Here is a 278,568-nt window from a genome sequence, read left to right as displayed (position 1 = left end):
AAGTGATTAGGATTTTGAAACGTGTCACTTTTAGCTCCTTCCCACTCTCACCTGCTGCACAGAGAACATTGCTGTGCCTGTCTTTGCCCACTTTCCCTTCATGTGTTTAGCATTCCTCTGTATCAGGAACCTCTTTGACAATATCTCTGCATTCTGCAGCCAGTCCTACTTGGTCTGCCCTAGTCTGCTTGCTAGCGCGGTAGATCTCTCTCCCTTGCTTTTTCCCTGATGTGACTCAAGCAGCAAAGCTGTCTTAATGCTCGGACAGCCAGCGTTACAGGATTGGCTGTAACCTTCTCCCTCAAAGGCTCCACCCAGCTGACGGTGTGTCTTGGATGCTCACGAATCTCTGGATTTCCTTGCGTTTGCCACCCCTAGCTCCTCTGAACGCCAGCACCTTCCCAGCAGAGTAAGGTGATGATGGCATGTCTGATGGCACTGCTTGGCAAACCTTTGCTCCCATCCAGCGTTCCCTGGTTGCTTAGCTGTTTGAGTTTTTCCCCGTTGAAGCAGGCACGCGCTAGTTTACCAAGGTAATACGAAACCTTGGGGCTGTCAGCGTTTTAACAGGCCGTCATTTTGCATGAAGCTCTGGGCTGTTCCTCTCTCCCCTGTGCTGGAGGTCCATCTCCAGTGAGAGGGAAAGTGGGAGGATCTTTCAGAGGATATGTATGGATGTGAAGGTGCCCATGTGAAACTCTTGGGATAGCCTGAGGTTTTTTGGCAAAAAAAAGTTGTTTAATATGAGTAAGAGTGGGCCGTGGGCTCTGTCCCAAGGCACTGCTTATTTCCTCTAGCCCTTTTCTAGGTACACTTGTAGCATCGCAGGCGTTGGACCCAGTGTGCCTGATGCTAAAGCTGAGGATAATTCTCTGCGCAGGCCAGTTGAATGCAAGCATCCTAGAAAGAGTTACTGATTCTCTGCTTTGATTTTGCAGGTAGAGTGGCCCCTCGAGCCCCAGCAGGTCCTGGTCGGTGACAAGCAGCTGTCATGATCTCTACAGCACCTCTCTATAGCGGGGTGCACAACTGGACCAGCGCAGAGCGGATTCGCATGTGTGGCCTCAACGAGGAGAGGTGAGGTGCGTGGGCGGCTTGGTATGGCAAAGGCGACACGATAGGAGAATGTGAGTTAGGGTTCTGGAGAGGCTAGGGAAAGGGCCAGCTCTGCATTTTACTGGGGAGTCACGCTGAGGTACGGCAGAACTGCAGAGGGGAAATGGATACGTGGGTAAATGGTGACATTTTTATGATGGTTCCGGCGTCCCATGCTCCAGTGAGGAGAGCCTGCAGGCAGGCTGCACTGGAGGTCTCCGCTTTCTGCAGAGAAGCCAGCAGCTGCATGTAGCCACATCACATCTGTGGTGTTGATGGGTCACGAGGCCGTCTGTGTCATTTGCACGTGCTATTGGCTTCATCAGACTTGTGCTCTTAACTGCCAGGGCAAGAACTGGGGAAGGAAAGGGCTTGACCCACTATGAGCCAAGCTGTTAAGAAAAGCTTTCAGTGACCCAGGAGGGTTAGTAGAGACCAAATGATTAGATGGGAGAGTCGTGACATGCCACCAACTAGGAGATTAGGGAGGATTAGTGGCTGGGAGGCAGAATTGATCAAGACTAGTTCCAGGCCTGTCCCATGGCATGGCTTTTTATTCTTGCAGCTTTGGGGTATTGTTCTCCAGACTGATCAGTTTGTGTCTTTGAGCTTATGTGCGTTTAGAACATTTGTCAGAGCCAAAAAGGCTTTCTGGGCTCAAAGGCAGTGTGTGGCTGTCTTCCCTTGCTGCAGATACTAGGGCTTCTGGCAGTAAATCCTCCGAGAGCGAGGCAGAACAACAGCGGGATAGGGAAGAGTTCAGACTCCCCTTTGGGGCGGAAGTGGGGACGGAGATCATCTTTACTGCTCAGCAGCCACTTGGCCCGCTGTGTGGCTCTCAGATAAGGGCTGGGGGATGGCGTTGCCCTGTGCCTCTCCTGAACTTCTCCGAGCTACTCCTAGTTGTTATAAACTTTGGGGCATGGGCCATCTGAGCTCAGACAAACCAAGGCGATTTAATAAAATGCTGCACCTCCCAAATGCAAGCTTTGAGCAAGGCAGGCAAGCCAGGCTGACTGTAACTGAATGTTTTTCCTCGGCCTTTGGCCCAATTTAAGGTCAGGACACAAGGGAACGGGGAGAGAAGGGGCCAACTTAGGGGTCGGTTCCTTAGCTGGCTGTAGTTAGATATCGTGGGCATTCCCTGCAGCTTTCCGGGCTGCGGCATGGGTTGGGCTGCCGCACCGGAGCTCCCTCTCTCCCCGGGGACGGCCGGTCTCGGGCATCGCGCAGGGGCAGCAGGGCAGCGTGCGAGCGCCGCGTTCCTCAGGGCCGGCCTCGGCACCGCTAACCCGCCCCGGCAGCGGGCCCCGACCCCGCGCTGCCCTTGCCGGCAGCCGCGCGCGGGGCGCCTCCCCGGCGAGGCGGGCGCGGGAGCCGAGCGGCCGGGGCCCGGCGCGGCGCGGCCCGCCCCGCTGGCCAGCTCCCCGCGGCCGCGGGCCGGCGCCGGCGCTCGCGCGCCCCCTGGCGCCCCGCCGCGGCGTCGCCTCGCCGCCCGCCGGGGTGGAGCCGCCTGCGGGCTCGGCTCGGCGCCGCCCCGCGCCGCCGCCGCCGCCGCCGGGGCCGGGACCGGGGCCGGGGCCCGACTGGCTCGGCGCGGGGCGTCTCTGGGGGCGGGCGCGGCGCGGCGCAGCACGGGCAAGGCCGCCGGACGCCCGCTAGCCCTGCCGGGGGCCTGCTGCGGCCCGGCCTGGCCCGGGTCAGGGCCTGCCGCCCGGCGGGGCCTCGCGCAGCCCCGCAGCCCTGCCCGCGTCGGCTGCCTCGGCCGGCTGCGGGCGCCGCGGCACCTGAGCACCGGCTTGGCGGGTCCTGAGCGCCCGGAGCCCCTCTCAGGCGTCTCGTTAGCGTCTCCTGTGCCTGGCTGGCCCTCGCTCTGCCGTCTTTCAGCTGTCGTTTGGATTGCGCTGCAGCCTCCTGCAGCAATCTGATCCCCCCCTTATTAATAACAATCCTCTTAAGCCTTTTGCGGCCTGACTAACTTGGGAAGCCGAGGTTAAAGAAATCCACGGCAAACCGTGTCTGTGGAGGACGATAGCAAGGAGGTTGTGTGGTAGGAAGGGAATTGGAGGTCTTTCAAGGGATCAGGCTTTTACTGTGGTTTGAGGGGGTCAGCGCTGACTGTACAATTTAGTAGTTTGGTGAGATAGGGAGCAGATGTGGCCAGGGACTGCCACAGGGTTGTAATCCCAAGGGCATTTGGTAAGGCATAGGAGTCACCGTGGCCTCCCGGTTGCTGGAGTGCTCAGATCCCATTTAGGCACTGGTATCCCATGATGGGCCGCTTGAGATGGCCCAGAGAGCAGAGTCCTGGAGCTGAGCACAGGTGATAGGGAACCCCACGATGAGGAGGGCTCCCTCGGAGAGCTTGCATCTGTTACGTGGTTTTGAGAGCGTGCCGGGGGGAACAGGGGGACACACAAAACCAGAAGAAAACAGGTCAGCAGCAGAAACTAAAACTGAGCTGTTTTATCCCAGCGCCAGCAGCTTCTTAAAGGTTGAGAAGTGACCCTTAAAGACTGGAGAAGTGTCATCAGGCAAACACTGCTAGGGCAGGTGTGTCCAGGCGGTAGGACCCTGAACACGTGAGCGCTGTCTCTTGTCCAGTCATCTTGCCGATCATGAGTGCAGTTGTCTCTTCAGCATTTCCCATTTCCCTGGAGTTCACAATCCTTTTTCTGAATTTGTACTTTCTGCTTAGGAACTGTTTCCAAAGAGAAAAAGTTAAATGTGCAGGCCAGCAGGACACTGCATACCAGGGATGATGTGCTGAGCACCCTGGACCAGAATGCTTTTGACGCTGGAGAGGGATCTCCACCGGGGGCTGGAGAGCTGAATGGGCACCAGTGCTTGTAGTGGCATGACTTGGAGGCTACCTACGCGTCCTGATGCCTGGGGAAGGGTCTATTTGGAGGACCGTGACTCACAGTAGGGACTGGGGAGGAGGAGATAAGGAGAGGAGACCCCTGGCAGGTGAAAGGCATGGAGCAGTCCTGAAGTTGTAGCTTCTAGACTGGCGTGTGGGAGTGATGAACCGGGAGTGTTGGTCATAGGGATGAAACGAACATCAGCAGCATGTCGTAATGGCTTTGGCTAGGAAACAGAGGAACAGGGATGAGGATGTATGTGTGGAAGGAGAGGTGAGCAGCACGGGGCTGGGTGAGGAGAATGGGACTGGAAATCTGTGCAGAAGCTGCATGGCAAGTGGAGGGCACGGGAGCAGGTGTGTGGAGGCCAGGCTGTAATACAGAACAGCGTGGAAGGGCTGGGCTTGACTGGGCCACTGTGGGGCTTGGGGAGTCAAAATGGTGGTGAGTGAGGAAGCTGCTCAGTGCTGCTAGGCCATGGAGAGAAAGTATTGTCAGGCAGGTACAGCTGTGTGTGGAGGACCCATTAGGTAAGCAAGCAGTGCTGTTGGCTGGGCCAGGCACAGCTCCTGACAGGTGAGGGAGACAGGTTGCGTTTGTGGGGTAGTTGTGCTGCTGAGGACCTGGCTGCCTGGAGTAGGCAAGCTTCAGCAAACGTTAAGTTGCTCTGCTGTGCTAAATGGGGACAGGGTGCTGGGAGGGTACTTCAGGTCTTTATAAAGCCATATCTTGTTCCTCATCTAGGAGAGCCCCACTTTCTGATGAGGAGTCTAAAACGAGCAGCTCCCAGCACTTGGGATCTCAAGAGTTTTGCGTCAGCAGCAGCCTTTCCAAGGTGAGCTCCTTGTGTGCATGTCTGGGTCCAAGAAGTCTGGAGCAGGCCAGGCAAGAGCATCTGTCCCTAACTGGGTCCTCTGGGCTCTGTCTTCCAGAGGGATGTGCCTGGCTGCAGTATGGCAGAAGCAACACTCTGGTTTGGCAAAAGCTGTTTGCTACTTCCCCATACGTGGCTTTCTCAATGTCCTGTGGGGGCCTAGGGAGGGGAGAGTGTTGCCTGCTTCACTAGGAGCTGCTTGCACAACCCTAAGGAACACCTTCTCCCTTCCTGTTGCAGGTGGAGCTCACAGCAGTCAGCGGTGGTGGCAGCACTGCCCAGGGGCTGGATGCAGATGGCAAGGTGGAGGAAAAGCTTGGTGTCAAATTGGAAGAGCAGCTGCCTGATCCCAACCCAAGCCCAGAGTGTGTGGGAAAGACTGTGAAAGAAGATGATGTGCTGGGCCCTCTGGCAAGCCAGGGGGATGGCAGAGGGCAGGAGCCAGCAATCCCCAGGGCTGCTGAGCAGGAGAGCAGTGGTGCTGATGCTGCCTGGTCACCTGCAGATCCTCACAGCAACAAACAAGCTAATGCTCCTCCAGCCTGCTCCACGGCTCCAGAGAGCGAGCCTGCTACGAAGGAGAAAAGTACCCCAAGCACTGGAACGCAAGGGCTGGGAGTGCTGGCCGAGGGGACGTTATCTGTGGTTGCCTCCACCTGCAACACCTCTGCCTCCACCCCAGCTACTTTCGCTTTGAATAGAGTGTGCTTTCCCACATCTCAGGCCCCTGCTATGCAAAAAATGCCCCTGTCCTTTCAGCCTGGGGCAGTTTTGAGCCCAAGCCAGCCACTAGTGTACATCCCTCCACCCAGCTGTGGGCAGCCACTCAGTGTGGCTACACTTCCAAGTACCTTAGGGGTCTCCTCCACCCTCACCCTCCCTGTCCTGCCTTCCTATTTACATGAGCGTTGCCTGCCAGGAATTATTGCTTCCCCAGAGCTGCGCTCCTACCCCTACACCTTCTCTGTGACCAGACCTTTGACTTCAGATGCCAAAGTGGTGTCTGTGGAGGTGAATCAGCTCAGTTGCTCTTCACCTTCAAGCGGAAGTGGTGCCCAAACTGCTGCCGATGGTGCTCCCCCATCCACAGCTGGCCCTTCCCCCTCATCCAGCCAGCCTCCACTGGCAGCATCGTGTGGAAGCACTCTCCCTTCATCGGGTGCTGGTGCGCACACCAGAGCCCCGGGTGCTCCCGAGCAGCATGGGCAGGGAGCTGCTACTTCCCTTTCTCCTCTGAAGTCCCCTCCACAGCTGGAGCGTGAGATGGTCTCCTCTCCAGAGTGCAGTGAGATGCCTCTTGATCTCTCCTCCAAGTCCAATCGCCAGAAACTGCCTCCACCCAGTCAACGCAAGACACCTCCTATGCCCATCCTCACCCCTGTGCATACCAGTGGCAAAGCACTGCTCACCACAGTCCTTTCCAAGTCCCAGCGTGCGGCCCAGAGCACGGGCAGCAGTGTCACCTCGTGCCTGGGCACCACCCCTCCTTTCGTCATCTTCCCTGAGTTCCTGCGTAACGGGGAGCAGGGCTCCTGGGTGAAGAACACCACAGTCATCAGCACCATTCCAGGCACCTACGTCGGGGTGGCCAACCCAGTCCCCGCCTCGCTGCTGCTCAGCAAGGACCCCAGCGTGAGCTTCAGCAGGGACCCTCGCCACCTTCCCAAGCAGGAGCCTATTTCCATTGTTGATCAGGGAGAACCTCGAAATGCTGGGATTCCCTGTGGGAAGAAAGCCAGCCAGGTCAGCGCAGAGGGACAGCAGGATTCTGCTAAGAGACTTCTTCATGGCAGAGTTGCTTCAGGAGCTCCTTTGTGTCAATCCAAGGACATCTCTACCTGGAATCCTGGCCAGGGAAGTGTTTACCCCCGATGCCCAGTAAACGGAAAACCTTCCAATCCTCAGCTTCTGCCCCTCGGCTGGTCTCCTTATCATCAAACTCCTCTGCTTTCGATTGGCATCTCCACAGTGGGACAGCTGCCCCCAAACCAGAGCAGCACCTGCAAGCCATCTGGTGCAGGGGAGCTCCCGACATTCCCTAGCGTGCAGCCTGCAGAGCCTGGCACAGCAACCCAAAGCACACCAGAGGGACTGCCCAGGCTCCCATCTCTGGAACGGGAAGCTGCCTCCAAGGCCAAGAACTGCCGAACCTTGCCCAAACTCTACGAGGAGCCTGCCAATCCAGGCCCACTGAGTGCAGGTCCATCTCTTCTGACCAATGCTTTGGATGGGAAAGGTGGAAAGGGGAAGCCAGAAAACCCTCAGAAGAGTCAAGAGTGTGAAGAACCAGAGGCTGACTCCAGTAAAGAGAGCAACGAACAGACTGAGACTCCCCAGGGGAGCTGTAGCCTCAAACAGTTGGATGCAAAGCCTAAAAACCAAGTGTTAGCAGCCTATTTGTCGCATGATCTGCCCACAGTAGGGCAGCAGAGCCTGCGAACAGTTTCAGAGGTGCCCACTGCGCCCACAGAGAGTCAACGCAAGGAGGGGGGCTGCGAAGGCTCCCAGGAGCAGCCAGCTGCAGAACCGCCTCAGTGCATGCGTCAGGTGGACCTATGCAGGATCAAGAAGGAGCGAGTCGAGTGTGACATGTCATTTGCTTCTGCAGCTTGCCTGCGAGCTGGGGCTGCTGCCCAGGCCTTTACCGAGGTCAAGCTCAAGGCAGCGGGCCAAATCAAACAAGAGGGCAGTGCACGCTGCAAGTCCAAGCGGCAGCATGATGGGGATATCAAGCAGGCTCACAAGAGACTGAAATGCAAAGCCCAGGACAGCGAGGAGCCCCCAAGCAAATCGGAGAGCCGGAACATGCATGGCCGGAAGGTGGGTAAGAGGCTGCAAGGAAGGGTCTCCAATGCCAAGGAGGGGGTTCGCTGCCAGGTATAGCCGTAGCTGGGACTATTGGGTTATCAAAAAAGTTAGCAGATAGGAGTGAGGAAGGAGCTCTCACTGGGGAGGGCAGCTCACTCCACAGAGCTGGGGCTATACTGGCTTTCTATCCGTGCTCTTTGGCGTTAGCTGACGGTGGATTAATATCGGAAATACCTTGGTCTGCAGGTTTTCTAGGGCAAAAGTAGATGTGGATGTCTACAAATTCCTGGGCTCTGAGTTGCATGTGGGTGTCAAAAATGCTGAAGGGCAGCAGCAGTGTTGGTGTGGGGCAGCCTTTTGGCATCCCTTCTCCTTAGCTCCTCCAGCACAATTAGATGGCAGTTCAGGCTTCAACCTGTATCCTCCATTCGCAGTGGCGAAAACACCATGATGATCTGCATGAAGTTAGCCAGCGAGAAAGCCGAGCTGGCCTGGGATCAGTGAAAGATCACAACAGCCTCAGACTGAAGCGTAAGCGCAGGAGGCCAATGAAGACAGAGTTCCCATCGCCAGCACACCGCGGGGACAGCCACGAGGAAGGTACTGATACAAATTTAAGGTCGCGATACGTTCTCGCACTGTCCGGCTGCAGCATTTCGTGTAGCGCCGGTGCTCTTCTGCCATGAAGCCAAACTGCAGTTCTCCTGAAGCTGCGTGGCTCGAGAGTTGGTTGCTTCCCACAGCAGATTGGGATTCTAGATAGAGCGGAAATGTGATGCCAGACTGCCCTTTCTAGGCCAACGGTCTTGACCGTACAAATTTCCCTCTACTTCTCAGTGGCATTGTTTCTCAAGGCTCTGTTATTTCTGTAGGTTACCTTGAGAAGAAGCCCAAGAACAATTTCCGGGATTTCATTCCAGTGGTGCTGAGCAGCCGGACGCGTAGTCAGTCAGGTGAGTCACTGCCGTAGGTCCCAGACCCAGAGACATCGCTGCTGAATGAGAACAGAGTACTTCACCGCCCTCTCAGATCAAAGGAGTGCTGGGTGGATTGGGAGCATTTCCCTGTTTACGTGGCCTTGTTCCTGTCTTCTGTCCTGCCCCACAGGACTTTTTCTTGCAGATACCCTTGGCTCTTTTTGTCAGTTAGAAATTCCACTTTCTTTCAGGAAGCGTTGCTGGCTCTTCTGCTAGTGTGACAGGAGAGTGTGATGTGACCGGTCAGGAGATTTTACCGTTGGAGGAGGATCAGGAAGAAGAAGAAGAAGAAGAGGAGGAGGAGGAAGAGGACGAAGAGACATCCTTGAAATGTCGCAAGCTGCGAAAATCCCACAGGACATCACGCTATCATAGTCGCAGGGCCAGGGACAGGTCTCTGTCAGAGAGGAGCAGCTGTCACTTGAGGAGGGCCCGAGAACTGCCCTGGAGAGTGGAAGCACCCAGGCAGCTGTGGGAGCCCAACGAGGAGGAGGAAGATGACAGCCACATCAAAAGAAAGAAAAGGAGACGGCAGAAAAGTCGGAAATACCAGACAGGGGAATATTTGACTGAGCGAGAGGAGGAGCAAGTGGGCTACCCCCACAGGAGGCGAAAATCCAAAGCAGGTACAGGCTGGGAAGGGGGTTTCCGGTACCAGGTGCCTGGGCCCCAGGCAATCATATATACATAATGATGCGGTTACCTCATTACCACTAGGGCTGAGGGCTTGCGTGGACCACTTCAGCAGGTTAGCTCTTTTAAATAATATTTGCAGCACATTTTAGGGTAGGGAACATCATCTTATGTGACTAATTAGGGACTGATATTACTCTTGGATTAAGGTAGAGAACGTGAGAAAATGAGAATTGCAGGAGGAAGCACAGCAAAATTTTTCTGGACAAGCACGGACCCCTGGGAGGTGTATAGCATTCCTGGCTAAAATAGAGAGAGATGGAGCCACTGCAGTTCAGCTGGCCTTCTTTATGCTTTGTTTTGCTTGATTAAGTTAACTTGCAAGCTTGCACCACAGAGCGTGAGGGAGAAGATTAACAAAATGAGTGTATTGCAAGTGGCAGAGAAATCTTTTGCTGTGGTTCATGTTTGCAGCTTTGCTAGGAGGAGAAAGCTGTGCCACCTGTCTGTGTTGTGCTTCCTGCTCTACCTCTGCTCTTGCGCTTTTTCTTCAATAACTGCCCTGACTATGTGATCAAAACTAAATCTGTGATCTGTGTTTCCCTGGGGTTTAGTGGTCTCTGCACTCCCTTTTCCTGCCTGTTTTGAGGTGTCTAACTGTCAGCCAGCTACCTCTGTCCTGATACCCATCCAGGGGCATTTTAAGGTTGTTGGAAGCAAGGGTAGTATTCATCCAGCAGAACATACGCATCCAAATGTGCGTGTTGACATCTGGCTGGTAGTGCAGACTATGTATAGCTCTGTTCTGAGCTGTCCTGCAGGTAGCTTCTGTCAGTGTTGCAGAAGAGCATGTCCCTGCCACAGTGCCACTGGGGGAGAAGCACTTCTCCAGCAGCTGCCATCTCTTCCTGCACTTTGGCCTTTCTCTGGGAAGTGATGCAATAATGACTGTGGACCTGTTGCCTTCTGCCACACCACATCATAGTTAGTGCTCAGATTGACAAGCCTCGGGAGAAGCTGAGACGCTGTACAGTTGGTTGTAAGAACGGCCCGGCAAAGGGCAATCTCAGTGCGGTTCGGTTAGAAAGTGACGGTGCTGCGCTTCCGAAGATCTCTTTGCCTGCGTGGTCTGAATCAAGCAGCTGACCAGTTGTGATTTTCAATGAGTGTGCTTTCTGTAAAGGTAAAACTGTTGACTAGGATGCTTAGTTAGCACATTGCCTGCTGAACTCTGTTGTTTCAGGTTAGTCACAGGGTTTCTTTTGTGTCGTAGCCCTCATTACTGCTAAAAACTTGCTGTGGGCTATCCAGAGGGGGTGGAACACCCAATTGGGTGTTTAATTCACATGTCTATAGTCCCATGTCTATAGTCTCAGATATGTGTGCTTTTAAGCCACTTTCCTCCTACTGTGTGCTCTGCAAAGCTAGGTGTCTGCTCTATCGTAGTTTTGCGCTGCAGTAGTGTCTGGGTGCCTCTACGTGAAATCAGTAGCAAAGTTTCTAATGGCCTTCTCGGCATCTTTGCATTACTGTCTGTGGTCTCTCTTAGACCGTCTCCCACCAAAGCCTCTTCAAAGCAGAGCCTGAAAAGAAGGTATGAGTTCAGCAACATCCGGAAAGGTTTTTTTCCAGGAGCTTTACCACACATCTTAAAGGTGTCTGTCCTCCCTCAAGAACTATTGCACAGCCGATTCCCTCAGAGACCGTTTGGTTACGTGGTCCTCAGATGCGTGAGCCTTCTGTATTTTGGATTCTGAAATTCAGCTCGTGGCCTAGAGGCATTCCTGGCTTTGGAGATTAGGACCTAGGTTTTCCACTGGCATTGTAAGGTGGCTGGAGGGCTCAAGAGGGACATGAGGCCGGCCTGTGTGTTTGGAGAAAGCAGACAGCTGCATTTGGTACTAGCTAAAGATTCTGCATCATCTTTAGATACGAGCTGCAGTGATTCACAGACAAATGCCTGGTTCGTTGTGGCCAGATCCCCTCTGGGGGTGGGATGAGATGTTAAAAAAAGCATACTTGGGTTGCTGATACCACCTCATCATTCAAGTGTAGCCAGAAAACAACCAGGACCCTTGGCTTCAATGCACTTGGATAAAGGAGGCTATGTCCCTTTGATGGTGAAGGTAATATTCTGATTCACTGGAAGTGTCTCCTCTCTCTCACCAGTATTCCCTTGATTTTGAGCAGACCACTTTGATCAGTTGGGCTGGCTGTTCATCTGTGAACGCGTTCTTTGGCGTTTTACTGCTGAATAGTGATGGTCATGTCAGTTAAAGGCGAGGCACGCATTTTTCGGTTTTTCACTGCTTTCTCTTCGTGTACCAGCCAGGGACATGGTTCTTCCTCATCCCATTCCCCACTCTTCTTAGGCTCACACCATTTCATATCTTTTTCCTCCTCCCAGGCAGCTGTTCCATTGGCGATAGCATGTTCTCTCACACAGACATTTTTCCTGCCAAATGAGGTGTATTAAATACTACATTGATGGGCTGATTTCAAAGTCTTGATCTAAAACAGACTTCATGGGCATTGGCAGAAGGAGTCAGATATTAGGGAACACGCAAGAGGGAAGAGTATCTCAACTCTTTGTACACTGCCCTGGACTTAGTTGTTCAAGTGTCACAATTTTGTAAAAGGGACACAAACAGTGTTATAGACAACCCAGCAGAAATCTCTGTCCAGTGACTGCTTCCAAAAGAGGAAGTAGGCTAGTGACTGCCACATGCTTCCTTTCTTGAAAATTGAATATCACTGCTAAAACTTTGCTTAGGTACAGTCCAATCCCTGTGCGTGAATTTAAAAAGAAATAGTGGGATGCAGTGGGAAGTTAGGACTACCAACCCAGATAATGACTCATGAGTGAGCTCTGCTTTATTCAGAGCAAGGCAGACCCATTCTCTTAAGAAACTTCACCTGTTTCTTGCTTAAGTACATCCAATATGCCGTATGGTGTCAGGCCAGGGCCTGTCTAGCCTGCTGTTTTCTCCTAACCGTGGCAAGAAGAGAGGCTATGCAGGGCAAGCATAGCCACTACCTGGGCTCCAGCTCCCTGGGGTTCCCCAGAATTCAGAGCTGATGAATTAGGGACCTCAGAGAGGATGTCCCTGCGCAGTCCTTTTATGATTCTTTTATGGGTTTGTTGTCCATAAATTTGTTTAAACTCTCTGGTCCTGATATCTTCTGCCTCCACCACCTCCAGTGGCAGTAAATCCCTGAAGTTTGCTCCGTGCTGTACAAAGTCTTTTCTTTTATAATTTCATAGAGTGCCCCTACATCTCGTATTGCAGGATTGAGTGAGTAAGATTTCTGCATTCAGCTGATCTACCCCTTTGTGATTTTTGCAAGCCTTGATCACATCCTCGAGCCTTCTCTCCAGACTGAGGAGTCCCAGCGTATCTCAGAAGGCAGGTTCTCCATGCCCCTCAGTCATTTTAGTTGCCTTTCTTCACCACCACTCCATCCTCCCTGAGATGTGGAGACCCAAACAGTACACGCTACTTAAGATGTGCATGCTTCAAGATTCTGTGTGTGGTTCTACATTGATATCTTGGCCAAACCCATTTTTCTGTGCAAGATCCATGGCCCCTGGTTCCTAGCAATAACAAGCCTGGATGGAAGTTATTTGCAGTGCTTGATGTGGAGAATCTAGAATCTCAGCACAATGTGAAAGTTGAAGATGCTGCTCCTGGAGATCTACAAAACCTGCCTATGTACTAGAGAGAGAGAGAGAAGGGTCAACCTTTCATGTGGCGTCCCTAATGGACCCAAGCATTTTGTTCCTGGGGATTACTCTCTTGATCCCTTGAACTAACCTACTGGGGCATCACCTAGCCCTTCGCCTAGAAATGAAGCAGAAGACTGTTCCCAAATGAAATGTTCAAAGCTGTGGAGAGAGCCAGCTTGAGAGACACTGATCCCCAAAAGCTGTCTGCACGATGCCCTTCCTTTGTAACATATCTTATTCCAACACCGACAATCTACAGCAAAGAGGGAAATGCACAGCATCACACAAGTCAGTGCAGTTCTAGGTTCATGAGGCTTTACTTTCATTCCGTGCTTTGTTTTCCTTTTACTGTCATGCCCTTGCTATGGTATGTTGCTATTTAAATGAACCAGAGTGCATGTGCTTGCACGATGTTTAGGGTTCTGTAATGAGCAACCCTGCAGTTCCACATAATGCGAGGAAGAAAAGCTTGGATTTCCCTTGAGGCGTTGTGCTACTTCCTGCCTGCATGCACATTAAATTAAAACTTTAATATACTACTTAAGGTAAGGGGAAGACATGAGAGGGCAAGGCAGGGTTTGATTTTGTAGGCAGCAAAATAGCAACTGTTCCACAGTGTAAAGGGGATACCTCCCGGATTTTCTTTCTCTCTGACAGCTGTCCCTTGTGAGTCCTACTTAGCTTTGCAGATATTAGGGGAATTCGCCACATGGCAGCATGCAATGACCAAACTACTGGGAAGTGTGCTGACAAGCTGGGCTGTTTCCTGCTGGGTTGCCTGCCCAGGGAGGCCCTGACCCATCTGACTGTCATGCCTAAAGAAAAATCTTAATCAGTTGCATGCCAGTCCCAGATCTCGTTAGGATTGGCCTTTTCAGACCAGGATGGCTGTTGTGCATCTTGTGTTTGTTCTGATGGGCAGAATTTGTGTCCTTGCTCTGCTTGTTCTTACTGCAGTGACTCTACTGTGGGTCTGGATTTCCGGATGTGTAGCCATCAAAGATTTGCAAGAATTAGTTTGTTTTGAGTGGTGGGCAGAGATCAGGGTTGCTGCCCTTTGGTTCTGCACCGATAGAAGCTCCTCATTCCTATTTCTCCTTTAGATTTTAGGTATCGGAAGCAGAAGGAGTCTGGGCAAGGCAAAGGAACAGAGCTACGACTGAGAAGTAGGCTTTCCCCATCTTCCCGAAAGTCTCAAGGTCGCCCAGACTTTCGAAATGGCTTTTTTCTGGAGCACTCGGGCAGCTCTCCCATCCAAGAAGAGCTGGAGAAACCATCAGGAAAACGCAAATGTAAAACCAAGCACCTGGCAGGGATCTGTGATGAGGGGAAGGTATGGCTTGGACTGATGAGGGGAAACACTGTATATGGGGAGAGACGAGAGGGGGGTTCCTGTTAGGAAGCCATTGCTGCCTGTGCCAAGGAGCTGTATTCCGTTGTCTTCCAGGTGAAAGGACGCTGGAATCAGCCCAAAATGCACTCTCTGAAGAAGCCTCAGGACTTGTGGCCACTTTGTAAGTCCCGTCGGGTCAGCCCAGGGAGCTCCCCCGAGTTACCTGTAGCCCAGCACATTCCTCCTGAAGCTCGGCGGCTGATTGTGAACAAAAATGCAGGGGAGACCCTTCTGCAACGAGCAGCCCGCCTGGGCTACAAGGTGAATTTTGATAGATTTCGCTTCTCTGCGGCTTGCGCTGCCTCGTTTTGGTTTGTGTGTAACCCGGCCTGCGCCGATCTTGTTCCTGCAGGACGTAGTGCTCTATTGCCTGCAGAAAAAGAGTAGTGACGTGAACCACCGTGACAACGCTGGCTACACAGCTCTGCACGAAGCCTGTGCGCGAGGCTGGATTGATATCCTGCACATTCTGCTGGAACACGGCGCCAACGTGAACTGTAGCGCGCAGGATGGCACAAGGCAAGCGAGCAAGAGGGAGGACATCAGGGAAGCCCTGAACAGCATTGGGCAGTGAGCAAGGGGCAATTTTCCAGGAAAAAACTGCCAGTCATCACTAGATTTGTCTTAACGAGAAACGGATCGTTTGCTTTGTGAACTCTTCTTATCTCCTCTTTATCTGTTAATGCTTCTGTCCTCGCAGGCCTGTCCACGATGCTGTAGCAAATGACAACCTGGAAACCATGTGGCTTCTACTCTCCTATGGTGCTGATCCCACTCTGGCCACGTACTCTGGACAGACAGCTGTGAAGCTTGCCACCAGTGAAGTGATGAAGCGCTTCCTTTGCGGTAGGTGCCAGCCTGGGTGTGGCAGTGCTTCCATCCTTCCTACCCGGCAGCACACGGAACCAAATCTGGGTGCCCAAGGCTTGGGAAGTGCTTGAGCAGCAGGGGTGGAATAATTTTAGCTCTATCATGTCGCGTGTATGTTTCTACAACACAACCTTTAATTATAGAGTCGTATACCATTTTTCAAATAAGGTACAAGTAACTTTGGAGCCTTTAAATGTACAAGGCAAGAATGCTGGCAACGTTGTCCTCACATAACTAAAAAGGCAGGGCTATGGATGAAGGATGAAGACACTGTGCTCAACACCTGCAGTTCCTGGTTCTACAGCATAGCCTAAATGAACATATTTTTGCTGCCAAGTAATGATGCCACCTACTTTAAAACTGTTCTGCCCAAATACTGCTTGCCTGCCATTGTTACAAAGGACCACTTTGCATTACTGTAGCTGAGAGTGCCCGCTTTCTGTGCCGTTCGTGTCAAATGTTGTGGCTCCAATAGAACAGCAAGGAAGACAGAAACAGCTAGCGTTAGATGATGGTTCCCACACAGATGCAAGGGAGAAATTGTCCAGTTTTGAAAAAGTCTGGTTTGCCAGCTATCTGTCTGTCTGTGCTCCTCTGGGCTTAACTACACACGCGTTTGCTAGAGGTGTAATCTTGAACTCAAGACAGTTCTAAGGACCCTCCTTTCCAACCCACTTAGTATTGTCAGTTGTTTTCCCCTTTAGCTTCCCTTTCATGTTCTCTGCTCCAGGGCCGTGTTGTCCCCTCCTGAGTGAGGGCATTCTTTTTGCAAGTTGTGCTTCAGCTTTTGCCATTAATGTCTAGCTGCAAAACAGGGTAAAACGCTTCACCTCCACTGCTTTTCCCAGGAGCAATGGATATGTGTTCCAGGATCATGCTTTGACTAGTAATTATGCATTTCCTCTCTCTCTTTGTTTTTTCCCCTCTTAGATTACCTTTCAGATCTCCAGGGCCGTACTGATGGGGATCCTCGAACAGCATGGGACTTCTACAGCAGCTCTGTACTAGGTGAGTTCAGTACATCCCATTTGCTTTACTCCTGCAGAGCAGAAAGAAGCATGTCCACTAGATGTGTCGCTTGCTCCGGTTGTCTTGTCAGCTTCCCTCCCAGCTCCTGTGGCGCAGAGAGATCCCACCATCATGTTACGTACTAGGAGTTCCCACTGCTCCTGAAAGGGAGTCTTTCTTTGGGAAGCGGGATGTGTGGATCTCCCTAAGTAGGGTGAAAACTGTGCAAAACTAGATTCCAAGAGCTGCTGGTGATTTCTGAGAGTCTTTGTGTCCTGATCCTGTAGCAGGTTATTCTCATCTGAGTTCTTGTTACTCCCTTGCTAGCCAGTCATCAAGATAAAACCAAGGAAAGCAGAGGAAATCTTTATTTGTTTGAGGTGTTCTCCTTAGTAGGAGTCCTGAACTTCCAGATTCCCAGAGCTGCCCATCCAGTTGGACAGCTGTGCCTTGGGGTTATGGACCCCTCTCCTTTGATTCAGAGAGGGGCATTTGTCTGGAAGAGTTCCTTCTCTTGTGATGCCAGGCATTTTCCAGTGAAAGCATGACTTATACCTTATCCAGTCAAAGACTTTCTGAAGAAGATGGCTACCAGCTTGGGAGTTTTCTTGAAGCAGTGCAGGGAAAAGGTCCATAAATTGTTCACTATATTATTCCACTTCCGCCAGGGTCCATGAATGAAGATGTTCTGGATCCAGCCATGGGTCTGTGGCAGACTGCAGAGTCCCTCCCAACCACTTCTAAGGCAGTAGATCATCACTGTCAAGCCCTTGTAAAGATTTGGTTTTTTTCTGCACTTGGCGAGCTCAAAGGCTGTTGATTTGAGCTGTTTCCTACTGTCGTTTTAGATCTCCTTTTAGAAATGAAAAAAAGTTGGATGCATTTGGAAGGCTGGGGGTCTTGATAAGAGGACATATCCTTGAAGGACCCTGATGTCTCTTAATTTCAGAACAGATGAAATTCTGTACTTCTAAGAGCACTCTTTGTCTATAGGCCTTTGCATCTTGGGCATGCCAAGGAAGCTGTTCAAACCATAGCCTCCTTCCTCTAGATTTCTAACTCCTGAAGCTATCACAACCCTTTACGAAGAATCCTCGTTACCAAGAGAAAAATAGCTTTTCTTTGACTATAATCTCTTAGAGTAAAGATATTGCCCCTTTTGATTTATCACTGACTCCCTCTTGGATTTCTCTGTTAAGCAAGGAAGGAAAATTTTGTGTGGCTTTGTGGGTAAGATGGTTTGGCTCTTATTGGTTGCTACAGCATGGCTGAGTTCTTGGTAACGCAGAGAGCTTATTGTCTTGAGTTTGAGTATCTGCTTATCTCCTTCATCAGCACCCTTTCCTCTTCAAGATCCTGGCATGGGATTGTAAGCTGCCAGTTCTCATACCCCCATAGGAGACCACCTGCCACATGCAAGTCATTCAGAAACATGACATCTTGTTTTCTGCTTTTTGTATACCCCGAGTCCTGAAATGAAAAGACTGGATCTTGGAAAACTAAGCAACCTGATTGCTTTTGGTTCAAATCAGCTGCTTGTTTCAGTTCTCTCTTTTTTTAGTTTGGTTCCCTTAGACTGTCTTGAAAATCCTGTCTTTCACTGAATCTTTCCGCGCTTCTGTCCTCCACCCCTGTAGGCAAAAAGACAATTAATTTCCATTGGTTTTCAGTAGGCAAACCCTCACCAACTCTTTTGGTGTTTTTGGAGGGTGAGAGGTATTAAGATGCCATCGGTGATAGCAGTTCACTGTTCACAAGGACCTTGCTTAGGTACTCGCCTAATGTGGGGAAAGGCTCCACAGGAAAACATGGAAGTGCTGGTGACAGCACTTAATTTCCGTCTGCCTGGACCTCAGTTAGGCTTTTTGGAGGATTTTGCTTGAGGATGGAAGAAGACTCTCTTCTCTGTTAAATTAAGCATGTCCTACCTCTTCCGCTGGGGCTTAACACTAAATCATGGCCTCTGTGAATGTGCCTCTACTGGGTCTCCGTCATTTGCCTAGTGCCGTCTGTCAGGCTTTGTCTTCCTTCTGCCCTGTGCTGCCTGAAGTTGGTTAAAAAGACAAACCTAGCGTGAATCTATCTGTGCACAGCCTCAGGGAGCGTCTTTTCATCCTTGCTCCAGTAGAAAGATTCTTTCATTGTTGGTTCGGCTAATGTTTGCCTCTCAGGTGCCTCAGGCTTTAACAGGAACCTCCACGCTACCTGGGAAAACTCTGGTCCCTCCCAGACCCAAGGTTGATGATCCCTGGAGGAATGCCAGCTACACAAAATGTTCTGGAGCTCCTTGGGTTTGATGTAGCTTGTGGGATATTTCTGTCTCTAACTTGGGATCACTGCCATCATCTCTCTAAGCTGATCTAACTGCACACTACTGTCAAAGCTCCTTTCACCCCTCTGTGTGGAGCATTCCCAGTGTTGCCCTTGACAGTGCCTTTGTGAGGCTGTATGACAGGTTGCAGCAGGGAACTAATCTAGCTGGAAAGTAATCCTTTATCTCACCAGGTCCGTGTTCAACAGGCAGAGAAAGGGACCTCATCCACATCTAGATCAGCTTACAGCAATAGTGAGGTGGCACTGTTAGACCTCTGTCACCTGTGTTTCGACAGACAATACTGCGGGGCACCACGTGAACAAGCAAGGAAGAGCAAGATGCCCAAGCTAGTGACAAGGGTCTGTTTTCTTTGTAGTGGTGTTTCTTGCATGTTTTGAAAGGGGCCCTTTTGGCTCAGTTACCTTATGCAGTCACCTTTGGTCACTGGAAGCAGACTTTCCCCAGGGCAGGGAAGTACCTGGCTCTGCTGCAGAGTAACTGAGCTGCTCCTAGCTGTCAAAGGCAACAAACGAGCTCGGTGGAAATGCTTCTCTTCCTTCAGTGATTCGGTTCTTCAAAGATTCCCTTTCCATCAGAGCAACCAGCTGAAGCACAAAACATTGCATGTCACTCTGGGTGGAAGGAGCAATCCCAGGCCCAATGCGTTTCTAGCCTGTGAAGCAGGAATGTTGTCCATGGTTTCCCTTAGGTGTGCAAATCTCTGGGGGCCACAGGACAATGAGAGAAACTAGGGTGTGGGAGCTCTGCGATCCGGGTATGGTAAACTCACCAGTGTCATGCCCTTCACGCTATCATTGCTCCAGATACAATGTCCCACTCCAAGGTTTTATTCTACACCTGGAACTAGCATTGTTGTGCCTAATGTCGCCATATTGCTCTGCGATGGTACAGGATGGTCCTGTTCTCATCTGAAGCCTTCAGTAAGGCTAGTGGACAGGACCAAGTGAGAAGAGTTCTCAGGACAGAACCATACATTTTGCCATGTTAAATGCATTTAATTCTTTTTTTTTTTTCCTGGGTTACCCAAGAAATGTGATTCTTCAGTCATGGCACTCTTAAGCTTTGCCTAGCAGTGATATCAGGCCAACATTCATTCCATTTTTTTTTTTTTTTTGTCCTATTCTACAATAAGTTTTGAAGGTACAAACCCCCTGTTTTTCTACTCCTTAGGGACTTTCCTCCTTTGGAGGACTTAGAAATTACTTTGTTGTTTCCTGAGACCCTGTTTGAACCCATGTTTTCTGTCGTCTGCTGTTGTTTCTCAATTAAAATAACATTCTTGCTGGGTGCTGTGTTTATTCATAGAGCAGTGTTCCTGTTCATGCAGCATACCATAAAACACTTTCTGTGTAGCCTTTCCTTTTATGCATGGTGTTGAACTTCTGCATGATTGGTTTATTTGCTTACCAGCATATTTGCTCTGATTTCTTTCTATAGAATCTAAACCTATTTTCTGAAAGTTTTTAGAGCTGTGTTGTCTCAGCAGGACAAAAACACTCTGAAAACCCAAGGCTATTCATACCTTTTGATAATAAAATCCTGAGAGCAAGCTATTTTTCAACAGATGCTTTCCAAACTGGTGAACAGGAAACTTAACTATGCTCAAATTGTTTATGGATCAAATGCGCTATCCTCCATCTTCTATGAAAGCAAATCCTGCTAGACCTTGGATACCTCTTAGAAAGGCCTATGCCAGAAGCATGTGGGTCTACTTCTCTGAAGTCATACTTATTGTTGTTCTCTTGTATAAGCTTCTAGATCAGCTGTACAATTTGGTTTGCACCATCTTGCAGTCCTTATGTACACACAGCTCCTGGCACACACCTCTACGTAACCTGCTGACAGTTGTCAAGAGAGGGATCTGGGTGGAGAAGTGCTCAAAGAGCAGAGAACAGTGACCTCCTTTATAGGAGCCATGGTCTTTAGAGATGCTTTGTCTGCTTGGCTCCTGCATCCACCTCCTTCCCCACTGGTGCAGATGCTTCTAGGCTGAGGATGGCTCTGCTGGCAAAGGAGTGAGCAAGTGACTGAGGACATTCCAGAAAAAGCCTGGAATATCAGTGTGTGTTTGACTCCAGAAAACAGTCTCATCTTGCAAGCAGGTAGTACATGGCCTCACATGGGATCAGTGCAAACCTGAAGATTACTATAACATAACTTGCTCTTTCAACCTAACAGAGTCACAGAGTGGAGGTGCCAGGCAGCTGAGCAGCCAGCTGAGCAGCCAGCACTCACTCATTCTCCAAAATGAAGGGCTGGAAGGAAAGTGTGAAGAGCCCCTGGGATTTAGGTCTCAAATTTGCTGTGAGGTTGTGGGCAGACGCATATGGAAGTGCGGTAGTAACTGGTCATTCCCCAGGGACCACTGAGTGCTGGCTGGAGTGAAATTGTGATTAATGCCAACGTCTGTTTTGTTTGTTTCAGAGGGGAAGGATGGCATTGGATGTGATCTCCTGCTCAACCCTCCAGGAAGTTCAGACCAGGAGGAGGATGAGCAAGAATCAGACAACTTCATGTTTGAGTTCTCAGACAAGCCACTGCTTCCCAGCTATAACCTCCAAGTGTCAGTCTCTCGGGGGTGAGTATCATTTCCTGGAGCAGAGATAATTTGGGGGACACTAATGCTACAGTGGAGGGGAAGCCCATGGCCTCCTTTTACAGTCAGCAAAGAATTCACAGTGGGATTTATCCAGCAGAGGTAGGAGTGAATGTCAGACTGAGATGAAGCACTGGATGTGGCTGATCAGCGCTCCAGTGACTGTGGAGGGAGCCAGCAGCAGGGAACTCGCTTAGATGGATACTCCCACAGTGTAGATGTGCTTAGGGAAGTCCCAGCCTGGGTGTCATTGACTGCTGGCTAGCGTACAGCACAAAGCTTGTGAAATCCTTCAGTTCCTGGTTTGGTTTCCTTAATTCAGCACTTAAAGGAAGTTTGGTCACATCCCCAGAGGAGAGCAAAAGGGAAGACAGCCTGACTGTAGGTGAGGGGTGCGTATAGATGAGAGAAACAAGCAAGGAAAGACCCTTGTGGTTTAAGAAAGGACAGAGGTTTGTTCCAAAACAAAACCAAAAAGCAATGCGGGTAAAGCCAAAACTCTTTGCAAGACACTTGTGTTTTGTCAGCTGCTTGGTGCATACCCTTCTGCACCACTGGTGGTCAGCCCTGGCATCCCATTTACAGATGGCAGCATGTCAGTTATCTGAGCTCCTCGAGACTAAGAGCAGCTTGTGTATCTAAGATGGTTGTTTTCCTTAAAATTAGGATTAGAGATACCGAGTTACAGATGGCCCCTTGCAGAAACACTGTCACTTTTTGGAAACGTGCTGTTCTCTAGGGAACTACTAGTGATTTTCCTGAAGATCTCTGGCTGTGGGACAGTATGGCCAGTGCTGCTGCACCACTTGAAATGGACTCATTGGTCTGCAGTGAGCAGAAGGGTTTAGTCAGGGATTTCCCCATGTAATCCTATTGCCTAGCCAAATGTGTTCTGTTGCTGTATGGTGGCCCTGTGCCGTGCCTGTCGGGAAACCTCTCCTCTCTTCTCCCTCTGTTGTTGCTCTTGGCCCTGATTTTGTCCAGCAATGGTCAGCAACAACTTGCATTGATGGGTCTGAATAGATCATTTTCCCTCTGTCATGGGAAAGTCTAAATCAGGTCACAGCACTGGAATCGTAGCTTAGACAGACATTTTGCTGTGATCAGACACAGGTATGTGAGCAATCTTGCCCTCTCTACCTTCTGTGACTGCTCATTGTTGGACTATTGAATTCGCTTAAACTGCAGGGAGAAGAGAGGTGACTTGGCAGGGGAAGCAAGAAAAATGCCACTTTTTCTTCCTGTTTAGCAAATTTCCCCTTCTGCCAATTTCTGCCCATCCATCAGGACATGCACAGGAGAAATGATTGGAAGGGAAATGGAGCCCCTAGTGTTGTGGCTCACTGCTGGTGGCGGGGGGGGGAAGGAATGCTGCCAGGACACTCTTTTAACACGTAACTTTTATACTGAGGTCCCCGTCTTGTTTTGAGTGTTTTTAGGAGATGAGAGCATTTGAAACCAGGTATGTCTAGGAGCCTAGACCCAGCGTTATTCTGCATGCACTGTCTGTCCAGACTCTGCCGAGTGCAGCGTGCAGGGAATAGTCCCTGGACTTCATCGTTGGTACTGTGGCAAGGGCAAGGCCAGCATGTGATCACCCAAGAGATGATCAGGTGGGAAACATGCCCCTGGACCCCTCCTCCGCTAACACGTGACTCTCTTGCCTCCCCCGCAGGCCCTGCAACTGGTTCCTCTTCTCTGACGTTCTCAAGCGGCTGAAGCTGTCCTCCCGCATATTCCAGGCCCGCTTCCCGCACTTCGAGATCGCCACGCTGCCCAAGGCTGAGTTCCAGCGCCAAGTCTCCCTCAGCCAGGTGCTGGCCCAGGCCGAGGTGCCAGAGAGCCCCGAGCTTGCACAGGGCACTGCAGAGACAGTGGAGCTGGTGCACTATGAGCCTGAGCTGCTGCAGCTGCTGGGCTCAGCAGTGGAGTATGAGGCCTGGAGCAGCTGACGGGGACGGACCGTTCCCTGCATCATGAGGCAATAATAAGGACCAACGGGAAGCAGCCCTCTCAGCGCCAGCAGCAGGGACCCAAGTCTTTGGCCAGCTAGTCCGCCTTTCCTCATGGTGCCCAAGCTGCAGCTGGGGAGAGATGACACTTGCCTCCAAGGACTTCCCGTGGTCCCTTTTGTGATGAGCAGTGGTGGTTGCAGCTCTCTGCCAGCCCTGTCCAGCTACTACAGGAGCTGAAGCCCTCTCCCAGGGGCTGTGTTAGCTGGGGCTCACGGGGCAGCGACCAGCTCCGGCTCTGCTGAAGTGAGAGGCAGCGGGTGCCTCTGCCTGTCCCTGCCTGACCCCATGGAACTGCACCTCTCTCTCTCTGCCCTCCCCCTCCCAATGTCTTCCATAGTATTTATTTAATTAGTATTTAATTTGTAATGTTTCCTTTGGTTTTGCTGAGTCTGTATCACTGTGATTATGTGAGCTCCGGGCTAGGGGACAGGGGCTTCCTCTGGCTCCTCTCCAGCACTCCCTGAGGCCAGTGCTCCCCCCGGAGCAGTCAGCCCTTGAGCTGCAGAGCCAGGAGGTCCCAGCCCCCACGGGGCCTGGGGACAGTCCTGTCTCCTAGCTTCGGAGCTGGCTTCTGCTGAAGGCACTCCCTCATCTGCAAGCAAGGCCAGCTGCGAGCCAGCTGCTCTGCTCCAGCCTCTCACTGGGCTCCTTCCTGCGTTTCGTTCATGCTGCTGCTCCCAGTCGCCGTCAGCTGCAGCCTGCAACCCTGAGCAGCTCCCACGCTTGCGGCAGCTTGTCCTCTGCAGGGTTTCTTGCTGCCGCAGGTCCATCCTTGCCTCGCGCGGGGTCCACCGGGCCCTTCCCCACTCCACTCACCCTTTCCATTTCGACAGGAGCAGTTCTACTGGAGAGAGGGAGCACGATGCACCGGCGCCCAAAGCCTGGGCGTGGAGCGGGGCTGCTCCACGTAGATGGTACAGTTTTATTGTACAGGTGCTAACAGGACTCTTGAGGATGGGACAATCTGGGTTTTTTTGTTTGTTTTTATTTTTTTTTCCTAGCTCTCCCCTGCTCCACACTGGGAGCGTTGGGTGGGTTTGTTTGTTTGTTTGTTTGTTTTTCCTTTGTGTTGTGTTTCTTCCCAGCCAGGGCAGGTGTATCCCTTCCCCTTGGACTCCCAGCTGCCAGCCTCCCCTCCCTGGGGCCGGACAGCTCCTTTTTTAAGCCGAGGGTTTTTGCCTTTGGGTGTGTATTCTGGCTGCTCTTTCTGATTTCTGTTTTATTATAAGCAACCGGCTGTGGTGTCAAAAACACTTATGTACAGAAAAAACCTGCATCAGGCCTCCAGTCTCCTGGCTCTTCTTTTGGGCCCATATCTAACACCTGCCCCAGGCCACAGAGGTTGCAGAGCAGGGCTCTTCGCTCGTCCCCTGCGTGCAGGCCGTGGCTGGGCTACCAGCTCCTGTCCCAGCTCGCTGCCAGCTCTGCCTGCTCCAGGGCTGCTGGAGCTGCAGCGGGAAGGAGCCGGCCCGGGAGCAAGAGCGGAGGAGCAGCCCTGGATGGGACTCAGCCCCTCCTACAGTCGCTGTGCCTCTGGTTGCTCCCCGCGGCCTCCCTTGGTGGAGGAGCCTATCTTCCCCCTGCTCCCTGCTCTGGGCAGCGGTGGCTCCTGCCAGCAGTCCCTTGGCACGGCCTGGGCTCTGCCTCCTGCGGCCGGTGAGCCGGGACATGCGCAGGCGAGGGTCGGGAGGTGGGGTGGCACAAGGATGCTGAACCAAAGCAGGGCAGCAGGTCTGTAACCCTCCTGCCTCCGGGCGCAATGGGCAAGGAAAGCAGGGAGCCCAGAGCGGGAAGGCGATGGGCTCTGGCTCAGCCTTGCTATTGGTGCTGCCCTTGCCCCCACGCCGACACGGAGGGAAAGCGAGGTGAGGCTCCCTCCTGTGTGCTCCATCCCAGTGCTGCAGCGGCGAGCCAGCTCCGCTATGGGATCCTGGGGATCAGGAGACGGGGAGGTGGCTGAGCAAGGGCTGGGCCAGCTTCCCTTGCGTGCTGTCCCCTGGCCCATGGAGCAGCAAGGACGCAACGGTCCCTTGGAGCTGCCTGCAGCAGGGTCAGGGCTGGGCGCAGCTTGGGGTGCTGGCTGTGATATCTTGGCAGATGTGGGCAGTATTTCGCTTGTGCTTTGAGGCGCAAGCTGGGTGCTGATGCTGGCCAAACCCTCGCTCTGTGCAGGATGCGGGTGCGTGATGCCTCAGCTCCGTGATGAAGGAGCAAAGCCGTTGCGCTCAGCCTGCTTTAGGAGCCGGGGAAGGCGAGGACGTCACTGGGACCCGAAACTGGCTGGTGATGGGGGTGGGGGAGGAGCCCAGGCAAGGAAGGGTGCAGTGGGATGCCCCGGGTGGCTCTCATGGGCTCTCTGCTCAAGCGTAAATGCAGCTGCCTCTGGCTTTGGCCATGGGCCACCCTGGCCATCCCCAACAGTGCGCATGCAGACACTCACTCACACACACGCACGCACTGGTTTCCCAATCCTGCAGTTTAAAACCCACCTCAGTTCACCAGCTGCTGCTCACTGTTGTGTCTCCCTGCGGCTGGGCCATATGAGAGCGCAGCGCCGTGGGGTCCGGCTTTGGGCCATGCCCCATGCCTGCATGGCCAGCCCGCGGCAGCTTGGTGCTGCACCCGCCCCGGCCCCTGTCTCCGCCAGGCCTGACCGGAGCACTTCCTCTGGCAGCTCCCTTTAGTAATCAGCTGCATTTCCTGACTCCCTTTGTGCTCACTGCTGCCGGTTTCTGCCTCCTGCCTTCAATTTGTGTTAACTCACACCCAGCCAACATCCTATTGGGGAGGGGGGGACATGCACCCCCCCAAGCACACGTAGTGGGGGTGGCAGCCACTGCAGAAGAGTCGTGGTTGGGGGGACAGAGCCAGGCCCCAGCAGGGTGCAGTGAGGGGGTCTGGGGATGCCAGCACCCATGGGTGAAGCACACTGCTGGCTGAGGGTGGCGGCGGGGAGGCATACCTGTCTTGCTCAGCCCAACCCATAAGGAAATCCCAAAAGAAAGCGGAAAACCCTGCTTTCCCCAGTGCACACATGGAGAGTCATTTCTGGAATAATACAAGCAGCTGGAGAGTTACGGCCAAAGCTGACTGTGCCAAACTGCTGCCTCTGAGGGTGATGGATGGCCTGTGTTGTGTGTGATTGCCTGCCCCCTAACCCCCCCCCGGGCCCTGGCAGCAGCCACAGCTCTCGCACAGGGCAGCCTGGCTGCCCGGCGTCACCTGCATGGGGGCAAACACCTTTGGGGTTTTTGCCTGTAGAAGAATGATGCCTGCTGCATTTTAAACCTGTTTCCCACCAGTTCGCAGCTTCCAGTTGTCCTCTCCTTTGGGGGTTGCACATCCCAGTGAGGGCTGGCAGCACCCATGCCCTAGCACTGGCACCCAGTATGTGCACACAGGCAGCTCTGGCGGGGGGGGGGGGCACGAAGTGACACACACACACACGCGCCTGCCTCAGGGTGCCCTTACCCCACTGGAGCAAAATAGCGCTTGCCCTGCAGCTTTCGCCCCATGCTGGTGCAGGCACATACACATGCATGCACACACACGTGCGCACACATATACACACACCCCCCCCGCACCCCCCCCCCCGCACCCCCACCCCACCCAGACACACACACACAAAGCTGTGCCCCATTCCTCCGGTCCTCCAGGTTGCAGTGGCTCATGCTGAGCACTGGCACTGGCAGCTTGGCGCAGAGGTGGTGCGCGCCCTGCCAGGCTACCTCAGCATGCAGGTGGTGAGCCACAGCACTGGGCCTGGGCATAGCAAGCTGCAGCTGCAGCAGAAGGTGCAGCAGTTTGGCTGGATGCCTTTTTTTTTTTTTTTTTTTGGTTTCCCTCCAAGTGCCAAGGGCAGCACAGCATCAGCTGCCTGCCCCGGGAGGTATTGTGCCATTTGTGGCAATGGCTACACAGCTGGCAAGCGGCAGTTCCTCCTCCAGCCCTTTTAGCTGCATGCTTCATAGTGGTTAACAGAAGAATTAAAGGTATTTCACACTCCCACCAACCCCCCCCCCACCAAAAAAAAAAGCCAGCTTCAAAAAGCCAGCTTGAGGCAAACTGCCAGCACACACTAGCTCCAGTGTCTCCCTTACAAGCAACTGGGAACAGAAAGGGTGACTGGAAGCAGCAAGAGCTGGAGGCTTTGCTGGGGCATTGAGAAATGGCAACTAGCCCATAGCCGGGGCAGCAGGGAGATGAGGCCTCAAAACCCAGGAAAGCTTGGCTCTGGCTCAGCGCCTGCACAGTTCCAGGGTCAGGAGCTGACAAGTGTGACCAAGCACCAGAGCTGCCCCCCTCCCCACCCCCCCCGGCAGAGCTCCTGCAGGGATGCAATGGAAAGGTCTGAACTGCAAAAGTGCCAGCAGGGGCCCACAACAGTCTGCAGAAGAAAGTTACTTAAGGCAACATAAGGAAGAACACCAACACACTCCAGAGTCACTTCCCTGCCCAGGCATTTTTGCAGCCCGAGAGAGGAGGTGCGACCATGGGCTGTGGGCCCCCGTACACCAACGTGTACACCGACACTCTCCAACGCTGCTTGCTGCCTTATCTGGCACAGAGACCACAGCAAACATGGGGTACACAAGGGACACTGAATTGTAGGAAGGAAAAACTTGATCTTAAGAGAAGTGAGGCACTGCAGAAGGAAGGCCATCAAGTCTTAGAAAGGGGACATCGTTAGAAAGGCCACAGATGCTCTTGGGGGGGGGGGGGGGCGTGCGGTGAATAGAAAACAAACCTGGAGGGCATGCCACAAGCAAGGTCGAAGAGGGTATTTACACAAGGCAGAGCCATGGCCAAAAAACTGAAAGTCTAAAGGCAGTGATACCAAGGTAAAGGAGGAGAAAAGGCCCAAGACAGGCAAAACTGAGTAGAAAACAGCCCAAGGTATATTTCATCGAGAGCGGCAACTCTGACAAACATGGAATTGATATCCAAGTCAGCAGCAGAAATTTAGCAAGGAGCAAGACCATAGCTGAGCAGCTCAGTTAGTTAGTTATGTATCTGCTCCTGCCTGTACCATAGCAGTGCTGTTGCTAGGGCAGCACCAGTGTGGCCAAGCAGGGTCTTAAAAAAAAAAAATCCAGCAAGCTGATGGCCCACGTGAATGCTCCTGTTTTCCCTCTACCCAGCAGAGGTTCTTCCCTTGACCAGTGTCATACGATGGGGCTTAAGTAGTAAACAACAAAATGATTATATGTGTGTGTGTACACACACACACACACACACACACACACACACACACACACACACACACACACACACATACATACATACATACATATATATACACACACATACACATACATATACACACACACACATGAATTTTTCCAAGTCCTTGACCTCCATCAGAGCAGGGTGGGTGGGAAGGGAGCCAAGGGATCTCCAGCCTCACTGCCCACTTGCAGCTGGGCTGCCGCCAGCAGCACCAGGGCTTTGCCCAGCCAAGTTTGGGATGCCCTAAGGATGAAGATCCCCTCCCAAGAGGCTTCCGGAGAAAGCGATCAGTCTTGGAAACAGAAGCAGCAGTATATAACAAAGACTGGCATCTGTGAGAACGTCGTAATGAACAGTGAGGAAGCCTGGTGGAGTAGGGTCAACCCTGGCCCCAGACAGACATGGCCGCTCTGGAATAAGCCCACCAGCGGCCCCTGAACTGGTTGGGGCTGGAGCACAGGAGGTACGAGGAGAGGCCGAGGGCACTGGGTCTGATTAGCCCCAAGAAGAGAAGGTGCTGGGGGAATCTTGCTGCTGCCTGCAATTGCCTAACAGGAGGGTGGAAAGAGGATGGAGACCCTTCCCAGAGGTACCCAAGGACAGGACAGGAAGCAGTTCCAATTAGCGATTAGGAAAAGTGTTTTCCTTATGGAGTGGCTCAAGCACTGGAATAGGTGTCCAAAGAAGTTGTGGGATCTCCATCTTTGGAGCTATTCAAATGATGGGACATGGCCCTGAGCTTGCTCTAACTGGCTCTGCTATGAGCAGGGGCTGGCATAGAGACCTGCAGCAGTCCCTTCCCACACCAATTATTCTATGATCTGGAATGAAGAAATACCTATCCTTCAGCCCCGAGCAGCTGCCTTACTGCCCACAAGCAAACAAGCACCTACCCCCTCTGGGCTGAGGCATCCTGACTGATTAGCACCTATCCTTGTCTTGCAAACCCACCATCACTACTTGCGCAAGGAGTACCCAAGGTAAATCCCTTCATGTCTACATTCAAGGGGTGATATCATCCTGGGACAGGAGGAGGCCTGGAAACAAGATCAATAATTCAGCAAATAACTGCAATTTTGCCAGAAAGCATACGTTCATCTCTGAAATCGTTCAGAGATAGCTCTCGCAACACTGCAATTACAGAATCATAGAATAGTTGGGGTTGGAAGGGACCTCTGGAGATCATCTGGCCTAACCCTCCTGCTCAGCCAGGGTTGCCTACAGCAGGTTGCCCAGGACCACATCCAGACAGCTTTTGAATATCTCCGAAGACAGAGACTCCACAACCTCTCTGGGCAGCCTGTTCCAGGGCTCTGTCACCCTCACAGTAAAGAAGGTTTTTTTGTATTCAGATGGAATTTCCTGTGCTTCAGTTTGTGCCCATTGCCTCGCCTCTTGTCACTGGGCACCACAGAGAAGAGTCTGGCCTCATCCTCTTGACACCCTCCCTTCAGATATTTATCTGCATTGATAAGGTCCCCCTATCAGTTTCTCAGGCTGAGGAACAGCTCCAGCCTAAGCAGCACCATGTCTTCCCTTTCTCCTGTCTGTGCTGGCAGACGCCTCCATCCCAGGAACAGGCCTCAGGATGATAGTGTAGATTCATGCTGTGCCTTCCATAATCAACTGCTGTGCCCAGTGGCCATATGTAAAACATGTCAATTCTTCAGAATTCAGGTCTCATTTGTCTTTGAGCCTTGTATCCTCAGTGTTTCCTTCCACGTGCTAAATGCTGGAGGTGCAAGGTGATGAGCTGCTCCAACAAATGCCCCGACTGCCCTAGGCAGACCAGCCGCTCTGCTACCCTGTTAGCATCCAAGGCTGTCCCACTACCGCCTGCCCAGGAACAGGCATGATACACAGGTTCAGACTTGCACACCTCAGTTTATACCAAGGACCCTCTCAAACATCGCAAATGAGGCACAATAATTTGGACTGTAGCTGTCAACAAGTTTCAAAGTCCTTCCAAAACTGTCCTCTCACCTGACTACCCACCAATCCCCTGCCCAGCAGCACCACAGCCTCTGCCTGTTCCACCTTTCGGGTTCCTCACAGCTACAGGCAGGTCCCAAAGGAAGTGATCACATGCTCATCAGTTAAGGAAGGTGACATACAGCCTTAAAAAGCAAACTGAAAGCCACAAAGCAGAGGGTAACTGCCCTCAGCTCCACAGTGCCTCCAGCCCAGAGTAAGGCTGGTCCCACTCCACAACTACCCTTGGCTAGCCAAGACCAGATGATTTACTTTGCTCACTACCATTAAGGCAAGCCCCATGCCCAGGCATTGTTCGCTTGCCAGCAGGTTCACTCCTGAACATGCCTGGTGCTTGCTTCTGTTGCACATCAGTCCTGGCACTGTAGACAAGGCAGTGCAGGTAAGTTATCTTTGCAGAATATGCAGCCTCCCAGTTGTTTAAGGAGGAATACTTATAGAGCAGGTAAAAAACTCTCTGGTACACAGAACAAACAGGTGGAGCACTCCTGGCAGAGGAAGCAGCAGCAGCCGCCTACAGCCCCTCAACAGCATACCCTTCCACTCATACGCCAAAGGCATCGACCCATTTCTGGGTACATGGTAAAATGCTACCTTTTCCTGACTCCCACTCCACAGTGCAGCGCTGCAGCCTGTCTTTGCCTGCCTTTTACTTGGCACGCAGAGCCGAGAGCTGTGGTGTTACAGAGAGCACCCAAATTCCCACATGGTACCAGGAGAGCTGATAAGATGCTGCTGACAACATAACACAGCTCTGGTGCACACACCCTTGGCCCAGCATCACCACAGCAACTAGTTCTCCCCACCCATTGCAGCCCGTGCTCTCCAGAGCTGCAACACTGCATCTCCTCCAGCGCTCTCATAATTTGCTCCATTATGTCCTACCTTAGCACTCTAAACACCTCTCCTCATCCTTCCCATCCCTTCTACATCCCATCTTATACCAGTCACCAGGCTGGAGCAGGCACCTGGCTTCAAATGCAAGCTTCCATGGGAGCCACTCTATCACATACTATTTCATCCAGTCGGGATACGCTTTTCCTACATTAGTAGCACTTGCTGTCAAGAGCACAGCTCTTCACACAACTAGTCAGCAGGACTGTAGCTTACCAGCCTGCAAGTGCGGCAAGAAAATAGGCTGCAGGCTTCTCCATTGCTGCTACAATGGAAAAACTGACAGCACTGCCATCATGCTGCACAGCATGCAGCATGCTACCCTTTCAAAACGAACACTGCAAGGTGCAGAAAAAAAGGCATTTAACTTAGAAGAAACTGATTTTATTGGTGCAAACATTAGAATTCTAGGTGACTGGAAATATTCACAAGTACTCAGAGCAAGTTCTTCGAGCTGATGGCACGCACACAGCCAGCAGCCCTCGCTGCCCCATTCGCTCCTAGTGTGGTGATCCCATTCTAGAATTTAGTCTTCATGGATGTTGAACAGCTTAGCTACTTCATTGAGATCAGCGTGCTCCTCCCCATCTTTGATGATCTGAAGGAAGGAAGGATGCATTAAACCCTGCACATACTACAAATGGCCTAGGCTGTGAGACTTTTTACATGCCCTCCCAACCAATGTGTTGAATTTCTTGTACTCTCTCTGAAGCCCAACTTGTGACAACTCACAGTCACACCTTAGACACACACAACTTAGACAGTCCATAACATGACAATAGTACTTACTACACCTGAATTTATAAAGCAGTCTTAAATGCACCAGTAACTGGCTATGAGAAAGGCTGGAGTTAAAACCAACTTTGCTGTCCCTGTAGGATTTGTTTCTGGTTATCCGGGTTTCCCTTTACAGCTGGAAAGGGAACACTCTTTACCTTCAAAGAGTGATTCATCTCAACTCTGAGGCAAAGATGACAGTCAGTCTCTTTGCATTGGCTTGGAGGAGCCTGTACAAATGGCTTGCACAACTATGTTTTAGACAACAAGAGACTCAGTGGCCAAGGATCCCACACAGGACCTGGCTTAGAATTTAGAGGAAAGGCTGCTAAGAGGAGGAAGGAAACAATTTGTTGTTCATGAGGACAGGGCATGGGGACAAGTAACAGGCCTAAACTGCAGCATGAAAGCTTCAGATTGGATTCCAACAGAAACTTCCAGCATTAATAGTTCATCTTGGGATAGATCCCCTACGCAGAATGTGAAATCACTTTCCTATTTTAAACTACTGTACTTATTACAGGCCAGAAACTTCAGCTGTGCAAAGGCAAGGCATAAGCCTGATGCAAGTTGTTCTGTGACAACTGTGAACAAACAGCCAGAAAAGCACAAGGACATCTCCCATCTCCCATAATTCACCTGAGACAGAGCTGCCATTGGCTGTTGCATAGCTCTGCTCCACAGTATCTGCATTCATCTATCCACATTTTAAATTGGTAGATTCATTTTTCCATAAGTAAACATGCTCATGAACCTCTTATCTAAGCAAGCTGAATGCCACAACCCCACCTTTTAGCATACTAGTCCTGTACTGACCTTTCGAGCAATGGGCATCCTGTTGAAGACGTTCCATAACACAATTCCTACCACAACTTTATCCCTGAGGTAGAAAATGACACCTTTGCCGTAATCTTCTCCTTGCTTCGGAACTTGAGGCATTGGTGAAGAGCTTGAAGAAATGGCTACTTCTGAGGCTTCTGCTTCCGTTTCACTTTCTGATCGAATACCCGTCCCTAAGGCAAAGATATGAGAGAGACTCGATTTCAAACACCCAGTACAGAAGAAAACAGCAGCAAAACTATCTGCCTGTGATGGTGGAATATAGCTAGAAAGTGGACCTCTGTAAGAGACTGAGGTGTGATTTTGAATTGACAGCAGGGTCACACAGAATCACAGAATGGTTGAGGTTGGAAGGGACCTCTGGAGATCATCTAGTCCAAACCCCCCTGCTCATGCAGGGTCACCTAGAGCACATTGCCCAGGATTGTGTCCAGACAGCCTCTGAATATCTCCAGGCAAGGAGACTCTGCTACCTCTCTGGGCAACCTGTCCCAGTGCTCTGTCACCTTCACAGTCAAGAAGTTTTTCCTCATGTTCAGACAGAACTTCCTACGCTTCAGTTTGTACCTGTTGCTGGGCACCACTGAGAAGAGTCTGGCCCCATCTTCTTGACACCCTCCCTTATACACGTTGATAAGATCCCCCCTCCAGGCTGAACAGGCGCACCTCTCTCAGCCTTTCCTCATAGGAGAGATGCTCCAGTCCCTTCACCACCTTAGTAGCCCCTTGCTGGACTCACTCCAGGAGCTCCACATCTCTCTTCTACGGCAGAGCCCAGAAGTGGGCACAGTACCCCAGGTGTGGCCTCACCAGGGCTGAGGAGAGGGGCAGGATCACCTCCCTCCACCTGCTGGCAACACTCTGTGTCTCATGCAGCCCCACGATACCCTTGGCCTTCTTGGCCACAAGGGCACACTGCTGGCTCATGGGCAACTAGTTGTCCACCAGCACTCCCAGGTCCTTCTCGGCAGAGCTGCTTTCCAGCAGGTCAGCCCCCAGCCTGTATTGGTGCATGGGGTTATTTCTTCCTAGATGCAAGTCTCTGCACTTCCCTTTGTTGAACACCTCACCTTAACATCATGAAGAAGTGTCCCAAATGTCTTGAGGTGAAGTGTATTGAATTTAATAGACATCCAGCATAAATAAGTTTCTATCACATGATAATGAAGGAATCCTAACACCAAGCACACTTCTGATGATGCTCAACTTCCATTTAAGACCAATGCAAAACACAGAACAGTATATATATGTGTGTGTGCGTCTGTGTGTGTGTGTACGTGTGTATATATTACACACACAAAATAAATATGCTTAGGCCTGTACGAAAGAGTTGCAGCAAAAATCGATCATTTAAGGGGTACTATTGCCATGGAGGAAATTACATGATGTCTGATTGGAGGAATGTCACGTTTTAATCAAATTTCAAGATCAAAAGTAGCCACTGGAGCTTGGTCTAGAAGAGTGAGAAGTGCACAGACTCAAGTCCCCTAGTGCTCTGCTATGAGACCTGAGTGACTCTTGAGTCACTACTTCATAAAATGCAGAATCCTTCATGCATGCAGACAGCTCCCAAGCAGAACTGTATCCCTACCTGATTGCTCTGTTGCAGATTTTGGTGTGTCTTTTGCTGTTGCTTTAGCAAAGACTCCTACCGTAGGCAAACTACTGTCAACAAGGCCAATGGCTTCATACCCCACGTCAGGACCCAGATCGCTCCTAGGAATGAATTGGACAAAAAAAAACCCTAAAGACTCATTTGCAGAGTTAGTGTGACAAATGCAGTGCAATTTCTGCCCAAAATCTTTAGTGACAGTGATATACAAAGATAGGTCATGGCACACAGACTAAGTGACAGCATTTCTTCTGCATAAATTAGTGTGGAACTTTAAATCAAACCATAAGAACGTGGAGAACAGCTTTAGTTGCCTCCAGAGTAGGAATTTTTATATATGTATGTACATATATATACACACATATACACACACATATACATATGTGTGTATATATACGCATATACACGTGTGTATATATACACATAGACACACATATGTATATATACACATATACATATAGACACACATAAACGCACACATATTTTTATTAATAGTATATACTAAGATAATATTATATAATGAACCATGTACTATTAGTAATAACATTTTATCATTATGCATTATTGTTACATGATTGTATATTATTATTATATCATAAAATTAACATTATCAAACACCAAATAGCGTCAGTTCAGTTACACTTGAGAGTGCCTCAGAGATACCAGGCCATGGACAAATCTTCTGGCTATACAGAGTTGTGCAACTTCTGCGTCTTGAATAGATCTAAACGTCAGGGAAGCAAAGACTGCCTCCATCACGCCGTGAACTTCTTCACTATCCTTAGGAGACTACCAGATGTTGGTATCTCTTCAAAAATACCTTGTAGTTTCTTTTGCACCTGTACAAGGCAGGCCTACTCTTGCACTTACTTTGGCAACACAAACCTGGAAAGTAACCTATAGTTACAAATCCGCTCCCTGCAACGATATATACACTCCAGGCTTTTTGAAACAGCAGTTTAATTCAGTGCAAACAATATAAAGCAAGAGTTGCAAGTTGTTTCCAAGTAGGAAATCATTAAAGAACTCCAAATTACATTGCTAACAAATTACCCCAGAAGAACAGTGACAAGATCAGAAAGTTATGTAAATAAAAAAAGTCTGTACTTCTTAAAATTAATCTCATGTCACTTTAATCCCCTGGCTGCACATGGATGATTGTTTAATAACACTATCATATGCCTTTTCTTGTCTTGATTTACATCTCAGGCAGCGCCCTCAGGCACTGAGGCAGATATTCAGTGTTTCTTCATCATCCCCACTCAAAACACGGTTCTCACCTTATTTATCATAGCCATCCAAATCCTGCTTTACACAGGAAATAGAGATCCTCTTGCAATATTTCCGTGCTGACCTAAACATAGCACTGCAAAGATTCACATAGCCGATAAGCTTACTTTCTCAACAGTCTGCCACTGGAACAAGGAATCAAGACACAGCAAGGCTGAGGCCATCAGTTTCAGAAGAAACCAGCCAATGAACAAAAACTTAAAATACTTAAGGCCTACTCCCTTGGAGAGCGCTGGGCAGCTTCCAGTAACTGCATTGTATCTTGACACTTCAGCAAGTTACATGCTTGATCTCAAGACTCAAATGTGAGCACTGGGACACAATTAGGAGGTACTTGTAAAAAGCTTTTGTGCTGCCTGCTTAATACCACACGACTTGGAGACAAAGCTAGGGCAGAAGCAAGTGTTCCTCCAGGTCCAAATAAAAACATTTGACCAAACTTCTGACATTGCTTGGTGGACTTTGCAGCCCTGATAATTATTTATCATACATTTCAGAGATGGCATTTAAGAATAATTACAGAAAAGGGCATGTTCCTTTAACGCCTCCTTGTACCGGGCACTGTTGGATAGGAACTGGGGTGTTTACAAGTAGAGTCAATGCAGGCATGGTTTAGGGTCCAACAAATACAATCAAAGGTGTTCCCAGCCACGCTGAGGAAATAGAGGCATCGTACAAAACAGTCTGGCTATCTCTACGTGTACACCGGTACCTTCCTGGCTAGAATCCTCAAACACACACTGGGCAGACTGCGATGAACACCAGTAATATGCCAACTAACCAGATTAGACACCCAGCAGTGAATAAGCCAGAGCTCAGGAGTGATTCTGAACATCCTGAGAAAAATGTAAGAAGAGTTGCTGCTACAGCTTTTTAGGACAGGAGAAGGAAGTCTCACGCGGTGAGGGCTGGCAAACCTCCAGAGTTAACACCTGTCAACAGAACACAGACTTAACTCATGGTCCTCCAACTGTCTGCACCTGTGTCACGGTCAGAGTAGCTTGAAGAAAAAAAAACACAATTAAGATGGATACTTCTGTGTTCTTGTTTTGTGCAGAGGTTTAAGGGTGAAGTGATAAATTTTTCTGGGCCCACAGTCCATGCAACACAGACTGAGCGTTCAGATAAAGGATGGCAAGTCATAAATAACTATTTTTGAGGAGATTTTTTCAGGAAAAGTAAAAACATCTTTCCCCATATTTAAATTCCTGATAACTTGAAATTTCTGATCCATCTTGAGCTAACAGATTTTTTTTTTTTTTTTAAAAGGACTCTCAAAAGATACAGTAAAGCTGCCCATTTTCTCCATCCCTCTCTCTGGAAAAAAACAAGGATTTTTATAAATGTTCCCAGTTGCAGCTCTTCCTTGATACTAAAGCATCAGCTCAGCTAAACAGCAAAGGTGTAACACAACTGAAAACAAGGCATTGTGTTGCAGATCTTCAAATTATCATAACAAAAAAGCATCTGCCAAATACAACCTGTAAGTTAGCCTGCTTTGAGGAAGGGGCTGCTCTTTGCTGCCACTTGCTTTGCTGAACGTGACACTCTTGAGGAGAAACTGGGATTTGCAGGAAAGAAAAACATTTCCGAGGTGTCAGGACCGAGCAGTGAATAGTAAAGCACATATGCCCTCCTGTTCCCTGAGCTTCTGGGAACGGGAAGCCATAAAGGTATTTGCTGAAGTAGTTTCAGTACACTCAGGAAACAGAAACCTTTACAAGATGTATCTTGTCATAGCTCCTGCAACCTGGCCAAACAAGAAATACCAAAAGAGGAAATCAACATTACCAGAACATGGACTGATGCCAGTAGGGCTTTGCAGCTCCTGTCATGTTTTCTCCAGCTAGTCTTCCACTTACAACGGCATGATCGTGGTGCTCCACGCGTCTCCTACCTAGCTTGATGTCATAGAAGCAGGCAGCATCCCCTGCCTTAAAGAGAGATGCAATCAGTGAGCACTGAACATAAACATAGAAGGTTTGAATTAACACATAAAACATGAAAGGCACTAGGAAGAGAACAGAGTGGATAAATGAACAGTTTTTCTGACAACCCCCACTTTTTCCTTCTGCCCAGGCTGCGCAAGTCCCATACTCTCAGCATTTTTCACCAGCCTTTTGAAAACTAAAGACAGTATCAGGTACGTTTGTTCCAGAATAATCACTCTTGACTCCCACCAAAGGGACTCTTATGCAACAAAGCAATCTGTGCTATCTTTAGACTACCTCAACTCCTCTTACACGGCATAAATACTCAAAAACGTGTACAGTTGTTACCACAGCAACAAACTGTGCTGTGGTGCATGAATGGGCTCCAAGGCTGCTGGCAGAATTTGCACTACAACTGCTCTCATTACTTGCTATTTTTTGCCCCCATTCACCTAATTGACATATGCTAGACCCTACAATTCTGTGTATTCTGATGTACATCAGCATAACAAGCAGCCAGAGTACTCCTGTCCCTGAGCCTCTGTCTCAGAGATACTCACCACCCAGATATTGGAGCGTGCCTGCAGCTCTGCATTCACCCGGAACCCTCCGAAGTCAGAGTCTACCTCCAGCCCAGCAGACTTTGCTAATTCCACATTAGGCTCGAGCCCTACTGCAGCCACAATGTGATCAGTCTCCACCTGTTCAGGAATTTATAATTATTATTTTAACTCTCTGTGTCCCTGCAAACTCCACCCACTCCCTGCTTTTAAATTTACCTTTTGGCCATTCTTAAGTTTGATCATCAGCCGATTGCCACAGACAGAGACAGACTTCACCACAGCATTAGGCATGACTTTAACACCCTCTGGAAACAAAAACAGGAGACAACTGCTTGCTCAGGGGCAGACAGATTTCAGCTGTAGCAGGTGTCTGTGGTACAAATACAGATGCAGGCAGAGCAGTGGTCAGGTTAGGAACTATGGGAGAGACCACCTGCATGGGACAACATAGTGTTGAGCGAAGCACGAAGAAAAAGAAACCCAAATAAGAAGTTAGAGACAGCTATTTAAATGACACCCAAAAGTACACCTCTCGTATGATAACACGCTCAAATCCACAAGAACGTCCAAAGACAAGTTCCTCAAGCACTAGGAATACCCAGTTATCTGTCACAGCCAGACACAGCGGTCCTATAAGGGAGCCTTCCAGAACCGAAAGAAAACAACTCACTCCCACCAAGTTACTGGGCACCAGCTATATTCCCCTTCCCCCTATCCCCACTGCACTTACCAACGCACAGGAACGTATTCTGCACTCAATAGAGCAAAGAGAAAAAAGGTATCTCAGACTTTACCAACTTTACGCGCTAAACAATACAGGAACTGGTTTTTACAAAAGTACATGGGGCTATGCAAACCTCTCAAACTGACTCTAGGCTGACTAGATTAGATGAAAAATTATTTGAGGCTGGAGTAACTCAGAAGAGGAGGCCAGGCAGAAATTTTAGACAACTTTTGGTTGCAGATTACAGGGGCTGTTAAAGTAGCTTGAGAGCTGTATGGCAGTAGGGATTGTTCTGTGTGTGGTCAGCCAGAGGGACAATCTCACCAGCATCCCTGTGCACATTTGGCTTGGCTTTCCCAGGGAAATTGCTAAGAAGCCAGGGATTCATGGCAGCTTTGTGCAACCCAAACTGCCCGAGGACAAGCCTGAACTCAGACTAGTTCTGTTTTGCACTTAGGCCACCTTGCAAAGGACCCAGTTTTGGCTGAGACTGTGCTGACAAAACAAGCAGAGCTGTATTTCAAAAGAAACGGCTACAAGACAGCTGCTGGCCTAAACACCACAGCTTCACCTCTTCTGACTTTCTCTGTGGTCCAGTTGCTCAGATATTCAGGCAAGACTTTGCCCATATTGCCATTCTCTGGAAACAGCTGAATCACCTCCAGGCCTCTGGCTTGTGCTGAAAGGGAAGCAAAGAACAGGCTTCTTATGCCATTGATAAAGAGCAGCAGCACAGACTTCAGAACACAGGCAGATGCTTTAGTTTACTTTAGACAAGGAGCTTTAAAAAGTTTCCAAAGCTGGGAGTTCTAGAAGTTCCCAGATTTTACACAGGAGTCACAAAGTGATCGCCCGCTGTATCACATATGCCTGCAAACGCTAGGGTAACACACAGCAGACTTGCATATAAAATGATTAGCATTTTGGAGAGAACTTCCCTTCTTGGAAACCTGCAGAAATCACCAGAAAGAACTATTCAAAAACCAGTACGCACTTGAGAATAAATTTCCAGTTGTTCACAACTCTTTGAAATAATAATTTCAGAGTGGCTTTAATTTTGACAGAGCAAATATAACTTTCTCTACAGGGCCGAATGACTTTGCAACGTCCACTGGCCTGCAGAGCTTCCAGAGAGCCCAAGTGAAAAAAACCTCTGCGGTCAGGTGCTGCTTGACAGCTAATGAGAGAGAAAATGGAAAACCAGCCTAACAAAAGGCATGTGCATTAAGGTTACTTCAGACAAACCACAAATCTGTGCAAAAACTCAGCAGCTGGGGAATTGAAAAGGAAGTTTATAATGTCAAGCTGCTTGCACTCAATGTCTACCACTTCTGTCAAGGTGCCAGGCTGAAGGCAAGCTGCCTGCAGGACCATGCTTACCTCTTCTTCCCAGAGCACAGGCCAGTTCACTGCCCAGAAAACCACCACCAATAATTGTGATGGACTTGACTTCTCTTGAAATCTTCTCCAGATTTTTGAAGTCCTCAATCTGAAAGAAGATTTATTTCCTTTTCAGATGTACTTGGACAGCAATGGCAGCAGAAAATGTATTTCTCCAGTGTCTTCCTTGGAAATAGGAGCAACATTCTCCCCAATTCAAAAAGGGAAACATGTTCTCCTTCCTCCTGTTCTTCCTCTGACTTTCCAGTGTCTGTGCAAGCTTCTTTACTTTCATAGTTCAATTACTATCTGAAGATGCAGAATTGCTTTGTCTTTTTGAACTAGGAAGATTCAGGAAATCTCAGACTCCTGCATTTTCCCCTAACTGCAAATTATAATGAAGTCACTAGACACAAATGTACTTAACTGTACTTCAAGGAGACCACATCTCATGTTACCTGTCTTTCCCCTCCCACAGCTGAGCCAATCATCTCTACCAGATCCTAGGGAAAGCTCAACACAGCAGAAAGTTCCCATTATTCCTGATTCATTCCCTGAACTCAACTAAGATTGCATGTCTGTTCTAAAGCCCAGCATTTCAAGAAAAATTGAGATTATCAACAAAAAGCATCTCTACAGTGAAAACCAAAAGTCCATTGACTAACTTCCATGCCTTTCATTTACTTTCATCCAAGGCAAAGAATGAAGGTGAAGAAATGACCATGAAGAAGGCATGGATATTAGTTCATCAGAAAACTATCTAAGCTAATCCAAGAGCTAACAGTCACACTCAACTTCACACTCAGCTACAATTTCAGAGAACGAGATCAATCTCTGTCCCACGTCAGGCTAAAGTCCAACCTCTTGCCCGCGCACTGCACAACGGTGGCATACACTTATTCACGAGAGGTGCCAGGCTAGGGCACTAAGTTAGCCTCCAGTGTCTGCTCACGGTCCTGAAGGCACGCTCCGCTTACAGTCCAAATTGACTTGAAGTCTTGGAAGAAGCTGGCAGAGCTTATGTTTTTCTTGCTTTTAAAAGGCTCAGAAGATGCAGCAATGCCATACAGAAGGGAAACTAATAATCACACACTAATATAGCCTTCAGCCCAGAGGCAAGGGGGAAAGTAGTATTGCTCACTCTACCCTGTTCACCTGCCTGGTAAAAAGGAAGATAGCACTCCTGCTTATTGGCTGAGGGAAGCTGCTGCCAAGGCAATGCAGTCAAAAATGAGTCTGCACTCAAAGCAGAAGAGCTAATGAGTTGAAAATTGTAATAGTGGTACTGATTTCTTCAAGTTCACCCCAGGACTAGCAGCACCGGAAATTACCTTGCGGAACAGTGTCAGCCTTTGTTGTACATCTTTTCCTGCTCTTTCAATTGCGGGTAGATTCCTTGGGGAACCACCTGAGGATAAGAAGAGAGAGGCTAATGATACCCCTGGCAACGTCATTGGCTATCCAGACAATGCAGGAGCTATCATGCATCTGGACTGTGCTTGTCCAACTGTTAAAAATATGCTCTATCACCTGTTGCTCTTTGGGTTTTTTGCATGAAAGACTTTCTGTGAGATCACTGGATAACCCAGCAAGTCACTGTGGGGCACAAAATCTAATGTTGTACCTTGCTTCACTGATTGGAGACACTAAGTTCCAATTTAACCACAGTGAACTGTGGCACTGCAAAGGCTACATGCTGCAGCAGTGTTCTGCCCAGGCAAGACCCGGTTGTTCTCCTTGCCACCACTAGAAGCAGAATCTAGGGAGGCTGGGCTGTACAGGAACTCCTTTATCCAGCTGTTGGGGAAGTCCCCTTTTCCTCCTTCCCTGTGGGTTTTCACAGAGCAGAACTCTGAAGGTCCCAGAGAGGCTGGCTCATGTGAGGTAGGTGAAATATCCAACTGGCACATTTGTCTGTGTGACTCTCCTTCGTGTGACTGCTCTGCAAAAAGTTTGACATGTACTGCAGAAGCTTCCTCATCAGGTGAATGCCAGTAAAATCAAAGGCCTGCCACAAGATAAAGAACAAACAGCAGAAAACTTACCAGTGGCAATTAGACATTTGTCATAGGATATCTGGGTACCATCACTGAGTTTCACTACGTTGCCTCTAACATCCATATGTACAACCTGCAAAACAAAACAAGCAGGAGAGCTCACGCTTCATACACTGTAGTCCAGTTAAATGGCACAAATTATTGAGCAAAGAAGTGAACTTGGAAGTAACTTTTTCCCACCTTTAATTAAGTTATTGTGGGTTTTCTTTTTTCGGGGTGGGGAGGGATGTGGATGGGAAGCAGGGAGAAGGAAAAGACTGGAAGCAGGAATTCAGACAACTTCTCTTGGCAGTAATCATAGATCATGTTGATCTTTCCAGAATCTGACTTTAAGGAATGAGCTCAGATACTTAATGTAGTCCAGCAATAAGAGGACTCACTGAAATATAATTTTAGCAATATTCAGAAAACTGTGGAAGCAAACATATTAGAAGCCTCACCATAAACTCCATTTCACCTTCTTCCTGCTTCTGCACAATGCTCTTGCTCATGTTAGAATCCACCACACAGATCACATATGACCCTCCTTACCTCACCCTCCAAACGAAGTGCAACCTAGCTCTCATCTTACCCCACCCTTTCTCTTAGGCTCTGCATAGGGGTATGTCCCAAATCCAAACTCTAATCTTATCCTTCCCGCTTCTCCATCTTCCCTCAGATCACCGCTACTCCTGACAGCTTCTCCTACTTTCAAACTTTAGCCATGGCTGCTTCTTGAGTAGCTAGTGCTTCAAACGCTTTGACCAAATGTTTTCATATTCTCCTCCTCAGCCAACCTTGCCATACCTTCTACAGTTGTTTAGTTTCAGCGTAGACCACAGGTTCTACTTGAAGAATTATATGATGCTATAACAACAACTAGTACTGTACCCACCTTCTTGCCACACAGAACTGCTACTCCACCATTTTCTACAAAAGGAAGATCGCGAGCAGGCACATAGAATGACGGAGGCTGGAAATATATACTGGAGGGGAAAAAAAACCTCTATTATCGAATGAGTTCCACTTTCTCTGTGATATTAGTCATTCAGCAGTTACTACTTTTTTTTTTTCCTTCTCCTTTTTAAACACACCGTTGGGGTCTTCACACTGTTTAAGTTCAAGGGTTAAGATCAGTAATGCTTTATCAGAAAAGTCACAAGAATCCAAATAAAGACCCTGGAACTCTGTCCTAAACTGTGAGGCTGCATCCTCACCTTTACACTCGCTTATTTCACAGGATTTCAGATAGTGACGGGGTACGTTTAAGGGAATTACAGAAAGATTTAAGTTGTATTTAGTACTAAGCCAACTCATGCGTGAAATAACACTTGTCTCGACAGTGACCAGCACTGCCACATCTTTCAGCCTGCTGCTTATTGCTCAAATGACATGTTTGTAACATCTCGACACGGTGAGCCAATATCACCGGGAAGCCACACTCCATGCTGGAGTCCAAGAGACATCACAATGTAGTCTGTTGTTCCAGTGCAAAACATAACACCCAGAAGTTCTGCACGCAGCATGCAATGCTCTGCTCCTCCTTTGATCAGCCTAGCTACAAGGCACAGACACAGGCATACCCCAAGGCTCTCTTCATAGCAGTGACAGGAACACAGAAATCTGCTCAGTAATCCACCCACACAGCACCTTGGGGTCCTTTGGATCCTTACCAGGTCACTCTCTCACAAGAACAGTTTGGTCATCCAAAGTTTTTTTTTTTTTTTTTAAGCTAAACACTCCCCTTTCTCCTTGAGACCCATAAGTGATACATACCTCCTCTCTTTGCCATTCCACTGTTTGAATCGCAGGGTCTCTGTCACATTTGGATCATCTGAAAACCACAATTCTTTGGAAAGGGGTGGACGCATATAGGGCAGGGCAGGATCTTCAGACACAATCAGCACCTTTAATTGATCATGAAACACATCAGCTGCACCATTGCCAGGCAAATGTCAAAACACACTGCAAAGGCTCTGAAGTAAGCATGGTATTCAGCCATCCACACAACTCTACAACAGGGCATCTCTTACCCGGGCACCAGGGTCACGAGCCCGAATGGATCGGGCAGCAGCAAAAGCAGCAGTTCCTCCACCAATTAGCAGGAAAGGAACGTGAGATGGGACCTCAGGGCGAGCTCCTGGAGCTGCAGGTGACAGATTGGACAGTTTACTGCAAATACAGCAGGGAAAACTGCCCAACCGCAAAGAACAGAGTATGTCATCAGCTGCCTTTCACATACAGACTTTGGCAGACTGGCCTTCAAATACCTTCTCCTCCCCTTTCCTTCCACCTCAAAATGCTTCCTGAGAACCATGCTGCTTCCTCACTCAGAGCTAGCTCCCTGCGTAATTCAGTCAAACCGTCAGATTTGCGCAAATGATTTTTTTGAAGTTTGGTCTGCACAGCCAAGCCTAACAGCAATTGAGAGTTTTGGAATACCCAGTAGCACAGCTTCCCTCACGTGGCTTTTGCTCATCTATTACAGCTCCTCTTCTCTGTGGTTTATGAAAGGAGGAATCAAAATATTCTGCATAAAAAGGCTTGAAATACAACTGTCAGGACAGCCTGTTAATAGATTTCAAGACTTATTACTTCTCTCTGAATGGGTGCTACTTGTCTAGCAGACTTTCAAAAAGCTTTATTTTATAAATCAGTCTACTTATGCTGCTTATATTTACGCAGTTGGATGAATTGGTTGTAAAGTAAAAGATCCACAGAGTTCACATCTGGCATTCAACATGCAAATTCAGAAGCTTCAGATAAGATCAGGACATTCTCTAGACAGTCTATCCAGGAAGGCAAACACACGCCTGGCCTCTGCTCTGGCCAAACAATGCATTAGAGATTCAACATTCAGGTTTTACAGCAAGTGACAGTTTGTCGGGTTAGCAAGACTGACATACCCAAAAGATTATTCAAAACACCAGAAGAAAAGGCCTCATAGAGTTCTACATGACCTGGGTGTCGTTCCAACTGAAGAAAAATGACAGGATTATTTGGAAAATATAAGCTGCCAAGTGTTTGACCTAGCTGAATTTCTTCTTTACCTTTGAGGACATAAATCAACTGTAAGCAAGACCAAAACTCTGCACTGGCCATTCAGTGAACAGTCTATATGAAAGTAAAGGAGTTCGTAAAACCACCCCAACAGTCCCAAGGCATATTTTTCTTTAATTATACTCCAAGAGACCAACTTTTGAGTTCCTACCAGCATGCATTTCCTCCCACGTGCAGGTCCTGTTTCTAAGCAACATGCAGCTAAATTGAATCTAGGAATAAAACAGTCAGTTAAATATTACCATCCAGATCATTTCACCTCACCTGCTGTGCCTTGAGAGGCAGTGTCTGCATCTGAAAAAGAAAAGACATTGACTTAATTCAGCAAGGCACCAGCTAATAAGGATACCTTTAGGAAACTACAGTTCAGGGTTGACTCAAGGAAACCATAGGATTAGTGGGCTCTCCACTATAAAGGGGCAAAGCCTCCAGAAACATAGACTTACCCAGACCTCTGCTTCAAGGTTGAACCTTCAGCTCTCTCTCCTCCACCCTCAATCTCAATATAAACGTTTTATCCCCTCCCCTAAACTAAAGCAAACAGTTTTCTGTCCTGTCTCCAGAATATTCTTTCTGTAGGTTTCATAAGACAGTGAAATAATACACCCTGTCTTCCATGACCCAAAGCTACTCTCTTATTATGAAATATGATCCTTTGGCCCAATTGTTCAGACACTACAGCTTGGAATCTCATGCATTAAAAGAGACAATCAATGGGCAGCCTGTGGGCCACATATAGTCTGTAAGGCATCATCAAGACCTTCACTGATTGTCCTGGCCCAAGCATGATCTCCCTTGCTTGCCCACCCCCTGTGCATGGAACAGGCAAGTGGCACAGCACAGAAGATTTTGTGTTGGCAGATCACGCTACCCACTTCTAATCACAGTGTCTTTGCCAGACTAGGTAAGAGCTAGTGCTCAGAGTGGGGCTAACTCTTTTCTCTTCTCCTTTTAGCACAGAAGGCTGACACAGCAGAAAGGAGCCTCGAGAGACCACCTACATTATCGTTATGATTATCTGTAAAACAAGGTCTTGTTTTAGGTCAAAGAAAGCTAGTACCATCTTCTATGCTGGGAGGACATGGGAATTCATACACAACAGAATGCACTGAGAAGCAAAAATGCTCTGAAGGCACAGCTTATACTGATCTGTACTTTCACACGTGCTTTGTTCAGTTTCTTTCAGAGGCTGTAAGTAGGCAGCTTATGAAAAAAAGACCCAAACCTAAAACTAGAGGCTAGTACCCACCAGAAGGAGATGATTCATTTTCTTGGGATCGTGTGGTTATTGTGGTGACACGGCTAGTGAATCGCTCTTTGTTTTCTTTCAATGTCTTGTATGCCTGGAAGCAGACAAGGAGATATTTACTTCGTATGCCCTACAGCATCGAGGCAGCATTCTGCTTCTACCCCCCCGATAGGCTTTTGTCTATCCTGCTTGCTCAGAAAAGCCATTTGCTTCCAATTAAAGCAAGCAGATCAAAATTTACCTCACTGAAAAAAAGTGCTCATAACGGTAGGTATAGATAGCTACAAGAGGAACACACTCAGAAATGGATCTGCTCTATTTATGCTGTGATGAATCTCAGTTGTCTAGTTGCTTTCCATAAGCAAACAATGAAGCTTTATGCAGATGTTTGGTCTTTGGGCTGGAGACCTGTTTCAAGAGGAACCACATGCAACAAAGGAAACGTAATCAAACTTCAAGGCTCTCTGCAAGGTTAGGCCATTGCAAATGGCACGACACAAGGCTGCAGAAAAGGAAAGCGAATTCAAGGCAAAAAGTGACTCCCAGCTTCAGAAGCTTAGAGCTGCTGAACAGAACAAGTAAACAACCTCATTAGCTTGCTTTAGGCTAGATGTTACAGGCATGACGTTAGCAGTGGTAACATCACTAACATTAGCAGCGCTTTTAGGAAACGGAAGCAGGGCTATTCTAAGTAACAGCCTTCAGCTGGAAGAGATTCCAGTGTTTAAATGTTTTTTGTTGGATTTTTTTTTTTTTTGCTTTTTTAAAAATCAGCCTAGAATACTAGCTTACACTATATATGCAGAGGGACTATATGTAGAGGGACGTATAAGAAGGGGACATCTTTTAGCTCAACGTGTAACATGTTAACTTCCAAGAAAAATTTGTAATGTAGAGAACCAAAAGATAATGAAGCAGCTGAAAGCAGGTCACAGTAAGATATTTTTCCCCTCAGTCAAAAACTAAAAGGGAAGCAAGCAAATTTTTAAGGCAACGCTTAGCTGATAATCCAAATCTTATACGCTCTACATTTCTGATCAATGCAATGAAAGTTAAAAGGGAAAAAACTATCAAGACAGTCTGAAATACAACTGTCTATCCATTACTGTATTTTGAATCGTGAGAGTATTAAAACTGGAACGTTTCCAGCATGAAATAACAGCCTCCTAAATTTAAAGGCAAGACAGGTAATACTGCAGCTGACACCAAACCATTTACCGTTAGCTAACTAAGTGTTATGACATCCAAACTCTGTTCGAACAGAAGTTAAGTCTTCTGAGAATTTGATATCTCTTTTACTCCCTAGACATTTCAAATTTTACTCATCTCCAAGATTAGGTATTTTGTAACATCTCAAATAGGACAAAGTCTCAAATTAGAACCAAGGAACTTAATGAAGGGCATGAACAAGAGCAGAGGCAGACAAAAGCATATCCAGAGAATTGAAGCAACATTAAAAGTTTCAGAAATTGAGAACGCACCAGTGTTGGGAAGAATTAAGATAAAATATTTTAAAACCTTTACGCTTAAACACATAAAGCTGAAGGTTAACAAAACTACCACTGCTTTTACAAGAAGCAGAACCACGAATTTTTTTGAAGTAAGTCTGAAGGGCAGCATATAGCAACTTAAATCCAATCACTTAGAAAAAATGCATACTGTATACATGCAAAACATCAAATCTCTTCAGAATAAACTTTTCCAAAGGGACAATGCCAAGTTCTTTCTAATAAGAAATATATCTATGTACTCTGCTAGATAACAGAGTACTGTTTTGATGCTCTTCTCTGAAGAGATCACAAATGTAGGTAAGTATGTTTTCTCTTCTCCAGTATATTTAAATTTAGTTGATCATTTCCTTTCTTGTATGCCAAGATTACTGATGTCAGAATAGATAAGTTAAGTAGCTTGTGCTTCTTTGCTGGTTAGAAAACAAAGATGGCCAATCCTGCACAAGTTTTAGGGTTTGTTTCAGTTTCAGATATAGTGAACGTATAAAAGTTGATTCTAAAGGATTTTTCCTGTTGAGAACTAGACTGTTTGGGAAGATCAAATCTGCAAACTTAAATTATTTGACAATGTCCCGTTAAATTAAGTGTCTGAGGCCACAGAGCACAGACAGTTTAGTTAGAGTAGATGGTTAATTTGGTATTGCTTACGGGAAGGTACCCTCCACCCACTCACATAATAAAATAAACACATTTATTTAAGCGTCTTACATAAGCTCCTGCCCCAGTGACTGTTCCTCCTACAATTAAGTAGAACAGTAGGTTGCTGCCAGCTTTCCCAGGAACACCTGAAGACGTTAGTGATCTAGAAGGGTATCTTAGATGATGACACTGCAAAACTGTAGGTGAAGACAGGTAATGAGAAAGAAGAGAAGGAAAGAGTACTGAATATTATCGAGGACACATAATTAAACAGATCTTGGGAAGAGCAGAGTGCGTTTTCAGTTACCTTGTTTGTCAAACAAACAAACAGACCCCCACCTACAGGCAGAGGCAAATATACTTTTGTTTTAGGACTCAGACTACGAAGACCTCCTACTTTTTAAGCCATCTTTTGCATTCAAAATAAAAGGTCTGGCTCAGATGTAGCATTTGTTTTCCAGCGTGAAGTGGATGGGAGGTGGAAACATGAACTCTCTCAAAAGATCCAGCTTCCTAAGTAATGTTTTCATTATAACTAATAATAAAGATTTTGCTTTATACTGAGCCTTTAAGCAGCCAAGGAGCGAAGTTAAAAACAAAACAAAAAAAACTTTCAGCCGCAGTTCACACATGTCCATGGTTTCTGGCTCCTTCTTTAGATGTTTTAACATGGCCTTTTTGCCAGCTGCACAATCCTACATCTTTCAACAGGCAACCACACCATTAAAGTGTGTTTTTACTTCCCAAGGAAGCTCTTCACACTTGGAAATCTCCTCCTGAATGACAGAATAATGCTGCTTCCTCTTTCAAGTCTGTAAATAGTTTTAAAATATCTTCTTGACTAGTTTGCCTTGATCTATAGCTGCTGCAACTCAGTAGGAGTTGGCAGACGGAAAAAAGTATGGAAGGACAACAGGGCACGGTAAAGAATGTGTGAAGGGACTAGTAAGAGACTTTTCCTCCACGCACTGTTTTTGAAATGTTATTTATCTCCCAGGAGCCTTCTGCATGTGAAGAGTTTCATCAGGATAAAATCAGGACTTGGGAGTTTTTGATGAACACGATCCTCTGAAGAGAAAGAATTTCAAAACAGAAAGATTCATATCACCGAAGCTTAGGACCTATCCACCTCCAGGAACTATTTTCTACTCCTGAATTCACTGTCTGGGAACTGCAATTTACTCTCTAAGTCCAGCCAGAAAGCTTTATTCTCTTAAAACTTTGAGAGGGACATAAGCATGCACTCATCAATATTGGGTTTACACAAGGTAAATACTGATGTTCTGAGTTGAGATTTGGCGAACGATGGTTTGCTTTGGTATTAAAAGCACAAACCAGCAAACCTGCCCTGAACTACATGCTACGATCAAATACAAGACAAGGGACAGAGCTGTGGTTAGTCATAGTATGTAAAAAAGAGCACCTTTACAGTAAAAAGCTAAAAGGTAACTGAAATTACAGTAGAAAGTGATCTTCATAAGAAGTTAATTTCCAGCCAGGTTCAGTTAGCTCCCCTTGAAGTTTTCCAAAGGAAGAAATAGCTGCAGAGGTAAAAAGCTAAGTAAAATTAGCTGAAAGACAGCAGTCGCTTAACAGGAGACACATATTGCAGCTTCTTTCCATGAACTACCTTTCTACTTACATATGCACCCGCTCCTAATGTTGATAAGCCCACAATAAGGACAAAAACAGAACTATCGCCTTTGCCCCTGGGCACACCAGAGCTAGCCATTTGTCTGCTCATCTGTAGTTTTACGGGGACATTCCAGCGCTGCAACAAGTTGCCTAAGGAATACAATTTATTAGACAAAACAAAAAGAACTGTCAATGCAAAGTTACGTTTTAAAATCTAGAGATCAAGTCATTTCTAAGGCTAAAGGTAAATCAGCTACTTGTTTGAAAAGCCCAATACCACATCTGAGTAACTGTAGTGAATTATTCTCTGCCAAAACAAATGGCTCCAAGTCACAGAGTGCACCGTACTGTTGTGGATACCAAAAATATATGCAAGGTCAAAAAGAAATTAAACAAATTAATAGCAGGAACTGAGATGCTACGAAGACTCTACCGCCAGCTGAGAAAGTTGTCACCCTCCTACTGATGCAGATCGCCGGAACAGTACACCCGAGATGTATGTGTACTGTGTGTTTGCTGTGCTTATACCCCTCTCTAGGCCTCTTCTGTCAGAAGCAGATACTGGTCTAGATGCACTTTGCTCCAAAGTATATTAGCAGAGGTTACATAGCCATGTTAGGACAAACAGTAGGTATGGTTATACCAACAAAAAGCCCTTTTGCCAACATAGCTTGTTCCACTGAGGTACCGAGTTAAACCACCCACAGAAAGAGGCTTCTGTCAATAGAAGAGGCATCCCAAATAAAAAGGAGTAGCAAGGGTTGCCAGTTCAGATGAGGACCAGCAAACTTTTCAAGTAAAGGAATTATCACACAGAGCACATCTACTTGAACAGCTGTGTAACGTTTTATTTTACTATGGTTTAATCACATACTCCAGCCTATCCTAACTAGGTGTCTAAGTACAATATCGCAATGACAGCTCTGAACATTGTGTTTCTAACACAGCTGGCCAAAGTGGTTGAACTGTTCTGCAGAACACGTTCCCATCTCAGACATGGAACAAATTCTGCCTCCTCAATAGTCAAGTGACACGCGAATTGTTATACCCCTGCAATCTCTTTGCCTGCCTAAATACATACATTTCTGAGTTCAAGCCACAAAATACAAGCACCCAAATGGAAGCAAACACACTAAATAATTCCATCTAAAGTTATGGTTTCCTGAAACAGTCTTTGGGAGCTAGGCATCTGCACCTCTGCCAGCCTCTTAGCACGCTCCAGCATGCTGCCAGCACAATAGGTCCAGCTAAAGAAGTCTCAGCACCACATTATTTTTCATCCGCATAGCTTCCTTGATGTGGTTCACAGCGCAACTGAACAGTCAGTTCTGCTGGCGTAAATAAGGGGATGAGACTCCTCTATGCTGATTTTGCTGCCAAAAATTTTGCTCCTGTGAAATTACCCCATAATTCAGCAGTGCCAAACCTCGCTGGAACTTTGGTCTGAGTATCCTACATGCAGCTAACAAGAGCCGAGATCCCCTAACAAGTGGCAATTTTGGAAAATCAAGACTTCAAACCATAATTTGTTTAACTGCCCAACTGTACAAGGAGCTATTGCTTGCTGCTGCTTTCAGACAAAGAAGTAGGGAAAACCAAAGGAGGCCTGCAGCAGGGGACAGGTCCGCACGCAGCACGTTAAGCCGCCGAAGTGCCTGGCCCGGCCGGCTCAAAATTCCGGACAAATTCATGGTGGCTGCTGAAGAAAAACCGCCTCTTCCCGTGGAGGCCCCTGAGCTGCGGAGCGCAGAGCCCGGGGAGAAACCGGAGCCAGCTGGCCCCGTCTGACCCCACGGGGGGCCCTGGCACGATTAAGCGGGCCGGGAACGGACGCCTCACGCTCAGGGACTGGCACGGGCCGCTGCTGCGCGGCGGGGCCGTAACGAGCCGCCGGGACGACGAGACAGAGCCAGCCCGGCCCCACCGACCCCCGGCCCCGGCCCTCCCTCCGCCGCGCCCGGCCCAGCACGGCCGGGGAAGGGCCCGCACCCGGTGGGCCGCCCAGTCCCGGTGGGGGCGGGGGGGAAGGATCAGCCCGGCCGAGCCCCGCCGCTCTGTAGCGGGCCCGGGCCCGCGGCACCGACCGGGCCCCCGGAGGGCGGGGGAGGCCAGCCCCGACCCACCTGCGGCGGCGCGGCCCCGCGGCGCGGGACTGAGGGGGCGCAGCGCGCGCGCCAGGCTCCCGCCGGCGGCGGCCACGCGACATCGGAACATGTCGCCAGTCACCTCGCGCCGCTTGCCCCGGGCCGGCCCGGCTCGACCCCGCCGCCCGCACGGCGCACGCGCCAGCGCCCGCCGCCTTGCTCCCATTGGCCTCCTCTGGCGCACCCCTTCCCGCCCCGCCTTCCGAGGCGGCCGCTCTGCGCCGCTCGCCTCTATGGTCTGGCCGCCATGCTGCGGCCGCCGCGCCGTCTCGCGCCGGGGATGCGTCTTGCCGCCGCCGCCGCCGCCGCCGGGTCCGGCGGGTCGGGCCGCCGCGTGCTGCTCTCCACGCCCATCTTCTACGCCAATGGGCCGCCGCATATCGGCCACCTCTACTCCGCCCTGCTGGCGGACGCGCTGCACCGCCATCGCCGCCTCCGCGGCGCCGCTCTGGGCCGCCTCTCCACGGGTGAGCGAGGCCTGCCAGGCGCTGAGCCCGGCGCCGGGGCCGCGCCCGCCGAGGCTTCCCCGGGGCTCGGCCGTGGCTCTCGCCAGTGCCCGTCCCCGGGGCCCCCCCAGGCTTCGGGGGCTGCCCTGTGTCCCGGGGCTCATCCCCTGTGGCTGCCCCGGCTCCCCGGGTGCTCTGCCCATGTCTCGGGTCTCCTGCCCGGCTGCCCGCCGTCCCCCGTGTCCCTGGGGCTTTTCCACGCGCCTGCAGGGCTGTGCAGCTCCCCCGGGTCCCAGGCTGTGTCCCCAGCAGGGCAGGGGAAGGCCAGGCCCTGCCTCTCCTCCCCTCTGACTGCTGTGGCACTTCGGCGTTTCAGGGACTGATGAGCACGGGCTGAAGATCCAGCAGGCCGCGGCTGCAGCAGCGATGTCACCCCTGCAGCTTTGTGCCCAGGTGTCGGGGCTGTTCCGCCAGGCCTTGACCCAGGCAGCCATCTCCTTCACAGACTTCATCCGCACCAGTGAGCCCCGCCACCAGCGAGCCGTGCAGCATTTCTGGGCTGCCCTCCGGGACTGCGGGGCACTCTACAAAGGGTCATATCAGGGCTGGTACTGCACCTCGGAGGAGTGCTTCCTGCCCGAGAGCCAGCTTGTTGACCACAGGGACGCCCAGGGACGCATGTGCAAGGTGTCTTTGGAGACTGGCCATCAGGTAATAGTACCTGCACTTTCCATGTTAAGTTTAGGCAATCCCAAGTACACTGGGTACCTGTCTGTTACTTTGTCCTAGCGGGTTTTGAGGGTGTTGAATGTTTCCTATAGGCTTTGTAATTCACATCAGCTGAGGCTTGCCCGTACTTCAAAACATGGCTCTTCTCTGTAGCTGTTTACCTCTTATATAAGGGAGAGCTGCCAAAGGAATCCCAAAGACACCAAATAACAGAAACTGCAGCCATATCACATAGAGAGGGCTCTCTGCCACTGGATTTCACAGGCCATTGGCCTAGAAACAGTGTTTTAAAGCAGTGATGAGAAAAGTTAGCTGCAGAGCAGGAAAAAGGTGGTCCTTGGGTTAAGATAATTGTTTATAACTCAGCTATTTTTTAGGTGTGCAGAGTTTCAGATCTAGTTTGTGAGGCAATTTGGCTCGGCCACCAGACACTTTACCTCAGCCGTATCCTGTTGCATGGTTGTTGGCCTTAAGTAAAACACTATAATGTCATCAGTCTATAGCCTGGTCTGGTGATTGTGCAGCAATGCAGCCAGGTATGTGGTACCTGACCTGCAGTCTCTGCCACTGCAGATCTTTTTATAGTGAGTTAGGAGTTAAGTGATTTAATCCAGCAGTTGCAGATAGTCACGCTTCAGAGCTAAGCAGAGATTATTCTCCTCCTGTGATACTTGTACTAAACTGGAGCACAGGAGTGTTGGCTCACATATGGAGGAGCAAATATTGTCTCTTGATAGAGCACCTAATGTAGCTGGGGAAAAAGATGAGTTCTTAGGCAATTTTTTTTTGGTCTAAATTAGAGGCAGTAGACCTCAAAGTCAAACATACACTGCGAACAATCACCTGCCTTAGCTGCGTGTCAGGCTGTCGAAGAGGAATGGCAGTGTTTATGATATTGAGAAGATTTTACAGGGTGGGGTGGGGGGGGGAGGAAGAGATGGTAGGTGTTTATCTCCAACCAGAAAGAAGGATACAGGTAATTTGTTGCCTGAGGAATGTGTGGACAAAATTGGGAGAATACAACATATCATAAAACTGATACCTCTGAGTCTCAGACTTTTGCTATCAGATAGAGCCTGGGGATGAAAATGTGTAGCTCACCTTTGAATGATGTTCTTCAGATCTTCCTTGAACCCACTGAGATACCAGAGACTGTTTTGCAGGAAATTACCCTCTCTCTTCACCCTGTTTGTGTGTGTGTCATTTATCATGCAGACAAGCTGGAGAGGGGCCAGCAGGGGGCTCCCAAGGTGGTCAGGGAGTAGGGAGCCCAGTCCTACAAGAGGTAGAGGGAGCTGGGCTGGTTGAATTTGGCAGAGGAGGTGAAGGGATGATTTAATAGCAGCCTACAACTACTTGCAAGGCAGTTACAAAGACCACAAAGCCCAATGCTTCTCAGAGGTGCTAGGCGAAGGGGTCAAGCCACAAGCTGTGCAGTGGGCATCAGATTGGGCATTAGGAAAAGCTCCTGCTCCAGAATACTGGCGTGGCCCTGGGACTGCTCCCCAGAGAGGTGGGGGGGCTCCATCTTTGGGGATTCCTTGCCTCTAATGGGATAAGCCCCAGCCACTCTGGCCTGGTGCTGGCAACAGCCCTGCTGCGAGTATGCAATATGGAGGGCCCTTCCCACCCCCACTGCTCTGGTTCTATGGACTGCCTGTGAAAGGTTCATTCTGGTGTATGGTGGTACTTTAATTTATCTATACAGTGAAAAGATGCCCTCTTTTGGGAAGTCCTAATGCTGGACCAGGAACTGTGCTCTCCTGTATTTACTAGGAGAGGAACTGCATTTATGCGTGTTGTTCATTGCTCAGGTCCAGCCTAGAGACAGTTGGTGCATGTGGGGCTGCAGTGATTCTCTTTCTGATGAGGAGCTGGGGACTGACTGGCCAGGGAACAGCTCTGCTGAAAAGGCCCTGGAGGTTTTGGTAAACAGTAAGCTGAACATGAACCAGCAATGTGTCCTGGAAACAAAGGCAGCCAACAGGATTATCCTGGGCTATAGGAATCCCCCTCTACTCAGCCCTTGTTAGACCACATTTAGATGTTGCATCGAGTTTGGGGTCCCCCAGGACAGGGAAAACAAACTGGAACAAGTTTGGGGAGGCCAAAAAGATGGTCAGGAGGCTGGAACACTTGCCCTGTGAGGAGAGGCTGAGGGAGCTGGGCTTGTTCAGCCTGGAGAAGATAGGGCTTTGGGAGGGCCTGATGAGAGAAGCTCCCCAATATCTGTGAGGAGGTCATAAAGAAAATGGAACAAAGTTCTTCCAGTGGTGCGTGGCGGGAGGACAAGAGAGAATGGGCTTAAGTTGAAAAAAGAGAGATTCAGACTGGATTTAAGGAGAAGCTGTTTCCACATGAGGACAGCCAGGCAGTCAAACAGGCTGCCCAGGGAGGCTGTGTGGTCTCTATCCTTGGAGCTTTTCAAGATCTGATGGATAAAGCCCGGAATAACCTGATCTGACCCTATAGCTGACCTTGCTTTGAGCAAGAGGTTGGACTAGAGACTTCCAAAAGTGCCTTCCAACCTGAATTAGTCTATACTCCTGAGATCAGGGCTGTTTGAAGGTCCAGAGGGATGACACACAGATTTCCCTGCAGGGAGAATATTCCACTAACTGTTCACAGACAAACCTCAAACAGACACTGGATTTACAGGTTGTTATAATTACCCTGCCCTTTCCCAGTCTCTCTGTATACTGCAGTCTCTAACTTACCTGTTCTCAGGAGATAGCCTATTTATAAACTCTTCTCCTCTTCCCACCGAAATGCTTTCTACTGCTCTTCAGCCGCATCTTTTCTGCAGTTGGCTAACTGCTCTTAACACTTGGCAGGTGATGTGAGGAAGGGTTCTTCAGAGCAAAGCACCAGACTTGGTCAGCCTTTTGGAAGAAAGGACTGCAGTTCCCAGTTTGCCAAGTTGGCTCTTGTGTCCTGAGTTATGACCAAAAGGATCACTGGCTTGTTTAAAAAAGGAATATTCAACAGAGGGCATGGCATCACCTCTGTATGCAGTGTTACTTCTGGACAGAGTGCTGAGCTATGTTATCCAGAAATCAGAAAGATTATGAAAAATTATAAAGAACTTAGGAAAAAAACATTTTGATGCCTTTTGTGTAGGGAAGGGTATTTCTTTTGGGATGACCTTTTAATTTGGCAAGCAAAGGCAGTAAAAGCTATTAGCTGAAATAAGGCAAATTCAACTATGCTATGAAGTGTGGTCTCATAGCACAGAGACTAATTATTCCTTAGGTCATCTTGCTTTGAGATGTGGTAGGTTCTTTATTGCTTTTAATGAGTGATGCACTTTCTGGCTCAGTCAGAAGTTGTTGGGTTCGGTGCTAGAAACTGAAACTCTGCCCTGCATTATGCCCAAACCTCTGCTTTCTTATTTTGGAGCCTTACTTAACTTTGAAAGACAAGAATTCCTGTTCTAGTCATAGATCTGGAGTGCCTTTACACAGGTCAGTCATACCTTATCTACCTGCAAAGTTTTCATTGTTTCGCTAGATGTGTCACTTAATGAACTTAAAAGTGTCAAGAAGTACTATCAGTACTTTTACGTGACTGTAAATCTGTTTTTAGCAGTATGGCCTATCAAGGTTAGCAGCTAAGATGCACTGAAGCTTAAACTGGGGGAAAAGAGAGAGGCAGCAGCTAGGAGAGAAGCTAAGGCACCCACTAGGTTCTTTAGTAAGCCAGTAATTAACAATGGCTGTTGTCATTTTGTCTTTTTAATATTTTGTACCATTGTTACAAGGCCATGTCTTTAAGGAAGTGTATTCTTGTCTCTGTAATTCTTGCCTGATGGCAGATGAGTCTGGCATATAGAAAGGTATTCCTGCCCTGGGGGCCCAAGGATCCAGAACGCTGAGCCATTGTGAGTCCGTAAATCTTTACATGTTGCCCCTGGGAACCCAGGGGGGAGAGGAGGTTCCCGATAGTCGTAGAAAGACACCAGGGACTCCACGTGTGTTGGGGAGCACACCCGAATGCAAATGCAGCATGTGACAAGCTCCATTGGAGAAGTGCTTTGTGCAAACTATAAAATTGTTCATCTGGGCTGTAATTTTTTTCTCTCCTGTGTTCTCAGGTACACTGGACCAAAGAGGAGAATTACATGTTCAGGCTCTCTGAATTCCAGGAGCCACTGCAGAAGTGGCTCCGGGACAACCCACATGTCATTTCCCCTGTTCCTTTCTATCAGCAAGTGCTCCACTGGCTGGAAGAGGACTTGCCAGACTTGTCCGTCTCTCGTGAGAGAAGCCGGTTACAGTGGGGTATCCCTGTCCCCAGTGACTCAACGCAAACTATTTATGTATGGGTGGATGCCTTGGTGAACTATCTGAGTGTTGTAGGTTACCCTGAGACACACAGTGAGTGGTGGCCTGCTGCACACCATGTTGTGGGCAAGGATATCCTCAAGTTTCATGCTGTCTACTGGCCAGCCCTGTTGATGGCAGCTGGGCTGGCCCCCCCTGAGCGGATCTACGTGCATTCCCACTGGACTGTCCAAGGGAAGAAGATGTCCAAAAGCCTGGGCAACGTGATTGACCCTGTTTCTTGTTTTGGACAGTATACAGTAGATGGTTTTCGGTACTTCCTGCTAAGGCAAGGCGTGCCTGAGCGGGATTGTGACTATTATGATGAGAAGGTTGTTAAGCTAGTGAATTCAGAACTGGCAGATGCGCTTGGGGGACTTCTGAATCGTTCAACAGCCCTCAGCATTAACCCTAGCAACACTTACCCTTATTTCTCAGAGTCTTGTTTTCCGAAGATTTCAGATTATGATAGGACACAAGCCTTGGGTAAGGCTTCAGCTGAAGACTATGAGCTGGTGGCATCTGTGGCTTCCTTACCTCTGCGGGTGACCAGTTATTTTGAAGGTTTCCAGATCTACAAGGCTTTAGAATGTATTGCCCTATGCGTAAGGGAGACCAACGGCTTCTTCCAGAGACACAGACCCTGGAAACTGGAACAGAAAGACCCTGCGGAGAAGCTCTGGCTTGACACCATCATCCATGTTACGCTGGAATGCCTGCGGGTCTATGGGATTCTCCTGCAGCCTGTGATCCCAAACATTGCAGACAAGTTGCTTTCCAGGCTGGCTGTTGAGCCAGAGGAGAGAAGTCTCTCAAGTTTGACGTTTCTGCCACGCTACAATGGGAAGCCTTGTCCCTTTGAAGGGAGACAGCTTGGACCTGACACTGGCATCTTATTTCACAGACTGGAGAAGTCGAGACAGTCTCAGATGAAAAACAAGAGGCTCTAGTCTCTGACAAATAGCTTCCGTAAATAAAAGTCTCTGTGAAGTCCCTGAAAATATTGTCTTTGTGAAGTATGGGGTTTTTTTAATAAGCTCTTCCCATCTCTTGGTGATGGTGTAAAGTGGATGCACTTTAAAAGCATTGAGCAGGGGTTTGCTGTCCTGCCTGGGAAATTGGTGTAGGTCTCTGCCTGACTTCAGAAGCAGACACCATTGGGTAGGTCAATTGCGTGAGCTGGGCCGAGTGCTAGGAAGGCTTCTCTGGCCCCTTGGAGGGACAGCTTAGGTGGTAACAGAGAAAACTGAAGATGCAGCCAGGGCATAAATATTGCTATTCTTTTTTTCCTGCTGTTTTTTAAAGGACATTAAAAGGACTTGAGGCAAATATTTATCCCCTTAAAATAGGGAACTCTTTCTATGTGTCCTGGAGGCACCAGGAGGGAGCCCTCTTGCCTACCTAACCATATCTTCCCTCCTGGCCCCTTTACTTTGTCTTTTCTGAGCTGAGGACCATGTCAGGTACTCTGCTAAGCGCATTTGAGCATGAATGTGGAAGCCAGTTCCCTCAGCCATCTCTTCCAGAGACAGCAGCTCCCCAACTGGCTTGTTCCAGGAATCTTTCCACATTGAGTGACATGGAAAAAAACAGGAGATCTGGGACAGCAGCAGCAGCAATCTGAATCAGCATGGGGCAGAAAAGCTAGAGTGAAGGGCCTGGAACTGATGTAAGGTCAGAGCAAGGGGAGAAGAATTGCTGAGGATCAGAACTATGCGAGCTTTCCTGCTAGGCAGCAGCAGTGCTGTGTGGCAGAGTGCTCGGCCAGTGGCTGGGTGTGGGCATCTTGGCCAGCAGTATAGTGCTGGGAGTCGTGCCTCACAGGGCAGTCAGGCTACGTGAGGGCAGACAAGTGGGGTGTGGATGGCGTGGATGTCAGAATTCCCACTGGAGAGGGGCGTCCAGGTTTGTGGAGGGGTAAAGATTGTACCTGGGTTATTCCTGACAGCTAGAAACAAGCCTTCCATTCAAAAAGACCATAACGCTCTGGGCAAATGGGATTGCTTGATCCAGAAAAAAAAATTATTTGATGCAGCTCCCATGCAGAGAATGATGGTGGCACTTGCAGAACTTTGGTGAGGGTTTCCCAAGAGGAGTTGCTGAGGCATTGGGGTTGATTCCCTATAAGAGGATCAAATGGCCCCTCAAAGGCTTTTTCCTTGGGCCCTCTCGGTGCTGACTGTCTGTACGCCTGCAGGGAGAGAAGTGAGCAGCAGCTCTGCAGCTGATGTCCTCGTGTCACCTTGACTGCTCTAGAGGTTTTTGGCTGAAACAGGGCAAGGGGGGTAGTCACTGATGCTCTCCTGATGACGTCTCTGGGACATAGTCCAGGTGGATCTGTTGGCTCTATTGGCTGATCTTCCTTTATGGACCAAACCCTCAGATCAGCTGCTGTAGGCATGAGCCCTCACAAGGGTGGTTGATCTCTTCTTCTGTGTGGCCCTGCTCTTTACAGGGGAGAGAACCCAATCTGTGAGGCGGTGTGGTACAGAGGTTAGAAAGGGTAGTCTTAACTCAGCTAAATCTGTGAACAAGAGCAAGCTTGGAAGGAGGGGAGAATCTACGCGTTTCAGGCCCGCTCTTCTTTATAAGTCTTTTCTGCTTCCTGTGGGGTTTTGTGCACCCTCTTGGTTTCATTTCAGTGATGCTGGAACAAGGCTGCTGATTTCCTCTGATGTCCTGATGACCTGGGGACCTCTGGCAAATCCTTCCCAGCCTTTGGCTCCTTGATTTCCCATCAAGTGTCTGCACTGCAGGGGCCTTGTTGTATCAGGGGCCAATTTAAGGGCGCTATGATCTCTTTTGGAGCTGCCAGGGCTGTGTAATCAAGGCAGCAGGAGCAGCCCCATCTTGGAGCACTGTAGGCCTCTGCAGACACAGCAAAGGGTTACTTCTCCCTTTTACTGCCTTTGCAAAATTTTACCCTTCCCTTTCCGCGCCGTAGTGCACCACCCACTCTATTTCATATTAGCTTTGAGAAGAAAGCCAGGCTCTGGAGTTCCTTCACCTCCCCTTCTGGTAGTGGTACCCCTCTTTCTGCTGTGCCCCACTCAGTTTGCTTGATACCCCTCACTGTTGTCCCTAACCATCCCTTCCTCCTGTGTACTTTTCACCTCCTGTGTACTTTTCAGGCTGTAAAGCTCAGTGCACCCACTTCCTGTGCATGGATCCCAGCACAGGTGGAGGTTTGCAGAAGACCTGTTGTCCTGCTCCATCCACAATCATAGGGATAAGCAAGACCTCAGCCCATTCCTTGGCATTTCCAAAGCTGACAGCAGCTAGGAGCTCTATCGTACCCCTGGGAGAGCCAGGGAGAAGGGCTGGGAGCTCAGCTTCTCTGTAGGAGGAGCTGCAGCATAGCAGCCATGGGACTCCCTCTCTGCACATCTCCTCACCAGCCCCAAGGTACATGGCTCTACCTGGGCCAGAGCATCCATGCAAGCTGCTTCAGGCTGCCTGAGGCCCCCTTCTGCACGCTGATCAGGACACATGTCATCCTCCAAGCATCCCGCAACCCAAAGGCAGCAGCATCACTGCTAGGGGCAGCCAAGCCATGTATAAGGAGGGTCTTTCTGGCATCATAAGCCATTGCCTGGGCAGTGATGAGCCCCCAAGCATGTGGGTTATTCTGCCTCCCAGTTCCCAGCACTACCCTTAAACTGGTCTCCCTCAGCCCTCTCTCACCTCTGTCACTGCTTGCCTGCCCTGCCGGTCCCTGGCCTGCCCAGGGGAGGTGGTCCACAGGTGTGTCGTGCTGCTCTCACCTCTCCGGTGTGCTGCAGGGCTCCCAAGGCAGAGGCTGTGAAGGCATGAGGAGCCAGGCAGTCTGTCCTGCCTAGGGTCCCTGTGTGAGGGATTTGCCTTGTCCTGTGGAAGCACAGCGCTCCCCTTTCCAAGAAAGGTTAGCCGTGGTCTTCCTGCGACTGAAGGCAAGCTGCTGTGCCCTGCTCTCGCTCCTCAGTGCTGCTGCCCTATGGGAAGCTAGGATTTGGGACCAAGCAAACGGTCACCAGGCTGGGTGTCTGCCACCCCACCTGAAAGTGACGCCTGCCGTGACTCTGTGCCCACGTTGGTGTGACACTGGCTGTGTCTCCGTGCCCTGACAGGTGTGACATTGGCCATGTCTCTGTGCCCTACGTTGGTATGACACCAGCTGTGTCTCTGTGCCCATGTTGGTAGGACATGGCTGTGTCTCTGTTCCGCTACTATTGTGACACCAACTATGTCTCTATGTCCTGACAGGTATCACACTGACCGTTGCTCTCTGCCCATGCTGGTGTTACACCAGCTGTGCCTCTATGCCCATGTTGGTGTGAGAGTAGCTGTGCCCTGACTTGAAGTGACACTGGCTTTGCATGCCCATGCTGATGAGACACTTGCTGTGTCTCTGTGCCAATAGTGGCATGACACCAGCTGTTTTTCACTTGTCGGGGTGCAGAGGCACCACCTGTGTCACACCAACGTGTGCACAGAGACACAGTCGGTGCAACACCTATCAGGACATGGAGACACAGCTGGTGTCACAACAAAGTGGGAACAGAGACATGGCTGGTATCACAACAACAGAGGCATGGGGTCACAGCTGCTGTCACACCAACTCCGTCACAGAGACTTGGCCAATATGGGCACAGATACAGAGCCGGTGTCACACCAACAGGGACACAGAGACATGGCTGGTGTCACACCAATGTAGGCACAGAGACACAGCCTGTGTCACACTAACTTGGGCACAGGGACACAACTGATGTCACACCAACATTGGCACAGAGAGACAGCCGGTGCCACGCCTGTCAAGGAACAGAGACAAGGCTGTTGTCACACCAGTATGGGCACAGAGACATAGCTGCTGTCACAGCAACACATGCACAAAGATATGGCCAATATTACAAACATATTGGCCCAGAGACACAGCCAATGTCACACCAACATCAGCACCATGACACAGCCATTGTCACAACAAAATGGGCACAGAGACTTGGCTGGGGTCATACCAGCATGAGCACAGAGATACAGCTGGTGTCACACCAACACAGGCACAGAGACTCAGTCGGTGTCACATCTTTCACGACCTGGAGACACATTGGTGTGACACTGACTGCTTCTCTGTGCCCATATTGTTGTGACACCAGCTGTATCTTCATGCCCTGACAGGTGGGACAATGGCCATGTCTCTGTGGTGATATTCATGTGACACCAACATTGTCTCTGTGTCTGTGTTGGTGTGACACTGGCTATGTCTCTATGCCCTGACAGGTGCAACACTGGCCATCTCTCTGTGCCTATATTGGTGTGGCAATGACCGCATCTCTTTGCCCTTGTTGGAGTGACACTGGCTGAGCCTCTGTGGCCGTATTGGTGTGTCTCCATGCCCTGTCAGGTTTGATACCAGCTGTGTCTCTGTGCTCAATTTGGTGTGACACTGGCTGTGTGTCCCTGCCCTGACAAGTAGGACAATGGTTGTGTCTCTGTAGCAATATTTGACACCAACAGTGTCTCTATGCCTATGTTAGTATGACACCGGCTGTGTCTCTGTGCCCTGACAGGTGTTACACCAACCATGTCTCTGTGCCCATGCTGGTGTGACATAACGTGTATCTGTGCCCATGGTGGTGTGACACTGGCTGTGTCTTTGTGCCTGCATTGGTGTGACAGCAGTTTGTTTCTGTGCTCACGTTGGTGTGATGCCAGCCATGCCTCTGTGCCCACGATGGGGTGACACTCACTGTGTCTCAGTGTCCTGACAGGTGTGACACTGACCATGCCTCTGTGCCCATGCTGGTGTGACACAGCCAGGTCTCCACAGCGCAAGGGTTGGTGGAAACAGCCGGTGGTGCAGGTGCGCTGGGCGGGCTGGTGTGGGTGCTGGTGCAGGTGCCTGTTTGTGGGCTGGTGCCAGGGCGGGTGCCCGATGGCAGGGCGGGCTGGTGCTGGTGCGGGTGCCCGATGGCGGGGTGGTGCCGGGGCGGGTGCCCGATGGTGGGGTGGTGCCGGGGCGGGTGCCCGATGGTGGGGTGGGCTGGTGCTGGGGCGGGTGCGCGGGCGGGCTGGTGCGGGTGCCCGATGGCGGGGTGGGCTGGTGTGGGTGCTGGTGCGGGTGCCCGTTTGCGGGCTGGGGCCGGGGCGGGTGCCCGATGGCGAGGTGGGCTGGTGCTGGTGCGGGTGCCCGATGGCGGGGTGGGCTGGTGCGGGTGCTGGTGCGGGTGCCCGTTTGCGGGCTGGGGCCGGGGCGGGTGCCCGATGGCGGGGTGGGCTGGTGCCGGGGTGGGTGCGCGGGCGGGCTGGTGCGGGTGCCCGATGGCGGGGTGGGCTGGTGCGGGTGCTGGTGTGGGTGCCCGTTTGCGGGCTGGTGCGGGTGCGGGTGCCCGATGGCGGGGTGGGCTGGTGCGGGTGCCCGTTTGCAGGGCGGGCTGGTGCGGGTGCCCGTTTGCGGGCTGGGGTTGGAGCCGGGGCGGGTGCGCGGGCGGGCTGGGGTTGGAGCCGGGGCCGGGGCCGGGGCCGGTGCGGGTGCCGGTTGGCGGGGCGGGCCCGCCGCTCTCCGTGTGCACCGACCACCTGATCCCGCTCCGCCCGCCGCAGCCGCAGCCGCAGCCGCAGCCTTTGTGCGCGGCGCGGCGCGGCGCGGCGCGGCGCGGCGCTGCCCCATGAGGCGGTGAGGCGGCGGCGCGGGATGGCGGCGGGCGGCGGCGGGCGGCCGCCGGGCCCCGAGTCCTCACTGGAGCCCTACGTGCAGACACGTATCTTCAAGATCATCGTGATCGGGGACTCCAACGTGGGCAAGACCTGCCTGACCTTCCGCTTCTGCGGGGGCACCTTCCCCGAGAAGACCGAGGCCACCATCGGCGTGGACTTCCGAGAGAAAACGGTGGAGATCGAGGGGGAGCGCATCAAGGTGGGCGGCGGGCGCGCGGCCGGCTCGGCGGCGGCGGCGGCGGCGGGGGCGGGCCGGGGGCGGCCGCTCCGCGCGGGCCGTGGCGAGGCGGCCGGGGCCGCGGGGGTGCGGGCGGCGCGCAGCGGGCGCCGCAGCGCCGAGGGGCGACCCCGGCCGCGGCGAGGCCGCACGTTGGCCCCTGGGACGGCAGCCAGCCGCCTCTCCCTTCCAGATGCAGCCCTCAGCCCCGGGCCGCGGGAGGATGTTTCGTTCTCGCCCTGCAGACACCCTCCGAACGTGTCGCGGCTCCACCGGCGCTGTTCAAACGCTGTTTGCTGGAGTCTGCAGGGAGTCTGGAACAATAGCGCGGAGTGAAACATTGCTAGTGTCCTGTTGTTCCGATATCCAACACAGATGGATCTCCAAAGTGTCAGGAGTGCCTCCAGCTCCAGGAGGCGGACCACAGGACAGCGCGAGGGGCAACGCTCCAGGGGCGCCAGAGGAAGGAGCTGTATGCAGAAATGTGTATGCTTTCGGGGAGCAGACTGCTGGAGGCTGGTGGTGGCTGTGCTGGGGGGCCGGGAATTTACACTGGCTGACTTCAGTGGGCTTGACACCTGTGATGTTACTGTTCCAGGCTGGTGTTAGCAAGCACTACAAGGATGTGATTTTCGCTGACCTAGAATAGAACTGATTTGCTGTGTGTAGACCAGTGTAACAACTGTAAGAAATTAATTAGCTCAGACCTGAAGAGCTCTGATCGATGTGTCAGAGTAGATCTGCAGCTCAACAGCAGCTGCTAAGAAACAACTTGAGAAGCACAGTTTGCAGCTGATCTTGGCCTGCCCGATTACGTGGATCAGTACCACCAGCAGTCTGGGTGTAAGACAGACTGCTTGAAGAAACAAATATTGCTACTTTGCTAACAGATGGATGATCAAAAGTTGAGGGACTAATCACAGTGAGAACTAGAACTGGAATTTTAATTGTGCCTTTAAACTGTCCATGAAATACTTTTTTTTTTTTTTTAAGAAGAGTTATTAATTTCCCCCATGCTTTCCCCAGCTCCATCCAACACCACATATATGTGTTGTTGTAAGCTGTAGCACAGGCTGGCATGAAGCCCTTCTTACTGCCGCTAGCTTGAGAACAGTGCCAAGCTTGCTACCTTTTGATATTATTTGCGCTACAGCAGGCAGGATTGGAGGGTAGGACAGCAACCTGGCCTTCCCCTGGGAGCATGTGTAACCGGGAAGTCCAAGAGGAGAGGTGAGAGGTGGGAGACATCCATCTCTCTCTCCTGCTCTACCCAAATCAAACGGCCTGGGATGGATTGGCATGGAATTGGTGAATGAGCAGCAGCTCTTTTTTGCCAGCATTTTTCCCCTCTGAAGGACTCTGGGGCAGGTGCTGCCTTGGTAAGGTGTAGGGGTGGTGTTGGGTTTACCACAGGCTTTTGTTAGAAATGACCAGTTCCAGGCTTCACGGCATTACCTGTGAGGACCAGCAGGGAGACCAGTCTCTTTGCTCTGCCTCCTCTATACCTACCACTGTGTAATTGTTGAGGTTCTCTTTTATGGCATAGGATTAGGCAGACCAATGTCCTAATCTGGTGCAAGAATGTTTCTGAAATGAGAAGTATTTTGTGCAGTTCGTTTCTGTGGTGGGAATGCTGGTCAAGTGCATGAGGAAGAGGATGAGAGGCAGGGAGTGGTCTGGCAGCGGAGTGCTCTAGGAGGGATGCCTGACAAGGCGTTTGAAAGTCACCAAGACCCAGCCATCAGGCAGCGACGTTTCTCGCTCAGAGCACAAGGACCAAAAGCGTGCGGCTAATTCTCTTGACTGTGCTGGACTCAGCTGCAGTGGCTGGAAATGGGATGCGCGGTGGAGTCTCGCACTTGTCCGTGAATGCTGAAGGTGAATGAAAGTGCTGACATGATCTCTCTTATTAAACGAGCTGGGATTGCTGGTTGAATTACACAAGCTTTGGGGCATAGGCACTGCCATATACAGTCTTGGGCGCTGTGGACACATGCCCAGACGCTTATGTAACTCATCTAGCAATCCTTGTCTAGTAAGATGTAGGTGTCTCCTGCATCTTCCCGCTGTAGTTCATCAAAACCAACCAGCTCCTGAGGCAGCATGCCCTGGTTTTAGGGGTAGGCACTTGGTGCTCCCGTAAGCTTCCCTCGTCTGCCTCAAGAACCCTATGCTTTGCTTTCTAGGTGCAAGTGTGGGACACGGCTGGCCAGGAGAGGTTTCGGAAGAGCATGGTAGAACATTACTACCGCAACGTTCATGCCGTCGTCTTCGTCTACGACGTCACTAAGATGACGTCCTTCACCAACCTCAAGATGTGGATTGAGGAGTGCAACGGGCACGCGGTGCCTCCCCTCGTGCCCAAGGTGCTTGTTGGGAACAAGTGTGACTTAAAGGAACTGATCCAAGTGCCATCCAGCATGGCCCTGAAATTCGCTGACGCTCACAACATGCTGCTGTTTGAGACCTCAGCCAAGGACCCTAAGGAGAGCCAGAACGTGGAATCCATTTTCATGTGCCTGGCCTGCCGGCTGAAGGCCCAGAAGTCGCTGCTCTACCGAGACATGGAAAGGCAGCAGGGCAAGGTGCAGAAACTGGAGCTCACGCAGGACGCCAACGGTAAAAACTCCTGCCCGTGCTGAGCGAGCCGGCCCAGAGGGCCGGGAGCGGGGCCGCCGCCGCCGCCCTGTGTCACTGTTACCCAATAAAGTCTGTGTGGCTGCAATTGGTGGTGCTTCGCGCGGCGCATGCGCGGCGGGCAGGGGGCGGGGCTGTGCACGGCTGCGCGACGCGCATGCGCGGAGGCCGGGGCGCAGGCGCAGCGTACGGCGCTGTCACCATGAAGTAGGTTTGCGGGGAGCGCGTGGGGAGTGCCGGGGGGGGGCGGGAGGCGGGGAAAGAAGACCCCCTTCCCTCGGTGCTAATGGTGCCCGTCGCCCCCAGCCCACTGACGAAGGTGAAGCTGATCAACGAGCTGAACGCGCGGGAGGCGGAGCTGGGCGTGCAGGAGGCGGTGTCGTGGCACGCCGAGTACAAGGACAGCGCCTGGGTCTTCGTCGGTACGTGCGGCCACGGCACGGCACGGCACGGCACGGCTAGGGGGGGCGCGGGGCGCCGCCGCCCGGCTCGGGGGGCGCGGGGCCTGCCGCGCGCGCGCGCGCCCCCTTCAGGCGGGAGGGGTTCCGACAGCGCCCGGGGCGCGGCCCCTCCCGGCGGCTGCCGTGCTCCGTGCCGCCGCCGCCGCACGCCTCTCCTCCACAGGCGGGCTGCCCTACGAGCTGACCGAAGGGGACGTCATCTGCGTGTTCTCACAGTAAGTGGCGCTGCCTTTGCTACCCTTCAGGGCCTGCTTGTGGTGGAGGTACGCTGGGACCCTGCGGAATGGGAGGTGCTCTGCCTCTGCTGCCTGCCCTCCTGCAGGCCCCGAGGCCCTCTGTGCGTTCTCCGCAGTGGTTTTGGCCGCTAATCATGCGTTTCAGGTATGGAGAGGTTGTGAACATTAATCTGGTGCGGGACAAGAAGACTGGAAAGTCTAAAGGCTTCTGCTTTCTTTGTTATGAAGACCAGAGAAGCACTATTCTGGCTGTTGACAACTTTAATGGAATCAAGGTCAGTGAAGCAGAGCGAGACACAGTCCTTCTAGCTAAAGAGGCTTGTGGTATGACATGTCATGTCGTGTCAAACAGCAGCCCCAGCAGTGTGGGTCACTGGTATCCCGTGTTGCTTGGGAAGCTTGCCTGTGGCTGTGCTAACGATGTGACTCCTTCTTGTAGATAAAAGGAAGGACAATTCGAGTGGACCATGTGGCTAGCTATCGCCCCCCCAAAGACACTGATGATTTAGATGATGTCACCAAAGCCCTCCGTGAAAAGGGCTGTGGAGTTAAAACGCCACCTCATACTTCATCTGATTCGTTGTCAGAAGATGATAACGTGCCAGTAAAAAAGCAGAAAGGTTAAGTGTATTTCTGTCAGAGTCCTTACCCCAGTTGGGAATGTCTGCATGAATCCCTCTGTCTTGCTAGTGCCTTCAGCTCAGGGAAACAGCATCAGTGGGAGAAGGAGGGGCAGATGTGTGCTTGAAAAGGGCCTCAGTCCTAAAGTCCAGGTTGTAATTTGTGATCTCCTGAGTGGTATCTGATTGTCTGTATTTAGTCTTTTACTCCCATCCTCTCAGAGCTGTATCTTGCAGGTAATAATAGTACTTTTTTCCTGGAAGAAAGAAACTGGCTGCCAGGCTGTAGCATTACTCCAGGGAGCGGCAATGCTGTTTGGGGTAGGGAAAGGAAAGGCACTACTTAGTCTTAGAATAGCTGCTTCCTGATTTTAAGATTGAGGTGCTGCAGGAGCATTGCATGACCCTTGTGTGGCCTGCAAAACATAATTAAATTGTGTAGAGAATAAAAAGAGCAGACTTAGTTGGCTTTGGTTTCTGGACATAAAAATCTCAATCCAAGGTAGACTTAAAAATATAGCATAAGTTAAACCAATTCAATGCTTAAATATTCCCTATTGTCAGGGGACACAACAAGGTCTGCTGCTGTATATCTTTCAGAAAACATCTGTTTTTGTTAAGGAAATAGTTTTGTTCAGCTTGGGTTTACTAAATGAATGTGCCAAGTAAAGGGTTAGCCTATATGATCAGATTGATGCTTTTTTTAGAAAGCATTATGGTTTTTATCCAACCTCGTAGCAGAGGTCTTGAAAAGTAATGCACATCAAGGCCTGCAGAGTGCTAGAAGCAGTGGCTTGTAGCAGAACCTCTTTAGATTTGTTTGTTAGCTCCTTCCGAGTGGTACCTAACTGAAATGGGGTCACAGCTCCCAGGATGAGCTGGTTTGGCATGGTGGTGTTGGGGTGGGTGGGGAGGTGGTAGTCATTCTGGAATTGGCTAGTGCTTATGACATGTAACCAGCCATGTGGAGGACTCTTCCCTCCAGCACCTGGGCAGTATCTGTGACAGGCTCCCTGTTAGCTATTTGCAGCAGGTTCAGTAGTGTTGCATTGATGTGGATGTGGGGTGGGTGCCTTGGCATGGGATGGTCAGGCTAGAGTCCTAGTTTGCAAGAAGTGGGCTGGAGAAAAGAAAATATGGAAGAAAACTAAGGTGGGGACTAGATGTTGCTCCAGAGAGCTGAGGAGATGTGCAAAAATGAGAAAGGCAAAGGAGAGTGAAGAAGGAAAAGAAGCATTGAGTCCAGAGAAGGACATTTCCACAGAGTTGTTAAGGACGTTCTTAGTGTTGCATGTCTGTTATTGAGAAAAGAGAATTGAAGGAAAGTGGTTGATGGGCTGAGCCATGTTAAAATGTGCCAGGACAGCTTAGCTGGGAAAAATGCAATGTGGCAATTGTGAAAGAAGAAAGTGGGATGGTTCCATCTGGAGGAGAAAAGTGCTAGGGCTGAAAGTGGAATAGGATCTCTCTGGGCCGTTAGGAGGCTGTGAAACTTGGGAGGGGAGGGGAAAATCATTGACCTTATCTAAAGATGGGAGGGTGTTCAAAAAACGCTGTCGTGTTAAGTGGCATAGCTTGAGGAGCTGAGCTAATGCTTGCAGGGCTATTGCTCCCTAAAGATGAACCTGTATTTCAGATAAAGAGAAAAGCGGGCAAGAACGGCAAAAGCAGAGCCTGCATGCTGTGAAGAGGGCTGCGTCCGCAGAGGAGTCACATCCAAGAATCAAGATTAAAAAGGAGAAAGAGGATCCTGCCTATGACCGGTATGCCAGCGTGAGTCAGCAGTCTTGGAACGGGTCTGAGAGGAAATATGGGAGCAGGACGCAGCGGGATGAGGAAGAGCAGAGGCACCAGAGAGCTTCGGAGAGAAGAGGGGAAAAAAGCTGCCAGGAACAGAGGGGACAAAACAGGAAAGAGAGAGGGGAGACTGGCAGAAAGGGTGAAGGTCACAGCAGCAGACGAGAAGAGTGTCTCGAGGGAACCAGATCCAGGGACCGTCGGGAGAGCAGTGCCCGAGAGCCCCATTCCAGGCACAGAGAGCCAAGTACCACGAGGGATTCCAGCCGCCGCTAAGCTGTTGGGTGAGCAGTACCTGGGGCTATGGCTCCTCCGACCAAGAGGCATGTGTTCCCTGAACCTAGCCCAAAGTCTACGCAAAGCCTCCTGATGCATCTGTGAGGACGCCACCAGCAGACTGCTAGTCTCCACTAGTTCTTAGCTTTGTTTCTCTTCCAGCTCTCGGACAAGGATCTCCTTGTTTCTGCTGCAGACTGAGATGTGAATTTTGTTGTCATCTTGTTCAGCCCTTCTGTGCTGTGGCATCTTGCAGCATTAATGGTGGATGGCCTGGCAGGCATGTAGATGTGTCGAGCCACTTCACTGCACCATGAAAACAGATCACAGGGCTGCTATTGTTTGTTCCCTAAGCTGCCCAGTGTCAGCAGTCTGGGCGAGACTGTTTTCCATTCCCCTTGGCCCCCCTCCCCCCCCCCCAGTTACACTCACTTTCTCATTTCTCGCTGCAGTGAGAAACTGGTGGGAATCTTGTAGGCCTTACACATGCTGGGTTTGTCTCCTGAGCCCATCCTGTGTATCTGCCAGCTTCTGTGATGAATCCCAAGGGATGCACTGTTGAATCAGGGCTATTTATTGTTTTTTAAATGTCCCTTAATAAAGTTGATCTATTAACTGAAAAATAGAACTGTGAGAACTGTCCTGGTAACTGATAAAGGTATACTTTTACTTCTTATACTGTGTTCAGGCTGACTGGACCTGAAGACCAAAGGTAATTGATATCAAATTTGGGGATATATGGCAACATAGGAATGGATGTTTTTTAGCCATACCTGGTTGCTACAGGCACCTTGCTATATGAAAATATGTCTCAAAATTCCCATAGAGAGGAAATATGGTTTCAAATGGTCATCTAGCTGTAATGCCTCAAGGGCAAGATAAGTGCTTCACCCACCAAGCTTGCTAGAGCCCTTGACTGGAAGATGCTGGACAAGACTGAAGCATGAAGGCTGAAAATGGAGAACTTCAATGGGGGTTGGGGGGGGGAAGGGGATTGGGGGGGTGGAATCAAGGGGCAGACTGCTATCCAAACCTCTGGAATTGGCAATGGGGGGGGGAGGAGATAACCTGTTGTGTCACTTTACCTTGAGTGCCTGGGATGCTTACCTAGGCGTACAATTATCTAGTTTAATTGTAAGAATGCCATTCTTGACTTGCTGCATTTAAGCTTGCTTTGAAGATCTTGAAAGTGAAGCAGTATTGAATCCGCTGCTGGGTGAAGTGCAGCGGCTGCTGCCCCGAGCTACAGCTTCCCCCTGGCTGAGCAGTGGGAAGGCGGTTACAGGTCGGGTTTCCAGATAGAGCTGGGAAAGAAGTGCCACCCGCCTCGTGGAAAAGCCGGTGCCCGCTGAGCGCGCAGAGGCGGTGCCGGGTTGCCCGCCGGCCGCGCTGCTCCAACGCAGCGGGCGGAGACGAAGCGCGGGCGGCCGAGCCGCGCGTCACGGGGGGGCGGTGGCTGCGCGAGCGGTTCCGGTTCCGGTTCCGGCGGGGCGGGGGCGGGGCGCGCCGCGCCGAGGCAGCTGTCCCGGCTTGGTGCGCCGCGCTGCCGGCGCCCGCTCCGTCATGCCATGTCCGCGCTGAGCTGGAAACCCTTCGTGTACGGCGGGCTTGCCTCCATCGTGGCCGAGTTCGGTGAGGCGGCGGCGCGGGCGGCGGCGGCGGCGCGGGGCCCGCCCGGTGCTGACGGCCTCTCTCCCCGCAGGCACCTTCCCCGTGGACCTCACCAAGACGCGCCTGCAGGTGCAGGGCCAGAGCGCCGATGCGCGGTTCCGCGAGGTGCGGTACCGCGGCATGTTCCACGCGCTGTTCCGCATCTGCCGCGAGGAGGGTGGCCGCGCCCTCTACTCGGGGTAAGCGCTGGGCCCGGCCCCCGCCCGCCCGCCCTTCCCGGCGGGTGTAGCAGGCTGGAGGGGCCGGGGCGCCTGCGGGGGCTGGGGGCTTCCCTGGGGCAGGGTGCAAGGATCTGCATGGTGAGGCTGAGGGCTGCCTGGGGGCCGGCTGTGTGCGCCGGGGCCGGCTGAAAGGTTGCTGGGGAAGCGGAGCTTGCGGTCCTGGACGCCTGAGAGAGCGAGAGCCGTGCTTCTTGGGGGTGCTTGAGCTGTTACGGTGGCACAAGTGGCGCGAGCTCTGCCTCTTGCGGTTTGGTGGCTGATGGGGAGCGACTTGTGCTGGACCTGCAAGGGAGGCCACCAGGGTGGCAGGGTTCAACTGGATTTCATTTGTTCACCCACTCAGGATTGCCCCTGCGTTGCTGAGACAGGCATCTTACGGCACCATAAAGATTGGCATTTACCAGAGTTTGAAGCGGCTGTTTGTAGATCGCTTGGAAGGTCAGTGTTAGTAAATGTGTCAGCATGGACACATCGCACAGGAGGGGCACCGTGAAACCTTGTGCTCTCCATTCTGTATGTTTTTGCTCATTCCCTTCTTTGCCCTTCCCAGGCACAGATTCCCCAAGAAATGGAGCGTTTTTTCCGCTTCCCACTATGCCTTTTTGTTTGTGTAATAATAGCGGGGATAGGTTTCGACAGAGGATCTTGCTGTGCTTGGCACTATCCACAGGTGCAGAAACAACCCCTAGGCAAGCCCTCCCCTTCTAAACCAATCTTTCCTTTCACCAGCCTTTATTTGTATTTTGCAATATCGGAGCCAAAAAAGCTATTGTCAGCTCAGGCTCATCTCTTCTTGCCGATTAGCCTCGGGAAAAACAACGTGTCCCAGTTGTATTCCCTGGACTTCCCTGTGTTACTTGGATTGAAAGCTTCAGTGGCAGAGCTTTGCCAGATCTCTGCTGGAGCCTTTGAGTCCTTGATACCCTCGCAGCACCTCTGGTTTGCATAGAAATTATAGTGTACAACTCTTTCGGTTTTGCTCCAGCCCCATAGGATAGGATACTGTGAACACTCTTGACCTGTATGCCTCTGGTAATGAGAGCCTCTGTCACTCCTATCTAGATAGCAGGACGCTAGGAGTCTGATATGTCTTCACTGAAGGAACCACCGAGCACTGGATGCACAGATAAGGTTTAATCCCTTGCTCTGACACGAGTGAATGTTGTAGTGATGTTACGGCCTGGGAAAGGGATATGAGGGAGGCTCGGGCCGTTCAGCAGGCCAGTGAGAGGACCAGTACAGCACAGTAAGGCTTTTTCCTGGGGTTGCTCTACTTTTTGAGTAACATCTCTCTCTGCGCTTGGTTCTGTGGTTCGTACACTGGGCTGCACATCTCTTCCCGGCTTGCTGCTGCTGCATTTCCAGTTGTGAGTACTGTTGTCTGAATGTTTGTCTCCCTACAGGCCTGGGGCAGCCAGTGGCCTGGTCTCCTCTGGGAAGTGCTGTGGTCAGTACCAGCCAAGGGCCATGCCTTTTTCCAACATAACCATCCCTCTAATACCGGGCCTGGAAGTCTTGGAGACTCCTCCCTCCTTCCCACCTGGAACTAATTGCATCTAACTTTCTAATTTTTGCCTGGGTCTCCTGCTCTCTGTTTTCTCAAGGTGGCTGCATATTCTGAGTGCAGCCAGCTGGGGCTCCAGAACAAAACTTTGTGGTGTTAGGTTACCTCAAGAAGCATTTAGTTGTCCCTCTCTGTTCTCCCTCTATCTTGGCCTGTCTCCACCACAATCAGGGAACACTGAAATCCCAGGTAACTGTTGAAAATTTTCCTCTATAGCAATCTTTTCCTTGCCCAATCAGCTAGACTCATCGGTCAGATCTGCTTCTCTCTGAAAGTATGTTGCTGAGTGTTTCAGCTGCTGCTGCCAGAAGCCTCTGGCAGCTGAGGCAGGTATGGGGTTAGATCTGCCAACAGCTGAAGGTAGTTGGTCAGTCTCTGCTCATGCAACTTCACCATGTGATTTGGGAGCTGAACTTTTCTATTCTTCCTGGAGCTTCTTGCTTGTTCAGTATGGTCTCTGCATCTTCTCTTAAGATCTTTAGGATCTGACCTTCTCTTCTTGATTGCAGATGAAACGTTGCTCATCAATGTGATCTGTGGAGTGGTTTCAGGGGTGATCTCCTCTGCACTTGCCAATCCAACAGATGTGCTGAAGGTAAGACATTTATGTGGCCAGAGACAGCTCTCTGCCAGCTATGTTTTGCCATGTTGAAGCTGCTGCTTTCCAATGAAGGTGTGTCTCTTCCAGCTGCAGTGAAATGCTCTCCGAGCCGCTGCTGTATTAGTTCTGTTAATTTGGGCTTCTTATGAATGACAGCAGAAGTCCAGAGCAGGAAGCATTTTAAAAAAATGCAGCTCTTAAAGATCAGGAAACCGTTTATGGTGAGGAGGTATGGAGGTTGTGTTATCTTAAAAATGAGTAAAGTGAACGATGTGGTAGCTAGGCATTCAGCAGACCTCAGCTCCTTTCCCTGCAGCCACTGTGCTTAGTTTGGCTGATAAAGGTCAGTCCTACCTGTTACATGGAGTGACCAGAGTTCAGTGGGAACTGCTGGATCCCCTGCGTTCCCTACCGCTGGGCCACTGGGGTCAAGAAAACTCTGCTTTGAGCAGAGGGAGTTTGGAGAACTTTCCTACGCTTTTCCCTGTGTACATCTGCCTTCTGGGACTGCCTTCAGAGTGGAAAGGTCTTGCCTGTTGCTTCTCTGCATTATCTGAGTTTTGCACTGCACTTCCACCCTGCCACAGCCCCTGCTCCTTGCCTGCTGTAATCACCTGACACTCGGTTTCCAGTGAAAGGGCACGTGGGTAGCCTGTTTGCTCTGAGATGCTCCCTTCTACCAGGAGGTCCACTGAGCTGGTAACTTTGTCCTCTTGGTGAGGCCCCGATGGCATCCCGCTGACTCTCACTTCTGTTGCAGATTCGAATGCAGGCTCAAGGCAGTTTATTCCAGGGTGGCATGATTGGCAGCTTCATCGATATCTACCAGCAGGAGGGTACCCGAGGCCTCTGGAGGGTGAGTTGCTGGAAACCTTCTCTCTAGTAGCAGAATGAACAGCTTCCTCAACTTGTTTGCTGCTCCTCATCTCGTGTCTCTGGGCCCTGGTGCTGGATTTGCAGAGTACGGTGGCCCAATGGTAGTAACAAATTTCTGGTTCTGGTCGCTGGCCGAACAGAAACATGTGTGTGAAACGTGTGCTTAGGTCTGTGCTGCAGCAACACCAGTGCTTGGCCAGGCAAGCCTGTTTCCCAGGACGGAAGCTGGTGTGCCTAAAGTTTCAAATAGATAAGTATCCCTTGAACAGATCAGCATTAGGGCTTGGACAAGCATTCCTGGGCTGGATCCTCCTTGTGCTCTGCTCTGGGAAGGATGCTCAGCCTGGCATATCTTGGGAGTCAGTCAGTTCTTTGGCTTTGTGTTAAGGAACCTCACTTGGTCCTTGCAATATGAAAGTCTTTATGCACTGAGGTACCCAGCTACCTGTCTAAGAGTGAGTTCAAGTACAGGAATTCCAAAATCAGAGTGCTTTTCTACAAGCAACAGTCCTATTTCTCTCTCATGGTCAGGGAAGTCCTTTACAGGAAAACAGGTGTTGCAATAAACTGGATGGGAAGAGGAGGGAAGGAGGAGAAGGGGTCAATCCACTGCTGGTTTTGACTTAGTGGTTACTCTGAGATTATTCCTACTCTCTAGACAAAGTCATGCAAGAGGGAAGGCGAGAACAGGAAAAAAAAATGCAACCATCTGTGTTGCTGATGTGTACTGCAGGCAGGATGCAGTGCACAGACATGTCAGTCTCAAGGTGGTTTCCAGTGATCAAGCTAATCTGGCTGCTCTCTGGTCTCGCACAACCATTAGGTAGAGCATCTCTGAAGTCCAGTTTTCCCTCATGTTGAGGCAAAGCTGTTTGTGCTATCCTGACATCTTGCCAGTTTGGGCAGTTATCTTGTGGGGATGACCTGATGTTTGAACTGGCTGTGCCAGGATTGCGTTAAGAGAGGAACCCAAAAGGAGACTGTCGGATGCTGCAGTAGCTCAGCAGGATGGGAACAGGAAGAAAGTAGTTTTAGTTCTTACAGTTGCTTTGGTTTTGTGTGATGAGACAGTCCTGGTGGGCTGTCTCATGATCTGGCTGAAATGAAGAGTTGCTCCTAATTCCAGTGACTGGAGAACTCTCCCATTACAATGTGGGTTTCCCTGAATTACTCAGATGGTGCTACAGTTGCTGTGCCATGGGTCCAACTTGGCATTGCTACTGTGTTCTTCTTGTCCTGCTGCCCAATTAAATTTGCACCCTTTTTATCTCATTCCTGATGGTGGAGTTTGCTGGGACATTTCTTGGACACAGCATAGCTGGCTCTTCTTACTTGAGCTCATGCTTGTTCTTCTCAGCTGTATTGCCAAATCCCAGGTCAATGTCCTGCCAGCAGCAACGCTAGCGGTACATGAAGAACTCCCAAATCACAAGCCTTAGCAAAGCAGAATCTGGCTGCTCTTGTGGAGCAAGGGTGACCTGGAGCCCCAGGTGGCTCCCTAGGTAGCTGCTGCCTTTGCTCTTGGGTTAATCTTCTCTGGTGCTGAAATCAGTGGGTACTGTTCAGAAGGGGAAGACTAGTGGATTGAAGCCTGATTTCTGTATGCTGTTGGCTGGGGGGAGAGTAGCACCATATGGTTAATCTAGGTGGATTAACACTGCCAGGGTGGAGGAGTCCTCTTTAGCTTTGCAGTAAAGTGGGGAGATGGTGAGCTGCTGTAACTGAGAAGCTTGCAGGAGCAATACAGGGCCAGGAGGATGCAAAGGAGATTGTCAGCAAAAGGCCCTTGAGAGGGACCTGGGGAGAGATGCTATGCTAGCTGCAGGTCCCCAGGCAGTGGTTTGCACTCGTGAGTGATGTTTGTGCTCTACAGGGTGTTGTTCCGACAGCCCAGAGAGCTGCTATTGTGGTTGGAGTGGAACTGCCAGTCTACGACATCACCAAGAAACACTTAATTCTGTCGGGCCTGATGGGTGATACAATCTTTGCCCACTTCATGTGAGTATTTGCCACAGCCGCTGCACTCTTCAAGCTTAGCAGGGGTTGGGAAGCAAGTGTTTGGCAGGGGAGGAAGGTGGGATTTGTGATGAAACCTTGGGCTGGTTTCTGATTAAAGAGCAAGCACTGTGGCACTACAGAGAATAGGCCTGGTACTTCCAAGGAATGTGCTGTGTCAACCGGAGCAGCTCAAAATGTCCAGCAAGCATCCCCAGGGAGACCTCCCTGGAGAAGGCACCTGGCAGAAAACTGGTGAAGTAAAACTGTGATTTCAGCTCGCTGATGTTACAGAAATGCTGGTCCCAGCCACTGTTGCTCCACATCTGTGCCCTGGTATGACCAAGTCAGGGAGATGTGAGCAGCAGGACTGCCAGCTGGGTGACTAACTGTAGCATCAGTTGAAAGAGCTGCTCCTAGGTCATCTCTACAGAGGCTTTCAGTTTGCAGCCACTGCTGTAAGAGTTCTGTGAGAGGACTTTTCAGAACTGACCTGGACAAGGCCCTGAGCAATCTGACCTAGCTTTGAAATCAGCCTTGCTCTGAGCAGGGGTTGGGTTAGAGACCTTCCAAAGACCTTTTTCATGTACACTTTCCTATAATTCTTCTGGCAGACACTTTAGCTGGAGGTGCTGCAGTACATCAGCTGGGTTTGCCTGTTATGGGCTGAAGGTGACAAACACTAGATCATATACACAGGGAGGAGAGTAGCAGCTTCATGCTCCCTCTTGCTGCCTTTGGTCTCTTCTCCTGCCCTGAAGCAATGTTTGCTCTGGTGAGAAGGATGTGTACATCCAAAAGGCCGCCTTCAGGTCTGTGTCACCTTGTCTGCACTGAGAACCCCCTGCCAGTCTGCAGGCTGCTCCTCTGGAGACCCAGCAGTGAGCTCTGGCAAAGATCTTGATCAGGCAAAGCTGAGCGTTTCCCTTCTCTGAGAGCTTCCTGGAGTCTCACAGTGGTGCATGTCCTTCCTCTGCCCGTTTCTGGATAGAAACAGACAGCGCAGTTCTAAGTTTCTTACTAAATGCTTTTCATAAAATTCAGTGAGGGATGCTCTCTATGCTTGTGTTGAGGCCTGTCTCCCATCCTGAGCCCAAATGGCCATGTTCAGAGCTGCTCCTCTCTGATGTTTTGGTGTATATAGTTCCAGCTTTGCGTGTGGGCTGGCCGGGGCCATTGCCTCCAACCCTGTGGACGTGGTACGGACACGGATGATGAACCAGCGGGCAATAGTAGGCAGTGTGGAGCTCTATAAAGGCACTCTGGATGGTCTTGTGAAGGTAAGGAAGTGACAGAGGTGGGCAAATCCCTGTCTTTAGGAGGCTGGCCAGCTGCCAGCAACATGTACCACTGATCTTAGCAATTAGGTTCAACGACCACAGCGCATGCATGTTTCAGACAAACCAGAGAAGGGCCTCGAACCACTTTCCTAAGTCCGAGTTCACCATCAGCTTGAGCATCCTTTCAACCTCATCTTATGGGAGAAAACTTTTAGTGATGTGGTTTGGTTAGGTTCTTAGTCTGCAAATGACACTTTGCCCAACCTGATGCGTTGGAGAGGTACCCTAACATTATTTCCAGTGGCCTATCTGCTTGCTTCAGCAGCTTTAAGGTCCGTTATGTTACACATGGCACTGAGGAGATGGGCAGAACAGGGACCTGAAGTGATCTCGCTGCATAGCACGCCAGGGGATGTGGAACTGTTTTGTGTTAAGGATGTTGTACTCTGTGAATGGTGTTTACCATGCGTGTCACATTGATTTCATCCCCAAAGCATAGGCTTGACCCCTTACTACTGTTGGTGTTCCTGCAGCAGAGCTCTTCCCTTGACTTCCTACTGTCTGCAATATCTGACTATGCCTGGAGGGGTGTCTCATAATTGATCTGTCTCTTCTCTCCTCCCAGACATGGAAGAGCGAGGGCTTCTTTGCACTCTATAAAGGTTTCTGGCCCAACTGGCTTCGACTTGGTCCCTGGAACATCATTGTATCCTTCAGAGTGTTGCTGGGAGGTCAGGAGTGTGGGGAGGCATGGGAAGACCAAGCCGTAAGGCAAGTTCAGAGCAGACTCCCTGACGGGGCACCTTTGCTCATCACCCTATAGGCTGTGTCCTTCCTGCAGCAGTCCAAAGTGAACACCCTGTGCTGCCTGCACAGACACAGGCTGTGATGTGGCTGTAGCTGGTTCAAGTGCCTGAAAAATGCCACTGGTTGTGACTGCTGTTTCTAACAGCCAGCTCTGTGGGTGGCCAGCGCAGGGACTTCCAGTGCAGGAGCACTGGAATCTCTTGTAAAGTGTGTGCTCTCAAACGCTTGGCTTGAGACTCTCCCTTTGGCCTGAGCTCCTGGAGGTGCAGCAGTTTCTGGACTGGCTTCTGTTTTGGGAGGAAGCCTGGGGAACGTTCTTCTGCTCTGAGATGGGTGCTGGCCTGCTCTGCAGGATTAGTGTTGCTGTGTTGCTGCACTGGCTCCTTCTTGCCCTCTGAAAATATGTATATAATTTATTTAAAATAAGTCACGTCTTAAAAAGTACGTGCCTAGGCTGAAGCTACCTCTCTTCCTCAATGGTCTAGGCAGGCCTGGGCCTGCTTGTTTGTGGGTCAGTCTCTTCCCTCTCCTGGTAGCTCTCCTCCCACAGCTCCCTCTTCCATCTGTTCAGGTCACTTTATGTGGCCTAGAAGAGGGGGCTTCCCTGTCTTGGCCTTCAGCCAGACTGCACTGATGCTTTCCCTGTCTTGCCTCTGGTCACTGGTGTGGCCTGGCCATGTGGGAAGGCCCAGTACAGATGCCCAATGTATTTGAGACAGATTCTTGACATTTCTGTCAGTTTTTTATCACCTATGAGCAGTTGAAGCGACTTCCGTTCTGAGACCTGGCTTCATTCCATGAGGACCGTCCTCAAGACTTGCAGCAGAGAGTGTTGCTGCTGCCTTCCTATTCATTTCACCATCCCTGTGTTCTGATGTTTTGGTACAAGTGGGTCCGGACCCTCATCTCCCCCAAATTGCATGGTCCCTGGAGCATGTTCTGGCTGAAGTGAAACTGGGAGGTTGAAGGCAGACGCTGCATGTTTTTTTTTTTTTTTTTTTTTTGACACAGAGACAAGTATTAACTGTACAAGTGTCTGGGCCTGAAGCGGTATCTTCTGTGAAGATCTGTGCATTCTAGTGGCCTTTGGATGCAGCTGTGGTTTGTTGTTTGGCTCATGTGCATTTCTCTGCCGTGCCTGTGGGTTGAGGCTGGAAGGAGTGCAGTCATGTTTTCCTGCAGACATGTAACCTCATTAAATTATTTATTGACTGGATGGCATGAGTTTGTGTTTGTGCAGATTTACTGCAGGTGTATTTCCCAGAGCACATGGTGTGTCTGCCCTTGAAGGGAATGGAAGCAATTTTTTCAGCACAATACATACCTTTTTTTTCCAAGCATACTTTTTTCTAGCAATTTTTGTAAAATAGGTCAAAGATTCATTATAACAGAAATATTTCTAAAACACAGGTTCATTGTTAGTGTTAAAAAATTATGGTGCTGTACTGTCAGCTCAGTTTTGCAAAACCTCAGTTTGCCTTACATGATTTACTTATGTTATTTTTAAAGCAATGTGGAGCAATTTAAAAGTGAAATTAGACGTCCCATCACTTTCAAATAGTGGCTCTAGCATGGCCAGTGGTAAGCAGAACAGCAAGCAAGATATTTATGGTCATTTTCTGTTCTTTTAAATACATATGGGTGTGAAAGCAAACAGTCTTTATGTTCCTATTCCCTTCCCCCTTTATGAGACAGGTTTAGTTTCGATGAAGGTCCCATGTGACATACAGCAGTGCTTTCTATCTGGGAGTGCTGTAAGCTGTGATTCTATCCATGCAAATTGAACAAGGGACAGTCAACCACATTCAGCCCTGACAAATAAGAGAATTGTTTTTTTTGGTTTTGCAAAGGCATCTTTGTATTGTATTAACTGAATGTAAGGTACAAATTCAGAAGGAAGATGACTCCAATAAACTATGTAGGGACAGAAGGAATAGAAAGAAGGAAAAAATTGCTTGTAGATCTTGCAGTAAACAGAGGTATTAAGAAAGGACCAGAGTTCACCAGGCTGGGAGGATTATTTTCAGAGTTAAACCCTACTTAAAAGCTACCAGAAACTGGAAGCAGTGGATTAAAGAAAGCGGACAAGGTTCATGTGCTCCCCTAGCTTTACTCTTGAAGAGGATTTCTAAATATCAAAAATGAAATAAATGATTTGTATTCATCCATACAAAAGTGATATCAGAAACTTATTTTAACTGTTAAATTCTTTGGGCTTTCTTCAGTGCTTCTGTAACTTAAGCTTTGAAACAGTATCCTCTGCAGCTCCATGGGATGTTGCTGCTGTTGTAATTTTTTGGCATGATCCTCCAACAGCTCTTCGGTATTTGCAGTTGTTATCCTGTCCACGTTCTTTAGACCAGTGTAATGAGCTCCTCAGAAATGCGTAAAGAATATCCCCATGGCCATGTCGCTGTTTGCATTTCTTAGCCAGAAAGTGCTGAAGAGAGACTCTTCTCCTCAGTTCTCCTCCTGTTGGATCAGCCCCCCACAGACGGCTTTGGAGATGCTCCTTCCGCTTGTCTGAGTGGTCCCCAGCTCCTGGAGACATTGCTTATCTGAGCTGTTGATTGAATTGGCTGTCATAAATGTTGCCTCGTGTCACTCTGCCTTGCTTTGTCAATAGTAACTGTGAGTAAATGTACCACTGCTGATGGTGGCAATCTCTCCGGATGTGACAGTGAGGCAGAGGCTGCCTGTGAGCGCTGCCTTGCATTGTGGACCTTAGGCACAGCACCAGGTGTTTTCTGAAGATGGTCATAAACCCCTTCATGCAGAAAGCATCTTGCCTTTGCAGCTCTGGCAGGGGAGAAAAACTGAGTCACTTTGGGTTTCTCAGGTGGTGAAAAATTAGTATTTTGATAGATGTTAAAAAATATATATATATAAATCTCAGTTGTAACTGCTTGTGCAAGGGGATGACACTGTTATAGATCTTGCATTTTCTAAGGAGGTTCATCACCTCAAGAAATCCTTCCTAGAAGCATTCCCTAAACATGTTTGTCTTATTTGTTCAGGCTTATGTCTTGCTTTTTTTTTTTAAGCTTTTCTTAACCATGCTAAGTAATGTGTGAGAGTCTAACTGAGCAGTCCATGTACCCAAGTCTGTTAAATGTGTGTTGATGCATATCCTATTACTGCCCTAGGAAGTGGAGGTGTATGAGCTCTCCAGGGCCAGAGCTGCCCCACAGTCAGTGGGGTGGGATGTGTTAATGCCTTGCAGGCATTACCCTTGTGCTGCCTTCAGTGGCTGTGCCATCTTGTAGTGTGCCACGTGCTTGTGCACTGTGGCATTTTTTCCACCAAGGTGTGCCAATATGGCTTTCATACTGCTGCGTATGAGATTTGAATTAAAAGGTAAATGGAGTGTTGTTTTTAAACCAAGGGCTGAGCAAGCTGCCTGGGGAGGGGGGGCAAAGTTTTGTATTGAGATGCAACTGTCTTGTAGAAAACCCTCCTGTGTTACTATTTAATTTCAGAAAAATGAATTAAACAGCTTCATTCTACTTGAGAGGTTTATAGGATAAACCAAAATTAGAGGGTTAGTGTCTCAGGGTAAATATGTCTCATCCAAAATGGACACTAGAAAAGACCTGTCTGCTCACCACATGCACACACAAGGGCTTAACAGTTTAACTCTGGTGTGGAGGTGGTATGAAAGGCATCCTGGAAAAAAGTTGAACACCTGCATGAATGTTGAAAGTAGAAATATGCATGGTCCCTGGTACATTAAATATAATATTAGGTGCTTTTTCACATAGAATGGAGACGCCTGCCAGGAGAGTGTCTCTGGCACTGGCAGATAATCAAGTATATAAAATATAAAAAAAGAAGCGCTAGAAAAAGTGAAGACCATAGTAGAAAAGCTGAACGTTGTCAGTTTTCACTTGGAAGAGCTCAGAGTGATTCCTCTGTTGCAGACTTTGGATAGGGCAGCGGGGAAGTCCGTCTCCAGCTAAAACGTTGGGAGAAGAGGTTAGGGGACAGGCTATTAATTGAACACAAGCAAAGGGCTGGGCTGGGGTGACCCCAAATTGTCACGGAACCTCAGGCTGAAATGGCCAGAGCTCTTGTTTGTAGCCTCTCATTTAAAGTTCCCCTCACATTAGGGAACGGAAAGCATCACAAACGCGGGCAGGGTTTAAAAAAAGGTTTTGGGAGGTTTCAGCAAACTACAGCTGCTGTCTGTGCCACACTGGTAGAAACTATAATGAAGACTCAAGACCCAAATGACTATGATATGTGCTGGAAGAGCCAACAGCTGAGGGAGGAGGAGGAATTTAGGCTTCAAATCTTCTGGGAGGTTTCTGAAAGAGTCGGCAAGCATGTGGACCAGGAAGGTGGAGTTGATCTGTTTTGTCTGGATTTCCAAAAGGCTTTTGATCAAGTCCTTTATTAAAGCCGTGAAAGAAGCTAGGCTGATGCTGGATAAAAGGAAAATGCCTGTCTGGCTCTAATAAATGTCATGATACAAAGTATTCAGGGTTGTAATGGGGAATGATGGCAGCAGTGAGCTACCAGAGGGGTATCATGAAGTAAACATACCAAGTGATGTGAAGAGAAGGAAGCACTGCCAGTAATGGCTACTGAACCTGCTGTGGTCTCCTAGCAGTAGAGATTTTGTGCTGTGTGCTGCGAAAACGCCCGTTCAGTTCTGGCCGAGGGGGGTGGAGAAGGCCCTGTGGAGTAGGCCTGCCCCTGTCTCCACAAGCTACTGTGGCTACTATGACGCTGCATATTGGACAGGGCAAGGATGCACTTATGGAGAGGCAGTACCTCTAGTTTGCATTTTTGCTTTCTTCCCTAGCTCTCCTGCCGTTTCTCCTCTCTCCATCTAGTCTCCCACCCACCTCCATCCCATGGGAGCTGGGCCCTCTTGCCTGTCAGGATTGAGGTTGCTCAAATGCCTCCTTGTGGGAGACTCCTTGTGGTCCATGGCTGAGCCTGGTGGGGGGAGCAGGCCAGCTCCAAGTACCGGTGCCATCCTGTTCCTAGTTTGTGCAGACCTAGTGCGTTCCTAAGGGCCTTCCCTGGTGTGCGGCTCTGCTTACAGTGGCCGCGCTTTGTATTTCTGCTGCATCTTCACTCCCCGCTGCAGGGTCTGCACTCTTCCCTTTGGCCATGTCCTGTCCTTGACCAGCCCTGGAGCTGTGTTGTTCCCCTTGTCTGCGTCCTGCCCTTGGCCCTGCTCTCAGCCTCTCCCTGGCAGCCTGCTCTTTCCAGGTTACTATTTGACAGACCAAGGCCTGAATCTTCCCTGTTTCCTGGCAGCTTGAATCTTTCCAGCTCGTGAGGCAGAAGCGGTGGTTTGCGGCACTCTGTTTCAAAGGATTAGTGTGGTTTCCTTGGTCCCTATAGGAAAAGACTGCCCTGGGTCTGGCAGCAACCCTGCAGAGGCCCTATGAGCCACCTATGCATCCTAGTGGGGCTGTACATTTGGTGCTCTCTTTGCTTGTTCCCCTCTTTTATCATCACCTGTGTCAAAAGCAGGGTGTTAACCCTGCCCAAGTGCTCAGTGCGTGGCTGGGGATGACCAGCTCCCCGTGTGCCATCGCAGCAGCCTCACCGGACAAGGAGTGATCGGAGCATGTTCCTAGTGCCCGCGTGTGCTGCAGCCTTTGAGCTGGTCTCAATGGCCACACTGAGGGAGATGCTGGAGAGGCTGATGGTGGTGGTCCCAAGGTGGGAGATGCTGAAGCTGCGTGTACAGGGGCTGCCGGGATGCTGTCAGGGTAGGGAGCTGTGGGAGCACGAACAGGATGTTTGGGAGGAGAGCAGCCTTGGCACAGCCTTGCGCAGGCTTCCTGTCCAGGTGCTTACTGCTCCCCTCCCTGCTCCAGGGTTGTCTGGAAACGTAGCTTGAGGGGAGGGACCTCCGTGGGCACAGCAGGCACTGGGAGCGCACCAGTCCTTTCTGGCAGGCAGCTGCAGAGTAGAGCTCTGCTCCCTGACTTCCTGGCCTGAAGGAGACACTGCTGCACCCAGGGATTTCGCTGCGCTGCCTGGAGAGTGAAGGACCACGCTTGCTGCCCCCCATCACCTGGGAACTGAGCTGTGTGAGCTGGAAGGCCCTGAGCAAGGGATGCCTTAGAACCACATAAGAGCCACACCGTCCTCGGGCTGTGCCGTGTAGGGGACAGCCATGGCCACCTCAGCCTTCGGACTCATCCTTGCTGTGCTGGCCTCGCTCATCATCACTGCCAACGCACTGGTGGCCGTTGCCCTCCTTCGTCTCATCCAGAAGAGCAGCTGCAATGGGCTCTACTTTGTCCTTAACCTGGCTGTCGCAGACTCCATGGTAGGCTTCACAGTTGTGGGTCTGGTCATGGATGAGTTTTCCCCGCCCTTTTATCCCACCCAGACCTTCTGTGTTCTGAGAATGGCTTTCGTGACTTCCTCCTCTGCTGCCTCCATCCTGTCCCTGACGCTGGTGGCCTTTGACAGGCACTTGGCCATCAGGCAGCCTTTCCATTACTTCCGGCTGATGACGGGCCTGCGGGTTGGAGTGCGCTTGGTGGGACTCTGGCTGCTTGCTGCCATCATTGGCTTCCTCCCAGTCCTCGCCCCAAGCCTTCAGCAGACCTCCACCTCCACCATTGACAAGTGCTCCTTCTTCGGAGTCTTCCAGCCAAGATACATGCTCACTGTCTTTTGCATCGGCTTCTTCCCAGAACTCTTTCTTTTCATATACCTCTACTGCGACATGCTGAAAATTGCAGCCATGCATGTGCAGCACATTCGGGAGGTGGAGCACGCAGGGCTGGCAGGGAGCTGCCCCCCATCCCGCGCCACTAATGACATGAAAGCCATGCGCACTGTGGCTGTGCTCACTGGGTGCTTCACGCTGTCCTGGTTGCCGTTCTTTATCGCCAGCATCGTGCAGACCATGTGCCTGGAGTGCTTCCCCTACAAAGTCATTGAGAACTACCTCTGGCTGCTGGGACTGGGTAATTCCCTCCTGAATCCCCTGCTCTACTCCTACTGGCAGAAGGACGTGCGGCTGCAGCTCTCCCAGCTGGCTGCCAGTGTGAAGAGGAGAGTCCTCCTTCGCCTGGGGAATGGCTCCGGTTTCCCCAGCAGAAGCACTAAGTCCCTCCCCACCGTGTCCTGCTTGCGGCTCCAGGACTGACGTGGTAAGGAGCAGCTTTCTAGCTCATCTCCTCCATCACAATCACAAACTTGGGCCTGCCAGATGGGAGGGGCTCCCAGACAGGGTGGGCCAGGTTTTGGATGCTAATTCCCAGACATTGGCGTGGCCAAATTCAAGCTTGCCTGTAGCCCCATGGAGCTACAGCATGGTCCATTTGGCACCAGCTCGAAGGCACCCCAAACTGCAGGTGCCTGGGGCACACATTGGCTTCGGCGTCTGCTGGTACCAAATCCTTGGTGCTTGGCTCCAAGGGCTATGATCACTTGTCCATCCCTGTCTGGCTTCTCCCGTCCAGGGATGGAATCCTCCTCTGCCCTCCCATCTGCCTGTGGTGCCAGCACTCTGGACCACAAGCCCCAGGTGCCTGGACAGGGCTCCTCTCTCAGCATCAGCTCCTTTGTCTTCAGCCCCTTGGCCAGGTGCAGCACCCAGGTGGGCAGAGTCTGGAGGCTGGGAGATGTGTGCACATCCTAAATCTGTCCTGCACCACGAGCACTCCCAATCATTGCACTACCTAAAGCAAACTGACAATCCTGCAGCCTGCTGCACACCTGGGAGAGCTGTGGGCCAGCACAGGCTGCACTGTTGCTGGCTGGTTTGGGTTGTAAAGCAAGTTAACGATTGACTGGCTGAGTACTGAGCTGAACCGGAGGAGAAAAAGGAATGGTTGCCTCAGAGCTGGGGAAAGCTGTGCAGAAGAGCTGCTGTGTCCCACTGGGGCTATAGGGCTGGATTTCGGGCCTGAGAGAGACCCTACACACTGACTCATCTGATGGCAGCATGCAGCACACAGCACTTAAGCACATCCCATCACACTGCAGTAATGTTCAGACCACTGACCCTGCCAAAGGCTATGGTGACTTTTAATTGCTTTTTGTAAAATCACGTCCATTTAATTCACGTGGCAAGAAAACTTCCCTTGAAATAGGCTTCTTAGATAAGAACTCATCCTAATCTGAAAATGAGGGTGCTATGCACAAAATAGCAGTTCTCCACCTCCATCATTTGCCCCACTGGTAGATATGAAGGCTCAGGGCTATATCCAGCCGGCAGCCAGAACCTGCCTCGGTCCTGAGGCCTTCCTCATCCCAGAGGAAGAAACAAAAAAAAACACCCTACAAAAACAAGGCACTTCATGGCACTCACCTCTTTGCCTGGGAAGGACCTGAAACTGAATACTACGTGGCAGATCCGTTCCTGGCTGTACCTCGTGATGATGAGCTTGAGATAGGGCCTACACAAAGCAGACCTGGCCCCGTGGGTGAACTGATACCTCGTAGGTGGATCTAGTCTGAGTCAGTTCTGGGGATTAGTGCATCATCTGTCTGTATGACGTGTTTGCTGCCTGTTCTTGGTGAAGCCCAGGGCTCCACCAGCTGTGGCTTTGCAAAGTTGACCCATCTTCCTTGACTGTCTAATAATGCCAAAGTTGTCCTCTGCCTCCCTGCAAAATGCATCACGCAAACGGTGTTGCATGCAGGTATCCAAGTGGGAAGAGGGATGCTTTGCAAGCATTGCTGCTTCCTGTGCTTGCTGATTGCTGCCTCTGCTGCTGTGTTGCAGCACATAACCCCAAAGCAGGCTCAGCCAGCGGCAGTGCTTGTGCCTAGGCACAGGGCCACATGAGAGTGAAGGTCTGAAGTGTGAGGACAGGATCAGTACCCTGGGTTGTGTAGACAGGTAGCCAGCATGGTTTCCCCATCTGCAGTGGGGATCACAGCTCAGGCAGCCTCCCTGATCTCCCAGCATCTCCCTGCCAGAAATGCTGCAGAGACCCGAGGCAGTGACCTGGATGGGGAAGAAAACACTCCTGCCCAGCTCGCGTGCTGCCAGAGGACACACTCCTGCTGAAAACGGAACATCTCCTTGCGGTGGAGGATCCATCCCTCGCTGAGCATCCCGCACACTGGTGCTGACTAGGAGATGCTCTGTCTCCTCTCTCCATGCCATAGGCTGGGAGCTGGTGCATGCAGATTGCAGATGGGGGTAGTCAGAGCTTGGTACTTCTAGATCCTGCTGGGATAGCAAGGACCAGCAGCCATTCCTGCCCCCTGTGCAAGACTACGTCTGCTTTCATCTCTTGTCCTGGAGAGCGTCTGTCCCCCCACTGTGCCACTGTCGCACCAGCCATGCAGTGACTCCACTGGTACCTAGCACTGTGCATCACCCCAGCACCCAGAGGCTACAGGAGCATGCCTGGAAGGCAGTGGCAAGTCCAAGGCCATGGAGGAGGGAGCAGACAGGATTATTCCTGCCCTGAAGCCATGACAGGACAGGAGAAGATGGTCGAGTGCTTCTGCTACTTGGTGTCATATCAGCTGAATAAATCACATTTCTGCCAGCTCTGGTTGGTGTTCCTGGTAATGCAGGGCGGGTTGGCACTGCAGCAGGGGTCCTGCCCAAGGCTGGTGGACATGGACATCAGCATGCATGTGCACTGACGTGCTCTCCTACCATGCTGTGCCAGCCCATTAGCAGCCAGGGTCTCCTGATACACATTGGCACCAGTCCCTCTTGCATTCATCCTTCTGGTGATGGTTTGGGTCCTTCTGGGGGCTTTCAACTCTGCTCTCCAGCTCCTGGGAGAAGGCTCTTTCTCCATCCATCTGATAGCACAGGCACAGCAGGAATGCAGTTCTCCGCTCAGGGTAAGGAAGAGCTCAGGTACCTATAGCTCTTACAAGAGATGGCAGAGGAACCACGGCAGAGATGAGGCCCAGCAGCGACCCTGGATGGGCTTAAGATGCCCACGGGACCACGAAGGGGGCCAGGGCAGGCGGGCTGGGTCGGGAAGGGGGATCGAGGCGCAGCGAGGGCCGGGGCCTTCCCTGAGCACCGGCAGCTAGGTATGAGGGCAGGCTGGGCCCGGGTCCCAGGGCGAGGGAGTGCGGGGGAGCGACCCCTGCAGGGGTGACCCCGGCTCCTCTGCCCACCCCGCGAGGCACAGAGGGGGGCTCCGGGCGGCGGGCGCGGATGGGACACACCGAGGGGACACCGCGGCCGCCACACACAGCCCGAGCGCCTGAGGACCTCCATACCCCACCCCCGGCGCGGGGGGGGGGGGGGGGGGGGAACTAGCGTCCCGGCGTCCTGTGCGCGCAGGGCCCCGCCCCCTAGCGACACGGAAGCCAATGGGCGGTGCCGGGGGGGCGCGGGGGCGGGCGCGGTGGGGCCGCTGGGCGCCGGCGCGCGGATGTTCGCCGAGGGAGGCCGCGGTGGCGGCTCAGGCGGTGAGTTGGGGGCGGGGGGGCTGTTGTGCAGCTCGCTGCGTCCTGTAGCGGCGGCTCCGCGCGGCGCGGCGCCCAGGCCGGATCCGTTCGAGAGCCCCGGGGGCGGCGGCCGGCGGAGGGAAGGGGGCGACTCTGAGCCCGCAGAGGACGGGGGAGGGGGCCTGGCCGGTGCCCGCCGACGCCCCGAGGCTGCCTGGCGGCCGGGCTGCGGCGAGCGGGGGCGCCGGCGGTGTCCCGGGCTCGGCCTCGGTTTTATCCCGCAGCGTTTCGTGGGTACTGAGCGCCTCCCTGCGCGGCGCCTCCCAGCCGCGGGCCTCTCACAGCGCCGGGAACGGGCCGGCGGCGGCGGGTGGGGGCCGGGACTGGGGCCGGGACCGGGACCCTGCCGCCGCCTTAGCCCGAGTTGCCGCCGCTGGTTTGTAGCCGCGCCGGCGTGTCCGGTGCCGCTCTTCCCCGTGCGTGTCTACTACGCTGCTCGTTGTCCTGTGAGGAAATACTTGCGGGGTTGACTTTTGTTGCCGTAAAATCTGTTTTGGCAGGTTCCCCCGTTTACTAAACGGAGAGGAGGTAGCAGAGGGCGGCTGTCTTCCTCTTCCCAAAGTTTTTTTCGTTTGTTTGTTTTTATTCCACTGTTGCTGCGTTTCAAGCAGCACTGTGTCACCCTGTCGCGGCTTGAGAGCTGGCGGACTGCAGCGCGAGGCTGCTTGCAAGCAGCTTGCTTTTGTGGCCCGCTTTACTGTGCGTGTGGAAAGCCACAGCCCGGAAACCCTTGGTGGAAGAGAGTTGCATGCTGGCATTTCTTTACAGTGTGCGCTTGTCCCAGGCAACAGCATGGCTTTGCATAGAGCACACAGCAATCACCTGGGAATTTTTAGAGTGTCAGGGAAGTCTTATTGGTGGTGATATCTCTAGCAGTCAGTTCCTTGATTTTGCAAGGAGAGGGAAAGCTGTTTTGAAAGGTTTAGTTCATATTTTATAATATAAGAATTAATAGATTATTCTTATAAAAAAAAGCTTTTCAATTAAAAATATGTTGAATCCCCCCCCCCCCCCCCCCCCCGATCTTTAACGTAGATAAAGCTAAATGGTAAAGTTCTGTTAGCGGGAGCTTATAGTTGGAAAACAAAGTATTGTCAAGGCCCTGGCACAGGACACAATAAGGATAGATACTTTCCTTGATTTATGCCTGGAACGTTCAGATCTTTCCTGTCTCTATTCAGGCCCTTTCTAAACCTGTGCTATGAAAGCTACAGCCATACATAGTATCAGCACAGAGCCAAATCAATGTCTGCCTAAATTGATAGGCAGGTCTGTGCAATATTAATGATATTTAGTACCAGCGGGAGACTGCCATATGCCTCAAAATGTGAATAGTGCAACTCGGCATCTACTTCCAGAAGTAAAGACCACCTATAGAAACCTACTGCTGTTCCTGATGCTGCTGTTTGAGGAAGACTTACTGATAGTTATTTCCTACTTATCTTTAAGCATCGCCTTTTCCTCAATCCGTTTTTCTAATGAGGAATTAAGGCATCTTCTAGTCCAGTTGATTGGTTTTAGTCACTGTATTGTGGCAGCTCCTGATACTTTGCTTCTAAAAATATCTTCTTCTGAAAATCCCTGGAGAGACTGGTTATGCCTGGAGGTGAAGGGTGTGCTAAAGCCCATGCCATATGTGGTGTTCTCAAATTGCTGATGACAGTCTGACATTCAGCAAAAGCCCTGTTTTGTTCTCCCTTAGCTTCTGCATGGCACTTCACTGCAATTTACTGGCTCTGCTTATTTCTGCTTTTCCCAGCTGGCTCTCCAGAAAGCTTCAGTATAACTCTGAAGCCCGTTCCTGTGCTGGTCCCTTGCTTCCCCACTCGACCGCCTCAAAATAGCCAAGTGTGCTTTGTTAAGGTCAGAGCAGAGGAAAAGTGCTTGTGCTGTGGACTGTCCGCATGGCTGTATTGGTTGATTCTTCCAGCTTTCAATATCCTTCTTTGTGCTCAGGAGAGGAATTTTTTTTGCAACTTCAGCTTTCTTCTCTGCATGTTCACTCTATCCTGTGGGATATGGATTGAAAGCTAAAGCTGAATGGCAGTTCAGAGAAGTGGTATAACAGAGGCAATCCATGCTGAAAGTGGTTGCTGTCTATGGCATTTATCAACTATAGGGTGGAAAGTGGACATAATGAGGGATTTAATAACACCCAATTCTAGTATTTGAGCTACTGAAAAATGTACTCCAACTTGCATTGGAAATCTTTTCTGTGGCTTGATTTATTCTTGGAGCAAACTCCAAACTGAAGGACAATGGTGGGCAAAGAGCCCACTTTTTAGTACTACTGTTTTTTTTAGATACTACCTCAGTTGACCACCAAGAGAAAAGAGTAGTATTAAAAAGCAGGCAATTACTCCTTCTCCATCTTGGAGAAGTGAGAACAAAGTTTTCCCGAGATGTCATGCTTCTCAGTATTGGATATGCTGTACATGCCCAAGGAGGAGGGACCTGTGGATGGTAGCTGCTGCCTTCTTGGGAGGCCCCAGACAATTACAGGTGGTGATCAGGCTGCCTACCCTGAGTCACTTGGACCCAGCCAGCTTCCAGCTGATGGCTGGTGAGTGCCTTTGTGCTGGCTCTCCCTAGGCTCTTGGGAATAGAAGACACCTGTATATAGGGAATTACTGCCAATCATAGCTGCTCACATGGAGGCCCAGAGGTGTGTCATGAGATAGATGTCTCCACAGAAACTGTTTATATAGACCGAGCACACTCTCAGTAACTGGCTGCTGTGTATGGCAGCAGCTCCTACCTTCCTCTGCTCACAGGGCCTGAAACAATGCAGGGGAAAGTAGCTCTTAGAATACTCAAAGTCCTTATTTGGAGGACTTACCAGGGTCTATCATGGGTGGGTTAACTGCATCCTCTCTAGTGTTGATCCTAAACAACACTACACAGAAAATAAATTCATTTTTGTTTCTAGTTTGTGAAAGAGCTAGTTTAGTTTTAGCCTGTGCCTGCAAAGAAAGAAAAAAAAGTTGCAGTTAATGATCTCATCAGCTTGCAGTTTCTGTAACTTCTGAATATTTGTGACTTAAGGAAATCTAGTCTGAGTCTGTTCAAAGATAATAGCATGCTTCTCTTCCAAAGCACTTGCAACATGTGCTTTGCATGTAGTGATTAAGTTGTAGATGCGAAGGGTTAGCTTTAAAAGCAAGAAAATCCTATTTTTTTTTTTTTTTACCTTTTAAAGATGTCTAGGAACAATAAAAGAGTACATGCAATGAGAAGAGTCGCTCTAAAACAATTCTTGTGTTGGGGAAATGACAGATTTAGGAGAAAAAAGCAATAAATGGGAATGAGTTTTTTTTCAGCCAGGGTGCTAATATTCCTTCTCTCTTCACCCAGTTTGGTATGTTTTCAGGCTTGTACTGAAACAATAGCATTTTAGCTCCTTAAATCTTTCCTTCCTGTGAATTCCTGCATTGAGAGGTATATTTGCTATCTCTGCACTATCTCAGAAAGTGCATCATTTGTCTCTGACGTATTGGTTGGGGCAAAGGCTATAGGAAAGTTAATCTCTTGTTCTGGAAACCTATGAGAACTATAATAATTTTAGCTTTTCTTCATATTGTTGTCCCCTCGTTGTACTGATGTAGCTATTCTGGGATTGTTTGGTAAGGCATGACTGTTATATGGTTTGAGTTTGAATTTAAAAAAAAAAAGAAAAAAGTCAACCCCTCCAATGGGAGCAAAATGAAGATTTTTAACTCTGATCTGATCTTGATGCGGCTCCACAAAAAAATTACAATAGCACAGCCTAAGCCATGGCTTGATAACACAGTGAATCTGGGTCTGGGTTCCTAGCACTAGTGCCTTAATCATGCACTGTGTGGTCACAGCTGAGCATTAATCTGATACCAGCACAAAAATGCTGCTACATTCATGTCTAGGGGTCAACTGTTGCATCAGTTAGAGAGTATGTCGGATTACGCTTAATGGAGAGTCCATAAATAATAAATATTTTGGAAGTGGAATATTCATGAAGTGGCTGGAGCAAGTTTGTGGTCCGTTGTCCCAGGATTGCAGTGTCTCCAGTTGTCTTTATGGTGCTTTTGCTGGGTTGTGCCCGCATCTCTCTCAGCTATTGCGTGGACCTTGCTAATCAGCTCAGTATCACTTCAAATGCATTTCTGAACATGTCCTCAGCCTTTAGATAGTTGCTGATATCGCTGGACTTCACCTGACTTCAAAGAAACCCCTGAACTGTGATTTATGCTACAGCCACCCTTGGGCAATTCATGTGAGTTCTTCATCTGCCCTTCACAGAGGGGCACTCTACTCTCTAAGCTAGGTTTATATCATTTTATAAGGAGATTAATATGTTATATTGCCTGTGATAGATAGGTACTGCACCTCAAGACCATATTCCTAAAAGGTTTCAGCGGCTAGAGACATTTCCACCCCACTGCCATTGGCAAAACTTCTCCTTGCTGTCCCGGGCACCTCCTTTCCTCTTGCTCTGGTTATTTGTTAGGGCTATGGCTTCTGATTCTAGCTGCTGCTTCTGCTTTTTACCGGGAAGGAGGGTGCTTCGTTCTTGTATTTTCTCTCTTCTCTCTCATCTTCTGGTTGGTCCATGCTGAGTGCTTGTGTGGTATGTTGTTGTCTTCTACAGCCAGACCACAATACCTGCCCTGACATGGACAGGCATTAGTGGTACCTGGCTGGCTTGCTGTTTGCTTCACGTTCTTCCCTCTGCCCTCGTGTATGAAGTGAGTTTAATATTGCCTCTTAGATCAGCTTGATAACAGAGGTAAATCTTACAATCGCTGCTTTCCTGTTCTTGCTATTTCTTTGCCATGCACGGCCTCTCTATTTTTAACCTACTGCATTCATAATTAGTTTTCCTGAGCCCTCGTGACCTCAGTGATATTTTGACTTTGGGGTATTTAAGAAACAGTGTTGTAGGCATCTTGCATAGTTGGACATGACTAATGTTGTTGCCAGCTGAGTAGTACTCGTGTGTTTGCCTTCTTCCTGTGTTCTCACCTTTGAGTAGCTAAGAGAACAGCTCCTTTTAGGCTCTCTGTATCTGCTCTCCTGTCTATTTACACCTGTATGCAACAACCATATTTATTAACAAGTTCTTGGAAGTGGAATCCTCTAGAATAGAAATCATGACGCTGCCTCCAGCTTTCAGTATGCCTAGAGAATGATTTGGTATAAATGATGTTTTACCGCGTCTCAGCCCCTCAGTACATTGAGACAGCACGGTTGTCATCTTTGATACTCCAATAGTTTTTCTGATCTGCTCCCCCCCTCCCCTAATTTTTCTAAAAAATTAGAAAAAAATTTTTTTTTCTAATTACCTTTAGTTTGGAGAAGCAGACGGTTTTAGAGAGCCATGAAGGTTTGGGACCACATTCTACTGGCACCTAAATGCAATTCGTTGACCATCACTGCATTTTGGTCACCACTGCTCTGTGGATGTCAATTATCTAAAAGGTGATTTAGCCCAGCATTATCCTGAAATGGGTTTGATACCTTGAGGTAGGATATACATTGGAATTGCAAAGCAGTTTTACTTCAGCAATCCTATTTGGTTCAAATCTGCATAATAAGCTTTTCTTCCTGCGTATAATGGTTGGAAGTTTAAGAATCTGTTTGCCTTTTTGCTCTGTTTCAGGATACCCCCTAGAGATCCCCCAGTCCTGCCCTGTTTAGTGAATTGTCCATTAAAGCCTCCCCCTGCCTACGTCTGAATGGGGGCTAACTCCAAACTGTGGTGGCTGCCTCCCTCTGCCCCCTAACTAAGGTGGAACAGACAATTTTTGCCTCCTAATTTGTAAGACATACAATTGGGCTTCAGTAATATCCATTTTATTTTATTCCTCCTCAGAAATGCTCAACTGTGGTCTTAAGAAAAGCTCCAAGCAGTGTTTCCTCAGACATGTCCTTTTACAACCCAAACTGTGCACTGTGCATATTTCTTTAAAGCTATCTCATTTATATGCCTCTCTGTGTCAAAAAAATGATTTCTTTCTTCATTTTCACTGTATCAGTCATACATCAACAGGCCATGTTCCTCTGTAGTGTTTTCTTCCATTGTTTCATAACTGAGTTTTCCCATGCATCTTCTGATTTCCGGGACCTGACAAATAAGATCATTCAGAGAGACCTTGTAACCACTTTAATGGCTCATTGGCTGTAGTAGGGTGATGCTGGTAAATGGAAGTTAGGCACCCAAGCTTTTGCAGAAGCCTAAAGCTGTAGCCTAGTAGTCTACTAGTTAGGGTGCTCACAGGAGTGAGGATGGGAACAGAGAGTGAAATCCACGTTTTTCTGTTGTCCATGCTGGGGAACCATGCCTGGTTCCTCTCTGATTCAGCTAAACCTCTGTCCTTGGTTACATAGTGATGTGCCTTGACAGGACGAGTGAGATTTGACTCACCTGATCCTTGCCTGCTAGGAAGTAAATGATGAGGACTTGAACACCCTCTTGGGGATGTTGAAGAAACCACTGAGGAGGTCTCCTCCTCAGTGGAAGCACTTGAAGCACTGTAGTCCGTAAAAGATGGCCAAATAGTCTTGGAAGCAGGACTGGTGTTTGGTTCAAGATTTGGCATTTAAACTTTGTTTTTTTGAGTGTGCAAATATCGATTTAGATACCTAATATCAAAACACACCTTATGTTCAAAGGAGATCTAGTCAGTCCAATCATTAATGTTTAGGGCACAATTCAGCTCATTATTCAGTAGCTCTTTATTCTAGGGTGAGCCTAAATTGATTTGTAAGTTCTGCTGGGTTGATCAGAGCTCTGCCCATCAGTAATGGAGTGGTGGATGTCTCATGTGTCGATAATTATTTACATATGGGCTCCTAAATGTAGACATCTTGTCCTGAACTGAATGCCACCCTAGTGGCTGTGCTGTCATCTGGACTCTGTCTTAGTGTGCTTGTGGTGTGCAACTTCAGGCCTATCCAACGCCGTGGAGGCTGGATGCTGTTCCATCTTGATTTGAGAATTTGGGAATCTTGGTTTTGGGAATGCTTAGATGTTCAGAGCTGGGTGCAGGCCCACGTATGTAAGTTTGACTGTGCAGAAAACTGAAATTTAGAGATATAATGGGTTTATGGGTAATTGGTTTATGGGTTAATGGATTTGGATTATTTCTTGGTAACTTGTGCTGACACTTTACTTGTTCCTGGTTCGGGCATCTGAGGTAGCTTTCAGATTTTTACTTGAGTAACTCCAGGAGGATTCCCGAGACGAAAAACCTTTGATCTGGCCTTGTAAGCTTCAGGAAAAGGTAATTACAACTTCGGTCAGTCAGACTGGAGGATGTCAGGAATTAAATTCCTAAGAAGCTATTTCAGGAAGAAAGGCAGTCTGAACACGACAGTTACCGAGTTATATAAATCTGTCAGGGCCACATTTATGCTGTTGGCACTACTATTGAATTTCTTCCTTCTACTCCTTCACTTTCTCAGTTTTCTGAAACTTGCCTTTTTTGTTACATGCAGTGCTTGTATCCTTTAGAGCAGCTTGGTTTCCCTCTGCAACCTTTTTTTAACTGACAGCCTAGGTAGCTGCAAGAAATTTTTGCACTAAGTAAGTTGCTTTTCTTCTCTGAAATAACTGCTCACCTCTTCAGACTTTGTGAACCTAGATGTCCGAACTTTAGCCATGTGTTTCATTTAAGTGCTTGGATATTGGTGGCAGAGCTGTGAGGTAATGTAGCAGCCCCCACACCAGTGAACATTTGCTTTCCTGCTTGCAACTTTTTGCTCTGCTTTGTCATATTTCTCCTCACTGGTAATCTTTAACTGTTGCTTTTTCTTAGGCATGTGGTAAACACACTGTTGGACATTTCTTGTGAAGCTCAGACCCAGTACTGAAGTACCTTATCCTCTGTAAAGATGTGAATGTTCTGCAGGGCGAGGGGAACACAACTCAAAGCCTTCAGGAGGTGCAAAAACCATCTCTGAGCAGGAAAAGAATTTCTGAGGAATGTTTGGAGTATTTTGATATTTCAAAATGTTTTGTAGCTAGTGAAAATTCAAAAAGTTACTTTTGTTTTCGAAACCTTAGTCTGATATTTATGGGCCTTTGTAGAGAGATCTTAATATGCAGAGATCTTAAATACGTAGAGATGTTAAAGGTGAGGACTAGAAGTACCAGGTCTTCTAGGGAGGATCCTGACGAGGGAAATGTCAAGGAAAATGTGACGTTACATTAGTATTTGCCAAAATTCTGTGGGTAACTCAACTCTTAAGGTGGATAATGGCTATTGATAAGATGGACAGCTCTGTCTAAAGTGTACATGTAGCCTACTATCAGAGTCTATTTACAGCAAATTTTTGGTATGAAACCAAGTCTGCTGTGGTTTCTTAGTATTGAGCTGTGCTAACTACATATAAAAAAAAATATATCATTTTTGCTCACTACCCTCTTCTCACTGCTGAGGGAGAAAGGGAAGAGGCAGCAGTCCCCCTAAAGTGGGAGATTTTAGCATGGAGTAGAAGTTACTGTAGGAGAATAGAGGTGGGAACTGCCCGAGATAAAAACAAGCAAATAGGATCTCAGAGGTACCTACGGTCTTAACTGTCCTGTTTTTATATCTTTGATCCATATTAAATTAAGTAAATCTATCTAGATTTGGCCTTAAGTAAACCTAACTTATTTGTAAATCTGATCTATTGATGCAGAAGCAAAGTGACTCAAGGCATTCTGTTCTTTTGAGTACTGTGGCCCTTAAAATAAGGACTATTGACATGCTGGCAGGATGTCAAAGATGACCAGAAATGGCAGAGCTCAGAGGGTTGTTAATCAATGGTGCAAAGTCTAATTGGAGGCCACTAACTAGCAGTGTCCCCCAGGGGTCAATACTGGGTCCATTCTTCTTCAGCTTCTTCATTAATGACCTGGATGATAGGACAGAGTGCACCCTCAGCAAGTTTGCTGATGATACTAAACTGGGGCGAGTGGCTGAAACACCAAAAGACTGTGCTGCCATTCTGAGGGACCTGGACAGGCTGGAGAGCTGGGCAGAGAGGAACCTCCTGAAGTTCAACAAAGGCAAGTGCAGAGACTTGCATCTAGGAAGAAATAACCCCATGCACCAGTACAGGCTGGGGGTTGACCTGCTGGAAAGTAGCTCTGCTGAGAAGGACCTGGGAGTGCTGGTGGACAACAAGTTAACCATGAGCCAGCAGTGTGCCCTTGTGGCCAAGAAGGCCCATGGTATGCTGGGGTGCATGAGGCAGAGTGTTGCCAGCAGGTGGAGGGAGGTGATCCTGCCCCTCTCCTCAGTCCTGGGGAGGCCACATCTAGGGTACTGTGTCCAGTTCTGGGCTCCCCAGTACAAGAGAGACATGGCACTCCTGGAGTGAGACCAGTGGAGGGCTACAAAGATGATGAGGGGACTGGAGCATCTCTCCTATGAGGAAAGGCTGAGAGAGGTGGGCATGTTCAGTCTGGAGAAGAGAAGACTTCGGGGGGGGAGGGGGGAGGGATCTGATCAGTGTGGATAAGTGTCTGAAGGGAGGATGTCAAGAGGATGGGGCCAGACTCTTCTCAGTGGTGCCCAGAGACAGGACGAGAGGCAATGGGCACAAACTGAAGCGTAGGAAGTTCTGTCTGAAGATGAGGAAGAACTTCTTTGCTGCGAGGGTGACAGAGCCCTGGAACAGGTTGCCCAGAGAGGTAGTGGAGTCTCCTTTCCTGAAGATATTGAAAGGTTGTTTGGACACAATCCTGGGCAATGTGCTCTGGGTGACCCTGCATGAGCAGGGAGGTTTGAACTTGATGATGTCTAAAGGTCCCTTCCAGCTGCAACCACTCTGTGATTCTGTAATGTTTGAGAGTAATGTTTTAGACTGACATTGGTGCGATATTAAGATCAACTATAGCCGGGGAGAATTAGCAGGAGTTAAAATTCTTCCAGAGATCTGAAGGGATGCTTGTACCTGGGAGTGAACTTTAAAAAAAAAAATTTTTTTTTTGGTATTTTTTATTTTCATTACTGTGGTTCTGAAGCATCACAAACTAATTTAAAGAAAGTCTCTGATCATATTTCTCTCTTTCAGGCTTAAACCAGCTGTCCTTTGATCCTGCCAACAACAAACCTCTGCAGTTCAGCAGTGCAGCTGGCCCTCGGGTGTCAGAAAGCCCAGCTGAGAATGGAGGTGACCTGAGCAAGAAGAGAAAGAGAACAAACATTCCTCCAGGTGAGCCACGTAGAAACTTGGTGGTTGGCAGTAGAGAAGGCTGCTACTCTAAGCATAGACTGAAACCAGCTACTGTGCTAAGGCATTAAAGCAGAAGGTGCTCTGTAGCTCAATAAATAAAGTTTTGGTCAGGTCCATCCCCGAGAACAGATTTTTTTCTTCTGCAGGCACTAACTCCCATTTACAGTATTCTTAGTTCCAAGCTTGCATGGCCTTGAATGAATGACCATTGCTGTTCCTTCTAAAAAAGAAAAGTAACTCCCTTTTTTTTTTTTTTAAAAGCATAGTGGAATCTCTACAGTTATCCCAGTAGATTTGTCCTTTTCTCTAATTGTACGATACCTCAACATTAAAAGCATATCCATGATGAAAGATAGTAGCTATAAGGTAGAGCAGCCTGAGTGACTGGAGACATTAGCGTTTAGCGTTTAAGATAATGTAATAAAAGTAGATGGTTAAATAGACCATAATAACTTGTGATGTTATAACAGGACTTAAGAGTCTTACAGAAGTTGATATCTAAGAAAGTTTCCATGTATTTCTCACAGAGTGATTGGAAAAAAGCATACTGAATACTGTATTTGCAGATTTATATTATACTTGGAAACTACAGTTTTGTCAATGTAATTGGGGAAACATGGTATCTGCTCTTGCCCTGAAGACGATATATTAGACATTTCGTGTAAATAACAGTCTTTAGGACTAAACAACGTAACTTTTCTGTAGAGAGATACCATGTGCAAAAGAGGAAGAAGTGTAGTGTAGAATTGGGCCAGATATGGAGATACAGTTCTGTAGCAGACAAAAGACTGTCTCACTGAAGGAAGACAAGCTTGTGATTTCAGGAAGACAGATTGAAGTATAACTGAATAGAAAGAAAGTCCAGCTCTCTTCCTCAACTGAGAATACTTTAAGGAAACTTGAAGGAAACTCTATAACTTTTCAGATAAAAGTCCAGCACAGTTCAGGGATGGTTTTGAACTGTTAAGATGCCTGTAGTAAGAGCACAGGAGGTGCTCCTTTGAGAGTATGGAGTGCAGCCTCTTGACTGAGGGCTTGTTCTGTTCTTCTAATGTGTCTGTCTTTCTCCTTCTTCCTCCCCGTCTTCCCCTTCTTGTTTGTGTTTAAATGAACACTCTCCTTTACAATCTCTTGAGGAAATGCTCTCTTTTTGCAGTTGCTGTCCATTTCTCTCTCTAGAATACCTGTGGTAAGCTTTTTCTAGTCTCTAAACTTCTGCTATAGTCATCTTTCTGCAACCTCATTTCTGCCTTCTCTCTGTAACAGGAAAAGGAATCTGAAGGGACCCTCCCTTTTCCCCTCTGGGAAGGATGGGGTGACTTCCACTTCTGTACTGTCAAATGTATCTCAGCCTGAGAGACCCTTCGGTCAGCTTGGAAGTACAGATAATGTAGGTGTAGCCACTAGGATTGTCACTTGCCCTAAGGAAGGCATCCAGGCCTGTTTGAGCTGGGTTAAATCAGGAATTCATTTTATTCCTTTCATTATATACTGTGTTTCCTTTATATGCCTGGAGGTCCATAAATGTCTAAAGTGCCTCTTGCCTGAGCAGACAACCTGTGTTTCTCCTGTGTTGAATTGTCTCAGCGCAGATCTGCTTTTTAAGCATCAAAATGTGATGACTGCTGTCCGGAACTCTGAGTATCCAAGTTCTTCAGGTTGAGCCATGCAGCATACTGTAACAGTGCAGACTTTCAGGACCCTGAAAGTGTGCTGGCAGTTTTTCTGCAGTCAGAGGGAACCTTGCAGGCTGTTAGGGATTTTGTTAACACAACTGTCAGCTGTCCAGGCTGTGGTCCTGAAATCTTCATGTTATTTGGGCATCTTTTACTGGGTGCAGAGATGTGAGAGCAGGAGCTTGCACAGCTTGAATACCGTACATGTTATGGAAATAGTTCGACCCTAGGCTTCCGAGGAGCAGAGTCTCACGTACATCTAGCAGTGAATTTAATTATTTGTTTAAATGACAGTACAGCAAAGTAACAGCTCGAGCTGGGTGTCCCTGAGGAGGGGCCTCAAACAAAGAAATTTTGGGGTAATTATACTCCTTACAGGCAAATTTCCTTGCCTGCCCATGACAGTTTCTTCCAGTCTTCTTTACTGAGTCGGTGGTCTCTTTCCTCTTGATTGGTTCACATCTACATCCCGAGACAGTTGCTATGTTCCTGCTTCATAGCGCCTTCTCTTATCTGAAAGTTAACCGTTACCTCTGTCCATTGTGTGCTGTATCTTATCCAAAGGTTAACCATTACCTCTGTCCATTGTGTGCTGTATCTTTGAGGGCTGGTTCTAGCTGGTTTTGCAGTTGCATCCTCAGCAATGTCTCTTGAGCTCATTTACAATTCAGTCCTGCGGCCTGCAGGCTTCATCTACTTCAGGCGCTAGTGCTAAGCTGGGCTAGAGCTAAATTAGCTCCCTTTTCTAACGGTACAGGTATCTTATTTGTTGGGTAATACATATGATAATGGACTGGGACAAGTTTGCTAAGGGAGAGGTATGCTTGAGATAGTAGTGAGCATAACAGTGATTAACTTACCTATGTTGTACCTTTTGTCCTTTTGCAATGGGATGATCTTTGATGTTACTGCATTGCTGCCTTCTCCTAGGCATTTTCTCTTTCATGTTGGTATGTGTGTTATCTTTTTATATCTTTGGTTTCATTTTTTTCGCTTTAAGGAGTTAGTGGTTGCTATTTTAATCTCATTCATATTTTTCTGTGTTCTCTCTCATCTCGTGTGACTCAGTAGCCTGTGTGCGCTCTCATTGACAGATAAGGGTTGATATCTAAAGTTCAGTGTTGGCCCAGTTCTTCCAAAATAAATTTAGCTAAACTAGTTAGTTCAGCATTAATTTTTCAGGCAAAGTGGGCCACAGATCACAACAGCTGGTTACTTGAAACGTGACTGAGGGGGATGCTGTATGCAGGTAGATAACGTTGAGGATTAGAGAATTTATACAATTCCAAAAGCTACTAAATTTGTAAGGGCTCTCATGTAGAGACAAAATGGATGCTCTTGAGTGTGTTTCTCTGACTTACTCAACAGCACTCTACGTCATCCTAATGAAGCCCATGTTACAGTGTGATCTGTTTAGTGCACAGTGGTTTTACTTCCTCTAATCAGTAAACAGATACCGTGATTAAGTACGGATTTCCTTCACTCAAAGGCTATAATGTGCTATAGATCATGCTTATTGTGTTGCCATCTATCTAATTGTATTGTAACACAACCCCTGTGAACCTAGGGTAGTGATAATATTACAAAAACACATGTCGTGCTTGAAGTTAGATTTCATGACCAAAAGCTAAGAGAACTGCCTCTTCCTTCCTTTTTTAGTGTTGTGAGTTGTTCTTCTCTTCTTGCTTCCTTAACTCATATTTGACTTGATTGAGTTGCGTATTCAGAGCGGGCTGACTATAGTGCATCACATCAGAGCTATTTCAAAGAATATTCTATTTTTTCCTTATCTGGCACATCTCATCAGCTAGGGGAAAACAGATGTGTGCATTTGGTATTTTAAAAGTAGGTTAAGTCTAAATGTAATGTGGACATTTGGCTAGTTGCATAAAGCTTGGCTAGTGTAAAAAGTGAAGCAAGTGATTTTTGTACTGCAAAGGGTGGTGATGGAAGGAGGGAGAAATGGAGCTAGGGCTTTGACCTTGGCATTGCTTACTTTAAGCTGAGCCTGGGATTTAGAAGAGGAAGGCTTTTGTTTTTGTGGTGTGTTTGTTTTGTTTTGTTTTAGAGGTGGCCCAACTAAGATGTGAATGGGGTAGTTAGCAGGAGGTGGGTCAGTGCAGGTAGAGACTTGCCACCAGGGTAGAGGGAGCATTTGAGCAAGGTGAACTTATCTCATTCCTCCTCTGAGCCCAAGAGTAGAAAGGGGGCTTGAGTGGGGCAGTAAATGGAAATACTGAATCAGGAAAGCACAGGGTTATATGAATGTTCAATAAACTTCCTTCTGCAGACGTTCTCTAGAGAGCTTCAGGATTCTTGTGCACTGGATTGTCTCAGGTTGTATAGGGTGGGGGACTCAGCTCTACTGAGTTTCAAGTTATAGCTGGGAAGAGTTAGAGTTATTGGTAGAGTTATTGGTGGCTGTTGGTTTTCTTTTCCTCTTGTTGAAGACGGAATTTGTTTAAACAGGTGTTCTGATGACACTTACATGGAATGAAGCGATAGCATGTGAGAGGGCTGTCTGACTGCAGGTGGCCAAGGTTTAAGCTTTTTTTCCCTTGTGCCGAATTAAACCTTGTGGTGTGCGCTTTCTACTCTTTTTCTAAACTAGATTTTTGTGTTTGGGCACCCACATCTAATTCCAAAGGCTTGCAAACAGAAAGAATAAGAATGCCTCGATGGTGGTACACAGAAGTACCAGCTAAAAGTATGGTGGACCCAGCTAAATCACTGGAGATTTGAGTGCCTATATTAAGCCACATATTGGTATAATGTTCATTGTTCTACCTGAATTGCCAGGTAACTGTTTGTCGTTGCATAACATGGATACTGTGTTGTCAGAAACATGAAGTTATGCTTTGCTTCATTTCCCCTTTTAGCATGGAAGAAATGTCTCCAAATGATAATGGAAGCGTTCTCTGCCAGAGCATGTTGGTCATCTCTGTTGAATTCAGTGCAATTATGACAGTTTCTATCTGCTGAATTTTTGTCCAAGTTGGTAAATCTCTTGGAGGGAACTAAAGAAACACCCCTTCCCTTCACACAGCGTTCCGTCAAGGCCTCTTAGAGCTGTTCGTTGTAATGGAGGAACCATCATTTAGATATGCTTGGAAGGCAATGTCTTCATAGACCTTGCATGAAATAGACCTTCCATGAACTATCCTCTGCTCAATAGGGACAGCACGGCTTTTTTTACTTGGCCCTTTCCTATGTGTCAGGATCAAATCTTGTTTTGGTTGCTGATACTGCAGAGCCTTGCAACGTATGCCCTGCAAAAGAATATGCTCTGAGCTCTTACTCACTTTTTTCCTCTCTGCAGATGGTGGCAGAAATCTAAGCCTGGACTCCGTTCCAATGGGCTTGCCGATATCAGACCCAACTGCCTGGGCCACTGCGATGAACAACCTTGGGATGGCTCCTATGGGTATGACGGGACAGCCACTTCTACCTGGTATGTGAATTTGTCCAGACTGTGTGCACCTTTTCCTTCCAAACAGGTCTTCCCTGAAGACACATTTCAGCTGTATAAGATTAAATTTTTACATTTTTTTTGTTAATGCCTTAGGCATTTGTCGATTGCGTTTGAAAATGCATTGATGTCTACAAGTGATTTATTTAGAGGTCAGTGGCTTAAAACTGATTTTGGAAGAAAGAAGAATACATATTTATTGATCTAAAACCATGTTTTTTGTGGAGTACCCACTAGATACTCTGCTGTGGGTCAGCAGGAGCAGGGCCTCACACTGAGAGACATCTGCAGAGCTCAAAATAAACGCGTTACTTGATATCATTGGTTTTTTAAGCTGAACTGTCTTGGAACTGCTTAGACTGAAGGATGTGGAGGATAAATAAAAAGCAATAAGGCAACAAAACGGGTATGGTAGAAGTTAATGGAGGATTCTACTTCAGAAATAACCGTCTTGCAGTCCAGAGTACACGTGCATAGATGCATCAGCCTATCCAGGGTGTTTTAAAGAGCTCCTATGGTAACAGAGCTGTGTTGTGCCTGGTTTCTCAATGCAGTGGCCTTGTGCGTCAAAATCTTGAAACACAATTTCTGTTTCAATTCTTTACTCTGTTAAGCGCTCAAAAGATGCTGTCCCCTGCCTGAATGATCAGCCTACTCACCTGGGGAGGGAATGTCTGTGTTGGCAGCACTGTACAATCCTGTTCTCCTGTTCTTGTGTCACAGAGCAGATGGTTTTGCTGTATAGCTGATACGATATTTAACTAACAGCATCACTTCAATTGACATGTTTTCTCTGTAGTCTGTGCTTTTTTGTCCCTGAGGCCTTGTTTCACGTTTGCCTTTGCTGTAAGAGAAGTTGTTTTGCCTCTTTCCCCTGCTCGCGTGCTTCTGTCGAGTAAAAGCAATAGAAATGATCAGCTCTGTCCTAGGACAGTATGCAGGTTTGAAGCCAGTCTCTCATTCCCAGCTATAAAAATAGAGAAGACTTTCGGCATTCTGACTAATGTTGGTTTTGATCCTTTTGAGATCAGATGTTCTGCAAACGACACAAACACTGAGAATGTTTTGGGAGCAAAATGGCTTTTCCTGATCCGACTGCAAAACAGCAGAATGCTTTTGGTGAATATGGATCAGTTGTCAAGCAATTCAATAAAGAACACCTAAAAGTGCTTAAGAGTTTACTAGCCTGTTTCTGTTCCTACTGATGAAGTGAAATATGTAGTTGTGGAATGCTTTGTCAGGACTTTAACATCTAAGAGGAGTGTGCTGCGTCTCTTACTCTACCCAGGTACTGCCAGCTTTATATAAAAAAGGCTATCACAGCTTTCACCAAACAGTACTTGCTGGCCTGATGTTTCTGAACTCTTTGGAGTTCCCGAGAACTTTTTTCTTCCTTTTTTTGTTTTATTGTTACAAACGGCGTTTGGCTCTTCCAAATTTGCTTCTTAATCCTCTCCAATGCTGACCTCTAGCCATTGGCTCAGCTTCTTAACAGAAAAAGCAGATCTCTAGGCAAGCTGGCAAGTTGCCTAGTGCTTGCATAGTGCTGGTTGAGCAATAAACAGTGGGGCTCGCTTGTCCAGCAAACACAAATCCAAAGACCATGGGTTCTGTTTCTCCTTGTATACACATTTTGTACCTTTGATTATAATCTTGCTACTTCTTTTGTTTCTGATTATTGTATCCATTCACACTTTTCAGAAGGTTGTAGGTCTACCTTAATCAGATGAACTGTCCTGGCTTTCTCCTCCCTCAGATTTCTAATGCTCCTCTGTTATTTGGCAGAACTTGCACTTCTCATTGCTGCACTGAGAATTTTCTGTGGGTAGTATCCGTGTTCAGTACTGTTAACTAACCTTGAACCAATAACAAATTACAAGGGCGAGATGACAATTTGCACTCGTTGGCACGAAGAATTATAAAATGCCAAGAGACTGAATTTAGAGGTTTGCAGAAGCTGGGGAAGTGGAAGGGCAGGTACGCTTGCCTGCCCTGGACATGTGACAGTCCAGCCTGACCCACGGCACCCCGGCTGTAGGGCTGGGAAGAGCAGTGACCACCCTGCCAAAGATGGTAGGCTAGGTATACCAGCGTAAGCTATCCATGAATAAGTAGTAGATATAAACTAACGTGTTTGGTAAGGTGTTAATTTCACACTTGGCTGCATGAAGATTTCTTGTGGCTTCCTCTGAAATGTCTGTTCCTAACTATGCCTAGAGCCAGCATGGTAATCTAAAAGGATCTTGAGTCTCATCTGGTGTAAGAATTGATCTATTCTAAGGGTTTGATAATAAACATGTGAACTTTGATCAGCTGGTGTGGGTCAGCTAGTGTGTTTTGTTTCTACCGCAGAGGATGCACCTGTGGAATGAGAAGAGGCAGTGGAGCGGCTGACTTTGGACAGTTAAAGGCCTAGGATCTGCTAGGAGAAAAATTGTCTAGAGTAGACATTAAGCAAACTTTGTTTCTGCAGTAGCTGAAGCCTTAGCATTCCCATCCCAGCTGCCTCTGAAACCGCTTCATGGCAGAGGACTTCTCAAATCTGTGTTTTTCTGGTACCTATTCATATGTGGCATAAAATGAACAGAAAGACTTGCACTGAGTGCAAGCAAATCTAAATTAGTCAAACAAAAAAAATATGCAGAGACTCTACAGAAATGTAACCATAGGTAAAATATTTCAAAATACAAAGGAAAATAAAATTTGGCTACCAAACTCAGGTATTCAATCTGAACACTGAAAGCTGTCTTCCGTCCAGGCTGTTGTTCAGCCAAAGCCGTAGCTTTTTGTTGGGAGTGTTTACAAAGCAAAGAATACAAAATTGTTTTCCTGCCTTAGGGATATGAATAGCATATGAAATGATGCCCGCTTAGGATTGAAGGAAAATGCTGTCTCTGCACCTTTCACTCAGTTCCACCTATTTGTATTTTTTCCCCTGTGTCTTGCAAAGTTATTTCAGATGTAGAAAGATGAAATTAAGTAGCCAGATTCTAAGGCTCTGTAGTGCTCTGGGTTGCACGTTCTGTGGTAATGTGCTGTGATGTTTTAGGACTTCCTAGATCTTCACGGTTTCTTCTGCTGCAAAGCAGGAAGTGATGGTAGAGAAGATGACGACTTGTGTCTGCAGGAGGAAATTCTTCCTCAGATCTCAACCTGATAGTACCAGCTGGCCCTGATGGTACCAGTTGTCCTTATAACTTATCCACCAACATTCTCAAACTCATGTTTAAGTTTTCATGATGCATTAGACATGCTGTTTCCCTTTCAGTTGCCTGCAGGTATTGCTTTCCATGGGTTCATTACTTATAAACAAATAAAATACTCCTCATTTGACAACTTTGCTTAGTTTCATTTGATCTTGAAGATAAGAGTAAGAGTAAAACCAGAATAAAAAGCTACTTATTCAGATATAGTCTGAATGTGGCTTAACTAAAAGCCTAAACAAGTTAAACACGGTAGGATGTACATTGCCACTCCAGGTGATATTTAACAATAAGGTTTTTTCGTAAATGCATCTGTGCATCTCGCCTAGGATTCCTCTGGCAAGTTCTTAGCTGTGTGAGCTGGGAAGCTAGAATTCATACTTGTCTCATTTGCAAGGTAATGCCTTTAATCCTGTGTCACAAGCTATGCTGTGCTACTTATTTTAATCCTGCACTGAACTTGGTTTTACGCTGTTGCCATATGCCACAGATTTCCTTTGAATGGACGTTAGAGTATTTATTGGGAAAGAATTTCTCACTAGATGTGAGATAGTATCTATGAAGTGGGGAAGGAAGTAGTTTGAACAGAAGTCATCAATTTTGTTGAGACGATCAACAGTGAAATAGTTTAAAAAGAAGAAATAAACTTGTTTCAGGGGTACAGATTTGAAGTTCTGGTGAGTTGAATCATGATGTTCCCTTACTGTAGCTGTTTGTTCAGCTAATTTTCCCTGGCACGTGGGACGAGTACTGTCTCAGTGAACAACTGTTTGTATGAGTCCAAGATGATAACTGACTCGCTTATTCTCTTTGCTTTTCTCACTTAGATTTTGATCCTGCTCTTGGCATGATGACTGGAATCCCTCCAATCAATCCCATGATGCCAGGCCTGGGGATAGTCCCACCTCCCATCCCTCCAGACATGCCTGCTGTGAAGGAGATCATTCACTGCAAAAGCTGCACTCTCTTTCCACCTAATCCACGTAAGAGCCTGCTTATGCTTTGTTCTATTTCTTCTTTGTGTTCAAAGATGATAAAGAATCTTTTCCTCCCTCCCTTCCTCCCTCTGTATGTGTGAGTATATAAATATTAAATAAATAAATATAAAAATGTGTATGTGAGAGAAGAGCCATTACATTTCTTGGGCCTAGCAACTCGGAGGTGAGTTGCCATGGACTAGATGCTAGAGTAATAGGGGAAAAACTGTTCTTGTCGCTGAGTTTCTCGTTTCCATAAATAACCTTTTCGATTGTTAGAGAAGAACTAGGAAAGAAAATATTCCTGTCCCTAGATATTTGGACTCCAGTCTTCATGGGGCAGTTCTTGCCTGTGTTATTTGAGGCTTCAAAGATAGCAAGTTGTTGAAAGTAAGGGTTACAGGATCAGCCAGTGTGATCAATGCTGAGAGATGAAAGCGCTCTGGGCGTTACTGAAAGTGATGGAAGGAGAGCAGAGGCAACTGGAAATAAGACAGAAAACTTTAAGGTAACATATTCAGGACTCGTCATCTGGCTATAGCAAGAAAGAAGAATTACCTTTAAACTAGCTGATTGACCCTTTTACTTGGCCTTTGTTACAAAGTCCGAAGGAAAGGCATAGTAGCTGTCAGTTGACTGGGCTTGTGCAGAGAAAGATGAAGGAGATGAAATGAACAACAAAATGCAGATGTGATAGAGGTAAGTAGGAAGTCATCGCTGATGTGTCCTTTGGACTTGGCCGTTACTGTTAGACAGAGGCATGCATAGATTATATGCTTAGTATCCAGTCTGTCCCAATGCTTTGTTTTTTGGACTTGTATTAAGAAATATCAGCCCGAAAAATCACTTGTATTAACTTCCATTAAAAAGATTCTAAATCGGTGTGTGTGTGCTCTCACTCTCTGTCAGATCTTGCTTTATCCCTGCTCTTTCTGCCCCCGACATGTATTTCTATGCTAATCAATCCTTTTCCTGTTTCTTGAAGGCTCTGTGTGCTTTTAAAGTCTTTTAGAGCAGTTATTCAGCCAATTGGGCTTGAAGGGAGAGGCTTTTTTCTTTCTACTTTGAGATACAGGTTCCAGTTCTTTCTCCCCCCGCCCCAAGCTTCCATCGCATTCAAGTCTCTAGAACTTTTTCACATCAGTTCCTTTAATTTCTTAAAGTTGTTCCTCGGAAATGAAAACTTTTTAGTTACAAAATCCATAGGAAAAAACCTTACTTTTTTGAGCTTTTCATTGTATTTAAACTGGTTTGGTTCATAGTTGCTCCATCAAGATTGTTTTACCACTGTCTGTTCTGTAATGTCGTTAATATCCATAAATTTCCCCTTTCCCCCCATTTAAAGTAGCACTACTTGACTCAAAACGACCCAATGAAAACTTATCAACTTATCATTTGCAATACCATTACTGATAATTTGTTCATCAGCCTTTTTCTGAGAAATTTGAAGTCTCTCATGTTAATACAGTTCTTCTTAGTGTGATATCCTTTTAGAATATTAAAAGATTTCTAATCTTGTCCAAATCCTTCCCTGAAGCAGTGTATAATCCAAATCAATTCTGGTTTTATCTGTGATATTCTTTCATTGCTGTGTTTCACGATTGAACTACAAACCTGTCTTACTAATTCTTGTCCTTCCTGCACATACACTTAACTCGCTCTGTTTGGGGCTTCCTTATTCTTCCAACAACTATTGTGTTATTATTTAAAACTGAGTTCCATGTCTCACTTCAGCAGTTTTAACTGCTCTTATCTAAATTCCTAGTTGAAGCAAGTACAGTTGTTTCCTCACTGTTCTCCTCTAACACAGGCTGGAATTTTCTGAATTTCTCATCTCTTAAGTCTGTTGGGGTAGACACAGTGCTGAACTTACAGGTCAATCTCTCTAGGTCAAACCTGCCTTTTTGCCATTCCTGCGAAAACCATTTTAAATTTGGCCAGTTACTTTCCAGAAATTATCACTTCTTGTCTGTAGGTTGCTTGTTCTACAGTGCATTACTTTGCTTTCTGACTCATTGCCCTATTCCAATTGGAACCACTGGTGGTAAACTCTCCAACTGGACCCCGCTTAGGAGCCTCTCGTCACTATTGCTCCTCTGAAGGGAAAGAAAAGAAAATTAATGTTAAATAACGCGTAGGAAAGCAAGTGGGACTGGAAGGCTTCAGCCTGTATCTCATCCCAGTCTGTTAATACCTTTGGCACACAGTGGCAACTGCAGAAATGAGTGGGGCAGTCCCATATGCCTCTAGGGGAGTGTTGCAATGGCATCATTTTTATTCTTCTGTCAAGTTCTGGTGCGCGTGTGGCAGTGTGGAGACCTGCTTATGACATCTGTCTCCCCGTTTTGAGGTTCTAGAGAACAGTTGACTTAACCTCAGTGGCTCTGTCTCAGGGAATTAACAGAAATTTTCCCTCCACCCCCAAGTATCAGGAAAAAGGAAGTGTAAATCCTAATGCGCTAGCCAGTTTTGCTTTCCGGGGCTGAGTAGTGGCTGATTCAGAAAGCAAAGCATCTTTGAGCAAAGATATTTGGTGTTATCTGCGTGCTACAGGACAAAACTCAAGGGCAGGCTATTAACCATATTCCGTGCTGGTCTAACACAATGTGAGCTTGGGATAGTGAGCTCCAGCTGATGTTCTGCAGAAACCTGACTTCTGGTGGCCAGTGAGTGAGAGATCTTAAATCTCTATTGTGCTTTACATCTGGCCTCCGCTGGCCACCTTCCTCATCAGAACAACTTTGAGGAACAGAATTCTCTTTTGTTCTCTGAGATTTATTATAGTGAAATTTGGCCATCAGCGCTTAGCCTCTTTGTGGATTCCGTCTAGATTGTTTGAAATCATTCTTGGACTTCATTGAACACGCACTGTCAGCTTTCACCATTTCTTGGAGGAGTGGAGGGCAGCGTGCTGGCACACTGTGTAGTGGTAATACTATATCCATCATCCTATCAGTGCTGCTCCCCTGGAAGCAGCCAGTACACTTTCATACAGGACTTCTTCCTGTGGCCCCTATTCTGGGGTGGGAATTGGGAAAACATTAGATCCCTGCTGGGAATGTGGCATTCTTGATTTAATTTTTTTGGCCTACCTCTTTTCTGTTGTTGCTGCTGCAGTATTGGAGTGGTCATCATGAAGGGAGCAGCTCTGCTATTAAGTATTTTAACTGTGCAGGCCCTCTGGACAATAAGTTTTATCCCTTGATGTCCGTTCAGTTTCTCAGCTCATTACTCATTCTTCATCCTTTTGACTCTTTAAGCATCCTGTGTTGACATTTACTGCCTGAGTTTTCTGCAAGTGACATGCTTGCAAGGCAGAGATGGTTTGGCACATACCAACTTTGTCATTGTATTAGTCAGTGTAATCCTGACAAATTATACTACCAGGAATGGCCACTCAGAAGGAACCTGAGATGGTCCAGGTGGACTTATTTTTATCTCTCTTCTAGGTGCGTCCTCACCATGAGTGTCTCTGTCTGAGGCCTGCCATCCCTTTAGCATCTCTGAAGAGTGGTCAGTGGAGTTTGGGGGCAATTCATCTAAGCAAATGTTTATGTCTGCTTTTGAGGAAGATGAATCACTCCAGTCTCTGTTGCCTGCCCCTCCCATGACTGTAAGGGGATCACTGAGTGACTAGCTTGTGTCAGCGTTTGCTTATGATTCATCTGACCTATTCTAGACATCTGTCTTCAAGATTAAATCATACTTTAGAAGGAGCCTATTCCTATCCCTTGTATGTATGATTATAAATATGAATTGTGTGAGTTGCTCTCAGAGTGGATAATATATGGCTTGTCACATATTGGGTATTGGATCCACATCACATCTAAGCAACTCTGCCAAGGCTGAGCATCCTTCCCTGGCTCTTTATATTTGGACAAATTTAGGGGGGGACCTTCAGTATCCTGTTATACTTGAGGCAGCTTCATGATACTTTGCATGTAAATACACAGCACTTTGCTGTGCCTCTGAGAGGCTAGAAGCATAAGGCTGTACTTGGGAAGGGCACAGAAGGGCCCATTGGACCTTAACTTTAACCCCATAGCGGAATTAATCGTACTAATGATCAACTCTGCCCCCTCAATGTATGAACTCCATGGAAATAGTTTATTTGCTGTGATCCCCGGGCTAGCTGGGGCATTGCTTGCTCCTTGGTAAAATGACTGTCTGCAGTACAGTAAGTAATTGTCCTCAACTTGGAAAACTAAGGAACCTGTGAGGCAACGTGACTAATGTTATCCCTGGAGCAGAGCTTTGGGCTGTCCCAGTATAGTGCTCTATTGCTTCTTTGAGGAGGCTAGTAGCAGTGGAAGGATGTTGAAGGGTGAGCAAGGGCTTGGTTCTTCACTAAATTAAGATTTTAAGAATGCATCTTATGCTTGCAGGAGCCTGCACATACCATCAGCAAAGCTGACGTCGTCAAGCTGTAGAGGCTGGTCTCGCGTTCCCCTTACTCATAGCCAACTTAGTGGGGCTAGAGGTTGTAGCTCTAGTGCAGTGATATCAGAGTGTGATGTGGGCCCCTATTGCTTCATTTATCACTCCTCTAGACTGACTCTGATTTGAGTACAGGGAGGCGCTGGTACAGAGGGAGAGTGTGAGTCTCTGGGGTTTTCTATATGAATAAAATAGACAGGAAAGATGTTCAATGCCTATGAACACTAAGGCATCTGTTCCACTGTGCTTGTCCTTAGACTGGATTTCTGCATCACCCTTCCCACTACAAGGTTATTTACTTGCAAGGGGACTTGGGAAAAGAATTAGCAGCTTGTAAAAGCCTTTTTACCTCCCAGCAAGATGCAATGGAGCATCTTCTGCTTGGTTCGTCCTTACTGTTATCAACAGGAGTTACGCAGAATCATGGTCTCTATTTCTGTTCTGTGCTGGGTACCAGCTTATGCCTGAGCTTTGTATTGGCTCTCAGGTTAATGCAAGCAGCTTGGCAGCATGCACTCACCAAGCCTTGGTGATCCTGGGATCACTGTGTTCTAGATAGGTAGTGCTTTGCCTGCAAGTGGGAGCTTTACTTGACTTCCTATCTTCAGAGAAGCAAAAGTATGTCAGATTCCTGTGAGCTGTGCTTACTGCCAGGCAAGCAAAGAATGCAAAGCAGTGTACTCAAAGTGTTAAGATGAGATCTCAATAACAAAATTGACAGAAGTTACAGACTAGGGAAAGTGGAACCATAAAATGCAGTCTCAAGTATGCGTCTTACCAGAACTGGTTTCAGAATTGTCACTTGGAACTCATGTAGCTCATTGTAGTGTCATAGCCTTACAGAAATTTGTGGGCCTGCGTCAGGACATGGGAGACTTGACATGACTTATAGAAAAATGGCTACTTGCCTAATTTTTTTTCAGAGACAGTGTTGTTCACTGGAAACATGACACTTTTATTATGCAGAGAAGTTGCAGGAGATTTTTGTAGCTGCGTATCTGTAAAGAGTTCATAAACAAGGTACCAGTAGATGGCACTTGAGTCTCATGGCTTCCTGCGATTGAGAAATTGTGGTGTCCCCCTGCTTAGCATTTAAATAAAATTCTTGCAATTCCCAATCTGCCAATACATCTCTCGGGAAACCACTCTCAGAAAAAAAAACTCTCAGTACCATTAACTGGTCCTGCAAACTTTTTTTTTTTTAATCAAATACTTGCTGACAAGCCTGTTCAAGAATTTCTAATGCTACGTTAGAAGGAAGATGTACTGTTAGTCCTTAAGTTGGTGGCCTATTGAATGTGTGACAAAACAGTGCATCTCCTGATGCTGGGCAAACAAATAACTGTCAAAAAAACACTCGGACATTGCTTTCAAGATACGTGTTCCTTCTAGCCTCACACGTAGTAGTTTCTCAGCCTAAGGTATGTGAGGTTAACTGAACTCCCACGTCCTTTCCTGTAGCGAAATCCCTGTCTCCTCTTGCTCTCCCTCTCCTGGATTTTTACTTTTGATGTTCCCTGCCCCCCCCCTCCCCCTTCTCATCTGTTGGGGTTCCTAGGATTTCCTGATGGTCTAGATCACTTCCTCTAATACAACTGTCACATGTCAGGAGGAATCCAGGTTTGGGGAGAGGAGATTTTACTTCCCGTTCTCTGCCTGCTCCTCCAACCTCTTCAGTTCTCTCCACTCCTCCCCTCCTGGCCTCTGATTCCTTTCTCTTTCTACCTCCATTTTACCAACTGACTTTCCCCTGTGACCTCCCTTCAGCTTACGTCTTATCTGCAGCTCTGGTCCAACATACCAAAGTGGCTGTTTGCTAAATGTTATCTTCACTTTGCCTTCCTTGTTCTCAGATCTCTTTGCTGCTGGGCTCTGCCTCTCTATCATCACCCAGTCATTCAGTATCTCCTGTCAGTCCCCTGCCTTTTTCTTTTTTGTGTGCTAGTGACAGTTTATCTGCTTGAAGACCTTTCCCTTCTGTTCCTACAGCTCCTCTATCTCCTTTCTGTGTCATAGCTGGAGGATTTTCTTTTCTTCTCTAGTGTCATCGCTTTTATCCCCAGACCCTAACCTACTCTATCTCTTGTTGCCCTCAAATCCATGTTTATGCTTTCCTGGGTTATTCTTAACCTCTCACTTTTCTCTTTCCCTTCACAAGGAAAGCCAACTTGACTCTCTCTTCCCACTCTCATTGTGGGTGTACTCCTCTGACCACAGTGCTGCCTATATCGCAAGTCCTCCCCATGCAACCTTTGTCCTTTATGTTTCAGTGAACCTTCTTTTAACAGACTGACTTCATCTAGGCCTTCACGTTTCCATTGCTCCACCAGCAACATGGGGCATGATCAGTCCTGTTCTCTCTGTGACTCTTGTCCTCCTCTAGTTCTCCTGCTGCTTTAATCCCTTCTTCAGTCTGGCCTTGTGAATGAATAGTTCGAATGAACAGTTTGATATTTTAATTTCTGGGAAACATATGAGTTGATTAAAATAAAGTTTATTGGAAAAAGTGTTCTGTGCTTCTGGGCAAATTTGTTTTCCCTTGAGCTACTCTAGCAGAAAAACTTAAAAGAATGTCCTCTTCTCATAGTTCTGCTAAAGAATTAGAAATTTTTTTTTTCACGATGCAAAGAATATGGATTTAACACCCTTTAAGTTACTTGTTTTGTGTTTCACATACTTAAAATGAGTCAATGATATAACTTTGATCTGAAATGCAACCTAGGTAAAGCCATCTTCCATACAAATATTGGACTGTGAAACTTGCTGTCATGTGATGTGATGAAGGCTAATAATTCTGAAGTTTCCAAGGAAAATTGAGAAGGTATATTGATAGAAAAGTAGGCAGAGGGAATATTTGTTAAGGTTATGAAAGAGCAGTGGAGCAGAAATAAAGGTCAGATTTCAGGTTTGGGGAACCCTGACAGTTGTGGATTAGTTTTAGTCTAGCTATGGTATCTCCACTTGCTGTGGGGTTCATTATCCCCGCAGCAGAGGCCTTGGAGGCCTTTGCTGCAGGCTCTCTCTGGGTATTGGGCTAGCTGGTCCCCTGTCCGGGTGCTGTCTTGCAGTTTCTGGTCTTTTGAAATAAGAGTAGTAGGTTAAAAGGGACTGTTGCTGCAGAAGAAATGAGGCTTACAGGGAAGAGATTAGGAAATTTTTTTTTTTTCTTAAGGCTGTAGCAAATGAGCAGGCAGACTTGATCTGGGAGCCAAAAGGAACCTTTTTCCAAAAGAAAATAGAATATTTTGAAGAACTGCTTTTAAAATGCCACAGGATTAAATAAACATAATACACGTAATTATGTATTTATTAAATGAACTAGTATGATTCTGTGAAGTTAACTGGAGGAAATGGATCTTAGCACTGAAATTCATTTAAGATTTTTCAGATATTAAGAAACACTAGGCATCAAGGTTGTACTTTTCTCAGCCTTCATATGTTGGCTTGCGAGGGTCTCGCTCTGCTTGCCAGCTGGGAACCTGAGCATAGAAATAAGTTCAATGCTGGAGAAACACTTCTCCAAGTCACAACCTATCTTTTGTGTGCTGCGATGTTACAGATAGGGTAAGTGAACGTACTTAGCATCCTGTTTCTAGGCAGACTTTTTTATGTTCTGTGGTTGATTTTAGCCTTAGCCATACAGGTAGAAAATTGATTCCTTCTACCTCCTCTTGGCTATGTCCGTTTCCTTTTTACCCTTCTTTCCACGATCTCTTTTGGTTAACATCGAGTATTTGGTTAGCAGCTTTTCCTTATGTTAATGCTTTTGTACCCTTTACAGACCGCTATATGGCTTTATGCCCTTTATGCCTCTGAATACGTTTTCTACTTATCCTTTTTTAGGAATAGTCCTTTAAGCTGTATTTGTATAGCATCTTCTTTGATAGGCTTTTGAGGTCTTAGTTACTGCTCAAATCCTGCAATAGTAACTACTCTTACTTGCACTAGAGAGAACGTCTGGGAGGCTTCAGGCTCCTGAGATCTTCTATATGGAAACAGGCTGGTAAATGTACTACTTGTGTATATGGCACCCAAGCGATGCTACAGATCTACTATTTGATAAAGTGAAACACGCTGTAGCTGAGTGTGCATTTGAAGGAAGAAGGGAAGGTGTAGGCATCTCTTGGGGGAGATGGACAGATGAATGGAGTGTATGCTGGCAGACTCTATAACCTGACCTGTTTTCTCTCTCGCTGTTTTTAGATCTTCCCCCTCCAGCGACAAGAGAGAGGCCCCCTGGATGTAAGACAGTGTTTGTTGGAGGACTACCAGAAAATGGAACTGAACAGATCATTATGGAGGTTTTTGAACAGTGTGGAGAAGTTATAGCTATTCGGAAGAGTAAAAAGAATTTCTGTCACATCCGCTTTGCTGAGGAGTTCATGGTGGACAAGGCGCTTTATCTCTCTGGTAGGTGTATCTCTGCCTCTGGTGACAGCTTAAAATTATGGGGTAGAGATGTAGTGATTTCTTTATAGTTACAATGATAAGCTTTGTTGCAACTGGAAGATCTGTCTCATGTTGCATCAGAGTTGCCTCTTTTTCAGCTGTTCTGTTTAAATTAAATTAAAATTAAATTAAATCTCTGTTTAAATATCTGAAAACAGCTCTCGTTAGAAAAGGTATCAATGCTATGTTAGCTTGGGTATTGTGAACCTTTGCAAAATACTGGGATGAGGTGCAGTCGGCATCCTTTCCTCTCTTCCCTGGATAAACATCCCATGTTTTTATTTTCCAGCAGATTCCTTACAGGATACTTTAAAGACCTTTTAAATGTTTACAGTTGTACTCAAGCGGTTGTTCACTGGCTGATGTGCTTGCCTTTCATCAGTATCTTTTCCCTGCTGGCAAGCAGAGCACAAACACCTGGACTTGTAGGGATGCTCTGTCCCATGTCTGTGGGGCTTTAAGAGGTTTGCTCCATGAATAATGGAGACCTCATGCCTGTTGCTCACAAACTGAGTAGTTGGCAGATTGAGCATTTCTTGCTAAGCCTGCATCTGTTGTGCTGTTACATTTACGCTGAACAGCCTAAATTCTCTATTCTACTCTTTACCATTCCAGAAAAATTTAGTTATGTTTTCTTCCGTACTAGAATCCCCTCTGAATTCATTCTTTCAGTACATTAACAAACCAATGTACTATCTCCAAACCCATACTCTTTCCAGAGAGATGAGATTATGAGGATAAGTGAGGGAAATGCTCTTTGTTATTTAAAAGAATGGAAACTTTTTCCGCATTCTGTTTGTTTTGAAGGAATTGATTGGAAGGATCAAGTCTTTACTGTTGAATTGGGTTAGACTTGCAATGCCCACTTACTAAGAGTTGTGTCTCTTGTTACTCCTATTATATGAAAGCCAGTGCAGCCTCTTTTAGCTTCAGGAATTCTTTGCTTATAGTTCCTTCTGCTCAAAGTCCTGATTACGTGTACAGTCATCAGTGTTCTCTACACGTGAGCTTTGTTTCTGGGTTTGTTCTTTGTACGAAGTCCCTCTGTAGTGCAGATTTTCTTCTATACATCCCAAGTGCACTTCTATTAATCACAGAGGAAAGCCTTCCATCACATTTGACATGCATCCAGGAAAGGACCTTTGCAGACCACACTGGTGAGAAAAGCTGCCACACAATCGACACACGTTTGCTGGCCTAATCCCTGCTCTGGATAACAGCAGCTGTTCCAAAGACTGCTCCTATCCGTATACCTCCATTTGTCACCTTCTTTGCTCTGTCATGTTTCTCTCGCCCCCCCCACCCCTTTCCCATCCATAGCTTCTGGAGTGTGAAGAGGCGTGGAAGGGCTCCAAGGCAGTTCTCTGTGTTTCCTGTGCAAGCAGATGGGCTTAGTCCCAGAGCCAGAGGGGGTACATGCAGTTACGTGGTTTCTATTTGAGACCCAGTACACGCTCGTGTTTAGAGGAGGAACAGCCTATGCAAAATCTTATATAGCATGTGCAAAAGAGGGACAAATGGCTGCAAACTCCTTAATAATGTTTCCTTTTGCAGGCTCTTTTGTTCAGGGATTTCCTAGTTTTGTTGAGGTGACAGGCACTGTTGTGTAGTTGGAGCCTAAGGCACTGGCCTGTATAAGTTACTTCTCCTTTTTGAACATTGTTGTCGTGACCACCAGGCTATCGTATCAGGCTAGGCTCCAGCACTGACAAAAAGGATACTGGGCGCCTGCATGTGGATTTTGCTCAGGCTCGTGATGATCTGTATGAGTGGGAATGTAAACAGCGGATGCTGGCACGAGAGGAACGCCATCGCCGAAGGCTGGAAGAGGAGAGATTCCGCCCTCCCTCACCACCTCCTGTCGTCCATTACTCTGACCACGAATGCAGCATTATTGCTGAGAAACTTAAAGGTAAGTAGTTTTGTGGGATGTGCTCACCCTTCTGAGTAGGTGTTGAGAGAGACCTGTATTCTTCAGTGTATTCTTCAGACTTGTATTCTCAGTTCTTACTGAACTGAGATGATGGTGCCATCTAGGTCTTGTAACTTCCTAGGTGCTTCACGCTATATGTTAAAGTTAACTCAGAGAATAGCTGCTGCTGTTTAACAGTAAGGAAATGGCAAATATAGGAAAAAATACTATTACCCTGTAACAGGGCTGCATTCATCAACAAGACTGTTGCACTGATGTCTCTCCTGTGCCCTGTTCTCAGCTGTACGCTATGAACAGCTCTCCCAGCCAGCTATTTATCCGAATTGTATATTTGGGTTTGTTTTTACAGAAGGTCAATCTAGAATGCAGCATTTTCTTACAAACAATCTTTTTTCTTTTTTCTTCTTCTTTTTTTTTTTTTAACTTTAAAACAACTAATTTAAATCCAAAGATGCTCTTTGAAGCCTAAAACCCATCCTTGGCCTGATTCTGATTCATAGGATATTTTCTTTCATGAAAGAATACATCTAAATAGGTGAATGAGGCTCTTCAATAGGTTTCTAGTAGTTGGTTTTCCTCTCTTTTGCTCTGCTTCAATTAACAGAGCTTGCTCGGTCAACCTGATGTGTGACTTGTGTAGTCTTGTGTTCAGATAGTAACTGTGTTTTCAGGAATCCACCCTAAGTAAGTTGACCTTTGAGAGAGCAATTCAATGGAGCTAGGGAAAGGACCTGAAAGCTGCACAGGTGACCTTGTTCTTCCCCAGTCTAAAGATGTCCTTTCTTGCTGCAGATGACACAAAGTTCTCAGAAGCAGTACAGACCTTGCTTACGTGGATAGAGCGTGGAGAAGTGAACAGAAGAACTGCAAACAACTTCTACTCTATGATTCAGTCAGCCAACAGCCACATTCGCAGACTAGTGAATGAAAAAGCAACTCATGAGAAGGAGATGGAAGAAGCTAAGGAGAAATTCAAACTTGCTCTCTCAGGGATTCTAGTTCAGTGTGAGTAATATTTCTGCACTGAACATTGGTTGTCTGTTGTTGTAGGGGAAGACGCTTTACTTTCTGGAACATGGAGAGGCCATACAAAAAGAGTTCCAGGAAAAGAAATAGCAATCACTTTTGTGCCACTACGGCTAATTTATAAGTATATGTCATTAACTTGGCAAAAGTTTCTTGTGCTATTTTTTTTATTGAAGTAAGAGCCCACATCTGGGGGAAGAAGAGAATGAATTTTTAATTTTTTTCTCTTTTAATTATAGTCTATTAGTAATTCTGTCATCTTTTCAACACTCTGCACCTCTGTGCACAGTCAAGGTAAGTTCCTGGTAATCTGATGCCTCAGCGAAGTATACAGGATTTATTCGCCAAAGGTAGGATGCAGTAGAACGTTCTCAATGCACTGTTCTGAGCAACCTAAGTTACACCTTAAGTTAGAGTGAAAACCATATGCAGAGTGATGTTTTGAAGCTGGGTCTTTCAAATCCCAGAGTACTTTATTTAACCATGAAGTAAGAGGCATGGACTGTATTAGTTTCAGTATCTGATTTATAACAGTTCCTCAAACCGTTCATTGCCTCTTACACGTTCCGTCTTTAGTAACTCTGTTTTTTTTTTTTTTTTAAGATTACTTTCTGCGTAATTGTACCAAGTCTCCTTAAGCACCTTGGCTAGGGTGTGAACATTCTTCTCTTCGGTTTTATGCTCAATTATTTGGGCTGTTACTCATTTGATACTTGGTTTTGATTCTTTGTGTTCATGATAAAATATAGGGGCACATGATCCAGAAGGAGATACAGTAAGCACCGCGGAGTAAGTAGTAATGGACGGCATGTAACTCATCTTTGTAAAACACCCACTGGTATCTCAGCCACTTGTAGTTTTATTAGTCTAAACAGCAGAGAGCCAATTTTATTTCATAACTGTTATGCCGACTACGACATCCCAAATGCGGAAAAAAACAGCTGGGTGTGCTTTCTGCTGCTGGGTGAATTCTAATTCCATGAGAGGCATTTTATATTTTTAAAAATCTCTGCAAATCTTCAAAAAAAAAAAAAATTTTTTTTTTAGAAGAAATACACCAAAGAAAAAAGAAGCTTTGATAAGCTGATGCCAGAAGCCCTTTTCTTGAGAATGCGTTGATGGGATGCTGTAATTTTCAAGCTGTGTGTTCTTTAGGACTGGAACCACTAGGCAGAAGAATATCCTAAGTGCCAACTTCCGCAGTTTTACGTAATCATTGCAAATTAACAAGCAAATGTTCACTGTTAACACTCCTTGGCGGTGTTGCACAGAGCCCTTGAACTTTTTCACTGCAACATGTGCCTTTTTTTTTTTCTTCCCCATTTGAGAGCAGATGCAATTTTTCTAGTTGGTCATTACTCTGTGAGCATTTGGCACTGGCCTGGTGGAGTCCACGCTTTTCTTTCCAGGCAGAGTCCCTTTCCTGAGCATGGCTTCAGCACAGTACAGTGTTATAACAAAAGGTTAGCCAAACCACCTGCCTGATTCCACTCTTTTACTCCTTTACTCCTCTTGTTCGCCCTCTCTGGATGATATTCTGGCCTGATTTGACTGCTGATTTGATACTACAGTCGAGCAGATAGTGGCCGTGTACCATTCTGCCTCCAAACAAAAGGCTTGGGACCATTTCACGAAAGCTCAGCGTAAGAACATCAGCGTGTGGTGCAAACAAGCAGAGGTTGGTAATTTTTTATTGTGTTAGATCCTCCAGCACAGTCTCTTTCATATCAGGATGTTGATTTTTAACTTTGCACAATGCTCACGTGGATAATAACGTCTTAATTCCCATCTTACACTGCTGAATTATTCAGTCATCTCTTGTGCTCCAGGTAATAAATTTGCTCTTAGTATTTGTGTGACTAGTAAAGATAGTTTTGTATGCTGTTTCAGGTTGTATAAGATAAGAATTATAGATCTATGTGAGAGGGATTTCTAGAGAGATGTGAAGAGCAAAAATAAAACAGCATCACTGAGAAATCCGTTTTGTCACACTTCTATTGACAGACTTGAGAGATGGAAACAATTGCAACTGGGTAGTCCAGAAAGCTTGAGGGAAGATGTCCTCATATTTGCGTACTTACCTAATGCAGTGACGTTTCAAATGAAATACAGAATTTAAAGATGGAGGCAAGAATGGGGATGATGGAGGGAGGAATGTCTTGCAGGAACAGCAGTTTGAATAGTTCTCAGTTGGTTCCTGACTTGATATTATTGAATCCTATTTGATTCAGGCACAATATCAGAGGGGAAAAAAACCTAAGGTAGAGAAAGCCTATTTTCTGGGGAAGTGATGGTATGCCAGAGATTGTTCCTAGAGTCCGGGATGAAATCCATGCTGTCTTCCGTCCCTTCTGCAGTAGGGATATCGCATTGGCCGCATCTGGCAGCAGGCCCACCTGGATGTCTTTTGGCTGGTCTGAGGAAGACTGAAGGAGATTTCTGTGCTTCTGGGAATGTGGAGGGCTAGCGTGAGTAGCAGAAGAGCCCTGTGGGTCCCCCTGGTCAGAGTTCTTGGTCTCTCCTGTGGAGTGTCACTAATGTGTTTAATCCCTAGGAAGGTTAGTGCCCATAGTGATAACAAAGGAATTGTCACCCAGGGGTATGAATAGCTATGAAGGAAAAGGCAGGAGACTGTATTTTTCCTGCTCACTAAATTAGGGCGGGTCTTGAATTGATTTTTCTCTCTGACAATGAAGACTTCTTTTTAGGTAGCAGGACTGGTATCTGAAGTGTAAAAAAGAACTGCTATGAAAGTATACTAATGCAAGGAGATATTTTTGTGTTTGGAGATATTCATTCTTTGTTCACTGGGGAAGTGCTGGCAGTGTGGAGATGATGTTGTTTTTTATGTGTCAAAAATAAAGCAAAGCAGATTCTTTCCCATCTCAGCATACCCTTAACCAGATTTCCAGCCCAGTGGGTTGCCAGCATTCAGCAAACCCATGCTGGGAGTACCAATTTGGAAGTATGAAATTGCAGTCTTGGCTGAGGGATTTGAAAGGAGTTGGGCCCTGTTGTCTCAAGTGTTCTTGTGACAGATGGGTAAACAGGTAAAAGGGTCTTATCTGGACACAATGCCAGTTAGTCAGGTTTGGGTGAGAGATCCTAGTCTGTGTGATAGCTTTGGACCTTTGTTTGTTCTTTATCTTGGTTTCCTTACTTAGAAGGCAAAGGTTGCTGTCTGTTGGACCTCATTGCCTGACTTTTCGAAGCCCTATGCCATCGCTAATGAGTTTGTCCCCTTGAGATAGGGAAATGACAGTGCTGTGGGGAAAGTGAAGGCGCAGAGCGAAGAAGTTGTTGCCTAATGTTGCCCAGTAATTCTCTAGAAGACAAGTGCTTGTTTTTGTGACTTCCTGTTTAGATCATGCTCAGGATTTCTTGCATGTGACCATCCTACAGGAGTGTGTGTGCATATGTCTGTGTAGATCAGGTAGAACTGCAAGTTTGGAAACAGTTTGTGACCCCTGCCCCCAAGTGACAAAAGAGAACTGTCTTTTGAAGTGTTTAATTCCTAGTGAAAAGAACTCAAATATATAAACAGTAGAATAGCGAGTGAAGAGCAAGGTTAGCTCTCTTACCACAATAGCTTGCTCACTCAATCCTCCGGTGTGATGCTGAAATCCCGTTCAGCTACTGCTTCTCAAATGCCTTTTCTGTGATATTCTGGTGTCTGTTTCAAAGGCTTGTCATGGTAGAGACCTAAGCTTGAGAACGCTCAAATTCTGCCCAAATCCCCTGAGTGTGCCAGTCCATCGGCCATGAAGCTGCTCTGCAGAGCACTTCAGCACCTTTCAGATCCTTTGGCTCTCATTGAGCATTGCATCCCAGAACTTGGATGCTGATTTCTGTTAGAGCCTCTAAAGGTTTGATTGCACTGAAGTCCTCTCAGGCTGGGGCACCTGAGTGCCAAGTGTTGTGTTGTGATGCATCTGGAGGGCATGATTTGCATCCTCATTTCTTCTTTACTGATAATACTCAGCAACAGGGGAGAAGAAATGGCATGTAATATTTGAAAATATTCAGTTAGTTCTGCTGAAAACACCTATGTTAAACTTACAATATTAAATGAGTTTATTGTTACGCTAGGTAGCAACTGCTCACCAAGCTCGTGGTTGGAGGTTCACTTGTGACAGTGCTAAAGCTGTTTTTTTAAGTTATCACCCTTTTCTCCAGTGTTATTCGGCACCATGTCTCTGAACTGTGCAAATGCTCCTGGTCTTGTTTCAGTATGAAATAAAACAACTTTGCTTAAACAGCCTTTGAGAAAGTTACTGTGGCTTGTTAGCCTTAGCCGTCTTAAGCGCTTTTTTTGTTTTTTCTTTTTTAATTAAGACTGTAATAACGGGTGTCAAAAAAGAAACCTATTGTTTTCTAAAGAGTGTTAGTTTCTGTGAAAGGCATAAGGTTATTTGAGCTAGGACATGTACATGGAGGAAGCATATCATAGGGTACTTTCATATAGGAACAGTCTTACAAGGTTGCTTTTGGTGAAACAATAATTAATCTAGTGCTCTTAGGTGTTAGTGCAAAATGCTTGTAAACTAGGTAAACTGTAAGGGTATACATTATAATACAGTAGTTGTTAAGCTATTTTCCAGAATATATCTAACTTAATCTGTAATAAAATGTAGACCCAGTGATACTATGATATGTATATAACATTAACCAACAGAAGTGTATATCAGGTATCTGATGAAGCCTCTATCGATAGATGCCATCTGCAAATGCATAAGTAAATGACAGATTTGAGATGACGGCATGATTTATAGGCAGAAGAAATTGCTTTTCTGGGAAGAGATTGTACATCTATCATTCACCTTCTTTCTAGAGAGGCAAAGAGATCACAAGCGTAGGAACGTGGGCTTGGCTTTCTTCACCTTCACAATGTGATAATAAAGAGCAGTAAAGTTTATCTGCAAAGCAGAAACATGATCAAATGTTCTATTTTACATTTTCTATATTGGGAACCTTCATGTGACTACTTGAAAGCCACACTGCTCCTGCCTAGCAGGGAGTAGGTACTCAGAGTGACACATCATACCATCAGGGCTATAACAGTGTAGCAATCGTAGGTAAATGAGAATTGTATGAGAGTGTGGACATACTTGTATACAACAGCATGCTCTTCGCTGGTCAGCATTCAGGATTCTGGGGAATAAGTTGTAATGATTCTCAGTAATTTTAGGTGAGCTTTTTTTGTGTGTTATGAGGATATAAACCAGGACATTCATATAAAAGAATGATCAGTGGGAAATATCAGTCCTTATTTGCGTGCAGGTTAAACCGTCAGTGAGTTACTGTACATAAGTATTGACTGGTATTTAAAAGCAATGTATGACAATGATATAGCATACTATGAATACTCATTCATAGGCTGACTTTTTGTTGGAGAGAAGCTCTTTAAAAGGGAGTGCCTGCATTTATCCAGTCTGTGTTTTGAGAGACTAAGTTGTAACTGATTCGCAGGGAAGACTTAGATGCTATGTGGAGCGCTGTGTTCAGTTTTGCCCCCCACCAAAAGAGATGCCAGTGAACTGGAGAGAGACCAGTGGAGGGCTGCAGCCCAGAGAATTGAGCTTGTTTGACCTGGAGAAGAGAAAGCTGAAGGGAGCATCTAACAACAGCTTTCCGCTATCTAAAGGGGACTGCAGGGAGGGCAGAGACGGTCACTTCACAGAGGTGCATAGCGTGAGGGCAAGAAGCAACGGACACAAGTCACAACAAGGAAAAGTCCAGTTAGATTTAAGGCCGCAATTCTACCCCATAAGAGCAATGCAACCCTGAGATGGGTGAATCTCTGTCTTTGGAGATATCCAGCTGAGTTTTGACTAAGGTGCTGGGCAGCTTTATCTAGGTTTGTAGGCAGCCCTTCTTTGAACAGGGAAGGGGTGGACTAGAGACCTCCAGAGGTCGCTTCCAATATCAGTCTTTATGATTCTACATTTCACTCTTGTCTTGAATTCTTTGCTGGAATTTGAGCAAAGTTGACAAGTTGGCGATACATGTATGACTTTTGGAGAAGCAGTATGTGAGGTGTGTGTATGCGGGCCACCCTTCAGCATAGCTACAACCCCAAAAAATTTTGATATCTTTAAAGTTAGAGATAATAGCCAACCTTTGACCTTCTGGTAAAAAAGCAGATGATAGAGATTGCACAACTTTAGAAAACTCTAAATGACTGTTCTCTCCTGGGAAGTTTGCAGCTATGAATCTCCCCATGAGGTTGCACTTCTGGGACTCCCTTTCCAAAGCCCACTCAGTTGAACCTTTGTTTGGTGCTAAAGGAGGAGCTCATATTTTGTTTTACGCCTGATAGGCCAGTTGCTGGAGAGTCCATTTTTTTGCTTTGAGCCCTAGCATTCTTGTTTTCTTTTCTGCTTACCTGAGATTGCTTACCGTGACTGGGGTGGGAGCTCTCTCTCCATTTGGAGCTGTCTTTTGTTCCAAGGTAAGTTCTTCCAGTGTAGAGACTGTAAGACCAGTGGTGTGGTTTGTTTCAGGAAGACTTGCTGTCTGTCTCAGCATGCTGTTCTCCTCCAGATTAGGGTCTTTTCCTAAAAGAAAGTGACCTAGAATATGCATCATACTGGTCCAGGGTTTGGCAGAACTTAATTATTCCACAGGTCATGGCATCAGAGGAAAGCCGAAGGGCAGCCCAGGGAGTGGGTGTGTGTGTTGGGGAGTCACTGGGCTGGGCTAGAGTTTTATTTTTAGTACTCTTGTCAGTGATTTAATGCAGTTTTGCCAACGAGTGCAGGCATGTGCTGTAGCTGAGTGTGCCTCATTAAAGAGCCATGGCAGCTTGAGACCTGGTGAAACATTATGCTACAGTAGCTACCAGCCAGCATATTTCCTTGCTTAGGAAGGGTCTCACTTGAGTATTTGGCATCTTTGATGCTTTCCCCTCCCCTATCTAGGGTTCCCCTTTGGATGCTGAGCAGCCCTGGTCTGCTTGGTCAGGGCAGTAATAAACAGTGGCCCTTCTTGCTGTGCAGTCAAGCCATGCCTGGCCCCTCTGCATGCCCTGGTTTGTGGAGGCTTTTCCAGTTTCAAGGCCTTCTTGGGGTCTTAGCTGTTGGGCAGAGTCAGCTGAAGACAGTGGGAAGATTTTTCTTTGGACTCCAATCCAGCTGCAACTTTCTATTTTGTTTCAAGGGCAGGCAGCAGTTCTTTTGGAAGCGTAGCCAGCTCTATTCTGTGCACTTGGGGACTTCGTTGTTCTTACCCTTTCCACATTGCTGTCCCCAAGGTCTCCATTTCTCCAAGCCAAAAGCATGTTTGTTCCCCACATTGGCTGCTCTCAGTGGAGGTCTCCTTGGCACTGGCAAGCAGGCTTTGTGATCGCTGCAGGGTGTTAGAGTGAAGCCTGAAAAGGGCTGGCTGTCATTTTTATTTCATAAGTCTTCTCTGTATTTTCTCCTATGGCTGTTTCTGGGATGTATAACCTAAGTGAAGTTCTGGTAAGCTGACATGGGGTAGGGACACATGGCAGCCTGCACTAGCCTCTAGTAAGTATTTTTGGCCTCTCCATCTCTTGGAACATTTGCTCATCGCTTTCTGAATATTTCTTGTCCTGCTCTGCGGAGAGAACGGAGATGGGGGTTAGGTATTTCCTTGCCTTGTAAACGGGGTGATGTGCAGAGCTCTGTCACTGTGCCCAACATGAGTTAGCCTGAGCAGAAGACAGAATGGGGGATCTTGTCATAAGGAGCTCATGAGGTTGCCTGGCTCTCATTGTACGAGGTGAAAGGACTGGGAAGAACACGCACGTGTGAAGCAGGACCCGCTGTGGTTTGGCGGCCAACATAGAAGGCAGTACCTTCATTCTTTTCTCTTCCTCTTCTGATCCCTCGTGTGGACCAAGGCCATGGCAGAGCATGGAGAAGATCCCGGTGGTGGGAGGGAGAGTCGGTGTGGTGCAAGCTCGGTTTCAGTGGCAGGCACAGGGGCAGAAGGGAGAGAAGCTTCAAAGCTTGCCAGGTTTGAAGTACGGAGACGGCTGGGCAGTCTCTAGCCTCTTCATGTTTACTTGTAATTCCCTTTCCTAACTGGTATGACCCCCATCTCAGGTGGGTTGTGTTGGAGTAGCCATGCAGCTGCGTGGTGGAGGCATGTAGCAGTAAGGAGAGGAGTGGGGTAGCACTAGGGGACAGACATGCTGCAGCAGGGCAAAAGAGGAGCCTGGGCCAGGTAGCACTGGGTGCCATGTAGGGCAGTGCTTGGGAAGGTGTGGGATACCTTGTATAGCAGAAGAAAAATGTCAGGAAGACGCGTGCCTCTTAAAGGCAGATGCTGCATATATCAGGAGGGAACATCACTAGAAAGGCACTGAGCAGGAGAGCGTGGTAGGAGTCCAGCAAAGAGTAGAAGGGAGATGAGAGTCAGTATGCCAGCAGTCCTGGCAGATTAATTCACGCTAGACATGGTCCTTGATTTAATAGCTTATGCCAAAAATTTCTCTCATTTCACCTTTCTTGTATCATGGAGTTGCATTTTGTTTGCAGACCTAGATTTCAGGATCTCCTTATCCATCCAATGTGTTCCTTGTAATCTGTATTTAAAAAAACTCTGCTTTCTGAACTGTAGGAAATCCGTAACATTCATAACGATGAACTAATGGGTATTCGAAGAGAGGAGGAAATGGAAATGTCTGATGAAGAAATAGAAGATCCATCAGAGATGAAAGAAACAGAAGAATCAGGTAAAATCACTTCCCTGCTCTTCCCTGCCTGCTGTTGCTGTTCTTCCAATCCTCTGGTCCCTTTTTGAATTTGCTGTTAAGACATCCTATAGCAGCAAGTCCTACAGTCTGATCTCGTATATATAAAACACACTTCCTTGTTTGGATTTGCATTTGTCATTTTCCAGTTTTTATTAACTGTCCACTTTGTTATATGTTATGAGACAGAGATGATAGAGAGCCCTTTCTCCCAGCCAGGTGTTATATTATATACGTTTGTCGTGGCCCCATTTAACTCCTGCTTTCTCAGGCATTCCTTTCATGTATGTTTTTGTGTCTAGTTGTAGTGCTCCAAATTCCTGTCATTTCCTGATTGTTTTGTCATGCCTACTCATTACTGGAGTAGGGTAAGCAACAAGTTAACTGCTGGAGATGTTCTTGATATTCTAATATCTCCTGTGTTGTCCATCTCCCCTTTCCATATCTCTCTGAATTCTATGTTCTTGTTCTTATTGCAGCTTCAGGCTTGAGCTTTCCAAAAATTTTCTCCTAAATTAACAGTTATTTTAAATCATTGTGTGCTTGTAGAGTCTGGGTCCAAAAATTCCTGCCTCGGCCTGCCGCTGCCCTCTACCTCTTGCTCCCCCACCTTCACATTGTTCCCCTCACTCCCCGTGACGGAAGTTGCCGTGAACTTTTGCTTTGCAACATCCCCGATTCATTCTCTATCGTTTCCTGAAGGAAAGCTTGCTAATAGAGATGAGCACGGTTTCTTCATAGAAAATTCCATAGAAAATGTTTTGAAACTTTCCCAGAATAAATAGTAATGAATGTTAAACCCTTCAGGCGTTCCACCCCAGAAGTTTTGAGAAATTGTTTTAGAACATGCAAAACATTTTCTTTTAATCAAGGCAACTTGCTTTATAAAAATCCTTTGATTCCTGTTTCATGTCCCTATTACATGTAAAATAATACTTTAACGTACTTATTTGGTACAAAGTCTACAGAGAACACATGAAAGCAGTGGCCAGTATATTGGGTTCTGGGAAGATATTGTAACATTATTCCACTGAAATATTTTCTAAAGGAAAATCTGGTTTTGAGAAAGCCTCATATTTTAACTGAGTAATTTTCCATCAACATATTTTTCCTCCTACTTTTCCATTCCTTATGTTGACTAGTGTGGTGGGATAGTTGGGATTCCCAGGAGGGACAAACCTCATCTTGACAAAGGAGGAGCTTAAGTCCACTGTAGTCTGCAGTGGTAGATGCTTCTTTCCTTAACTCGTAGCTGCAGTGCACCCAGGTGGCTGTGTAATCCAGTCACTGTGCAGCAAGCTGCACTAGCTATTCAGTCATAACCTGCTCATGTGCACATATCCCTCAGTGCTTGGTGTTGTAGCCAATGCTCATTCCTCCTCACCTGTGATGGTCAGTGTGACCTAAAGCTATGTCTGAACTGCAGTCTCCAGGGAACCTGCAGTCCATAGAGCTGTACGTGGAGGAGCTGTAAGCTTCCTGCAGCACATGGCTGAGCTCCCTGCTTCTGCAGCCACGCTGATCTCTACCTGCACTGTCCCGTTTCAGCACACTGATGATGTCTGCACAGCACCTGAGACATGTTTGCACAGCAACAGATCAGCATCCCAAGGTGCTGAATTATGATGGGGCTCTGAGCAGCATATGGGCCAATAACAGCATTTGGAGAGGCTGTAGCGAAGGTGTGCGGCAGTAGACATGGCAGTAGTCTCAGCATAGGGCTCTGTGGTGAACTGAGTGCTCCTGCGTCTTACAGTTCCAGTGCTGGTACTAATATGAGAACCGCACTGTCCAAGTATCCCTTCTTCCTCTAAGTCTGTCTGATTTTTCTGGAATGGATCCAAATCCAAGCTTAAATATTCTGATATCAGAATATAACTGCTGCTTTTTTTTTCCTCTCCTTGAACTTCTATCATCAAGAGTGGCTTCCTCACATGTTTACTGTAGGGGAAACATCCTGCCAAGTTATTTCAGAGCCGTTTTCTCTCCTGTCTTGTATATCAACTGTATCCAAAAAAACGGATTCTGTCTGGTGCATGCTTAATGGGGGATAGCGATCATTCCACTAGAAAACCCTTCACTCCTTTTATTTCAAAGACTTCTGCATATTTTTATTTGCTTCTTCCTGTTTAATTTTGTTTCTCTGTCTATATTTTTAGCTGTATTCTATCTTTACTCCATGTTCCCTAGCCACTGTCACATGCTGGGGTTTGATGCTTGCATGCAGGAAATAAAAGCTGCATAGTCCAAAAATATAGTGAAGGCCTCTTCTGGATTTTGAGGTTACAAAATCAAACATTCAGGTTAGGAGATGCTATTATGAAGATTGTGTAGGAATACTCTAATGCTGTGACAACAGTATAGCAAATCTCAATGCCAGTTTTTATACACGGGGAGGATATTATTTTATTAGGATTTTATTAGGGAACCAGTGCAAAATTGATTTCACTGGTTGACACGCATGCTTTTGTAGTCACATGCTCACAAGCATCAAAACGTGTCCCCAGGTAGTCTGTCCAGTAGTCAGACATCAGGACGTGCATCCGAAAAGTATGCCAAGCATGCAGGCACTAAAGAGGCTTGTGTCCACTTGGACAATCTAAGATTCCTTCAGGTGTCATGGAAGACAAGGGACTCCAACTGTTGAGTCCTCCTCATGTCTTCTGCTTCCTTACTAGGTTGGTGATCTGTGCTGATTTGGGGTCTGCCTTGTTGTACCCATTAGGATCTGGCAAGGGTTGTCCCACCTCTGTGAGTCATTTAGATTCACTCACTGTCGTCTTTTAAGGTTTTTAAGTTTTAAGGTTTCTGTTCTGGTCTCTGTCTTCCTGCTATCATCTCCCAAAGGAGTCAGGAAAATCTTGAATCAAGATTGCTTCCAGTTTATCTTCTCTGGATGAGAATCTGGGATGAACCCACCCTGGTAACCTCTCTGTTCAAGCTGAATTAACAATTCTTGAATGCCCCCAAAGTGTGTTTTTTATCTCCTGTCCCCTCTAAGCAAAATTATGGTCTGTTTTGCCAGACTCTAAAGGTTTCAGACTTGCTCATCATGCTTTGCTTAGCTGGTCTAAACAGAAGCAGCCAGGTCCTTACCTTTGTCCTAAACAGTGTAGTTTGTCTCTAAGCTATCTTTTGTCTCAGAAAACTCTGAACTGCCCTGTTCTACAGAGATTTTTGCTAAAAATGTCGTTTCTGCTCTCCAGCTTCCTTTCCTGAAATAAACAGGTGGACCCCTGCCCCACCAACTCACTGTCTCAAAAGCACTGTGACTTTTTCTGCTATTACTGGAGCGTTTAACTGGCAAATAGGCTCAAATCTTGCCGACTATGTTAGTGTTTCCGTGATGTTCAGGCATGTTTCCCAAAGCCGTTGCTCTGCTTGGGAGATTTTCTGTTTTTCACTTGAAGACTTTTCTTCCCCAAAGGTGCTTCCACCTCCCTTTTACACTCCCTAAACTGGCCAGTGCAGCTGCAGGCGTGGTTACATGTATATCTTTCAACTGTTAGGGCAGCTTATATAATCCCCTTTCTTGGCCCCCACTCTGTGTGGCCAGATGGTGAATGGTGGCAGAGAATAGATCTAGCTGGCAAATAATCAGGCAAAAGCAACGGCTTTATTAGAATCTGTGTCAGTTCTTTGCATTCAGCAGTTCTGGAGCTCACCTCAGAAACTGCCTTTTTTGTCTAGATCCGTCAAAAGTTAATTTTCCCCTTGTTATTTGATACAAGCAAAGCATTTTTTGCTCTACTGAATATTACGGGCTGTTCTCCTTTTGCAAGTGTGTAAATATGTAGAGCGGAGCCCATCATGGTTTCATTTGCAGGGGAACGAGTGGGGAGAGTTAGATGGAACCCACTTTGTTTCCATGCAGCAAGTAGCTGGTGCAATGGGACTGTCTTGACTGCCTTCCAAGTACAGTGTTTGAATCCACCTCAGCAGGCTATAACCATGGCCCAGGTAATAGGGGTATGAAGCATGCCTGTGGGATGTTAGGATGTGCCCTCCACATAACGGGTACGTTTTGAAACCTGCTGAAGCTGTCTTTGCAGCAATAACGTGATAGAATCCCATTCATAAATTTATCGAGCCCTGTTTAACCACCAAGCAGATGATAGATGTTTCATCCCTTAACTTCATGGGGATACTCTTCTGGCTGAGGATGGCAGTTGAAGGCTGTCCTGTGCTGGTTTGGAAACCACCTACTTCCTTGCCTGCATAGTCAATTTACCCCAGTATGTTCTTTTGTCTTCTCCCTCCCCCTCCAGTCTCAACTTAAATGCTGCTTTTACTACTGAGAAATGGTCTTTGCCCAGAGGAGCTTGTGTTCTAAAGAGATACCACAAACAGTGGTTGGCAGAAATTAATGTTGGTACCTTGAGTTTGCAGCTGGGAGTCAGGAGCCACAGAGTAGTGTGCCCACTGTGCACTGGGGTGTAGAGCACAGGAGGAGATCTTAACCACAGCTCTTTGACCTTCCATCCCTACCTGCCTTCTTCTCCAGCATTGGTATCACAGGTGGAAGCCCTGAAGGAAGAAAATGACAGTCTGCGCTGGCAGCTGGACGCCTACCGGAATGAGGTAGAACTGCTAAAGCAAGAGCAGGGCAAAGCAAGCAGAGATGAAGACACAACTAAAGAGCAGCAGCTGAAACTCCTCCAGCAGGCTTTGCAGGGAATGCAGCAGGTAGGTCTGTGCTTTTCTATAGTTATGATCTTGCTATAAAGGCAAAAGGGCTGCAATGTGGGGTAGAAGGACAAGCAAAGGTACTGTTACTTCAGTAGGATGAAATTGTGCCACTGGGAAGATCATTTTCAAACAGAAGCAGCTTTATTTCCAGTCTTACAAAGAAAGGACGGTTGAAATATTGGTTGTGTATAATTTGAGAACAGTCATGTGGAAACAGTGCATGGTTTATGGATTCCTTGCTTGTTCTTCACTGACTGCACCGTGACTTCTGAAATACTGAGTCTGTGCTTACCTTTTCAGTAACCACGTGAGAACATTCAACCGTGAGTGCTGGTAACCAGCATATGCAGGAAGGAGGGAGTTTCCAAGCTTTTTTTGCCACCTTTTTTGAAGCTTACTGGATTTTCATTCTCACATAAATGTTTAGGGCTTATGGTGTTCTTTGGAATTTCCCTGGGCTGAATATCAAGTGTTTTGGGTCCTTGTAAACCTCAACAGAAGCTCCTGGAGTATGAAGCCAGACTGATATCCAAACCATATGGAGCATATAGTAGTTCACTTAGGCGTTTAGTTAAAATAAGAACCTGCAGAGCCAGTGTCAAGACTGTGATAGTGCATTGGATGAACCTGAGGTATGTGCTGAAGGCACTGCTGTTTGTAGCACTGGAGCTTGTAGGGAAAGCCTTCTCAAGTCGTCAGCTTTCTAGGTGGGAGGAAGTAGCAAGAATTGCAGGACATAACAGATTTTCCTTTCTGCGGGCACCAGGTAGGTAAGATTATTTTTAACCCACCATCATTTAAGCAGCAAATGAATCCTTTCATAGCAAACAACCCAGGACCAGACTCCTCAGAAATCTTTACTTTTTAAGGAGGCTGAGCCAGCAACCTTGCAGCAGGTAAATGGGAAGGGCTTCAAAGATCAGTCAGAGTGGTTAGTAATTTGATCTATTTAAAAAAAAAAAAAAAAAAAGGTGTTTTTGCTACAGCCTGTTCTTTTTCTTTTTGACAATGACAACTCTTCTTTCCTTCAGGAAGAGTGAGACCAATGTGCTATCTTTTCTGCTTTTGACACTAGCCTCCAAAGGTCAGCAGCTGCTTTATGAGAAAAGCTCTCAATCTGCAGGGAGAAGAGCTGGACTGCTAAAGGCCAAGCTACCCCAGACCTTTATGGGAGAAGAGATAGCTTGGAAGGTGTCTGCCAGCTTGCAGGAACCCAGACTTCCTTTCGTATATCCCTGGAGTGGAAATTTAATCCAGCTCTTGAAACTGCCCAGATAAATGGTGCTGAAATAATAGTCTGGAGGAGTTGTCCTGATGCAAAATGATGATGGGTTTTTTGTAGTTTTATTAATGAGCAGTGTTAAGAATCATTATTTTGCTAGTTGAGGGAGAAAAGAGCTAACTTAAACAACTAATTGGGGATATTTTAAGCATGGAGGAAAGGACTGACTGCAATGCGTGTTTACCATTCCTGATTGGATTTAGGAAAGCTGCTGGGCTAGGAGCTTCAGTATTAAATACATCAGTATTTAAATGTTTTCTCCTTAATAAGATTAAAGTTTTCATATTTTATTCTATCCTCATGTTGTGTAATTTGGAAGCAGGTGCGAAAGTAACAAATTTTTATGAGTGGCCCGGACCCCAAGCTTCACCATCAGAAAAATGAGCATATCTCACTTTAAGTAGTATGTTAATGAAGACTGCCTTAAAAGGAGCCTCTTTGAGGTTGTTAAAGGTGGCTTGTCTGACCCAGTCCAAGTCCACATGGTAACTGTCTTGAAAAGATCTGGGTAACCAGTGAATTAGTTTCTTGGCCTTGGGTAGGGCCCTAGTCACCTGTCCTTCTTACGTTCACAGAGATGGTTGTAATGTCAGCAGGGATGATGTTTGCTGGACGGCTTGGTGACTGACCTTGCCCCTCTCTGAGAGACCCAGTGCTGGTAGCACCAGTAGTACCATTTTCCTCTAGCTCCGATGGAGGATCTGTCCTACTTGTCCTTTGTGGCCTGTGTCAGATTCTTGGTTTGTTCAGTTAGGTCTTTGTACTTGTGTGCTTCCACTACGGGCACATCCAAGAGTACAAGTTCGTTCTCAAAGCAGACTGTTACACCTACAGCCACCATTTGGGTCTTCTTGATGGACACCAGGTTGGGCTTGAGAAGTTTATTCTGCTCACCTCTAAGATGAGGTTTGTGATTCACTAACCAGTCTTTCTTCTTAGCTTTACTAGCCAAAGGAGTGCACAGCTTGTTGCGGTGTTTGTTGCGAACATCCTGCACTGCTAGGCTGATGCTCGGGATATGGGAGCAACCATCAACGTTTTTCTGTTGTGCAGAGTTGTGCAAATTACAGCACAAGTCTCCCCATCTACTAGCTGTTTTGGAATATATTTTTTCTTAATTGCAAGACAGTTCAGTGTTAACGTGGCACCACAGTTCTAGGAAGGCTTTAAGGCAGCTCCCCAGGTCACTTGTTTGCGTCTACTCCCTCCCATGAGCTGACCGTGCAGCCGTACGGTCTTTTTTAATGCTTTAATATGCATCGGTCCCCCAGTCTAATGCACAATACATGCTCTATTTCAGGGATGGCAGTGGTTTGGTGATTATGGAATTACTGCCCCATGTTTACTAGACAAATTTGTGGGTTTTTTACATAAACTGACAGGCAAAAATGATCCTAAGGTGACTTGTGGAAAAGATTTCTTCCTTTATATATATAACCTTTTAGTTGTTCTGAATATGATCTATCTGGTCCTCGTGGAAGAGTGGTAACTCAATTCTTCTATTCTTTAAATAGCGAAATGTGAAAGACGGGGTGTGAACTGTGTTTAACTTTTCTCTTCCAGCATCTTTTGAAAGTGCAAGATGAATATAAAAAGAGAGAAGCTGAGCTAGAAAAAGTGAGAGAAGACAAACTAAAAATAGAAACATTATTAGAAACCCTTAAGGAGCAGGTATGTGCAGACTCGGTGCCTCCTTATTCTCAGAAGTAAATGCAATACTTGGATTTCATGGTCCATCATGAGTGCAGTGAAGGACAGAAATGTAGAAGATACCTAGCCCTGGCTTAGAAGCAGTGGTCTTTAGAAAGCAAGAAAAATTTACCTGCTCAATTGGAGGTTTTATATCAGTAGTTAACTTGCTAATTGCTTTATTTTTACAGTGAGACAGTCTAAGCAATTATATAAATAACAGATTAGTTTTTGTTTTATAGTTCACATTGATATTGTTGGTGAAATGTTTTTTCTCTATGCTGCATTTTAAAAGATAGGAAAAGTCTCAGTTATCAAACATTAATTTTAGACTTGCATTTTAAAGACATGTTTTGATCTTATATCCATAAAACTCTAATAAATTTAAAGTTTTTAGTAGTAGTACTATAATATACTTGTTGGATTTAATGCAGGAAACTGACAATGTTTAGAAATAAAGTTTTTACATTTGCAGATTCTGTATTCTTGTTCTATTGCTTTGCTCTTTTTGTTAATGTCTTCTTGCCGATGACTTAAGTCCTTGTGGCACATAACTTGGAATTTTATGATCTGACAGTGGAAAAAGTTGAGCTGTTAGCAGGCTTTGGTGCCATGCATATGTGCTGTTTCGTGGTCTACTCTGTATTTTGGTTATGGACCCACATGTGCACCTCAACTTGCTTGATAATCCTCTCTTCCATAGCACGTACTCAGTTATTCATCCGCCTCCGGATAGAAGGGAGATATTACAGAACACCACTTCTCCCTGACGACTGTAGAGCCCACTGCTAGGAAACAGCAGTTTCTTCTCTGATTTTCAAACCTTATCCCCACCCTTTTGTGCCATGTGCTGGGGAAGATGATAAATACTTGTCTTTTCAGTAATTAAGGGAGATTGAGTCCCAGTAATTTCCAGTGTAGGAGCTTCAGTGCCTGATATCAAAGAAACAGAAGACTACCATTAGTAATCATTTCTTTTTCTTCAACTGTACATAGCAAAGCCTAGCAGATGAAGAGGACAAGGAGAGAGATGCAATTGACTGTCAAGGGAATGTAAGTCGAAAAGTTTCTTTTCTGCTACTTCAGTTGAAATGTCTTGCTGAGGGAAGTAGTGACACCTCATGGTAAAATGAATAACTTCTTAGTTTGATTTGTTATGAACTGTATAAGCATGGTACATACAGACTATGTATAGTACAAACGTACATACAGACTATGTATAGTACAAACTCAAAGCATTCAGCTATCCGTTGCTACCAGCTTCTGGCTGGAGGAATAGTAAATGTGTGCAACACTGTTGGTGTAGAAATGGCCTTTGGTGTGTCAAATAACTTATTGCACTGTTATTTCAGCTAGCCTTCGAATATATCCATTGTATCGCCAAGAAAAAGCAGGCAGCGTGTTTCTGATATAACGCTACTGGCTGAATTGCAGTCCCTGTGTCTGTCTGAAGCTAGTTCCACTTCCTCAGAGTGCACAACCTCGTTTTCTCCTGCAGAAGCAAGCTGTAGCCTACTTAGTCCAGGACTGCACAGTTTCAGTACTCTGTAATTCAAAATCGTACTGGTATAAGAAGCAAAGCAAACCCAGGGGACCATTTTGTTCTATCTTTGTAATTGGCTCAACTCCTGTCCATTTCACTAGTGACTGGAGGCTCTTTCTAATTATAGCTGTCTGTAGCTCTCAGACCACTGGAATTCAGCATAAAGCTTAGGAATAAAAGAAAAAAATTAAGCTTTTAGTGCAAGGACCAAGTTTTTGAATCACTGGTACTCATGTGTTTATTTTGGGGTTAGTGAGTTAGGCAAAATTGTTTTAATACAGTACCACAAACTGAAGTCAAAGACGGTCCTTTGCAGTCAATGGGCACTGGATTAATCATATCACCTCAGTTCAGACATCTGGAAAATAAACATCTATGTCTCAATTAGTCACTACAAAGCTTTCTTTGTAATCTGATAAAACAGAAAGATAGGCACTTCTAGAGCAGATGTCATACCAGTGAGCTAGGAATGGTAAAGTACATGTTGTGGCATTTTTCTTAGCTCCTTGAGCTTTCGTGCAGCTTCGTATTCAGACACAGACGTTCCAACAGCAACGTGAACGTCCGCTGTGCTTTGTTGGAGGCATTATGCAAATTCTATGAGTCACTGCATTCATTGCAAGAGGAAAAAAAAATGCAGACACTGTCAAGTACTGCTGAAGTGCTGTTTGGTGTATAAGAATGCCTGCTGTGTTGTTAGTATGTAGAATGGACCCTGTTGGTTTCTGCAGGAGAGCAGTACATCCAGGATTTGTGCATGCAGCCAGGAAAAGGAATGTCCAGCTGAGAAGACATTGAGCACTAGTCCTGTGAAATCTGAACGAGAAGCTCTATTAGTTGGTAAGAACAAGGGGACAGTGGGTCTTTTGATGAGCTTAGTGACACTGCTAGAGATTTGAACTACACAGGAATTACTTCAAAGTGATGTTGCAGCTCCCGCCAGCTGTGTTCTTTCCTTTGATTATGCCAACAGAGGGAGGAATCCTGGAATCAAGGAAAACTGCTGGCTCTGGTGGGGTCAGGATTTCCCCTTGTGTGTTGCTCACGTGGAAACTTTGTGCCATGCACGTTTCACTCAATAACACACACATGTAAAGTAGGTTTGTGTGCAGTGACAGTTTAGCATGTACTGGAATGCAAGTAGTTCTGCTGGAAGGTGTCACTGAAGATGAGTTATGGAACAGAGTTTGTCTTCATTCAGTTAGGGCAAGATCCACCTTGCAGGATCCTAAGCAGTGTTGTGCATGGGCTGTTAGACTTTAACCAGTCTGAGCATTGCAGCACCTTGTAGTTTGTGGATGATATTTGTGGACCCAGACAGCAATGAGGCACCCCGTTAGGTGAAGCACAGTGTGTCATGGACCTCAGGCAGATAAGTTCTCCTGGCTTTAGAAGCTGTAGCCAGAAGGGGAAGAAAGAATAGAAAATGTTGACAGGGATCACTTTCAAGTGCTCTTAGCTACAAAGGTAGGGATCACTTTAAAGCACTGCTTAGCTACAGAGGTATTGGTGATCTCTGATTTACAGTGTAGGCATGTGTGCTATCCTTTCTGTTTCCTTTTCTCTTTGTTATTTCTAGTAATAATGAAAAATAGGCTAACACTGCGTACTACAAACTGTGCAAAGTATCAAAACAAGCAGCGTGAATCAGGAGGTGAATGCTGTTGTCCAGCCATTAGCCTGGTCATTCTGGGGCATGTCCTGTCCCCAGAACCATGTGCGTTGGCCCTGGCCCTTTAGTTAGGCAACATATTGTTAGAGTTAGTCCCCACTGGGTCTAAAGTTGAACAGTTTTTCAGCCCAAAGCTTTGGCCCTGGATAGATTTTTCTGGAGCACTAAAAAGGGAGAACAGAAATTCTTTTATTGTGGGAAAGAGACAGTTTCTTTGGTTCCTTGTCATTCCTGCAGGTGATGGGCAGAAATACAAGTCAGTCTTTTTGATGCAAGTACTGGCTATGAGCTGGAAAGGAGTCTCTATGTGACACCAAGAAAAGTTGGGCTGCTTTTTTTTTTTTAATAAATAAAATAGTAATCTGAGTGCTGCAACACTTCTGGAATGGGACACATGTACCACTACTGCTGTCCCCCTTCTCCTCACGCCTTCAGGAGCTTCAGGGCAAAGAGCCTGTGGAGATGGTGGAGACTGAACCCAGGGCTTCACACACTTTCCTTCTCCTTGAGCTCTGTATCCCCATGTTGATGGTAACCCCTTGCTGAATCTCAGCATGGTTTGTCTGTGGGCATGTTACCAGCACTCGCCAAGGAGTGAGGGTGGTGAGGCCTGTTTCAAGGGCTAACCAGCTGTACTGGTTAGCTGTTGTTTCCTTTGCAGCCTTTGGGCCAAACTTATCTGTATTTAAAACCAAAACCCCCTGTGAAACACCCTATGTGCTGTGCCAGCAGTGACAGAGTGCTGGTGTTCTCAGCTGGCTCTTGTCTCATGAGAATGACGCTTGTGGTATTCTTTTGTCAGGAATAATTTCAACATTTCTTCATGTGCACCCATTTGGAGCCAGCATAGAGTATATCTGTTCCTACCTGCAGCGGCTGGACAGCAAGGTAGGGGCGCTGATAATTCTGTCTCCTCGAGCAAACCTGGGCAGGACTCTTGAGTCTGACTGTTAAGGTCTGTGTGGTTGGGTAGAGAGGATCACTGCCTCCCTGTTTATGGAAGTTTGGATAGTAAAGAACTGGTCTTAACTGTGGAAGAATTTACTGGAAGGTGGCAAGACAGAGGTTGAACTTCCTTCCCAGTTTCTGGCTTGGTCCTTACAAAGCTTAAACTGTACAAAAGAGGTTAAAATTATTTTATATAACATCTACCGTGCCACTGTTTGTGTATCTTCTCTGTAAACTGAACAGTCATAATGTTTCTTTGCCTCTTTGTGCCATGTTTTTTTTTTTTTTCACACTTCTCATCATGTAGCCTTTTCTGTCTCTGTTTTGCTATTGTAAATGAAGTTGTTTTTAGCAGGGTGCTGTGCAAGGGCCTTTGTACTACAAAAGCATAAGCGTTGAATTGGAATCCCTGCCACAGAGGTCTGGGCTCTACAGCAGGCCAAGTGGAGAGATTGAGCTCTTGATGTGTGTCAAGGAGGGCAATAGCAAAAAGCACTCATGCATTTTTCTTAGTACAATGAGGAGCTGCCATTTTAAGCAATATTTCTGTGTACTGATGGCCTCAAACTGCTTATGAGAGTAGATAGGGAGGGAACTTGCAAAGGGTTTTGAAGGCAAATTAAATTACATCTTGATTTTTCTACTCTACTCTTCTTGTATTGTCTTCCTTAAAGTGCTCCACGAGTAGGAGATTTGCCATTATAGGAATTATCTGTTGGGACTGGAGCTTTTTCAGCTGGCTTTGTTTATAGCTTACTGTTTAATTTTTCCCATTCTAGGAAAGTGAGGCTTGCTGGCCTGTATTTTCCCAGGCTCGCTCCAGCCCTTCAGATTAAAGATGGGTGTAATATTTTCTTTTCATATTAGTTCTGAATTTGTCTAAGAGGCAAACAGCTGTGTTTGTTTTTCTTTGGAACTCTTAAGGAAATGCTGCCTTATCTTTCATCTGACTTCTAACAACTTGTTGGTATCTGCAGTGTAGAAAAGGGCTTCATGTTACCAGAAGTCTCTATATTAGGCTCAGCAGCAAACCACCTCTGAAAAACATGTTATTTCACGTCTCTGGAATGTCATGAATCTCTTACTGTTCCTAACGCTCTGGTAAACTCATCAACCTGCTAACTTGCAGAGGTCTTTTGTGCGTGGTTGCTTGAAAGGCGGTCCTGCTGTTTGACCTTCAAGTTACATCTTAGCCTTCTTGTCTTATGTTCTATTACTGTGAGAGGTAGATGTTAGTGGGCAACACTGGTTTTAAAGTCTAGCAGAACTTTGGGCTGGAGGAAGTGGGGTGTGTGTGCGCGCGCACGTGCTGCCCTGCTTATGGGCAGAACTTGGTTTCTTGAAGCTACCAATAGTGAAGAAAGCAGGAAAGAAGAATACCTTTCCCTTGTTCCCTGCCCATCAGTCTCACCAAGAAGGCCAGCAGGTCAGCAGGCAACGCAGAAGTTAAGATCCTCCATCCAGGGCAGTTTGAAGTCATGAAACAATCCCAATAAAAACTCTGCGTAGCACTGTGAGCCTTTCAGCCGCTGGATAACACAGGTGTGGAAATGCACTTCCTGGAGTGTCCACCCTCTGGTTGGTGTCTTTGGCTGGTCCTGCCTTACCAAACCCATTGCCAACCTGAGTTTGGGCTGTTTCTCTTGTCTCTCTCAACACCTGGACTGTTTTTTCTACCTGATTACAAAACAGAGTGATGACAAAGGTGTCTGCCAAACCCAAATCCATTTTGCAAAGTTGATGGGGATGATCTTCAGCACATGTTTGAGCACATTCTGGAAAGAGTATTGCTTCTTTAACAAGGCCAGAGTGAAACATGAGTTTGGGAGAATGGTAGGAGAAATCACTCAAGATTACCTCATTGAAAATCCAGTTATGCTTTGCGTTAGAGAGCATGCAGTGAGATCAGACTTTAAGCTGCAGAATAGTCAAAGTGAATCCACTGTGGCAGAGACAAATATGAAACAGCAGCAGCAGGAAGCACTGCTGAGACAGGTAGTTGATGCAAACCTAGCTCCACAACACCTGGAAAATCATAGTACTGCAAGTAGAGAGCTACGACTCTGCAAACTGTAAAGGGAGCTAAAACTAGAAACTGTAACTGTGGTAGATCAATAGAACATGTACGAATGATGAAGTGCCCTGCAATCTTGAAAAATATCCATATTTTTTCCCAAAAGTATGTCTTAATGCTTCACCTGAGCAGCAGGTATATGAGGCTATTGTGCAGAGATAGCTCTGTACGTGCGTCAAAGCAGCCTGAAATACACAGCAGAGGAAATCTTCAGTTCTTGTGAACAAAACACGTTTTCAATTTTTCTGTTGTAGTAAAACAGTCGCAGGCACTTGAATTGCACTGCCTTTGCAGTCTTGCTAAGTCCTGAAGCTGTTAACTTGCAGCATCTCGGAAGTTTTTTTACTTGTAAAAATTTGATTATATCTAGTAAGTGCTTGAATAGTGAAATTTCTAGGTCTGCCTGCCAATGTGATTTTGACTTCTGACGCTGCTTATGTACCTGCTGTGCTACACCTGTGCACACCTCTCTGTTCGAGGTAAAGATGCTAGCAGGTAGGTACGCTGTTTCAACCCCAGTGGAAATGATACAGAGACTCTAGCTTCAGCACCTGTTGGAGATGGTGCTGAGGAGGAAACACTTGACTTTGCCAGAGTGCTTTCAAAAATAAGATTCAATGGTATGTGAAAGCCATATAATAGATATACTTCCTACCACTTGAAGCATTACAAAAGTGTAAAAAGCTACTACAGAAGGTGGTTACTCAAGAAAGCTTCCAAGAGTCACCTTCAGAAGAGGGCAAGGTGACATCCCTGGGACCATACCAGAGCTCTGGTCTGGTTAGGAGCAGAAATTGGGAGGATTCTTTCTCTACTGTTGGTTTCTATCTGAAACAAGATTCTGGGCCTGACAAACCTTTGGTCTAACCTGCTCTAGCAATTCTAGCCTTCTTTACGTATTTACTTTACTTATCTGCACCCATGTAAACTCCGGATTTGATATCTCTTATCTTTGAGCGACTCTCTTGCTGTTATGGGCATGGTAGCTGCATTGTAGAAGAGTGCTTTTGACCATTCAGGATGCGAATCAAAATTCTCCATGTACCTGATTTCTACACCCTATTAGCTAAGAGCTCTGTTGTTGAATCAAGGGTAAAAGTACTCACTATTATTCAGCTATTTAAATGCTTGGGAGTTTTTCATTCATTACCTCACATCTCAAAATTAGGATATTCCTTTTCATCTTATTGCCAGTGTTGTTTGCCTCTGCAGCCAACTCGCCCCAAAGCATAACAACAACATAGCACATGCTGCGCCCAAGATTATCACTGTTAGTATTTGGATGGATGTCTAGGGAAAGCATACGTATACTTTGGCAATTAAATGTGTTTGAGTTTGAATATAGGCAGTCCTTACAGGGCTTCTGTGACCAAGAACTTGTTAATGTTCCCATGAAATTTTCCCTTCTTTTTCACAGATCTGCACCACAGAAGTAGAAGTTCTCATGACCCGCCTCCAACATACCTTCAAACAGGAGCTGAGTGGGGTTGGGGCTAGTCTAGAGAAAAGATGGAAGTTTTGTGGCTTTGATGGATTGAAAATGACTTGAGCTTCAGCCTGACTGATTTAACACTGAAAACAACAGCAGAATACGTGCACCAAGAAAACCCAGGATGCCTCTTACCTCTAATCATGATGATTACCTTGCACGCATCACAGACTCGGGTGGAATAATATGTAAGTGAACTCACAAGTCCAGAGTAGCACGTGGAAAAAACTTCAAGTCCTATAGCTTCTCTGATCAGTTATTTTGTTAACGATCAAGTGCTGTCTGATATATTTTGTGGACAAAGTTCATGTCTGATTTTTAAGCATAGCGTATTCACTGTATGTTTTGCCAACGTGTATGTGTTTTGTGTGCCGAAATCTCTCATCCTGTACCTTGTTTTTACTAGTAAGAACAGCCATAGACTGTTCTCTGAAGCAACAACAAAAGAGATGTTTTCTGATTTCTAGAGCCACCAAAAGGGGAAAATAGCTTTTTTCTTTTAGATGTTTATATGATTAAAAACCGAGCTCTGTTTAAACAGAAAAAGAGGATGTAGGTGACTCAGAGTCTCTCTGAGCCTAACAATCAGTTCTTTTTCACACTATTTTCTCTACTAGTGATTTAACAGTTAAGCTGATAGGAAGGCAGTGTCACTAGGAGCAGTGTGTGATCGTGGCAGTGCCTCTTTGGGTCTGTGCATTGCAGAATCAGTCTGTAAATAATTTTTTACATGGGAAGGGTATTTAATTTTCTACTGATCTAGGTGGGGTGGAGTGCCTCCTTCAGATCTGTATTTCGCTGATGGCTTCTCCTTCTGACTTACCGTCAAATTTTTTCCACCCACTTCGCTTTTGAGACTGGACTTCTAGAAGTGTCAGAGGCCTCCTGACGCTTGCCTCCTGAATCTTCCAAAGGCTGTTTCTCATGTTCTTAGTAAACTCCAGGCTCTCCAGCGCTGTGCAGAAAATCAGTAAGATGTAGGCTAAAATGCTTTAAAAAAACAAACAAAAACACCCACACAACAGAAAAAACCCTCTCTATCTTCAGAGGGCTCTGGGAGTGGATGTCTCCTGGAGCATCTAGCAAGGAACCCATGCACAGGTTGTTCCATCGCAGGCAGTGGGAACGGGTGAAGCGAATCTTTCAGTGTGAGACCTGTCTGCCTGACATGGAAGGATTGCTACACTGGAAGCAACTGTCAACTCTTTCAAAGAAATCCTCTGTGAATACTTGTGTCACTGCAGCTGAACATTGTATTTTTAAGGAATAAACTTTTTTTTTTATGTTCAAATCTTGTCCTTGCTGCTTTCTTTTTATCATCTGACTTGCGTTGCCTGCAGTTGGGAAGGGGAGTAACTCTATTGGTAAGGTGGAGGGTTTGAGACCAAGTTAGCGATGGGATCCACCTTACCAAGCGGGGCACGCGTGTCTTTGCCAACAGATTGGCCAGCCTGGTACGGAGGGCTTTAAACTAGGCAAGATGGGGGAAGGGGAGTGGTATAGTGGCAGGGGAGTCAGTAAAACACCGCTCAAGTGAGGATGCCTCCAGCGGGTGCATACAACCAGGGGAGACAGCATGGGACATGGCTATGGAGGATCCTCTTGCACCTCTTCTGGGAAGCCTGCGTGCTTGACTGGCTCTCTGAAATGCCTGTATACCAATGCGCGCAGCATGGGGAATAAGCAGGAAGAGTTAGAGATCTGTGTGCGGTCGCAGGGCCATGATCTCATTGCAGTGACAGAGACATGGTGGGATAGTTCACATGACTGGGATGCTGTCATGGATGGCTATGTGCTTTTTAGGCAAGACAGGCCAGGAAGGCGAGGTGGTGGAGTTGCTCTTTATGTGAGGGAGCAGCTAGAATGTGTGGAGCTCTGCCTCGGGGTGGATGAAGAGCAAGTGGAGAGCCTATGGGTAAGGATTAAAGGGCAGGGTAACATGGGTGACACTGTTGTGGGGGTCTACTACAGGCCACCTGACCAGGAGGAAGTCATCGATGAGGCCTTCTACCGACAGCTGGAAGTAGCCTCACGATCACAGGCCCTGGTTCTCATGGGAGACTTCCACCACCCTGACATCTGCTGGGAAGACAGCACAGCTAGGCACAAACAGTCGAGGAGGTTCCTGCAGAGCATTGATGATAATTTCTTGACCCAGGTGGTGGAGACGCCAACGAGGAGAGGTGCAATGCTAGACCTTGTACTAACGAACAAAGAAGGTCTAGTTGGAGAGGTGAAGGTTGGGGGCAGCCTTGGCTGCAGTGACCATGAGATGGTGGAGTTGAGGATCCTACGAGGAGGGAGCAGGGCAATGAGTAGGATTGCAAGGCTGGACTTGAGGAGAGCTAACTTTGGCCTCTTCAGGGACCTACTTGGAGGAATCTCCTGGGGTAGGGCCCTAGAAGGAAGAGGGGTCCAAGAAAGCTGGTTAATATTCAAGCATCGCTTCCTCCAGGCTCAAGATCAGTGCATCCCTCTGAGGAAGAAGTCCAGCAAAGCGGGCAGGAGACCTGCATGGATGAGCAAGGAACTCCTGGCAAAACTCCAACAGAAGGAGGAAGTCTACAGAATGTGGCAAAGGGGACAGGCCACTTGGGAGGAATATAGGGACGTTGTCTGAGTATGCAGGGATGCGACAAGGAAGGCCAAGGCCCAGTTGGAATGAAATCTGGCAAGGGATGTCAAGGACAACACGAAGGCCTTCTTCAAATACATCAATAGCAAAAGGAAGACTAGGGAAAACGTGGGCCCGCTGCTGAATGGGGCGGGTGCCCTGGTGACAAAGGATACAGAGAAGGCAGAGTTATTGAATGCCTTCTTTGCTTCCGTCTTCACTGCTAAGGCCAGTCCTCAGGAATTCCAGACCTTGGAGACAAGAGAGGAAGTCTGGAGAAAGGAAGATTCTCCCTTGGTGGAGGAGGATCGGGTTAGAGATCTTTTGTCCAAACTTGACATCCATAAATCCATGGGCCCTGATGGGATGCACCCACGAGTGCTGAGGGAGCTGGCGGATGTTATCGCTAGGCCACTCTCCATCTTCTTGGAAAGGTCCTGGAGATCAGGAGAGGTGCCTGAGGACTGGAAGAAAGCCAATGTCACGCCAGTCTTCCAAAAGGGCCAGAAGGAGGAGCCAGGAAACTACAGGCCTGTCAGCCGCCCCTCCATCCCTGGAAAGGTGATGGAACAGCTCCTCCTGAAGGTCCTCACTAAGCATCTGGAGGACAAGAAGGTGATCAGGAGTAGTCAGCATGGATTCAGCAAAGGGAAATCATGCTTGACCAATCTGATAGCCTTCTATGACGGAATGACTGGCTGGGTAGATGAGGGCAGAGCAGTGGATGTTGTCTCCCTGGACTTCAGCAAGGCTTTGGACACTGTCTCCCATCACATCCTCCTAGGTAAGCTAAGGAAGTGTGGGCTAGATGAGTGGACAGTGAGGTGGCTTGAGAACTGGCTGGATGGCCGAGCTCAGAGGGTTGTGGTGAATGGCGCAGAGTCAAGTTGGAGGCCTGTGGCTAGTGGTGTCGGTACTGGGTCCAGTCTTGTTCAATATATTCATCAATGACCTGGAGGAAGGGACAGAGTGCACCCTCAGCAAGTTTGCTGATGAGACTAAACTGGGGGGAGAGGCTAACCACACCAGAAGACTGTGCTGCCATTCAGAGGCACCTGGACAGGCTGGAGAGGTGGGCGGAGAGGAACCTCCTGAAGTTCAACAAAGGCAAGTGCAAGGTCCTGCACCTAGGCAGGAATAATCCCAGGCACCAGGACAGGCTGGGGGTTGACCTGCTGGAAAGTAGCTCTGCCGAGAAGGACCTGGGAGTGCTGGTGGACAACAAGTTAACCATGAGCCAGCAGTGTGCCCTTGTGGCCAAGAAGGCCCATGGTATGCTGGGGTGCATGAGGCAGAGTGTTGCCAGCAGGTGGAGGGAGGTGATCCTGCCCCTCTCCTCAGTCCTGGGGAGGCCTCCCCTGGAGGACTGTGTCCAGTTCTGGGCTCCCCACTACAAGAGAGACATGGCACTCCTGGAGAGAGTCCAGCGGAGGGCTACCAAGGTGATTAGAGGGCTGGAGCACCTCTCCTAGGAAGAAAGACTGCAAGAGCTGGGCCTGTTCAGCCTGGAGAAGAGAAGATTGAGAGGCGATCTCATCAACGTGTCTAAGTATCTGAAGGGGGAGTGTCAAGAGGATGAGGCCAGCCTCTTGTCTGTGGTGCCCAGCAACAGGACAAGAGGCAACAGGCAGAAACTGAACCACAGGAAGTTCCACCTGAACCTGAGAAAAAACTTCTTGACTGTGAGGGTGACAGAGCATTGGCACAGGTTGCCCAGAGAGGTAGTGGAGTCTCCTTCGCTGGAGATATTCAAAACCCGCCTGGACGCGATCCTGGGCAATATGCTCTAGAGGTCCCTGCTTGAGCAGGGAGGTTGGACTAGATGATCTCCAGAGGTCCCTTCCAACCTATACGATTCTGTGATTCTGTGATTCTGTGATTCTCTGAGAACCTGGAGCTTCACTGTCCTTGTGGCAGACATCTGCTTCTCAGTCTCTACTCCATGGCATGTCTAGATGTCAGACTTCCTGTCAGACTTCTGTGCGTCCTAGCCTGCTGCTTCTTGAAAAGATCAGTCGTGTTTGTCACCTTCCAGTCCTGTGGCCCAGGGCAGTTTTAGATGCAAGGTTACCCACTCTGGAGAACTGCACGTATTGACTTGTAGAGGTCTTGGGGTTTCAGTCCATCTGTGCAAGTAGATGCAAGGTTACCCACTCTGGAAAACTGCACGTATTGACTTGTAGAGGTGTTGGGGTTTGAGTCCATCTGTGCAAGGCACCTGAGGCAGAATCCTCAAAAAATCTAGCTTGTTTCGGGCCAGGAGGCAACTGCAGCTGCTGGGAAGCAGAACAAAAACTACTTCTAATACAGGAGAAGAGAGATTTAGGGTTAACTCCTAGCTGACATGAAGCTAGATAGAGAATGGCTGAGCAGGACATAGTTTCACCTATACCAAAACGCAACCAGGCTGTCAGTGATTAAACTGATGAAAGCTATAGAAGGATTTAAAAACTAAAAGTAAAGACTGTGAAACAAAGACATGCATTCAGGGCAGATGTGCATACTAAGGGCAAAGTAAAAAGTGCGATCTGGAGAAAAGATATGACAGAAGTCAGGCTTAGGAAGGAATAATTTGAGCAAGTACAAATCCACTTGGAGCAGGAAAATAAGTTAGCCTAACTGTATAAGTACTCTACAGCCACTCCTGCCACAAAAATGAGGAGCCCTAGAGAAATCCATGCTGGTGCAGCAATGGCGTAAGTATTGGGGAGAGCAAAATCTCTGGGCTTCTCAGATCTTAGTGGTTGGAAAGGAGGATTTGAGCCAGAGGGAAGGTGCGTAGCTCTTTCCTCGATGATTTGCAGGAAAGAACTTTTGGGATTTGTGTAATCCTGGTTGCTGTTCATGGTTGTGCAGACCCTTCCATGTATTTAAGCACTTGACACCTCAGCTATCAACAAGTGCAAACTTGTTTCTCCTGTGGCAATGGTTTAGGCAGCTTACTGCTTTCTGCAATCTCACATTTAAAGTCCTTAATTCTTTCCATGAGAGGAGGATGTTTAATTATTTCCTGTTACCTTTAATTTAGGATTGTGACTAGAGCTATATATAATTTATTTTTGGGGAACCCTCTTAGCTGGGGGTTTTGCTACAAAGTATGACACCTCCACCAGCAAGTTCGAATCTGGGCAGCCTAGAGTGCACCATACCTTCATGGGCAGGAATCTTAAAAATCCCTATTATTTGGAAGAAGCAGCTTTGAACCCTCCTATGCTTGAAGGGAGTCCTGAACCAGACCTGTTTCCAGCTGAGAGATGACTGCTATGCCAGCATTGCCCAGCATTTTCTGATGCCCATGGGAGCTGGGCTTCAAAACCTTTCCCTGAGGTTTCCCAAAATGCGTGTTCCCACCTGCAGAGGGACCCAATGCATCCCAGAGGGCTGAGCATGTCCAGAGCTGTTCTGCAGACCATATATCAGCTGTTGCACAGGCAGGAGCCATCTCAGAGCCTTGATTCCCTCTTTGCCCTTCTCTGAACTTCTTCTGGTTCTAGGACGTAACTTTAAAGTGAGGTCTGGAGCTGCATGTGGCAGTTGAGATGTGGTTAAAGGGTGGATTTTTGCAATTGCAAAATGACATCATTTCTTTAGGTGCCGCTATAGGGAGCTGTGCAAGGGCTGTCTTTATACTGGTGACGCAATGACCGGCTACCTGGAGGTGGTATAGGGATGAAAGAAAGAAGAGTGTAGGGAGCAGAGAGCAGCCTGTGAACCATGCTCAGTGCCTCTGCCTTGTGTAGAAAAAGGATGACATTTATGCAAGAAATCTTTAAGTAAGCACATTCCAGTAATGTTCCCAAATATTACTGGCCAGCTAGCGAGTCAGGGCAAACAGTTACGAAACACTCCATATATGCTGGTCGCTTGTGGTGTTTTATTAAACAGTCTGTATTAAACCGTATTCGAGGTCTGTGACCTCCTTCCCTCTTCTTCAAAGCCAATGGAGATTGCTAATTATGGCAGTATTCTGGGTGGATGTTGAGAAAATCAATGTTATGTGTTTAAGGGAAGCCAAGAGAGGTGTGTATGGGTTCTGTCTGTGTTTTGTAAGTGGAGTTTTTTCCAAGAAGGACGAAAGAAGAAAACCCAGGAATGGCAATTGGCTGTGTTGGTCTGTTTGCAGTGGGGGCAGAACTGGTAGAGAGGCACAAAAATAAGGCGGGTGCTTTTATCTCATTGCTTTTTCTCCTTGCTGGATCACAGTCTTGAATTCCCTGGTTTAGGAATGGTTCTGGTGCTTTTTGCCTGCTCCCTTTCAAAGGCCAGACACTAATTACATACAGGAGGCTCACCTTGTTGCATCAGGGTTATTGTGGGTCACTACATGCCTGCCATCACCCTCGTTATTGCTGGTGTGGCAGAGCTCTTGGCACTGCAGAATGAGCCAGCCCTTTGGTTGTGGGGGCCTGCCTGGGCTCATGGCCTGTGCATGATGCAGCTGAGTAGTTTGCTATTAGCTACGTGTGTGGCAGCCTTAAAATGCGTTCAGCATTTGCCCGTGTGGGACAGTGTTGATGCTTTATCAAAAAAAAAAAAAAGCTGGTGTATGTCAGCAGGGAGACCAAGACAACCTGGAGGTCCCTGCACCCTACGGTGTAGGGGTGATGTGGCTGTTTCCATGCTGCAATGTGCTGTGCTTCACAGATTCACATCCTGTGCTTGGAGGCTTTTGTGTTTTGCAACAGTATTTTCTGGTATCTAGTGGCAAAGATGGGCAACCGGGCAATTCCCAGAGGAACCAGGAACTCAGAAGCCTGAACAAACATGAAGGAGTGGCAGCATGCAAAGGAAGTTCTCGTGCAATGACTGCACACTTTGGAGGAAGCTCAAGCTGTGACCTGTCAAACTGCAACCGCAGCAGTGATTGTAGGGAAGGCAGAAAGTCAGCCAGTGGCAACTGGTGCCCTGCTTGCTGGATCATGAGACACTGAGCCCCCTTGGGCAGCAGACGATGGCAGAGCCGGGTCCAATGTGGACAGGAGGCATCATATTAAAAGGGAGCCTCAGAATAGCCCAGATATTCCCCAGAGATATGGGGCCAGGGCATTTGAAGGCTGGTGGAATATAATAAGGGATTGCAATACCTTGGAGAATAGAAGCTAGAAGAAGTCATCTTGCATTCATCAGCGAGATGGACCCATGAGCACATCTGAGCTTCATGTAGCTTGAATTGCTAACTTGGAAGGTGGCTCTAGCAATCCTGCTGGGGACAGGAGGGCTTCCAGTGAGCAGATGCTGAGTCTGTTGGGACATCCTGACATCCTATTCAGGTCCCATCTGGCATTCCTCCAGCTATAGAGGGACAGCAGAGGTCTTGATGGTGCCAGGGAGAGGGGGAAGGGGGAATCCCTTTGCATAAGTGAAAGCTGCTGTTAGCCTTGTTATCAGTTATAAGACAAGTCCCATATAAGTCCTGTTGCTCCAGTGCTTGACCTGCCATCCGCCTCTGTTGGCAAGCCTGGAGGAAAGGCAGGGGCTGCAAATGTTTCCTCTCTCTTCTGAGGCAGGAGCAGCCTCAGTTAAACCTCAGGCAGTTAAACCTCATACTGGCAGTCACTGATTTCCATGCTGCAAGGGAACCCATGCAGAGCATTCGCCAGCTGGCTTCCCCTCTGCCCAGAGCAGTAACGCATCCCCCCAGGGCACTGTGCCACATCTAGGGGGGAAAGCTCAGCTCTGCTTCTCCCCAGCTGTACCCAGTGGTGGCAGCAGCTGCAGCAGGACCACCAGCTCTTTGGAGAACTGGAACAGCATGGCTTTGCCCAGGGAACATGCCATTGCACCCACATCAACGCGTCACAGACTGGGAGCCTGGCCCTGCGGTTGCAGGAGGCACCAATTCTAGGTGTGAACATGCACATCTTGTGGCTGCTGTATGTTTGTAAGGCCCTCCAGGGTCTGTAACCCCCACACTATGCTGACTGTACATCTCCCGTTCCAGGCCTGTGAACTCTTCAAGGCAAGGGTTTTGCTGAGGCACACACAGCCCCTCAGACCCACCGTAGATGCCGAGAGCAGCCCTGAGCCATGTTCCTGGCCCAGCCTGCCCAGGCTGAACCATGTCAGGGACTTGTGCAGTTCAAAGATGCTGAGATGGAGCAGTTCAGAGATCTGCATGGAGAGCCATGGCAAAAATCCCTTAATCGACTAGCAGCCAAACAGCAAATTTCCTTTTCAGGTTTCCCCTACTGGAGTGTCTAGTGCTTTGGAAGATGTCTTAATTATTGATAGCTAGGGGTAGGGAAAGTATAGGGGCAACAGCGATTGAGCAACAGTTCTTCCTGCTAGGGAATAAACAGTGTCAGGCGTGGGAAGTGCCGTTCCTTTCCATCTAACCCTGCCCTCTATCTCCACAGTTTCTGGCTCTCATTTCTTTTGGCAGGAAATTCATTTTCTCATCACCCTTCTCGTCCCCACGGCTGCATTCAGCTGCAGCCTTCTCCTCTGCACCACTTCTTCACTCCTAGCAGGCAGGGAAGGCTCCCCTCACCTTCTCTACGGGGCAGGACAGGGCTGGACATAGCAGAGATGCTGCTTTCAAAATTGTCATCCTGAAGGAAGAGAAAGGGGCCCAGGCTGTCTCTGGTCACGCTGCATGAAGAAAACAAGGAAGGTAAATATAGTTCCTTTGCTCCAGCTGAAAAGAGGGTAACTTTGCTGCTGAAAATGAGGGAGCAAATGTAGCTCTATGGGAATAGAGGGGGCAACTGAGCTGAACTTTTCCTGTGAGACCTACTTACCTTAGAAAAAGTCCTAGTCCTAAAAATAAGCAAGGAAAGTTGGTGCAGAGAGCAAGCACCGTGTTAATGCTCTCTTTGAAAGTTTATCAGCGAGCTGGCAGTGGTGTCATTTTTGTAGGGCTGTTCTTGCAGGGCTTACAGTAGGGGCCAGATAAGCAGCTGTTTGTCCTGACTTCTCCTTCCTGCTTTCTCTCTGTTCTTCTCTCTTTGCTAATCAGGTTTCCTCCTGCTTGCCCTGTCAGCTGCATCCTTAGTGACTCTGTGCTCAGACCAGCTCGAGGGCTTTTCTGCCCCATCTGCTGCATCCGCTAGTAGCGGATCAGTTCACAGGCTGCCAGGAAGCCCCACGTAAGCTCCCCACTTACGTGCACAAATACTGCTCGTCTCTGATTTTTTTCAGCAGTGCAATGTAATAGGAAGCAATGTATTGAGCCCAAGACTGCAGGCCTCTGCTGGGCCTCAGTTGGGAGGCATCACCTTGGATTAAGCTAAGGGAGTCAAAGAAAGCTGCACAGCTAAACAGCAGATTCTGCTGCTATTTAATAATTTAATGATGGAGAAGTCCCTTTCCATGCAAAACGTGGAGGCCTCCATGGGCTGTGCTTGACCTAGAAGTTCAGTATCACAAGACCAGGTATTATGACTCTCTGGCCCCTGAGCTGCAAACTTCACACAGGAGTCAGTGCTAAATCCAGTGGTTGGGAAGATGAGCTGCAATGTTAATAGCGTGTCACAGCTCTTCCTGGGTTCTTTACCCATGAATCCAGTTGTGTTAGACAATCACTGGCATCTTGCCCAGTGGCAAGTTTTAAGTGCACAAAGGCATTGAGTGGCAACCAAAAAATAGGCTATGTTGCATCTCATTTTTGTCACCACATCCATGCAGAGGCTCATAGTTTTTGCAATAAACTTGAAATATTTCAAGAATATTTGGCTGAATTCCCTTTATGGTTTACCCTTTCACGGAGCCTCATAATTTTTTTTTTCCTTTTGGAATTTGCATAACTTTCTAAAACTCTTTAAAAGTTGAAAACCTGGCCAAATCAAACACTGCCACAGACAAAATTCCTCCCCCAGGCAGAGGGAACAGAGGTGCTCAGTTCATACCAAGCTGAGGCTAATAGAAGAAATTGTGCAGGCTATCTTCTGTTGCACTGCTCAGACCAGCACTCCTGGGAGTTTTCACCCTTATCGCTGGCTCTAGGATATCTCCAGCTGTTTATTCTTTTGCTATTGCTTCGAAGCCCTCCTTGGGAAGTCTCCTTCTGTATCCTGTACTCCGACCACTTGTCTTTGCTGTGTACATGCTGATAACCTGGTTTCTTTCTTCCACTTACTGCTGCTTTTTGCTCTTTGGTCTGTGACTCTGGTTCACCAGGCGCTGGAGGAGGCATCGTAGGGCACACTAGCGGGACTGGGGTTGCTGGCAGCAGGTTCCTGAGCTCTTATAGTAGGAGGAGCAGCGCTTCCAGGCAGCCACTGTGACCCACCTCAGAGCAGGCACCAAGGTTAGTATGGGGCGAGGGCTATGGGAGCCAGTGTAAATCTGTCCTTGGCCTTTCCAGGACATTGGAAACAGCAGGGAGAAGAAAAGATGCAGGAGAGGAAAGCTCAGTGGCGATCACTGCCCTGAGGCTGATGAAACTCTTCCTTGCTGGAGATAAGGTAGTCGAGTGTTCGACTGAAACCTGCCCAGGGCTATTTGCTGTTAGCGCTAGTTCTTTCTGTAATGAGAGTAAGGGCTTTGATGAGGCTTTGGAGGCATGGGTCAATACTCTAAGTGTACAATTTAGAAGAAATGAAACTCACTGGTAAGTGCTGAATTAAACAATAAAAATTTAAAACAGGGAAAAACAGTAGAGAAGAACAGCTTAAATAAAATAGGGCCTTAAACCATATTTAATGGAATGTGTCCCGATTTTCAGGTTTTAGAAGCTTTGTATGACTTAAAAAAAAAAAAAAAAAAGCTCTAGTTTTTTTATTCACCCTAAGGGCAAACTGCTAAACCTATTTTTCTGCAGGGTGGAAAAAAATGTCTATTTAGTCTCTCCCTGACTTAGGCAACATATTGTAAAAGGAGAGAGGGAGTGGTGGCGTGCATGGTGCCTAGATATTCCAAGGTTAGATAGCCACCATAAACTAGCCTGAGTCAAGAGCCATTCTGCAATTGCTCTTAGGAAAGCCCTAGTTCTCAGTTACTCCTTTTACCTCAGGTTCCAGTGCATGACAAGAGCTGAAGACTCGGGTGCCTGAGAGGAGTGGTAAGTGTCCACTGATCATCCTACAAAGACTGGTTCGGGACTAGTATCTCATCCCAACTCCTTCCACCCAGAGTGGCTGGTTATGTTTGTGTTGAGCTGCAGTCAGGAGGTCAGGAGTAGCAGTCAGTTGATTTTTGTATGAAGAGTGATTGCTGGTGCCGATTTTTGTTAATGTAACGTTCAAGTATGAGAAGATCCCCACAAGGTTCAGGCCCCCCTCACTTGATGGGGTGCATTGGAGGGCAAGGGTGAAGTGACCTGGGAAATGCTCAGGCTGCTACAGCAGCCAAAAACATTTCATTAAATGTCACTGCTCCAGGAAGGGAGTAAAGGTGGTCTGAATTTGAACAAATCTAGGGTCAATCCCAATGTTGCCACAAACTTATGCAGCTCAGGGTTCAGTCTGCAGGGGCAGTGTGAGGATGCACTAGGATAGCGAGACAGCCCCAGCTGAGTATGTTTGCTGACCATCTCTCCATGGGTGGATAGAGGGAAAGAGAAGCATGTTAGACACAATGTTAGACCCAGTGGGGCTAAGCACTGCTTACTTGTGTTTCTCTCAATTGATTTTTTTTTGTTGAGTTTTAGAACCATATTATCCATCTGGGTTTGGTAAGGAGATAGTTTGACTTGCCTCCTTCCTGACTTTGCTTGCATGAAGCATGGTCCAGGAGCTGACGCTAGCCTGGCGCTATAGTCCATGATGCTAATCGGGATGTGTCCCATCTTATGACAGAAGAAGACAGTGGCCAGAATTGGCCAGGAAGCTCTCTGGCAGGCAATAAGGTGCCTTGAGGAGCCCATAGGCTCTTGGGACCTGGGGCCAAGATCTCCGAGCCCTTCATTTGGAAGCTCAAGCTGAGACGGTGTGGCTGGGGAGACCTGGAGATAAGCAATCTCTCTAGAGAGGTGAAAGAGGGGGCAAGTGTCCTCTGCACATTGGGAAGATGCTGTATGGCGTTTTCAGTAGCTTTTCTCCCAGAATAAATGTGTTAGTGATGTGCTTCTGACTCTCTCTTTATTTTTATATATTTACTTTTCAGAGGAACTTTATCTCAGCTTTTCTGCAAAGATACAGCACCAAAATGCAGCCTGTGCCCCTGCACAGCCTTTCAGAGTTGGAAAGAGCCAGTTTGCAAGAGCTTGCCCTCTACCAGCTTCAGGAAAAGCTGCTTGTTGGAGATGTCAGCCTGACTAAAGGTAGGAGATGGGAGAAGACAGCTCCTGCTGAGGGAGGGCTGGCATGTGAGCCATTATTGCAACTCATCCCCGCTCCCGTACTTCATAACACAGGAAGATATTTATGGGATGATATTTGTGACACTTAGGACTTTTGGTTCATTTTATTTTTTTCTTCCCTGCTTTGCTCTGAGCTGCTAAGGTCTCATCTTCTGAAGGAGGCTTTGTGCATCTGTAGGAGTGTGAGAATGTGACCTTGCCTGTTGTCTGCTTTTGAGTCTCTTAATGCAAAACAGATGCAAAAGGACTTGGGAATGTCTTCCAGCGGGGCCGTACTAATACTGTTGGGATGGGATGCTTTGCTTTACTTTGTGGCTTATGTTCAGCACAAAGGTCTGATGCTGAGATGGGGCTTATGCAAGGCTAGATGTGCTACTGAAATTAGTGGTCAGATAAATTTAGAAGCTCCACAGGGACCATGATCCTCTGTCCTGACCTATATAGAAATACAGGCACTTTCCGGGTTCCCATAGCTACCTGCATGCCCTGTGATGGCTGGGTTATACGCTCAGACATCTACATAGCTAACCAAGCAAGTACAGCTAGTGAGGGACTGGCTAACCCCTTCCAAATTGTACTTGTTACTCAAGTGTTGACAGGAGATCAGCTTCAAATGCCTCTTCCCTGGGCCGTATTTTGGTATTGCGGCAGGGCAGAAGATGCCTATAGCTCGCTACTTGTACATGTTCTGCACAGTTCCGAACTGCATGTTCTCAGAGCGCTGTGCCACGCTCCTGAGGAACGAGCTTTTCCTAATATCCAACCTCAACCTCACACTGGACAGTGAAGAGGTGCCGGTGGGTAACTGCACCTACTTAGTAGGGATGAGATCCAAGTTTTTCCTGTTTTAATTAATATTTGGAAGATTTTGTGCAATGAAATAGCTGCAAGAAGAGAAAATGAGAGAAAGCTCCCCCGCCTCCCCATTCCCAGAGCATCCGATTGACCCAGGGCTGCAGTACCACCCACCACAGGCCATATTACAGTCCCTGGGGGAGCTCTGGCCACATGCATCTTGCTTTTTTTTGGTTTTGTTTTTGTTTTTTTCTTTGGAACTGTTTTAATCCTGATTTCAGTGATCCTTTGCAGTAATAACTTCTCTAGGGAACAGTGCAGCATAAAAAAAAAAATTCCTTCCTTGCTTTCACACATGCTGCATTTTGTTCATTGGGCTCCTCTCTTCCTGCAGGATAAGCACAGAGTACTGAAGAATCTGATCTTCATCCTTGCATGTATTTGGGCACTGCCTCCACCTAATCTCTGAAGGAAGCAATTGCTATCTGATGAATTCCTCCATCCTTTGGCCCATCTTTGTATCCCATAGATCTCTACTTGCTACTGCTTTTTTGCAGTTGGCTGGCCTAGGGTCAATGTAAGATTCTAGCTGAGAATTAGCTATTAAAATACTGCACTTGAAACAGTACATTCTCATCTCAGTGTTTTAAAGAGAAGTTTAGAAAATTGGGAAATGCCTGAATTTGGGCTCTGTGGTCTCTGTTTGGTCCATGCACCAGCCTGTACTTGTTCCCCAACACCTGCCAATGTGAAATTCATTCATGCCTTCTTTAATAAACACCTATTGCATGGGCATTACTATTTTCCTAAAGGAAAAGATGTTCAGCACCTCTTTTAATTCTCACTTCTCCAGGGAGGGCCTAGACTACCAGGAACATAGGGTGTACCACCCCTTGTGAACCATCCTTCAGAGCAGCCTTCAGCTTTGATACTCTTGGGGCTGCTATTCTCCTTCCTGCGGTCCTTGCCTCATTCAGTCCCAACAAACTTCTGCAGCATCTGAGACCTTCAAAGAAAATAGCCTCTTCAGGATGGCCCTTTTCAGCTACAGAGGAAACATAGAATGAGCACTATGTTTCATTTTGGCCAATCCTGCAGGAACAAGTCTGTGGTTCAAGCAGAAAGATGAAATCTTTGGAGGATGTAAGGCATTAAGCTTTTGGTAATATATCTCAGGAAAAAGTAGGTTGCCTTTATCTCCTGGGTTTGGAGTGGGTCATATGCATTACCCTGTCTTGGAGATACCAGCTCAGGCTATCTGGAGAAGGGAATCACGATAGTTTCTTTAATATCTGTTGCCTCCTGATTTGTTTTTATTAGGAACTCAAACTCTTAAGAGATGAAGTATCCTGAAACACAATCTTCTCTTTCAGACAGAGAATCCACACTGCATCTGATCAGATGCATGTGCCCTTCACTCAAGATACAATTTCCTAGGCTTTCATCTGACTTTTTCTTTTTCTTTCGTCTTGATTGGTGATGGCAGCCTTCTTTTTGGACAGGCCTTTTACACTCTTTGGGACTCGAGAGTTATTGCGATGTTCTGCCTCAGTGCCTTGGGTAACCCCTCCTGGGTCTGTGGTGAAATCGTTGAGTTTTGCCAGCCCTTTGTTTCCTCATCTGGGTATTTTATGGCTCCAGGTTGTACTCTGTCTTCTTGCTATCTGGTCATTCGAATGAAACAACACATATGATGCTGTGTAATAGTTAACATATGCTATTCTTTTATGCACATACTGTTCATACCAACTTTAATAGTTATCTTCCAAATCTTACTGAATAACCCAAACTTTTATAGAAGCTATGTCTAAGAAGAGAATTCGTTAGGAATAAGGAACAGAAGCCAGAACAGGATGATGCATCCTGGAAAGGATTTAGGGCGTATAGTGAATGAGTTTTCATTTCATTGCCACGGCAAAAAATGCTGACTGCGGTCCTTGGATGTACAAATTGGGGAATACTTTAGAAGTGGGATGTGGCTTTCTAGGACCAGTATGGGATGTCCGCATGGTATATATTTTGTCTAACTTTACTTGTCTATACTTTGTAAAGCATTCACAAAAAATTTCCCAGAGCTGTATTTCTTTTTACAGTAGTGAGAACAGATCTCTAAGGCTGAACTGAGGTACCTTTCCAAGTCATTAAGTAATCACTGGGACATCACCATTAATATAGGGTCATGTATAACATGGAGACAGAATATAAAGGTGGCCAGAATAGTTTTAACCTACAAGCTTTGGATAGCTAAGATTTCTCCGTTGGCCATTTGTGTGTGAGAACCCATTTGATGGCTGCTGTTCTCAGCCAAATTTTATGTCCTTGCCCACCACAGTCTTCCAGAGCACCTCCCATACACAGACTACATTTGGTAGCTATTCCAGTATTAGGAGTTTCCTCCAGCTGGGTGTAGGAAACTAGGGTGCTACTCAAAATATCAGCTGCAGTTCATTTTGACTCTGCTGAGTAATGCCAGTTAATTTGCTGGCCGTCTGGTGGTTCCTGAATCATTCACCCTAACTTGTAATTGTTGTGCATTGCTGGATTATTCCTTCAGGCTTGTATGGAAGGTGATAGTAAGGCTTGGTTGGGGGCTGGAGAGATTGCTGTGGGTGCAGTGGGGAGATGTAGAGGATGGGATGTAGGTGATGTGGTAGTGTGTTGCCCTTGTCTGTCATGTCACATTTGGGGCAGAAGGGACCTGGCCTGATTGCAGAAGAGGTAGAAGGATGTGTGGGTGTTGGAGAGCTGTGGTATTGGGGGAGGACTCACAGGACATGCTGTGGTACTTGTTTGGGGTTAACTCACTGCTGGGTACCTGCGTGTGGGGCGCAAGCTTACATCTGGGAAATAGCGTTGGGTCTCAACCATCAAGCAGCCTCTCTCACCCTGCTGTTGTGCACATCAATAATCCTCAGGCATGTGCCCCATGGCAATGAAAGTTTTCCTGAGCACACAGTTGGGAGGCACTGGAGTGACAGCAAAACAGGCACTTCGCAAGTGCCTATTGCTGCTGCTACCCCAATGGAGAGCGTTTTACAGGACTGTGGTCTGGGCCAGATGGTATGAATCTCGCACTGCAGGGATATCTTTAACCCAAGGTTATAGTTTGGCACCATGAGATCCTGCCATCTGGGTGCTGGGGTGCAGAGAGGTCTCCTCCTCAGGAAGGAGGTGGCCCCTCTCTGGGGCTGTGTGCCTTGGGTAGCCGATGCCTGCCACACCATCCTACATGGCCTGTTGCTTCCCCTCTGGATGACAGCTAGGGCCCTCCCCCCTCCCAGAGGCACACAGCATCCCTTTGCCTAAGTGAGATGCCTGTGACTGTGCTGGGGGTGCAGGGCTAATGTATTTAAGAGGAGGCTGTACTAAAGTAGACATGCTGCATAACCTTTGCTTTCTTTTCTCCCCGCAGTTGGCCTTAAAGGTAGTAAATCCATCCGCCAGAAACTGGAGAGCTTTTCCAAGGAGAAGAAAGGTGAACAGCTTTTCTTTTACCTAGGTTTTGGGGCATTGTTGGCAGAATTGGCGATTTTCAATGGAGCTAAACTGTGAGGTGCAGCCTGCCTAAATTCAACAAGAGATGTCGTCCCATGTTCTTTTGCTTTTCTCCAGAATTTTGTGTGTGTGTGTGTGTGTGTGCGTGTGTGCGTGCACGCACATTGTAATTATATGTATACAGACATGTGAGAGTGTATAGAAAGGAGGCATATATGTGTGTGTGTGTGTGTGTGTGTGTGTGTGTGTGTGTGTGACTGCACTGATACATTCATATTGATGTACACATACAGAGGTATAAATATTTATTTCTACCTGTGTATTCCACCCCCAAACTCACTGCTTTGGGTTGTGGTTTTATTGTCCCTTGAAGAATGCCAGCCACAAACCTGGGGAAAACAGAAATGTAGAGCACCCTCTAGTGGGAATTATCAGTCACTAGTTTTCTTCGAATGAACGTAAGTCCACCCAAGGACATTAATAAGCAGCAGGCTGATATTTTACAAAAGGAATTCCTTTTTCATGTAACTTATGCTTCAGTTGCAAAATCCCTTGGCCTAGGGTGGAGTGGAGGCTGGAAGTAAGGCAGGAGGCTCCTTGAACCTACAAGGAGGTGCAGGGGAAATGTTATGTGGGAAAAATGCCATTAATATCAAGACTGTCACCTTTGAACAGACATAATTGATGCAGGTTATTTTAGCCAGGCATGCACATGTGTTCTTGGCAGCTGGCCTTTGCTAGTGTATCTCCCTCTTGTTTTTGCTGCTAGCAATACTTTTCCATTTCTCCTGTGTTTCTCCCTAGACTGCTCTCCTCAGACTTTTGGGATCCCACTCTTCCAAGTCATCAACAATGATCGCACATACAAGCAACTGCAGGAAGCGGTGAAGAGCAGTCGCCGGCTCTGCTTGGAAGTGGAAGCAACAGTGATAAGATTTCGGGCTCAGATCCAGAAGAAGTCCTCAAGTGGCAGAAGCTGCGGGCTGGTACCCTGCAGGGTGTTCCCTGAGGAGCCGCTTTCCCCCACTTTTCTTGACAACAGCTCCTGGAGCCAGCGAAGGGTATGATTGCAAAAATGAACTAAACTGTGTGGCAATCTCATGCTGTGATGGCACTGCAAGTGGGGGAAGGCCCTAACTTCAGCAATTAATGTATTTTCCTAGGGTCTCAATGAATGTAAATTATTCATGCTGTGTGCTGGGTTGGTCCCTGACTGCTCTCAGGGAAATGGGATGGACAGGGTTCAAATGCTCAGGGACCACTTCCACCCTAAAGATGGATGATGTAGGGTGTGCCACTGTGTGCTGGTTCGGCTCTTATCAAGCCTGAGAGCTGAGGAAAGTCAGGTTTACTAAAAAGTCATGGCCATGGTACAAAAAAATCATTGGAGGTGGGTGTAGATTCGTCATCATAGTGTGGATTTTTCTGCCCATCCATTGCATCAAGGCTTGGCAAGCAGCACTGTGAACAGATGTGAATTCTCCATGGAACAGTCACCTTTTTTGGCTGAATTCTCAGCAGAAGCCCTGGCCTCTGATGGTGGGTCATGTTAGCTTCCTGGCTTCGCAGCAGGGTCAGACCCCACACTACTGTGGGGACATCGACCATGTCTCTGAAGTGCTGTACTTTCACTAGTGATGCCCCTTGCATCAAAGGACAAGGAAGACAATGCAGCGGGTTGGCCCTGGCCTCCTCCTTCTTGGTGTTAATCTTGTTTTCTGTGAGGGGATTGCTCAGGTTTGGTTTGCCTCATCTCTTTGGACCCAGGCTTGCTTCTTGCTAAGTGCCTGTAACTCTTGGTGTAGAGCAGCTTCAGTAGAGGTAACTAAATCCAGCATACATACTGCACAGTCGAAGACGAAAGATGTGGGGATGTTTCCTCTTTCCCCGTGTCAGTCACATAGACCGTGCCCCAGTAGGAAGGGTGTGTTTAGAAACACACATCATACTAGGAGCAGTGTGTATAAATGTGAATGTGGTGAAAGGTCCCTCTGTGGTTCTCTTGCAACCCAAGATAGGCACTTTGTAGACCTCTGCATTTGTTTGTTCAGAGGTGATGCTTCCCCTTCCCATAGACTTCTGCGGTCACAGCAATGATGGTGTACTGGGATCTCGCAGAGTAGTTCCTGCCACCCTGCAAATTACCTCTGTGCTCTGTCTCAGGGGGCAATGTCCGTGGACTCCATCACCGATCTGAGTGACAACACTTCCAGGCTGCTGGAGGCACTGCAGTTATCACATCCCCATGAGCTGCATCTGCGGAGAAGCCGGGGCAAGAAAAAGATGTTGAGCCTCAACCCTATCGCTTGGCAGGTCCCAAGGATTGTGGACAGATGTTGCAAACACATTGAAATGCACGGTAAAGAAGCATTTCTCTCCAGCCAGATGGCCAGTCCCAGAATAGACCCGCAGTAAGTGTTCAGCTGGCGTAGTTTGGCCTCACAGTTTCTAGAGATCAGAGGAGGCAGTTCATTTTTGTGGCAGGATGCGCTGCCATCTCCTGCCCCTCAGGAAGAGTCCTCTGAGGTAGGTGCAGTCTCTGGGTAGAGAGGGGAATGTCACCCATGCATATCAGTGACCTATTCCTCGTCTGCTCTGGCCTTAACTCCCCTGTGAATCCAGTTTATAGCTCAAAGTGACTATAAAGGTGAATTCTCATCCCTGACCCACAGATTATTAATCCTAGGCAAATCTCATGGCTCCAAAACTTTTGTTTTTATCCTCTCTGCCAGGGGCGGAGAAGGACAGACTGCCTCACATGCAGTATGACAGAACTGTTTCCATGATGCTAATCTGCTTGAGGTGCTCTGAGGACCATTCGGGGCTGTAGGGAGTTGTGTGCGTGCAGAACATTAATCTGTCTGTCTCTCAGGTCTCCAGACAGTGGGCATCTTCCGGGTTGGGAGCTCCAAGAAAAGAGTTCAGCAGGTAAAGTAAGACACTTACTGCACCTTCTGTAGCAGTACTGCATTCAGAGGCCAGATGTTTGTATGATAAAGGCATGAATAAAGCAGACATTGGCATGCAGAGATCTAAAATATCACAGGTACATCCTGGAGCATTGACAGTCTGTAAACTGCTGCTCAGGGAGACACACTGGTCCAGCTGCCAGCCACTGGAGCCTTGTCCCAGCCTTAGAGAGAAGTCTTCGTTCCGCTTCGTGTCTCAAAGCTGCCTTTAGCAGATAAGCCTGTGTCCCCTGGTGGGCATTTCAGCATTTCCTGGGGGCTCCATTCATCAGCTCCATTCTGGTTCCCTTGTCCTCCTCTTTGCAGCAGCAGACTATCAGGCTATGGCAGATTTGCCTTCTCTGGGTGTCCCCTGCATTGGGGGGCGGGGTGCAGCCAGCCAGCCAGGGATGTAGCCAGTAGCCAGCCAGCTCAGATGCTGATCATGGCTCATATAAAGAGGAATAACTAATAGTCACTTTTATTCTTTTCATTTCCTCCATCTTCAAGCTGAGGGAAGAGTTTAACCAAGGACTGGATGTTTTCTTGGATGAGCATCAAAGCGTTCATGATGTGGCCGCTCTGCTCAAAGAGTTTCTTCGTGACATGCCGGATTCACTGATTCCCAGAGAGCTCTACGAAGCCTTTCTCAGCACAGTATGTAAGTACCCGGGATGTGTTGCTTCCACTCTGCATAGTCTACCCACCAGGTTTGGTTGCATAAGGAAAAAAGATCCGTGAGGAAATTTAGTTTTTGTGCAATTGCGTGGCTCAGTCCCAGGCCCCAGCACAATTCAGTCTGTGCTATGTGGGAGCTCAGCCCAGCTGTACTGGCATTTCTTTGCGTGCCTGCATGATCTATAAGGGCATCCTTGCAAATGCTCTGCTCAAGTCTGCCTCATTTCAAGTGACTGAGCTTTTAGGCAGACTCCACTGCTCCCATCCTCACTCTTTCTTGGTCCCCTTCATCATCTCCTTGCTTCCCTTTTTCTATCCTTATCATCTCCTCAGATTTGATTTCCTAAATCCTTGAATCTTTACCTCCATATCAAAACTGAGCAGCTGAGTACCAGTGGGCTTGCTTCAGGTGCTGTGCAATGTTAGGCAGCAAGACAGGGCACGTGGTGGAGGGAACAAAAGTGTACAGGGGCTTGGGGGAATGTACAAGGTAATTTTCTGTTCTCTAGCCCAAGTACCTAAGCCTACAGCACACCTACACTGCAAAGCAGATGTACAGTCGAATCTGTCCCTGTTGAAATCACCCCCAGAGCAAATGCATGGGGCTACAGTCGTGTCTGCTAGTTGTCATGGGCATGTACTGCTGAGTTCCTTCAGGCTAAATGTATCCTGAGACTGGAGCATGTCTCAGCACGGGATCTCCTCAACAAAATCAGAAAAGCCTGGATAGTGATGAAGATGGAAGGCTGGCTGCAGTGCCCATCGTCTCTATTTGTGCAGTGCTGTACTTTGAACAATAAGCAGTAATGGTCTGTATCTCGGCAGGTGATGGGGGACACCTGGATCAAAGGGAAAAAGCAGGCCAGTACAGCATCCTAGCTGGAGGTGGCTGTGCTATCTCTACTTTATAGTCTTTTATTTAAAGTCCTAGATGTAGAATTTGCATAGTCATATATGTACTCATATATTATATTGGATGTGAGCCTGCTGATTGGCTATTTTGCAAATCTACAATAATTTGAGCGGCCAGCTCCTTCAGGGTTTTGTAAGACTCCTCTACAGAAAGGTTGTAGAGTGTATCTGGGAAGCTATGGACCAGTTATGCCCATCCCCGACAAGAAGGGAGAGTCTGTGATGAAGAATGAGATCATGGAGCACAGGGATAAACATAGGCTACTGAAAAAGAGTCAGCATGGCTTCTACAAAGGGAAATCCCATCATTCTGCCCTGTGGGACTCTGTGAGGGCACCAGTAACGTGAGGACAAAAGGGATCCAGTGGCCAATGTATTTTCAAAAAGTCTTTGACAAGTGACCTGTGACAGGTTATTAAAAAAGCTAACTTGACAGAGGATGGGAGGGAAGGTCCTTTTGTGGTTGGAGAGCTAGTTAGAGGAGAGGACATAACAGGGCTCAGTGGCCACTATTAGGATGGAGAAGAATGAGCAGTGGGGTCTCACAGGGGTTGGTGCTGGGACCAGCTTTGTTCAATGTCTCCACCTGTGACCAGGGACATGCAGTGCGATCTCCAAGTCTGTGGATGATACAGAGTGTTGCTGAGTAGTCAGATCACAGAATCACAGAATTGTTTAGGTTGGAAGGGACCTCTGGAGATCATCTAGTCCAACCTCCCTGCTCAAGCAGGGACCTCTAGAGCATATTGCCCAGGATCGCGTCCAGGCGGGTTTTGAATATCTCCAGCGAAGGAGACTCCACTACCTCTCTGGGCAACCTGTGCCAATGCTCTGTCACCCTCACAGTCAAGAAGTTTTTTCTCAGGTTCAGGTGGAACTTCCTGTGGTTCAGTTTCTGCCCGTTGCCTCTTGTCCTGTTGCTGGGCACCACAGACAAGAGGCTGGCCTCATCCTCTTGACACTCCCCCTTCAGATACTTAGACACGTTGATGAGATCGCCTCTCAATCTTCTCTTCTCCAGGCTGAACAGGCCCAGCTCTTGCAGTCTTTCTTCCTAGGAGAGGTGCTCCAGCCCTCTAATCACCTTGGTAGCCCTCCGCTGGACTCTCTCCAGGAGTGCCATGTCTCTCTTGTAGTGGGGAGCCCAGAACTGGACACAGTCCTCCAGGGGAGGCCTCCCCAGGACTGAGGAGAGGGGCAGGATCACCTCCCTCCACCTGCTGGCAACACTCTGCCTCATGCACCCCAGCATACCATGGGCCTTCTTGGCCACAAGGGCACACTGCTGGCTCATGGTTAACTTGTTGTCCACCAGCACTCCCAGGTCCTTCTCGGCAGAGCTACTTTCCAGCAGGTCAACCCCCAGCCTGTCCTGGTGCCTGGGATTATTCCTGCCTAGGTGCAGGACCTTGCACTTGCCTTTGTTGAACTTCAGGAGGTTCCTCTCCGCCCAGCTCTCCAGCCTGTCCAGGTGCCTCTGCACAGTCTTCTGGTGTGTTAGCCTCTCCCCCCAGTTTAGTCTCATCAGCAAACTTGCTGAGGGTGCACTCTGTCCCTTCCTCCAGGTCATTGATGAATATATTGAACAAGACTGGACCCAGTACCGACCCCTGGAGGACACCGCTAGCCACAGGCCTCCAACTTGACTCTGCGCCATTCACCACAACCCTCTGAGCTCGGCCATCCAGCCAGTTCTCAATCCACCTCACTGTCCACTCATCTAGCCCACACTTCTAGAAACTACTAGGTATGCCACTAATCCTGAGAAGCCCTAGAAAGATCTCACCAATGGCTGCGTAAGAAATAGGGAGCAGGTGAGCCCCAGTGTAGGTAAAGGTGGGGCAATGCATCTAGAGAAAAACAAACTGAACTGGGCCTATGCAGTAAGGAGCTCAGAACAGGTGGTGACAGCCCAGGAAAGGCTATGTAGCCATTGCTGGCAGTGTTCTGAAGTCATCAGCTCAATGTGCAGCCAGAAAAAGCAGTAAAAGGTTGTACATCATCTGAGAGGATACTGAGAACAAAACAGAGCATTTTTAGTCATTTAGCTGCTACATCAAGTCTTGAAGCACCCACACCTGGAGAATTCTGCACAGTTCTGGATGCCCCATCTTTAGGAGGAGGTAGCGGAAGTGGAGAAAAGCAACTGAAATGACTGAGGAGTGGAGAAGCTGCCTTACAAGAGAGGCTGGGACTCTTCAGTCTGCAGAGGAGAAGGCTGAGGAGGATGTGATCAAGATTTACAGAATCACAAAGGGCTGGATCAGATGAACGCACAAGTCTTATTCACCCAACCCCACAGTACCAGATGTAGGTGCACTCGATGAAATGAGATCAGAAAATGACTGGGCAGGGATGACCCCTCTGAGGTCTGCAGTCCAGCAGCTCTGGAGCTGGAGCCCAGGAAGCAGCTGTGTGTGCATACTTGCCCTGCTTAGCCTCTCTTCTTAACCATGCTGAAGGCAGTTGCTTCTGATGGCATCAATGTTTGTTGCCTGAGTTATGAAAACAGGCAATGCCAGACAGGTGGTGGATGGATTCAGAGCCCTGCCTGAAAGAACCCTAGTATCTTAGCTATAAACCATGTGAATGGCCTAGTTCCAAACTCCTTGGTCAATGCACCACGAGCAGGTAACAGTCAATGAAAGAGCTGAAAGTGGGATGCACAGATGTATTTGAAGCTCAGTTCACCTCCACCTTAAGCAAGATACATCCTAGGCTGTGATAGATCACTGTTTCTCAAAAATAACATGGTTTGTGAGTTCTCTGAGAACACAGGGTGAATCCCTATGATGAGTGTCTTATAAAGTGGGTGAAACACATCAGATCTGTAAAGAGGAAGGCAGTTTCTCCTCTTGCTCTGTTGTGTGCAAAATTTAGTAAAAAAAAAAAAATCTAGTGCTATTTATTTCCAGGAAACCCATAGAAAGCAAAACTTTCCACTTAGGAAAAGGAAAAGGAAATAAGAAAACAAATTGTTCTTAAGCAGGTGTATGTGCCTGAGCTGAGCTCCGAGTAAACAGCATATGTGGAGAACAGGTAGGAAAATGAAACATGAAATGTAAATAGGAGGAAGAGATGTTATACCAAGTCACTGGAAGAGCGACTGCCTTGATTGATCTGACAGACATCCCTATGAGTGGTTGGAAAAGAGAGAGAAGAAATAACATCACTGAGAACTCAAACTACGTAGACTGGGAGGGACATAGCTCTGCTGAGAGTCTGCCCCCCTCCCATAGCATCATCCTGGGCAGTGTGTGCTCTTGTGGCATTTGACATGCTTTTGACAACCAGCCCTGCTCTACCCTTCCCCACACACTGCGGGTTGTCTGCCCTCAGCAGGATCACAGTAGAGCAGCATGTTGTGTCAACATATTGATCAGTAATGGTTTTGTGTCATACTTCTTAACTCAAGGGAAAGCCAGAAATGACTAATCCAGGGCATTTCTAGATACCCTGAACTTAACCAGTTCCAAGTAGGTGAGACACATCTTCCTGGAGCCACCAAAAGCTGAGATACCTCGCAAGCTGGATCACCCCTCTTCTTACTTTTTGGAGATTTAGATGCTTTCGGAAGACATATGGCCAGCTGTTCCCCTGTGTCCCATTCTCAGATGCCTGTAGGGTGGTGAAACTGCAGGATCCTGGGGTAGGGGAGTTCGGTGTTGAGACCACTGGCCTCAGAAGATGGTCTCACTGCTTGTAAAAAATGTGAATAAGGAAGATGCAAGGAAGGAATCAATATCTGAAGGTGGAGAGAAGGCCAGGCCAGACATTTGCTTCTAAAAGCTTTCTCCCCTGCCACAGCTTACTTCTTTGAGCTAATTAAGGAACACATTGAACAACAGAAGCTGTGAACAACAAGCACCATGGGAGTTGTTCCTACCTGTGTTTCTCATCTTTTAATCAGTTATTTATCCCCCAACAGATCTGCTTGTGTCACAGCTGTGTCATTTACTTTAAAACTTTGAGAACCTTTGCCCAAAGTCTTTTAGAAATTCAGGGAGATGCCAGCAACCCATATTACCCACATTTCTTGATCCGTCAGAGAACTCCAGGAAGTCTGCAGGACAGGATGTCTCTCTGTAGGGGCCATGCTGGCTTTGCATCTTGGTATTTTAGTACTGCTCACCCCTGTTTGGCTCTTCTCTGCTTATGGACTATTCTCTTTCCTGCTTGCATGTTCACAGCTGGGCTGGTGGCCAGTGTGGGTTGCAGAGGAAGGGGTGGTAGGTTGTGTGATGGCTGCAGCCATGGTTGGTGTCTGCGAAAGGAGGCAGTGGTGCCCAGCATGCTGCCATATGGCACCTTCCTGGAGCCCTGTAGTTATTATACTAAGCTGTTGTGGTTGCTGGAAAGGTTTGAGTTACTGCTGGTCCTGGCTTTGATGCTTGCTTGGCAAGCTCAGTAAGTTCTCCCTGTGGGTTGGGAGTTTGTAATTGTTGCTCAGATCTGCTAAGCTGTTACTTTTGATGTATTTTGATCTTCTATTAATGTGCACTGCGTTTCTCACGCAGGTCTATAGTCTAAAAGAGAGATTAAATGATGTACCTTTGTCCTATAAGGACTTTTTAGGTGAAAGCAAATGATTAGGAACTGTTGGGATGAACTATCTTCTCTACATGTTTCCCAGTGGAAATGAGCGTTACTTTGGCTAAAAGATGGGCTTCATAATTTTATTCCTGGGAGATAAGAAGGTTCATAGAGCTTGCCATGCCATTTGCTCCAAATAACCTCACAGGATTGCATAATGTTCACTGTACTGAAATACACCTTGGTTTTGGAGTGATATATGCAGATATGAAACCTATCATCCACAGCCACATCTTCCAGGCTTAGCACTAAAGGTGAGCACATATGGCCAGACCAAGACTGGTCTGGACTGCTATCCCATTTCCAGGTCACTTAGGGGAGTGTGTAAAAACAGGGTGAATATACAGTATTATTTTCCTCAATATGTTCTTACATCTTCCAGTGATCTCCAGGTGAGAGATTTCCTGAGCCTGAGGTTGTGCTTTCATGTTTAATAACCTGTAATGGGTTTTTCTTCCATCTGTTTTTCCAGTCACTTTTTAAGCCCATCCAGACGTTTGGTGGCCGTGACATTTGGCAGATCATAGGGCTGCAGTTTAATTGCGTGCTCTGTTATGTATGCCTTTGTTTTCTCATCATCGCTAGGATGCATGACTTGAACGACTTCTCAGCTCACGTCTGGTTTGAGGTTCTCATACCCAAACAAAAAGATCTTGCCCATTCTTTCTATTCTTTTCTATTTAAGTGATCCAAGGGAGCTTCTCCTTGTAGCTGGCACCAGAGTGGGATGTGGGGCCATGTAGTCCGTCGCCTACTATTCTTTCCTCTGTTGCCTTTCCTCCATCACGTAGAGCTTTGAACTTGTCATGTTGCATCACATACTATTTTTTTCAGGCATTGTCTGTAACCTGGGCTCACTGAGTGTTTGCTGTCTCCCTGCCCTCCTCCCCTGCCAGCTCTGTATTGCCATCAGTGCAGTGAGGCTACATTGTTTTCTACTGTAAATTTTGTCAATATAAAAGCCAAATAACCCTGGGCTGCAGGTGGACAAACCATGAAAACCATGGCAAAACCATGAAAATTCCTGTCATACCGTGTATAATTTTTCGAATATTTGTTATCCAGAGCCTTTCTTACAACTTCTCTTCACAAATACTGCCTAGTGGTGTTAGGATTAGCAACGTGCTGCCTGGCATTGCTGTGTACGGTTGTTGCAGTCTGTGGTCTCTCTGTTTTATAACGGGATTATAGTCCTTCCAGTCCAGGACAGTCTTTGGCTACGGGGCTGCACAGTACCAAACACAATCACATCGCAGCCCTTTCTGGGGTCTCTTAGAGTGCTTATGCCTGCCTGTACAGGATGAAATATTGGCCAGAATCACATGCTTTTAACTAAAGGGTAGGACACAGTCTGGCTCCCTCCAGATCTTATGGATTTAAACTATGGGCAAGATGTGTCTAAGGCTGTCCAGCTGGAAATGTGTACCAGGCAGGATGGGAATTGTGCTATATAACAGGCTGCTTTCTGCCTAGCCATGGAGGGCCCAGTGCAGCTTGCCACACTCCAGTTGCTGCTCTTCCTGCTGCCACCCTGCCACAGCGACACACTGTACCGGCTTCTACAGTTCCTCAATGAGGTGGCCCAGCATGCCGAGAGCTCCCAGGGCCCTGATGGCCAAGAGGTAAGGCTGGCCCGAAAGGGTCAACTGCATAAAGAAGGAATTATTTCATTTTGTTGGTCAAAACCAAACAGGGGAAAAAATTCTAGGGTAAATCTCAATGAAATGAAAAACCAGTTCAGGAAAATATGTCCTTTGATCTGAAAAAGCATATCCTGCCTTGTCTTTGAACATTTTAACATTTATTTCCCCACTAAAGGGACTGGAAGGAAATATCAGACTGACTAGAGAAGCTACAATATTTCATTAAGAAAAAACAAGTCAGAAACCCTTTGTTTCAAATTTTCAGGAAGTTTTTTTGGCAGTCCATTTTTTTCTAAGATGAAACAACATACAAGTGTCATGAATTCCCAAAGGTTATTGAGTTGGATTCCCATGCTCATCCTGCCTGTGTCTGTGGGAAGGACAGCTTTACAGAAACTGGGACAGACAACACTTTAAAGCATAGAAGAAGAAAAAAGAGAGAAATAGAGATAAAACAAAAACAAAATCGTAACTAAATCCCCTCCTCTATGCTGCATCCTTTCTTTTGGGTCTCTCTCAGTCTAGCTAAGCGATTTTCTGGGTCACAATAACCCCAGAGAGGCCTGGCTGTGTGTCTGCTCAGGCCTTTTTTTGTGGCCTAATTTTGTTTTTCCACCTCCAATTTTCATAAAGAATTTGTTATCATATACTGAGGATGATTTTGGTTTCTCTGGACAATTAGAGCTCTAAGTCTCGGCATGATACAAAGGCTTTGTCCCGTAGTATAAGATGATGTAGAAATGCTGGCTGTTACCTTCTGGTATGGGTTTTGAAAGTGAGTTAAATGGGAATGGAGTCCCTGATGCAAGGAAAGGGAGAAAGTGTGCTCCAGCACCACAAACCTTTTGTGCTGGCCCTGTGACCAGACTGGACATCAACATCTCTTCCTTACATGGTAGCTTATGTCCCTGTCCAGGGTTGGGCTAGGGTATCCAGGGATGTTTCATGCCACCGCAGCTGTAATCTGCAATTTCTGTCTGTGCTTGCTTGCCAGATTCCTGGGAATAAAATGACAGTCTCAAACTTGGCCACAATCTTTGGCCCCAACATTCTACAGAAAGAGAAGCCTGGAGAGAAGGACTCTAGTGCCATGGACATTGAAGACAGCACTGCTGTCATACGGGTGCTCCAGAGGTTGATTGAGCACTACCAGGCCTTGTTTATGGTAGGTGAGGTTTTCTCATAGCAGGCCTTTCTAGCCTCTTCTTCCCCTCTGAAGTCTTTTCTAAAGACAGCCCACTTAGCAGCAGGCAACTGGAGCTGGCTTGCAAAGATATGATCCATTCCTCATGTCAGGTGTAAATATTAATTCAGGATGGCTTGTACCTGGCTGCATAAATGCTGGGTCATGCCATGAACATATCCTCTCTCCGTCTCTCAATGGAAACATCCTTGTGATAGCTGATCAAGCTAGTTGGGACAGGAAACCACAAACCAGCAACAACTGTAGGGGCAGTTAACCTCAGTCCTATTTCTTCCCCAGTGTCTCTGTGAAGGGGGAAAAAGGAAAAAAAACGGGAGATGCAGGAAGGAGCTGGAAGTTGATGGTGTGGGGAGCAGGCAGTGCAGCCTTAGACTGATGAGGGCAAGGAAGTAAAAGTAGGGAGAGGCAGTGGGAGGGGGGGGAGTAGTGGGAGGTGGGATTACTTCAGATCTGCTCTTCAAATGGAGAGTCTGGACCACCAGTGTCAGGCAGGGAGTGCTTTTACCTGGGAGACCAGCTGTTCAGGAAGTAGAGCTAGCAGTGCCAGGGCAAGGGATGGAGACAGAGCTCCAGCACTATGGCTCTGTTGTAGCTTGGATGGGGCCCAAACAGCCCAACTTGACTGCCCGCCAAGTGCCTGATTTGGATCAAGGGACAGCTGTCCTTCTCTCCTAATCCACCTGCTTTCCTACTGTCTCCTGCAAGCCCATGTTGTACTCTGGGGCTGGTGAGTGAGGGGCTTTTGGGCTCACAATCCCTCTGATGAAAAGACATCCCAGGAGCAGTCATGGAGCAGATGCTGGACAGCCTGTGACTGTGGCCTAAGGAAGTCCTGCTCTGGCCAGTTGTTCAGGTGGACTTTAAGCCTTCACTGTGGCACTTTCTGCTCCGTCCTTGTTCAAAGCAGGTATCGGGGAGGCATAATAGACTGGGAACCCCCCCCTCCCCTCTAGGCCCAATGCTTCTCCTCACCTTTCTGGTGATGCTTATGGAGAAGAACAGGAAGAGGTGCAATGCTGTACATGAGCACAGGATGGGTCACTTGGTACAGATTATGAGGTGGGGGTAGCAGATGAGTACAAATAGCCCTGCAGGGTTTGCAGGGAGGACCGCAGCCAAAGAGGTCGCATGGGGTACTTTACGTGGACTCAGGCACTCCAAAGCAGTCCCCTGAGAACGTGATGCAGATGGGTGCTGTGCTGTAGTGCTTCTGCAGAGGCTATTCTCCTTGGGAACAACCTAATTGGAACTGTGTAGCTGTTTCCAAACCACAGAATAAACATTCTGGATGAGCAGAGTATACATCGAGCACTTCTGGTCCTGGTTTTGGGAGGAGACCTGGGAAATTCCAGAGAAATACCAGAAATGGCCATTTCCTGTGGATGTATGGGAGTGTGACATCTCAGGCCCCTGAAAAGCCTTGAAACAATTTCCCCCATATCTACAGGGAGACAATGAACTGGGGGTTAGTGTGGAAAGAGCATGGAATGGGATCCCGTACAGACTTCCTGAGAGATGTGGGGAGCGTGACACCAATACAGAGTGTTTGTGAGCAAGTATTGATATGGAGACCCTTTGGCCTTGCAGCTTATGGCCTTGGTTATCTTTGTTAGTTTTCCTCTCGGAGAGAAGGTGCCATGTATATGTATATATCTCTCCTAGGTCTCTCCAGAAATGCAACATGACATCTTAAGGAGACTATTTCAGACAGACCCTGATGTCATAGATTACCTCTTGCGCAGGAAGTTCAATACCGTGCTGTAAGTCCTCCTTGAGACACACTGTGCAGTGCTGCTGGATGGTGCCTTGCTGCTCAGGGGCAAAGCCTTCACACAGCAACACTCATTACACTGCTGGCAAGCTACAGACAAATCCTCTTGGTCATTCACGTGCTCCTCTTACCACCAATCTTTCCTGTTCCTTTTATCACTTTCAGTCATGAACTCCCCATCTAAAATCCTTCATTTTCTGTGCTAGACCCTTCCACCAGCTGAAATATCCCAGATCAGCTCTCCCCCTTGGAGCTCCCTATTCTCTGTCTTTCTCCCCAGCCTGTGTTATATTCTCTCCTTCCCCTAAATCTGCCTTACACAAGAATTCCTTCATTGCACACCTCTTTTTGTGTGTATATCTAAGCAGCCCTTATCCTGCTACCCTCCCAGTCTCCTCCACTGCCCCAGCTTCTCAGAATCATACAGCAATGCCTACTCTACTTTCAGCTCCATTACCAGCCTCCAAATTTTCTTCACCCTTGGTGTTGTCTGCGTTCTTGTGCGTTTTGCCCCTCCTTTGTGCATCTGAATAGGCGTGTATGTGTGTGTGTGAGACTGCCAGCTATGTCCTGCACGTGTGCTTTTTGGCTGCAAGACAGGATAGTCCCATAGAGGCCCAGAATTTTAATTCATGCCCTTCCCTGCAGGTCAAGAAGGTGGGGTAAGAGGGCCTTGCATCCCATGAGCTGGTGTGGGGAGCTACCTTCATCATAGCATGTGACAAAGGAGGTGTTTTGCTCCCTGTGACCTGAAGTAGGATGTGCTCATCAGCCTTCAGGCTGACTTTCACAATGTTATAGTGTAGGCTCTCCTGTGGGAAATGGTTTCCAGGACCATGGACCGTATGAGTGATATCTCTGCTACTGGTGCCTGTGGCAGAACAGTGCTTGAAGAGGAAAGTCCCCTTCCATCCTTTTGGCATTGTGCTTTCCTGAGCTTGGCGCTCCAGCCAGGAGCAGGTCACATGTCTCAGGCTGGAGAACCACAACAGCTCAGGCAGGAGCAGAGCCATCTTAGCATTCTGCTGGTTCCCTTCGAAGTGGACTTGCCAGCCCCAAAAATACAGTGTGCCCCTGCCTAAGATCACTTTGCCTCTTGCTATGGGTCATGGCAGACTACAGTTTTCATGATCATTCATTGACGGCATCTGAACCTTCATATCTTCAGCCTTTTGTGACTAGACACTAACTTCATTTCAGTATTCTGCTTTCCTGTTTTCTTATTGTCACACTTAGAGCTTTTAGAGATAGTTCGTGGAGGTGTTTTTTTGAGATGCTCCTTGGCTTCATGCAGAGGATTTCCCCAAGCAGTGATGGTTCAGCCATACTTCAATGTACAGCTCTTCCACACCACCAAAAATGGGGGGAAATGGGAAGGAAAGGCAGGTTAGAGCCATCTTTTGCTGAAGAATACCAAAATACACAATCAATCGGAAAAAGGAAAATCATAATACAGTAGTTTTAAGCTCTCAGTGTCAGGAGGCAGACAGGAATGTCTTTGCCAAGACTGACAAAAGGCTGGGGTGGGATTCTTGGATAGTAGATAATATATGTCATCATAAGATACATTTTGATTAAGTATTATTATGTAATAATGAAAACAAAACAGTTTATGAGGTTGTCCGTGATCCATCAATTTCCTGGGTATATGGATCTACTGTTGAGGACTTTTAGGTATTTACATGCAAGTTACCTGTTTGACATCATCACAAACTCAGTATAGAGAAAAGTCAGAACAAGAAATCATAATAGGAAGAACACTCCTAAACCTCAGCCCAATGAAACTAACTGTTTAATCTGTGAGAGAAGTTAAGATAATGTCAAACTTCAGACAATTAAAAAAAAAAAAATCTTACTTCATATTCCTTTTGAAACTGTGCAAAGAGATGGCAAATATTTGTGGTCACTGCTACAGTCCATTTGGATGGGAGGGGGCTAGCATTAGAAGCAGTTTGCAAATAGCATCTGTGTTTTCTTTCCTTTCTCAGGAGCATAGAGAGTGAGCCTTTGACAGAGGAGAGTCCACCATCCCCACTGCCCAGTCAGTCCTGCACCCTGGAAAGAAACCAGGTCTCGTCAGAGTTATACAGCAGTGTCTCATTCCTAAACCTGGATGTTGGCATGTAGCAAGCCTGAGACAGCTCCTGGTACTGCTTTCCATGGACAGAACTGGGCAAGCTTTCCACCACAAAAATAAGTCCTCTATCCCGCTTCAGAGGAGTAGAGAAGTGCAGGGAATATGAATCTCTGTGGGAAATTCTTTGTTAACAGTAAACGTACCAAATTGTTCTGGTGGGCAATGTATTTGCAGGTTTGCAACAGCAGGTTTGGTTTTTTAAAGCATGGGTTTGTTGCTAGATGGCAATGGCGAACTGCATGCTTGTGTGGTGAAAGCAGTGGCTGTGCATGCAGGTAGTGGTATACGTAGGTGAGCGTGCCCTGCAAGTGAGCCAAAAAGCCTCTGGTGTGTGCTGTGGCCCATTTGCAAGTTTGAAATGGTGCAGTGCCTTCAGCACAGCAGAGCCTCTGTGATCTACTGTTTGACAGAAAACCCTGTAATGTCCCCAAAATGGGGACATGGTGTAATAAGTGGGAACGCTGTATTCTTCAGATTATGAACTTTTTTCCTTGAGTTAATGCTCAGTAAGTAAAACCTCTAGGATATTTTAAAGATTCTGGTGTTTTTTAATGGTCTTTCACTAAGAACCTAAGAGGCCCCATCCTCTTGACATCCTCCCTTCAGACACTTATCCACACTGATCACATACCTCCCTCCTCCCCCCCCCCCCCCGAAGTCTTCTCTTCTCCAGACTGAACAGGCCCAACTCTCTCAGCCTTTCCTCATAGGAGAGATGCTCCAGTCCCCTCATCATCTTTGTAGCCCTCCACTGGTCTCACTCCAGGAGTGCCATGTCTCTCTTGTACTGGGGAGCCCAGAACTGGACACAGTCCTCCAGGGGAGGCCTCACCAGGACTGAGGAGAGGGGCAGGATCACCTCCCTCCACCTGCTGGCAACACTCTGCCTCATGCACCCCAGCATACCATGGGCCTTCTTGGCCACAAGGGCACACTGCTGGCTCATGGTTAACTTGTTGTCCACCAGCACTCCCAGGTCCTTCTCGGCAGAGCTACTTTCCAGCAGGTCAACCCCCAGCCTGTCCTGGTGCCTGGGATTATTCCTGCCTAGGTGCAGGACCTTGCACTTGCCTTTGTTGAACTTCAGGAGGTTCCTCTCCGCCCACCTCTCCAGCCTGTCCAGGTGCCTCTGAATGGCAGCACAGTCTTCTGGTGTGTTAGCCTCTCCCCCCAGTTTAGTCTCATCAGCAAACTTGCTGAGGGTGCACTCTGTCCCTTCCTCCAGGTCATTGATGAATATATTGAACAAGACTGGACCCAGTACCGACCCCTGGAGGACACCGCTAGCCACAGGCCTCCAACTTGACTCTGCGCCATTCACCACAACCCTCTGAGCTCGGCCATCCAGCCAGTTCTCAATCCACCTCACCGTCCACTCATCTAGCCCACACTTCCTAAGCTTGTCTACGAGGATGTGATGGGAGACAGTCAAAAGCTGAAGTCCAGGGAGACAACATCCACTGCTCTCCCCTCATCTACCCTAGCCAGTCATTCCATCATAGAATGCTATCCCTTGGATTCCCTTTGGTGAATCTGTGCTGACTACTCCTGATACCTTCTTGTCCTCCAGATGCTTAGTGATGCCCTCCACGATGAGCTGTTCCATCACCTTTCCCGGGATGGAGGTGAGGCTGACAGGCCTGTAGTCTGTAGGTCCTGCAGGAGTATCTGGCTGGGCTCAGCCTTCAGGAGCACATGCGTCTTTGTCCTGGGGAACACTGCTATCCTGCCAGATTGGCCGCAATAGTGGAGTAGCCCCCATGTACCACTGCCGCTTCTGCTCCCACAGTCACCCTTTCCCCTGCACAGACAGGCAGAGCTGCTGTGGCTCATGAGGTTTGGGGCCTTGTCAGAGTCCAGGTGGGCTGACAGCTCCTAACACTGAGTCTGTTCAGGAAAGGGGAAGGAACAAGAGAAGATGAGCATGCAGGCCTGTGCTGGGCACAGGAAAGTGGAGGATAGAGGTATAGACAGTGTGGTGGCCTTGGTCCTTGGCTCATTGGTGGAGAACAGCCCCAGCACAGTGTGGCAGCAGTCTTTCTCTGCAGGTCTGCAGGGCCAGCCCCAACAGCTGGGAGTGACTGTGGGAGCCCTGGCTCCGTGGCACAGCAAGTAAAGGAGGGCCTGTGTGAACTTGGGCCTCAGGCCAGGGTCTGCTCCCCATGCCCGCTGCTGTCCTGAAGAAGGAGGAGAAGACAGGCTCAGCGGGAGATAAGGAGCCCTCTCCTCTTCCCCAAGCTTGGGGGGTTACGTCTCCAAATGTGAGGTCTCAACTTTTCAGTTTAGCTCTGAAGGTCACTGAGGTGGCAATGAGTTTATAGAGCTGTGGCTGAAGAGGATACTTGCTGAGCTGTACATCTCTGCCTTGGGATCTCTCAAGGATGCTACCACCATGGACAGAGGGTCTTCCTAGCCCAGGGTAACCAGCACCCACAGTCCAAAGGAGGGTCCTCTTGAAAAGAAATGGCCTCATACCAAACCCAATGAAAGCAGCTGAAAGTGAAAGTACAAAGCCAGGTCTCAAGGGAAGAGTCATGAAGGCCAGCAGGGTTCAGCTGTGGCTTCATGTGTCAGGACTTGTCCTTCAGCAGCCCTGATTCCTCCTGGTCTCCTCACTGGAGCAGCCAGGGACCAGTCTGAGGCAAGCTGGGCTGGTTTGCCCAACAGCCATGCTGAGGGGGAATCACTTGGCAGCTCAGTGCAGAAGTGCTCCATCAACGCTGGTGTCCTGCCCTGTTTGTGAGCAGGATCCCTGTGGCTTGTCTGGTGTGCCCCACACCGCCCTAACAGTGCCATGGCTTTGGCCACCCCCTGATCCTCATCAAGAGGATGATCTGAAAATGTCTGAGCCTTTCTTTACCACCAGCCTCAGCCATGTATCCAGCAGTTGGTACCCGAGACCTCTCACAAGACAGTGCACCTTCCCAGCCATGCTGCTCAGGGGTGAAATCTTGTGTCCTAGAGGCCCTTCCCCTGTGAATGGGTATGGGTGGGGTGGGTGGAAAAATAGTTCCCAGAAAACAACAGAGAAGAGAGGAAAAGTATGTGCTGTGAGATAGTGGGTGGAAGTCTCCCAAGAACTGATAAGCTCTAGGGACTAGCAGTGCTGTTGAATCTGCAAGAAGTGATAAACTCAGGACACCGTGAGTCTGCCGAATCTGTCCAAAGCCACCAGCACGCACTAACATCAACAGCCACTGCATAACACAGACCATATCCAAGGAGGCAGTGACTGCTCTGTGAAGATAGACTATGGGATAATCCCACCAGTCCTGTACCCGGTGGAAGAGCAGATCCTGAGGGACTTTACAAATGCCTTCCTAGAAGCCTCTGGCACATTGGTGCAACTGTCCATTCCTCAGGCAGCAGCTGGGGTCAGCCTCCTGGGTCCTGCTGTCCCTGTATAGCTCTGAAAGCAAGTGCATGACCTATGTGAGTGAGTGAGTATGTTGTGAGCCTAGTTATCACCTGCTGGTAATAACAGCTGAAGTCTGTTAAGAGTAACATCCTAATGAGGAAAAGGTGTTCTAATAATTTTTGGCTCTGATTTGATCCTCTATGAGGGAAAAGGGAACGTACAACACTTGGACACCTCTCCTATGTCACCTGAGGGGGAGTACAGAGATGGAACCTTGGCTTGGGAGAAACTGAGGACCCCCTCTCACCTCTCTGTCTGCTTTGCAGTGCATGGAGACTGGCAGGGGTAGCTGCCTGCTGGAGCAAGGCTGTGGATGCCAATATGTGTGCAGTCCCTGTGCCACCACAGCAGGTGATAGGGGGGATTTGTCCCATGGGGCTGGTTGGAGAGGACGTGGTCCCTCCAGCCCAAGTGGGAGACAGGGCAGTGCTCGCCTGTGACTGCACCACGGCAGGCTGACATGGAGGGGAGCTGAGCCTTGGGCCTGCAGGGACTGCTCTATAGCAGAGCGTTGGTTAGAGAGAAAGGCATGTGTCATGAATGTCTGTAAGCATAGCCTTGAGAGATGCAGAGAACCAAAAAACAGTGAGCACCTCCTAGTGCAGAGATCTGTAACAGAAATACTAAGGTTGATATGAGTGAAGTATAAATGGAAATATGTGTGAAAGCACAGGAAGAAACAGCAGAGCAAAAGGTTAAAAGAATGGCCTGTATAGATAAAGGAGGACACTGCTCTCAGGACATGGTTTAGAGCTTTTGTAAATAAATATAATCTTCCTCTTCTGTAAGATCTCTCACTGTTTTATTACACAAATTTCCCTACCTTTAAATAGTGGAGAATGTAAAAGATTTTGTCCAGTAGAGCTCATACACTTGTTGTTCTGGAGATAATAACTGGTTGGATCCTTGAGGGTTGATAGTTGTTTGGAATAGCAGTAGAGACAAAAGGCCCGAGGTCTGCTTTATTTTTGAATATGCAGTGCGTAGGGCCTTTGTGAGTGATTGCAACTGAAGATTTTGAAACTTATGGGATCCTAATGAAGTGTGTACTACTTTGATGCCAGCTGAGCCTAGCAGACTAGTTTTGCAGGGCTGAAGGCTGTGTTTGGAAATGTGTTGACAGGTTCTGTAGGATTCACTGATGGGAAGCATGTTGAAGAGGAAAGTAGGTAAAGGAACTGGTGGTGATTTGTACCCTCATCCAGACATAGATCAGAAAGACCAGAGACCTAGTGCTGGACTGAGAGAGCTCTGCCAGGTAATGTGTCTGATTTAGAGGATGCCTTTAACAAACACTGTACATTGTACAAAGTGGAAGGAGAGAAAGAGTGGCACCTGCTGTGCAGTTCCTTTGGCATGCCTTCCAAAAAGCATTAAAAGAAAAAAACAAGTCACATATGGGGGAATACTTGATAGTTAGCAGAGGTAGAGAAAACAGATGAATACCACCATCACCAGCAACCAAAAGCTGCAGATTCTTATTGATGAACTGCAAGATCATATGCCTGATTTGTAAGCTTGTGTAGGCACAACTACACAAGAGTCATCTGAGTACAAGCAATAGGAGGAGCAAGTGAGTGGATCACAAGGCTTCATCACTTTAGGGAACGAGGGCTATGGGAAGGGGCCACAGGTGATCTGTGAATCTACAAGAAGCTGCAAAAACCACCACAGATGGCCTCAGTGGTAAGGGATGGCTCATTTAGGTCTGTAGATTGGTAGATATTGGCTGATAGTGATAATGATGCTTCAAATGGGGACACCTGGAATGACCCTGACCTATAGGAAACTGATATCCCTGGTAGTATGGGTGTAGTGAGGAAAGTTTTCTAATCAAGAGACTACGTGGGTAGTATAAAATCCCAACCTGTAACTCATGCTTGCTACATCTTGTGATCTCCAAGTGATGGTGAAGGATTTGGGAAAATGTGAGAATCATAACAGTAGCTGACTGATTTAATAGAGCTTCCACAGTAAAGGAGGCAAAAATTTAGATGCAGAAGAACTTGTGTGGCTGTGCCAAACAAGTACATCTGAAGATGCAGTTAATATCACTCAGTTTAAGTTCAAGGGACACGATAATCCAAACATGAGGGTATACTGAAACTCTATGTTATTTTCCTTGCTTAGCAAGAACATTTCTTTTAAAGTTTGTTTTCCAAATTTCCCAACACCGGACGGGAGATGACAAGTTACTCAGGGTTCATCAGGCAACACACCATCTTTCCCAGTCGATTCAAACAAATCTGCCTTTCAATTTTTATTTTATTTATTTATTTTTTAAACTGCATAAAAGGTAAAAATCAGTGTGGTTGTAAGGGCCTTTCTTGAAGCCTATCACAAAACTTCAGAAGTGCTTAGTGCAGGTCGACACAGAAAATTAGGATATTGCTAAAATCTCCACTTGAGGGCAACACCGCGCTGCTGACTAGTCATCGCTGCTCTGTCCTGAATCCGTTACTTCATGAAATACATACCTGTGGCCAATCTTACAGACGTTTTTCTAGAGAGCAACACATACACTTTTTTCCTCCCTCAAAAGTGCACTAACTCTCACCAACTGCCATGCACAAGTAGTAATTTATAACTTGTTTTATTTCAGCCTCACAAAATAAACAGTACTTCACAAGTCAATGGCAAAGAGCCATCGTTCATAAAGCATTAAGGCTGCTCTGTACCTGCTCAGGTACTGGCCATGTAGGCCTGCCCTTTAGAATTATATAGTATAAGATTTAAGGATAAAAATAAAACTAGATCCAGGCAAATCTGGTCAGCTTTTGTTGGGCTTCAGATTTAGTTATCATTGGCTTCTTTCCTCTTCCTTCCCTCCCTCACCTCCCTAGTTAAAAAAATAGCCCGAATTTGCAAGCCCCCATAATTTCCTCTTTTAAAACAATCTGAAAGTTTCCGTCCAGATGCTCCTAGACCTCAGGTGCCAGGATGGAGGTTGTTTGCTGTAGTGGGTGGTTGTCGGTTGGTTGGTAGCACTAATACCAATGACATTTCAGACCACTCATCACTGGAGGGGTTTTTACAGTTAGACAAGTTTAGGGGTGCTCTTCTAGGGAATCCATGTTATTAATGCCAACATTTGAATTCAAGCCACTGCATAACTTTTTAAAAGCTTTCAAATTCAGTTTGTCTGCATTAAAGGGAAGCATTACAGCCAAGACATATACCGATACAAGACTTCAGGACACAGTGGACAATAGTTACCAGGGAGGTAAGCAAAAGTAACAACTCTCTACACAGTTTTCATGATCCAGTCAAGGATCTTGTCGTGTGTTTAACAGCTTTATAAAAATATTCTTTTACCAACATTTATAGGAATAAGGTCCCACAGACACCACAGACACCACCAGCAAGAGAGGTAAAACAAGGAGTATCTTGCAACAAGTCATTCATGAACAAGTAAATGACAGCATAGCCAACAGCAAAGATATCATAATCTTTTTTTTTCTTTTAAACTATATGTCTTCCTCACACTGCTGATAAGTATACACATGTAGGTAAACGTTGTGTACAGTATCACTTAACACTTCATCAAGTCCAATTCCCATGGTAAAGTGAAAGAACTTAAATGACTCAAAACAAGTCCCTTCCATTTTGATAAAAGTATTGCTTTATCTGTATTTTTGGGGCCACTGAAACTGTGTGAAGGTTTAAATCCAGAGAGGACAGGGGACAGGCTCATGTGGCAAATAACAGTGCCCCAAGCTCTTTAAGCAGTGCTGAGTACTGAGGGATCAATACCTGAACACGTCTGAGAGGACCTAAAAAGCCAGTGAGAATACACCCGAAGCTGAAAAGAGCCATTAGATCAAGGAGGCTAACTGGCAATAAGGGCAATATGGAACACAAATTAGTTGTGTAATTTTTTCTTGCCTTTGGAGCAAGAGCAAAAGATCTGGAACAACCCAAAGCTGGCTGAGTGCCAGCACCCATCACTACCCAGCAAGAGAGGAACTACTGGGTGTGTGTTTGGGGGAGGAGGGGTGTTCCAGCTCCCAACAGGTTGTGTCATTCACAGTAAAAATCACAGAACAGGGGATTATAGTGGCATAGCAAATCAGAGCTTGGTCACTCCCACCGCAGCGGGTGACAATGCTCTAATACTACTTCCCGTAACCATCTCAAATGACAAAAAACAATTTCTTCTAAATGGAAGTTCTCTATAGTGAGGTCTGAAATCATGTCCTGCCCAACCTTGCATTCAAAAGAACTAGAGATGCTGATAAAATGCTGCTGACACTAGCAGTTTATTGGTATGTTTAGCCAAACATTAAAACATGGAAATTAACATCAAAAATAACTTCCAGCTGCAACAATGAACTAGGCTCTACTACCATGTAATGCTGGGCATGCTACAGCCATCAAGATGATAATCAAGTCTTTTATACCTACTGGAGCCCACCTGGGTGACTAGGTTTTGCAGAAATCAAACCACAGTGACAGAGTACTGTCCCCACCTACAAATCAGCAATTAACAGCAATGAGCAGTAAATCCCCTCGTCTGCACTCAGGTGTGTATTTACTGAGAAAGAGACCAGAAAACTGAGGAGTCCCTGGCACAGTGAGGAAACACTCACCAGGTAAATGTCTGGATAACATTCTAGTATTTTTTTGGTGTCACTTAAGCAGCCAGCCAGCCAGAGCTTAATGGCTGAGGATCTCTTCTGTTTGCCAATTGTTGCTGCTGAAATTACCCAGCATTGAGCTGAACAGTGGTGTTTGCTGCAGCTGTTGTTGATGGGAATACGCTCCAGAGTGTCATCCAGCAACGGACCTCTCAACTCAGAAAAAACACAAGTAAAACTGAAGAAGACAAGGTCTCCCTTCTGCCCTTAAATCCAGAGTCACAAAGGTGTCAGCATCATCTAATGGTTATGTACAGGAGTAAGAGACAAAAGCACAAAAAACAGCACAGCCAGAAAACAACAGAAGCGTTGCACACAGGAATTGCCAGCTGTACATAAGGAAAAGCTTTTTTTTTTTTTACTATGAGCGAGCACTGGAGCAGGATGTCTAGAGATGTTGTGGAGTTTCCCTCCTTGGAGATATTCAGAAGCCGTCTGGATGTGGTCCTGGGCAGCGTGCTCTAGGTGACCTTGGTTGAGCGGGGGGGAGCTGGACTAGATGATCTCCAGAGGTCCCTTTCAACCTTAATCCCTCTGTGATTCTGTTTTGTCCTCTGCAGACTACAGTCTCCCCCTGTGATATGCTCATCCTCCCAAAGGGTGTTCACTTTCATAATTCAGGGATGGCAAAAAACATTTCAGAGCTCTTGACCAAGTCTGGAATCCACCAAGGCAGGATGGATTGAAACTGCCTACCAAGTCAAAACCACCAATCATCCTAAACCTAGAAAGGACAAACCAGCTTTCAGCTCTCTCCCCTCATGTAAACAGTGGTCCTTAAATTTGGATTCGACCTTAAAATACCTAGGGCTTCCAACAGAATTATCTTTAACACACACATCCCTCCTCAGAAAAGATCTATTGAGAGGGACTGATGAGATTTTAGGCAGTTAGGGGAATGCAACCTCTGTAAAAAGCAATCATAGCCTGAACTCACCATTTCCAAACCAACAGACCAGAGTTGGAGCACACTACCTCCATTGCCCCCCCTTGTCTCCACCCCAGACAGTTGCTGTATTAATGCAAACACAAGGTCAGAATATATTGATGGCTTTTCATTCCTGGTAGGAGCAGAAGATGCACAAGTCACGAGTGCAGAGAAGTAAATGCACTCCTGTAATGGGTGAGTGTATCCCTTCAGTCGGTTTTCTAAGGTTACGGCAAAAATCCAAGCACGTGGTCTGCACTGTGTCTTTGTGACAACTCACAAATATCAGCCAGCTAGAGGTTAAAAGCAAAGGTAGAAATGATTGTAGACTACAAGATTGGATTAGGCAGCTGGTGCTTTCCTTTGGCAAGGGGACAGGGGAGAAAGAGCAAGGAGCGAAAGGGCAAGAGGAGCAGAGGAGAAAGAAAATAAGCTGTGAAACAAACTCTCCCACACTGAGGGGACCTGAGTCCACGGAGAGCATGAACAAAGGGTGAGCCCCGAGCAGAGGAGGCAAAGCTTGGCTGAAAGCGAGTGAACACAGCATGGAAAAATCATTCTGCATTTCAAGAGAGGTTAAGCTCTTGAGCGAGATGCATGGAGAAACCGAGCACTTAAGAGGAACTTCAAGGATCTCGAGAACATAAGTTATTTCCACAGTAGGGATGACCTCACTCAGCCTCGCTGTCCCGTGGCGAGAAGGGGGGGTCCCGGCCCCCGCAGGGTGTCGTCTGGGCAGCCGAGCCGAGCGTGTGCGAAGAGGACGCAGGCCTGAGTGTCGACCGAGAGCAAAGGCAAGGGGCGACCTGAGGGGGGGAGGAGCTGAGCGGGGCGAGGGGGGCGCTGCCCCGGGGGCCCGGGGCGGCCGGGAGGGTGAGGTTCCCGCCTCCCGTCCCGGCTCTGTGCTCGCCCCCACCGCAGCGCGGCCCCGCCCCGCCCCGGGAGCCGCCGCTGATTGGCCAGGAGCGGCGCGCGGGGCGGGGTCGCCGGTATAAGACTTAGCGCGCTCGGCCGGGCTGCGCCGCTTTGCCGCTGGGGCTGGGGCGGTGGCGTAGGTCGGGATCGCAGAGTCCTTTGGTCTTTCTTCCTTTTCCTCCTCCTCCTGCCGCCCCCGGGACCATGGCCGCCGAGCCCGCCGCCGGTGAGTGCTGCCGCCCGCTTAGCTGTCAGTGCCGCGCTGTTGTGGCGTCGCCTCGGGGCTTGCCCCGTCCCCGGTCTGCTCTGGACAGGTGCCCTGCTGTGCGGGGCCTGGCCCACCCGAGTGCCACCCGCTTTTGGAAGAGGCTTGCACGTGCTTTTTTTTCCCCTCTCCTTGTGATGACTCCTGTTAGAAAAAGTGTGGAGGAAGTGAGCCCAACACAGTGCTTATTGTTTGCTCTGGGAGAAGGATGTGATTTAAAAGCTGCAAAACAAAGGTCAAGGCCACCCCCCAGCTGGCTTTCTACCTTGGCCTTATGTTTGCCTGGCTGGGCCTTTTGGCCTGGCCTGTATCACTGGAGGCCACACCAGGTCTTCCTGCAATGCTCTGTCAGTGTGCCCTGGCTGTGCACATTCTCCTGCCTGCTGTCCCTTTCCATGAGCTCCCTTTCAAAAGTGACCTGAGCTCAGGGCTGGCCCTTGTGTGGCTCTCCCTTGAAGGCAGTGCTGTCCTCAGCTCTCTGCAGTGGTGCTGCCCCAGTCTTCCCTCCCCAGGGCTAGGCTGGCTTCATGGGGTAGAATCCTAACATGGGGTGGAAGTACAAGTGGGGGCTCTCTGTTTTTTTCAGTCAGCCCAATCTGGCCAATGGGGTCTGGTGAGGTGCAGTATGCTTGTGCGTGCTGGAGTCTCCCTGCCTTCAGAAGGGGATGGAGTAAATGCCATTGGCTTTGAGGGCATTCTTGTGATGTATCCCTATGGAGCAGCCACCAGACCTCAATAGGTCTGTTTGCAGCCCTGCTGCCTTGTTACAAGCTATAGTATATTTAAGATGATGAACTGTGCTCAAAATATGTCCGGGCCCTGCTATAGCCTTGCCTGAAGGTGCAGGGAGAAGCTGGGTCCAGGATCAAAACTGTTACCTACAGGGCACTGGCCTGGAAGGATTGTTCCTTGCACCAGGGGGATGGATGCTCCCTGAAAATATTTCCTCCTGGTGCCAGGCTCTTTGGTCTGTTCTTTGTTTTTTGGCCTTGTCCCATCTACCTGGCTGGGAATGGGGTGGGGGAATAAGGAACTTCAGTAGGCAGGAGCTGCCTGCTGCCAGCCCAGGATTAGCTCTTACTGGGCTGTCTCATGCTCAGCAGTGGGATGAGCTGGAAGGACTACTGTGCTTTCTAAGGATTTGGATGTGCTCAGAGCTCTGCCAGGGAAGCGAGGGGAAAAAGTGAACCCCAAGCTTGCTGCACTGAACAGAGTTTCTGCCCTGCCTCTGCAAAGCTGTTGGAGCAGCTTAGCTGCCCTGTGGTACAGAGCCTAGGCCTGTTCTGTCACCAGCCTGTTACTGCTCCAGAAAAGCTTTGGCTGGGGTTGTTTGCCTGGTACCTGTCTGAAACCTCAGTTTGTTTTGTTTTTTTTTCTTGTCCCACAGCACTGCCGGATGACTTAAGCAGCCTTTTGCAGGAGTTTGATGAGGTGATTGAGGACTTTGACAGGGGCCCTGCATGTCAGTATGAACAGCATCTGGAAGAGCTGAAGAGGAAAGTGGGCCACAGTGTATATGACAGTGGCATTGATGAGCTAGAGAGTGAGTCTGGGGCTAAGCGACTAGGAGCTGTGGGGGAGGATAGCTTTGCTATCAGGACAGAACGGCTTTGAGCACTCTGGTTCTTCTGTGGTAAATCACTAAACTTACTGCTGATCCAGCCTTTGAGTTGTCTGACTCGTCTCTTGAGGGTTGTATGAGTAACACTGGGATTTGTCTGGGAGGGCTGCGATGACCACTGGATCTAGCTTTCTTGGTCAGCACCTGTCAGCATCTGCTGGCTTGACTGCTACAGAATTGCACTGGGCTTGACATGATTGTTTCCCTCTGATCCTCTCTGTTCTCTGTAATAACCCTAGGGATTCCCCATGGCTGTACCTGGGGAACTTGATGCTATTAGGCCTCTGGTAGAAAAGCTCAGTTCCCTTTTCTAAGTGTTCCTTGTGGCAAAAATGCAAATGGGCTGTCCAAGAGCGTAGGTAAACTAGGGATCCTCTTCCATGTACAAGCTAGGCCCCTGGTTCTGCAACCTATGGGCCTTGGACAGTGACTGATGCTTTGCAACTGCAGGTACCAGCTCATCCCCAGGAAGCAGTCTAAACTCCAGTGAGGAAGATCTCAATGCTCCTGCTAATGCTTACACCTCTAAAGGTAAGGCTGGAATATGTTTGAAAGGCTGTTTGCAAGAGTTTTCTTAGGCATGTGTGTTCTTGGTGAGAAGAGTCTAAAGCAATAAGGGAAGTCCCATATCTGGCACCTGAGATCACCCCTTTCTGGCTCAGCGGCAACAGGCATCCTTCTGGCCTGTGAAGGGGGTGTGTGTGTGCATGCCTGTGGTGCGTTGCAGGATTTGGAGAGATATTGTGATCTGAGGCCCTGGCTGGATCCTGCAACGGATATGAAGCTGGTTTAGCATGTTATCAGTTAGTCCTAGACTGAGCCAGGACCCTATTCAGGAGATCTTGCAGAGATTAAACGATGCAGGGGACTTAAGCTGTAGTTTTCTTCCCACTATGCACTGATCCAACTCTAACCTTGCTAACTTAACTCATGTGAGTGGGAGGATGAGGTTCTGCCTTTGTTTTCCTGATATTCAGCCTGAATTGCCCTTGCTGGGTTTCAGGGTGCTGCTTTGTACAATACCTTCTGGGAATGTCCCAGCCTCCAGAGTTTGGGGCTAAGTGGGCTGGGAGGAGGGTAGAGCTCCTTCTGAAGAAGGCTAGTTCTGGTGGTGGGGGGAGATGTCCTGTATCTTTAGGTCAGAATTAGTCCCGGGGATTTCCCTTCCATGCTGCCCTCAGGCAGTCCTATGGGTAAGACTGCTTGCTCCTCAGCCCTGTAACTCCCAGCTCTGATCTGCAACCCCTGTATGTATGTGGAGGGGAACATACTGGCCCTAGAGAAGATTCCTGATAGATCAGGTATTAAGCCCCATGTGAGTGCAGGAGTCCAGAACCTGGCAGTGCTGGACAACTGCTTTGAAAGATTCATCACTGCATATCTGTGGTGCCTTCAGTGTCCTGATACAAATAAGGACTCTAATCCCCTAGAGATGCATTGACCCACAGAGACACTGTGCTCACAGGCTTTTGGGTTTATTCTAGAGCTGTGCAGTGTTTGCTCTAGAACCTGTTGCAAATGCAGCTGTTACATAACCTCCATCCCATGTGTTCACGGGCAGTCTGCACAGACGTGCGCATGACTCTTATGAAAGCAGTAGGTAGCCTGAGCAATTTTCATCAGAAACAAGGGTCAGGGATCCTTGTTTAACCTAAACTAAAGCAGGAAGAGAAGGAGAAGCCTGACAGGGTGTCTTTCTGTCCACTAGCTAAGCTTGGAGACACACAGGAGCTGGAAGAGTTCATTGCAGATCTGGATAAAGTGCTAGAGGGTATGTATACAGCCCTGATCACTACAACTTGGCCCAAGCATGGGACAGCCTTCATGATGCCTGTAGTTTCTCCAGAACTGGCTGTGCTGTGACATTAGTGTGCAGTCAGGGCACAAATCACCCTCTCTGTTTCGGGGTGCCAGTTCAGTCTACATGGCAAGTCTGGCCATGTTCTACCCTTCTCCTGTCCCAGGAACACAGCATGGCACAACCCCTGGACTGGGGCTTTGCTGCTTCATCTGGCTCAGAAGAGCCTTGCCCAGCACTATTCATAGCTGGGATTCCCACTCAAGAAGGGTTAGACTGTCTTTAGCAGCAGAGGTGGAATCTTGTTCCTGTAGTGAACTCCTTCAGTTCTGGGCCCCATCTAGATAGCATCTGTGAATGCCTTCAAGCTCTCAGCTGGGGAAGAAATTCCACTGCTTGTGCCTCTTCCCTTGTACTTCAGTTTCACCAATTTGTGAGGTGTGGGTGGCAGTGCTGCCCTGTTGGAGGGGGTTGGGGTTTTGAAGCCCAGGCTGGCCATACAATGAAAAACTGGAGGAAAGATGGCAAAACAGTAGATTATATAGAGCTATTTTAGGCTGGCATTTGTAGGAAGGCCTACAGGTGTTGCTGTGGCTCTGTGCCTCCAATATCTTTCTGATTGCAAAGAAAAGCCCTTAAGCTGCAAGAAAGGAACTGAGCATGGAGGGAGGAAGTATTTTCTCATAGTGATATGGCCCAACCTAGGTTTCCCACCCTTGAGCAATCTCTGTGGGAGCCTGGTCCTCTGAAAGCACAGGCACGTTGGTCTGACTCTGCAAAAAAACAGTTCTTTCTTCCTGACAAAGGGCTTGGTAGCAGGTAGCATGGGGAAGATGGTAGATAAGCTATGGAAAGTTTATGGAGAAAACACAGAAAAACTATGGAAACTATGGAAAGCTGCTTACCCAGGCAGCTCTGCAGCCTTGTGAAGTTGGGGAGTCCCCATAGCTTCACAGCTGGGGAAACTGAGGCACAGTGGCCACAATCCCACTCTGAAGGAACTCTGGGTAGCAGGCTGGAGGCAGTGAGAACTCCCCTTTCCCCTCACCTCCCCACACAGACACAATGAGTTGACTCTCAGTAGCTTCTTCCCTTCCCTCTGAGTGTCCAAAATGAGTTGGCTGATGAGGAAATGTTGCCTCTGTGGGCCCTGAGTCATACTGGGAGTCACTACAAGCAAGAGCCAGAGTCCTGATTCAGGTTTCTGTTCCAACACCCACTGCTAGTTATTCTGGGTGGGGGTTTTCACTGTGCTGTGCAGCCCCTTGCTACTCTCTGCAGTGGACTCACTGTTTTTATCCCCTTGCTTGTCCTGCAGAGATGTAAGATGTGGTTTTGGTGGAGAGTTTGGAGAGGAGGATCCACAGCAGATGAGCCTGGAGTGTCCTTGATGTACCCTCTGTTTCTGTGCCCACTTCTTCCACTGCCTATGCAGAGGACCGCACTTCCATGCCATGTGGTCTTATTCTGTGCTGGGGAACAGCCTTCCTAGCACCAACCACCATCTGGCATGGCCCCAACCACAAATGTGGACTGATCTTGTCTGAGCTGGCCAACCTTCTGCAACCTGCTTTTACAGTTGCCTCCTTGACTGGCACCAAGCGAAGAAGGATGCTGCATCTGAGTGTTTGGGGTGTAAGTTCTGGAGTATCTGTTTGTGCCAGTCTCTTAGCACTGATGGACTTTGATCTGTTCAGACTTTCTGACGAGCAGCCAGAGAATGTCCATCTTCAGGACAATAGTGTGTGTATGTGTACATGGGGGGGAGGTAGGGGATGTATTACTGAGCATAAGCTGAACCACAAGTGATAGGTGGTAAACTGACCGAGCTGGATGGTCACCATTCTGTTTCACTGCTCCAGCTGATTTCTAGGAGGACTCCCCTGCTTTGTAGGCACTCCCCTGCTGCAGGGTTCATGTCTCCCAGACAGGATGCCAGGGCCCAAAGGAGCAGGTGCAGAGCCCCCAGGCCCTGGTGTCTGTGCTGGGCAGGCTGCCAGCAGGAGCAATGGGAGGCTGAGGGTGCTGTACTGCTCCTCTGTGGTGACACCAATGCAGCCACAGAGCAGCCCTGTCCTCAGCACTGCCTTAGGATTACCAGGAGAGCTGCCAGTGTTTGGTGGCTGGTGACTGCTGGAAATGGCACAGGTGGCTCTGTTGAAGCTAAGCTAAGCCTTGGTCTGCTCCCATGTGTAGAGAAGGACTTGGCCAGCCTCAAGATCTGAATAGCTCTTGGTGAGGATGTGAAGCTTTGCCCTACAAGGGGGGCTGGCCAGCTGCTGTGACCCAGTGGCTTTGGGAGGTTTCTGCCTCTGAAGCCAGAGGGAGAAACTATGGCTGATTTTTGGGTAAGATCAGCCTGCAGTACTTCACTGGCACCTTAGTGTCCCCTCCTGGTTCAGGAAAGCCTATTCATTATGGTGATATTTGTCACAGACAGTGACATCCACTGCTGGCCCATTGCTCTGCCTGGATAGCCTCAGATAAGGCCCTTTGCCTGCATGCCAAGTGCCTCTGCCCTGACTGCTGCTGTAAATACTGTAAAAATGGCAATATACAGTGCATAGATGGTATATATTTTATGACTAGAAGTCTGTCTTTGCATTGGTTTGTCTTTTTGTCCAGCTCATCCCCATGCATCCCTGTCTCCCAAACTGCTTGGAGCTGTGGGGCAGGCAGAGAGGGGTGGGAGCAGTGCTGGTGTGAGGAGAGGGGCAGTGGGAAAAGGGATGCCTGTGCAGCACAGGGTGACCACAGGCTGCTGAGATCACAGGGCTAAGTGCTGCACCATCTCTGGTGGCTTACATCCAGTATGGGGTGAGAGATCTTTTGGGGAAAGGCTTTGGAAGACTGCATTAAGCAGCCTTCCTCCACCTGAGGAGGAGGGGGTGAAAGGAGTGTGGCAGAGGGAAGGACCACAGCCTAGTGTTTGGGCTCAAGCTGCCTGCATATGGCTGGGGCAGAATTTGGGGGAGGCTAGGTTAATTTGTCCCTGAGCCATTGCCCTTTACCTGACCTGTTCTGAGCTCTCTCCTGGGGAGAAGTGGGTGAATAAAAAGAATGGTGGGGAGAGCCAGCCTTTGTGGCAGATGCTGAGGGGCCCTTAGAGTCCTCCCCAATGGGTCCTGAGGACTTTAAACCCTTCTTGTTTCTTTGCATCCCTCTGGGGAAGTGTCCTGCTCTGTTGGGACCATGGAAAGCCCCATTGCAGCTGCTCAGATTTCCCTTTATGTGGGCTCTGGCTCTGGGACAGCATAGGGAAGCCAGCCAGAACGCAAGGTGGGCCAGTTGGATGTTGTCTGGAGCATGGTGTTCCTTTCCAACTCCATCTCTGCTGGAAGACTGGCCCCTTTAGTTCCTCAATTGGCCAAGAGGGCCTTCACTCAATTCCAGTGGGAGGCTGCCCTGGGGTGCTGTGGAGCCTGGACCACTTCCAGGTGCATTTAGTATTCCCCTGCTCCTTCCATGGACGTGCCAGTGGGGTCAGGTCCCACACCAGCCCATGGCTGCCAAGAAGGAGCCCTCTTACAGTCTGTAATGGCAATATGTGTAGGTTGTCTGGTTGGGATAGCTCCCAAGGACCTTCTCCCAGGCACGACTGAATTTTTGCAAGGCACCCAGGGTGGCTGTGGGAGCCCTATGGGGAAGCGATGTACACTGCAGCATCTCAGGGCTTGGATCTTATGCATTGGGAGGCCTGATGCTGTGTCAGGATGGTTTGGCTGTTGTGCTGTTTTAGAGCATGGCTTCTTCGTGCCTCAGGCTCACATCCCCTGGCTTTGGGAGAAACAGCTGTAGGCTTGATTCTCCTCTTGAAAGCCATGTGTTTTTACCCTGAAGATACATCCCAGGGAGTATTTCTTGGTTGACCTAAAGAAAAAAAGAGGAGAGCTAGACTCCATCATAGAGCCAAATTGGCAGCCATGGTTTTATTCCCAATACATTTAGAAAGGCTGGGGTGTCTGTGGGTGACATGGCATACAAATGTTGCTCTGGGGACTTCACTTGCTGAAGGATGAGCCCTGGGGATGTTTTGTTGGTTACTGCCACTTGCAACAACCCTGGGAATGAGAGCTCAGGGGACATGGGTTTGCAGCCCTCTGGCTTGGCAAGATTTGGCAGTTGTGTGGGATGCGCAGTCCACCTGAAAGAAGTTTTCCCTCCACAGAAACTGCTTCTTGAATGTATGATGAGCAGGAGGAACTCATGGGGAGAGGGTGGAGAGATTCTGCTTGCCTCTTGTCTCACGATGCTACCCTTCCTTCCCTGCGACTTCCTCATGGAGCGGTGCAATGTGCATCACTGTTGCAAGTGTCTGAGTAGGAAATGAGGCAGTTTTTGCTTCTCACCCACCACTTAGTTCATGGGATGTGCTGTCCATGAGCGTGCTGGTCATATAATTTGCCAGCTTGGGGCCTGTGACCCAGAGTCAGCTGAATAGATGTCAATGCTGCAAACTTGAGTGCTCAGGAGGAAGGACAGTCCAGGATGGAATGAGATTGTGCCTTTCTACTTCTGGCCCTCCTGGACAGCTGATGTCCTTGGAAAGAGCCAGGCTGTAGAGCTCAGCTGGCATTTCTGAGTGGTCCTAGATGAGCCCTGGGTACAGCAGGCTACAGTAGGGGCAGTTCCTGCTATCAGTCTCCTTGTGCTGCATGATGTGGGTGCTGATATGCCTCCCCAAAAGGCCCCTGAGTCCTCAAAGGGCAGCTGAAAGATGGGGCTGATGGACTGGGGGTGGAGGTGGTGTTCCATTGTGCTTGGCTGTGTGGTGGGGTCAGGCTGGGGCATGCCACACTGTGGGAAGATGCATCTAACATCAAAGGGGTCAGAGCAGCAAGAGCTGCTGGGACTGTCCATGTCCTGCATGCAGTGGGTGGCTGGTGATGGGGGTGACCCTAATGTCACTTGGGATGTTTTTCCCCCTGTGAGTCATTGCACCCAGGTGTTTCACCCTTGCAGTCTAACTCCAAGTCTGGTATTTATTCCACCCACAGTTGCTTTCCCTCTGTGGGCAGCATAAATTGAGGTACTGGCATGTGTGGGAAGGTTGTTTTTAAAAGCCCCCCTCCAGCCCAGCTGACAGCCTGGTCTCTGAGTTGCTGTGATGCATGACTCAGGAACTAGCCACTTCCTGTTGTGGGAACCACATGTGGTTGCCTTCCATGGAGGCCATTTGCCAGCTCACACCCCAGCAAGATGACTGAAAATGTTGCTAAGCGACTACATATATAAATATATTCAACCCCCAAATATGTCATGGCTGATACACCCTTGCAGCAAAATAACAGACCTAGTGACATGTTGGAGGGGTTGTTTGTTCTGGGTGTTGCTGGGAGGAGGACTTGGTTTGCACTTGGGGTTTCGTGGGCTGGCTAGCCCCTTGAGTCGGGTGGCCCACATCACTCTAGGCCATGCTGCGAGGCCAGCTGTCCCAACAACTGTAGGAGCCTTTCCAGGGCTCATGGCACCTCCAGGGCCTGTGACGTGCTCACCAGTGCCTGCCCAGAAAAAGCCACACGTGCCGGAAGGAGGGTAGAGCCAAGGGCAGCAACGGGCATTCCACAGTGCTGGGTGCTGCCTGTGATTCTCAGTACGGTATGAGTGGCTCACGTTTGTGCCATTGGCCCCGCAGCATAAAGGGCCATCAAGTGCTGATGGTGCTAATGAGGTGTAACACACTGCATGAAATATCCAGCCACAATCATGGACTTTGTTAATCCTTGTGCAGATTGACCTCTGCAACTATCCCAAACAAATCCCCATCTAGGTCAGACTAAAAGGAGGTACAGCTCCAAGATGAGCAGCTCTCCTGTGCCCAAGAGTCTAACAGGCACCTCCTGCCTCCTCTGTCAGGACAGGGTGGCACGGAGCTAAGGCCAGCACCTTCCTGCCAAACCTACAATGGGAAAAACAGCAATTGTGTGGGGTTCAGCCTAACACTTGGACATGCTCACAGGTGTTACTGCCAGCTGCCACCAGTTCAGGGCAGTGATGTGTCCCAGCATGCCACTAAGGGCTCAGCGGGCTGACCTTACTGCTGTGCTCGGAGCTCTACAGGCACGGTCCCTCCAGCAGCTCCTCCAATAGGATGGCCTTTCCTGGGGACCCTGGGTAGAGGTTTGGGAGTTGCCTGAGTGACAGAGGGTGGGAGGGATTGAGATGGGGGTTATGGCATCTGCTGGCCTGAAGGAATATGGTTGTCTAAGGGCTGCACAGCCTGGGAGGGCTGCTGCCTTCCAGTCACCTTCCACTAAGTACCTTAAAGAGCAGAGAGAGGCTGAGGCTGACAGAGGCAGTTGGAGGAGAGAGTCACAGGTCCCTTTTGTGTATTTGTGATGAGGATGCTGCAAAAATAATCAGCGTGAACAAGCACATCCTGAGATGCATTACTTCCTCCCTTGGGCCAGCTTGGAGGAGACTGGACAAGGGCCAATGAGCCCTGGGAGCAGCGAGGCTGAGCTGTACTTTGTGTGGGGCTCTGTAAAGGGTCCCCAGACCTGCATTGAGCCTGCCAGGACAGGAATTCATGCTCTGTAGGGCCCAAGACACCGGGAGCTGAGGGTGCTGGAGGAGCTGGGCATGGTCAGCCCCAGAGCAACACTGCTGTGTGTCACCCTGTGCCCAATGGCGGCTAGGAGCTATGGCATGAACCGGGGGCTACCAGCCCAGCCAGATGGGACAGAAGGCACCATGTCCTGGTCCCAGTCTGGTCCAAAATGGGGAGAGACCTCCCCTCCCATCCCCCTGCCTAGGTTGGTCACGCAATGTGAAGAGGGGCTGGTGGTCTGGCAGCAAGCAAACTGGGGTTCTCAAGGCTCCTAGGGTGCCAGCTCCACTCCAGTCCTCATAATTGGCCTGGGGCATGGATAGCAGAGGACAGGGCAAGTGTGCTGCAGAACTCTGTCCCACTGGAGCTGGGTGGGGAGAAACCCAGCCCTAGTCAGATCAGAGCAGGCATGTGGTGTCTATGCAGGGCCACGTGCGCTGCTGGCACTGCTTCCAGCCACACGTTCACTATGGTGTGTGTCTGCTGCCTGGTTACCGTTTTCTCATTTTCTTAGAAGCAAGAATACTGTGTGCTAGGCTGCTGGAGGATGGGAAGTGGCTAACCAGAACTGAGGCAATCATATCGACCTCCTACCTGTGCCTTTTTCCACAAGTCCAGGTGCAAACCTAGCCTTTCCAGAGAACATGGTGTTTATTTACTAGCAGAGCAGGTGTTGCTCTGGTGGCAGGACCCATGCCCTCTCTCCAGAGGATTTTTGGTGAGTCCCCTTGAGCTGGGGACATACAGCTCTGGCTGCAGGGCCAGGCCCCAGAGGAGCAGATATGCTGGGGTCCCAGACACCGAAATGGCTGGCCTGGGGCACAGAGGTGAGAGATTTAGCAGAGGTGGCCTGTAGCCACACGTGTGCTGGCTAGAGATGAGCCACCTCCTCTTGCTGCACAGAGGGCAGATAGAAACCTCCCTAGGAGCCCTGCAGCTAAAATAAGGTCACCCTTCAGGCTCATGTGGAGGAAGGAAAGCAATATGCAGATGTCAGACCTTCTGTCTGTGCATGGAGACTGATGGAGGGTGGCATGCTCTTTTCAGCACATCTGAGGTCTGACTTTCCTTGATGAAGTTGTTCTCACCTGGAGGGATCTCCCCAGTCTCTGTGAGGGTAAAGAGAGCTTTCAGAGTTGAAGTGAGTGCTGCATCCCTAAAGAAATTATACTATGGGCTGAATTTCCTTTTTCACACCCAACTGGACTGGACAGACCCTGAGAAAGGAACACAGGAGGAGGAATTTCTCCCCCAAGATGCTGAGGCTGTTGCTCTTGCTGAGCTTAACACCAAGTGGTAAGAGAAGCTCCCTGTCCAACTGTAGAAAGATTTGGGACAGAAACTCAGTAGTCTCACCAAATCTTCTCCCTCATCCACATGTAACCGTAGCACTTTGTTCCTTTCCAGCAGTGAGACCGGGTAGCCCTGCTCTGATTCAGCTCCCTCTGGGCTGACAGTACGTCCACCAGCTCCAGCAGGTGCGTTCTCATCCAGCAGCCCTACTGCAGTGACATCTCTGCACATGTCATTGCACCTCTTTTGGTGCGTTTTTCTCAGTGGAGACAGACAAATGCAGGCGTGTTCTGCCTGGGCCAGGGAGCCAGATGAGGGGGCTGCACTGTGGCCCACACAGGCACAGGGAATGGGGTTAGCAGGAACCAGCACAGCTGCAGCCCAGTGAGGACATTTGCATGGCGCTGTCTTGGCGGCATGCATTTTTTTTGTGCCGTGCTGCGTGCTGCGTTTTGGGAAGTAGCCACATCCGTTTGGGGGAGGGAAGTATCTGGCGGCCCAGACAGTCAGGCTGGCCTTGATGAGGCAAGATGCTGTAACTATTTTTAGGAGATAACCTAGCCCTGGGGATGCTGCCTGCTACTTCCTTTCTTTTCTGACAAGCCCTCTTGTGTGGTTTAGGGAAATCTTCCCATGCTTATAGGAAGGGGAGACGTGGGGCCCTGAATTAAAAACACATTTTCTAGCACAGTTTTTGGCTGGAGCTAGAGAGGTGCATGAGGGCAGGAAGCAGATCTCTTTACACTTCACAGATTTCCCCTTCAAAAGAACAGCTCATTACTCCTCACCTCCCAGGACCCAACACCCCAGTTTATCCTGTGTTGATTTTATGATCTGAGTTCCCCTTTGGAGCTGAACAGGTCTGCAGCAGGCAAGCAAGTGCATATTGCTGTCCCCTTGCTCCAAGGGAGCGGGAAGGAGCATTGGCTTTGTGGACTTTCATCACAGCATGATTCAGGCTCCAGATCCCCGTTAGCCATTTCCTCCTCATAACAAGGGTTTCTATCTGAAACAACATGCAGCTGCATTGTAGCAGCTCAGTTCTTCAACAGAAAATGATTTAAATTCATGTGTACCTGACAGCAGCAGATGAAGCTCCAGGATGTACCAACGGCAACATTAGTGATCTGTGAACATGGGCTGGGAATGACATTTCCACACATCAGCTGGGCCAGAGCAGCCGTCTGCACATCCACGCTAGGCCTGCAGCAAATGTGCTCCATGTGGCGTGGTGCCAGGCAGCTTAGCACCCTGTTGCTGCAGGCTGAGCTATGTGGTGTCCCCAAACTGTGTCCTTGCCTGTAAGGGCACGATCACCAAAGTTTCAGCCACTCTGTACTGCCAGCCATGGTATTATCTCACCTGCTCCAGCCTAGGGCCTAAGCTGCAAACCTGCAAGGGTCTTTTGCCTATAGACCAAGCTGTCAGGGCCCAGAGGGTACTAATAGGCCTTAAGGGCCATAGACAGCTTCACCTGGGGCCTCCACCCATATCCTGCCCATCGGCCCAGGAACCCATTTAAGCTCAGCCCTGGGCCATCAGTCCCAAACTCACCTGTGCTGTAGGAGTGCCAGTATCTTGCTCAGATACAGCCATGGACTGACTTCTTGGCCTGACCTTGGACCTGCCCTGTCACCATGAGCTTGCCTGATGACCTGGACTCTTGGCTGAATCTGGTTGTGATCTCCATCACATGAATTCCTGTCTGATAATGGCCCTTTCCTCGGTAATCTCTGCTGAGAGGCCAGGGACTGGCAGGGACCACAAAGACCTGTCAGCTGCCTTGCTTTGGCAGGGCAGAGCTGGTCCTAGCTCCACCTGCTCAGCTACTTCCTGACTCCTGCCCGTTTGCAGACCCCTAGATGTTTTAACAGGGAATGCAGATTCCCCAGTGCCCTGAACATGGACTTGCTTCCCTTAGCTGTCTTCTACCAACTCTTCGATGCAATCAGAACTGGACTCCAGGACACATGTTGATTTGGGAGACCAGTAGAGGATGGATATGGTGACCCTGCCTGTCTCCAGATGTAATGAATCCAACCTTTCCTCAGCTCCTGAAAGAAAGGTTCTAGTCTTCTCCTACCTTGGACAGGAGACATGCTGCAGTGCTAGATGAGGCAGATTGGTAGGGCTTTGCTTTGCTTTCGCCAAGGAAAATCCGTGCTTAGGCAAGTGGGGAAATGAGAGCAGACTTTGACTGCTTCTGTGTGTTGAAACCATTTATCAGAAATAAACTTCCTCCACAGAACTGAAAGGGGTGATGTAGCCTGGAGACTCTAGTCCCATTATTTCTCTGCTGTCCTTGACCACAGAATCACAGAATAGTTGAGGTTGGAAGGGACCTCTGGAGATCATCTAGTCCAACCCCCCTGCTCATGCAGGGTCACCCAGAGCACAGGACTATGTCTGGACAGCTTTTGAATATCTCCAAGGACGGAAACTCCACAACCTCTCTGGGCAACCTGTTCCAGGGCTCTGTCACCCTCACAGCAAAGAATTTTTTCCTCATGTTCAGACAGAACTTCCTGTGCTTCAGTTTGTGCCTGTTGCCTCTCGTCCTGTCTCTGGGCACCACTGAGAAGAGTCTGGCCTCATGCTCTTCATGCTCTTGACACCCTCCCTTCAGATACTTATACATGTTGATAAGATCCCCCCTCAGTCTTCTCTTCTCCAGGCTGAACAGTCCCAAGCTTCTGCCATCGAGACAGCAGAACTCAACAGCCCATGGTGAGAAAATGATACCATGGAGGTATGTGAAACCATTCAGAGACTCAGCAGGGACGTAGAAGAGTTGGGATTTCACAGGTCACCCTGTGCTGGGAGTTCCCTGGAGCAGCCAGCCCAGCTACTCAGTAAGAAAGGCTTACAGGACAGAGGCTGGTTGGTTGGTGCAGAGCTGCAAAGGGAGCTGCAGTTCAGGATGAACGCTCTCGGTTCTGGACCAGGAGTGAAAGAAATACGGCTTCAGGTCCTTTATGGGCAAAGCAATAAATCAGAGGCTTCAACTGCCATGGTGGGTTCAGCCTACCTGTGAGGAAGAGCTGTGCAAGGATGAGGCTAGCAAAGCTGGAATGGGCAACCGGGGAGGAGGGAAGTCTCCATCACACACAGTGTTCAGAAAGCCAGACTGAGCAAGCCTCAGCGACCTCTCAGGGCATCCTTTACAGCTCACAGAGCAGTCCCCAGAGCTGATCTACCAAATCTCATCAAGATAATGGCCAATGGGCAGTGGGTCTGTTCTGGATTGTGAGGATGCTTTAGGACGTGTGAACTGTATCCCATCTCTAGCCAGAGCCCGAAGGACTTTCCAGATTTGAACCCCCTGAGTACCCAAATTCACCCACATGGTGAACAGTGGAGGACTGGCTGCAATGCCTGTGTTTCTAGACTGCAGATTCTTGCTATCAGCCAGAGCTGGGAGTTTTGCTCCTGGTTTACATCCCCAGCTGTAATTTCCATCACTAATACCTCAGAGAAACCCCAAGGACTCTCCTCATCTCTGAGTGCCCTAGGAAGGGTACTGGGAGGGTTGGCAGTAAACCTCCATGCAGTACATGGAGACAACATAATATCCTTAAGGGCTACCAGGGCAGATGGTAGGCCAGATTTGTATGGGCCTGGAGGCTTGCACCTTCGCTCTTAGGTTCTGGGACAAGGCTGGGAGGTTTCCCCAGCCATGGAGGAACTGCTCTTTCTGACCCCTGAAAAAGTCCCCGTTGAATCCCCATGTGACCTTTCCCACGTTGCCCAGAGGACTGGTGATCTCCATGATGTTGGATTAACTGGAACTGACAGTGTGGTGGGGGTGCATTCCTCCAGAGGATGTTAGTGTCCCTGAACAAGAGAGGACAAGCTTCTCCAGGGTCTCTGAACTCTTCTGAGGTTTCAACCAGTAAATCCAGATGGAGAGGTAGTTGACTGCCTGCAATCACAGGGATTTTGCGCTTCTCTCTCCTGGCAGCTATTTCCCTCTCAAACCCCCCATCCTATGTTCCTCCGTAGAAGCCTGGGGCTGACTTCATCACCGACGTATCCAAAGACACAATGCAGGCAGTGGTGGCCAGCACGGCATCCTGTCCCCTCACCTTGCTGGGTCATTTCCCTGGATTGTTCTGCTAGGACAGAGGCTGGCTGCTAGCTGTCCCTGGGGAAGGATGAGTACAGCATGCCTCAGAGCCGGTGGAATTTCGCTCAAAGGCAGAGCACGTCTGGGGCAAGGGACAACAGCAGGGAAAGGTCATCCTGTTCCTCTAGGCCCTCTCCTGCTACCTTTCCCTCTGCTTCTTTAGGGGCTGCTCTCCTGCAATCCCAGCTAAAGACAACGTCAGCCAGCACCAGAGCACGGGGCAGGAGCCTGATTTCCATCCTAGCCGAAGCCCTTTGGCTGACATCAGCCCCGACTGAGCGAGAACAGACAGGAACAGAGTTGGTCCTGGCTGGGGCTCCCTCCTGGCTTAGTTGGCATAAATCTTATAATTAAACTAATTAAACTAATACCAGGAGGGTCCGGCACCATGTCACCGTTTCTCTGGCACCAAGCCTGCATTCAAGAAGGGGGGGCTAAGCCTGCAAATACTCAAAACCCTCCTTGATGGGATTTTCAACATAATCGCCTAAGATTTTCTGCACTCAGAGGCTAGCAGCCTATTCATATCCTTTACAGTGATCTTTGGACTTGAAATATCTTTTCTTGCACTTTTTTATGTTTTTATGGGTATAAGGACCAGCTGCACACTCCTTTTCTGACTATGTCATGTGAGTTTTTATGTCCTGCTTCTATTTTTACTCACTGTAGGGCGTGTTTGGATTTTAAAGTTCAACTCTTTACATGTTGTTGTGAAACTTGCACTTTTTGGATATGTTCCTTGATCTCTCTTGCCTCCCAGCTATGCAGTGGCTGTCCGTACTTGGCAGGTTGAGTCAAACTCCTGATAGGCACTACACACAAATATCAGGTGGATAAAGCAGCAGGAGGTGCTGCAGCATCCTCCCTGCAGCCTTGTGTGGTCCAGAGCATTGGCTCTTTCCTGATTACCCTCTGCATGGTAGCTTGGCCCTGAGTCCAGGCTCCTCCTGCTTTCTCTGGATCACCACACAGAGTCAGCGGCTCTGTCTCTTTATCAACAGGGTCCTTGTGGGGACAGACAAGAAGCCAGCTGCTTACCTTTTGAGGATCACCTCTGTTTATCCCCACCCCAGAGGCATGGAGCTGTGCTCTCCGTTAGACAACAGGGCAAGGCCATGCCTTTTGCAGGGAGCAGTAACAGGCTGCACCCATCACAGAGACCTCTCTCTGAATGTGCTCTCTGAGGCGGATTTCAGATCAAGAGTGACTCCTAGCATGGCAGGGTTTCATTTTGGAGCACATGGTGCTTTGCACAGGTGCCTGTATGGGGCAGGGTAGATGGGGCAATGAGGAAAATGTGATAGCAGGAAAGGAAAGGGGCAGGAGGCTCATGATAAAACAGTGCCATGGGGCAAATTGTGTGCTGTGCATAGGAGGTGGCGGGAGGCTGGATGCTCCCAGCTTCACTCCCTACTTCTGTTTCTGCCCATCAGCCACGTGTTTCCAGCTTCTGCTATTTCAGGGCTTCCTATTTCCCTAAACCAAGCAGCTTTCCAGCACACTGGGGATGAAGCAGGCGGCTGTGGGGCTGTCACTGCCTTCACGTGACAGATGTGACTTTCACATTCAGCCGCAGGAATTTTTTCCTGTGGTGAAGCTCTTGGGTAAGTAGCACAGAAAACAATGGACAGGAAAATGGGGTAAAGGAGTCTGCCTTCCCCTGCCCTGGCTCGTGCATGTGTGTTTGTGTGCTCCCACGTGTATTTCCGGGCTGGAGGTCTGGGTTTCCATCATTGCCATTCCCTCATCGCACTGTCGCTGCAGAAGTCCTTGTTTCTGCTGAGATGAGCAGGACAATGGCATGGCAGAGCAGATCCCTCTCCTTTCCTCTCCTTCCCAGCCCCAGATACCTGCTCCTTCCTTTCAGAGACTGTTGCTTCACAGGAAGTCTATTTTCTGCTTAGGTTTCAAAGTTTCTTATCCCCATCCCGTTTGTCTCTGGTTGTTCCAGGCATTTTGCATGCTACACAAAGGAGAAAATAAATTCTGTATTTGGGGAGACCACTGGTTTCTAGGAGGAAAAAGAAAAAAAAAGATGTTCATTTAATGGACATTTAATTAAATTTTTAATTTTTTAATTAAAATTTTCATTTAATTAAATCTTTTCCCACCTGGAAACCATCCTGATGGGAGATTTTCACCCTGCCTCAGCATCCCTGATACCTAGGCTGGATGTCAAGGAGCCTCCTGGCAGACAGCTGGAGATGTTCTCCTGAGCCGTGGGTGGTAGCTGCCTGAAGGGGGAAGCTGGCAAAGCACTAGGAGAGATGTCCAGGAATGCAGGGTATCTCCCCATTGGGTGTTTTGAGAAGGGGTTGGCTGAACACCCAGTGGTGTGTTGAAGGGAAGGGGCTGAGACTGCAGTAATGAGAGGAGGTCCTCAACCTCCGGAGAAGATCCATGCTGTTACTCAGAGTACAAAGGCCTTGTCTGGCTCAGGGTTCATATTTTTCATGAAGTCATTTTTTTGGGCACTTGGTGACAGGAGGAGCACAGGAGTGCTACATGTCAGGGCCATCACTCCCACAGGAGCTGCACAAGGGGCTGATCTCAAGAGTGCTGTGGCAAGGATTTCCTCTGCAAGGCACCCAGGATGTCTGCAGGCCTGGGGACAGTAACTCAAACTGTGAGGAGAGGACCAAAACAGCAACCAGGGCAGGAGACACCTGCTCACTGCTGCTTGCACTAGGGCTCTGGGCAGAGCACAGGTACCACTGCCCTCTCCAATCTAGCCAATCCCTAGGGAGGAACCTGCTGCCTGCCTGCCCCTCTTCACCAGCCCTGATGCACTGAGCATGGATGGAAGAAGGCAGAAGGCCAGATCCAGCAGCCCCTGCTCCCAGGTAAGCAGGCAGTGGGGAGTAGGCAGCCAAGAGCATACATCAGCTCTGCGCATACCTAAAGACGAAATGATCCAGTTTGCCATACTATATGTGTACAGCAGGGTCATGCAAGGACATGATGGGGCTGGCTGCATCTGGGAGAATGGCCTAGGGCTGAGGCCAGACAAGCCAGTGTTTGTTTCTTGGTACTAATCACTCAGCCTTCTTCCCCTTACAAGGGAACCTGGCCAACTTGTGTTATCACAGAGATCAGATAAATCCCAAAGTTCAACCCTTCAGGAAATATGGCAGGGCCTTCCTCTTCTAAAGGACTTTTACTTACACAGCATGATGTTGATGTCACCTTCTAAGGTAGTTGCTATGCTAAAAACCTGAAACTGAAACATTGCCAGCCCCACCATGACATTCACTCTGTGCACAGAGAGTGCTGTGCTGTTACCCCTCCTGATGTGACTTGGGAAGCCTGGGGATAGCAAGGCATTGGGCACTTGGTGGGAGCTTTTTTGATTCAGAGCTCTAGGGTGTTCCCATAGGCTATCAGAGCAGAAATGATTGAGCAGATGTCCTTTGGGGAAGCAAACACATCTACACAGCAAGAGAACTGCTCTCTGTCCTGTGACAGAGCTGGGCTCACCCTGCAGAAATTAGAGAGACTCTGCAGCAATGCAAATCTCTGCTTGAGGGACAAGTGATCCTGACTGCTGATTCTCACACTCATGGGGCCTACAGAGCTGTCTGCTCAAGGGTTCAGCCCCTTGCTGGGAATGAGAAAGGTTTTTGCTCCAGTTCCAGCACCAACATCCTGCTGTGTCCTGGTCACAGCTTTGGGTTGTTCTGTGAAGTCTCCCAGCAGAGACAAGCCATGTTTCCAGGACCGGAGAAAAATCTGCTGAGTTTTGAGCCAGTTTCCATGGAAGGAGGAAAAAAACCATCTGAGGAAGAAAAGCAGCATCTGAGGACACTGACATGTAGTTTTCTGACCATCCTCCAAGGAGTTATGCAACAGGAGGTGACTTCTAGAGTGGCCAGCCAGCCAGAATTAAAAGCTTCTCACTGGGGATAACAGGGAGTTCAAGCAAGGTGCTTGCTGCCATTCGTAGACTTCACCTAGCTGGACAGCTCATATCTGCACCAATGCTGCCCCCTAGTGCTGCCAGAATCCATACTGGTGCCGGCCCCGGCCAGACCGGCGCTCTTGGTAATGGGCTGGGACGTGGGCTCTGGTAGCAAGGAACCGCTGCGCTGCATCAGGGAAGACTGTTTCAAGTTTGTATCACACAAGAGTCCAGAGACCCTGTCCAGGAATGGCTTGTGCTAGGTACTGGGTGCATGATGTGTAACCACCCCCAACTGCTGCTCCAAAAAGCTTAGGGGTATTAAAGATGTTAGTATGCTGAATGGGAATAGGAGAGGCTTAGGGGAAAATCCCTGTAGAAACTGCTGCTGCAGCTTTTGGTGTTGCAGCTGCCAATAGGTAAGAAACTGCCCCTACGCCAAGTGCTCAGCCCACAGAGACAGGTGGGGAGAAGGGAAACTGAGGCACCATCACTCTCCTTCCTGCCCTGGGTCACGTAACAGCTCAACGGCTGTGGCAGCAAGAGTGGTTTGGTCCACTCACCCATGAGACTACCAAGCCAGCAGCCCCGATCCTTGGCCAAGGACCTGAAACAGCCCAGAATTGCTATCCTTCCCCTTCGACATCCAGATCTTGCACAAGCCTGGTCCCCAAAAGAGCCGTGCTGTCAGCCTCCAGAGGTCTGGCCTGCTAGGCATCTCACTGAGGAGTAGCAGAGAGACTCAATGACCTCAGCCTCGGCCTGAGGACCTGCTATGGGAGGCACTGCTCAGCTGGGAGCTCAGCTGGTACAGCCCACAGCTGAGAGCTTGTCTGACCTGGGGCAACATTGCAAGTAAGAGGAAGGCATCAAAAAAGGTAAGCACACCCCTAGAATATGTCAGAAAAGGCAGGGATCTTCCACTGCCATGGCACCAGGACATCCTGGAAGTTCTGGAGTATTCCTAGCTCCAGCAGTTACTCCAGACTGGCATAGCACAGAGGAGGGTTACAGGGAGCACAGACTGTCCCAGAGTGGGCTGGGAGGGGAAGGAAAGGAGCCTGAAAGGCACCCTGCCCCCTGGAGACAAGTGTAAGTGGAGCTCTGGTGAGCACAGAGGAGCCCTGAGGCAGCTGGGGCTGAAAGCAAGCTGAGGTTTAGCTGTTGGAGCCCTGAGATGGCTATCTGATAGGGCATGGATGGAGAGGGGTGGCAAGGGGGTGCTGCGCTTAGGAGAGGTTATATGACTGCTCATGGAAGCTGGGGAGCGTTTCACCCAGGTAGACAGTAAAGCATCTGACATATCAATCTCAGGCATGAGTGACTGCTTCAAACCCTGGAGGTGATGACATTAGTCCTAAACCCCAACTACATCTGCTTATTAAAATCTCATTTTCTTCTCCAGGTTCTTTTCAGTTAGGAGGCAGGAGCAATGGTAAAGGACAGGAGACAGAGCCTCCCTGAGACGCAAAGGTGACTTCGTACATGGGCAAGAGAGAGCTGCCAGCTCTATGCCCTGTCACTGCTTGGGAGGCATCTAACACTTACAAAACAGCAGTGAGTTATCAGAGAGGTTGTTCTTGTCTGCAGCCAAGCCAGAGCCTCTAGCGACTCAGGCCTATGGCATTGTCATTGTAGCTATACCTTGCATGCCTTTAGCTTGTTTCCTCCAGGCATCGCAAAACATTTTCCCAGCACTTGTGACTTTACCCTTCTTTTCCTCTGACTCAGCTTCTGGGAAACTGAGACAGAGAAAAAGTATTTCAGTGACTTGCTGAAGTTCTTAACACAAGCCAAAAGCAGGCCTGGGGATTAAAAAGGGGGTGCCCTGACACTGACCTCTTGTCTTAAACTCACCCTTTTTCCATTGTATACATTCTCTCCCCAAGTGTACCTTCCTCCAGCTATGGCAGTTTTAACTTTATACTTTAATGTTATACTAAAAGTAGAATAATTATTGATGACCTCCTCATGCTTGGCATGAGATCACAGCTCATAGCCAGGGCACCCTGGCCAGCCCTGCCTGCTATCAACTCTGTTCCAGACCCTTGCTGTCTCAGCTGCGTATGGTGTTCCTGGTCACAGAAGTGCTGCTGGATGCTGGTAAACACATGCTCAATCCCAGCCCTGCTGTAGCTGCAGCAGTGACTGAAAGCAATACTGGGACTGAGCAGGCACAGAGCCAGGGAGTTTCAGGAGCTGGTGCCAAGACACAAGTAGTCTGTGAGTCCTTTGGACACAGAGCGTGCTAATATCTTTTGTAAACATTTAGTGGCTTGATAGGGAAAGCAGTTCCTGGAATAGGAAATTTTCCTGTTCCAGTGAGCGTTTTCCCCCCAGGCTTCCCCCAGGCTTCTGACCTTTTAGTCATGCTCAGACTTTTTTGGGGGGGTGGGGGTGGCAGTGGGGGGATTTAAAGTTCCCCACCATTTACAAGGATATATCCTCTAGCTGTTGGAGAAAGCCACTATCCTGGGTTCCTTGGGAAAGAATCACTTCCATGTCCCAACGACTGGGCGCAATACCTCAGGCAAAGAAAGGGTGGGAGATGGAAGATGGGACATCTCTGCCACTAGGAAGTTTTAAGAACAGATGAAAACCTAAAATATTCGTAATGAATAGTTTCAGCAGTGGTGTCACAGCAAAAAAAAGGTTTATAGGGCTGGTTGATGACTGAGTAGCTTAGCTAAGCTACTTGGGGAAAAGAGAAAGATGCTCTGGGGCATCTCAAACCCTCCATGACCTCAGGGTTGTTTTTGTTCCAACTGTTTCAGGATCTATTTGGGCTTACCTTGCTGTGGTCTCTTCCAGGGCCTGACCTCTTCATTCTGCAGTGTGCAGGGAGGATGGTGGGCTGAGGAAGTGGGGTCTAGCACATTGGCAAGGTGGGTGCTTAGAAAAGGCAGGCAAAGGTGAGATCAGGCACTGTATGGGGAAGGAGGGTACATGCATCCCCTGGAGCTTCAAACCAAACTGAGCAGGGAGGAAAGAAGAAGCAGAAGCAGGAGTTTGTGTCTGGTGGTAGTGATCAAGTTGGAGGCCAAGACAGAGGTAGCAGCAGGTCTCCTGAGTTCCCTTTGGACCAGCTCTTCTGAGTGAAGTGGGCAGACCAGTGCATCACCTGTTGGCACCCATGGTCCGTGCTGGCCCAGGTGGTGTCAGGTCAGGCCCAAGATGTGGTTGGCAGGGCTGGGATATGGACAGCAGGGCCAGAATGTGGATGGCAGGGCCAGAAGGCGGCCAGCAGGGCCAGAGGGTGGACGGCAGGGCTGGGATGCGGACGGCAGGGCTGGGAGGTGGAGGGCAGGGCTGGGATGCGGACGGCAGGGCTGGGATGCGGACGGCAGGGCTGGGATGCGGACGGCAGGGCTGGGATGCGGGCGGCAGGGCTGGGAGGTGGAGGGCAGGGCTGGGATGCGGACGGCAGGGCTGGGATGCGGGCGGCAGGGCTGGGATGCGGTCGGCAGGGCTGGGATGCGGGCGGCAGGGCTGGGATGCGGATGGCAGAGCTGGGATGCGGGCAGCAGGGCTGGGATGCGGGCGGCAGGGCTGGGATGCGGACGGGAGGGCTGGGATGCGGACGGCAGGGCTGGGAGGTGGACGGCAGGGCCGGGATGTGTACGGCAGGGCTGGGAGGTGGTCGGCAGGGCTGGGATGCGGATGGCAGGGCTGGGAGGTGGACGGCAGGGCTGGGAGGTGGTCAGCAGGGCTGGGAGGTGGTCGGCAGGGCTGGGAGGTGGTCGGCAGGGCTGGGAGGTGGTCGGCAGGGCTGGGATGTGGATGGCAGGGCTGGGAGGTGGACAGCAGGGCTGGGATGCAGACGGTAGGGCTGGGAGGTGGACAGCAGGGCTGGGATGCAGACGGCAGGGCTGGGAGGTGGACGGCAGGGCTGGGATGCAGACGGCAGGGCTGGGAGGTGGACGGCAGGGCTGGGATGCGGACGGCAGGGCTGGAAGGTGGACGGCAGGGCTGGGATGCGGACGGCAGGACTGGGAGGTGGTCGGCAGGGCTGGGATGCGTACGGCAGGGCTGGGATGCGGACGGCAGGGCTGGGAGGTGGTCGGCAGGGCTGGGAGGTGGTCGGCAGGGCTGGGAGGTGGTCGGCAGGGCTGGGATGCGGACGGCAGGGCTGGAAGGTGGACGGCAGGGCTGGGATGCGGACGGCAGGACTGGGAGGTGGTTGGCAGGGCTGGGATGCGGACGGCAGGGCTGGGATGCGGACGGCAGGGCTGGGATGCGGACGGCAGGGCTGGGATGCGGACGGCAGGGCTGGGAGGTGGTCGGCAGGGCTGGGAGGTGGTCGGCAGGGCTGGGATGCGGATGGCAGGGCTGGGATGCGGACGGCAGGGCTGGGATGCGGTCGGCAGGGCTGGGAGGTGGTCGGCAGGGCTGGGATGCGGACGGCAGGGCTGGGATGCGGACGGCAGGGCTGGGATGCAGACGGCAGGGCTGGGAGGTGGTCGGCAGGGCCGGGACACCTCCAGCAGTCCCAGAAGGTAACCCGAAGTCCTGTCAGGGCCTGGACTCCCCCTTTTCCCTCTCTCCATGTATCTAGGAGGTGCGAGTGGATCATGGACTTGCCCAAGATCTCTGGCCTGACGGAAGGAGGCTGCCATTGCACTGGCCTCACCGAGGCGCCCTCCACATCCCCTTTTCTCCTACGCTGCTGACCGTTGCAAACATTAGGAGCCTTTCGCTTTAAGAGCTCAGCGCCCACACTCAAGATGGCGCCAGCGGGACTTGTTGCGCGGAAGGGTTGCTCGGCGTGCCGCCGGCGGACGGGCGATGTGGGCGGAGGGGCGGAGCGCGCCGTCACGTGGGCGCCTCTTCCCCGCCCCGCTGCGAATGGCGCTTCCAGCCGCGCAGGTGGGGAGGCGTCGCGAGCCGGGCGGCTAGCAGGGACCCTCGCGCTGCCGGGCGGGTCCGTGGCGCGCTCGGTGGGTGCTCCGCGGGGCGCCGGGGACAGAGGGGGCCAGCTGGACCGGTGGAAGGGCTGTGGGGCAGCGGTAGGGGCTGGTGCGGCAGGGCTGAGGTGGGGGGTGGGGCAGTAGTGGGGGGGCGGGCTGTCAGGCAGGGCTGAGGCGGGGGGGCCGGGAGGGCAGAGCTCTGCTGAAGGGACTGTGGGGCAGTGGTAGGGGGCTGTGGGGTAGTGGTGGAGCGTTGTGGGGCAGAGTTGAGGTGGGGGCCCACGGGGCAGCAGTGGAGGGCTGTGGGGCACAGCTCGGCTGGAGGGGTTGTGGGGCAGCGGTGGGGTGCTGCGAGGCAGTGGTGGGGGGTTGTGGGGCAGAGCTGGAGTGGGGGAACTGTTGGGCAAGGGAGGTAAGTCATGGGGCAGAGCGAGGAGGGAGGAATAGAGGGGGCTGTTGGCATGTGGGGTGGCAGTAGGATGGGGCTGGAGCTGCAAGGAGGCGAGGGAGGGTCCAGGGTGTCAGAAGAAGGGAGTGAGGGTTATGAGGCAGAGGTGAGGGTGCCTTGGGGTTGGCTGTGGAGTACTTTTGAGGCTGAGCTGGGATGCTCAAGAATGGCCTGTATGTCAAGGGGTGTCTCAGGGCTGCTTCCCTAAGCAGGAGGGGTTGGTGTGGAGGAGGTGCCCTAGGTGTTGCAGCTCTCCCCAGTCTGAGCCCTGCTCGCACCACCTCTCCTCTCTGCTCTGGGCCTGGCACTGCCCTCCGGTTAGCAGGGGGATTGGGCAGGCAGCCCACAGCACTGCAGGGCCTGGCCACTGCTGTCTTGTCTAAGTTTTGTTCCATGGGAGAGAGGTCTCTGGGATAAGGGGAGATGGGGAGATGTTCCCCAGCTGTGATCTGCAGGCTTTTGTTCTCTGCTGCTCTGCAGGTCATTGCTGGCAGCCTGTGGGGAACTGGCTTGCCCTGTGGTGCTGACAGTTCATTTCCAGTTGCGAAACTGCCCTCAAAAGCAAGCTGCTGTTTGCTAATGCTCTTCTCTCATGCAAGCTGGCTCTTTACCCGCCACAGAGTGGTTATAGGATTGAAAATAGGACAGCACGTAGGCCCTGTGATCGCAAATAGGAGATGAGCTAAAATTCTCTCTTAGAGAAGAGCTAACAAGAAATTAAGACTTTATCTGGAAAACCTTCTTTTTAAACTGAAAAGATCTTTCCGGTTTATCTGAACGTAGAGAATAATTTACTGTTAGAAATTGCTGGTCAGTATCTGGACTGTATGAATTAGAAGAACCGAGTTGATGTTAGTAGGGTAGAAATGGAAATCTGTAAATGCAGGTGACTCCCCAAATTTCCTATTGGCTTTCCAGGGGTTGTGGGAAGGAAACTGTGCACCCCTGCCTCCCATTTCACAGTGAAGTATAGCATTGTTAGTAGATTTTTGGAACGAGCCAGCTAGTTGATAAATATTGTCACGGTGTTACTTGTGTGCTCATCATAAGATGAGGTGCCTTTCAAGACTGATGAAAGACCCTGGAGCTGCAGTAGGTTAGCTCTCTGGCTTTCAGAGAGCCATGAACTTGTGCTTGTGGCTTTGCTAGGTTTTTTTTTTTCTCCCCCTTTTCAGACTTGAAGTGGGTAGATAACTATGAATATTGCTCTAGTTTTGCAAAACTGGTGTGGTCTGAAGATGGCAGTCTGTATATTGTTGTATCTGCATCCTCACCTGGATGAAGATAGGAGCCTAGGTTTTAAGCTGCCTGCTTTAAGTGACTTTGCATCAGCAAGTAGCACAAAGCTCTGAAAAGCTATAGGAATTTAGACTCTTCTCTCCGTCGATGTGGACTAGGTGGTTGCACACAGTCAGCTGTAGCAGCCCAGCTGATGGGCAGTTAAGCAGCTGTAGCTTAATCTCTCTACTGGTATTAGAGTGTGGACAGGCACTTTTGCATGTGTATCTGAAGTTACCGCTGAAGAAGTTACTGCCACTTGGTCCTGGTTGTAGTGTAGCAGTCAGGGGCTGCAGATTACCCGCTAGGGAGTGGAGAGGAGAGCTGGGCTGGGCTGCTTGAGCTCACGCACAGCAAAGCTGAATCAGGGTAGCTGGGGTGGTGGCTTGAGCATGGCCCTGAAGCAAATAAAGGATAGTTGCTTGTTCTGTTCCTTGTGATTGCCGTAATAAAGTATAGCTAAACTCCTGTGCTACTGGAGATTTGAACAGTAGTGTTTTGCGGCCATAGAAATTTACAATGTAAAGTAGCGATTTTCTGAAGCTGCAGGCTCTCATCTACGTGTTTTTGTACTTCCACGTGGAAGTGTTGCAGGTAGTGCACGAAAGAAAACTCTCCCTGCAAACTGTAATGATGCCTGTCCTGCAGCCCTCAGAGTCTTCTCTGAAGTTTCCCTGGGAAGCACTGCAATGTTGAATCTCAAAACAGTTATTTGAGATTCAGTGAGGACAGTTCAGTGCGAAATGTGTAACCACAGTCTATATCTTTTTACTGTTTGTTTTGACAAGGTGAAGTGGTTCATGTGGTAAGGAAGAGTACTAGTCCTATCACTGACACTGGGAGTAAACAGCTTATAAATAATGAGGGGGCAGTCATGATGTTCAGCCAAACATGTTGGTAATGTTCCTCTCTCAAAGCAGTGTGACTGAATTTCTCCCTCTCCTCCACGTATTAAGTTAGGAGGATTGTTACAGGTTTTATTTTTCTGCTATTTTATTTACTAGGAAATCGAAATTGTTCAATGTGAGCTCAAAAAGATGCATGTCCTTCAAGGTGTTGGTCTTCTCAGCAACAATAAAGGAGGAGTCTCTTAGTCTAGTGCTTGTCTGGGGTGACCTGAAGTGTAGGAGACATTTCAATAGAGGCTTCTTATTTGAAGGAGCTAAAATCTCTTGGTGCTCTGCTCAGTAAGGTATGTATATGATTGAGATGTCTTGTACTTGTACCTAAGCTGCTGGAGAATGCTACCTCATTTGCTAAGAGAATGCAATGTGAGCCACGGTGAATCTTTTACAGGCCTGCAGCCAGTCTTGAGGTCCTTTTGTCCTGTGCTCTGAAGTGCTTAGCCATTTTCTTTAGATAATGGGATAACCAGGTAGGCCGTAAATGGGGTGGGATCTACCTTTTTGCCCAAGCTCTGTGCTTCAAATTGTGCTGGGGATGGGATGATAAAAGGGGTACTTCCCTCCCTCCTCTCCTGTCCTGTCAGTACTTGGGGTGAAACTATTATTGTGCTGAGCTTAATATAAAACTTCATCCTGAATAATAAAGCGGAGAGGTGAGTTTGAAGTAAGATATGTCAGATTGATTTCCTTCATCAGCATTTGCCCATCTTCTAGGATAGTCTCCTGTTTCTCATGCTTGATTTCTTCCTAAAAGAAATGTTAATCTCATCAATTCAGTAAGAAGCCTGCTTTGGGAGCCTGTGTTCTTTATGCCCTGGGAAAATAATGCTGTCTCCTAGACTGGTGACTGCAAACATTTTAAAGACTCTTTAATACACCTCCTGAAATGAAAATTCTCTCTTTTGTCTCTTTGTATTCCAGTCTCAGAAATATGAAGTCTTCAAAATATGGTCGACATCTAAAAGCTGATTTTTTTCAAACCTGCTGATTTCCCTGCCCTTCTTTCCAGTAGAGGTTTAGTGCTTATGTCAATTACAACTAAGCTGATCTTCCCTAGTCTGTATTATTCCAGTGTTCTGATCTTTACTGCCGTGTGTTGCTATTAGATGTAGGAAGCAGGAGCTATCGTAAAAACAGGCAGTAAGAAATTTCAAGAGAAACATGAAATGAGAAAATTTCTGAATTCCCTGTGTATGTGCAGTGTCAATTTTCGTCAAGAACATCACTAATTCAATTTCTAAAGGACCTTCATTCTCAGTTGCCATGGAGTAATTCTGAATTTTGAGACTGATGTATACTGCTGATAGTCTTTATCACTAGGTGATACATGATGCATCCCATTTATGTTTTCTTGCCTGTACAAGTTACTTTTTCTTTTCTAGCTTACGGTCACCAGAGGCATCAGAGTAAAGGAAGGAGTAACTGAGATATTGAAGCAATTTGATGGTAAATGTTCCTTTTTCAGTCTAGATTGACTTTTCCTGTGGATGCATGCTGGTGCTCAGAACAGAAGAACTGGAATAACTTTGGATCAAACAGCATGCTATGATGTGGACTTTCCAGCAAATATTTACCCCTTCCACGCTCACAGTCTTGTGGAGTTGTTACTAGCAATGGTTCTCTGGTAACTTCAAAAACTGAAATGCGTCTGGAAGAACACCTGGCTAAGAATGTACTTCTATGGAGTTGCACTGTACCTGCCCCTTCCCCGCCCCCCATCTACCATGTACACTTGAAAGCATAATAGGAAATGTTCTTCAGGATCTTTTTGTGGGTTAATAAGTGAAGATCTTAATCTACCAGAAAGCAGCAGAAGTTAGAAAATCACCATGGGCCCTAAAATACCAGACCTCATTTCTCTTTTCTCCTGTTACGTTTTGTTGGAAGTTACTGGAAAGCTGTGCTATGCGGACGTATTTTTTTTTTTCCCTCATCTCTCTCCTTGCAACGGTAATTATTCCGTCTGCTGTGAGAAGATTTTGTTAACTCTATTACATTTTAAAATTAGGGCTATTCAGCTACTGTCTAAAGCTGTGGAGGCAAGATTATATATATTTATCTTTTCATCGAAACACTTTCCTTCCGTCATTCTCTAGCCCTGCTTATCTGATTCAGATTTGATATAGTTCTGTTGCTTGGGGAAGAGAGAGGGCTGTTTTTTTTTTTTTTTTTTTAAAAAAAAGCCAGTCAGTAAATAAGAAATGTAATGGTAATGTTAATGCTACATTATTCCTTTGGCTTTAGACAAAAAGCCAGTCATGTAATTATTGTGTTACAGTATACAATTAGAAAATTGAGCATCTTGATTTCTGGATAAATAGCTGCTCTTCATGAACAGCTGGTTTAATGGGATGAATCACTGAGCAAGCTTTGAAGGTTAGTGGAGGTTAATGCAACACAAGCAGCTAGTGACAGGATTTAAAAGAATGTTTCAAAGAACTTGGGAACTCTGACTTTGCACTAGATTTTGTGCAGGTGAGTTGAAGTGGGAACTTGGCAGCTGTGTGTGGCAGCCCTCCACCAGACAGCAGTTCTGAAATGGGGGCAGTGGTGAACTCGTGCTATTATAGTGTAATTGAGATGGTGGAGTTCAGGATCCTATGAGGAGGAAGCAGGGCAATAAGTAGGATCGCAACCCTGGACTTGAGGAGTACTAACTTTGGCCTCTTCAGGGACCTACTTGGAGGAATCTCGTGGGGTAGGGCCCTAGAAGGAAGAGGGGTCCAAGAAAGCTGGTTAATATTCAAGTATTACCTCCTCCAGGCTCCAGAGCAGTGCATCCCTCTGAGTAAGAAGTCCAGGAAAGTGGGCAGGAGACCTGCATGGAGGAGTGAGGAACTCCTGGCAAAACTCTTAACAGAAGGAGGAAGTACACGGAATGTGGAAAAGGGGACAGGCCACTTGGGAGGAATATAGGGACGTTGTCCGAGTATGCAGGGATGGGACTAGGAAGGCCAAGGCCCATTTGGAATTAAATCTGGCAAGGGATGTCAAGGACAACACGAAGGCCTTCTTCAAATACATCAATAGCAAAAAAGGAAGACTAGGGAAAACGTGGGCCCGCTGCTGAATGGGGCGGGTGCCCTGGTAACAAAGGATACAGAGAAGGCAGAGTTGCTGAATGCCTTCTTTGCTTCAGTCTTTTCTGCTAAGGCCAGTCCTGAGGAATTCCAGACCTTGGAGACAAGAGAGGAAGTCTGGAGAAAGGAAGATTCTCCCTTGGTGGAGGAGGGTCGGGTTAGAGATCTTTTGTCCAAACTTGACATCCATAAATCCATGGGCCCCGATGGGATGCACCCATGAGTGCTGAGGGAGCTGGCGGATGTTATCGCTAGGCCACTCTCCATCCTCTTGGAAAGGTCCTGGAGAACAGGAGAGGTGCCTGAGGACTGGAAGAAGGCCTGTAGCTGGTGGTGTCTGCCAGGGGTCGGTACTGGGTCCAGTCTTGTTCAATGTATTCATCAATGACCTGGAGGAAGGCACAGAGTGCACCCTCAGCAAGTTTGCAGGGAGGAGTGGCTGACACACCAGAAGACTGTGCTGCCATTCAGAGGGACCTGGACAGGCTGGAGAGGTGGGCGGAGAGGAACCTCCTGAAGTTCAACAAAGGCAAGTGCAGGGTTCTGCACCTAGGCAGGAATAATCCCATGCAGCAGGACAGGCTGGGGGTTGACCTGCTGGAAAGTAGCTCTGCCGAGAAGGACCTGGGAGTGCTGGTGGACAACTAGTTGCCCATGAGCCAGCAATGTGCCCTTGTGGCCAAGAAGGCCAAGGGTATGCTGGGGTTGCATGAGGCAGAGAGTTGCCAGCAGGTGGAGGGAGGTGATCCTCCCCCTCTACTCAGTCCTAGTGAGGCCACATCTGGATATTGCATCCAGTTCCAGGTGCCCCAATACAAGACAGACATGGCGCTCCTGGAGCGAGTCCAGCGGAGGGCTACTAAGATGGTTAAGGGACTGGAGCATCTCTCCTATGAGCAAAGGCTGAGGGAGCTGGGCCTGTTCAGTCTGGAGAAGAGAAGGCTCGGGGGATCTGATCAATGTGTATAAGTATCTGAAGGGAGGGTGTCAAGAGGATGGGGCTAGACTCTTCTCTGTGGTGCCCAGCGACAGGACAAGAGGCAGTGGGCACAAACTGAAGCGTAGGAAGTTCTGTCTGAAGATGAGGAAGAACTTCTTTGCTGCGAGGGTGACTGAGCATTGGAACAGGTTGCCCAGAGAGGTAGTGGAGTCTCCTTCGCTGGAGATATTCAAAACCCACCTGGACGCGATCCTGGGCAATATGCTCTAGAGGTCCCTGCTTGAGGAGGGAGGTTGGACTAGATGATCTGCAGAGGGCCCTTCCAACCTCAACCATTCTGTGATTCTGTGATCGGGTATAGAAATTCCTAAATGTGGGATGATATGTTAAAAAAAACTGTTTATGTAGAAGCAGTCCTGTAAATGACTGGCCATTTTCAAAGACATGTCTGTATAGTGGTGGAGGAATTCTTCCCTCTGATCTAAGTGCTTTCTTCAGCTCCCTGGGCTCTCAAGAGTCAGTGACCCATTTCTTCTGCTGTTTCCTCCTGTCTCCCCCCTCTCTCCCAGGCACTCCCCCCCCCCGCCCCAAAAAAACTCTTATTATTTCTTTCCCTCTGTTACATTTCTTAATTTTTTTCTTCCATCCTTGGTGCAGGAGTTTTAGGGAAGGAGGCACCAGTCATGCCAGTAGCTGGATCTAGTGACTAGCAGAAGAAGGCAAACCTTCTGCCCTGAAGAATTCCATCTTTAACATGCTTAAATAGGGATATAATTAATGCATCTAAAATGAGAAATACATACACTATACCCAGCGTTTCTCTTTTCTGACGTTTGTGGGACACTTCTGAGCTTTGCTCAGAAGTCCTGGAAGTACTTGGAACGGATGAAATCTAACTAAGAAGGAAACTGGTGTCTGTTCTGCAAGAGGCTGCATTCTTTCGTTAGGCTGTACTTGCATGTTGCATTCCCCACTGACTACGTAACAAGGAAAAGACTTACAGTGGCAGAGGTTGCCATCAGGCTGGTTTTAAACTAATCCAGCTGGTTTGTCTCTCCCTCAACACCTCCCAACAAACCCGCTGCCAGATTATAATTGAAGCCAAACTTTAAAGGTCTGTCTAGAAAGAGATGGTTGTTCCCACCCAGTATGTCCCAAACCACCCACTCTCCTTATTACTTCTCTGGAGTATATTTTGTCTCGCATTCAACCCCGTCTCAGGGGCATGGTGTAGTGCATGGATGTAGGGAAGTGATGGCACAAACGTGTTTACAGTATTGACGGTTAGCGCATGCAGGATGAGAGACAGCTTGAAGCTATTGGAATATAGCAGTGATACATTTGGGGATAAATTTGGCAGGAGTTTGAATTCAGGTCTTAGTATCTAAGTGCAGAATTCAACATCAGGTGCATGAGTTGGAATACTTACGTATTTTGCATCATACTTTTAATTATTCACACTGAAATAACAACTTACTCTTTGATTATGCAGCATAGCTTCACGTGCACTTGTTTCTGAAGTACTGCAAGCCCTGATTCTGGAAGATCATTTTCTGAATGAGTCCCTTGAGAATGGAAGTACCTGGAGACCATCCTGCTCTTAAATGTAGTTTGGGACAGCACTCAAAGGCAGAACAGATGAGGCAGCTTCCACAGGGCCCTTGGGAGCCTGCTGCATGATACAGACTAAACACAGCACTTCAGTTAAGGTAATCTTGGATATGTGTGTGTGTGGTTAATTTCAAGAATTCCTAAAACAGATGATTGAGACTTCTGCAGTGTTATATGCCTGTTACTGTCAAGTTGCAGAAGTTTGTGTAGTAAGTTTAATTCAAGGCAAATGTTTTGATGCTGTGAAGTGATGTGAAAATACTTTAACTATTATTTCAGGGCTTATTGTGATGACACTGGCTGTATTTCATAGTTGTTGCAGGTAAATTAGTATTTCTTTCTTTTCAAGGTCTGGGCTTTTCCGTATGGCTATGTGTCTTGTGAGGTAGGATGTAAGGTGCATGCTTACAGTGAGACCCTCAAGGATCTGCAGCAGCCATTAGTTTTTCTGGCTGAGGAACGCCTCCAAGGAAGGTAGCTCTTGCAGTTAAGCACTTGGTTGGTTGGACAGAGGCATCTGTGGTTTCTTTGTTGGGCGAGGGATGAGTTTATTCGTTCTTTGGTTCTGTCCTGAATTTTCACGTTAATAGTCCATTTGTCTCTTCATGGATTTTTGCTTTAAGGAGAAAGTTTTCAGGAAGTTTAAGTACTGTAGCGAGATCTACATGTGGTATATAAAATTACCTTGATTTTTGTAACGCTTGTTGACATACCACTTCTTTAAAAAAAGCTTTAAACAAAGAGAGGTTATGCTGCTATATGGACAGTGGTAGTCCATTTCTGCCATTCTTTGAAATTGTAAGAGCAATCATCCATAAAAGGAAAATCCTTCATGTGTTTATATAGTGTTTGTGATCCCTAATTTGCTTCAACAATAAGTTGAAGTTCCTGATGAAATGCCTGTACATTTATATAAGACATTGTACAGAAAACAGTGTGGAAGGTATCCATTAAATCTTACAAGAGGATCTGAAAGATATGTAGTGACAACCCTGCTATCTCTTATGGAGAAAGACCATGTTCAATTGCTAAACTAATTCTAGAAAAGGCTAGGCTGTTACCTGTGCAATTCCTGAGAAATAACATTCCACTTGATTTCCTGCATAAGTCACTTATTCCAGTGACTTAAATTCTTCTGAAGAATAAAGCAGCTAACTTTTCCCTGAGGGCAGGTGGGTATCTCCGTGTATTTTGAGTGAGCTGGAACTCTGGATAGCTAAGGAACACTTGTACACAGCAATTACTGCAGCTCCTTGTGTTACCTGACAGCTGTCCTCTATTGTCAGAGTGGAGAATGAACTATTGAACATGCATACTTGTTCTGTAGGGGACTGCAGCATCTCTGGAAATTCAATGAGTCCTGGGAGCTGCTTAAGCATTTTAGTCCACGAGTTAGGCCTTAGCTATCCTGTTGTTGCTGTGCCAACTTGTTCTGGTTCAGTGAAATGGGTTTCAGAACTATTGAGCTGCAACAGATTACTACCAAAATCCTTTCCCAAGGAACTTCCAGTCTTCTTGAAACACGTGGTGAACTATACAAGAAAAGAGTTTGTGTACTTTGGATTGAATAGCCAGTCAGTCTGAGGAAGTGTCTACAAGCAGAGTGAAATCCATTGCTTTGACAAAAATGTATAAAATCAACTGCATCATGGGCTACCCTTAGCTGCCAGGAAGCTCAGAAGGATTTCATGGAAAGGCAGATGTTCTAAAGGTAATTCCTGCGCACAGCACTCAGCGCCTGGCTGCTTAACAGCATTCATTGTGTGCCAGTCTAATTTTCACTGCAATTTGGCAGCTTCTCTTTGAGTCGTTAACCACCACCTACCTCCCTAGGGATATTCAGCTAATCAACAGTAGTTCTTGCCAGTGCTCTGGTTCTCTTCCTATAACCTCCTTGCAATTGCAAAGGGGGATTAAGTATCTTGTTCCCACTGGGTGCTTTAAGTTCTCTTTGTGCCTCTGAAAATCCCCTCCTAAGCCTGTTTTAGCCTATATTTCAATAACAAATGCAAGTGTTTTCTATGTTGCCAAGCAAGAAGCAGAACGGCAGCATCCCTGAAATAAATATCTTGATTGAGACCATTCTTTATGCAGCTCGAATTTCAGAGTGCACTGTGAAGCACGTCATAAAAAAGGATAAAGAGATTTTGTTGGATGAGATACGGTACTTGGTATTTACAAAAGGATGAGATGTCTGTCTTCCAGCTGAAACTTTGTTAGTGTGAAACTAAACTGGACTATAAAATGTAATCAGTAATATCTGTAGAAGTCTTGGTGTTGTAGTCGTGTTGGTCCTTTTAAAAAAAAGATGATATTTCATTAGTGTTTTTTGGCTTTTCCTGTGTAATAGACTTCTGGGCATAATCTCTCTCTCCATCAGATCTTGATGACTTCAGCGCCGTGATGCCTAAATCTTGCCCGCTTCCAATTCCAGTAAAATAACTAAATGTAAGAAATACTGTACAAAAATAATGGGAATATTGGATCATTCCAAGTTGTGTAGTCCAAAAGAGAAGATCATCTGTAATAGTGTTGATTGCACAACCAGTGTTTATGGTATGAACGCTGTATGACTATGAGGAGGTATGCGTTTAACCTGAAGAGTAGAAATGTGTACTAACAAAACATTATTTCTGTGGTTGCGGTAGTTTGTTTTAGTGGGAAAATTAACTACATCTTTCATAAATTCATTTATTTTTTGCCATAGAGGGGAAAAACAGGAAAAGACAGTTACTTAAAAATACTGCTCCCTGACAAATTGTACTTTAAGTGTGAAACTGTCTTGCTTGATATATAGCCCCAAAGGGTCTTGTGGATGCTTAGTGTCTGGATGTCACTGCAAAGCTCTGCTTAATACCACTGTCAAACATTGGCAGTGTGATTTCTGGGCTGGAGCTACCATATCTCCCAGCTTGGTTTTGGGAAACTATACTGTTTAAATGACAGTGCAGTGGTATATTTCTGCAAATGAGGAAAAGAATTTATCCTCTTGCTAGAATATTTCTTGGGGTCTGATTATTGCAATGTGAGGAATCTCTTTCAGGAAACATTACTGAATCTTAAAACTCATTTGGGCTGAAATAAGACTAGTGTGTCTACTCTGTGTCTACTCCTTTCAGACCGTACAGTGGAAAAAGAACACTTCCATAAAAAACATACTTGGCCAGTACTACTGGTTCTCATGCTGTCTTGAAGACTCTTCAGTATTAAGATCTTCTCATCTTGCCTCCAAGTCATTTTTCACTTGATCATGTGGGAGATCCATTGTGTTTAGTTTGATCTTGGTGTGCTGCCATAGGCTTTGTTTTAACGAAGGGTTGTGCGATGTCAGAGCTGGATATAACTGAAGAGAGAAGGTGCAAGGGAATGAACTTTGACTCAAGTGTGCTGCTGCTGTGATTGATTGGTAGAGGGTAATAGGATATATGCTAAAGCTGAATGGGTGACTCAGTAACTGACAGGAATATACATTTTGAAGCTGCCACTTGCCTCGTCACTTCTGGATGCAGCAAAGAGCATGGACTTTTAGCTCAGTTTATCCCACTGTGCTGGACCCACAGCTGCAGAATGCAGGGGCTGGTCCCGGCCACTTCCTTTTGGGTGGAGAGGTTGCCAGTATGGACTGGAGGGAGGTTCTGCCTTGAGCCACTTGTCCTCTTTCACTGCCTGGTGTTTCTTGACCCTCTGACTCCCCTCTACCCTTTCTAAGCATGGACTTTGACTGTAGTTCCTTTTATACAGATGACAATCCGACCCTAGAATCCACCTCTAATAAGGGGAGGAAAAGTCTTCATCCTGAATAAAAATCCTTTTTTTTTTTTTTTTTTTTTTTTAATATAAATGTTTCAAGAAAGCAGGGTCTTGGCTTGTAGAGTTCTTTTTCTTCCTTAGAATTCTTCTAATAAAGAAATTGGTTCTGAGGACAGCTTTGGTTGAGATCCAGTGTAAGACTAGAGATTTTGGTGGGAGATAACTTCTTCATCCAAGATTTTGATGTTTCCAGGATGGAAACTGTCTAGTCTGCTCTTAATGCTGAAGCAATCTCTTTGAAAAGCACCTGCATTTATTGTGGTTATTTCTCTTTGGGCTATGTGTTAAAGGTCATGCTCTTTGCATTTGCATTGGGAAAGCTGAATGAATTCAAGGAAATCTTATTGTATGTTCTTGAAGATTTGATGAGCCTGAGGCTGGGCTGTAGATGCTTTTAAATCATTTAATTACCATGCAGGTATGTTTTAGAAACAAGGTTATAGTTCTGTTGAAACTCCTAAGCGGACATCTAGGAGTTATCCAACTTCCGAATCCTGGATTTCAAAAGAGGGCAGTACTGGCAGAGAAACTGTTGGTGCTGTGTTTCAGGGTGGGAATTGTTGCAGATAACTGAATTTAGCTTGGAAAATACAGAAAGCTAAAAAACACCACCAACCATGAGACCCTTAACTACCTGTGTTTTATGGGACAGTCAGAAGTTTCCTGTAAATTCAGTCTTTGGAATTTTCAAGCCACACTGGTCTTTGTCAAAACATTAACCTAAAAAGAGAACTGGAAGTGCTTGTGAAGAAGCAGGTGGATGTGAGAGACTTATGTGGTATGTGCAGTGGTGATGCTTCAGGACCAGGGAAAAGGTATCTGAGTGAGTTAACACTCAGCAGCAAGCTGGCGTGGTTTGTTTTTGTCATGTAGCTTTTTTTTTTTTTTTTTTCCCAGCTATATCTAAAAGCTCCAAGTATCTAGCTACTTGCTTTTTTTTTTTCCCCCTTAAAAATTAAGGGAAGGTATGTAGGATGGAAAGGATGGACTGACTAATCAGCACCTTCCTTCCAAATATGTCCACTTTGCAAGACAGACTGAGAGCTTTGTGGATCTTTCTGCAGTATTACTCCCATATGCAGTGGGGAGAGTTGGCTGTGGCTAATGTGCTGAAGGGACCTGTACGGGGAGGGCCTGGCGGTAGCTTGGCCTTTTTCCCTAAGGAACGCCAAAGCTCCAGTGCTTGGCATTGGTTCCCTATGAGACCTAGAAAATGTGGTCTATTACCCAGTTCACACAGTGTGGCCACCTGCTGTTTACTGAAATGAGAAGGCTGATGTTTAGTGATTGCTGTGCTTAACCTAAGGAAAATGCACAGCTCCATACATGCATGAGAAACATGCTTGGGTCCCATCTTATTTGAATGAAGGGCAGAAAGATGGGGCAAACTGGGAGGACATGTTACTTATCTGCTTGGAAGCCAAAAACTCTTCCAGTAGTCGCTCCCTTGCCCTCATAGCCACCACTGATAGTCTATTTATAGTACTACCTCTTCAAATGTTCTTTTTCAGATGTTAATGACCTGCAATAGCAGGATGGTTGTCTGAATCCTTAGGCAAGACACTCTCCTAGGAAAGGGTATTATGCAAAGATTAGCTGTCTGGAGGTGAAAGTTATCCCTAAGTACTGTCCTGCCATGCTCCAGAGTAACTGGGTGGTATACCTTTAGCAGTGCCCACCTGAAACCACAGGAACCCTATTGTGAGAACTAAGACTGTAGGTATGCTATAACTTTGAGTGTAGCATGGAAGAGACTTTGAAAACAGCATAATATTGTATGGTGAAGCATAAGCAATATACTTGCCTTAGTTTCCTGCTCAGTAGTGTGTGGTGTGCTGAAGCTTCAGGAAATGGTGGTTTGGGTCTGATTTGCATTTACACTTATAAACTCACAAGTGAGTTAAATGTTGAAAGTTTCCTAAAGACGATTAGTACCTAAAGAAGAACTTCTCAGGCGTGCTTGTTATTTTAGATGAGGGAAATGCAGCTTTCATTCATTTTAGAGTGGAAAACTATTCAAGCCTGAAAATCCTCTAACGTCCTATCTTCCTTCCTCTGTTGGCCTTGGTTCTGCAGATGGCCGCTACTGGAGCTACAAAATTTGATCTAGCATTGGTCTGTCAGGTGCCTAATCGTGGTGAGGGAAATTTTAAATGTTTGATTTGCTCTCGAGAATGAGGTGATCTTGAAGATCCAGCATCTCTCACAATTCAACAGAAGCATGGGGTGTTCTTATCTATTGTAAGAGAAGGGGAAGCTTTACCCTGGACACCAGTAGCCCCCATAGATCTGTAAATGTGTAGAGAAAAAGATGGATGATGTTCTCTCAGGTGGAAAGCAGAAAATTGTTGCTTGGATGAAGGCTGAAACTTCATCCCATAACTGGTGTGAGACTTGGTACATTTAAAATGGCACATGGGAGTCGGTATGCAAGCAATGTTTTAGGCCATGTCTTGGCAAAATGCAACACCACTTGCAGTAAATTCTGCAGGTAGCGAGGGCAGTATGGTCATGCCATACACACAGAATTGCAAATTGTTTTGCTCGTGCCTGGGGATGTCATTATGTTGGTAAATATACAGTGAGGTACAGGATAGCCATGCCAATGAGAAGTATGTGGTGCTTCCCATCTTTGTGCTACTTTAACCTTTAAACATGTGTCCCGGACCAGTCTGTCTAGTTCCTACAGGTTTGTCTAGCCTGTGGCTCTTTAAGAGAAAGTTAAAACTGAAATTACAAAAAAAAAAAAAAAAAAATTCTACACAATGAAACATGCCACGAAAAACAAAACTTCTGGAGAAAAACAGACTGTGAAATATCCATGTTCACAGTATAAATTCCAGTCTGGCTGCTTTGATTTGAATCAATCTCCTTACTGTGATTTCTTTAGTCCTTCTGACTAGATGGCCAAGATATTCAGAATTCTGCTAAAAGTTCCATTTGCTGATATGATACCTGAAAATTCATTGTCTGTATTGGAGTCTGTGGGCTTTCTTGCATGGTCTTCCTATAATGAGTATAAGGAAGAGAAGCCGCACTTGAGCAAAGCTAGCGGTAGGGGTAATACTGTACAAGAGGATTAAAAAAAAAAAAAACAAACCTATTATATGGAGAAGACTGACTAAACAGGAAATGAACTTGGACCCAAAAGCTGTCAAAGGCCCATAATTAGCATCACAAGACCAAAGCAAATTAAATTGACTTTTGGGAATGTGAATCGCAGCTGCACAGGGCTTAGACTCACTTTGCTGTGGTTCCTCTCTCCTGAATCACTTCCTGCCCAAGAGGTGGAACGGATTGGGATGTAGATGTGGTTCACTGGATTGGCAGCAGAGGTGTCTAGTCCGGGAGGAAAAATAAGAAGCATATAAATTTGGAAACAGAAGTAGGTATTGGGAAGCTAAAGTTCAAGGTGGAGCCTGTATCTCAAAACAGCCATCTCTAAATAAGCCAGTTACCTAAGCCCTCATTTATGATTGCCCCTGGTAAAATAGTCAAAAAATCAAAACCTCTCAGAATAGAAGCATGGTTATTCCGAATGAAATCAGAGTCCTGTTTCCAGCTGTGTTTATCTTCCAGCGCTCTTTCTCAGGCATCTGTTTAGTTGAGGGGAAGCAAGCACTGGTTTGCATCTCCAGTACACCAGGATACCTAGCTTTTCTATCCTTTCCTGCCTCTCACACAGTTGTTCTAATTCATTAGTGCCTCTGGTGTTCATAACCTATATGGGTCCTATTTATAGGTATAGTTAACTGTAGAAAAATGCATGGCAGCATCAGTGAAAATGTTAGAAGGGAAAAATGCTGTTTTCTGGGGGGGGGAGGGGGTTGAGAGTTGAGGTTGCCTATTGGTAATTATCAGGGAAGTGTTTCTCAGCTTTTAGGAAGTAGAGGATGGTGGTGCAATACATGGAAAAGATGCTCTGCATTGGAAGCCTGACCTACTTTCAGCCTGCAGGTGGTTGTAGGACTGCTTCTGCTCCTGAATTCCCTGAAGGTAACTTACAACTTCAGATAACAGGGGAAACCCCTGAAGGTAGGAAAAGCTCCATATGGGTTATGAAACTAATATAGCCTTGCTGGTGACTAGTTAGAAACCTACTTCCTGCTGTTTTTGTGGGAAACTTGAGTACTGTATACAGGTCAGTGCCTAAGATTAGGTGCTTTCACATCCCTGGGTGTCATCTTCCCTTTTCTGTGTAGAGGGAAACGTGCTGAGAACTGCTCTTTGTGCAAGAACTTACCAGTCAGTGTATTGTACCATCTTAAGCAGTTTTTAATGTGAATTTGCAACCAGTTAACACAGGACCTGGTTTACCAGAGATGATTTAGCAACCTATTGGTAATTCCAGTAAGGTTTTAAACATAGTCATATTCTCTCACTTTTAAATGTGACTTGGCATTATTTTAACATAATTTCTTAAAACTATCCCCAGCACAATTAATATTCCAAAGGGCTCAGGCACATACAGCAAGAAGGAGGGAGAAGAGGGTTTCCTGGATAAGCCAATTGATGCAGCAGGTAACTGGAAGTAGTGACGAAAATGTGTTTATAGTAACTATTTGTGATTTAGTACTGTTACCAGTGACAGCTGATGTGAGTTTGTTCTAAACAATGTTTCTTCTAGCAAATCCCTAGTCCTTGGCAGGACTGACATCAATCTTGAAGTAGGTCTGAAGCATATTTTTCTTGGTTTTATCGATGTGCCTAGAAACCTACTGTATTGGCTTGCCGCGCTGTGGCTTGTCACAGTTGTTACCCTGCTTTGAATCTTGCCTGGGGTTAGTAGCTAGGGCAGTGTAAAAGCACTCTGTGCGGTTTTAGGGTGGGTAACACAAGTGCAGCAGTCTGCTTCTAGAAGCAGTTCCACTTCATCTAGGTCGACTGGTTTTGGTGAAATGGTTCTGTGTAAAGTAGCTGCAGTGTCAGTGCAGGTGAATTGATGTTCAAAAAACTTATTCCTGGCAAGAAGTAAATAAGCATTTCCTCCTTCTTATGGATGGAGACACTGGAGTAAATGCTATGGTTTTTTTTTTTTTTAGCTAAAGCCACAAATTTGTTTCATGAGGTGGGAATATAGTCCTACAGTTCTTGGCTCCTAGTCTAAAGACTACCTCCTCTGTCTGCACTGCTTTTTTTAATGTCTTTGTGCTAATAGGTACCAAAAGATACAGTGGCAGACTTCAGAGAATTGCGTACATCTTCCTCAGAGCTGTAATGAAAGTGAAGTGTAGGAGTGAGAATCCAACTGCTTATTTGAAGCACCTTCTTCATAGAAGTGACTCCCAAGAGTGAATTTTCTCAAATACTTTGGCCTTCCTCCTGTTCCTTATTTCTAACTCTTGGTTTTCTAGAAACCATGAAGTTTGTATGTCTAGTATGGCAAGTAAGTGACTGAATTAGCTGCTGTTCTGAAATAGCACTAACAAGCCTGGACCCTTTGCGTTCATGCTTTTCCTTTGTCCTCCCATCTGAAAGCGAGGTGTTTTCGTAGTTCCCATCCTGCTCTGCCCTGTTGCTTTTTTTTTTTTTTTTTCTCTCCAAGTACTTGGAAAGTGCATTCCCACTTGATTTTTGTTCAAATGCGTTCATGCCCAGGGATTAGGTGCTGCACACACAGTGCTTGTGTCTGTGAAAACTGTCAAAACTTCTCTTTTCAAAAACTGATTTTTTTTTTTAAATGTTGCGCAGTGGCTCTATCGAGGTAGATGCTTTCTGGGTATTGGTAGGGAAAAAATAGTTGTAAATTAGTTTCTTTCCAGTAAACTAAATCAAGTTCTATTTTGGTGAATCCAGTAGTGATCTCTTCAGACCTAAAACCTGAATGGTTGAGAGCTGTTAAAGCTTCTTGCAGTGTAGATGATAAGTCATTTCATGCTTACTGTATGAAAAACATCAGAAGAGATCTCCAGGGGATTGTTCTCTCTCTTGTCCCTCCTCCAGGAAAACAAACATACAAACAAAATCCAGTCCTGATTTCCCCTCCAAACAAACCCAGGAAGCTTTTCTGCAGTGTCCCTTACATGTATGTTTTGTTTCTTTAAGGTCTTTTCCCCAGCTCTATATAGCTGACATGAGCATGAGCTGTAGAAATTCCTGATAAAACAGCAGAAATGGAATTTTTTTTTTTTTCCTTCTCCTATTCCAATTTCTGGAAATCCTTTTTATATAAAGCACCTACAGCAGTAAACCAATTTTTTAATTAATGGTGGAGGGTTATGGGGAATTTATAATTTAATAAATGCTGAAATATCTTGCTTCTGGAGTTCCTCTTTTCTGACAACTATCTGTGGTCCAAGTAACATTACCCCAGAGAAACACGTTTTATTCAGCCAAGTATGGTTACTAATGAGCTGAGGATGAAATCAGGTGCAATCGTGATGTTTACCTCTACTTGTTTTTCAGCTGTACTGGGCTGAGTGGCATAAGCTCTGTGGGGTAAGGAAGTATTCAAGAAGAGACAGTACTAATATGGACTTAAAGAAATTAGCTGTAAGTCTCTATATGCCTCTCAGTAAGTAAACATCCCTGGACAGTAGTTAATCTGTTAATACACTGTATATATTAAAGTTTTGAGTGTTATGTTAGCCCAGTGTAGTAAAGTGTTGGAGACATCTGACATGTTGTGGAATTCTTATGTTGCTTTCTAGCATTACCTGGTAAAACATAATGGTGCATGTTATCTTGCTGGAATGATGTCAGATGATAGCATAGCGTATCCTGTTGCTATTTACTGCTCATCTCCCTGAGGTCTGTGTGAATACGCTTTAAGCAACCAAACAAACCCAAGAACGATTCAACTCTATGTCTTTGTGTTTGGGTTTTGTTGGTTAGTTTCCCAGTTCCTCTGAAACAATCTATTGTGTCAGACCGCTTTGGATACGCAGCAGTTGCTCGCCTAATGCAAACAACTTGCCTGTTGTTTGTTAGCCATTGCTCAAACAGCAGCTGAGGATGCCAACTGAACTTGATTGTGCATTTCGTGTACAAACTGTTACTTTGAGCTGCTTTGAACTGTGGAGTGGAGCTGCAGATTCCCAGTCAGATCAGCCTGCAGCCCTGAACGTTACTGTGCAGCTCTGGGGCCTGGCAGGGCTTTGTGCCACCTGCTTGAGCCTAGGAAGGGCACTTTCCTACTTCTGTTTGAACACTGAGTGGCTGGACCGAGGGCAGCCCTTGACATCTCTGCTGTCAGAAAAATTGGCTGGCGCAATCCATTATGCTTTTTTAATCACAGCATATGCAACAGAGTTCTTGTCCCTGTCCCTGGGGTGTTTGCTTTGGCACTGTCACAGTACGTAAAGCCGCTTAGTTTGAATGTTTCTCTAAATCTCTGAGGTTGCGTGCTACAGCAGGTGTTCATGGTAATCTGTGTTGCACCCTGCATTCACTCACACCTACTGCTTGGCGTTGTCTTTTCTTAGGTGTCCTGACCTGAAGGTGAGAGTGAGAAGCTTACAGTGAGGGCTTCTGAGGCTACTATATCCACCTTTGTATGCAGGGCATTCTGATTCTTAGCACTTAAATAAGAAATTCCAATTCTTTTTTTTTTTTAAATCCAATCACATTTTTATGATCTTTCATTCAAACCAAAGAGAGAAAAAAATCCCCTTTCCCCCATATGTTCTCTTGCAAAATACTCAGTTTGTATGCTACATTTTCATCCCAGTAAGACCTGGGAAGTGAGCCTGACTGCAAGCAGAAAGGCTGTTACAGTACCTGTGTAACCGTTGGGCAGAATCTCCCACAAGTGAAGCCTGACTCTGACCTCTTTTGGGGACTAATCAGTAGTTTCTCTGTTTCTCTGCTTGGAGTACTTATGGGTAACCTCCTTCAGCCCCAATTCTCTTACTCTTTATGTCTGCGCTTAAGAACCCGGGACTGTCTGGGTTACGTGTTTCAGGGTCTGTGATATAAGGAGGTCCAAAACCAACTTTCTTAGTTTACCAGTAGACTGAAATTTCCTGTGCACAGAGTAAGCTGCTTTGCTCTGAAGTGAAGCGGGTTTTTTCTTCTTTTTTTTTTTTTTCCTTTTTTAAATAACAGCTGCAACATGAGCCTCTGGAGTGATTGTGTTGCAAGTAAATCCTTGCAAACCCCAGATAGGTCCTAGAAGTATTGACATAACAATTAAATGATTTTTATTTCTCCTTTATTTATCTTTTCAATTACAACTGATTTCCTCTTTTTTTCTTGTGTATAGTTATAATTATGGAAAGGCATGTGTACAACCATTTGAAAAGATGCTGTGGAGAGAATTTGGGGCTCGGGAGGAAAGACTGAAGGAAGAAGTATCCTAAACTATCAAGCTCTTGTGGTTGCTTGCTTATCAAAGGTCAGCTTTGATTTGCAAATTTCTGGGGGGGGGGGGACAGACCTGTCTTTTTGGGCTTTAAAATGAAAGAAGCCGCTAGGTGGTGAGCCTGCTCCTTCCCCCACGGGAAGGATGACTCATGAAAGCAGCTGATCAGAATTACTCTGTTCTTTTTTTAAAGATTTATTTTTCTTCTTGCATAGTAGCTGTGTGCCAGTGGTGGAGCCAGAGCCAAGCCCCCTATCAGATGGGGAGGGGAGGAAGAAAAAAATTGGGGGGGGGAGACTTTTAGCCCTCAGTGCCATGAAAGACTTCAAATTTCTGTGCTGGAAAGAGTTGCTTCACGTTCCTGGGTTAGCACACCAGCTGCCCTGGAGGGCTGCCTCGACGGAAGTGAGTTTAGTGGCAGCGTGTGCGGCAGCTGGTTTTCTGCACCTCCTCTCAGCTGCTGCATTTGTAGAGAAGGGGAAACGGTGCTGGCGCAGAGGTGGCGTGAGGACAGGCAGGCACTTCAGCAAGGATGGCAGAAGGAACCTGCTGGGGGCTGGAGATGACAGCCGAGTGTGACCCGGGGCACAGAGACAATGCACATCCTGGAATATTTGCCGGAGACTTGAATGCGGGTGGAGGGATGGCATTCGTATCGGGACAGCGTCTAGGAGCAAGTTTGTTCATCCAGAATGGCGACGGGGTACTCTAGCTTCCTGGCTGCTAGAGTTGTCGTCTGAGTCACTGCCAGGCGGCGTAGGGCTGACCACTTCAGGTTTTACTTCGTTGCTTCCCTTTACTTGTCTGAGATGGCCAAAAGCAACCCTGGGAACGAGGAGGAAGAGGCTAGCAGCAGCATCTCAGGGAGGATGGCCGCTTCTTCACTCGAGCGTTGGCTATACCAGGAGCCTCTTGGTACGTATGCACGCTATGGGAGAGCCCCTGGAAGCGCTTGTAGCATGCCAGCGCCCACCCAGTGACTTGGTAGGAAAGGAGCAGCACTTGCCTGTTGGAGGAGGGGAGTAAATTAACAGAGTAGTGAAGCATTGTGAACAAAGTCCTCTTTCTGGTGCAAGTGGTTTAGCTTGGAAAAGCATTGCTCCCCCAGAGAGGGAGCAGTGCTGTAACAACAGATCATTTAAACCTGTATCTCTAGTGCTGACTTCAGGATTTATGAAAGAAAATGATAATTTGACGACTTGCTTCCGTGTCCTTTTTCTGCTGCAAACGTGCTAGATGTTGCCTGATATTTTCTGGGACTTGAAAATGTTGTGTGCTTTTTTTTTTTTAAATTACTTTTTTTTTGTTTAACTGTTGGTAAATGAGAACAAATTTGGCGTTTGAGAGGGGGGAGCAGGAACTGACATATCTCCAATTTTCTCCTCTAACTATGTGTGTGGGGAATGCTCTACTTCTTGTCGAACTAGCAGGGACCTGGCCTTTAACAAGGTTGTGTGTTTATACTTGCAGTGCAAAGAGAATATAGGAGTACAAAACTCTTTTAAACCTCCCTTCTCCCCTTGCCCTGTATATACACATACAGTCTTACTGGAAAACATCTATTGACCCATGTCATGCTTTAAATGAGGCCTGCGAGACACAAACACACAGTTCCTTTAGTTTTCCTGCATGACATGTGCTAGGGTGAAATGCAAAACTCTTTAAACAGCCACTCCTGCATGCCAGGCTGAGAACTGGAGTGAGTTTTGCTTTGTCAAAATAGGCTGTCTGAGGCAGAGCACAGCACCTGAAGTTTGATTTGATTTAATTCTTGTTTCTTCTGTCCGTAGTTTTTTGTGTGCCCTAATTTAAAGGCTGAAACCCAGACTGTCTTTGTGCTCTCATGATGTGTTAAAAGCATTGTTTCTGAGGGAGGCAGAACCCAGCAGCTCATGTGCCTTCCTGAACGTGGAGTTCAGATCAGCAAGTGCTCAGCACTTTTTTTTGCCTTGCTGTCCTGCAGGAGTTTAATGAGTAAACAGGGTTTTAAAAGTTAAGCAACATTGTGTTCCAAAGAATAATTCTCAGTAAAGAACTCAGTGTGTCACTTTGTACAGTGCCAAGATTTTTTTTGTGTGGTGTGGGTTTTTCTTTCCTTTTTTTTTTCTTTGTAATAGGAAGTGCTTTCTGCAGACTGTAATTCCTACTGTTTGCAAATGCTGTGTTTCGTTTTTTTTTTTTCCCCCATCTCCTCCTCTTCCTGAAATAAGGCTGAACTGCATATCTGGTTCCTCTATAATTCTCTTGGAAAATGTGTATGTTTGCAAGAGAGGAAAGAAAATGGCCCATCATCTCGTTAAGGTGAAAAGAATCCCATTTTAAGGTTGCAAGAGCTAGGTTTGAAGTTGCGACCCAAATTTTTTTAATTTAGGTTGTTGTTAACGTGTTTGGATCTTTTGTGCTGTCTTAGTTTCCCTGTCCTTCCAGAGAAGAGAAGAAGAGATGGGTTCTATATCTTGATCTGGTGTGGGCAGCTCTGTGAGATGGCAGCAGATTAAGGGCAATTAATTCAGACTAATTAAGGTTTTTAATAAAGTTCAGTAGCAAGCTTTCATGAGCAGACTGCATTTTGAAGCATCAGGTTCAGGTAGTAAAGAGTCATGATTCACTGAAGTTCTTATAATTTGCCTACACCCCACAAAGGGACAGAGGGGTCTATGAAGTCAGGTGAACTCAGCAGGTCTGGAGAGTGCAACATCACCATTTTCGGTGTGCGAGTTTCACACCTCCATTATGGATTTTTTTGTGACACTAACAATAAGTACAAGCCCGTTGTAGGAGGTAAAATAGTCAGAAAAGTTTTTTGCAGACCTATTGAGAACACAGGGAGAGTTTATTCAGAAAATACGTGAGTGTCATTTGCTTTATCTAACTTAGGGTTAACCCGAGTCATTTTCCTGCCTGTTGCTAATGAGTGCATTTGCGATTGTCTTGTAGTGATCAGCAAATATAAATTGGTTCTGAGTCTCTGTGGCAAATACCAAGATAGATGTTTGGAGAAAAGGGAAATACCTGGAGAAGCTATTTAGTCCAAGAACTTAGAAATAGATTTCTGTAGAAGACGACATTGTGAGGTGTTCAGGCCACTTCTGTGTTCAAGAACATATTTGCAGACATTAGTGTTAACTTGTATGTTATAATCAGACTTCGGACTTTGTATCACAAATTTCAAAATGATCACTGATGCCTCCCTTGGAGCTTTGATTTGGAGGAATGAAGGCTCCAAAGGTAGTGGCCAGTGACATGGCACAGTACACGTAAGCTATGGTCACCTGAAATGTTGGTTGTGGGTTTGTTTGGGAGTTTTTCGCTTGCTATATGTCAGCCTTATTGCTTTGATTAAACTTGTCTCCTGTGGCAGTGGCTCACTTTGATTCAAAATCCATTTTAGGCCTATTTCAAGTACTACTATTTTCAGTCCAACTGGATGTCACAGTAAGGGATTTATAATCCTGTTAGCTATAAGATTAGGAGCTCAAATCCTGCAAAGCCTGGGTCGTATGCTTCTGGGTTGCACTGCTTTAGGAGATATTTACCTTCCTAGCTATGCAGTCCACAGAGTCTTGTTGCAGGAGAGGGCTGCGTGTTGAGAGCCCTTTCCAGCCTTGTGTGCTGCCATCTTTCAAAGTTAAGAGATTTACTGTGCTTGCACAGGCTGGCTGGATGCACGTATGGTTCTATGAAGTATCAGGCTCACAGCACAGTGTTTGCTGTGTACTTTGCTACCGTGCACATGCAAACTGGAAAGCCCCTGGCTGCTCCTGAGCTGCTCCTGAGAGAGGTGGTGGCCTTCACATCTGCAGGCCAAAGGTTGAGGACCCCTTTTCCAGAGGGCAGTGGACTTGATAAAGGGTACATGTGTATGATCCCTTTTTTTGGAAGGGTTCCTCTCTGTGAGGCTTGGCACAGACATACAAAAATTCCTAAACCTGTTATTTTTTTTTAAGAACATGGGTATAGTAATACTATTATGTTTATGTGTCTTTCCAAGTAAGTTTAAATGCCATATTGTGACTTGATGTTTGTTGCATGTGGCAATATGAAATGCATTGCAAGAACTCAGCTTGGAATTGTGAACACCCAGTTTCGTCCTGAGCAGTTACTTGTTCTAGCTGAAACTTGAGGTTGGCAGTGCTGCGTTTCCCCTTCAAATGGGAGAGGCAGTACTGCCTCCTGTTAAGCTAGGACAAAATGTCAAGTAGGTATCAGTCCACTCAGTTTAGAAGATGAGTCTTTATGCTTGTGCTCTGAAATATTTCCATTTGCTCCAGGTTTGGATGTTCTAGCCATGGATCAGAAAGGTTATCGGCGAGGGAGTTACCAAAGCAGCACTAGTGATGAAGATATGGTAGAAATAGCAGGAGCATCTCTGGACTTCTCCATGGCAGATGATGACCCTCCACTTGACCGAGAGATGGGAGGTAATACGTCTCTCCATTTTCTGTTTTTCTTCGTAATAGCTTTCAGTAGCATTTTATGTTAATACTTTCTTTACGGTTCTCACCGCTGGCCTCTGCGTAGGGTGAAAGACTAACATTTCACAGCACCAATATTAACAGTTTGAAGTATTTTGCACTGCATGATGTCCATAAATAGAGTTACGCAGAGCAGGCAACTGCATGCTCTCCTGCCTTATTTGGTCTACAGCATTGCTTTTTAACAGTGGCAGGTGGGAGGTGTGTGTTTGGCACAAAGTAGAAAGTCTCCTTAAAATAAATGGCAATTGCAGCAAGCATGCTAATGACTTCAACATAGTGGGAGGCACTACTTGATTATCTCCAGCTAAGCTCCTTGATCTCAGGCTGTGTGTATCTGATGATCTGTCAAAGAGAAAAACTGCTCTTTTAGTCATCAGTGTTGAAATGTAGCACTTGCCACTTTGTTTTCAAGGCTTCTAGATAGTCCTTTCCAGAAGTTTTAAAAGTAGCTAGTGTAGGGAACAGCTGGCCAGGCAATGTGGGAAGTACCTTTATCATAAGTCTGAAAGGCTTATGAAGGCAGCACTCAGTGATTGCTTGATTTGTGTGACATGAGCAGATTCCTGCTTCCCTTTCCCTTCTTCCTTTTCTACAACTGTAAAGGTTATCCCAGGCCTTAATGATGCAGAGAGAATCTTGAAAATATTTTAAAAAAAGTTAAAAGGGTTTGATCTTGAGCTTGCATGAAGGGGCATCCTGAAACACATGGCTGCCCCTGCCACCCCGCTTGCCTGTCAAAAAAGGTCCTGTTGATATTTACTCCTATCTGAGCCTGAATTTGTGAAATTAACTGAGAGAGATCAATCTGAATTGTTTTGCTGAGCTTTGGTACTAAATAAGCAAGGTCTGCCTGGTCTCATCCTCCATGAGTTATAACAAGTTAGTTTAAAAATATTTGATTTTGGTGAGCAGACTGCAAGTCTTCATGACTTCCCCTAAACCTCCCCTTTCTCCTCTCCTCCCACCCCATTTACTCTAGGGCAAAAAGTAACAAGAAATCCTTCTATTTTGCTTCTTGCCTATATGATCTGCCGTGACATAGTGCAAAAGAAAATGGTCTTCCTCAAATGCTTGTCACCTGTCACTAGCTGAAACTATCAGCCCTTTTTGTTGGAGCTCCTGGAAGGAGCACGCAGTTGTTTTCTGCTCAGCTGATTCCCTCTCACCACTTCAATCATGCTGGTGTAGAAAGAATCTTCATATTTTTGTAGTGGTTGCATTAGCTCTAAGTGATGAGTGCCAGTTTGTGGTCATAAATTTATAGCCATTTGTAAAGTGAACACATCTAAAGATTTATTTCTTGGATGTGTCATTTCCTGGGTTATTTCTGAAACCATCTAAAGTGAAGAACAGTAGTTAGCACTTAACAGGTTGGGTATATTACAGATATTATGTGCTATACTCATTTTAACCTGGCCCAGTGATAGAAAGGACTTTTGGAAACACATGTCTGGGAATCAACTTCAAACCTCTCACATATGACTTGAAATCATAACTTGTGACTGAATTTTCTTCTGGAGATCTATTAATTACTAGTATGTGCAGAATTATATACACAGAAGTCATCACATTATGCATGTTGTTGATGGAATTGTAAATGCATGTTCTCTTACCTGCTCTTTAGCACTGCTGTTTCCATAGCCATTTGGATTTCAGCTGTCTGAGATCTTTATCAGTTTATTTATACTTAATAAACTAGCTTTATTTTTTTCCAATCGGCATAAGTCAGAAAAAAGAACATAAATGAAGATAGCTTAACATTTATGCAGTGGGTTCTGCATCTTGCAGAGTCTTTCTTTGCTCTGAGTAGTTTCTACTGACCATCTCTTTTTTTTTTCCCCCCTCACTTAAAGAAACTGGCTTTTATGCAAACTGAGTAGATGCAAAACCATATGAATTGTCTATTTAGAGGTAATACCTGCAAAAGGTGTTGTTGCTGTGCTTGTCTTTAGTGCTTTGAAGTTAACTAGTTAATACAAAGTAAGGAGAATTGTAAAAGATATTCCTAAATATTCTCAAGCATGCTTCTTTCCACGTTATCCAAAGACTTCCCTGATGCTGATAGGTGCTTTGTTTATGCTCTTAAGATCTTAAAAGCCAATTCTGTGGGACTTTGAGTATGCTTTTTAATGATGTGGGTCTATACAGCTGCCTGTGTTGAAACTAGCAATGTTTGCACTTTTAGTTCTTTGGAAGACTGATTTCTTGCTCAGCTTTCCTAAGGGTGTCTTTCCTCTTGACCAGATATCCTGTCATATGTTGTACTTTAGCAGTGATAGCGTTAATGTGAAATAGGAATCAGTCTGTGCTGACCTTTAGCTACTGATAAACTTAGCTAATTTGGTTAGTTGATACACTTTAGATATCAGAGCATCTTATTTGCAGGGAGGAAGGAGGGTGAGGAGGTAAGCTTACAGATACTTTAGAGGAAGCTGCGTCTGAAAAGGAAGACCTGACTTCTCAATCTTAAAGAAAAATATCTTTTCCACGTATCTAAAAAGAGTTGGTCAGTCAGTGTTGGAATCTCCTCATCTGCAGGATATAACTGTGTTTAATATTTAGAGAGAAAGAGCTAAATTCTTTCTGTAACTTCTTGTAATGAAATTCTTATCATACAGAATTTAGAAGCAGTGGCAGATTACTTAATCAGAGTTTATGCAAATATTTTGCTGCTTGCCTGAAAGTACTCAGTTGTTTCCTTCCTTATTGAAATAAGTTTTCCCCATCTCTGTTCAGTGTGTTTGAAGGCCTGTGGCCACTTGTGCGAGAAAAGGTTAGTGATGTGAATTTCTCCCAGTGAAACAGATGTCACTATAACATAGCTGTCTCTGGGGCTGAGATCACAGAATCGTTTAGGTTGGAAGGGACCTCTGGAGATCATCTAGTCCAACCTCCCTCCTCAAGCAGGGACCTCTAGAGCAGATTGCCCAGGATCACATCCAGACGGGTTTTGAAGACCTCCAGCGAAGGAGACTCCACTACCTCTCTGGGCAACCTGTTCCAATGCTCAGTCACCCTCACAGTGAAGAAGTTTTTTCTCAGGTTCAGATGGAACTTCCTGTGGTTCAGTTTCTGCCCATTGCCTCTTGTCCTGTTGCTGGGCACCACGGAGAAGAGGCTGGCTTCATCCTCTTGACACTCCCCCTTCAGATACTTGTACACGTTGATGAGATCGCCTCTCAATCTTCTCTTCTCCAGGCTGAACAGGCCCAGCTCTTGCAGTCTTTCTTCATAGGAGAGGTGCTCCAGCCCTCTAATCACCTTGGTAGCCCTCCGCTGGACTCTCTCCAGGAGTGCCATGTCTCTCTTGTAGTGGGGAGCCCAGAACTGGACACAGTCCTCCAGGGGAGGCCTCACCAGGGCTGAGGAGAGGGGCAGGATCACCTCCCTCCACCTGCTGGCAACACTCTGCCTCATGCACCCCAGCATACCATGGGCCTTCTTGGCCACAAGGGCACACTGCTGGCTCATGGTTAACTTGTTGTCCACCAGCACTCCCAGGTCCTTCTCGGCAGAGCTACTTTCCAGCAGGTCAACCCCCAGCCTGTCCTGGTGCCTGGGATTATTCCTGCCTAGGTGCAGGACCTTGCACTTGCCTTTGTTGAACTTCAGGAGGTTCCTCTCCGCCCAGCTCTCCAGCCTGTCCAGGTGCCTCTGAATGGCAGCACAGTCTTCTGGTGTGTTAGCCTCTCCCCCCAGTTTAGTCTCATCAGCAAACTTGCTGAGGGTGCACTCTGTCCCTTCCTCCAGGTCATTGATGAATATATTGAACAAGACTGGACCCAGGACTGACCCCCTGGGGGGACACCACTAGCCACAGGCCTCCAACTTGACTCTGCGATATCTGCCCACCAAAATGTGTGGCTTGAAATAAAGGTGGTGTTGGCATTTCAAGAGATCACTAGTCTAGCTACTAAATAGCATAAGGTATTTGTCTGTTCCCTTTGACTTCAGTAAACTTCATTATTGAGAAAAGCAAACACAACCTCAGATTTTTTTTTCCTCTTCCTAGAATGATCTGAGGTCTTATGGGTAGAAAAAGCTCTCTCTGTTGATGGTAATCATAAATCTTGGGGACTTTTTGACACAGAAGGAAAAGAGGAAATTTAAGAGAGGGAAATAGTTGCCTGCCTAAATATTTGTTTCAGTTCACTTTACCAACTTCCCCTGCTGAAATCAGGAAATGTTTGTTTCGGAATGCTGACAAATATTTGGGCTCCAGGTGTATAATCTGTCCTCTACAGATGCAATGGTGGCATGTGCTTTAATGGAGCTTGAGACTTAATAATTGAAATTCTCTTGTGGTGGAAATTCCTGCGAGCTTTTCTTTGGAGCCGGTGCTTCTGACATAATACTTGCTGGCTGCATTTTTTTTTTAATAAAAACTTTTTGGTGGTGCTATTTGAAGCCACAAGCAAGCTGTCTTTTACCTTCTTTTCCAAGACTGTCAGTTGTCAGTGTCTTAGAAAGTCTCCTTCTGCAAATTAGTTGTGGCAGCTCAAGTTCACAGAATCACAGAATGGTTGAGGTTGGAAGGGACCTCTGGAGATCATCAAGTCCAACCCCCCTGCTCAAGCAAGGTCATCTAGAGCATGTTGCCAAGGATTGTGTCCAGATGGCTTTTGAATATCTCCAAAGATGGAGACTCCACAACCTCTCTGGGCAGCCTGTTCTAGTGCTCAGTTACCTTGCAAATGACCGCAACTGGAGCTTGTAGATCCTGTCAGGTGGCTTGAGGGAGAAGCATCACATGTTTCTTGATAGATTTGTAAATCGGGATTGCATTTCACAGCTCATGCTTTTTCCGCACTTGCCTTAAAGAGCCTTGGCTAATGAGCGACAGGATTTTCTCTCTAGGCTAGGTCCCAGATGGAAATGGTCAGCCTTGCACACTGCCCTGGAGCACAGAATGCTTATATTGAGAAATATCTTCACATGGGAGCTATACTGAATATGAGATTTTTTTCCAAATTGAAATTTGCATGAAGGCAACAACATCTTAAAGAGCTTGATACAAATTGTTGATATTCCAAGTGCTTCAGGCTTGTTTCAGTTGTAATTTTACGAAGGGACTCAGTCCACTCAGTCTGAGTAGCAGTTTCTATCACTCTTATCTTTTCTGTTTTGGACTTCAGCATTTGAGCAATAAAAGGAATCAGATAAGACTTTTCTTGTTTTTATGTGCTGTTAAGTTGTGCTTGAGAATCAAACTTGACTTTTTTCCCCCCCCTGGTGTTGCTGATACTAAAGTGATAGTGTTTCTCATGCCATGTGGCAAGTGAATCTTAGCTCTGGTTTGGATTTGTTGCTAGCTCCTCATAAGCTGTGCTAAACTGGCAGGTGGCATTTATCTGTTGAAAGCCACAGGCTGCTTTCTGGTACTCCATTAGTCTTACCTCATTAGGCATTCCTAGGAATTTAGGGGAAAGTGCAGATTTTAATCTTGGTCGAAGGATTGGAGGGGGCAGCATGATCTCTTTCAGGCCATGGTCATGCTCTCCAGAAGCTGTTCCATCTTATCAGCAGCACCTACTCTGCTCCTCAGTAAAGGTGACCAGAAATACATGTGATACTCAAGGTGCATTTGTACAGCAGCAAAATGTTTTCTGCTTCTGAGTTGTAGGGATTCAGAAAAAAACTATTTCTTTGTTGGCTGTTCTTGAGTATTGAGCAGTTATTTGCAGATAATTATCCACAGACACTCAGATTTTTCTTTTAACTCAGACATGCTGGCTTAGAGCATCTCATTGTTTACAGTTATCTTTATTTCCTGTGTGCCTTGCTTTATTTGTCAATGTTGAGTCTTTTCTGCTCTTATGTAGTGCAGTTGATATGAAGTCCTTCAAAGGCAGTTGAAGAGATACTGGTTACCCATCACAAGTTACTAATGGTAAGCTTACGCACCAACTTTTTCCATATGTTGAATAGCCCAGTACAAGTAGAAACCGTGAAATTTCACTAGTGCCTTCTTTCTGTTTGGAAAAAAGAATGAATTTCTGCCTGTTCCTAGTCTGTTGGAGAATTTTCCCTGTTACCCCAAGAGCTTAGTTTCTTTAAGATTCACTAAAGGAGATTTTCTTGAACAGTTCATGGATGCCCAAATATGCTGTCAGTCAATTATTATATCTGCAGTCCTGCTGATTTTTTTCAAAGAGCTGTAAGACTTGTGAGGCCTGTTTCCTTTCACAAAAGTTATGTTGACGCTATCCTCTGCTATCAAATGATTTGTCTCCTGGATGAAGTATTGCTTCGGTCAAGTTGTTATGAAGGTAAGTTGCACTGATTTCTAGTTCCTTAACATCCCTTTTCAAAACTATTAAAGGTATAAATGATTTCCTCTAAACAGGCAAAAGTAGTTCTGGTTTGGTTTATAAGTTGGGCAGTGATGCCAGCTTATTCTGTGCTTTGCTTTGGTAGCTGTTTCTGAGTTCATGGCAGCAGTGAGGCAGGCGCACTGGACTTGAGGAGGAACAAGGAGATGTGATGCTCGGGCATCGAAGTAGTCTCTGTATATACTTTACACTCTAAGGGATGGAAGTAGGATTGTACTCTACACTTTCAGAAGAAGGCTTTAAAATGTATCAAAGACTAGGAGGACTTTTCTTGTTGGATTTAAGAAGTTTTTCTTTCTTTGAGCTCTAAGAGCAAGAATTAAGAATTGCAATAGCAAGAAAATAATGTCCCAAGAGCGGCAGGATTAACAAAGCTTAGTTTCATATAGATTTGTGTTTTGTATCCACTAACCTTGTCCTCATCTCTGCTCTCCAGACGCTCTTGCTCTCTGTCATGTTACTGTTTGATTGGGAAAATGAAGGCAGGTCATGTAGCTAGTTGCAACATTGTGGTAGGCCAGCTGGCTGTTGCTGGTTGGAATGGTTAAGTGCCTTTTCTTGGTATGCTAACCTGGACATCTCTGCATAAGCCATTGTATAGAGGATTTCACCATACTTTATTTTTTGAGATTGCTGCTCTTCTGACAAATTTGACTAGTTGACCAATGCGTTAGAAATGCTAAAGGGCTAGCCACTGAGAACAATCACAGGAGCATCATTTCCTTGAAAATGAAAATATAACAGCACGTTGGGAAGTGTCTTCAGCCGAGAAAGGATCTGTGAGAGAAGGGGGAAATGTCAGTAACTTGCGAGAAAGCTAGGACAGATTATGTAGCTTTGAATCCTTCTTTTACTTTGATCCCCACCAAAGATGTAAAGCCATGAATGTTCTCAGGCCAGTGCTTCACCTAACAATATGTCTGAGCAGAGCAAAGTCCTCTTTCAGCAACCCAAAAAATAATGGGGCATTTGTACAGTCTTGCTGTTGTTTGTACGTTGGAGTCTCTAAAGATGGTCAGAGCTAGGTTATCACCACAGATTCTAGGAGTCTTCATGCTGCTGCCAAGATAATCATTGCTATTTGAAGGTCTGTGTGTCTGTGTCTGAGCGAGCAAGCAAGCGTGTCAGATTGAGGTGGGGCCAACCTTCTTCCAGAATTCCTTTTCTCCCAAAGCTGTTTCAGTGGCACTGCGCTTGCCCAGAATGTCCAGGTTGTACTAGTGTCCTGACATGCACTCTTTGCTGATGGTTTAAGCTAATATATAGGTCTGTAAGGAGAGGAGCAGCTGGGCACACGACGGACGCGTTCCGGTCTGCCAACTCTGCTACGGGAATTATAACCTTGAGCAGAGAGGTAGGGAAGACATCTAGCAGAGGTGATATTGTTGGCCCTCTGCAGCTGGATTTGTTAGATTGAGCCCTAAGTCCAGATGTTGCCTTCGATGGCACATGGCAACCGGGCCAAATGGCAATGATTTTTGTCACCTTGGCATTTTTCTTCAATTGCCTTCCTCCTTGTCTCAAAAAAAAAAAAAAAAAAAAAAAAAAAAAGCAAGCCTCTAACCAGCATGATATTGCACAAGACCAAAGTCAACATTTGCAAGGGTGTAGTGTTTCAGACTTGTAAGGCAAGGTTTAAATGACAAGCTATCACTAGCAGATTGGAGCCAGAAAAACTTAATCACCAGCCCCTTTTAGCTCTTATGTATGTTGAATGGCAAGATAAACGGTGCTAATGAGGCCCTGCAAGGGGGCTGCAAAAAGCATGCTGAAGTCTTGCTTATAAAAAGAGGACAAAAGTTAAACTCAGTATCTGCCTGTTGGAAGACAGCAAGTAAAGAGCACTGGCCACCAGCATCTTTTAGCAAACAAAATGGTAGTTAAGTGGGAATATAGAGGTTTTTCCAGTATGTCTGTGACTGACCCATCATCTCAGGAGAACGCCATTGATAAATGTGCCAGTTTTCCTGCACTGAAGTTAGATTTGGTCCAGAAGCTCTGAAAACATTTGGGTCCAGGAGAGCAAGGTAATGTTCTAGGCTAGCCTGCCAGGAACATCACAGCTCTCTGCTCTCCTGATATGCAGAGAGCTCTGTAAAGAGTTCTCATGTATGAGTGTCAGGGCTTGTGAAATAGGGCATCCCTCCACAAATAGATTGTGGGGGAGGGTGTTAACCAACAGAGTTTTGTCAGATCTTTGTAAATTGGACAGTTGGGGTAAAGAGGGTCTGGAACCCCTGGTCCTGAGTGCACGGCTTTAACCCATTTGACTCTTAGTACTTCTGAGAGCATTAGTAGTAAGCCATTCTCTATCTTGGAGCCTTTGAGCAGTTAATGTCACCTATCTGATGCTGCATCTGTGCAGCACAGCAAACAGGCAGATTTTAGACCTGGGGAATGTATTTGGCCAGACAAACTGTCCTAAATGCTGAGAAGCTGCTCTTGCAGCTTTGGGGTAAGGCCTCTCTTTTCTTTCTGTATGTCAGGAGTCAAAATCCCTGGATATAACCAGCTTCCTCTGTCCTTTTTTGCCTGCTTGTGTTAAGGAAGAAGGCTCCTGTGGCGTGAACCTCTCCCTGTACTGCTCAAATCCTGCCCCTTCCAGGGAGGTGTAAGGGTTGGCTCATGTGACTGTCGTTGCTGACGACATGCTCAGAGTGCAGGGAGAGCCCAGCACTGCTGTGGGTTTGTCTTCAGCCGAATGCAAAGGAAGAAAGATGCAGCAAGCACTGCTGTTGAAGAAATAGCAGCTATTTTCCTGTGAGCTGCATAGCCATGAGGTGGACTTGACAAGGCCTTTCTGCAGAGAAAGGAATGTCTAAGTGAGGGTAAGAAAACTGCTTCCAGGGAGAAAGCTGGTATGAATGAAAGGGGAACATGTCTGTCTGTAGATGCACGTTGCAGAAGCCGGGAGGCAGCAAGAAACTGCTGGTTGTGGCTCTGATTGCTCTGTGGCTGCTCTGATTGCTGTATTCTGATAAAAGGATGATTGCAAGGGGTGAACGGCCAGGGTGGGGTATTGAATTTCTCCTGGCTGATGGTGTTGGATAAAAGGCTTGTTCAGAGCCTTTCTTCCTTTTCTCTGAAAAATCCTTTCTTCTTTTTGATTTGCTGTAGCAAGGGACGGCACAGAGGGAGACCTCTCCCAGGTGATGGTACTGTCATCTTGCTATGCTGGGGACAGACGCCTATACCTTTAACAACCCCTGACTTCTTAATGCCAAGGAAGAATCTTTAAAATGGAGCATTAACCTATTTTTGGGAGAAGAGGCAATCAAAATGTTAAAAAAAAAAATCTGTCTTAAAAAATGAACTGTACTTCTCTAACAGGGATGCATTTAACTTGCCATCTCTAGGCATCAAGTACTGACTTTGTATGCATACATTAGAAATCGGGGAATCCTGTAGGATAATTTTGATCATGTCTTGACAAAGCATTTACTGAGGTCATTTTCTTCTCTTATTCCTATCTGGCTATGCTAGGATTCTTGATCTTCAACAAGCTGAAGCAGGAAATATGATATTGATAAATATTTATCTGTCAGCCATTTTATAGTTCAGTATTACTCAAAACATACAGACACCCTCATTATCTTGTGTCTACTGGACTGTCCACTTGCATGGCTGTGAAATGGTCATGCGTTGCTGAAGACTCAAGTTCTGATTTTGTAATATAAAACCCAGCCACTTCAAAGGTGCTAGTCTGGGCTGAATGAAATTAGCGAGTGTAAAATGGGACCAATCTCCAAACTGTGGCTGACACGAAATTTCGTGTATTTAATGTATTTCTGAGAGTGCAAATCAAGTCAGACTGTCCTTTCTGTATTTGGCCTCTTAGCAGAGATTCCCTGTGCAGTTGCTGGTTGTGACATTGATGAAATTATATAGGCTGATTTCTGTGGGACTTAAAGCACTGTATAACAGGATGGACCTGATGATGTGATTACCTGCAGCCCTGCCTGTGTTCCTAGGCAGGGCCATGTATTGCCTTTGTGTCGTTGGGGTCTTGTCCGCATTGCTCTGTGGTAGCTCTGAGCCCGAGACAGCTAAAATCTGCTGGCCTGGGCGATTATTTCAGAAGAGTGAGCAAGGAGTGATTCTGATCTCATCTTCTTGCAGTAAATGCTTCTCAAAATAGCCTTTGTTAGCTAGGCTTAACAACACTTTATTGATACTTCCCTTCCCCCTCCCCTTCCCCCTCCCCCCTCCATTTTGTTCTTATCTCAGGGAGAGACTGTGATAGGTATCCCAAAACAAAACTGAACAGATAGTCAGATAGTGAAAATGTGCCGTCTCCAGCATGGAGATGTGAAATACTGTTATACTTCTGGGAGTGTTGGTCATTCCTTTAGAAACAAAAAGAGCTCTTTTGACTGAGCTGCTTGGTTTTGAAAAAGGTGAGTTTTCAGGAGATAGCAAGTCATCTCTTTCCCAAGGTAAAGTCAGTGTCGTCTTCTGCATCACTAGGCCTAGTAAAAACTCATCATGCGTGCCTACTGAAGCCTCGGAGATATCACCAATATAGTCACCTTGGAACACCTTCAGATTCAAGTAATAACAGTGATGATGTACTGGTGGTTCCTTTATTTGGGGTAGAGAGCAAAACCAAATGTCTGAATGGATGCCAAGTTCTCTTAGTGCCGTTAAAAACGGTCGATAACCCTCCCCATCCCCTCTTATTTACTTAATTTTTTTTAGCTCAACTTTTCCAGATAAGGAACTGCTGTCTCAGTGAGGATGTTAAGTCCAGGGTAATGTGAGAGGTGACCCTGAAATGGGAGTTGGCAGAGGCGAGCAAGCTGGAGAAGACAGTGAGAATGTCCGGTGTTCTGCAGAACGTCCCAGATGGGCGCTCTGGATTGGCCTAACTGTGTGTGTGTGCGCTCAACGCACATACCGCGGCAGAACTGGTGACGCTCTGGAAGTTCAGACCCCAGCTTGCCTCATACTGATATAGTTGTTCTGCCCCAGCCACAGCCTTTACTTCTGCTATTGCCTTGCGGTCAAGGTCTGCAGCTCTGAACTGTAGGTATTGACTTGCTTGAGCTGTCATTGACTGACACGATGCCTTATCTTGTACCCTATACCAAATGACTGTTTTGGGGGGGGGGGTTGTTTCCTGGAGAGGCTGCAGTGAGGCGCCCGTCAGTGAGGGTTTTTACAGGTAAGTGGGTTTGTGGAAGGAGTTACAGGTGCCTCTGGGCTGCGTGCACTGAAGTTAAGGTTACTTTGTGGTACTTGTCAGGTATGCTATGTGACTCATCTTCTTTCCCTGAGGCGGTGGCCTCTTTTAGAGACGGCTATGCAAATCTGTGGCAAATGAGTTTGGGAAGACATCAAAGGTCTGTCTTCCTTTTTTCCTTTTGGATGATGCGGTAGAGAGCTGACTGAATTTCTTCCTTCTTTCCTCCCTGCCAAAAGACAGCTTTGCCATGGTGGTATCTGCAACCTTAAATACACTGAATAAAATGCTAAATATTCTAAAGCCTATTTCATCCTTTTCTATAGGAGTTCTAGTATTTTCTCTTCTCCCCTACCTTTCACTTTTGATAGTATTTTGGCTTTCATCTCCTTCCCCCCATCCCCTTCTGGACAGCTGTAAGCGGTAATCTGTGAGTGGCAGACTTACTCTGCTGCCCGAGTTTGAACCTCCAGCTTCCCTAAACCTGTCACTCTGCATACGCTCTGGGAAGCTCTTTGTGGTAGTGTGTTGGTGGAGAAAAACATATGCAGTGCATGATGTCCAGGTTACTAGGACTGAGCAAGTTGATGCTTGCCCTGTAGAGTACATAGGGTTTAAGTAGTTCTGGTGTGCTCTGGACTGCCAAGTGACTGCTTTGTGATTATTTAAGGCAGGAGTTCCCAACTCTGATTAGAAATGGGCTATTGAGGCCTTCAGTCTCTTACTGCCTTCTCTTAGCTTCTCTGTACTCCACTTCCTTTTGGTTTGCTGACTGGCAAAGAGACAGTGCCTACTTGTAGTTGCTCAAAATGCTCAAAATCTCTGCTCCTCTCTTCCTACCAGCAATACATGTTTTTCAAGCCTTTTTAAAAAAGTCTCCTGAACTGGGATTTCAGGCAGTTGATCTGTGCAGCTCCCTGCTGCTTTATAGCTTGTCGTAAAACTCCATCCTCTGCTCCTCCAGATATGGAGTGCAATGAATGCATCTCCCTTGTGCATTGCACTGCAGCACGCAGAAGACAGAGGCAGGTTGTAGATGCAAAAGAAGGGGCTATCAGTTGTATCCTTTCCTCCTTCCTGTGCATCAGTTGCAACCTTTCTTCCTCCATTTCATAAACGGAGTGGGAGAAGCTTCCTTTTGACAAAGGTGGTACATGACAGATAGTTTGGTAGATGCTGAAGATGCCCACGTAGCTTGGTGGGTAGAAGATAGCTCCAGAATGTGCATTCACAATCATCTGGGCTCAATGTAAAGAATTTACTGTTCTGCCTCCAGTTTTCTTATAACAATGGAAATGGTATTCTTCACTTGAGCTTGGTTTGGGTCGTAACTGTGTTAACGCGTGTGAAGCCTGCTATTCAGAAAAGCTAAAGTCCTACAAATGATGGAATTGTCAAGTGGCAGTTCTGAACAACCCTTTCTAGATTATATATTGTTTGTGATGGGGATTTCCCATTAGCGTGATTTTAGTTTTTAAAAATGCGAAAACAAATAGCAACATAGCAGGTTACACTTGGGAGCTCTCCATTTTTAGGGTTGTAGAGTCCCAAACTCACTAGTTTGGGAATGAAAGTAGCACAAAAGGCTTCTTGAAGGAGTTTCAAAGCTAGTATTGAGTGGGTAAAGTAGTGGCGTTTATATCTTCTAAGGAAACTTTTACATAGCAGATAATAGACTGCAGGATACCTGCCATCTCCACTGAAAGTTTCTTGTAGTAACCTAGGCAATTTTTGCCCTTTCGGCATCTGATAGCTTTGAAAGAATAATATATGGCGTAATTACTGAAGGATTCTGTCGGTATGGACTTGGAACAGAGGCCTCAGTGTTTGCATAAGCAAAGGAATGAAGTTTGGGCTGAATTGCACAGAAAAATTTGTTCCATGTCAAGAAAACTGCTTGATTTCTTTGGATAAGGTTTAAAAGACCTTTTTTTTGGTTTTCCCCAATGTGTTTCAACACCTTCTTCCAGCTGCTTGAAAGGGGCTTTAAGAAACATATTTTTAAAAGAGCAGGGAATAAGTAGTGTTACACTAATGGGTTTTTTAAAGGTTCTTCTCAGATCAAAGGTACAGTTAATATTTTGTTTTCAAAGCAAATGAAAGCAGGAGTAGATTCACAAATATTTTCCAGATGGAAGAAACTTAAATGCATTTTTCCAGTGCAGTTAGAAACCACTCAGATCCTAGACTTCTACCTTGCAAACTGTAAGGGCAGGCTTTGTTCTACTGATATCTGTTCAGCAACATCATCCCAGGGTGATGCCTCCCCTCTGCTGCTGACCCCTCTAATATTGGGCAATTTGCCTCCTTCCTCCTCTGTGTTCTCCTTCCCAGCCCTGACATGTCTAGAGCCTGCATTGCAGGCTCTTGCGGTCCTATCTCCTAGTGTATCATTAGAGCTTTTAGCATAACAAAGCTCTGATGTCAGTCAAGGCCTTGCAGTGATAAAGTTAATCTTTCAGCTGACTACTTTGGCATTCTTTCTTACCTGCTGTTCAATTGGGGATGGGTGCTGCTGAAAGCTTGTCCCCACTATTTGAAAAAATTCCTTGTGCGTTTGCCGGGAAAGCCTCTTAGTCAGCACTGATAGCAGTGGTGAAGGCATTGCTGTTCACCTTCCAGAAGCTCTATTTCTCACGACTGTGCTTGGGAGAACTCCTCCCTTGAGACACCTAAAAGGCCTAGGGCAAGCAGATATAGCAGAGGTGTTGGTGAGAGGCCGTCAGGAGGGGTTGGTCAAAGCATCCATGGTGTTTTAGGTGAACCTGAGGCGTTCCTGTGCAAGAAGGAAGCACATGGCAAATAATAGGACTGCAAGGAAGTAGATGCCCAGCATCAGCTCATCTGGGAATTTGCTGAGCTGAGACAATTTAACCCACTGGATGCAACCCATTTTTTATGATGGGGATCTAGTATTAAGGGATTTATTTTCTTTGCAGTGGATGGTGGAATTGGGGGGAATGACATTTAGGAAACTTTACTTTAAAGCATGGCTTGTGCAATGCAAAGCCTTTATATCTCCTTCAGATGGACTTGGTCAAGCCTTGTCATGCTGTAGATTAATAGTTTTTTTTTTTGTAAGCCCTCACTTCACCCTGTCCCACTCTCCCCTGGTCTGCTCTCCTAGCTTCGTGTGACGGGACTGTCCTGTGAACAAAACTTTGGGAACCTCTGCCTTTAAAAACTAAACACCATCTCCCATGGCCTGGGGCAAATTATAGAGAAGGTGGAGTGGTTTGGTGGTAGCCTAGTTTATCTTCAATTTAATGAAGACTGTAAGCCCCTCCATTAATGAGGTAAGGCACATGTCAAGGCCTGCTTTAGCATTGTCTTTTTGCTTTTGGAGCGCTCCTAACTCCCTGCAAGTAACGGCAGGAGGTCTTTAGATGACTTTGCTTTCCGTTGTCTTACTGCTTCCATTTCTAGCACTCAGTTGGTTATTTGAATCTTCAGCTAGATCACCTGGGACTCGCTTCAACTCTGCTAGAGGTTTTAAATATTCAGTTTCTCTTTTCCCTCTCATCTCTTCTTTCCTCAAGTGGCAAAATATAGCCGTGGTGTCTCCTCGGTTTATGAAAAAGTTGAATCTATATGGTAGTGTTAGCTTGCTTTGGTTCCTGAAAAGATGTTTCCAGGAACCAGCCCATCTCTATATGAGCTGCTAGAGCTGGGGGAAGGGCAAAGGTGCACTGTGCAGTGAATCCCTGGAAGGCCTGCTTGCTATATTGAGCTCAAGGAACAGTTCAATAGCTGTTTACTTTCAATTAAATCTGTATTGTTCCCCCTAAGTCAGCATTTTAGTGACTTTTTTGAAGCTGTTTTCCCCCCCCCCTAAAAAGGGGGAAAACTAAGAAACACTTAACTTCCACCCCCCCCCCCCCACCCCCCAGGGTTTTCCTCATATAATGGAGGAGGGATGAACGGCACAAGCAAAATGATGGATTTCCTGGAGGAACCTCTTCCTGGTGTGGGGACCTACGAAGATTTTAACACTATAGATTGGGTGCGAGAGAAGTCCAGGGACCGGGACAGGCACAGAGAGGTAATATTTCTTACTACTCTTTTTTGCAGAAGGCAGAATAGTTAGCTTGCTAATTCTGATTACTTTGAAAGCGTGTATGAGAGAAGTACCTAGTATGGAGGGATTGCTCCCAGGATGGGAGCTGAGAACTTCTACATAAAATCCTTAGTTTGCAGAAAAAGAATGCAAAAGGTAATGTGACACAATTGATCAACTGCTGCTTCTGCGCCCAAGGTTTGATTAAAAAGGCTTTGGCAAACTTCTGATGTACATCTTAGATGCCTTAATCACTTGTTTCCCTATGCCATGTTAAACTTGCTGGATTCTGAAGCATAGCAAAACCTTCACTTGTGCTTTTGGAAGATGCTCTGCTTTGTGGATGATGGGAACAAACCCTAAAGATGTCTTGCCTTTGCCTGCCCTCTCTTACCTGCCTCCCCCCCCCCCACAAGATGTGCAGGTTTGGTCCAATAAAAAGAAATAAAGGAGATGATTTTACCCTGTTCCCCTCCCATCCTCCCCCAAATGCCCTGATTTAGTAGCAGTTACAGTCATGAACATTGTGCCTGTTGAAAGATGAAATCTGGAGAAAAAGCTAGTTAAAATAATTCATTCAGGCAGAAAGGATTCTTGCTTTTTTATTCCTAATTTAGTGAGTATTTATTGTTTTTTTTTTTTTTTGTCAATGTGCCTTTTTATCTGGGAATAATAAGCACGTACTGGAGTGTTTCCATTGTGAGAGGCAGCATGGGTAATTAAGGCGCACAATAGCTGTTCTTTTGTCCTTTTGTGTGGTTGTCGGGACAAGTGAGACTGACAGGCTTCAAACATTCGTATCAGACAGGCAAACGTGGGCCAGAGGCTCTGAGACGTCCCAAACAGTTCTGAGTCCTGACTTGGAGTGCAATCAGCACAAAGTGATTCTAGGCCTAGTAATTCATCTTGCAGTCGTAGTGGTATTACATCTGCTAACCCTTTCGGGTCCAGCGGAGGATGCCACTATAGGACATGCAGTGCTTGGCAGAATCTCTTCTGGTCAAAGCAATGTCTGGTGTGTATCACAGCTATTGAGGGAGTAGCTGGAGGCTATGAGACGCTTCCTGTCAACCTGCTTTCGCAATTGCTGTGGTATCAACACCCAGGCAGATGGTACTGATAAGTTGCTGGGGCCAAAGTGCTCTGAGGGTTCCTTGAATGTTCACATCTGCTCGTGGCATCAAGTGTTATTAGTATTTATTATTAGTTACTAGTCTTTTGGCTAGGAAAAGTGGAAGTATTCTTGATCTACCCTTGTACATGTCCTAATCAAAGCTCCATTTACAATAACAGCTGTAAACGCAATGGCTGTGGTGGTGGGGTTGTTTTTTTGTTTGTTTTTCTTCCAGATTACCAGTAGAAGTAAAGAGTCAACATGGGCCCTGATACACAGTGTGAGTGATGCTTTTTCTGGCTGGTTGTTGATGCTTCTCATAGGATTGTTAGCAGGTGAGAGCAAATCTTAATTTAAAACTAAGTACTGGTTCTGTACTACAGCATCAGGATTGATTCCTAGCACAAATCAGAACAGGATATTTTGCCCCAGAAACATGGGCTGCGTGAGGGGCTCCGCTGATATTTATGGCTCTAGTACAGCTTTGCCATTTAAGGAGGATTATTTTTAAATGTTTTGGGGCCATCTTTGACTAAATACCCAAATACAAAAGTTAGAGAAAGCCGTCCTGGGTACAGTTTTGGATGTGCTGCTGGTACAAAGTTCTGAAATAGAATCCAGCACGACACAGCTGATCAAATGCTGGGTCAGAGGGAGGTGGCGTGCTGTCAGTCGTCTTTGCTGAATGCCCTTCATTGGCACTGGAGAGATTGGTGCCAAGGACAGTTAGCAAGAATTTTTTTTTTTTAACTGTTCATAGGAATAAAAGGTGAGAGGTGTGTCTTGGGAAGCCTTGGGACTTCCTCTTCCTCTTGGAAGCTTCTTCCAGAGGCTGACTGACTGAAACCTTTTAAATGACTTCAGAAGTAAACTTTGGAGCCAGTGCAACAGAAGTAAATCAGTCAACTGCAGATGTTCTTGATAGAAAGCAGCTAAACATTCATCATGAGGGATGAAATTAAATCTTCTGTTAATATTTACATAGAAAAGCTGCTAGCCAGTTTTTCATTAACTGAAAGATTTGCTAAATGTTTAGTGTTGCCTCTGGAGTCTGTACTAGCTCTTGCTCGTATAGCTCAGAAGGCTCCATTCCTAAACTCTATTGCGTTCATTTTGCATTTTAGTAGAGAACGCAGTTGATCACAGCACTTATCTGTGAGGGTTGTGGGAATTCTTAAAACAAAAATATGAATTTACTTTAAATTCCCTCTTTTAAAATCTGAACTCATTTTCTTACTGACTCTCTGGTTCTTTTCACTTGGCACAGTTGTGACTCTTTCCCATATATGTGTGTGGGGGTTTTTTTGTTTTTTGTTTTTAATTGGGGTTTGAAATGTTTCTCAATTCAATGTTATTCCCTGTCACAGTCTCAACGTTGTTAGTTTAACTCTTGGATTAATGTTTTTGTGCTGGAGACAGTAACGTGTTTTGTCTGTATCCCCTTGAAACGTGGTAAATCCCTTTCTGCCTCTCAAACTACTTGCCATGTTGTATCTAATAAGTGGTCTTTCAGTATAATTGAGAAGAACTAATTTCTAGTGACTTAGGGTGGGTTTTAATGCAATTTGCTAGGCTCAGCCTTTGGAATATTATTAGTCATGCATAGTTACTTAACTTTTTTTCAATATATACTTGTGCAAACCTTCCCTTTATCTTTTAGAGAACTAAAAGTAAACTGTAGGCAAAAATAGCACTACTGCTCTGTTTGTTGGTAAGTGAATCAAAAATTATTAGAGCAAACTATAACATTCAGATATATGTCTGCTTAAGATGGTTATTAATTTTTAATCTTTTTTTTTCCCCGCATTCTAATAGGTTCCTTAGCTGGTCTGATAGACATTTCTGCCCACTGGATGACAGATCTGAAAGAAGGAGTGTGTCTGGCAGGCTTCTGGTTTAACCATGAGCACTGCTGTTGGAAATCTAACACAACGTTTACAGACAGAGACAAGTGTCCAGAGTGGAAGAGCTGGTCGCAGCTTATTATTGGCCATGGGGAGGTGATGTGTGCCTACAACTGGTTTTGCTGCTGAACATACTGTTTCCCCTACCCTGCACTGTCCTTTGGTAGTGATCTGTATATATATGTGTGTGTGTGTGTATATATATATACACATATATATATATGTATATATCTATCTCAGAAGTGCAAACTCTAGGTGTTTCAGTGGTTTGACATCTGTTGCTGAGGCCCTCTAAGGGTGTAAATAAGCTCAAACAAGTTCCTTCTGTGTTGTCCTCAGGGGGTAGGCAAAAGCTTGACACATTTAAAAAGTATTGGTTTGCTCACATTTGAGACTTGCTGCTTGGAGGATATTTTGCCCCTGAACGTTTTTTAAGCTAGTTCAGTGTTGCTTTAAGTCTTGTGTTTCTGGCAACTCTATCCAATAGAAAGCCTGCTTGACTGGGACAATATTGGTATACTTTGTTTACCATTTTATATAATGCTGTCTGGAAATATGATTGGTTCATACCCTCTAACCCAACAAACGTAACTTGTCCTTGAAGCCACAATGGCTTGTGATTTCTTTCATTTTTGGCTGATGATCAGATTACCTGCAATTTCTGTGTTGACTGCACTTCCTTCAGTGCACAGGTTTGAGGTGATCTTTGTTGAAGCTATCTATCTAAATTAGGGTCCTTTCTCTGCATTTCAGGGGGCATTTGCATATATTCTCAACTACTTCATGTACGTTATCTGGGCCTTGTTATTCTCCCTTCTTGCTGTGTTACTTGTAAAGGGGTTTGCTCCTTACGCCTGTGGCTCAGGAATCCCAGAGGTGAGTGAGATTGAGCAAAACTGTTTCTTTAACTTGGAGTAGGGATCCACCATCCAAAGATTACTTATGTCTGCTATGGAATAACACTGTCTTGCACTTGAGAGATATGCAGTGTTCTAATATATGCTTTATTTCAAACTTTATAACTGAAACATGTCTAGTATCTTAAAATTCCATGTAATCCCTTTCAAAAACTGGTATTAACCTCCTGCAGTATTAACATTTACTGCAGGAGGTACAAGAGTGCACAATTTGTTTCAGACTTTGCCTACAAAAACTGGTGTCAAGATTATCTTTCAGTAGGGACAGTAACCCCAAAGGAAAGGCTCAAATAGCTGTTTCAGTCTTTGAATGTAGAGCTGTTTTTCCAGCTGTAGGTTGCTTTTGAGTGCCTGAAAGGGGCTCTGAAAGCTGTGGGGGAAAATTGAAGGCGGGAGCACATAATAAAATGGGAGCCCTGACCAGGGCTTGAATGAAAGCCTGTAGAGCTTTATGTGCTTGACTTCCAGATCAAAACTATCTTAAGTGGTTTCATCATTAGAGGCTACCTGGGCAAATGGACGCTGATCATCAAAACTGTCACCTTAGTGTTGGCGGTGTCCTCTGGCCTCAGCCTGGGAAAAGAGGGCCCCCTGGTGCACGTCGCATGCTGCTGTGGGAACATCTTGTGTCATCTCTTCACCAAATACAGGAAAAATGAAGCGAAGCGCAGAGAGGTAAAATGAGACTGATGTCATTGGACTGTTGAGATAGTGGACTGGGAGACCGATGAGTTTGGTGCTTTGCCCTGAGTGTAAATTGTTCCTTGTCTGGCATGTTCTCAATATGCCTCAGTGCAACACTTGGTTGAAAGAGAAGCTGTCTCAGTAGAAGGTGATACCACATCATTTCTCTAGCATAGATAGTTACCTGACTTGTAATGGAAACGTTCATGGGTGCTAACTTGCCCAGTTCTGCAAGGCTTGTTAGCGTTTGCCATATATTTCCATAAATTCTTAGGAGTGTCTGAGGGACTTAGACCTAGCCATATGAACAGACTGAAGAGCTTCGCTCACCAGGACACAGTGCAATCATGATGGACACGGTGTAAGAACGAAGCTAACATCTCAAATGAGCTCATAAGTGTTCCCTTGCAATATTTTAAGACTTTTTTTCCTGAACAAGTCACTGCAGAACAAATACTGTGAGATGCATATAATCACGTTGGCCAAGTTATCTTCTGGCAAACCAGAAATGACAGAATCCACCCTGTGGGCAAGCAGGGTTTTGGAAGGCTTTGCAGTGCCACTGCCTTCTAAGAAATGATATGAACGCGAGAGAAATATGGCAAAAGTCAGTGTGCACTGAGGTGATCCTGCCATTCTTCTACTTTAATGAAGCTTTATCTAAGGTGAAAGCATAGCATGAGATCAGATGAAAAAGAAAAAGATAATTGCAAGCTACGTCAGCTCTCCTAATTAAGGAGGAAGAGGGGCTATTTAAACACTAATATTTTTGTAGCTACTTGTAGATTGCAATAACTTTTCCCAAGAGATCTGTCTCACTCTATCTTTTTCCCTGCTGTCTTTAAAACCGATAGCACTAGCTTACTCTGCACCTGCTGGAGATTTAAAAAAAAAAAAAAATTACATATTTAAGTAAAGGAGATCAACGAAAAAGGGGGAAGGTTGGAGGGAGGCCCTAAAACTTCTGACTGAGTTCAGTTTCTCTCTTAGGTTTTATCAGCGGCTGCCGCTGCTGGCGTGTCTGTAGCTTTTGGTGCACCGATTGGAGGAGTGCTCTTTAGCCTGGAAGAGGTAACATCAGCATTTTGCATTAGCTCTTGGCAAGCTGTTTTATTGCCAGAACTGATTCTGCTGGTTTAAAAATATAGCCCACTTGTAACTGCTTGGGTGTAGTAGGCAGATCCGGTAAAATGCTGCTTGATGGATTTACAGGGGTCTGCTACTCATCCTAAAAGCTTACTGGGGCTTCTCATGAATAATGGAGAATTTATTTCAGAGGATGTAAATCTGTAGCTTGGCAACAAATCTGTTTTCCCCTAGTCTGCCTGTGCTCCTCAGTACAGACTGCTCACACCCACAGCCTCTGTTATGTTTTCCATGTCCTCCCTGTCCCTTACAGTTCTGTCCCCAGTATACCTCAAAGCAAGCTTTTATCCAGCTAATTAAGCCCATTTTCTTCCAAAGAAACTTCAAATTCCATTGTTTTGCCCCAGACATGAAATAGGTCACTGCTGCTTGCTTCAGGGATTAACTGAGAGGAGAAGAAATAGGATGGTTTTGCTCAACTGGAGCAATAGTTTGCTCAGCTTGTGGTAGCTGCTATGGCAAGCACTGCTGTTGAGCGCTCCTGCAGCTTTCAGAACATGCCAGACAAACAGTTCTCTGGATGCAGCTCATAGCTAATTTGTAACACCTTGTTTTATCTGAGTAAGACACTTCCACTTCAGGGATCATAGCAGGTATTTGTTGCATTGAAAGTATACAGCCCAGGGCCCATCCTGATCACTGTAATCTGTGAAGAATGGAGCGCAAAATCAAGCCTGAGTACCTGACTGAAGAAGAGGGTGTATAGCCAGTACGCATCAGTCTCAGTCCTTGCTTATACAGTGGTGATTATGTTACTGGGCAGCATTCGATGTAGTGACAAATGATCAAGTGACTGAATCTGCTTTTTCCTTCCTTTTACAGGTCAGTTATTATTTTCCTCTTAAGACACTGTGGCGCTCTTTCTTTGCTGCTCTGGTAGCTGCATTTACTCTGCGCTCCATTAACCCTTTTGGGAACAGCCGGCTGGTTCTCTTCTATGTGGAGTTTCACATGCCATGGCATCTTCTGGAGCTTATACCATTCATCCTTCTGGGAATATTTGGTGGGCTTTGGGGAGCTTTCTTCATTCGCAGCAACATCGCCTGGTGCAGGCGGCGTAAGACAACCAGACTTGGCAGATACCCAGTGCTGGAGGTGTTTGTAGTGACTGCAATCACAGCTGTTCTGGCCTTCCCCAATGAATACACCAGAATGAGCACCAGTGAGCTGATTTCTGAACTATTCAATGACTGTGGGATTTTGGATTCTTCCAAGCTCTGTGAGTATGTGAATGATTTCAACAGCACCAAAGGGGATGACCTGCCAGACCGAGCTGCTGGCCCAGGAGTTTACACAGCCATGTGGCAGCTGGCTTTGGCCCTTATAATGAAAGTCTTCATCACAATCTTCACATTTGGCATGAAGGTGAGAATTACCTATAGAGGCGCTCAGATTCGGGGTTTCTGCGGAGAATGAGAAGAATGGTGGTGGGGCTCTATTTGCTCCATAAATAGGCATGTTTTCCCCCCTAAACTTTACCAAAAGGGGGAAAAGTGTGCTTTGGGGACAACAGAGCATGATTGTTCTGAGGACATGGGAGCCTCCTATCCTGAGTGTGGCTATCAGATGCAGTAACTGAAGCTGGTATGTTGGGCTTCACATCCAATTTTCTGAATACTGAGCACTTCTAAATTGCCTTTCCTCAAGCTTTTTTGATACTCCGCCTGTATATAATAGTTAATTGCAAAGTGGTTTGGGATCTTTCTTTGTAAAGGCTTGCTTATAAGAAAGCCGTTCATTAGTCAGTCATACTTATTCAGCAGCAGCCTCCTGAGCTGTGAATATACTGCCTAGCTCTGAGCTTTGCTTCAGTGGGATAATAGCAAGAGGGGCTAAGCACTACTCTTCCCCCCCCCTCCCCCCCCCCGCAGTCTCTTGACTGGATCTTCCAGTAAAGGCGAGCCCACCCTACAGGTTTGCACCTCCTTGTTGTAGTGATGTGGTCCGAGACGTTCAAGGGCAGTCCTCAAGCACCTGAGAAAGATTATATGATGTATCAAAAATTAATATATGAAAGGAGGGGGAGAAGAAAAGTTTCTCTGAGTTCAAAAATCAGGAGCTTTCTAAGCTTGAAAATGACTGAAGTAAATGCAGTGGTGAAATGCGCTGACAGCGGTGCTGCTGCGTATGACGTGCTGTATATACTGTTTCTAGATGTTGCCACTTTCAAGGTGGAATTTGAATTAAACAGGGAAGAAGGATTGTTCCCCTTACAGTATGTTACACCAGCAGAGCTGGAAAATACTGTGCATACAGTCCACAAGTAGTCGCACGGTTGGAAAGGCAGGGGGAGAACTAGTGGTGTGCAGGTGAGGCTTTGGTATACTTCCATAGTAGAAAAGCTTTTAAAAAAAGTTTGTTCTGTTCTACAATAACCTGGTCTGGTGTGGCTATTTCTCCTGTTCAGAAACAAGTAAATTCAGAATGTTACAGAGACTTTAGAGCATGTGTTGTTTGGACAGTGCCATGCCCAGGGCTTTTCCTTGTCGGTTCACACAAGGTGATATTCTCCCACCACCTTTTCAGTGCAGGAAGGGCAGAAGTGTTGGAGCAAGGCAACCTTATCAATTTTAACTTCAGCATAACACAGTCTAACACAGTCATGTTTTGAACTTTTAACTGTCACTAGTATTTGAACGCTGCCTTCCTGAGAGATGCCATGTTTACTGATGTGTTTTCATAGGTCCCTTCAGGTCTCTTCATCCCCAGCATGGCAGTTGGTGCTATAGCAGGCAGATTGCTAGGAGTAGGAATGGAGCAGCTGGCTTTTTACCACCACGACTGGGTCATCTTCAGTGGCTGGTGCAGCCAAGGGGCTGACTGTATCACTCCTGGCCTGTATGCAATGGTTGGGGCTGCAGCATGTCTAGGTAAGCAAGATGTCTTTTGAAATCCAAGGTGCAAGTTTGGGACTTGGTTGGCTAAATAAAGAACTGTAGAAAAGACTAAAATGCTGCTGCTGTTCTTGCAATCTGGAACAACTGACTTCATCTCAAGAACAGGAGACTTTATAGTAGTATATGCAGTGTGATTCTCATCTTTCTGCCTCCTTTCACTGGCATAAACATCTCCTGAGATGTGATAGATGTGCAGATAGCTGTCTGCTGAATCCACAAGTCAAACAAAAGAAACTGGCCAGGGGCTTTAGATTTTTCCTGTAAGCTTTAAATTCTTTTTTTACTTCTGGCTGTTAATCTTATGATGCACCACTTCTTCTTCTTTTTTTTTTTTAAAGTGCTTTTTGTTTGGTGGGGTTGTTTTTGTTTGTTTTGTGCATGTGGTAACACTACTCCTGTTTGGCAAAAGTTCCCATTGAGAAATTGAATGCATTTTACTGAACTTTGCTTTCACTGCAATACGCGATCCTCTCCTCCACGGAATAGTGTATTTAACTCTTAAGGTACTACTTTATGGTACTAGGAGAAACTTTTATTTAAGGAGCAGTCAAAGCTTGTGAATCTGTTTAAGAAGGTGTGTGTAAGGCCCTTTTAAGGCATGGCCTTAAGTAAATTGAAGCTAGCTAATTTTCTTTCATGCTAAGTTACAGGATAACCTTTCTAGCAAATTGGTGTTGCTATTCTATAGTCTTAAAAAGGAAGTTGTGGACAGACATACCACGTTGTTTGTGAAGCTGTGTAGTTCAAAAGATCTGCTATCAAAGGACGTATGACGCTGGGATGTGTCCCATTACCTAATTGAAATTCATGTGGCCTTTTAAGGATGCTGAGTTCTGAGAAGGACCCATCAAAAACCATGTAGCAAGAGGGCCCCTGAAGCTGGCCCATGACATAATATACTAGAAAGGACAGTTGGTTTTAATACCATGTTCTGTTCATGTTTGGCTTCCATTGCAGTGCTGAATGTGATGCCCATTTTCTAGGTAAGAGTACAACCATTTTTTAATACAGGAGGTTGTCTTGATGGTTTGGCAGAGGACAGCTGTAGGAAATGTCAGTAACAGCTCTGCTAGCTAGAAATCCCTACAAGTGTTAATGTGTTCTATCTTCCTGTGTTCTGTTTGTAGGTGGGGTGACCCGAATGACTGTGTCGCTGGTGGTCATTATGTTTGAGCTCACTGGTGGCCTGGAATACATAGTTCCTCTGATGGCAGCAGCCATGACCAGCAAGTGGGTGGCAGATGCCATTGGGCGGGAAGGCATTTACGATGCTCATATTCGTCTCAATGGCTACCCCTTCTTGGAAGCCAAGGAAGAGTTCTCACACAAGACACTTGCGATGGATGTAATGAGGCCACGGAGGAACGATCCTCCTCTGACTGTCATCACTCAGGACAGCATGACAGTAGAAGATGTTGAGGCCATAATCAATGAAACAACATACAGTGGCTACCCTGTGGTGGTGTCACGGGAGTCCCAAAGGCTTGTTGGATTTGTCCTCAGGAGAGACCTCATCATTTCAATCGGTAAGTTGAAGAGAGGCAAGATGTTGTGTAGTTGAATGGTGCATTTAGAGGCCTTAAATGGCACTGGCTGTAACTTGCTTCACAAATTCAAACACCCCACAGTGATGGTGGATACGCTTACTGAAGCCTGCATCCCCGTTCCCCCAGCAGTGTGGGGTTTGCAAGCATTGAGAGCAAAGGACAGAGCAGCTTGCATGTGCAGTTAGTGCAGCTCTGCTGAATTCATAAACTTTAAGGCACTAATGTGGAGCAAAAGACTTCTTGCCAGCAAGAACTAGGCCTCATTGTCTTTGTGGATGACTAGATGTGGAAAGCTTTCTTAATTGTTAGTGTCTCAGACCTTGTTATATTGCATTCAAGAAAAAAGTCTGGTTGGAAACTAGGTCTTTGTACTGAATATTGGATCACTTCTGAGGTGGTGCTGTCAAACCTGTAAATATAGCTGCTGATGTTTAAGGAGAGCCTTTCCTCTCTCCACACCACTGAAAGCCTGCCCAATGTTTTACTTGTCACTTGTACCCTGCATTGTTTGTTGTGAAGCAGGTGGTATGTGGTACTGGCAGAACTAGATGAAGTTCTGTCATCACTCATATGCAATTTTCATCTGTGATGTGAGTTGAGCTCCTTGGAAACAGCACTTCTGTCCTTGCCATGTCGCAATTTAGAGCGCTTTATAGGTTCCTTTTGCTCTCCTGTTTCCTGGAAACTTGCAACTGCTATTTCCCAGCATCAGAAGCTCGAGTACTGATTCTGGTCATGGTGGCTGTTGCTGGCTTCTGTGGGATGGTATTTCTTTTGCTGATGAATCAGGAAACATCTGCGTGTATTAGGGTTGAGGGGCATTTTAGTTCTTTAGAAGCTGTGCCTGCACTGAAGTGAAGGTTGGGACTGGGTATAGGAGCGCACCTTTGCCTGTTTAGTCCTTACTGATTGTATCCAGTGATGGCTCAAGCATCTACATTGAGCTTTGGAGAGCTAGGCTTACCTTGATGAACGTTTCCTTGTGTAGTCACCAAGCAGGGTTCATGCAAGCCCTGTGGTGAGCTGGACAGGAGAACTGATCCAGTTAAAAACACATTTTTCCTCATTTCTGGGTTAGCTTTCTGCAGATCTGTTCACTCTTCTGGCTCTCCTTGAGGCCACATGAACACTGGTGCAAAGGAGCAAGCGAGAGGAGGATGGCAGTTACCTTGGGGAAAAGGAGATATGTGATTGTTGAACAGCACGATCATGAGGTATTAAACACATGTGAAGTCTGTGGTGTGTTCTCCAGTGCGTGGTGTAATGCACCGTCTCAGTTCAAGCTTGAGAACTTTCTGTGTGGACAATGTGTAATTCTGGTCCTGAGCTACCTTCATCCCATGGCAGAACCAGAGTAGCTTTTGGAGTTGTCTGCAGCTGTGAATCAGCTCTGGCTGTTGCCTTGCTGATTTAAAGTAGATTTTCTGTGTCAGTTTTAGGACATGGGCAATATAGTCTTTGGAGCATGTAAATACTTCTTTTGATAAATATCTAGCTGAATGTTTATGACCATACGGAAGCAAATATAGCTGAAGTGCACTATCATATTATGATTATGTGCATTTCCTTCCGTCGGGCTGCTTTGGGGTATGACCATGATTTCTTGGTTTTGTGGTGTTCTGAATCTCCAGGGATTCCTTGAGAGTAACCTATTTCCTAAGATGAACGCAGGAAGGCATTGTTGTGTGCTACAGAATGTAGGATTTAGCCTTTGATCGCCTGCTGAGGGTATTCAGTGGGGTTTTTCTTTTTCTTTTTTTTTTTTTATATATATAGAGCCAACCACTTCCCATTGAGTCTAGCAATGTAAATACCAAATTAAAGCTGTGATACAGCAGGCCTCCAAATCGTCCATGTAGGAGGAGAGCTGTAATGCACTAGTGTAAATATCTGAGTAGTGGCAAGTGCTTTAGACCATGATGAGCTGTTCTCTATTCTTGACTCTAGTTCATGTGCACAGAGTCTGAGCCAGTAGGTAAAGTGTTTAAAAATACGTCTTTAGCTGCTCTGCAGGGGACCCACATCAGGGGATGGTAAAAGTATAAAGCATATTATCTAATCAGTCTTAAAACTGGCAAGTAAAAGGTCTCTGCAACTTGCATTTATATAGCACTTACCCCACTGCCCTTCATCTGAATGGGAAATGTGTGCAGCGGTGGGAATTTCTGGAGATGAAAAAGTATTTTCTCTAAAAGTTTCCACCTTTTTTGGCCAGAGAAAAATGCTGAGATGTGTGGCAGCCTTGATGTTTAGGCAGAACACTGTAACGTGGTAGGTTGAGCTGCAGTAGATTTTGTCCTTGGGGTGAAATGTTGGAATCCTTGGAGGTAATGATACAATTCTTAGAAGACAAGACAGCAACATTGCACCACTACTTGGGTCATTAGGTACATGCCTTGTGAAACGATGTGGGTGAAATGAAGGAATGAACCTTTGTTAAGGTCATCCCAATGTGGTCAGAGAGAGAGAAGCACGTGCTCTCCTATTTAGAAAAGGAAAGGAGGGATGATATTTAATCAAATATTTCCTTTTTCCAGACAATGCCCGGAAGAAGCAGGATGGGATTGTGAGCACTTCAATTATTTATTTCACTGACCACTCTCCTCCACTGCCTCCGAGCTCCCCGTCCATGCTCAAACTCAGGAGCATCTTGGACCTCAGTCCTTTCACAGTGACAGACCAAACGCCCATGGAAATTGTTGTGGATATATTCCGCAAGCTCGGATTGCGTCAGTGCCTGGTCACTCACAATGGGTAAGAACGCTGCAGGCAGGCGGTGGCTGTGGGATCCCGTAGAATAATGTTGAATTACTTAAATCTGAGTTGGAACCCGCTCTCCTTCAGTTGAGCGAAGGCCTTTGACATGCAGAGCACTGAGTACCAACCAGAGCAACTGTAAATTGGAAGCAAGCAATTATGGAAGCCCTGAGCTGCTTTTGGTTGAGGCAGTAACAGAAACATCATAAGGCTAGTGAAATGGTAACACATGGTGCCCATGTGGTGATGGGTCTGACATCCCTAAAACAGATGGAAAGGGCTCACGACCTCTTCCATCTCAAATGTGGTTGCACATACTGTGTAATTACTTGAATTCACTTTGTCAGTTCAGAAATGGGGGGTGTGTGAGGTAGGGAGGAGTGAGGACAAAGTAGTAAAACTACTGATAGTGACTTAAATCTGTTCACTGAAGTGTGACACTATAAAATAAATTACTCTGTTACCAGATATCCAGATATGTTAGTGATGCAATTGGACTGGTTGAACTAGTCAGCTTCTGACAGAAAATGGCATTGTTAACCAACACTTCCAAACAGAAGTCTTGTATAATCAGTCCCCTGCATTAGCAAATTTGGCGTGGCTGTTGAGAACAACTTTTTTGAAATTAAAGTTCCTGAGAGTATCAGGACTTAAAATGCAGTCCTAGAAACTAAAGTTTATCTTTCTGGAGAAGGTGAGTGGGTGATAATAAAAACTATTAACACTTGTCTTTTGGCTCTCATGTTCTTACCTGTTTTTCATATGAAATACTGATAGAATATCTGATTGGGGCTGGTGAACACCATACTTCATGCGGAGTATCAGCACTGTGATCCAAAAAAGCACTCTGACTACCGCAGAGCATTACAATTACCGTCGGAGAAAAGCCTTGTGAAATTGCAGATATGCACTCTGAGAGCTGATGCACTAATAATGTGTGTTCATTTTTTAGGAAGCTACTTGGGATCATTACCAAAAAGGACGTATTAAAGCACATTGCACAGCTGGCTAACCAGGACCCAGATTCTATACTCTTCAATTAAAGGCAGACTAATAGGTATTGTGTGTTTGACACAGAAAAAACTTTATAGTAAAGATCCTGGATATTCTTTCCTATTTTTATTGAGACCTTGGAACTGTTTTTGGCATTTCCTTCTATGGAGCTGAAGATTTTTGTTATTTGTTTTTTTTCCTACAGGATAACCAATTGCACTACATAATCTGTGGAAATTAATCTTCTCTTTAGAAGAAAAAAGACTTTATTTACATTGCTTTTGTGAAGTTGCATTGGAAAGATTCCATGAAGGAGTAAAAGCAAAATGCTACAGATTTATATCTCTTTTTATTTTATTTGAATTATTGTAACTAATGTGGGGAAGGAAAGACAAGGACCCAGTTCTGTGTCTTCAGAAGCTTTGAAGGAGAAGGATGATTTTGCATGCAGTGTTCAGGTGGTGGCAGAAAGATACAATTATAACTCAGGGGCAGTATATTCCCGGTTAGCCACTTAGTCCTTCTGCGGTCAAACAGAAGGACAGAGAAAAAAGAAAAAAAAAGAAAACGAAACACCAAATTGTAAGATAGCTCTGTAACTGACCCGATATAAGAGCTCAACTCCTTAGTTATCAGCATCGGCTAGCTGAGGACGTTTTAGTGAAAGAAGGACAACAAACAAACAAATAGCCCGAAGAGCAGATCTGCTCAAAACTGGACTCAGTTTCTGACTGGGAAGAAGCTTATTTTGGTTACTCTTTTGTGAATGTATTTAATTTCACTCTGTGGCTTGCTTGCTAGGAGAATCTAAAGGAGGAGGCAAGAGGAGTTAATGGTTGTGTTCTTGCATTTTTCCTTTCTTAGGAGGACAAAGCCTTAGGAAGATATCTGATTTCTCTTGAGCCTGTAAGTGAAATGGCAAAGGCCGAGTCTGAAGTTATTGCCCTGGCTTTACTGCACTTCCAGCCAATCCCTGATCACATTAGATATTGCACAACTTACCTCTTCCTTAATCAGCAGCATCTTATGTTGTTGAGGATGTCTTAGAGGAGGCTTCTGTACCCAGGATGTTTACATGAATACACATTCTGTTCCCTACTCCTCTCCCTAGTCCTGTACCAAACTCAGGCTCAAATCCTGACTCTAGGATTGAGAACACTGCCACTTTATGTATGTTCACCACTTGGTGTCTCTCCTTTTACCAACAACTATGCAATAAAAATCCTTTCTGACCACTGTCAGCAAAACAGCTTGTCCCTCAGTTGTTCCATTCCAAGTCTGTGCTTTTCAAATCCCCCTCCCAGATTTTATCAAATTATTTTTCTGTTAATGAAAACTGAAATTTTGAAAGTATATAAATGCATTTGGAGGCCAGTGTTATTTATCATGGCTTCCATCTAGAGCAGACTTTATTTCACTGTATGTGACTGAGGATTGTTACTGGAAACAGAGCTTCCATTTGTCTCTGGCTCACCCGTGGGCATTGAGAAGGGAGCCTGGAGCTGACTGTCCACGTGAAGGGAGCCAAGCTCTCATTGAGTGATGGCCAAGAATTAAGGAGTCTGAGAAATGAGTAGGGGCTCTTAATCTGCTTCCTGATGGACAAACCTCTGGCTGGTAAACACATGTTGCACTTTGCACAAGCATGCCTCTCTGGCAGTCTTGACTGAAGAGGCCACAGCGACTGAACTTCCCTTGTCCCTGGCTGAGGTACCCTCAGAATAAGGTTGAGGCATCACTGGCAGAAAGTGATAAGGTGTCAGCCTGAGACTGCTACCCCTACCCATGATACACCTGTTCTGTGGGTAAATGGGACTCCTGCCTAGAGCTGACAGGAAATGTTGCCAATCTTAAAAACTCTTGAGTATAAATAAACTCTTCATCTGTACTTTGAACAGAAGTCAGCTTATTTTTTCAAAGCCATCCAACAACAGGTATCTGTCACCACTGCTTTAATGCTGCAGTGAGGTGATGTCTGCCACTTGAATTATTGTACGGTTGAAAGTGGATTTAGACCAAAAATGTTACTACTGGATCAGATATCTTCTAAGAAAATAAATGCCTTGACTTTGTCTGTGATGTTTTTGTGTGGCAGATCTTGTTCATTTTCTTTCTCTTTCTTTCTCTCTCTCTCTCTCCCCCTCCCTCTCCTCTTACAGTTTAAAAAAAAAAAAAAAAAAAAAAAAACGGTGATATGCCCAGAAGATGCTTTGCAACTTGAAATGGTTCACGTTCTGCCTCTGCTCTGGCTGGCAACGGGCTTTTTGGGTGGTTGCGTCAGAAACTTTGCTTTTAAATGCTTATGTTCTTTTCTTAGAGGCTTGTCCCCATAGATGTTCTGAGTATAGGAAAGAAGTGGGGGTTTGGGGGTTTTGTTTGTTTGTTTTGTTTTTAAAACTTCCTTACAGGCTCCCTCTAGAGAACATCTGTGCAGATGCCTGTCTTTCTTATGTGGGATCCTGTTTGCTTTTGGCACACTTGTGACCCTAGAAAGGACAAAGCTTTTATTTTGCACTTTTCTGCTTACCTTACAATATGTAGACAGGCTCTAGCTCGTGAACATAGCCCCCGCTGCTCCCAATGTCTCCTTTAATTAGACCCACACTACATGAGAGCCTAGTTCCTGCTGCCATCATTAGCATGTAACGCTGGAGCTGTTCTCACAGAGGGGAAAAGGAGCCACCATTTCTGGGAAAGCGGTGGTAGTGCACTGCATGCTAGTGTAATAGCAAGAGCTGCTGAAAGGAAAACCCATTAACAAGCTGGACTGTTGCTGTTGGGGGATGCCTTATCTGGGGATGAGCTGCTCTTGTGGAACCTGGCAGAGCAGGGAAAGCAGATGGTCAGAGGAGGTCCACAGAGGCTCCTGTCATGCAGGTTTGGAAAGCATTTGAAGCCTAACCCTTGCAGGTAGTGTCAGGCAAATTGGAGGGGTTGTTGGAGAGGAAAGATTCTTCCTGGAAGGTTCCTGCAGTGAGGAGTTCTCAGGCTTGGGGCAGGAAACACCTGTTTGGCACCCAGACAGTGCATGTGGTGAACCTGCAGGTAGCCCTGAAGCGTCTCTTCACTTCCTGGAAGTTGGCTTTGGAGCTTTGGCTGCTATCTTTGCCAGTGCTGTCCCTTTACAAGCTGTCAGCCAGCCCTGGGAGTGTTGCCTGATGAGCTCGCAAAAAAAAAAAACAACTCGTTCTAGGGTTACTGAAGGGGGTGTTAGTCTGTGGAGTTGGGATAATGAGCCATCGGTGTGCCTATGGTGACTTTTCAGTATGGGTGAATTGTCCTCAAAAGGTTGGCCTGAGAAAATCACGTACAGGAAGGTGCGAGTTGTCAGAAAACACGAACCCTAGATTTGTGGTACAGGTGGATTTTTAGAGAGCCTTGGTCGTCCTAGGTGGAGACAGAATTTTGAGTCCTTGCAGTGCCAAACCAAACACAGTGACGATGGGCAAATAAAAAGGGTTGTAGTGGTGAAAGACTTCTCTTTGCAAGCCTCTGTGAAGGAGAAACCTGCCTCTTGTCTGAAAAGATCTCTGCACTCGTTTGTTTTTAAAATGAAAGCTGGTAATTAATATATATATATGTGTGTGTGTGTATATATATGTGTGTGTATATATATATATATTATTTTTAACTCAACCATTTTCTACATTGGACCTGATCAATAAAACCTCTTGGAAAGAGGTTCTTCTGCCCTGGAGTGCTCTAGCTGCTGCAAAGGGGTTTGCCCCATTCAACTCTTGCTTCTGTGTTGCTTTACCTTCAGAGTGGCTCTAGGAGGAGCTGTGGGCTTTCTCTTCAGCAAGCAGCACGTTGTACGTGTCATCTCCAGCAAAAATTCAGGGAGGAAGCTGAAAAGTGGTTCATCCATAACCGTCCATCCATAAACTTGAAAAGTAAAACCAAGCCTGTGAGCTAAGCAAGAAAAGTACTTTGCAGCACGTGGTTAAACCACTAGAGATATGGCTGGCATTGATGCTCTTTTAAACACTTTCTAATCTGTTGCTGAAACCTCCTAACTTTAGGAGTGAAACTGTGTGAGGCGATATCTGTCTATAAATTGTTTTCGGTATCTCTCACCCTAAAAAGGAAGGGAATTCGGGGGAGGATGTTATAATCTTTACAAAATATAGTTATTTAGGACTGTTTCTGGGAGAGGTTCAGATGCCTGTTCTAGCTTTGGCCTTCTTAAGGGTGGGTTGCAATTTGGGGTTGGTTGACTTTGTCTTCCAGGGAGCATATGTGCTAGGAGTTGAACATCACAGAAAAATGCCTGAGGTAGCTAATTATGGAAATACAGGGCCATTGGACTGCTAGGCTCTTAGCTACGCTCGCCTGCTTGGCCTGTGTTCTCCACCTGGCTAAGGAGAAACATTCCATCCTGTAAACTTTACCTTAATGAAATATAATGTAAAACGCATCATGATCCTCCCTCTTTTCACCCTATCTGGTTCCAGACTGGCCTAAGGCAGCAGATAGAGGGTGTTTGTGGGTGGGAGGCAGGGTGGTAGAAGGGGTAGGCTCTTTCTCGGGTCACAAATTTCGTTTGCAGATTTGTCCAGGCTCCTATTGATGGGCAGGAGAAGAGAGGAGCAAGGGGACAGTGGTGACCAGTGTGGCAGGTTTCATCCTATGTCTCCCATACCATTGGGGACAATGCTGCAGGAAGCTGGTAAATAGAACTGTTTATCCTGGTACCTCTGGCTTGTCTTGTTTGGGGTAGTAAAGGGGTAAACCACATGGCTAGTCTTTTCTTTTGTACATGGGATATGTGGGTCTGGATCAATCCAGCTCAGCTGCTGCCTTGCATACAGCCTGCTCTTCCCAAAGGGAGAGCATATTCAGAGTCAGGGAGAGGTACTGGGGCCAGGAGATGTCTTTGCTGGCAGAGAAGCAGGAAAGAAATGTGGGAGTGTTAACAGAGGAGGTCATGCACGTGCTAGTAAAAAAGGAGGAATGATACTTCTGGGATTGGATTCAGTGCTCCAGCAGCCCTGGGACCTGTTCCTAGAAGTCTAAGGTCTGGGCAGTAAAGGGAAATTCAATTTTGGAGAGGAGAGAAATCATCTTCAAAGCGGTACCCCTCCCCTGGCATCTTGGCGGGACCTGGACCTCACAGTACCACAGTGTCCCAGGCTGCAGACCTACAGAAGGCTGCAGACCCTTCATGGCCACACTCCCAGATGCTCCACCCAGTAAACCATTGAGCATTTCACGGAATTTCCCTGAATTTTGTGGAGGATTTCTGCAGCACTTAGCGAGCACAAGCACCGGCACAGTGGTGAGGTCGCTAAGTCCAAGCACTTTCTTGAAAGCCTTTGGTGAAAGCCTTGCGAGCAGCATGGCTCCGGCAGGCCTGGCACAGATGCAATGGATGGAAAGGGTTTCTTGTTCACAGCAGCGTAGGGCTGACTCTGTTCTCTTGCATTGTAAGCACATTAATGTTTTCCTGTACGTAGGGCCAGTTTAATGAGTGTCCTGCTTCCTATGGCTATTTGAATCCTTCTTGCTGAAGGAACTAGATTTACTAATTGTTATTTTTCTGCTCTGAAGATTGACTGATGTTTGGGGAAGAGCCAGCACTGTGCTACCCCCAAGTAAGGCATACAGGGAAGTGAGGTGGGATTGAAGATGGTGGAGGAGCAGTTGCATGATGTGTGAGCTCTCTGAATTCTCACCTCTGTATTTATGTGATAATGGGGTCATAACCTCTAGTACACCAGGGCTTTCTCTTTGTACGCTTTATTTATGCTGTTCCAAGAAATGATTTCCTGGGGTGTTGACGTGTTTTTCAGTGTGGATTTCCTCCTTATCTCTGAGAACTTGTTCTGGGCTTGGAACTCGAAAATAAAACCAGATCTATTGGGAAGGGAATGCCTGTGAACAAAAGAAACCGGAGGTTGAGATGAACTGGTTAATAATAAGTGAAAAGAGCGATTTCAGCCCCAGAATTTATTTTGAGACAAAGGGCAACCAAGTTAGCGTGGTAAACGCCCTCCACTGTCTGGCAAATTTGTCTGATCTGTCTGCCTAGCCACACAATTAATTGAAAGCAAAACCTCAAGACAATGAAGATAAGCTATTGCTTTGGCAGGAACTACAAGGAAAAGAGTATGCACCCGGATCAAATAAACATGGTGAAGCCATGAGAATTAAGTTTAGTCTGAAAATGTTGTTACAAGTGCTCTTGACTGCCCCCACCCCGCTCTTTTTTTAAAGGGGCAGACAAGGGCAGAGAAGTTGGCTGAAATATCCCCTGCTTGAAGGCTGGAGGGGATGACTTGCTAAGGCCTGGCTGGGGAGCAGCAGCAGCTCCATCTGTGGAGGTTTGCAAAGGTGTGAGCGGGCGGATGGGGTATGCTGTTCTGGAGGTGGGTTCAATCGAGGTGCTGATGTTTTTAAGGCATCTGATTCAAGTTGGGGGTGCTTTTTCTGTGACGTTTTGAGCCTGCCATACTTTGGCTCTGGCAGACATCAGGAAAGCCACCCATGAAATGTGTGCGCCCGTGTTAATCCATGCTGCCTTTTTAAAATGAAAGGTAAACTGCTTTTTCACTTCTGGAGAAGTTTTGCAACGGGCCTGCTGGCACTGAGATTTATTGCGATCCTGTTCCCTGAAACCACACATTTCGCATAAGCAGCTCTAACGTGCAGACATACACACAAGCAGACAAACAGACACACACACACACACACACACACACACACACACACACAGACACAGACACTTGGCTGTTCCACCTTTGTCCATGACACTGCCTTTACAGCTGCAGGAAGAAATCACTGCGGGGCAAAGTAACACTGCTTAATTGGCAAACAGATGAGTAATGCAACTGATGGTATTATTTTATATGCTGATAGGTGGCAAATGCTCTGTGTGGGTGTGTATATATATATTTATATGTATAAATATACACAGGCACATACGCAGCTTTTTATAGTGTAAAATCAACTATACTGTATGGTTCAAGGTATTTCCCTGCTGCTATCCATGCTGCCAGAAATATACCCTGAGACAGATGGCATGGTTCAGGAAGCCATACTTGCTGACAAAGTTTCTTTGGACTTACCTTGTTTCCTGTCGCAGGAGAGGCCAGTCATGCTCCTTGCAGTTGTGCAGTGTGGCTGTTACGCTCCCCTGGAAAAGCTATGTGAAACTTAGAAGGAGCTACATTAGAGGCAGAAATACCTAGAGATATGTTTGCAGCCAGTGAAAGCTTGATTGCATGGAAAGTTCGTCTAAAATATGGACCATGCACAGGAATTTTTACTTGCTGAGCTGCCTTGGTGGACTAAAAGTGCTGTATCAGGGATGCTGCCAGAAGTTGGTACAAGTTCCACATGCTGCATTGTTGTAGAGTACTCATTTACCTATGGGTCTTGAAGCATTTTACGAAGACTGACAGCACTAGGCATATTTTATAGGTGGGGAAACTGAGGCACAGAGGCTTAATGATTGACTAGATCTCCTGGTGAAGGAATTAGGAGTACTGCTTGCCTGCCCTGTGCTCTGTCTTGGTTGCATCCTAACTGAATCTGCTTTCTGGATCTCTGGCAAATAGAAAAGAAAATAATGAGAGCTAGCAGGTTATGGTTATGACTTCAAGCTCCCTTGGTTAAAGATTCCCCATCCTCTTCATGAATTCAAGGACTGAGGCTTCAGGGTGTTCCACAGTAAGTCCTGAAAAAAAAATCTTTGCATAACTTTGTACAAATAAACTCTCAACTGGGAAAATGGTACAGGCCAAGTTCTTCCTCTGCCAGTTGCTCTTTAAAATGAAAATGCTCAGTTTCTGAGGATGTTGCCCGTATGGCCATTGGGTTGATCTGGCCCAGCCTTCAGGGCTTTTTGTTAAAATCAAACTTACAAAACCCAGGATTTTGCCTTTATACAAGCAAGCAGTGCGGCTGTCCTACCTGGTGCTGGAAACATCAGTGTGACTGGGGGAAGGAAACCAAAGAGTCTGCCTGGGGGGCAGTGGGGGAGGATGTGCAGAAAGCTGGCGGTTATCCTGTGCTCAGCTGCACAGACAATCCAGTTTTGACCCCAATGCGCTTGCTGTTTGTTGTGAAATTTCCAAAGCAGTTCAGGAAACCTAAAACCACCTTCCAATTATAGATGTGCATCTGAATTCCCTGGATTGCTTTGCTTTTCTCAACCTCTCATTTTTGCCTTAACCTTCCTCTAAGGTCAAATGAAAGCTTAGGAATCACGCGGTTGCTTTGTAAGGGGAAGTTTCACTGTAAGGAAGAGATGAGGAGTCGGAATTTGGTGACTGAAGCCAAGGAAGCACCCTGTGCCTTTCCTCCAAGGTTAGCAAACCTGCCAGCATTCAGGATAAATACGCACAAGGCACAAGGCGGAGCTGTAGCAAGTAGGGGTGATGTTGGCTGCAGAGCTTGTCTGGAGCCACGGGGAGGACTGGGCTTGGGAGCCTGGAGCCTGAGTCCAGCTGGCTGGCTTCCTCAAAGAAAGCGCCCTTTGGGGAAACATGCAGTGGCTGCCTGCGTGGACAGAGCAAGGCAGGGGGTTGAGAGGAGAGCCAGAAACTGCCAGGCAAGCAGTCTGTGCTGTTTCATGGGCCACGGAGCCGAGAAATCGGTTGTGGTGCGAGGAGGTGGGTGTAGGCATGCCCCTCTTCCAGAGCCCCCCCTGCAGGCAGCTGGACTCTGACCCTGGAAGCTCCTTCCACCTGCACCCGCATCTGTCCTGGGGGGAGCTCCAGCCCTGCTACTCTGTCCCCTCTTCCCTCTCCACCACCAGCTTCAGTGTTTGCATGGGAATAGGGAAAAGGCACAGCTGAGTGCTCAGAAATCCCTCTCAGCAGTTGATGCCCAAGGCTGGCTGGCTGGGGTTCCCCCACTGCTGCATGCCAGGCCTGCACTCTGTTTTTTTCCCTAGGACTGCTCTCTTTGGTGCTTGCAAGCTTCTACCTTCCCCCCTCCCCTCCCTTTTTTCCCCCCTCTGTTTATCCCTCCAGTGGAGATGTGGCTGGAGCCAGCTATGTTTCCTGTGTTGCTAATGAAGCCAGCTGGGGTCCGCTTGTGTCTGTAGCCCACAACATCCTGAGGCAGCTTCAGGCCGAAATAAAACTTCTCCTTTCTCAAGGCAGAGGATGTTTGTTGCTGCTGGTCTCCTGCTTTACGTGACTGTAATGCTTGAAAGGGACTCTAGAGCATCTTTAAAATGCTTGCTGCTATTCTGAATAGCACTGCCAGCCTCTCCTGGGTGCTAGCTGTTTGGGAGCCAGTAAAGGAATAGAGATGCTCCAGAGCCCCAGGTGTACAAAGGGGCAAAGCAGAGCGGGGGCATCAGGGCTCTGCAAGATACTGATCTCTTCCAACATGGCCATTGAGCAGGGCTATCCGGTTGTTTCAGAGAAGTGTTTAGCAGCAGCTGTAGCTCTGGAGGATGTGTGCAAAGCTCTTTCCCTGCTGCTGGGTCCTGTGAAACACCCGCGGCTGCCCTGAGACTAGGAGAACCAGAAAACTTGCAGACCTGCAAGAGATGTTGGCACCATACTCCCAGGCCTCAGCCAGGCTACACCCCCACCACTTCAACTGTTTCTTTTCCGGTCTGTCGTGTCTCTCATTGCCCAGTGTTGCTTGGCTCTTGCCAGACTAGTGAGGCTGCTATTTGGCTCTTGCAGTTTCTCTTCTACAGAAACATCCACCCACAAGTTCTCTCCCTTCCAGGAAACTGGAGCAGCCCATCATCCCACTTGGCGCTGGGCCTGACTCTCCCAAATCATGCAACAGGACAGCTTACCGGGGATGCCGGAGGCGCCTGGTTGCTGTGTGGAAAACAGTAATCTCCTACCCCTTGCTCTATGCTGGGGGAACACTTCAAAGCATATTTCAGAGGCTACTCCCTCCCCCCCCCCCCCCCTTACTCCTAGGCCCCCTGCTCCATTTTCCACAGTTGCCTGATTCAGCCCTGAGTTCTCCTGGCTGCAGGGTCAGTGGCCCAAGACAGCTCAGCAGCTGAGTACCTAGGAGCCCAGACAAGTCTTGCACGCTCCTGGGGGTAAGGTTTCTCTGCAGTGCTGTTTGTTAAGGTTTTTGAGAGCCCTGGGAGTCCTGTTTTTAGTCACTAAAGCAGTCCAGAAAGCAGGAGCAAGAATGGGAGGTGAAAGAATAAGGGACCCTCTAAAAGGTACCTTTGGAAGGATGGGTTTTCATGTTAGCGGCAGAAACAAGCTGGACTGTGAACACGCAGTGAGGCCTGGCATGTTTGGGTATCTTTGCTAGGCAGTATTGTGTGTAACCCAGCTGTATTGCATGCTTTCGTGTTTTGTTTGTGTTGGGTAAGAGCAAAACACATGACGATCAGGGACAAGCATGTTGCACGGCCTCGCCTCCCTCTACAAGGTCATAGGATTTCAGCCAGGGAACAGGACAGCCTGGGGTGAAGCAAGACTGGAGTCTCTTTGCAGCCCGCAGCTCCGCCTGGAGCATCTGCTTTGCCCCTTTTGCAGAGAGCAGGAAGGGAGCGCAGCAGCTTTCTCCCTCTCCCTACGCTGCTGTAGGCAATGGGCTTGCAAAGAGCTACAATGAGAGGCTGCCTCTTCCTACTCTGGGCCCAGCAGGACAGGGAGATGAAGGCTAATGAATGGCAAAGGCACGTCTCCTGTGTTTGGGGGGAAGATCATGTTCCTGGTACGGGAAGATGTGGGAGTGACCTGGCTCAGCCTGGTACTAGCTCCCAGCCCCAGCAGAGGCTGCAAACTGAGATGGCTCAGGCCCAGAAAGCTGTGGA

At 47.2% G+C, this 278,568-nt stretch overlaps 11 protein-coding genes and 1 long non-coding RNA gene across 51 annotated transcripts in view; 11 read left to right on the top strand and 1 right to left on the bottom strand.

The window, feature by feature from the left end:
* The window catches only part of BCORL1 (BCL6 corepressor like 1), a 31,532-nt gene extending 7,061 nt beyond the window's left edge, over positions 1-24,471 (top strand). Inside the window, exons 2-14 of one of the 2 annotated variants that reach the window (XM_068957100.1) lie at positions 939-1,077; positions 4,704-4,794; positions 5,074-7,653; positions 8,076-8,241; positions 8,514-8,594; positions 8,810-9,244; positions 14,082-14,311; positions 14,426-14,632; positions 14,724-14,890; positions 15,072-15,217; positions 16,172-16,249; positions 21,009-21,162; positions 22,856-24,471. In XM_068957100.1, the coding sequence (XP_068813201.1) occupies positions 992-1,077; positions 4,704-4,794; positions 5,074-7,653; positions 8,076-8,241; positions 8,514-8,594; positions 8,810-9,244; positions 14,082-14,311; positions 14,426-14,632; positions 14,724-14,890; positions 15,072-15,217; positions 16,172-16,249; positions 21,009-21,162; positions 22,856-23,132 (4,698 nt within the window). In that variant the 5' untranslated portion in view covers positions 939-991 and the 3' untranslated portion in view covers positions 23,133-24,471. Of the gene's footprint in view, positions 1-938; positions 1,083-4,703; positions 4,795-5,073; positions 7,654-8,075; positions 8,242-8,513; positions 8,595-8,809; positions 9,245-14,081; positions 14,312-14,425; positions 14,633-14,723; positions 14,891-15,071; positions 15,218-16,171; positions 16,250-21,008; positions 21,163-22,855 lie in introns of both variants that reach the window. The other variant, XM_068957101.1, reaches the window with a different exon arrangement.
* Positions 24,472-31,678: 7,207 nt separating this feature from the next.
* On the bottom strand, positions 31,679-53,163 carry AIFM1 (apoptosis inducing factor mitochondria associated 1). Of its 4 annotated transcripts, none has more exons than XM_068957488.1 (17): positions 52,681-53,163; positions 50,565-50,707; positions 46,773-46,866; positions 45,788-45,817; positions 44,497-44,609; positions 44,240-44,370; positions 43,359-43,449; positions 42,473-42,557; positions 41,759-41,835; positions 40,428-40,536; positions 39,619-39,726; positions 38,540-38,628; positions 38,321-38,461; positions 37,621-37,763; positions 34,519-34,643; positions 32,904-33,100; positions 31,679-31,908 (listed from the first exon to the last, which is right to left on the bottom strand). In XM_068957488.1, the coding sequence occupies exons 1-17, from the start codon at positions 53,126-53,128 to the stop codon at positions 31,837-31,839; spliced, it is 2,196 nt and encodes a 731-aa protein (XP_068813589.1). In that variant the 5' UTR covers positions 53,129-53,163; the 3' UTR covers positions 31,679-31,836. The 4 variants fall into 4 exon arrangements, with proteins under 4 accessions (XP_068813589.1, XP_068813590.1, XP_068813591.1 ...); XM_068957489.1 differs by lacking the exon at positions 50,565-50,707 and adding an exon at positions 48,992-49,119; XM_068957490.1 differs by lacking the exons at positions 31,679-31,908; positions 32,904-33,100 and having other exon boundaries at positions 34,519-36,761.
* A 288-nt stretch (positions 53,164-53,451) lies between these two features.
* Positions 53,452-59,199, top strand: MARS2 (methionyl-tRNA synthetase 2, mitochondrial). Its single transcript, XM_009673068.2, has 2 exons — positions 53,452-53,858; positions 57,970-59,199. The coding sequence occupies exons 1-2, from the start codon at positions 53,574-53,576 to the stop codon at positions 59,146-59,148; spliced, it is 1,464 nt and encodes a 487-aa protein (XP_009671363.2). The 5' UTR covers positions 53,452-53,573; the 3' UTR covers positions 59,149-59,199.
* Positions 59,200-64,829: 5,630 nt separating this feature from the next.
* Positions 64,830-67,771, top strand: RAB33A (RAB33A, member RAS oncogene family). The gene is made up of 2 exons (XM_068956611.1): positions 64,830-65,087; positions 67,292-67,771. The coding sequence occupies exons 1-2, from the start codon at positions 64,866-64,868 to the stop codon at positions 67,745-67,747; spliced, it is 678 nt and encodes a 225-aa protein (XP_068812712.1). The 5' UTR covers positions 64,830-64,865; the 3' UTR covers positions 67,748-67,771.
* A 107-nt stretch (positions 67,772-67,878) lies between these two features.
* Positions 67,879-71,760, top strand: RBMX2 (RNA binding motif protein X-linked 2). The gene is made up of 7 exons (XM_068956607.1): positions 67,879-67,949; positions 68,049-68,164; positions 68,367-68,418; positions 68,585-68,714; positions 68,879-69,059; positions 70,696-71,140; positions 71,295-71,760. The coding sequence occupies exons 1-6, from the start codon at positions 67,900-67,902 to the stop codon at positions 71,130-71,132; spliced, it is 966 nt and encodes a 321-aa protein (XP_068812708.1). The 5' UTR covers positions 67,879-67,899; the 3' UTR covers positions 71,133-71,140; positions 71,295-71,760.
* Positions 71,761-72,592: 832 nt separating this feature from the next.
* Positions 72,593-86,562, top strand: SLC25A14 (solute carrier family 25 member 14). Of its 3 annotated transcripts, XM_068956610.1 has the most exons (10): positions 72,615-72,764; positions 72,835-72,908; positions 73,368-73,462; positions 74,428-74,471; positions 75,098-75,183; positions 75,950-76,045; positions 77,939-78,063; positions 79,205-79,340; positions 79,966-80,046; positions 80,887-81,363. In XM_068956610.1, the coding sequence occupies exons 1-10, from the start codon at positions 72,701-72,703 to the stop codon at positions 80,926-80,928; spliced, it is 843 nt and encodes a 280-aa protein (XP_068812711.1). In that variant the 5' UTR covers positions 72,615-72,700; the 3' UTR covers positions 80,929-81,363. The 3 variants fall into 3 exon arrangements, with proteins under 3 accessions (XP_068812709.1, XP_068812710.1, XP_068812711.1); XM_068956608.1 differs by lacking the exon at positions 74,428-74,471 and having other exon boundaries at positions 72,593-72,764; positions 72,835-72,982; XM_068956609.1 differs by lacking the exons at positions 74,428-74,471; positions 80,887-81,363 and adding an exon at positions 86,438-86,562 and having other exon boundaries at positions 72,601-72,764; positions 72,835-72,982.
* Positions 86,165-89,186, top strand: GPR119 (G protein-coupled receptor 119). Of its 2 annotated transcripts, none has more exons than XM_068956606.1 (2): positions 86,165-87,280; positions 89,044-89,130. In XM_068956606.1, exon 1 carries the CDS (start codon positions 86,290-86,292, stop codon positions 87,274-87,276), a length of 987 nt encoding a protein of 328 aa, XP_068812707.1. In that variant the 5' UTR covers positions 86,165-86,289; the 3' UTR covers positions 87,277-87,280; positions 89,044-89,130. The 2 variants fall into 2 exon arrangements, with proteins under 2 accessions (XP_068812707.1, XP_009671360.2); XM_009673065.2 differs by having other exon boundaries at positions 86,189-87,280; positions 89,058-89,186.
* Positions 89,187-90,418: 1,232 nt separating this feature from the next.
* Positions 90,419-147,335, top strand: ENOX2 (ecto-NOX disulfide-thiol exchanger 2). 2 transcript variants are annotated; one of them, XM_068956603.1, is made up of 15 exons: positions 90,419-90,527; positions 100,605-100,745; positions 105,762-105,893; positions 109,942-110,097; positions 118,732-118,938; positions 120,656-120,889; positions 121,703-121,915; positions 123,508-123,614; positions 130,526-130,640; positions 135,163-135,344; positions 138,193-138,300; positions 139,315-139,371; positions 140,593-140,701; positions 142,336-142,421; positions 145,973-147,335. In XM_068956603.1, the coding sequence occupies exons 1-15, from the start codon at positions 90,491-90,493 to the stop codon at positions 146,102-146,104; spliced, it is 2,016 nt and encodes a 671-aa protein (XP_068812704.1). In that variant the 5' UTR covers positions 90,419-90,490; the 3' UTR covers positions 146,105-147,335. The 2 variants fall into 2 exon arrangements, with proteins under 2 accessions (XP_068812704.1, XP_068812705.1); XM_068956604.1 differs by lacking the exons at positions 140,593-140,701; positions 142,336-142,421 and having other exon boundaries at positions 90,427-90,527.
* On the top strand, positions 94,735-99,594 carry LOC138068699 (uncharacterized). The gene is made up of 3 exons (XR_011143382.1): positions 94,735-94,815; positions 98,360-98,485; positions 99,425-99,594. It is a non-coding gene; the product is annotated as an uncharacterized lncRNA (long non-coding RNA).
* A 7,743-nt stretch (positions 147,336-155,078) lies between the features above and the next one.
* Positions 155,079-188,851, top strand: ARHGAP36 (Rho GTPase activating protein 36). 6 transcript variants are annotated; one of them, XM_068957172.1, is made up of 13 exons: positions 155,239-155,271; positions 156,777-156,906; positions 157,612-157,659; positions 158,703-158,859; positions 163,106-163,168; positions 163,993-164,249; positions 165,352-165,547; positions 166,061-166,116; positions 166,647-166,797; positions 173,793-173,941; positions 174,957-175,127; positions 176,829-176,926; positions 178,926-179,608. In XM_068957172.1, the coding sequence occupies exons 4-13, from the start codon at positions 158,745-158,747 to the stop codon at positions 179,062-179,064; spliced, it is 1,395 nt and encodes a 464-aa protein (XP_068813273.1). In that variant the 5' UTR covers positions 155,239-155,271; positions 156,777-156,906; positions 157,612-157,659; positions 158,703-158,744; the 3' UTR covers positions 179,065-179,608. The 6 variants fall into 6 exon arrangements, with proteins under 6 accessions (XP_068813272.1, XP_068813271.1, XP_009671342.2 ...); XM_068957171.1 differs by lacking the exon at positions 156,777-156,906 and having other exon boundaries at positions 155,079-155,271; XM_068957174.1 differs by lacking the exon at positions 157,612-157,659.
* A 182-nt stretch (positions 188,852-189,033) lies between these two features.
* On the top strand, positions 189,034-195,247 carry LOC104142858 (regulator of cell cycle RGCC). 2 transcript variants are annotated; one of them, XM_009673045.2, is made up of 5 exons: positions 189,035-189,198; positions 190,625-190,780; positions 191,309-191,389; positions 192,567-192,629; positions 193,975-195,247. In XM_009673045.2, the coding sequence occupies exons 1-5, from the start codon at positions 189,177-189,179 to the stop codon at positions 193,980-193,982; spliced, it is 330 nt and encodes a 109-aa protein (XP_009671340.1). In that variant the 5' UTR covers positions 189,035-189,176; the 3' UTR covers positions 193,983-195,247. The 2 variants fall into 2 exon arrangements, with proteins under 2 accessions (XP_009671341.1, XP_009671340.1); XM_009673046.2 differs by lacking the exon at positions 192,567-192,629 and having other exon boundaries at positions 189,034-189,198.
* Positions 195,248-207,621: 12,374 nt separating this feature from the next.
* Positions 207,622-269,891, top strand: LOC104142857 (H(+)/Cl(-) exchange transporter 5). Of its 26 annotated transcripts, none has more exons than XR_011143552.1 (16): positions 207,622-210,080; positions 211,335-211,408; positions 213,079-213,389; positions 238,076-238,225; positions 253,687-253,838; positions 255,203-255,302; positions 256,783-256,967; positions 257,625-257,747; positions 258,257-258,463; positions 259,463-259,543; positions 260,441-260,983; positions 262,302-262,488; positions 263,643-264,041; positions 265,141-265,276; positions 266,600-266,816; positions 267,772-269,891. XR_011143552.1 is itself a non-coding variant. In XM_068957400.1 (16 exons), exons 3-15 carry the CDS (start codon positions 213,248-213,250, stop codon positions 267,860-267,862), a joined length of 2,577 nt encoding a protein of 858 aa, XP_068813501.1. In that variant the 5' UTR covers positions 207,644-210,080; positions 211,335-211,408; positions 213,079-213,247; the 3' UTR covers positions 267,863-267,876; positions 268,018-269,891. The 26 variants fall into 26 exon arrangements, 25 of the variants coding, with proteins under 25 accessions (XP_068813501.1, XP_068813499.1, XP_068813500.1 ...); XM_068957400.1 differs by lacking the exon at positions 265,141-265,276 and having other exon boundaries at positions 207,644-210,080; positions 267,772-267,876; positions 268,018-269,891; XM_068957398.1 differs by lacking the exon at positions 265,141-265,276 and having other exon boundaries at positions 207,644-210,080.
* The last annotated feature ends 8,677 nt before the right edge of the window (positions 269,892-278,568 follow it).

The sequence above is a fragment of the Struthio camelus genome, chromosome 11 (genome assembly GCF_040807025.1).
Source record: "Struthio camelus isolate bStrCam1 chromosome 11, bStrCam1.hap1, whole genome shotgun sequence".
Classification (NCBI taxonomy): Eukaryota; Metazoa; Chordata; class Aves; order Struthioniformes; family Struthionidae; genus Struthio; species Struthio camelus.
Note: the sequence above shows the minus strand (reverse complement) of the source record. Positions and strands in the feature narration are given on the sequence as shown.

What these genes read in the sequence shown, in the direction of transcription:
- AIFM1 (XM_068957488.1), bottom strand. Translation starts at nt 53,128, where the DNA reads ATGGCGGTGCAGCGCGTCCGCCAGCAGGGCGGAGTAGAGGTGGCCGAT. An exon ending in CTGTGCTCTGGGAAGAAGAG is followed by an intron (nt 39,727 to 40,427) that starts GTAAGCATGGTC and finishes CTTCCCTTTCAG; the next exon opens with CACAAGCCAGAGGCCTGGAG. An exon ending in AACTTAAGAATGGCCAAAAG is followed by an intron (nt 38,462 to 38,539) that starts GTAAATTTAAAA and finishes ATTCCTGAACAG; the next exon opens with GTGGAGACTGATCACATTGT.
- MARS2 (XM_009673068.2), top strand. Translation starts at nt 53,574, where the DNA reads ATGTCACCCCTGCAGCTTTGTGCCCAGGTGTCGGGGCTGTTCCGCCAG. An exon ending in CTTTGGAGACTGGCCATCAG is followed by an intron (nt 53,859 to 57,969) that starts GTAATAGTACCT and finishes CTGTGTTCTCAG; the next exon opens with GTACACTGGACCAAAGAGGA.
- RAB33A (XM_068956611.1), top strand. Translation starts at nt 64,866, where the DNA reads ATGGCGGCGGGCGGCGGCGGGCGGCCGCCGGGCCCCGAGTCCTCACTG. An exon ending in TCGAGGGGGAGCGCATCAAG is followed by an intron (nt 65,088 to 67,291) that starts GTGGGCGGCGGG and finishes TTTGCTTTCTAG; the next exon opens with GTGCAAGTGTGGGACACGGC.
- RBMX2 (XM_068956607.1), top strand. Translation starts at nt 67,900, where the DNA reads ATGCGCGGAGGCCGGGGCGCAGGCGCAGCGTACGGCGCTGTCACCATG. An exon ending in CAGCGCCTGGGTCTTCGTCG is followed by an intron (nt 68,165 to 68,366) that starts GTACGTGCGGCC and finishes TCTCCTCCACAG; the next exon opens with GCGGGCTGCCCTACGAGCTG. An exon ending in GCCAGTAAAAAAGCAGAAAG is followed by an intron (nt 69,060 to 70,695) that starts GTTAAGTGTATT and finishes CCTGTATTTCAG; the next exon opens with ATAAAGAGAAAAGCGGGCAA.
- SLC25A14 (XM_068956608.1), top strand. Translation starts at nt 72,701, where the DNA reads ATGTCCGCGCTGAGCTGGAAACCCTTCGTGTACGGCGGGCTTGCCTCC. An exon ending in CTCCATCGTGGCCGAGTTCG is followed by an intron (nt 72,765 to 72,834) that starts GTGAGGCGGCGG and finishes CTCTCCCCGCAG; the next exon opens with GCACCTTCCCCGTGGACCTC. An exon ending in GTTTGTAGATCGCTTGGAAG is followed by an intron (nt 73,463 to 75,097) that starts GTCAGTGTTAGT and finishes TCTTGATTGCAG; the next exon opens with ATGAAACGTTGCTCATCAAT.
- GPR119 (XM_009673065.2), top strand. Translation starts at nt 86,290, where the DNA reads ATGGCCACCTCAGCCTTCGGACTCATCCTTGCTGTGCTGGCCTCGCTC.
- ENOX2 (XM_068956603.1), top strand. Translation starts at nt 90,491, where the DNA reads ATGTTCGCCGAGGGAGGCCGCGGTGGCGGCTCAGGCG. An exon ending in ACGAGAAGCTCTATTAGTTG is followed by an intron (nt 140,702 to 142,335) that starts GTAAGAACAAGG and finishes TTCTTTTGTCAG; the next exon opens with GAATAATTTCAACATTTCTT. An exon ending in TGCAGCGGCTGGACAGCAAG is followed by an intron (nt 142,422 to 145,972) that starts GTAGGGGCGCTG and finishes TCTTTTTCACAG; the next exon opens with ATCTGCACCACAGAAGTAGA.
- ARHGAP36 (XM_009673047.2), top strand. An exon ending in CTTTTCCAAGGAGAAGAAAG is followed by an intron (nt 163,169 to 163,992) that starts GTGAACAGCTTT and finishes GTTTCTCCCTAG; the next exon opens with ACTGCTCTCCTCAGACTTTT. An exon ending in CAAACACATTGAAATGCACG is followed by an intron (nt 165,548 to 166,060) that starts GTAAAGAAGCAT and finishes TCTGTCTCTCAG; the next exon opens with GTCTCCAGACAGTGGGCATC.
- LOC104142858 (XM_009673045.2), top strand. Translation starts at nt 189,177, where the DNA reads ATGGCCGCCGAGCCCGCCGCCG. An exon ending in GGCCGCCGAGCCCGCCGCCG is followed by an intron (nt 189,199 to 190,624) that starts GTGAGTGCTGCC and finishes CTTGTCCCACAG; the next exon opens with CACTGCCGGATGACTTAAGC. An exon ending in TGGCATTGATGAGCTAGAGA is followed by an intron (nt 190,781 to 191,308) that starts GTGAGTCTGGGG and finishes TTGCAACTGCAG; the next exon opens with GTACCAGCTCATCCCCAGGA.
- LOC104142857 (XM_068957400.1), top strand. Translation starts at nt 213,248, where the DNA reads ATGGCGCCAGCGGGACTTGTTGCGCGGAAGGGTTGCTCGGCGTGCCGC. An exon ending in ACCGGGACAGGCACAGAGAG is followed by an intron (nt 253,839 to 255,202) that starts GTAATATTTCTT and finishes TTTTTCTTCCAG; the next exon opens with ATTACCAGTAGAAGTAAAGA. An exon ending in TTATTATTGGCCATGGGGAG is followed by an intron (nt 256,968 to 257,624) that starts GTGATGTGTGCC and finishes TCTGCATTTCAG; the next exon opens with GGGGCATTTGCATATATTCT.